This window comes from Heterocephalus glaber, unplaced genomic scaffold, assembly GCF_053883595.1.
Source record: "Heterocephalus glaber isolate CG9 unplaced genomic scaffold, H.glaber_assembly_v1.0 deba00001472, whole genome shotgun sequence".
Classification (NCBI taxonomy): Eukaryota; Metazoa; Chordata; class Mammalia; order Rodentia; family Bathyergidae; genus Heterocephalus; species Heterocephalus glaber.
This window is the reverse complement of record NW_028258315.1, coordinates 68811287-69063617: the sequence shown is the minus strand read 5'-3', so window position 1 is coordinate 69063617 and position 252331 is coordinate 68811287. Positions and strand designations below refer to the sequence as shown.

Sequence of the window (252331 nt, the reverse complement as noted above, 5' to 3'; positions counted from 1 at the left end):
CACAGTATCATGGGGAGGGTGGGGGGAGACAAAACACAAAAAAAGGGAAGGAGTTGGCTGGGACCATAGCTTGTTGGTACAGCACTTGCCTAGCCTATGTGAGCCCCTGGGTTTGACCCCCAGTACCACCAACACAAAAAGGAGGGGGAGAAAGCAGCAAGTAAAGATGTGTTCTCAGGGGCTGGGATGTAGCTCAGTGGCACCAAGCCTGCCTGGCAAGCACAAGGTCCTGAGTTCAATCCCTGATACCAAAAAAAAAAAAAGTGTTCTCAGTTGGACCAGCTTCAACCTGATCTCATAGGACCTCTGGAGCTGGGAGTTTGAGGCAAGGAGGTTGGCCTTTTATATCCCCAAGGCAAGTAGTGTAGCAGGGTAGAGATGGGTCTCACTTCCTGGTTGAAGGCAGGTCTCTGTGTGAAGAGGGTACACTTCAGTGCTTATGAAGATTTTAGCAGCTAACACTAAGGGCAGCTGGGAAATGGGTTCACCTGCCTAGTGAAGGTGACTTCGGAGTATCAACAGTGTCTACAATGTAGGAGGCTTAGGAGCATGGGCCCCTGGTGGTCACAGAGGTACAAAGGATGTGAAAGGAAGGAAGTATTGAGGTCTCAGAGCTGGATTTCACCGTTTGCCCCCTGCCCCTGTCCTTCCCCCCTTCCTTCTGGAAGCCTGATCTCTATGGTCTGCCTTGGCTGCTTCCCTTGCCCTCTGACTTCTTGTTGCCGAGGGGACAAGCCTGCAAGAGACCATAGAGAGAAGACGTCTGGGTCTTTAAAACCTGTTTCTTCCAGGCCACAGATGGACCATGGCTGCATTTGTGAGGGCAGAGCTCTGGTCCTGCAGCGTCTTTCCTATTGCTGCAGCTCTCACTGGGTCCCCTAAGAGCTTTCCACCATCTCTCAGTGATGCACTGAACCCTGCCCACATCTTTGTGAATAATCTCTCCACTTTAATTGTTCCTTTGGGTATCAAATCAGTTTAGAAGAAGAAGGTTATCAGTTCTGGTCTTTTAGACTGGTGCTTCTCAAACCCTACCATGCACACCCATCACCTGGGCGTCTTGTTCAATGCAAGTTCTGATGCAGCAGGTCCAGGGCTGGGCCTGAGGTTCTGCAGTTTTAACAAGCTCTCGTGGGGAGCATCTGTACTGTGGGTGCATGCTCAGAATATCCAGGTCCTGGTTTGCTTCTCTATGGTTGGGGTAAGGAAGAGGGAGGGAAGAGGGGCAGAGCTCTGCAGACCTCTGAAATCCTGCTGAAGGAGGTATCATGGCTGAGAGGTTTTCAGAGGGTAGAATTAAATATAATAAGTATTAAGACATTATTTTCAAGATACTAGGAGATACTAGATACTAGAGAATCATGGTGCAGTAACACAAAAAGCAGATATATTCAGCAATATCTGGGGAAATATTTATTTTAAATATATCAGAAGCTTTGTGTTAATGACCCCGCCCCCCCAGTTTTCATGAGCATTAAACCTTTGCCAATCTCCAAACGTGCATAATGACATACAATTTAGGTTTACAGTGGTTTTTTTTGGGGGGGGGTTGGTACAGGGGATCAAACTTGGGTCTTTGCACTAGGTTTACAGTGTTTTAATTATTCTCTTTTGACATGCATTTTTAGATCCTGTAACATTAATTTAGACAATACCAAATCAATAGAAACTCAAAAAACTGATGTGTTAGGTTTACTTTGCAGTCCAGCTCTATAGCAATACATTTATAAGTATTAATAATTTGTAATAAATTTATTAATACATTTGTATTGATATTTCCTGTTTATGTTTTGGTATAAATTCAACATTCTGGGTTATTACATAATAGTTACTAACACAATCCTAATGTTGAGACAATTTATATAGTTAAAATAGAAAAGCTATCTTGCAATAGATTCAACTCTAATTTAAAAATATGTACAATGTTTGGCTCGTATTCTGTTCTGTTCTGTTCTGAAGCTTTGGTACTTGCAGAAAGCATTTCATTCCTACTGATCCAGAGTTCATCTGATGCATACGTATTCCAGTTGGTAACTTCAGGCCTTCGTGTTACCCAGTTATGGGAATTAAGATCTGACTATGCTGTACTGTCTTATAGCTACTTAGCCTACCTATTAGTTTTCCAAAGCTTGCACTGAAAAGAGGAGTCAAGGGAGAAAACATGCTGCAAGAATTCTTTTCCCCTTTAGGTGGAACACCACCAATTTTCCAATTATATATATTTTTAAAAATCATGATTTCTCTCACCACACAAAAACATTTATTAGACTCCTATGGTGTCTCAAAAGAAATGTACTGTCTTCATCAATTTTACCACTGAAAACTATTTGATTAGAAAATAATTTCTGATTCATATTAGGAAAATATGTCATGTTTAGTTTCTAGGTCAACATATGGGAGACAGAGGTGGCATTTTGACAGCTTCATATTGCCTCGGATGCAAGTGGCAAAGCCTGACTATCATGTAAGACAGACCATGGGTGTCACCATGTCCTGTGCCTCCAGTGCTTCAGCTGGTCTCAAAGTTTACAATTTAGGATATAAACCAATGGCTGTCCAATTTGAGTACACATCAGACTTACCTGGAGTACTTATTAAAACAGAGCACTGGGCCCCACCCAAGGGGTGCTGTTTCCTGAGTCTGAGGTGGGACTAGAGAATTTGCATCTCCAACTAGTTCCCAGGTTCATGGTCCAAGGACCACCCTTTGAGAACCACTGTCTTGGGCAATGCTGAGCCATCATCAGATGATCTAGGTGCTGGGAAGTGGGTTGCTCAAAGGCTGGATGGACTCTTCCCCATGAGTAAAAAACAGATCGACACAGATCATTTCATGCTCCCTTTTAATTCCTCTTCTCTATCAAGTAGGTGCCATTACTTGATACTCTTGGGCCTTCTTCAAACATTTTTTCCCTCTATGTCATTCTGTTTTATTAGAGTTTGGAGAAACGGTTAATCCTGAGAGAGGAACCTAAGGATTGAGTTTTGTTAGTCCTGGGAGAAATTTCAAGACATTTTTAGGCACAGACTAGTCAAAGACAGCTATAGGAAATGGTCCCTAGTGGTACAAAGCTAACCTTGTTTTTAAAAAACGATGGGCTGTCCCACAGAATGGAGGCAGTGGAGGTGGGTGTGTGTCTTCACTCCTCACCTCCCCAAAGCAAAACATCAGCCTTAAATTTTCTCCAATTCCGACCAACAATTACAAAGACATCTCCAAGTTTCTAGACTGAGTCCTGGCTCTTGGCTCATCTGCCCTCAGCGACATCATAATTTTAAAAGCAAATAACCCATCGTTCTGTGTCTCATTCCCACATTTAACATTTATGTTCTCAACAACATGCTTTCAAACACTCAGTTTATCAAACCTTGTTCAAACGTTTCAGGGCATGGAGTCAGAGTCAGTGATTTTCTTTCTTAAAAAAGGAAAAGAAGGCAACAGCTTGATACAGGAAGCAAGACCTTATGTTGCACAGGTCTAGGATTTTAGTGCAATCAATTCCAGGGCAGATGGGGAGGAGACACTGACATATGTGCTGATGGTTCTGAAACCTTCCTGCCCTGCTGGGTGCCTCTGGAGACGCTTCTCAGCCTACAGAATAGGCTTGAGGAGAAAAGACCAGCCGTGCTCCACCCGTGCTCTTGTGAGTTATCAGTGTTTGTCAGTGTGATGTGTCACAGTTAATTTTCCTCCCAGTGGCCTTGAGAGAGCACATCGTGACGGTGACTAGACCTTCTCCATCTCAATCTGCTGGTGGTAGTGCCGAGCTTGCCGCTGGCCAACATTCAGCTTGTACACAGAACTCTTGTGCTGGCACCTGCGGTAACCCCACACGGCTCCCACACTTGCCAGGAGCAGGAGCAGGCACAGGACAGTGACAATGGTGGCGATCACGGGGCCTCTGCTGAGGCTGGGACACTCATCCCCCACACACGGCTCCAAGGTTGGATGGTGCTCCTCCTCACCCGAGACTGGCCCAGGGGCCTCCTGTCCCAAGAAGTCCTCGGACAGCAGGTATGGGAAGCTATCCTGGACCTCAGGAGCAGTGGTTTCCACTGGAAACTGGGTGGCTGCCATGCTAGTCGAGGGGCTGCGGTTAGGCATCTGCTGAACAGCAGTTGTTGTTTCTGTCTCCTGGGTAGAGGTGGTGCGTTCATAGGGTGGAGTGGCCATGGGAGACTTCTCTGTGGTGAATCTCCAAGGTACACTTGACTGGTACTTGGTCAAGGGACCATCCTTGTCATGGGGACCTTTGGTCTCAGATACATTCATGGGTCTGAGAGCCAGAGCCTCCACATCTAGCACTCCAGATGGAAGAACTGAACTATGGGTCATGTCCTTGCTTGGTGCGAGGGTGCTACTTCTGGGCACCTTAACTTCCACAAGAGCCGGCTGATCAGGAGTCACAAACACACTTTCACTCAGTCCTACTGACCCAGGCCCCTTGTCCCCATCGTCCTCCTCTTCTGCCTCTACCTTCCTCCACGCCCCGTCTGTCACAGGGTAGCCATCTAACCAGGACTCATCGCTGCTGCTCACCACTGGGTCCCCTGCTCTGCTGTCATTCCTGTCCACAGATGACCCCAAGGGGCCGTCAGTGCTGCCATAGGTCACCCTGGTTTCAGGCTCACTTGGGACCAGTCTCACTGTACTGTGGTTGTCTCCAGCAGGAAACTGCTTTTTGGTATCATCATCAACATCCCTTTGCAAATCAGGTTTGTAGAAAGTCTCAGCAGGAAACCAGAATGAGTACTTTTGGTTTACTTGGGATTTTGGCAAGTTTGTGGGGACACTGCTCCTGGTGCCAGGCAAGCCTGTGTTTGGCACAAAAGCTTTATGTCGGGCGATATTTTCTTTGCTCACCGAAATGGAGACCAGACGGTCTTGTTTTGGTGCCTCCTCAGAGACTTCTCTCCGACCTTTGTCCTCTTCTGCCTCCGAACGGGAATCTTCCATGAGCTCTCTAAATGACACAGAACTGTCATCAGGGAAGTTATCCTCATAGTCAATATGGGTCTCAGCTGCAGCCTCATCTGGAAGGAAGGGGGGAAAATCCTCATTAGGTCCAAAGGCACAGAGTCAGCACAGAACCAGAACAAGAAATGAAAAACACAAGGACTGGAAGAGAATAAATAATACTATCATCTATGAATCATAGATAATACAAAGAATGTACATATAAACCATTACAATTAGTATGTAAGTTTATCAAGGACACTGGGTCCACACTAAATATAAATATCAACTATATTTCTACATACTAGTCATAAACAGCAAAACATTTAAAGGATGCTATTTATAACAGCATGAAAAGATCACTTAGCTGGGTGTGGTGGTGTACGCCTGTAATCCCAGCACTTGGGAGGCTGAGGCAGGAGCACTGCTGTGAGTTCAAGGCCAGCCTGGGCTACATAGTGAGTTCAAGGCCAGCCTGAATTACAGAGTGAGACCCGTCTCAAACTAAAAAAAAAATCAAACACCTAAATTTTAACAAAAAGCTTGCAAGGCTCTTTCATGAAATGGTACAAAATATTAAAGAGCAAAAGTAAAGACCTAAATAAATGAAGAAATATACCATGATCATATAATGGAAGGCTCAAATTTTCAATTCTATCCCAAATGACCTATGTACAGTAGACCCTTGACTTACAAACTCAATTCATTCCCGAGAGCTAGTTGTAACTCAAGTTGGTCAATTGTCTTCAAGCTGTCTCTCCTGTATAATTTTAGGCCACACTTTTTTCCAGGCAGATCTGAGGGTCCTTAGAGAGACATTGGCAAGGATTTCTCAATTCACCCCTCATAGGAAAGGATGTTGTAATGTTCCTTCCAGAATCCTTTAAGGGTTAAATCTGTATCTGAGACCATCTGGAAGCACAAGCACCAGCATTTGGATGGTAAGACTTTGGTCATAAGTTAAAACTAAAATCTGGTTGTAATCCAAGTTGAGTTCATATGTCAGGCTGGTCATAACTCAAGGGTCCACTGTAGGTTTATTTTTTCATGAAGTGCAGGGAACTGAACCAGAGTCTTTGCATTGACCTACATTCCCAGCTCTTTTTTTATTTTTAATTTTGAGACAAGGTCTGGTTAAGTTGTTCAGGTAAGAATCAAACTTGCAATCCTCCTGTCTTGGTCTTCCAAGTGCTGGGATTACAGGTGTGTACCACTGTGTCTGGTTGATCCATATAGATTTAATAGAGTTCTAAATAAAAATTTCAATGATGCTAACATTTTTAGAAATGCAATAGGCTAAGGATAGACAAGGTAATCTTAAGAAAAACTTGCAGGACACACACTTTAAAATTTCATAAAACTAGGGCCAGGGATTTAGCTCAGTGATTCCGCCACCTACCTCACAAGTGCAAGGTCCCAAGTTCTATCCCTGGTATCAAAAAAAAATTTTCATAAAACTAGATTACTTTTTAAGGTTGTGGTATTGGTACAAGGATAAATAGCTGAACTATATCAAAATTAAAACTTCTGTTCATGAAAAGCCACCATAAAAAGAGGCACAGAATTGGAGGAGATACTGGCAATATATATAACCTACAAGGGCTGTATCCAGAATTTTAAATCTTGCCAATCAATACTAAATAGACAAAGCACAGATGAGATGGTAAGATGCCTGACTTGGCATATCCCCAAAAGTATCTAAATAGTCATTAAACACGTAAAGATGTGCAACCTAATACAAGAGAAATGCTAATTATAGTCATAATGAAATACCACTGTATAGCACCACAGTGACTAAAATTAAACAGACTGACAATATCAAGTATTAAGGATATGCGATATTGTTAGTGGGGGTATAAACTGGCACAACTACTATAGAAAACTGGGCATTTCTACTAAAATTGAACATATAGGTGCTCCATGACATAGCAATTCTACTCTTAAATACACATACATCAGTAATATGTGCACTGGAGTGCCAAAGTTCATGTACAAAAACATTCGTAATAACCACAAACTGGAAACAAATAACCATTAACTGCAGAACTGATACATAAATTATAGTTCAATGCAAACCAATAGAAATGAAACAATTATGGCTTCTCACAACAACATGGCTGAGTGTCATGGCCAGAATATTGAGCAAAAGAAGCCAAGCACAAACGCATAGGTTCTGTGTGATTTACTTACATAAAGTTTAAAACCAGGCAGAACTAGTCTGTGCTGTTGGGATGGTGGCTATGCTTGGACAGGAAAAAGGGAGGGAGAAGTTGGTCTGAGCACAAGCAGGGCTCTGGGAGTGCTAGCTACATTCTTCTTCTTGACCTGTATAATGATCAAATTTCTTTGTTTTTTGATAATCCGCTGATCTCTTGCCTTATGATTTTATGGCATAATTAAATGAACGCATCTTTGAAAATACAAATATGTTCTTTGTATGACTTCTGAGTGAGACTATGCTGTGAAGTATTCTGAATTCAACTGAATAAGGACAAAGAGAGGCCTTTGCCTTGCATTTAGGAGGCCAGAATAAGGACAATGTGATGCAACAGAATCGCACCGGCTAGGAAGCTCTAGAAACGTGTCCTCAGAAAAGAGCAGCCCCTGGGGCTCTCCTTTCTGTCAATGGTCTTTGAAAACACACTTCAGTATTAAAACAGAAAGGTTTCCCCACTTCACTTTGTGACTTCAAAACAGCAAAATGCAAACAAAGTGCTTTGTCATGTGGTACATTTCTGGGCTGTGAAACTAGATTCATGGGTATCTGGCTCATTATTTCCGAAGACTCTTAGAGAATAAGATTCCTTATCTTGCTTATTTGATAACTTGTGGGGTTAAAAATACAGTTTAAATATTCTTTCTGATAAAGTTTGAGCCCATTCACTTTACTTGTGTCCTCATCCAAAAATAGAAAACAGCAGATAAAGAACAAACATTGCTGATAAGTGTCGAATGCGTGTCTGATTTATGCTTAGAAAAAGACAGGCTCATGAAGTCCTATTCACAGATCCCTAGACAAAAACTGCATCAGACGGCTGGACCATCTGATTAGCCTTGTAGAATTTCAATATGGGCTCTGAGTGCTACCTCTCTGCTCACTGCCCGTTAACCCTTCATTCCAAGCACAGCACTGCCTCCTGCTTCACTCAACAATCTTCACTGAGTGCCGGCTCTGAATCTCGCTCTGTGCTAGAGCTTGAGATCACTGGGGAAGGACCGACACTCTCTGCCTCCATGGTACACGGGACAGAATTTCAGTCCTGCAGCCTATCAAGCCGATTCCAAAGCTTTTGTGTGCACAGAGTCTCCACCATCATGCTCAATAAAAATTAGGCTTAAGCATTTGAATACCATCCTTAGTTAAGCAAAATAAAAGATAGATAATAGGAAATAGGGAAATGGATTTTTTTTTTTTTGTGAAAGGGAAGGGGACCAAGAGATGGATAAAAAAATTAAGATGTGTTCTGTACATGTACCAACTCCCCACAGAGAATATAAATATGTACTGCAAACATGTTCCAATAGAACAAAAATTAAAACGTGGCAAGAATGATGGGATAAGCGTGTTTGAAGCAAGGGGAGTATTTTGAGGGAGTTAATGGCAGTAAGTCATCTACTATAGTAAATTGTTTTAAAAAAACTTTTTAGACAATCTTGCTCTCTAGTCCAGGTTGGCCTTGAACTCACTGTGTAGCCTAGGCTGGCCTCGAACTCATAGTGATCCTCCTGCCTCAGCCTCTCGAGTGCTGGGATTACAGGCACATACCACCACACTGGGCAATAAATTGTTTTTAAATGTACACATTTACCACATTTTTGATTACATCTTGTATATGCATCTATCTATATATTTTATGCACTATAGTAATATATACTTATATATTATTTATGCACTGTAATAATATATATTTAGAATATTTATGCAACACTCTCTAACCATACACACAGTAATAATATACCAACTGTATATAAATAAAACTACATATAATATTTCATTTCAGTCTCTGAGGTAGAGAAATACAAGGTTCTTATAGATGGAGAAATGTGACCTCGATCATCCTTGGATAACAGGATCTGTGTTCTCTATTCACCTCTGTATTCCTAGGATCAACAAACTTCCTCACACGTCATTAAATGGTTTTTGAATGAAAATAAAATACCATCCTTCTTTAAAACAAAATGAAATAAAGGCCGCTATGACAAGTTTCTCTAAAATTTATGCAAACATAGACAAATCGTATTGAACCTATATGGAGATTTAAGAAAGCCATGATAGGGCCCCGGGGATTTGGCTCAGTGGTTTCGGCCCCTGCTGCGCAAGTGGAAGATCTGAGTTCGATCCCGGGAACCAAAAAAAAAAAAAAAGAAAGCCATGAGAGGGCCAAGGATTTAGCTCAGTGGTTCCACTGCCTGCTGCTTAAGTGCAAGAACCCGAGTTCGATCCCTAGTACCAGAAAAAGAAAGCCATGAGTTAAATCTTAGACTGCAGGATGAGGTGATTAGATTGTTTGCTTGCATAAGTGTGTACTGATTGGCTGTGGTAGAAAGATTGAAAAAATGGCCACACTTCACTCTTTCCTTTATCAAGTCCTTTTGCTTTGTAACTTTTCTCATCAAGAGGTGGGACCCATTTTTCTATCTGTATAGTTCATGTTAAGCTTATCACTTTGGGCTGCAGGGTGCAGTGGAAGCCTACATGCCTCCACCCCCCCCTCTTGGAACTCTCCTTCCTGCCAGCTGCCATGTGAACAAGCCTGGGATGCTGAAAGATGAGAGACCATGTGGAAGAAAGGTGAGTGTCCCAACTGACGCCATCCTAGACCAGCTAGCTCCAGTTGTCCTGGAACCTGCCCACATTCACTTGAGTAAGCCCAGCCAAAATCAGAAGAACAATCTAGCTGAGCCCAACTCCAACTACTGAACAAATGAATGGAAGCCAAATAAATGATTGTTGTTTTAAGCCACTAAGTGTTTTGGGAGATGGCCTACTATGCAGAAAAAGCTAGAACACTAGCAAAGGGCCGCTTGAGAGAAAGGACCAAGGCATTATATCCCAGAGTAGAATAGTACCTGGCCTATTACATGCATTCTTGGATGAGTGAAAGAGTAAATGGTTCTGGGAAGAAAAGTAGGAGAAGTCATAGTAGCTCATACCCCAAGCTTCTCTTCAACCCTGCCCCGGAAGCTCAGAACTGAGACCTAATTCCAAGAACACAGCTTCCTAAAACATAGGACTATGGGGCCGGGGATTTAGCTCAGTGGTTCCGCTGCCTGCCTAGAAAGTGCAAGGTCCCAAGTTTGATCCCCGGTACCAAAAAAACCCAAAAAACCCCAAAAACCCATAGGACTATGGGCCATGTCCAAATTATGAGGAATGAACTGCTTCTACAGTTTTTCTTAATACCCAAAGACCTTCTGAAAAGATGCCATTGTTGAAGGACTAGTTGAATACACAGATAAACACATGGGAATGCAATACACACACCTTTCCATGCTGGGAGCATGTACTGTCTTTTCAGCTTCTCCTTGGTGCCTTGACTCCTATAGATTCAAAAGGGAACCCCAGTAGGACTTTCTTCCCCACTGCTAGAAGATTCATCACAACAAGGCAGAGAGGTAAATTCTTCATCAAAACTTACTCTTTTTTTTTGTACTGGGGATTGAACTCAGGACCTTGCATTTATGAGGTAGGCAGTGATGCTACTGAGCTAAATCCCCAGCCATCAAAATTTACTCTTAATGCAAACAAATTTAGCATTCCTCACATCTGACAATTCATTTTCTGCCTCAAACACATCCATTTAAAAAAATTTAAAAGGTGTACTCTTGGCACTGCAAGAATTATTATTATTTTTTGCAAAACAATATCCATTTGCCAGTTGTCTTCCAGACACGCTGCTGTTAGGGATGAACATCCCTGTGTTGGCAGCTGGAATACAGTCCCCTGTCATGATGAGGTGATGCAGGAAGCAGTAGTTCTCCAAGACCGTTTTTTCTTAAGAAGCTTTCCCCTACTCGAGCTCATAGGCTGTTACCTTGTGCATGGTCTACAAGACCAAGCCTCTGACCATGCATTATTTTACTAAGGGATATTTCTTTGTGATTCACTGCAGTCCCCAAATACCAAACTATCAGGAGCTCACAAATGATTTTGTTTTATTCCATGGAATTTTTGTCATTTCTGGTTCTTGCATACATCCTGACACTGCATTTGTTTTCTTTCAGATCATCAACTATAGCTACTGGGTGTTGGGAGTAAACAAGCTGAACTCAGTCAATGTGATGAAAGGAACCAAGATTTGCACTGTTTCGCCAAAAGTAGCCCTTGGTGGCAGGCAAGCTAGCAGGAAATCTGTGTGGTGGTGGGCTCCGAATCAGGGTGCTCCCTCACTATTCTCATAGACCATCTTCTCGTAACCCCAGCAGATGCCAAAACTGATATGGTCTATGGGTAAACACAATTCCACCCAAATAACCAAGAGCTAAAAAGACATGTGACTACGAAGGAAATTAAAAATCTTCCAGCACCTGGGTACCCACTGCCTTGACATATCTGTAACTTCTGCTCTGGCTTCTTCCCTCTGTCCTTCTCACACTCCACACCTTATTCTACCTGCCTCTTTGCTCTTGCTCCTCCAGACTGCCCCTCCCTCTGCTCTGCTTCCTCTGAATTATACCTCCTCATTTATATTCTAGGCCACATGAGGACGCATTCATTAGGGACATATGCAAAAATTATCCATTCATCAGGGTTGATTATATGTCATATGTCACACTGTCCAGCTGAAACAGCCTCATGTTATTTTCCCTCTCCTATGACAGTCAAAAAAGGAAACTTCACCAAATGAGCACACACACACACACACACACACACACACACACACACAGTTTACTGAAGATGGATTTTTAAAAACAAGGAAATTATATTGAAATAAGTTTTACCAACAGCAACCACATGTGGAACAGGGAATAATGTACTGCAACAAATTTCAATAACTAGTTTCTAGGGGAAAAGTAGAAGATTCCAGAGCAGAGTAGAGAGGAGCAGGATGGTTCAGCTCCTCACCCTTCAGAAATGGGACTAGGAAGCCCATGAACCCTGGAAGGAACAAAGAAGGTATAATGAGATACATAGTAACAAATAGGGTGGATTCTCTCTGATAGAATCCAAAGTATCAGCACTTTACACTCTTCATACGAAGAAAATTTTGATATGGGACATTCAACATTTCTGAAGAAAAAGCAGAGCCCAGAAATGTTAAAACAAATAAATGAACAAAAGTAAAAATACATGCCATTCAGCTGAATGGTTCCCTTCCAACTAACCTTCCTTCTTCCAGAAGAAAGGGAGAGGCATGTAAAAGGCAGAGTCTAACTTAGAAGAAACAGTAACTTAATGAGAGGAAAGAATTTCTTACAGTTGCCTCCCACTACAGAACTCAGTAAGAAAATAAGTGCAATAAAAGAAATGCTCAAAGGTAAGGTGATAAAATAACAAGATGTTATGAAAAGTATGGCTATGAATTTTAGGAATCACATCGAAGACTAATATAACATCATGGCAGAACTGAAAAGCTATTAGAAATCTGTGAGGAATGGAACAGACAGAATTCTGCAAAACTAAGAGAAACATATGAAGAGACATTCAAGAATCACTGCACACATTAAGCAGGATAAATTCATAGAATATTACACATAGGTACATCAAATTAAAACTGTTAAAACCCAAAGACAGAGAGGAACTTAAGATCAATCAGTGAAAACAGATAAGTAACCTTTAAAAGACGAGGCAGAGAGGGTGGCTTTTCAAAAGAAGCAATGAAAGCCAGATGAATGTGATGATGTCTGCAAAATGTCAGATGAGGGGAACTGCCAACCTAGAATTTCTTATTCCATGAAAATATCCTAGATGGCAAAATAAAGAGGGCAAGTATACAGAAAGACAAGAGAAGGGAGACGGGAGGGGAGGGAAGTTCTTAGATGGAAGATAGAGATGCAGGAAGGAAAGAACAATGACACAGGAAAATATGCGGACAACTTTACATGTATAGTGACTGCTAGTTACAGTTTAAATACAGAATGTTTCCCCAAAGTCTCATGTATTTAGAGGTGGGGCTTTTGGAAGGTAATTGGATCATGGGGGGTGCTATACTTATCAGCAGACTAATTCACTGATGAATTCATGACTGAACTGTTAGGAGGTGGGGCCTAGTTACAAGTAGGTCACTAGGGACATGACTTGGAAGTATGTATTCTTTTTTTTTTTTTTTGGTACTAGGGATTTAACTCGGGACCTTGCACTTTCAAGGCAGGTGGCAGAACCACTGAGCTAAATCCGTGGCCCTGGAAGTGTGTATTCCTGTCCCTGGCTCCTTCCTGGCTGCTGTGGGATGAGAAGCTGTCCTCTGACACCATGCTGTTTCTTCTTTGGAGCCAGCTTACCATGGACTGAACCCACTGAAAGCAGTGAGCCTACTTAATCTCTCCCCTTTAAGTTGCAAGTGTTGGGTATTTTGTTCTAGTAAAATGACTAATACACTGCACAAAGCAACAAGTACATACTATATATATATATATATATATATATATATTCAAAACATTTGACAATAGTGCTGAAGTTGGGAGCAAGTAAATGGAGTCAAAAGGCTTTAAATTATTCAGGAAATAGTAAAGTATTAATTTATTTAAAATTTTGATAAGTCAAGCGTACCTGGGGCAGTTTCTCGAGTAATCATTGAAGGAGCAGAAGAATGTATTAGAAGCTAATAGCATAAATGTAATAATAAGAAATGCTTAATCACTGCAAAAGAAGGCAAGAAGACACAGAAAAAAAGAAGAAAGAAGGTGGGCATAGTGCTGTATGCTTCTAATTCAACTACTTGGAAAACAGAAGCAGGAAGATTGCAAGTTTAAGGTCAGCCTGGCTAAGTTAGTGAGATCTTGCCTCAAAAACAAATGAGTAAGGGCTGGGGATTTAGCTCAGTGGTTCTGCTGCCTGCCTCGCAAGCACAAGGTCCCAAGTTCGATCCCTGGTACAAAAAAAAAAAAAAAAAAAAGAAACAACAAAAACAAATGAGTAAACAAACAAAATAAACAAGAACATATGGAACACAGCAAAAATGAAAAGATAGTACTTTTATTTATTTTTTTCTGTTTTGGTACTGGGGATCAAACTTGGGTCCTTGTGCTTGCAGGGCAGGCAGCGAAACCACTGAGCTAAATCCTTGACTCACTTTTAAACTCAAATCTAGTAACGGTTAAATGTAAAGTGAATTTCTGTGACAATGTAAAGACAAAGGTTGTCAACCTATATAAAGAAATGGAATATACACGGTGCTTATAAGAGACACATTTTAATTATAAGCAGACAGAGAAGTTGAAAGTGAAAGAACAGAGGAAAAAAGCTATGAAAGGACTAACCAGAAAAGAAGACTTAAACGCAAAAAACACTACTGGAGATAAAGACGGCTATTTCATAAAGACAAGTGATTCAATTCACCAGGAAGACATTACATTCTAAAACTGTACGCACTTTGTAATATTGGATCAAAATACATGAATCTAAATACATGAACTGAAAGGAGAAATAAATCTTTGATCACAGATATTTTAAACATTGCTATCATTAACAATCAGAACAAGTAGAAAAAAGGTAAGAATACAGATCTGAAAAACATGCTTAGTAAACCTGGCCTACTTGACATATATAGACCATATCCCATAACTGTAAGATAAACATTCTTTTCAAGTGCACACAGACTAATTTCTATAAAATTGACCACAAAAGAACTATCAACAAACTTTATAAAGGTTTGGATCACACATGTTTTCTCTGGCCATAGGAAATTAACAGGTAAAACATTACTAGGGAATTCTCATATATATGGAAATTAAACAAAACTATCAAAAAACTTATGGGTCAAAGAAGAAATTATAAAAGGAATTAGAAAACATTCTAACTGAATGGTAATGAAAATATGACATATCACAACTGGTGTGAAGCAATAAAAGTTGTGCTAGGGAAAGTTATACTTTTAAGCACTTATGTTAGAAAAGAAAATGGTTGAAAATCATTGATCTCAGGAATCTGGGGAAAAAAGAGTAAGTTAAACACAAAGTAACAAAAGAAAGATTTAAAAAGAGCATAAATTAATAAAATAAAATATAAATATACAATAGAAAGGATCATAGAGTCAAAAGTTGATTCTTTGAAAAGATGAATAGCATTGATAAACTCCTAGCAAGACTAGGTAGGGGGGCTGGGGATTTAGCTCAGTGGTTCCACCGCCTGCCTCGCAAGCACAAGGTCCTGAGTTTGATCCCTGGTTCCAAAAAAAAGACTAAGTAGACAGGGCATGGTGGCTCGCACCTGTAATCCCAGCTACTTGGGAGGCCGATGAAGGAGGATCACAACTAGGAGTCTAGCCTAGCCAATTGAGGGAGACCCTGTCTCAAACCAAAAAAAAATCTAAAAAGGATCAGGATGTAGCTCAGTGGTAGAGCATTCCTGGATTTGATCCCCAGTACTGCAAAAGAAAAGAAAAGAAAAATACTTAGAGAAGACACAAATAGAAAACATCAGGCCCTGGGGGCAGAGCTCATGGTAGAATAAATGCTTAGCACATGGAAGGCCCTGGGTTTGTTCCCCAGCACATGCACACACACATGCACAAAAGCCAAAAATAAACAAAAACAAAAAAGGGACATCACCACAGAGTTTTCAGACAGTAGAAAAGCCAATAACAGGATTCTATGATAAATGTATGTCTAAAAAAACTAAAAATTCTGATGAAATAGAAAAAATTCAAAAGAAATACAACTTACCAAAAGTGACACAAGAAGAAATAGAGACATTTTATACACCTTTAACAAAAGTGAACCTCCACATGCAAGAAGCTCTTGGCACAGGTGGCTTTGCCCGTGAATTCTGTGTGATATTTCACAGAATAATTCCACTCTTACACAAAGTCTTAATCGAGGACAGAAAAAGGAAATATTTCCCAACTTATTTAAATATCAGTGTAACCTTGGTACTAATACCTGGCAAAGACATGATAAGAAAGTAATAATACAAACCAATCTCACTAAACAGAAATGCAAAATCTCATATAAAATGTTGCCAAACTACATCCAAAAATATGCTAATATGTTAAACTGAGCTGACTAGTATATTAAAAAGATAATACACCAAGTTAGATTCATTTTAGGGATGTACAGTTGCTTTAATATTTGCAAAAAAAGAGTATCAGAAAAATATTTAACAAAAGTCAACACAATAAGCTGCGTGTGATGGTGCACACTTGTAATCCCAGCACTCGGGAGGCTAATGCAGAAGGATTGCCATGAATTCGAGGCCAGCCTGGGCTACATAGTGACTTCAAGGCCAGCTTGAACTACATAGCAAGGCCCTGTCTCAACCTGCCCCCACACACAAAAAAAGTCAACACAATTAAAAAAAAAGTTAGATGTGACAAACATAAGGAAATTTCCTGAACTTGATTTTTTAAAATATGGAAAAATTGATTTTTTTTTTGATACCAGGGATCGAACTCGGGACCTTGAGCTTGCAAGGCAGGCGGTGGAACAGCTGAGCTAATTCCCTGGCCCAGAAAAACTGATTTTTAAAAGGAAATAAGTAACAAGGACCCGAGTTTGATCCCCGGTACAAAAAAAAAGGGAAAAGAGTAACATCACTTGGATGAATGCTGAGGATATTATGCTAAGTGAAATAAGCCACTCACAAAAATGCAAATACGATATAATTCTACTGTATAATTCTATGAGGTACCAAAAGTAGTCAAATTCTTAGAAATGAAGAAGAGAAGGGTAGTTACCATAGCCTGGGGAAAGGAGGAAGAGAGAAGTTATTGTACAATGGATGCAGAGTTTCAGATTTACAAGATGGAAAAGTTCTGCAGATCTATTTCCCAACAATGTGAATACATTGATGTGAATTCTACTGATCTGTACATGTAAAAGATGGTTGAGATGGTCGATATTATCCCAGCTTTCCATCTGGGCTCCCAAGGTTAGTTCATAGATTGCCATCACCAGGCGAGACTACCCTGTTTTTGTTTTTGGTACCTGGGATCGAACTTGGGACCTCGCGCTTGTGAGGCAGGTGGTGGAACCACTGAGCTAAATCCCAGGCCCGAGATGGTCAATTTTATGTTATGGATTTTCTATCACAATTTTTTTTAAAGGAAGGACTACCAAATTAGACTACATTAAAATTCTATCCATCAAAAATAGTATGAAGATATTTGCAACACATAGAACCTTAGAAGTTCTGGTACCCATAATAATATAAGAATTCCTACAAATAAATATGAAATAAACAGATGACAGCAGAAAAACAGGCAAGTGAATTGAATAGGCACTTCTCAAACGAGATACTCAAACAACCAATAAACATACGATAAAGTGCCTAAACATTATTAATAATCAAGGAAATTCAAATGAAGTGAGATTACAAACATGCCTAGCAGAATGGGACTGGTGAGTAATGTAGAACCCTCAAACATTACTGGTGGGAGCACAAATTGTGCAACCATTTTCAAAACAGGGCCTTATCTATCTAAAGTCAAACATGGAAGTATCTTATGATCCACCAACTGAATTCCTAAGTATACAAACACCATTCTAGAAAATGGAAAATCCTAGAGGAAAGTGTGCAACATGGACGACCAAAGACTACACAGGAATATTCTTCTCAGGGCTCACACCGGAATCAGAGAAGCAGGCATAAGCAGTAGAATGGAATACTCGATAGCCAAGAAAAGAAATGAAGTCTTGCTTTCTGGAACATGCTGTCTCTCAAAGACATAATTCTGGGCAGAGAAAACCATACAGAAGAGTACGTTTTTTGTGCTTCCACTTAAGTAAAGTTCAAGCAGGGAAAGCATAATTTATGGTTTTAGAAACATGGAAAATGGTTATTCTCCAGGAGGCCGTGCCTGGAAGGGAGCACTAGGAATGTTCTTGGATTGCTGGGGATGTTCTATTTCTTAACCTGGATGATGGTTATCCGGGTGTGTTGTTAGTATGATAATTCACTGAGCTGCAAAACCTTTGATTTTTAAAACATTCTGTATTTATATTACCCTTAAATAAAAATTTAAATAAACAATCAAAAGTACACACCATGTTCCAAGAAAATCTGTTACAGAATTACCTACTGAATGCCAAGGATAAAGAAAAAATTCAACCGATATGCAGGTAGAAAAGGCAAATCATACAAAAGGATAAAACTTAAATTAAGCTTGCCTAAAATTTTACCTCAACATGTTTTGTTTTGTTTTTTTTTACTGGGAATTGAACTCGGGACCTTGTACTTGCCAGGCAGGTGTGCAGGTGCGGTGCCATTGAGCTACATCCCTGGCATCAACATGTTATTTTTAGAAGAGGAAAGGAAGAGGAAGAAGAAGAAGGAGGAGGAGGAGGAGGAGAAGGAGAAGAAGAAGAAGAAGAAGAGGAGAAATAAACAATGGCTATAATCTTTGAGGGGCAAGAAAATGTAATGCAACAATATTGTGCTTTGTGACATGTTACTCAATTTTATGTTGACAATAGGTATTCATTCTTCTTAGGATGTCTAGACATTGAATATTTAAGAATAGGGCCGGGGGTTTAGCTCAGTGGTTCCGGTGCCTGCCTCGAAAGCGCAAGGTCCCAAGTTCAATCCCCGGTAACAAAAAAAAAAAGAAAATTTAAGAATATAGAGTACTATATTATAATAATGTGTGATATTGTGTATGTGTTACTTATGTTAAGCTGTAAACAAGTTGCTGTTAGTATTCTAATTAAGAATTCACAGTGTGGGGTGGATAGTCAGCATTCTCACCAGGAAACACATCCTCCACATGTGGCTACTACAGGTACTTCTATCGTCCTTTTTAAAAAAAAAAAAAAAAAGAGAGATCTTGCTATCTTGCCCAGACTGTCCTTGAATGTGAGGTCTTCCTGGCTCAGTCTCCCAAACAGCTGGGATTACAGGTGTGTCCCACCACACCGGGCTTTCTGATCTGCATCTTGACCAAAACCACTGCTTTGCTACTCAGCACTTTGAAAGCCTGAAATGGCTCTCTATTGGTAAAATCAGTAACATATCAATGATAATGTTAGAAACAGGCTATCACTATTTAAATGAAAGTTGTGTATGATACAGAAATTGTCTAAAAACATTTTAGAGATACTTCACAGCCCTAGGTGGACAAGGTGAAACCAAACCTGGACTCTCATAGTGCTTGAGACTTGAACCCTACCACGGTCTCAGGTTGGGACTAACGTGTTATAACCCGGGACAATGGGAACAGCATTCGTCCATCAGCAGCCATCAAAACAAGTCATCTTTGCCACCCCTGCACTGATCACCATCCTACAGTCACTGCACAGCCTGCCCAGTTCCACCCCAGCCCCAGCCCTAGCCCAGGGACTCCCTGAGGCAACCAGGACAGGTCCCTTCTGCCTTTGATTCCCTAGCATGTAGCATGGTACGTGGCATGTAGTAGACGTTCCACAAATGCCTGTCAGATGAATAAATGAATGGATGAAGAGGTGAATAAATGAGTGATGGAAACTAGTTTTTATAAAGCTTGCTACAGTTTGGAAGTCCCTCAGGTAGGGCATTATTCTATTTATGACAGAGACAAAAGATGATAAATGACCTTTGAGTTCTAGTCCTGGGCATAATCCCTGTCTGTTCAATTCCTCCTCTGGTGTAACCTAGCCTATGAGTTTAAATAAAGTCCAAAAGCACTGGAATAGGGCAGTAGATGAGCCGTGCTCTCCATCCCACCCCTCCTTGTGCAGGAAGCGCTAGCCTGGCAGCCCCTCGGCCTGCCTCCACCTGGACTCGCACAGGTGTGCCCATGCGTGTGCATGTGTGTGTTGCTCAGCTTCTGCTTCCAGAGATCCCCGAGGCAACAGCACCCTTGGACAAAGCCCAGGGCCAGCAGCCGGGCTCTTCCTGTCTCCCTAGGGTCACAGGTGAAGCTCCTGGCTCAGGAACAGGTTCTCACTATGTCCTGGGTTTCCCAAAACAACAAGGACAATGAGTGTTTACAAACAGTCTCCTCAGGACAAAGGATCCCAAGCCTGTTTTTCTCCTCATGGGAAACAGTAAAGTTCGTTATTCACCAAATTTAAACCAGAGTCGATTCTGCCCACAAGATGAAGAAGCCCAGCCCTTCGCCTGTGGAGGTGCTAATTGTCTCACTTCCCCTTGGCTTTCCTGAGGCTGCAGTGACTCAGCTCACCTGGCGTCCTCCAGGGCTCCTGGCCCCACACTCCCACAACCAGCAAGTCTAGGAAATGGAAGCTTTGTGGGTCCTTCTGGCAAAAGCAGGTCATTTGCTGTGCATTTATATTTGGCTGCTACTTTTGGGAAACAACACAGATATAAGTCAGGAGTAAATGGAGAGGTATGGCCTGTACTCTGCTGTTTTGTTTTTCTAAATAAATATTACTATATATATATAATATATATATTTATTTAAAATATAGCTTGGGGGCCAGGGATTTAGCTCAGTGGTTCCGGCACCTGCCTCACAAGCGCAAGGTCCCGAGTTCGATCCCCGGTACCCAATAAATAAATAAATAAATAAATAAAATATAGCTGGGGATTTAGCTCAGTGGTTCCACCGCCTGTGTAGCAAGTGCAAGGGTCCCGAGTTCAGTCCCTGGTACACACACACACATTAAAAAAAAAAATATATATATATATATATATAATGTCATGTGATGGGATATATATATATAACAAAGTTACTATAGTGATGCACATTAACATATTTGGTGCCACACGTACTCTTTTTTGTTGTTTTTGCTTTTGTAGCAAGACCAGCTAAAATCTATTTATTCAGCGTGAATTCTACCTTCAGTACAGTTACTTATAATTCTCATGTCTAAATCTCTAGTTGGGTGTGGTGGCACATGCCTATAATCCCAGCACTTGGGAGGCTGAGGATCGCCATGAGTTTGAGGGCAGTCTGGGCTACATAGTGGGTTCAAGGCCAGCCTGAACTACACAGAAAGACCCTGTCTCAAAATCCCACCCCCTTAAGAAAAAAAGAAAAAAATCTCTAGACTGCAGCCAGGCACAGAGGTGCACATCTGTAGTTTCAACTACTGGGGAAGACAAGACAGGAGGATCACTTGAGTCCGGGAGTGTGAAGCCAGCCCGAGCAACATAGTGAAGCATTCAAAAGCAAAACCAAATGAACAAAATCCCCTAATTCTCTAAACTTGTTCAGCCTACCAATCTGGTACTTTGTGTCTGACCCACATTGTCCCATTTCTTCTCCCCACCCACCCCCCCCCCGCCCCGACTCTAGTAGGCACTGATTTGTTCTGTTCTCTGTCTCTGTTTGAATGTCGCTGTTTCTTATCAGGGTATGACATAGCCAGGGGCTGAAGTATGCAGGCGGGAGCCCAGAACCTGGGCTAATGCGGCCTCTCCCATCTTTTTTATGTTGTTTCATTTTAGGAAGCCCACACATACTTTCTTTTTTTCCTCTGGTCTTGGTTACACAGCCTTTAAAAATAGTAATTTTTAAAAAGGCAACCAGACATGCCAGAAATAACCAGTGGTTCAGTGAACCTCTGAACAAATATGGTAATATTGACAAGGAAATTCTAAATTCAGTTTTAGCCTCATGCTGATTCTATGAAAAAAAGTAAGTCCAAAAGATGGAGAAAAACAGAAACTGAATTTAAGAAAACAAAAGGCTGCCTTTAGAGAGAAAGGGCAGAGGGGCTTCTTAAGAAGACAACCAGCATGAAAGTGAACTGCCCTGATGCCCTGCCCTGCTGGGAGCTTCGAGGCCCTGGGGTAGTACAGCCATATGATGCAGGCCTTGGAATCAGACAGGCCTCAATCTTGGCTCTGTTTCCTTCTGGCCATGTGACACAGGCTGGTCACCGAATGTTGCTGCACTTCAGTTTTACCATCTGTAAATTGGGGCTAGTTGGGTAAAGTGGTGCATGCCTGTAATCCTAGCACTCTGGGCAGGTAGGAGAACTCCAAGTTTGAGACCAGGTAGGCAATTTTGTGACTTAGTAAAACCCTGTCTGAAAGAAAGAAAGGAAAGCAAGCAAGCAAGCAAGCAAGCAAACAAACAAACTAAAGCAACAACTGGGGATGTAGCTCAGTGCAAAGGCCCTGGGTTCAATGCCTAATATTAAAAAAAAAATCAACTCATTTCTACTCCCAGACTTGTAAAGATTAAAGGTTATAAAGTATGAAAAACTCCTGCCACAGAAAGGGGCACACAGGAGACATGGAAATGATGGAAATGCTCTATATTTTGGTGAGGGTAGTATTTTCATGGGTGTATATATATCTGTGATAACTCCAATAGTTTTATACTTTAAATGTGTAGTCTATGGTACACAAATTAAATATTAATGGTTTGAAAATAAAAACACAATTCTCAGGAGTAGGAGGTGGATGAGCCAGGCCAGGGAAGGGAAAGAAAGGCTGTATATTTGTCGATGGACTCAGAGGTGATGGGCAGGAGAGGGAAGTTAAGGTTGGCAGCACTTTCCAATACTAGAGACCAGAAAGTACAAACAGAACCTATGGAACTTGGGGTGGAGGGTCTCAGTGACCTTCTGAGCCTGTCTTAATACTTGGCGATAGATATCCTGTGGTATGTTTTCAAGGTGGAACAAGGAGCATATTTTCAGGGATCAGTCTATGAATCACATGTCTGGGTTATCTGTCTTGGGCTCCTCTTGGTCACAGCTCTTCTGTTCCACTCCAACCACAGAGATAGGATGTATGGTCCCACCTCAACCAGGGGCTGCAACAGCAGAGAGAAGAGGTGCTGAAGGCATTATCAAATGAGAATGAGGAGTGGACAGTATGCCACAGGAGCCCCACGGTCACCTCAGGAATGTTGACACTGGGATCCTGTAGCCAGGGCAGGAACTCTTCTTAGAGTACCAATGGTTGAGGAGAAAACATGGCCTTGAACATGGACAAGGGACTTGGTAACATATAGAAGCCCAAAGAAACCAGATCTGGCATGGAAATCTGTGGCATCCATGTTTAAAGAGCAAAGCATCAGGATTTTCCTGTAATTAGAGCTATGACCAATTATAGTTAGATACAGAGTACATCTTAGAGAGTCCCTACTGACAAGATGGAAATGAAAACCAAGATGTGTGGGTTTGAACAGGAAACTAAATGGCCAGACCCAGACCAGGATCCTGAGGTCCAAAGCTAGAGGAAAAACTCACACACAGAGGGAAAGAAAATGGCAGATAAAATAAGTCCTCACCCATTCAAGACAAGAAAACCCAGGAACCCATTAGTTAGACATGTGATAGTATTTATTTTCTCTTAAGAGCAAATTAAGTCTCAGGAAAGTCAAGAGAACTGTTCAGTCTCCCCTTTCTCTTCTATTCCTTTCTATCATCATTTAAATAAGTACAAATCTCTTAAAATGGAAATCATCTCAAAAAATAATAAAAGCAAGCAAACGAACAAAACGAGCCCTGACAACTTCTTTGGACACCAGATTTTCTTCCAGCTCTGCCTTTTTGGGTTCCCTGACCCTCTTCACGAACACCAGAGATTGAAGACCAAGTCCCTTGGCCTCGGCCCTGTCTCTCACCCCGTCTCATTTCTGTACCAGGCCAGTGTGGCTGTGTACATCCTCCCCTCACAAAGCACACTGAAATACAAGGCCACCAGAACCTTCTTCACACTGTGAAGGCAGTGCACACATTTTAGCTTTCATTTGCTTGATTTCAGCAGCCTCTGCATTCACTGACCACTTCTATCTCAAAACACTTTCTCTAAAATGTCATCTACTAGACCTCACTTCCCAGCCTTCCCCCACTACCTTATTACCTCTGCTTCCCTCTCTCCTTTGAGGCATCCGATTACTAGTGTCTCCCTCAGGGCTGGGACAGTGTTTGACTCAACTTTGTGTATGTGGCACTTAGGATACTGCTAAATGATGGGCTATGGAGCGAACAGATGAACGGCCACTCAGCTGGCACAAGGAAGAATTATTATCCAAACCCAGATTCACTCAGCTTTAACCCTTGCTTGACTCACTCTGCCAAAAAGACTTTTTCTCTAATTTGAGATTAAATTAGAACTTCTAGATAGAGATTAAATTTCTCTAAATATCATAATAAAAAAGTTGTTGGTCACTGGAAAAAAATAAATGTGCACAGTGGAGTGAAATATCTAGTGAATATATTCTTATAATACACACTTAGAGATTTTTAAAAAAGAATAACACAGATACTTCCAATCTACAGAGTAATGAAAACTGTAACGGTTTGTATACCCTGTCAAGTGTAGAAGCCAGAATTCCTGCCCAGCATCTGAAAGCTCTAACAATTTTGCATTGCAGTGAGAAAATAAACACTATTTTGAACACACAAAACCTGCATTTAGTTCTCATTCTACTGGGGCCAGTAAAACCCATTTGGCTGGTGGGTGTGGCTCAGGGGATGGCACCACACTCGAGTGCATCATGAGAAAAAACATTAAGGATCTGAAGATGAATGTGGGTACCAGAAGGGTAGCTCATATTGTAAGTCTAGCGCTTGTCCCTGTCTGTAATTTTTTATTGCTGGTATGCACTAAGTAGATACACGGAGACAAGGTTTTTAGAAGCTTTGCAACAACTTGATAGGAGAATTTTGTATCCATTATTTACTGCAACAAAATACTGTGTTTAAATTGAGATTCTATTTTATTTTTACAGTAAGGCATTTTATTAAAGTGTCAGTCTGTCACTGCCTAGAAAAAAATCATAATAATCCACAGAGAGTTTGAAAAGTACTGAAATAGAAAAAAACAAACTATCCATTAAAAGATACTCCAAGGAGTAAAGAGATAAGTCACAGAATGGGAAGGAATACTTGCAACATACTAATTGAACATTTTGTGTAAAAAAACCTATGAATGTAAATAATTCCAATCAATTAGAAAAATGGACAAAATACTTAAAATAGACATTTGACATGAGAACATTTTAATCCCTAACATGGGATGAGTGCTCAACTTCACTATCATCAGAGAAAGGAAAATATATTATCACTAAAGTCACCACAGAGGAGTCACCAGATGGAAATCTTGGAGGTTGGTGAGCACTCTGAACAAGAACACTAGCAGGAGAGAAAGCTGACCAAAATACTTTAGGAAATTCTTCGGCAGTATCCAGTAAAGCTCAATACACACGTACACCAGCAAAGCAATTCTACTCCTAGGAAGCAGTGGAAAAATGTTCGCATGTGAACCAAATGACATGGATGAAAACCAGCACAGCAGCATAGTTTGTGACAGCCACTAAATGAAAACAAGCCAAATTAACAGACTGATAAACAGGGGTGTGAACCTAGAGATCTTCCAGATATCCCAGGGATGACGTATCCTACACATTCAGTAACACCATGACACTGGAACCATTCCCCTCTGTAGAACCAACCTTCACTTGGTACTCAGGTGCACGGGAGGTCAGGGATCAGCCCCTGAAGGAGGAGTCTGGGAGTGAGAGGAGCCCTGTTGTGATTAGGGAACAACTCAGGGTCTGGCATGAAGCCTGAGTCACAAGCCCAGGTCTGCAGTGGACCTGGCCAATGCCCCTGCAGGGTTCAACCTCTTCAGCTGGCTCTGGAGGCATAGTGGGGATGACATGCTGGGTTGTAGAAGGTTCCACATTATTCACTGGAACTGAAGGTTGAGCTGTAGCCTCATGGTTGCCTGGAGAAGTTCTCACCTTTGCAGTGGGTTCTGGTGTTATGGTAAGCTACAGATTTGGAGGTTTAATAGTCACATTGGGCAAGTGTTAATGCTGAGCTTGATGGTGACCTGGCGGTGAAACTGTCACTTCAAGATGCTCTGGAGACTGAGTTCAGTTGCCCCTACTGGGTGGAAGAAGGTTCCATCTCTTCAGAAAGGCTTCTATCCAGCTTTCAGAAGGTTCGACCTCCCCAGGAGTCCTGAAGGCGATGTTGGGTACTCCTGCTGGCTGGGAGAAGGTTCAACATCCTCAGGAGGCTGGGCTCAGGCCTCCTGCTGGGCTAAAGAAGATTCAACCTCCATCTTAGGGTCTGAAATTATGGTAATTTCCACATCCACAGGTTTAACTCTAACATTGAGCAAGTAATAAAGGTGAGCCTGAGCTTGACCTGAGGGTTGAAGTGTCACCTCACGATGTGGTGGAGTTTCAGCTATATTTTCCAGAGGAGATACTAAAGCTTGAGGCTCTTGCTCAACTGGAGTTTTGACTTCCTCAGGAGTCTTTCCAGGCTGAGCTTGAGTTTCTCATTGGCTTCCAGAAGGTTCAGTCTCCCCAGAAGACTTAGGAGGTTGAGCTGGCTGCTCCTATCACTGGGAGAAGGTTTAATCCCTGCAGGAGGGGCGAGAAGATGAGCTAGGGCCTCTAGTTGGGTTAATGAAGGTTCTACCTCCTCAGGATTCTCTGGAAGCTAGGCCGGGGCCTGCTGCTGGTGTGGAATAGGCTGAGCCTCCTTAGCTGCCTGTGAAGTTATTGAAACCTCCATATCCATAGTTTCACTATGATGTTTGGTAAGTGTGAGTGATGAACCTCACTTCTACTTGGAGACAGAACATTTACCTCCTGAGGCAGACAGCTGACCTAGAAGCTCCTCAGTAGCAAGTTCAGACTGGCCTCGAACTCACTATGTAGCCCAAGCTAGCTCTGAACTCACAGCAATCCTCCTGCCTCACCCTCCACAGTGCTGGGATTATAGGCATGTGCCACCACAGCCGGGTTTGCAGTTTAGGTTTTGCAAATTGAAGTGGGGTTCCAACAACTGCAGCAAGTTGCCCATGTTGAGCTAGATTCTTCTTCTGGTTCAGGGAAGAGGCAACAAACTGCTTTTGAACTCTATCCAGAAGTGGAACAAGTACTTCAAATGACTGGTGGTCTGTAGCCTGGACTAGACCAGCTGTTTGAATCTTACTTTGGAGTCGAGGAGGTAAAGCTAGAGCCTGATTCTGTTTCACATCTAGCACTGGAACCACTTCCGGGAGCCTCTCTCTTGCAGAGTAAGCTTGTTTTGCAGACCCTGATGAAAACAGCAAGCTGATCTGGCTCTGAGAGCAGCTCTCCAGCAGAATCCATGTCCAGGGATAGAAACACCTGTCAGTCAACTCCTGAGGCGGGGCCAACAGCTGGGAGGGAGCAGAGGACCTCAGGGAATCAAAGCCCTGGGTCTTCCAGGGAGTGAGTGTGTGGGATCCTTCAGGTGGGAGATTAGAGTCCTTCGAAGACTAGGGCTCAGTTGGTCCTGGGGCTCAGAGGTCAGCTGGACCTGGTAGCAGGCCCGGTCTGGAAGTGGAGCCACCAAAACCAATAGTCACAACTGTTGCCACGTGATGAGCTGGGGAGTCCAGAGGCTCAACAGGAACAAGAGGTATGGAGGCTGGGGCACAGGGAGCCACCTGCCCCGAGCACCTTGGCACCACACACACTCCACCCTTTATGACATCTTTGTTCAGGAAGCCTGGGCCTGCTATGACTCAAGACTGTTTATTCTCCTTGGGAAAATTCTCAAGGAGCTGGGCAAAAGGAGGGATTGCAGGAACCTGGGACCCCCAGGATTGTGATGGTGGAACGGGGACATCTGGGGAAGTCAGACAAGGATTTGGGTCACTTAGTGTCTGCTAGACTCTTTACAGTCATACTGAGACTTGACGGGAGACCCCTGATATCCAGAAGGTTCCTGGCCAGGGAGCAAGCAAGGGGGCAGGCAGAACAAGTAGCTTAAATTAGTGGAACATCCCTTGCAGCAGTCCACACAGCTGTCCTGGAGTTAGTCTCCTTCTCCACTCCCAGCCCCCTGTGCCGACTTCTCAGGTTCGAGGGAACTATACTTGCATGGATGAGTCTGATCAACTGCGCTTGGGAGTTCCCCAAAGGCCTGTATCTCATTTTATTATTATTATTATTATTATTATTACCATTATTATTATTAAAATATATTTTAGGGTCCGTGTCGCTTGCAATAACCCACAGCATTGCTTTTGGTGTGCTCATGTGGGTCATGCACAGACATAAGAATCACCACGCTCAGAGAAGCCCCCTTTCCTGCACTGTATTCATTACAAATCCTCCCGGCCCAGTTTACATTTGAGGGTTATTTTTATCAGAAGAAATTTGGTTGGGTATCCCAGTTGATGTTCCCATCAGACCAGTTTTCCAGGAATATAAGCAAGAAAGCTAAGGGTCAATTTGATTCTTAGAGAAGGGAGGGTTTTGTTCACCATTAACCCCTGGCAAGAAAGATGAGCTCGGCTGTACATATGGTGCTTTTGAAATGCTGCAACGGACTGCCAAGTTGGAGATATTGCCAGGTCCAGAGCTCAGCTGAGAGGCTGAAAGCCTCTTCTTAAAGGCGTCTTGGTGAAGAAGAGCTCACCACCCACAGCTAGCAGAAGCAGAGCCCTTTGCTTGCACTGTATGGGCTCTGTGAGGGCTGGGAGGTGCTAGCACTGGAACCACCCCAGGGCGCTTACCTTTCCCACAGGCCTGCACCAGGCCATACCACTCCCCACAGCTGTTACACAGCAAGGTGAAGGCTGTTTCTTGGTGGCCTTCGAAGGACCCCGGGGCGCACACATACAGCAGCTCATCCCCCATCTCCAGGCCGGTGCGGCCCTGCAGGATGGTGTGTGGGAATGCAGGCGGGTCTCCACATGGCTTCTCTGAGAAAAAGGAATTACTGTCAGATTTTCCAAAAAGTGCAGAACTTTTTCAGCCTGTGAGAATGCACACATGCAAAAAGCCCACCCCACCTCTCACTCCTGCCCCAAGAGTTCCACCTACTCCCTGAACTGGGATCACAAGGGCAGTTTCCCCTTCACTCTGGCAACCTGAGGGCCTGGGAGAATGCCTGGCACAGATGAGGAATTCAAGAAATATTTCTTGAATGAATAAATGTGGTATAAATGCTACAACTCTATTTTAAAGTTGCCAGACAACATGAACTTCTGATGTGTCCTTGAAAGAAGGACCCAGAGACACATGTCTAGCAGCAACTCCTCTTGGCTTTTTTCCTCCCCAGTACTGGGGATTGAACTCAGGACCCTGCACTCGCCAGGAAGGCGCAGCGCCACTGAGCTATGTTCCCAGCCCTTCTGCTCGCCTTTTTTACATAAGTGAGTAAGTATGCTGTTCAAAATTAAAATGCTGCCAAGTGCCATCCACTGGAAAGGCAGGCTCATAAAAACATTGCAGTGTATCCTCACTCACCTCATTCCCTGAATCTGGCACCATGTGACTTCTGGATGTTGCGCAAAGTCAAAATGACCATGAAAGGTAAATGTTTTGAATCAATTCAGGATACTGAGGCAGCCACGACAGGGCAACAAAAGATACTCAAGAAAGAGGACTTCTAGAACTGCTTCAGAAAGTGGCAAGAACAATGAGTTAAATGTGTGAAGTGAGGGAGAGTATCTTGAGGGTGTCTAATGTCAATGTGTCTTTTACTGTAATAAATTTTTAAAAATTCAAACATTCACCATAGTTTTTGATCACACCACATACATATATTATATAAAAATGTAAAATATTTGTATATTTTAACATAAATAGTGTAAGATCATATGTATTACTGAGTACTATGGCTTTTATTAAACTATTTTTTAGAGAAGTTTTAGATTCACAGCAAAATTGAGAGGAAAACAGAGTTCCCAGATACTTACTTTCCCCCCTCTGCAAACCTCCTCTACTGTCAACATCCTCCACCACAGTGGTATATCTATCATAATCAATGAACCTACATAGACACATCATCACCCAGAATCCATAGATTATCTTACCATCCACTCTGGGTGCTGTTCATTCTATGAGTTTGGACAAATGTTTGAAGACATGTATCCACCATAGTAGCATCACACAGAGTAATTTCACTGTCCTAAAAATCCTCTGTGCTATGCTTATTCATTCCTCCCATCCCCAATGCTTGGCAACCACTGATTCATTTACCAAATAGTGTGACTGTCAGATTGTGTGGGAAGAGTATTACTTTTGCAAGAAGCTGCCAAACTGTCTTCCAAGGTGGCCATGCTATTTTTCATTCCCATCAGAAGTGAGTGAGAGTTCCAGTTGCTCCACATTTTCATCAGCATTCAGAGGTGTCAGTGTTTGGGATTTGGGCCATTCTGATACATTCTGATATCTGATATGAATATATCAGAATATATCTGTTGTTTAAATTTGCAGTTAATTAATGACACATGAAGTTGATCATCTTTTCATATGCTTGCTGCTGTCTTTTTATTTGATGAAGTGTCTGTTTAGGTTTTTTGTCCAATTTTTAACCAAGATGTTCATTTTTTTATTGCTGAGTTTTAAAAGTTCTTTGTATATTTTACATAACAATCCTTTATTAGATGTGTCTTTTGCAAATATTTTCCCCCAATCTGTGGCTTTTGGCTTGTCTTCTCATTCTCTTGACACTGTCTTTTACAGATCAGAAAAAAAATTAATTTTAGTAAGTTCAGTTTATCCATTCTTTCATGGATCATGCCTATCTAACATCTAGGAAGTTACTGCCACATCCAAGGTCATCTAGATTTTCTCCTATGTCATATTCTAGGAGTTTTATTAGTTTTTTATTTTACATTTAGGACTATGATTCATTTTGAGTTATTTTTTGTGAAGGATTTAAGGTCAGGGTATCCAGTTTTTCTAGCACCTATGTTGACAAGATTGGTTTTGCTTCTTTGTCAAAGATCAATTGACTATATTTATGAGAGTCTATGTCTGGGTTCTTTATTTTATATGATTTATCCTATTGGCCTATTCTTTTGTGCACATCTCACTGTGTTGGTCACTGTAGAAATCTTGAAGTCTAACAGCATCAGTCCTCTGACTTTGTTCTTCAATACTGGGTTGCCTTCTCTGGGTGTTTTGCTTCTTCATATAATCTACAGAATCAGATACTTCATATCCATAAAATAACTTGCTGGGATTTTTGATAGATCAAGTTAGGAACAACTATGAAGACAATATTGAGTCTTCATATCCATGAACATAGAATATCTCTTCACTTAGTTTTTTAATTTATTTCACCAGTTTTGTAGTTTTCCTCATACAGACCTTGGTATCTTTTCTTAGATTTATACATAAGTATTTCATTTTGGGGGGTGTTAATGTAAATGATGATGTATTTTTAATTTAAGATTCCACTTGTTCATTGCTGGTATATAGGAAAATGATTACCTTTAACCTTGTATCCTGAAACCTTGCTATTATTAATTTCAAGCCTTTTTTTGGTTTCTTTTTGTCAATTCTTTTGGATTTTCTACATAATTATGTTATCTGCAGACAAAGACAGTTTAAATTCTTCCTTCCCAATTTATATACCTTTTATTTCCTTATTGAATTAGTTAGGATTTACAGTATGATGTTGAAAAGCAATAGTGTGAGAGGACATCTTTGCCTTGTTCCTGATCTTAGTATGAAACCTTCATGTTTTTTGATATTAAGGATGATGTTAGCTGTCAAGTTTTTTGTATATGATTTTTTATTAAGTTGAAGAAGGCCTCCCATTCCTCTTATTCCTATATTTCTGAAAGTTTTTTTATGAATGGATGTTGGATTTGGTCAAATGCTTTTTTTTCATCTATCAATATGATCATGTGATTTTTCTTCTATACCCTATTGATGTGGTGGATTTTTTTTAACACTGCTGGGGATCAGACCCAAGGCTTTGTGCATGCTAAGCAAGTGCTCTACCACTAAGCTATGGCGCCCAATCCATTAATTGGGACAAGTCTCATTTAGTCCTGTTGTGGAATTATTTTCATACACTGTTGGATCCACACTGCTAATGTTTTGTTGAGGATTTTTGCATCTATGTTCATAAAGGTGTATTGGTCTGTAATGTCTTTAACAGGTTTTGGTATAAGAAATAGATCCAGAATATTAGTAAAGACAATCAACTAGAGATAATTGGAATCTATAGACTACTTTATCAAACAACAGAAGATTACAAATTCTTCTCAAGCTCACAGAACATTCACTCAGACCACATTCTGAAAATAATTTTAGATTCAGATTTTCTCTTCTAATTTTACATGATGCTTTTCTTTAGTCCATATACATTCAACTTACCTAAGAAGTGCACTGCCTAAAAGCAGATATGCTAAGAAAAGATGAAAACAGAAAATACATCTTGTGCTTTAAGCCACCCCAATTGCCCTGACAGCTTGTAGTTTTGGTAGTACCTTGTCAAAGAGATTTATAGTTATGCACATTCTGTAACATGAGAGAGATTTTTCGAGGATATGGGCTATATATACATCCTTCAGGAAGACAGCACAGAATGACTGTCTCCATGTTTGGCTCAAAATACCTTGATTACATTTCACCTATGTGGCAAATAAGGACAAGCAACTATCCTAAACTTGTCACAATCTAGGGACATGATCAACAGTATAGCAAGGGTAGGAGTGGGGACATCATCCCAGGGCATCCTGTGAAGAATAAATGAAAGCCATCAGCCTTAATCAAGTCAGGAAATGGAATTCCAGCTGGCATTTCAGGGACAAAAGTCTCAGCCTTTCTCTCCATCATCCTAAGCTATCTATGACTGCCGGAATGACCTTCTTTTCTTCTTCAGGATCTAAGCCCAGAAAAATGGAGACTCTTCATCAAACGCTATCAAAGGATCAATAAATACTTTCATTCTTGCACAGCTCTGTATGGAACACAACCCCAGTTCTTTGGAAGGAAAATCCAGGAGGAATAAATGAGAACTTGGTCCAAATTCACACCTCACCAGACTCACAAGATCTCCTCCCTCAGAGTCAATGCTGTGAACTGACATTTTCAGAAGAAGCCATGTTTGTATTGAAGAGCCTGCCATCTGACCTTGGCTAACTAGAAACACTGATAGTGGTGAGCTGAAATGTTGCAGATAAAGAGCCAAAGTGATCATGGGCTATCGTTAGTCCCATTTAATAGACATTTTACTATCAACTTCTGTATCTGACCTAACATCCTCCTAGCTACTAGATGAAATTCTCAGAATGTATGCTAAGTTTGACAGATCTTTAGCTTCCACCAACCCTGAAAACATCTGGATTTTGTAACAGGGATATCCCCTGCCTTGCCTACAGCCCACCTCCATAAGGACCCTGCCTATACATTTTGTAAATGTATTGATTCATGATTTTCTTTTGCTCTGTACCTGTAAAAGTTCATGTAATCTCTTCCATGATGGAATATGGCATTCAGGGTAGCTTGAATCCATGCTTCCTGCCCATGATCACTCCAATTTGGCTCAAAATAAGCTATTTTCATATTTCCTTTAAAGCAGAGTTATTTTAGAGTGACAATTTCCAGACCGACAAAGGCAAGAATCTGGGTCAGGAAAACCACAATCATGCTCCTGAGAGTCTGGGTACACTGCCATATGGTTCTGGATTTCCCCACAAATCTTCAAGTCAGGAAACATGCTACTTCTTAGCTGGTGTGATTTGGGAGTTCCAGGGCAATAGTTTCATGCATTAACACAACCAAGTGTATGCCAAAAACACCACTCATGCCAGGTGCAGCACAAATTAGTTTCTTTCACTAATCTTCCCATCTCGATCCTTACAAGGGAGCCATGGAAAACTGCTGGCTAGACAACAGAACCCTCCTCTCTAGAGGGAATTGGATATTTGGTGAGTTTACTAGTCTTCTGCTATTTCTTAACTATTCTGTAGGTGGAAATTGTGATTTATGGGTTTCTCAGACCTTAGAGCTTGGTTTCAACAATGTCAACATCAATTACTATTATTTTCCCTTCCAAAGAAAGAAGGTTTGATAAAAGATCTTGTCTATCCAACAAATGCACACTAGTAAACATTTATTTGACTCATTTTTTTCAATTTTAAAGGGTACATCTGACTGAGAGCTTTTAATAACCAATGTTTCCACAAAGAGGTTAGAAGTCATATGAAGATGGATGCTTTCGTTCTGAGAAACTGTAAAACTTACACCTGACCTTTGAAATTCTAAAGGGCCAGCAAACCTCCATTATTATTTCACAAACCAAAGATGAAGAAATTTTAAAACAAATGCTTGACCTTTTCTCCATCTTTTCAGTGTTACCTAAGCTGTGTGAAAAAGCCCCTGTCCAGCTCTCTCCCACTGACCCGACATACACCTGTATTGCCTGCTCCATTCCACCTGATTTTATTTGTAGTTCTTAAACTCTCTGCCTCAGTGGTTCTCAAGTAGGAGCACACATGTGCTTTTCAGTTTCTTACTCAGTGGCTGTGCCCAATAATTTGCATTTCCAACAAATTCCCAGGTGGTGCTAGGGACCATCCTCAAAGATCTACTGCTCTAGTTAAAAAAAAAAAATCTACCCTTAAAAACAAGCAAAACTAAGCCTACCAGCCTCCAGCTTAGCCATGTGCATGGGCAGAGCAGGTGCCAGCTGAGTTCGCCCTGCTCAGTCCAGCTTGCTCTGCCCACTTGCGACCAGGAGACCACCGGTGAGGACCCCCCGGGAACGCCCACCAGCCTCCAGCTTAGCTGTGCCAGCGCCTGCAACAACAGCGCCTGCCCCCCCTCCCCCCGGCTGTACAGCTACTTGGATCCACACTACAGAGGCACAGAGGGGCGTAAAGGCCATTGTCCTGAGCTGCAGAAGTGAACAACAGAGAGAGGGCCTCTCTCGGGCTCCCTGATGAAAATGGAAGCCCACTGGGAAAGTGAAGAGAATCTCTGCAATAAAAGCATACCAGACCACCATGCTTGGTAAGTTGGAGGGATCAGCACCTCCCATTGGAACCTGGACTATCTTCAGAGGAAGGGCAACTGGAACCTGCAGTAGAACCTTGCAGAGTTCAACCCTGTAGGAGGACAGGGAACTCAACTTGGGACTTGCAGCCAGAAATCTGCCTGAATCTCATGGGTCTGTGACTGGCTTACTGAGACTCATTGATATATAACTGCACACTGCTGCCCACATTGTCTATTGTGACAGCAGAGACATACCCTGAAGGAGGCCCTTCATTTTTATCTGTCATTTGTTACTTTCAAAATTACCACTATTTTGCTTTGCTCTAATTTTTAATTTTTTTCTTCTTTGCTACTCTTTTAAAATTTTTATTTTTCTCTTATTTCTTTCTTTTCTCTTTTCTTTCTCTGTCTCTGCCTCACTCCCTTGCTGTCCCACATTGTTCTTCATCTCCCTTTGTGTTCCTATTCTGCCCCTAATTCATATTTCTTCTTTATCTCTCTTTTCTTCTCTTTCCTTCTCTTGCCTGTGCCCTCTGGCCTCACTGCTACCCTTCCCCTATCCTTCTACTTACCTATTCCTTCCTCCCCAATGCCTTCTAACTCCCCATCCCAAAAGGTAAAGTTGCTATATTGAAGAGTTTATTCACTATAAACATATGTTCGGTTGGTCCTTGATTTTTATTTAATTCACACAGTTAAAGGTGATAGATTAATAACTACCACAAATTGTCATTTTCTAAGAGGTACTTGATGCTATTGTGTTGCTGATTGTATCACTTGGGCTAAGGTGTTGTGATTGATCTAATCAGTTGTCCTTCTTGGTATAATGCAAATGAGACATCCTCAGAGCCATTACAGACTCAAAGCCTAAAGACCAGCTATAACTGTAAGACACCTCTGAGAAGCAACCATCCCATAAGTGTTCTAAATACATCAACAAAGATACTTATAACAAACAACTTCAAAGTTATCAACCCAGGAACTAAACCAAGGACAGTACCAAAAACAAAAATGAGAAGACATTTAAGCAAGGCACAAACTCAGACTTCCACCCCACAAAAGGCAAATTCTAGGGGAAAAGAGGTGGAAAAGTCTGATAATCAACCACCTGGACACCCTGAACTGATAGCACAGGAAGTAACAAAACAGATGAATGTGACTCTAGAAAAATTCAAAGCAGAAATAATTTCCCAGATAACTACAGAGATGGTGAGTAGAGTGAAAGACATGATTAGAGGCTCTAAAACAGAAATAGATGAAAAAATAGATGAGCTCAGAAACATGCTGGAAGCCAGGAATGCCCAGCATAAGAAAGAAATGGAAATCATGATTGCCCAACATAAGAAAGAAATGGAATACATGAAACAGATTCAAACAGATATTCAGGAGATTAAAAACTCCACTGAAAGCATGCAGAGCAGATTAAGGGAATCTGAAGATAGAACATCAGATACATAAGACAGGATTGCAGTTAAGGACTATGAAAACAGAGATTTCTTCAAAATAGTAAAGGACCATGAGAAATCAATCCAGCAGCTGCTAGATGATGCGAAGAAGAATAACATAAGACTGATAGGAGTCCATGAAAAAAGAGGAGAAAGTATAATTGACATAAAAAAACTGTTCACAGAATTAATAGTAGAAAACTTCCCAGACAGGGCTGGAGAATTGGACATACAGGTAAGTGAGGCATATAGAACTCCAACTAGTCATGATAAAAAAAACTACACATAGACATATAATAGTCAAGATCCCAGAAACCCAACAGAAGAACAAAATCCTACAGGCAGTTAGAGAAAAGAAACAAATCATTTACAAAGGAAAGCCCGTCAGAATCACGGCAGACTTCTCAACACAAACCCTCAAATCAAGGAGAGCCTGGAGTGAAGTATTTCAAGCCCTAAAAGAAAATAACTTCCAACCTAGACTGTTGTATCCTGCAAAATTATCTTTCAAAATCGATAGGGAAATTGGATACTTCCACGACAAAGAACACCTGAGAAATTTCATGAACACCAAGCCAGCACTCCAAACAATTCTAAGCAATATCCTAGAAAAAGACAATGAAGGTCACAACTCCATGAGGCCCAACAGAGGGAAGCCACCAGGGAAGGTAAGAAGCTAAAGGGAGGGGCCAGGGATTTAGCTCAGTGGTTCCACCACCTGCCTCACAAGTGCAAGAACCCAAGTTCGATCCCTGGTACCAAAAAAAAAAAAAAAAAAGAAGCTAAAGGGAAAGGTGGAAAAAAATAAGAAATAAAAGAGCCAACAACAGCAAAACATCATGACAAGGATGAGTCAATATTATCAATTATAACTCTCAATGTTAATGGCCTCAATTCACCAATCAAAAGAAATAGACTGACAGAATGGATTAAGAAGCAAAATCCAGCAATATGCTGTATACAAGAAACACACCTAACTCAAAAAGAAATTCATAGACTGAAAGTAAAAGGATGGAAAAACAGTTCTCCATGAAACAGGAACCTGGAAAAAAGCAGGGGTAGCAATCTTATTTGCAAACAAAGTAGATTTCAAACCAAAACTAATTAAGAGAGACAAAGATGGTCACTACATCCTTGTGAAGGGAGCAATCCAAGAGGAAGAGATGACAATCCTAAATATATATGCACCAAATATGAATGCCCTCAACTATACAAAACAAATATTAATGGACATGAAAAATCAAATAAGCACTAATACAATTGTAGTGGCAGACTTCCCACTATCACAAATAGACAGATCATCTAGACAAAAAATTAACAACAAAATTTTAGAACTGAACCAAGCTATTGATCAAATGGACTTAATAGATGTTTATAGAGTGTTCCACCTGACAAAAATCAGAATACACATTCTTTTCAGCTGCACATGGATCATTCTCCAAAATACACCACATGCTAGCTCATAGGACATGTCTAAGTAAATGTAAAAGAACTGAAGTTACTCCCTGTATATTATCAGGCCATAGTGCAATAAAATTGGAGGTCAATAACATAAGAAACCGCAAAACTCCCACAAACACATGGAAATTGAATAACACCCTCCTGAACAACCAATGGGTCACAGAGGAAATTAAGAAAGAAATTAGACAATTTCTACAAGTAAATAACAATGCCAGTACAACATACAGGAATCTATGGGACACAATGAAAGCAGTTCTACATGGGAAATTCATAGCAGTGAATGCCCATATTAGGAAAACAGAGAGAACTCAGATAACCTAATGTAGAACCTCAAGCTCCTAGAAAAATAAGAGCATATCAAACCCAAAGCTCATACAAAAGAGGAAATTATAAATATCAGAACAGAAATCAATGCAATGCAGACTAAGAGAATGATGCAAAAAATTAATGAATCAAAGAGTTGATTTTTCAAAAGAGTAAGTAAAATTGATAAATCTTTAGCCAACCTTATCAAAAAAAGGAAAGAAAAGGCTCAAATCCATGCAATTAAGAATGAAAAAGGTGAAGCCACAACAGATTCAGCAGAAATCCAGAGGATCATCAATACCTACTTCAAGAACCTGTACTCTAATGAAATGGAAAACATAGAAGAAATGGATAGATTCCTAGATACATATGAATTGCCAAAGTTAAATGAAGAAGATAGAGAAATTCTAAACATCCCAATTATAATGAATGAAATTGAAAATGTAATAAACAATTTACCAACAAAGAAAAGCCCAGGTCCTGATGGCTTCACTGCTGAATTCTACAAGACATTTAAAGAAGAACTATCACCATTACTCTTAAATTCATCAAGGAAATTGAAAGGGAAGCAAGGCTTCCAAATTCTTTCCTGGAAGCAAGTGTTACTTTGATTCCAAAACCAGGGAAAGACCCAACCCCAAAAGAGAACTACAGGCAATCTCCCCAATGAACATAGATGCAAAAATCCTCAACAAGATACTGGCAAACAGAATACACAGAGTCATCAAGAAGATCATACACCCTGACCAAGTTGGATTTATCCCAGGGATGCAAGGATGGTTCAACATTCGTAAATCAATAAATTTAATACACTGTATTAACAGGGTCAAGGACAAAACCATATGATCATCTCAATAAATGCAGAAAAGGCATTTGATAAAATCCAGCACCCATTCATGATAAAAACGCTACAGAAAATTGGAATAGAAGGTCTTTATCTCAACCTGATTAAGGCTATCTATGAACAACCAACAGCCAGCATCATACTAAATGGTCAAACACTGAAAACTTTCATGCTAAAATCAGGAACAAGACAAGGATGCCCACTATCACCACTACTGTTCAATATAGTTCTGGAAACATTAGCCACAGCAATTAGAAAGGAGAAAGAAATAAAAGGAATAAAGACAGGAAAGGAAGAAGTTAAACTGTCAATATTTGCTGATGATATGATACTTTACATAGAAGACCCAAAAACTCAGCCAAAAGACTTCTAGACCTAATTGACAGATTCAGTGGAGTAGCTGGATATAAGGTCAACACTCAAATAACAATAGCCTTCTTATACACAAATAGCAGACTCACTGAGAGAGAAATTTGGGAAACAAGTCCTTCTACAATAGCATCCAAAAAAATGAAATATCTCGGAATCAACCTAACAGAGGAAGCAAAACACGTGTACACTGAAAACTACAACACTCTGAAAAAGGAGATCGAGGAGGATATAAGAAAATGGAAAGACATCCCTTGTTTCTGGGTAGGAAGAACCAATATAGTGGAAATGGCCATACTTACAAAACTACTATATAGATTTAATGCAATGCCAACTGAAATTCCAACAATATACTTCACAGAACTAGAGAAAACAATCCAAAAATTCATTTGGAAGCAGAAGAAACCTAGAATAGCAAAAGCAATTCTAGGCAACACAGACATGGCTGGGGGTATCACATTCCTCAACTTGAAACTATACTATAAAGCTACTGTGATAAAAACAGCATGGTACTGGCAAAGAAACAGACCTGAGGATCAGTGGAATAGATTAGAAGATGCAGAAACAACTTCAGACATACTCAGCCACCTCATCTTTGACAAAGGAGCCAACCACCTTCATTGGAGGAAAGATAGCCTATTTAATAAATGGTGTTGGAAAAACTGGATTTCAACCTACCCAAGATTAAAACTAGACCCATACCTATCACCATGCACTAAACTAAGATCAAAGTGGATTAAAGATCTAAATATTAAGACAGAAACACTAAACTTGCTGGAAGATAAGTTAGGCAGAACTCTTGAAGACACTGGCATTAAGAAAAGACTTTATGAACAAAACCTCAGTAGCATGGGAACTAGCACAAAGAATCAACAACTGGAATCTTATCTTATTAAAAAGCTTCTTCACTACAAGAGAAACCACCAACAGAGCTAAGAGACAACCTACAATGTGGGAAAAAAATTTTAGCAGCTGTACCTCAGACAAAGGTCTATTATCTAGAATATATAAAGAATTGAAAAAAATCAGACCCCCCAAATTCAAAGACCCAATTCAAAAATGGGCATCTGAAATGAACAGACATTTTTTAGACAAATAAGTAAAAGCAGCAAATAAATATATGAAAAAATGAGATTCCCCTCTTCCCAGAGTGCTAGGATTATAGGCATGTGCCACCACCCCCAGCTACCCTTTCTGTTTTACACAGATGGCATATTATGCTACACTATGATATAATTTTTTGTTTTATAGCTTATTTGTTAATTTAACTTTGAATTGTCAAATTTTTTCCATCAACAAATGTATGCCTGGGCCAGAGATTTAGCTCAGTGGTTCCAGCGCCTGCCTCACAAGTGCAAGGTCCCGAGTTCGATCCCCGGTACCAAAAAAAACCACACACACACACAACACACACACACACACAACCAAATATTTGCCTTATTCCAATTCATTTGTAAATGAGTATAGATTATTCCATTTGTATACATGTACCACAATGAACCACCTATGGTCAGACAATAACTTTGTGCATTTTTTTCTCTACTAAATAACAAACATCTTTGTCATACAGCCTTTTGTTTTTTGTTGTTTTTTTTTTATTAGATTTTTTGAGACAGGGTCTGGCTACGCAATTAAGGCTGGCCTTGAACTTACTATGTAGTTCAGGCTGCCCTTGAACTCCTGGTGGTCCTCCTGCCTCAGCTTCCCCAGTGCTGATATAACAAGCATTCACCACCCACCTGACTTGTCACATTGCTCTGTACTGGAGAAATTCAGGAGAGGCTATGCCAAAACATGCCACTTTGGTGTGCCGATTACTTGGGACTAGGCACACCTGGGGGACAGCAGAAAGTCAGATCATCCAAAAGAATTCAATTGTTGTGGATCCCCTCCCTAGAAATTTCATCAGCCAGGGAAGACTAAGTTGTATCACAGGAGAGGAAATGGAAAGCCCAACAAACTTTGTCTAAAATATCACCTGTTCTTCTGAGGTCCTGTTCATCTGCCCTCCAGTCATTTACTCTCCCCTAAGTTGCCCACCTCTTTCCTCTCTTCCCCTCCTCGAAGCTTCAAAGCTTACTGGGGTATCTGGGTATTCACTTCTTTCTTGGCATGCCCCATGCATGAATCAATGTGAACACCTTTTCTCCTGTTAATCTGCTTGTTGTTGGTTTATTTCATAGACTCAGTTATCAGACCCTCAGAGGGCAGAGAGCAAGTTCTCTTTGGTACAATCCATGCTAAGTTCATGATTATCACTGTTATCATTATTTTGGTGGGATTGAACCCAGGGCCTCTCTCATGCTAAGCACATGCTTTACCATTGAGCTACACTCCCAATCCCTAATTTTCTTTGAATAAAACACTCAAAATGGAATTGATAGTTGAGAGGATATATTTTTAAAGCTATGATAAATTCTGCCAAGATGGATATTCCTGCCAGTGACATAGATTTGCATATTTCTCTTCAGAACACTGAATGCTATCATTCTTGAGTAGACCTTCACAATTTTACAGGGCAAAGAATTGATATCTTACATTAATGTGCATTAATTGGCCAATTACAATTAATCGGCCAATTAAATGTAATTGACCAATTACATTTCTCCAAAATACTTTTTCTATTGTGATCTTTACCTTTCAACCTATAAGAAATCTACATATATGAGTAAAATAATATTATTTTTCCAAATTCTTAACCAATTAACTCAGTACTAACTATTGGATAATCCATCCATACTGTCCCCCTTGCCATCTACATGTACATAGGGTCTGTTTTGGTGCTTCCAGCCTTTGCATTAAAGTATTACCAGCTAGTATGGGCTTTTAGTCACATGCAGATAGAAATCACACATGGGATGTTTTAAGTCTAACATAAAAGTTATTATAGGAAAGAAACAGACACAGACAGCAGAGGTGGCTACTACACAGGTAAGAATCCACACACAAAGGAGACCTTTTACTTTTGTATAGTCTCCTCCTGGCTTCCTGCTTCCTTATCTCAGGGAGTGTACCAGCTTACCCCTTTGATTAACCATTTGTTTTCTTTCTCCCTCTTATTACCCCAAAGTGCAGCTGCCTGCTTGTTTTCTAACATGTGGCTACTTAAAAATCCTGTTAGCTCCCTTCCGCGGTTGTAGGCATGGACTCTGGAGTTAGAATGTCTGGATTCAAATCTGTCTCTGCAGCAAGTGATTTAACCTACTTTAATGTCTTGTTTGCTTCCTGCATCCAAAATATTTGTCTGTGTGTGTGTTGGTGCCAAATGCTTTTTGATATCAAAATCTCTCGTTTTTGGAGAAACAGAACAAGCAGGTGAGACTGAAGCATATAGCACGGGGGAGCTGCAAGCAGTGGGGCCAGAGGTAGGCAGGCATGAGAGTTAAAAGGACCATAAACCCAGGTAAGAAGTCTGGAATTTGGAAGACGATGGAGGACCAGGAAAGAGTTTAAAGCAGGAGACAACACGATCCCCTTGGCACTTTAGAAAGAACAGTTTGTGGTGTAGAGGAAGCATGGGAGAAGTAACCTGAATCTACTCAAGGGTTCCAGGACAATAATCCTGGAGCCAAAGTGAGCTGCAGATGCCAGGAACTAGGTGGATTTGGGAGATACTGAGAAGTTTGATGACCATTAATCATGATATGACTACTTGGATGGATTAAGAAATGTCTAGCTGATTAGTAAAGCACAGTTCTTTGTGTGTTTGAGGATGATTGACTCATAGGCCAGCAAACTGAGGGAAGAAGACCCACCCCAGATATGGGTGGCACCAACCAATAGGCTTGTAGTCTGGATGGAATAAAAAGGGAAAGAAGAAGAAAGAGTTCCCATTTTGGAAGAGCTCCAGTCTTCACTATCACCTTTGGGCCTCAGTCTTCAGTTTCTTCAGCCTTCCAATGCAGGCTCATATTGGCAACTCTACAATGAGCTTCCAGGTTCTTTACCTCGGACTAGTGCTACATCCTTGATTCTTCTTGTTTTGTGGTTTCTATTGACTTGCGGGAGCAGCTACTGGATCTTTCAGCTCTCTAGTGTGCTGTGGGGCACTGTACATTCACCTACCTCTGACCCTACAGACAACCACTGTGGACCTTCCTATGTTTGATCCTGTAAGTGTACCAAATAAATCCCCTTGCATAATTATACAGATATTTTTCTATTGATTCAGTTCCTCTAGAGAACTCTAATATAAGAAGTTTTACATAACTTTTTATTGAAAGGATGTTGTATTGAGGGTGAGGGTATAGGGAGGTCAAGTGATCAGAGCATACTCTAGGATTTAGGGAGTTAGAGGCCAGGGGATGTGTCTATAAGTAGCTGGATATATGAAATCCAGGGCTTTTAGGGGAGATCCAAGCTTGAGAAATGTTTAGTAGCTGAGTATTTAGATGACAACTGAAATTTTTGGAGTATCCAGTGACAGGAGGTGAGGCCCTAGGTCAGTGCCCTGAGAAGGTGAGCAGAGAGACATTCCTGTAGCCAGGGAGATTCAAAGTAAATCCAAAGGAAGTCAAGGGAAAGTGTGTTTGAAGGAAGAATGTGTGATCAAGTACTTAAGGATGCAGGAATATCAAGCAAAATGCAGCCTGAGAAATGGCCACGGTATGTATACAGGAAAACTACCAGTATCTTTGGTAAGAGCAGGCTCACTGCTGTGATGAGGCAGAAGCCAGAAAGCAGTGGAAGGTGGAATGAAGAAAGGATGGTGGGTGAGGTGATGGAGACCATGAGTGTAGAGGATTTTTAGGGCCATCAAGAGAGAGAGATGAGATGGTAGCTAAAGGAATACAGATTAACTTGTAACTTGATGAACATATAAATTAAACAGTTTATGAACAGTTCAGGAGGTTCTCTTTGTTTTGACGCCTTAAAATAAGTCTCTGCCCTCACCCCCATTGTTGAAGTGCTGACTCTTTTCACTTGTCCTGTAATTTTAGGTTTGTTGCCTTCCCTAGTTGGTCAGTAGTATGCTGGTAAATACTACCCAGCTCTCCAGGGAGGGTGGGGCCTGTTGGGACAGGGGAGGGAATGGCTGTTGTGTGGTAAATGACAATGTCTGATGCAGTATACGATACATGAGGTCTTAATGCAATTTCTGGTAAAAAGTTCTCCATAAGTCAAAACTATAAAAAGAGCCCGAAACAACTTAATTTGGGTAAAAGACATATATATGAGGATGCTCAATCATTATTTATTACAGTGAAAATCATAGAAAACCAAAATGTCTAATAATAGGAAATTGTTTAATTTATGATACATTCATAGGGATTATTATCAGCCATTAAAAGTCACTCCTTTAAGTATATTCAATGTTATAGGAAGTGAAAAAAACCAGAATGCAAACATATATTATCCATATAATTCCAATTTTGTAAATAAATAAAGCATGTGGGGGCGGGGGAAAATGCTTAGTATTAATTTTAAGACAAACTAATTATAAGTGATCTTAATTTTCTTTATACTTTCTACTATAATGACCACATATTCATGTTTATAATAAGAAAATCTACTAAAATGTAAAGTGGAGCTAATGATACCCATCTCATAGGGCTGTTACTTGAATTAAACAAGCTCATGCCTTACTTTAGTACCACATGGCTGGATCCTAACAGATATATAAATAAAAATAAGTTTCATTTCCCATGTAAATAATTGGAGACTGATGATCTTTTGAACTGTTCTTCAAGGAATGATGGCAGTTGAATGCCCAATTTTCTTAAACTAAAGACAGCCACATGATGGCTAAATTGAAATTGAATGCTGTGTGGGGCCATTAAAAAGGGCAAAACAAAATGACTCATAAGAAAATAAAGTATGAGGCCATATTTTGCTCATTATTGATAATGGCCAATGATGGAGACGTGGTTCAAGGTGAGAAGAAACTGGCAGAGTTGGGAACACAGATTACTGATGAATGCAAACTTTTGGGTTGTGCTACGGTCCATGAGTACAGCAAAGAATCATTTTAATTTGAGATAGTGACACAAGGTCACTTGCCTTGAGGTTCCCATTGCTTCAGCACAGGCGAGGACAGCATTTCTGGACTGTCACTTTATCTTGGTTTCAACAATGAACCTCTCTTGACTATTCTACTCTTCACAGTCTTTCTCCTTTTGGTTGGTTGAGTTCCCTGGGGAGATTTTCGTCTACATCAAGTCTATATTAATAATAGCTGGTGTGACCATAGAGTTTAGTGTTCATAGAAGAACACTTTGAAAATGATAGGGATCCTGGTTAATGATTACCAGCATAAGGTTTAAGGGTGATGCTCAGGGGTAGAGCACTTGCCTAGCGTGTATGAGGCTCTGGGTTCAATCCCCAGTACAGCAAAACAAACAAACAAAAACCCAAAAATAGTTACCAGCATAAGTAAGAACTGTTCTGGGTCAGATGGAAGACAGGGTCACACTAGCATGGGCATCATAAACCTCAGCCAAAGCAGCAGTCCTTGTGAAGATAAGCTATTCAGGGGTAAAAAGAAGACAGTGCCTTAGAAAACAAAAGTCCTCTAGCATGTGGGTTGGAGCCCTTGTTCCCTTACTCAGCTGTGTGACTTTGGGCGAGTTATTTAACCTTGTTGTGCCTCAGTTTCCTCACCTGCAAAATCATGATAATGACATTCCCTGCAGTCTGGTGGGGATTAAATGAGTGAACACAAGCAACATAGTGGGTGTTATAACAGATGTTAGCTATGCTCATTCCCGAAGTCAAGAAGCTGAAGCACATGCCAAGTCCACAATTGGAGCTGTAGGCTCAAGGTCAACAAAAATGGTGGTGATGTTTGCATCATCTGCTACACAGAACTGGGAAGAATGAGGCAGGAATGTTTATGGGCCAAGGGCTTCCATCTGCTTCTTCCAGGAACAGTGACCAGAGACAAGACACCAAACCTCTCTGTTCTTCAACTTCTTCAACTGAATAAAGACAGTACTGCTTTGATGATTAAATGAGACAATGTGTGGACCACTGTGGAAAACACAATTTTAGAATCAGAATATACCTATAAAGCTGCTCAATGTTTGATTTTCTCTCTCTCATGCTGGCACCTATGGTCTTCTACCTTCTGGCTAAGTACTCTACCACTGAGCTACAGCCCTTGTTGAAATTTTATTTTTAGACAGGTCTTGCTAAGTTGCCCAGGCTGACCTGGAACTTGCAGTCCTCCAGTGAGTGAGAAGGTGGCATCTCCACCTCAGTGTGCCTGGAGGGCAGACCATCAAGCCCAAGATGACTATTCTCAAGTCCTCACTGGATCTGCTTCGTCATTTGGGCTTCCTTGGAATCTGTTGCCCCTTTTTGTTTTCCTATTTTCTCCCCTTTGGAATGCCTGTCCTGCCACTGTATTGGAAACTATAGAATTTGTTTGGTTTCATAGGTCACAATTAGAAAAAAAAATTGCCTCAAGATGGATGGAACCCTCCTCATCCATAGCTGACTTAGATGATATTTAGATGAGACTGGACTTTAGACTTTTGAATTGATGCTGGAATAAGTTAAGACCTTTGGGCTGTTGGGATGTAATGAATATATGTTGTATGTGAGAAGGACACTAATTTGAGAGGACTGGGGTGGAATACTATAAACTGAATGTTTGTTTCCCTCTTAAATTCATATGTCAAAATCCTAACTTCCACTGTGATGGTTTAAGAGGTAGGGGCTTTGGTAGGTGATTGTGAGGAGCCCTCATTATCAGGATTGGTGCCCTGAATGAAGAGTCCCCGGAGAGCTCCCTCACTCTTTCTGCAATGTGAGGACTCAGCAAGAAGATGGCCATCTATGGAACAGGAAGTGGCCCTGATCAGACATTAGCCTGCCAGCATCTTGATCTCGGACTCTAGATCTGTGAGAAGTAAAGTTTTGTTGCTTATAAGCTACCAGTCTATGATACTCTGTGAGGGCAGCCCAAATGGACTCAGATGTGTTCCATCCATTCTAATCACTATTTCTTCTTTCCTTCCCCCCACTTCCCTCTCCTTCTTCCTTTCTTTCTCCCTTTCTTCTTTCCTTAAATGATCATGGTTAAGGCATTCACTTAGTAGAGGAGCATGACATGTGGAAAGTAAAAGCTCCTTCCACTGACCAGAGGAGACTCCATTAATAGTTTGGGTTCAGAAGATAATTCTGCCTCTGTCCCTGATGGTCTGAATGGCCTCCTGCTCCCCACCCCCTCCTGCAGACACTGCATTCCCACAGGCAACATCACAGACGCTTCTCCTAGAACCCAGCTGCATCCAAGAGGGGCTGTAACACTGGTAGTCAATGTTTGACATCTGAAGAGGATCATCAAAGTATTTGTAAGACTGTATTTGTAAACTCTACCCCTTGCTTTTCCCCAGTCCTGGCTTCTGGAATGCATTTGGGTGAGCTGTCTCACCACCTCAGGATTCTCCTGGCATTACCTCTGCTTAGTGGTTCCTCCATTATTAGTGGAATCAATCATACTAAATAAGATTCTGAAATTTTTCTTTTGGTACCGGGGATTGAACTCAGGTCCTTGGGCTTGCAAGGCAAGCAGCAGAACCACTGAGCTAAATCCCCGGCCCAAGATTCTGAAATTTGAGGGAGGTGTGGATGAAATTTCCACAGATACACCAAACTAGGCCCTCCTACATCTGAAGTCATGGATGACTGTTGCTTCTTCCATTAAACATTTTTCATCTGCAAAATACACCTGTAAGTCTCAGCCCCAACAGACAGGGAGAATGTCACTTGTGCTCTACCTAAAGGAGTGTCTTCAAGAAGAGTCCAAGTGTATGCTGCAAGTTCATGGGCTGCCTAAAAGTTATACTAGGAGAGCTAGTTGAGTGAATTTGAGCCCCATGTCTGGGGCTTTACTAACCTTACTAATGAGTACACTGAGGCAGGCCAGGCACTGATGGATATAGGGAGGTGCCCAAGAGACAGTGAGAAGGCAGCTCTGTGTCCAAATTGTACATGAGTCAGAAGTCCTGGAGGCTTTAATCTTGGACTCCCAGGGAGGAGTGTGCTTGGATGAAAGCCCTACATAACAAGCAGGTGGATTCTGCACACAACTAGAGCAATCTAGCAATCTAGCCCACTTCCCGTGACCTAGCATGTAGCCCTTATAGCACTCAGGTTCTTCCCCACAACCCCCATGTTTCTCTCAGCTCATCTTGATCAAGGAGAGGTGAGATATGAAAGGCTAGGGTATCTACATTATGAAACAAAACCAGAAAAGCTGCTGGAATCTGGGGCCCCAAACACTTAATAGAGAGGGACCCAACTCTGTGAGAAGATAGCTGGTCACCAACTGCTACTATGCAATGCCACACAGTTCTTGGGCAGCATCTGCCACATGGAGGGCCAAAGCCACAGCAGCTCCCATGGGATGCTGTGTGAGGAGCAGAAGACACTGTGGGCTTTGGAGTCTGAAAGATCCACATATTAGTCTCTTGTTAACTATGGCTTTGGGCAAGTTTTAACTCTTGGAGCCTCTACAAGTCACTGCCAGGATTCAGACAAGTAATTCAAATGCTTCCAATAAAGATGCTGTAAATGTGCATGTAGTCTTTGTTCTATGGGGAGCACACCTTGTGCTGTGCCTTCTGTCTTCTTCCAGAACTCTGAGCCACATAAAGGCCCCTTCTAGGAAAGTGAAGGATGGTCTATTGTTAAGCAAGTAACTCTTGCAGCCCCAGAGGCTATTGTGAAATAGCACAAGGGAAAGTAGCTATAAGCCTGCTTGAAGGCCACACAGACCCCCTACAGTTCAGGAGAGCTTGAGGACAGCTGGTGCTCTCAGCTCTGGGGACTCTTGTGTGTCTGCAAGGTGGGGGTTTTGATTTCTCACATTTACTACATGCCAGAAAATCATAATTCTAAATACACTGACCAGTCTAAAGTGAAGCCCCAGCTCTGTCAACCAACACAGAAGTGCAGATGTCTGTGCTGGTTGTTGGTGCTTACAGCTCCAGGTGCAAAGACATCACAGAACTGTCTGCTCCAGTGCTCAAAAGACCCCTTGGCAACATTCTTCTGGCTGCCCTTGGCATTCCTAAGAATTGGCTGTTTGACTGGTCCAGTCCATGTTCTTGTAGTGAGAAGCTTCGGTCCTGACAAAAGAAGACCTGAAAATCATCCATGCCCAGTGTGTGTGTGTGTGTGGGGGCGCGCGCAGGGAAGGTATCATCACTGCTCATGGCATGGGGATTATCTGGGCTGCTCTCTGCAGATACCTCAGACCTTCCCAGCAGTTATTGGAATGTTCTGAACATGGCTACCTCTTCTGGAGCATCAGGACAAGGGCTCATCCAGAGCTGGCCTATCTGGAACCACTCAGGTCTTTATACTTGTAGCCATAGCTTCTCCTGTTCTTTCTCTCTGCACTGTCCTGTCCTTCCTTGCTTACCCACTAGCCTCATCAGATTTCACTTCAAGTGCTACTGCCTCACTCCCAAATTACCCTTCTGTTTTGTGTCATGGAAACGTGTTCATTTCTCGCCTATCCTGATATACTGTAAACTCAAGGGTAGAGATGAGCCCTCCATCAGTTTGTCTATCGTCTGTGAAGTACCCACAAGTATGAGCAATGAACTTTGCATGACTCTGGACAAATAAACAAAAGGCCAACACCAGGTCAATGGCAATGAATCTTTTCACACTTCCTTGAGAGATGCTGAACTAAATATGCTCTCACAGCTGTTCTAAACAGAGCAATTAATGGTTTCAGTCTTGTGATCACAGCTGGAAACCCTTACACACACACACACACACACACACATACACACACAAACACACACACACCAGGCAGTCCTCAGAGTCTCCTCCAGGCAGTCCCAGGAATTGGCTGCTCTCAAAAATTCTTTAAGCTGGGGATGTAGCTCAGTGGCAAAGTACTTGCCTAGCATCCGTGAGGCCCTAGGTTCAATCCCCAGTACAAAAAAAATTAAAAATTTCTGATCATTCTCAAAGAAGGATGAATAGCCAGTTCTCTTCTTGAGGACAAAAAGGAAATGATTCATTCCAGTTTTTAAGGGAAGTTTTTGGGACTGTGAAGTACGTAAAAGAAGAATACAGTAGGGCAAGAAGAGCACAGCACTGAGAAGATGAGGGTGGCTGGTGGGGAAGGGTGGCAAGGCCAACCCTGTCTCAAGGGGAAGAAACAGAAGCACACAGAATGGAGCCTTCCAGTGGGACTGACAGAGGGGAAAGGAAACCGGATGCCTTCAGACCCCAAGTCATGGACCCCGTGGACAAGGGGCCAAGAGAAGTGAAGCCAGAAAACCCCAGTAGAAGTGACTTATTTCATCAGCATCCAGTTGGTTAAAAATAACTTCACTTATTAGTTTAAGTGAGATCACCACCGGGCTGGAAATTCACTGTCAGTGAAATAAAAATACTGGAAGGAAAATAAGAGAAGTCTACTTTGGTGATGAACTTTATTTCAATAAAGCAGAAGGAAGCTGCCTGAATGTTTCCCAGACCCTATTTTCCTTCTAGGCTCTGGCTGAGGCACAGGTTGGCCACTTTTGGAGTTAGCACTCTTTGTTCCTCCTGTCTCACCCATGGGAAGCAGCAGAGCAGCATTTAGTGAAGTCTCAGCAGCAAGAGGTGACCTCTGGAGAAATCTGCACCAGAGTGTGCACTGGGCCTCACCTCCCACACACACACAGACACACACACACACAGCAAACTACAGCCTAGTCTGCTCTCCTTGACTCCTGCCAAGGCACTACACCTTCATCAGCAAAGAGATTTCCCTTGCCAATGGTGCTGTTCAACAAAGGCTGTACTGAGGAAAAGTTGCAACTCCACTGAAAAGGGTGAAGGGCCTTGTGGTATGGTTTGTGCTCTTTCTAAAGGAAGAAGGGAGAGGGACAGGGAAGAACTCGCTCTAAGTGACCGTGGGGTGACCACACTGCTTTTCTAGGAAGCCACAGGAGAAACAGCCCTGTGACCCTCAGTCCACTTCAATATGCCTTTCTGAGTCTCCTTCATGGCTCACCTAAAGCCTCCTCACTGGTCAGCCCTACAGCCCAAGACCCCAGTCTTCTCCACATAAGCTCTCTGCCTAGTGTGGCCCTCTGGGTAGGGAGGGAAGGCTGTGCCAGGCCCAGACAAAGTGCCTTTGGATGCAGGGTCCTCAAGCACATGACTGTGTCGGCTGTAACTGTGCCTGCTGTATTGAGGTGGAAGCCAGTCTTCACACACACCTGGGTAGGTGTCAGGCACCTGATATGCATACGACATATCAGGAGGCACATTATGTTGGTCTGTCTGTGACTCCCAGCATATTGCTCTGCCCAGCTCACACATGGGAGTCAGCTCAGCAAGCCTGAAGGCCACTGCCAGCCCTGATGTTCTGCTCTTTGAACATTAGAAGACTGTTTGCTGCTAGGCTGTCTGGTAAGCTGCCCTTGAAGTGATGGGCCTTAGCACCTTCCAATTTTGCATCACGTATTTGGCTCTCTGGGCCTCAGGGTTTTTTGTGTTTTGGAGGGTTTATTTAGTTTTCTTTTGTGCAATTCTGGGAATTGATGGAGAGTTTATTTTGTTTGTTAGTGATGTTTCTGAAGGAGTATATAGATTTCTTTTGAAATTTTTCTATAATTTCATATTTACAGAAAAATCGTAAGAACAAAGAACTCCCATATACCCTTTACCCAGGTTCATCAATGTGTATTAATTCTCCCTGTCTTTGTTCTATCATTCTCCTTTCTCTCTGTCTCTCTCTACATACACACACGTGAATATAAGTGGAAGCACTTTCTATGTGTACATGTGTGTGTTTCTACATATACATGAGTATGTACACACGTGTATTTATGCCAATGATTCTTTTTTGAATCCTTTGAGAATATATTGTAAATATGCTGTCTCTTTGCCACTAAAAACCTTGGCATACATTTCCTAAGAACAAGCATATTCTCTTATGTAAGTGTGGTACAGTTACCAAAATCAGGAAATTTAAACATTGATACCATACTATTTTAAATTCATAATCCAAATTCAAATTTCATCAAACATAGCTACTTTTTCCTAGTCTATACAATCCAAGATCAAAAGCTGCATTTGGTTGTCAAGTCTTTTTATGCTATTTTAATCTAGAAAGATTGCTGTGCCTTTGTCTTTCTTATCTTCAACATTTTCCTTTAAAGAGTAGGATGCTTCTCAATTTCAGCTTTGTCATTGTTGCCTGGTGATTAGACTGAGTTATGTGGGGGGTTGGGGCAGTGATCTTATTCAATCAATTTGTTCTTCTAAGTGCAACACATCAGGAGGCACACTGTGTTGGTTTGCCCACAACTCAAATATGGAGTCCTTATCATGGCTTCAATCATCATATCCTTTAGGACATGAATGAATGTTTCCTATCTCCAGCTTCATGCACTACGATTGTGGGCAAATGGGACACACCCTTAAACTCACGAAACCTGTGTGATGGTCGTGAGGTGGAAATTTCAGGCGGAATGGTTGCATGATGAGGAACACATGGCTCAGCCTTCCCCAGCCCCACCAGCACCCAAGCTACCTGCTAGCAAGCAGCTTACCACAATCCCATTAGCAAGCCCAGCCAAGACTAGCAGAAGAGCAGCATAAATTAGCAGTCCACAAAGTTGTGAGCTAAATAAATAGTCCTCATAAGGCGCTACATTGTGGAATAGTACATTTTATCACAAGAGCTAACTGACGCTTCTCATTCATCAGGGGAAAGAGCTAGCACACTACTTATTTCAGATCACTGAAGAAATGTCATCCTGGTTCTTCTGGCTGTGTCCTGTCTCCTTCAGGGACCTGACTCTGTCTATGTTTGTGATTCAAAGGATCATTTTAATTATGTGGGAAAAAAAAGAGAGACAAATCACAGTGCCACATTTCTTGGTTGCTTGACTGGATCGATGACTCCCCTAACACTCTTCCATAGAAATCAGCTAATGATGAATCTCCCTGGACAGAGACCCCATAGCAGGAGAGAGGCCCCTTGTTAATAAACACCTCACAAGCATCTTTGAGCACCTTAAGTTTCACCATAGCTCTTACATTCACACCTCCTCTAACCTCTTCCCTGGAGATGAGGACTTTTTTTCTTTTTTTTTGAGACAGGGTCTTGCTCTATAACTCAGGCTATCCTTGAACTCACTATGTGGTCCAGGCTGGCCTCAAACTCATGAAAATCCTCCTGCCTCAGCCTCCTGAGGGCTGGGATTACAGGTGTGCACCACCACACCTAGCAGGATTTGTATTTTAACAAGTGCATCTGCTTGCTATTTCTAATGATCAGGGAAGTTTGGGAAACCCTGCATTATAAAAGTAGTTCTCAACCTAGACTGTGCTTTAAAATCACTGGGATGGTTAAAACCTTAATGCCCAAAACATTTATAGCAGAATTTCTAGGGCTAGCACCCAGGCATCAGTATATTTTAATACTTCCCAGGTGAGTGTAGCGTGCAGCCAAGCAGAACCTGTACTGATTTCTATGACTAATGATTAAGAAACTGACTTTTTTTGCATTAGCATGAACATCCCCCTTCAACAGCATGTGTTTCGGATAATGAAGGTGTACTTATTTTGGTGCTCAGGAAATGCTGCCCCACAGACTTCTTTATGGTTTTCTCCCCCACCACTCAGCTGATTTTCCAAAAGGAAGTTGAATTTTCCTTCCTAAGAGCTGTTTTCTAAGTCCTATAAATTTCCTTCTGGGGGAAAAAGGACTTTTTCTTTTTTCTGTTTGCTATGATGAGACTGAAGTGCAGGTATTGTCAGGGCTCTGCCCTTATCCTTAGAGACCCAGACCATTCCCATGCCCAGGCATTCTTGGTGGGCACCGTGCTTATTTATTGGAGGGTAGCATTCAGGTTACTGGAACCTTTTGCCTATTCAAACAAATAAACAAAGACCCAGAAGAGCCTGGGCATTTGTGTCTCCTGAAGTATCCCTTTGCCAATGACTGACAGGTGCAGTGGTATGAATACTCCAGCTCCCTTACTCTGCCTCTAGAGGTTTCCTGAGAGACTAGGACTAAGTTACCCTTCCTCACCACCACTGTGAACTTCACTTAATACTGCACCTCTGCTTGGCCACCTTCCCTTTCCTCTCCAATTACTCCCTTCCCAATTGGCTTTTCTTGGAAGTCTTCTTGTAAATCATGTTCAGAGAGTCCTCACCTCAGAGACTTCTCTTGAACCGATTCTAAGACAGCAACTGCCAAGACTGCACCCTCCACGACCTTTACAAAGATGGTGGTACTGACCTTCATCCTTAATACAAAGGGCACTGTGCAGGCCTCCAGGAGCTGGGTTGTTCTCAATTCGCACATCAACAGCTCTCGTGATTTGCTGTTCACCACTTCCTTTGCTACAGACAGTTGTCCTGAAACAGACAAAGGAGACACTGGGTTAGCAGAACTTCTTTGAGTTGAAAAAAATGGAAAAGAATAATTCTTTTCTGCTATCAGCTCCAACTCAGCTGATATTTTTCTGATTCATGAGCTTCGACTGAAAGCGTCAATATGGAAACATTCTCCCCAAGTGAAGGTCAACATTCAAGAAGACATTCAGGAAGGCTTGAGTTGAAGTCCCTGGTATCACTACAAGTTTCAGAGGCAAAACATTGTTGGTCTCTTCTAGTATATTTTTTACTTCATAACATTCTGCCCTTTTTCCTGTTTTTTTTTCTTCAAATTTCTTAAGATAGGTCATTAGTTCATGAACTTTCAGCTTTATTCATTTGCTAATACAAACAATAAACATGCTGTTTATTTCCTTCTAGGTATAATTTTAGTAGCACTCCATTGGTTTGGGTATTTTTCTGACATTACCCAATTCTAAATATGCGCTAGTTTCCTTTATAATCTATATTTTGTCCCATGATTGATTTAGGAATATCTTTGGTACGCAGCACATAGTTACGTTTTTAAAAATTCACCTGGCAAGCTGGCACAGTGGCACATGCCTGTGGCCCTAGCTACTTGGAAGGCTGAGTTAGGAGGATTGGTAGAGGGCATGAGTTTCAGACCAGTCTGAGCAGCAGAGCAAGACCCTATATAAAAAAACAAAAACAAAAAAGCCCAACCTGACCCAAACAAAAGCCATCTGACAATCTTTTCTAATAATGAGCATCTGTCTACTTATACTTAATTGAATCACCAATTTCTGCTATCTTACACGTTCTACCCATTCTTCTGCCTTTCATCCTTCCTTTTCCCTATTTTGGACTGTTTGAATTCTTTTTTGGGGGGAGGGAAGGGCACTAGCTTTTTTCTCTGTATTGATTTGACTATTATTTTTCTCAATGTTTTTTTCTTTATATTTGATTCCTACCAGTCTTTCCATGATGGGCCAAGTTGTGGATTTCTTTTTATGTGTCCTAGTTGGGCTTTGCAGGACTTCTTGAATCTGTGCTTGCTGGCCTTGAATTCACTATGTAGCCCAGGCTGGCCTCAAACTCATGGTGATCCTCCTGCCTCAGCCTCGCAAGTGCTGGGATTACAGGTGTGCACCACCATACCTGGCTTCTTCATGTTTTTCTTCAGCTGTCAATCATTCTCATGTTGCTTTTACTCCACTTTTTTTTCTCTTCTCCTTTTAGAATTCTAATTACATGTATCTTCTTTGTCTTTTTCTCCTTCCCTCTACACTTTTCATCCCCCTGGCCCCCGTTACTTATTCTGGATATCTCCCTCTGAACTATCTTCTAATTTACTAATAATCCATTTTGCTTTTTTTCTCCTTATACTGGGGATTGAACCCAGGGCCTTTGTACTGAGCTACATCCCCAGCCCTTTAAAAAATTTTCAGACAGGGTCTCACTAAATCACTAAGTTTCCCAGGATGTGCTTGAACTTGAGATCCTCCTGCCTCAGCCTCCCAGAATGTTGGAATTACACACATGTGCCATCATGCCTGGCTTCTTTGGCACTTTAATCTGCTATTAAATCCTGGCTTTTTAAAGTCTGCACTTAAATCCATCAAGTTTTTGATTTTAGTTATTGTGTTTTTCATTTCTAGAGTTTCCATTTAGTTGTTTTTAATCAGTTCACATCCTCTGCCAAACTTCTTGCCCTTTATATCTCGGAACATGTTTGTCTGTCTGTTGTGAGACAGGGTCTCACTACGCATTCTAGGCAGGCCCTGAACTCACCATATAGCTCAGGCTGGTCCCCAGCTTCCCAAGTGCTGGGGTTACAGATATGCACCACCACCCCTGGTTTATCGTTAAACATTTTAAGGGTAGTTTAAGTCTGCATCTACCAATGCCAATATCTGGAACTTCTATTAGCTATTGCTCCTCCTGAATTCTATTTTTTTTTTTTTTGCCTTCTCTCCTCATATGACTAGTTATTTTGCATTGTGTGAGAAGTCCTATAGTGGCTAAATTGCTTGTTGAAATAAATAGAAAAATATTGTCTTTCTCAAAAGACATTTGCATTGATTATTCTAGACTTTTGGAGCCCTCAAACTGGAGCCCAGAGTCACTTCTATCCAAATTCCAGGCTTCAGAAGATTTGATGGCTTGCTATTGCTCCTAGGAGGGCCTGTGGCCAGTTACCTCTTTCTCCTGGAGGACAGCTCAGCAAGGTGCAAATCCAAAGCAAAAAGGCTCACAAGGTCCCCTCCTGTGCAGAAGTTGAATTCAAATCTCAATTCTAGTCCGATGAGTCTGTCACTCAGCTTTTCAGACACCTTTATGGAGTACGCAAACGCTCCCAGGAAATTGGTGGCCCCAAACTCTGAATTCATCATTCTAGATCTTCATTCTTCTCTGGATTTATGTATACACTCAATATAAATTCATGGGGACATAGGTCAGATCTGCTGTATATCTATTATGTCATAACTATAAGATGCACCAGAAACTTAATAATTGCTTTTCAGTGTATGTGTGGTTGGGGAGCCACATAGAAAAGACCCACAGTGAAATGTACATACTAATGGTCAGATACTTCCTGGTTCCAGAAATATTAAAATGGGAGGATAAAATACATTTTAATGTGTTGTATAGTAATATACTACATGCATGTTTTCCTTATAAAGAAGTATCATCCTGACAGGCAGAAAGACCCTCTAACATGACTCACAGCAAACTCACAGAAGACAGGCCTTTCCAGCCTTACAATGACTGACTTATAATGTCTGGGAAACCTCAGCCTAGTCTCAGGATCTCTGAATACCCTGATTACATGAGGAAATAATAGGAATGAGGTTATGAAAGATATCCTTACTTGACTACATTATGGAAAGGAGCATGGATATAAAATGCAAGGCAGGGAGGACCACAGCTCCAGATTCAGGGAAAAACTCCAGCTAGAGCCTCAGTTGTCCTCTTCATTCAGCTGCAGCTCTACACTTCATACATTTGGAGGCCTGAGTGGGCAGGGCTGTGTGTCTTCCATGGCCCCCTGCTAGCCAGGACAGGGTCATCATCAACCAAAGCAGCTCTTGGAAACTGTTTTGCTCTTTCCCAATCCTCTAGCATGAAGGAGAAAGTGGAATCGCTCCTGCCTTCTCTGAGAATGACTAGGGAGCAGGAACAGCACTACTGGGAAGTCTTCTCCCAGCTCGCCACAGAATTACTCCTCTCAAGTCTTCCATGGGTCGGGAACACAGACGGCATGGGGTGGGGATGGGTTGGCCCAGTTTATCATGTCCAGGGCTTGAGCTGGGAAGACTCACAGGCCAACAATAACTCAATGGGAGATAAAATCATCTGGGAGCATCTTTGATCACATCTCTGGCAACTTATTGTAGCTTTTGGCTGTGACACTGGTTGGAGCTGTTGGCAAGGGACCCTACATGAGGCTCTTCCATGTGGCGTGGCCTTCCTTACAGCATAGCCATCTCACATAGTTAGACTTCACACAGCAGCTCAAGTCTACAAAGGCACGTGTCTCCCAGACTCAGGTAGGAGCTGCATGGCATTTTCCCCCTAGCCCTAGAAGTCACCTAGTGTCACTCTTAGATATTCTATCAGCAGAGACCATATCGTGCTGTGTGCAGGAAGACACAGAGCACACCTCTTGATGGGAGAGGCATGAAAGAATTGGTGGCTATGCTCTTATTAATCAATATTAATTAAGTGATAAGAGAATGCTTGATAGAGATTCTAATCTCAAATAATAAGGATAAATTTCTTAGGTATTTTTAATAAACACATACATGGTGCTTATTCTGGGCCAGACACTGTTCTCTAAGCCCTTCACATTTTTCTTTATTTTTAAAAAACTGAATTTATTTGCTGGGGATTTAGTTCAGTGGTGCCACTGCCTTCCTTGCAAGCAAAAGGTTCTGAGTTCGATCCCTGGTACAAAGAAAAAAATTGAATTTATCTATTTAATTGCTTGCTTTCTACTGGTTACACAAATGAATGAGTTTGATCTTGGCAGATTCATACATGCACATAACGTACTTTGATCATTCTCACTCCATCACCCCCTGCCACCACGCCCCAACCTTGGTGGCTGTTTCAAAACCTCCATCCCATGTTCCTACACATCAACATGTAGATGAGCAGCAACAGGAAGAAGGGTATAAAGAACATATACTAAAAAATTAAAAGCCGTTACCTGTGCAGTGGGGAAGAAGAGAGAAATTAATTTTATACATATTTGTATCACTTGAAATTTTTACAACGAATTTTTATAACTTAAAGAAAAAATTCAAAATAAGAAAGTAAGGAGGAACAATTGTGACATAACTCCAGAAGAACGTTTTTGTGTAAGAATTTGAAACAGGAATGTGCCGAAAGCCCCTGTTCACTGCACTTTACCTATCCTGGTAAAGTCCTCCCCAGGGGTATGCTTGAGCCCCTGCATAAGCCCTGGTGGGGTACTGGGGTGAGCTGGAAAGGAGGATGCGGCCCGGCCATCCCGACTTACCCGAGGGTGCCATCTGCCAGCCACCCCGTGGTGCACACTGCAAGGGCACAGTCCTGGACCACCCTGTGCAGCTCGTCCGCAGACACCAGGTGGGCGCCTCTGCTCTTGCAGGAGAGCTGAGCTGCCTCCAGGTCCAGGCCCTGAGAGCCATTTTGAGACTCCAGAGCGAAGAGTTTCCCTGTGTGGGCACAAGCACAAACACACGTGGGCTCCAGGAGTCATGGGACCTTAACCTGAGCAAACGCACTGTCTGGAAGACACTCAAGACGTAGCTTCCCAATTGCCTGAGCCCCAAACACAGCAACTCCCACTGCACCTCATCCTGGGACCAAGTGATGACAATTATACTGGTGTTTTCATTTTTGCTCTTTTTTTTTTTTTTAATTAGACAGACTCTCACTATGTTGCCCAGGTTGGTCTGGAACTTGTGGACCGAATGATCCTCCTGTCTCAGCCTCCCCAGTAGCTGGGACTACACCTGGCCACCACACCTGGCTTGCTATTGTCTTCTTAAAAACAAGCAAACAAAACCAGCTGCTCTGGGATGTTGCAGGTTATGTTATTCAAATTTTTAAAAAGTGCTTTACAAACCACTACATGGCTGGGCTCAGTGTCTGAAGTCCCCCTAAATTGGGTCACTTGGTCTCCAAGGCACTAATTCGGGGCTCAGTTTTGCCTTCCTCTGCCTTCTGAAGCCCTGAGGTGATGCTCTCCGTAGAAGGTGGCTTCCTTTGCCTTAGGTCCCTTCAGGCCTTTCCCACAATGAATTCATTTGCATTCTCTTCTACTGGACAAAACAGCCTGGATCACGCCTACTCACATCTTGGCTTCATGGAGCACATCAATATGTGACCATGCAGGGGCCTCAAAGAACTTGTGACAGATGTGGGAATGAGAACATGGATTTAGGCAGAGGTGGAAGCCCAGGCAGAAAGCAAAAGAGAGCTTCAGGCAAGAAAACCATGGTGTAGGAGGGAGCCCTGTGGTCCCCAGGATCCTCTAGTAGGGATAAAGTAATTCCTTGGGCAGCTTTATCTACTTTAACATAAACCCAGGGAAGAAAAAACAAAACAAAACAAAAACAGGTAGAATGAGACACTTCCATTTGTCAGCATTTTTTTTCCAGTACTGGGAACTGAATTCAAGGTCTTTGCTTTGTGCTATACTCCCAGGCCATTCCTCCCCCATCTTATTTTGAGACCAGGTCTTGCTAAGTTGTCCAGGGTGGGCTCAAACTTTTGATACTCCTGCCGCAGCCTCCCAGAGTGCTGGGATTACAGGCCTGTGTCACCACCCCTGGCTAGCAAAGTTTTCATAATATATTGTTCTTACTAGAACAAGATACCTAACTGCTCACCAAACTACAGAATGCAGATTCATTTTGGGCACACACAGAATATTTGTAAAAATAATCAAATATTGAGCTACAAAACAAATCTAAAACACAATCTCAAAAAACCAAAATCATACTAAGCGTTTTTTTGGACCACAATACAAGCTAATATCCTTTTTTAAAAAAATTTGTCAAATACTTACATAATATCTATGATGGGCCTGCTGTTCAAATTACTTTACAAATATTCATTATGTTAATCCTCACAACAACACTGATATAGGTGTTATTATTATCCCCATTTTTTAGCATAATACATATTCAAGATCACACAGCGGAGATATAAAACCAGTCAGTTTGGTTCCCTGTCAGTGATTTTTTTATTAGTTTATGTCTGTAATACATAACAGTTATGTTCTTGTCGATGAATCATTGTGCTCCTATATTTCCTCTCAATAACAAAGTAATAAGTAGGAAATCTCCTTGAGTATGAAATTACAAAATACACTTCTAACTGAACCATGTGCTCAAAGAAACAATCACAAAGCATTTTAATTTAAGGAACAAAAACTTGTGGAGAAACTAGTTTAATGGAAATGTGTAGCCCTAAAGGCTCATGTTACAAAAGAGGTGTAACTGAAATATCAATGATCTAAGATTTTATCTGTAAAACCTCAAAAGAAATTACAAAAATCACAGCTTCTAAAGAAGTAGAAAGAAGGAAACAATATAGAGCAGAAATCAATGAAGTGGAAAGGCAGACATACACTAGAGAAAATAAAGCCAGAAGTTGGGGTTGTTTTTTTGTTCCAAAAGAACAACAAAATTTATAAACCCCCAGCAGGACTGATTGAGGCAAAAGGCAAGAAAATACAAATGAGCAATATCAAGAAAGAAAGGGAGCCTCTCCACAGGCCCCAAGGGCCTGAAATGATGATTATAGATGATCAGGTTGTATGCTCCAGTACATCTGACAAAAATAGGGGAAATGAGCAGATTTCTTTTTTAAAAAGTTAGCAAACTGACACAAATAAAATTTAAAATCTGAATATTCTTCTATCTACTAATTAAAATAATTTTTCAAAATTTCCCAGAAGAAAAATTCCAAATGCAAATGACCTTACTACCAAAGCCCACAAACAAACAAAACAAAACAAAAGTCTCACCTTATAACAACCCTTTCAGAGAACAGAAGAGGAAACAACTTTCCAGTTCATTTAGGAACCATCATAACCCTGACGCCCACACCTGACAAGAAACAAAAATTACAGGCCAATATATTCCATAATAGAGTCAATGATTCTAAACCCACTGCCCTCACTTCAGGTTCAGTTCTAAGTTTTCTCATTGTAAAAAGTTTCCCTAGCATTCCATCCACTCATGGTTTCAAAGACCATCCTTACACAAACGACACACTTTTCTCTTCAGATCAAACCTTTCCTATTCACCCTACTCACCTCCATCTTTCTCCTAGACAACTGAAATAATATCTGATAAAGTCTCTCTACATCTACTTTTGCCCTGTTCAACCTACCCTCCCTATCTTACAGTTAGGGTTATCTCTTCAAAATGCAAATCTGAGGCTGGGCCTGGTAGCACACCTCTGTAATCCCAGAACTTTCAAGGCTGAGACAGAAGGATTGCAAGTTCGAGCCTAACCTGGGCAATTTAGTGAGACCCTATCTCAAAATTTAAAAAAAGAACTGAGGATATAACTCAGTGGGAAGGCCCTGAGTTCAAAAGAAAGAGGGGGTTCTGGTCAGTCATTCTACTACTTGAAACTGTTCAACCACCTCCTATTCTATGAGGCTCGAGTTATCACTGTACTGATTTCTCTAGCATCATCTCACATCAGCCTTACATCCTCTGCCTCAATCACTCTCTCTCTTACCACATGTCCCATTTGTACTACCACTTACAGGTTGTTTAAATACTACTTATTCTCCTCCTTCCACTCTTCCTTTTCCTTTCCCTACTGAATTCCTACTCATCTTTCAGATTCTCTGCACCAAGTCAAATTTTTCCAACATAGGCTCTCCCGAAGGGCAGAGCACCTTCTCTAATCTTTTCAGTTACCAAAGTTGCAATTTCACACTTCTTTTATAGAATTATTTGTCTGATGATTCTCTTCCCCACCGTGTGTGTAAGCTTTGATAGAAAGTACCTATTTCACTTCATCATTCTACCTTTACCAGCAAGGACAGTACCTGTTATATAGTAGATACTCAAGAAATATCTGTTGAATTAATTAATCTTTTTCTATGATTATTACTTAAAACAGTTCATTTGCACTTAGTTAATATAAATTTTTTTCCATTTTAAAAGTATAAAGGTACAGTAGCAGGTCTCCTTTATGTGTGAGATACATGTCTAATTTGTCAAATGTAAAGTAAATGTTTTTCATTTGAATTTTTCTTATCAACTTATTTTTAAAAATAGTTTCTGACCAAATCTATATCTTCAAATATCTGTATCATTCCAAATGTAGTATATGCACTGCTAAAGCGAGCATTATTTTCAAATACCTGTAATGCATCACAATTTAGTCAACACTATTTCTTCCTCCTGTCACTTAGCACACGAATAACTAAGTGTGGGAAGTGGTGGTAGTTAAACACACATTTAGTAAAGAATCCTTTCATAATATAGCTAATTCTTCAATGGCTCTATTATAAAAGTGGGAGCTCAGCAAGTGGAATTTCTTAAAAGGAAGTGTATTTATAATTCTCCATTGAGGAAATGGAGAAAAGAAAATGGAGATGGGGAAAAGAAGCATTTCTGGCAATCGGTAAGAAGGAGACATGTACTTTAGTGTTGTCTTCACTTTCCTTTTGTCTAATTACACTTCTGCCTTCAACTTTCTTGGACTCATAACAAGCCAGATAGGTACAAAATATTGATCCTTATCTATGTGGCATTCCACTTATGCAGCCACACTGGACTCATGGACTGCAAAGATATTTCTTTAATAGGAATTAAAATTGGTACAAAAGTATACATTATTCAAAAGTTAATACAGCTCCAATTCATTATACTTACATTCCTTAAAATCAGCTTAATTTTTATAACTACATCAGGCCAAAAATACTAAAGAATTACCAGTGGACTGACTGCTAATAGGTATGGGGTTTAATTCAGGGGTGAATTAGAATTAGATTCACAAAAATGGTATGTGCACAAAGTAATGATTACACTAAAAAGCCACTGGGTTGCATATTTTAAAATGGGAAGTTTTGGAGCCTTCCGGGCCGTGGTACCACTGTCCCCAGCACCGAGGAGCAGAGCCACCCCCAGTGTCAAGGAGCTGAGCCTTGCAGGCCACTGTACCACTCCCCCCAGCGCTGAGGAGGTGAGCTGTACCAGTGCCAGCAGCACACCCCCCCCTTGAAATGAGAAGACGCATAAACAAGTCTCAAAACCAGACTTCCAGATCACCTAAAGCAACCTCAAAGGGAAATGAGATGAAACCAGCTGATACTCAACCACCTGGACTCCCAGAACTGGAAACAAAAGAGGATCTGGAAAAAATGAAATCAGAAATAATTTCTCAGACAACAGCAGAGATTGTGCCCATACTGCAAGACATGATTAATAAATCTAGAGAGGACACAGACCAAAAAAAAATAGAGGAGCTGAGGAACATGATGGAATCCCAACATAGGAAACAAATGGAATCCATAAAACAGATGCAAACAGATTTCTAGATTAAAAAAATTCATTGAAAGTCTATGCAGCAGAATGAACCAATGTGAGGAAAGAATTTCAGATATAGAAGATAAGATTGTAATTAGTGACCAGGAAAAGAAAAATTTCTTTAAAATTGTAAGGGACCACAAGAAATCAATCCAGCAGCTACCAGACAATGCAAAGAATAATAACATAAGACTAATCGGAGTGAGGGAGACCAGGGGAATGGAGAAAAAATAAGAATCAAGAGAGATTATGTAAAAGTGCAAATTTCCAATGATGAATATCATTATATTGTATACCTAAAATGTATCAATAAAATTAATTTAAAAAAAAGACTGATCGGAGAAACAGGAGAGAGTGCAGATGACATAAAAAAAACTCTTCACAGAAGTAATGGCAGAAAACTTCCCAAGTAGGGGAAAAGAACTTGACATACAGATAAGGGAGGCATATAGGACTCCAACTAGCCATGATAAAAAAAAAATCTACACATAGGTATATAATTATTAAGGTTCCAGAAACCCCACAGAAGAACAAAGTTCTATAAGCAGTTAGAGAAAAGAAACAAATCACATACAAAGGAAAGCCCATCAGGATCACAGCAGATTTCTCAATGCAAACCCTCAAGGCAAGAAGAGCTTGGAGTGATGTATTTCAAATGTAGGAAAACAGCCTCCAATCCAGATTGATGTACCTTGCAAAACTATCTTTCAAAATTGATGGAGAAATAAGATACTTTCATGACAAAGAACACCTTAGGAACTTCATGATACCAAACCAGCACTCCAAAAAATTTTAGACAATATCCTAGGAAAAGACAAAGAGGATCACAACCCCAGGAAGCCCAGCAGAATGAATCCATCAGGCACGGCAAGAAATTAAACACAAAGGGGGAGAATCCAACAAAAAGAAAAAGTCTTGACAATGATAAGTCAATACATATCAGTTATAACCATGAATGTTAATGGTCTTAATTCACCAATCAAAAGAAATAGACTGGCAGAATGGATCAAGAAGCAAGATCCAACAATATGCTGCATACAAGAAACACAATTAATTCAAAAAGAAACTCATAGACTGAAAGTTAAAGAGTGGAAAACAATACTGCATGCGACAGGAACCTGAAAAAAATCAGGAGTAGCTATCCTCTTTGCAGATCAAGTGGATTTCAAACCCACACTGATTAAGAGAGACAAAGAAGGACACTACCTCCTTGTAAAGGGAACAATCCAAGAGGAAGAGATGACGATCATAAATATATATGCACCAAACATTAGTGCACCCAACTAAATAAAACAAATATTAACAGACATGAAAAATTAAATAAGCACTAATACAATAGTAGTAGGGGACCTCAATACCCCACTGTCACAAATAGATAGATCAACTAGACAAAAACTAGAACTCAATCAAACTCTTGAACAAATGAACTTAACAGATGTTTACAGTGTTCCACCCCACAAAATCAGAATACACATTTTTTTCAGCTGCACATGGGTCGTTCTCCAAAATAGACCACAGACTCGCTCATAGAACATGTTTAAGCAAGTGTAAAGGAACTGAAGTTATCCCCTGTGTATTATGAGACCACAGTGCAAAGTATTTGCAGATCAACAGCAAAAGAAACTGCAAAAAATCTCATAAACATATGGAAATTGAACAACAAACGTCTGAATAACCAATGGGTCACAGAGGAAATTAAAGAAGAAACCAGCCAGTTCCTTCAATTAAATGACAATGACAATACAACATATCGGAATCTATCGGACACAATGAAAGCAGTCTTACAAAGGAAATTTATAGCAGTGACTACTCATATTAGGAAAACAGAGTGAGCCCAATTAAACAACCTGATGCTGAACCTCAAGCTTCTAGAAAAAGAAGACCAGGACAAACCCAAAGTTCATACAAGGGAGGAAATTATAAAGATCAGAGCAGAAATCAATGCAATGGAGACTAAGAGAATGATACAAAAAAAAAAATCAATGAAGCCAAGAGTTGGTTCTTCAAAAGAATCAACAAAATTGACAAACCCTTAGCCAACCTTATCAGAAAAAGGAAAGAAAAGGCCCAAATCCATGCAATTAGGAATGAAAAGGATGAAATTACAAGGAACCCAGCAGAAATTCAGAGTATCATCAATACCTACTTCGAGAACCTATACACCAATAAAATGGAAAACACAGAAAAAAATGGACAGACTCCTAGATACATATAAATTACCAACGTTGAACGAAGAAGGCCTAAAAATTCTAAACAACCCAATATCAATCAATGAAATTGAAAACATAATTAAAAACTTACCAACTAAGAAAAGCCTGAGTCCTGATGGCTTCACTCTTGAATTCTACAAGACATTTAGAGAGTAACTACTGCCAGTACTGTTTAAACTCTTCAATGAAATTGAAAAGGAAGGAATATTCCCGAATTCATTCCTGGAAACAAGTATCACCTTGATCCCCAAAGCAGAGAACGACCCAACCAAAAAAGGGAACTATAGTCCAATCTCACTAATGAACATAGATGCAAAAATCCTTAATAAGGTAGTGGCAAATAGAATGCAGAAGATCATCAAGAAGATCATACACCCTGACCAAGTGGGATTCATCCCAGGGATCCAGGGAAGTTTCCACACATCCATATCAATAAATGTAATACACTCTATCAGTAAAGCCAAGGACAAAAACCATATGATCATCTCAATAGATGCAGAAAAAGCATTTGACAAAATCCAACATGCATTTATGATAAAAACCCTACAAAAAATCGGAATAGACTGTCTCTACCTCAATCTGATATAAGCCATCTATGAAAACCCAACAGTCAATATCATACTAAATGGTCAAAAACTGAAATCCTTCACACTAAAATCAGGAACAAGACAAGGATGTCCACTATCACCACTCCTGTTCAATATAGTCTTGGAAACATTAGCCATGGCAATTAGACAACAGAAAGAAATAAAGATACGAAATGAAGAAGTCATATTGTCATTATTTGCAGATGACACAATATTCTATATAGAAGACCCCAAGAAATCCACCAAAAGTCTTCTAGACTTAATAACCAAATTCAGTAATGTAGCTGGACACAAGGTGAATGAACAGACATTTTTTAAACAAAGAAGTAGAAATAGCAAATAAACATATGAAAAAATGTTCAACATCACTGGTCATTCAAGGGATGCAAATGAAAACAATGCTGAGATTCCACCCCACCCCAGAAAGAATGGCTGCTATTAAGAAATCAACCAATAAGAAATGCTGGCGGGGCTGTGGGGAAAGAGGAACCCTGCTCCACTGCTGGTGGGAGTGTAGACTGGTGCAACCACTGTGGAAATCAGTATGGAGATACCTCAAAGAATGAGGACTAGAGGTCCCATTCGACCCGGCTATTCCCCTGCTGGGTATCTTCCCCAAAGAATTAGTATCATACCACAGTGATACATGTGCACCCATGTTTATAGTAGCACAGTTTGTAATAGCTAAAACTTGGGAACAGCCCAAATGCCCATCAACTGGAGACTGGATAAAGAAAATGTGGGGTTTTTTAATAAAACAGAGTACTACTCAGCCATAAAAAAGAGAAACTAGAGACATTTATAGCTAAATGGATGCACATTGAGGTGATACTCTTTTTTTTTTTTTTTTTGAAAGTGAAACAGACCTTACTCTGGCCAGACAGCACTCCCAAAGCAAAGTAGCTTAGAGAGGCGATGAGCCCAGAGTCCGAGGCTCTTTTTATAGGCGGTAGCAGGGAAGTTAACAGGCGAAATTTACAGAAGAGGGAACAAAGGTTAGTGGTCTTACATTTGCATGTTAATTAGCCTGACGTGTACTGATAGTCAACAGGTGCTTTGTAGATTGTTCTATAGATAGTGGTGTCTGGAACAAAGAGTTGGATAATTATGGCTGATACGGATCTTATCTAGTGTCCTGGAACTAAGAAGCATCTTTATCTATTTACTCACATTCAATCACAGTTGGGGCTAGGGGAGTTTTATGATTACAGAGTTATGCAGTCCTACATTCCCCACTGATTTTACAACTTAAGTAATCTTACTTATAAACGTAGGCATCCATTGTATACAACAGCATGACAACAGTAAGCATATACACACAACTGTAATGACCAGAAAAAGTTGTTTTAACCATTGTAGGTTGGGCAACCATTAATTAGCCATTGGCTCAAGTCCCAGCCATCTTCATTATGTATGAAGTGATACTCTTAAGTGAAATAAATAGGACACACATGTGTCAATACCAAATAGTTTCTCCAGTGTGAGAAACTGAAAGTGTAAATAAGGACTAAAAGTTATAATCAATAATGTGAAATAGGAAGAAAAGGGACAAAGGGGAAGGGGTAGGGGAAAGGAAAGAAGGGAATAGAACTAATATGAGAAAATGAAAAAATGGAAACAAAGTCTGTAAATAGGGAGGGATGGAGGGGTTGAAGGGAGGGCAGGGGAATGGGGAAAAAATAAGAACCAAGATTGATTATGTAAAGGTGCAAATTTCCAATGATGAATGTCATTATATTGTATACCTAAAATGTACCAATAAAATTAATTTTAAACAATAAATAAAACAGTAAATTTTATGTGACGTATCTCAATTAAAAAAATTAACAGTGGTCAGTAATTGCTTTGAAAGTTATAAATGTTTTGTCTAACTCTGAAGATCTGAAGCAATGACAGTCATCTTTAATCAGAAAGAGCTTTTCCAGCATGGACTTAACACCAAAGAGCATAAAAATTCAAGACAGTCTGTAGTGTGTATTTTTTCTCTTGACTTTTCCCTTTTCTTTAACCACCACACTTCTTTTTGCCCTGTCTTTTTGTTTCACCCATTATGCTTTGCTAGATAAGTATGACATTTTAAAATACCCAAAGCATCCATCCTAAATCAGCTGAGGGCTTTTCTCCTCTATCAATCTACATTATCCTAAGTGTGGGCTTACTAGAAACCCCTTATGGGTGTGAGGATGCTAGCTTTTAAATTTCCTTTCTTCAGAGTCTCCTGAGCCAAGTTCAGAGGGGTTTTGTTCCAACATCAAAACACAGCTGAATTAGCTTTTCAAAATGGAACTGATACAAGGTCTGATCCCGCTAATTTAAGGGAAATATTAAAAGCTGAATTCAAGTTCAAAAGACAGACAAACCCAAAGTGGGTCAATTCTCAGGGAATCTGCTACAGTCTGGCTCCCACTTACTATTGCTCTAGCTAGTCTCACCCCGCCCCAGCACCCCATTTTAAAAAATCATTCGTCCCATTCTTCTTGCTGCTCGGCTACTCCTTCTATCCAGTTCCCTCCTCTCCCCTTTACCTGGGGGATTCCCACTCATCTTTCAGATCTTCTTGGACCAAACCAAAGTATCCGAGGGCGTTTTCTAATAACCGGCCTCGTCGTCAGGTACACTTTTAATAGACACTGAGAAATTGCGGGATGTGGAAAATTAATCCCAAAGGAGGAGGTTCCAGGGCACCCCAGACGTGATTTCGGCCCGAAGAATTTTCCTGGAGCCCTGGAAACGGCACCAGCGGAGCCGGAGCCACAGGACCAGCGCGCGCCCCGGGCGAAGCAGGGAGGATCCCAGCGTCCAGGACGGCGAGGGGCGCTATGCGCCCGCGGGCTGGAGGGGAACGCTGTGCCCCAGGCGGCCGCTCGCCTCCTTCCTCCACGGCTTGCCGGTGGCCTCGTCCGCCATCCCCGCGGCCCCCGCTCCCACCCCGGCCCCCAGCCTCCCGCGCACTCACCCTCCGCTCGCTTGGACTGGCACTGCAGCCCGAGCAGAAGCAGCGCGGCTGCCCAGAGCGCGCACAGTCGGCGGCGCGCCGGGGCGTACGGGCCGGCTCCCTCGGCGATCATGGTCAGGGCGTTCGCAGGCTCGGATGAGGGCGCCGGCTGCGCTCAGGGCTGCCGGGGCCGCTGCACAGGCGCGCCCCTTGGAGCCGCTCGCCGCGCTGCGCGTTGCTCTCTGGGCGCAGGCTTCGCACCCGTCGTGCGGGGAGGGAGGACAGCGGAGAGCCGATGGCGGCCTGGGACGCCGAGCCTGAGCGCTGGGGCCGCCGAATCCCGGGGGGTCTCCTCCGTGGCGCCGCGGAGGCGGCTGCAGCGCGGCTCCGCCTTCGTGCTGGGCACCTGGAAGACTCGGTGCCAAAAGGGGCTGCGCCCGCGGACGCCGCCAGGGCGGAGGATGAGGGCACAAGGAGGCGGGGAGAGCAGAGCCGGCGCAAGAAACCCCGGTCTGTGTGGGCCACCATCGACGACAAGGTGGCCACGGAGACGCAAGGTGAGGCCGAGCCCCTCCGGGTTAGAAAATGGGTGCCTAACTCTGTCCTCAGTCTCTTGACTTTCCAAAAGGGCAGATTGACTTGGCGTCCTCTTATGGAGGATGAACACTGTTCTTTTTTAATGGAAAAGAGAGAAACAACTTGCTAACCTCAATCTAAGGGGTGAAACGTGTGGAAGGAACGGCAAGATTCCAATCTAAGGGGTGAAACGTGTGGAAGGAACGGCAAGATTCCAATTTTCCAGCCACAAAAGGGCAACTTCACGGCCTAGGAAGGAATCTAAAGGAATCAATGGCTTTTCCTAGAACATCCTAGTACAATATTCTCAACACCAAGACCGCTGTGGGGTTCCGCCATTGTCGCCCACCTCCCAAGTCAGGGCTCCGTGACCTTGGTGGGGCCTGAGATTCCGGTTCTTTACGTGTGGTCTGGGAATCTACTCTGTAAACAAGTATTCCAATGAATTTACCCTGAGTTGATTCCTTCTAGCTCACCCTGTCCTGTCTCCTCAACGTCAGTTCTGTCCAGTGGAGGAAGGAGGGTTGACTTTCCTCATGGGCAGAGTAGTAAAGACGGGTATTGTTAGATCCGGGACACTCATAGCACTCTACAGTTTATAAATCCCTAACATGTTCAGGTACCAGTCAACAAATATCTACTGACTGCCCACAGTATGCCCTCCCCTCTTATAAACCCTGAATGAGGCTATAATTGTCCCTTAAAAATTATTTCCACTTAAGACAGTTACTAACGACTGAACAAATTGTGATAAAATACACATATTGTTGGCTCCAGCTAGTGAACTAGAACATAGACTTTGAAAGAATTTACTTTTTTTTTGAGACAGGAGACAAGATCTCACTACATATTCTAAACTGGCCTTGCACTTGCTATTTAGCCCATGCTGGCCTTGTACTTGCAATCCTTACTTGGCTTTCTGAGTGTTGGGATTACAAATGAGGGCTACTGTGCCCAGCCAAATATTTGCTTTTCCATAATAAGAATTGGAATCTGAACTTACATCTGATTTGCTACAAGTGTCATTTTTCAGTTCTCATCATTTTTGAAGTGCACTAAAATGATACCTCCTCATTCCTATCAAGTCTACTATTAGTGATTAATTCATTTACATAATTAAGCTTTGCTTTTTTTTGGTACTGGGGATCGAACTCGGGACCTTGTGCTTGTAGGGCAAGCAGCAAAACCACTGACCTAAATCCCTGGCCCTAAGCTTTGCTTTTTTTGGCATTTATTTTTAAAAATTAGTACATGTTTACAGTATGTAATGATTACATCTATCATGGGGAGTTGGTATGTGTACGTAGCAAATCTTAATTCCTTTTTGTTGTTGTTGTTCCTTTCTGCTAAGCTTTGTTTTTAAAACTTAGATATTCTGGGGGTGTTAAATGTAGTGAGGCCTGGAAACTATTTGTATGTAAGTGTGAATGAATTTACAGTTCTAACAGTTAGCTAGTAACCTAAGGGGTGAAACTTGACAGAGTCTGGAGTGGAGGGGACATTTTAAAGCCTAGTGCTGAGAATGGAGAATGGGTATCAGAAGGCACCTTCAGGGGCTACCCGTTGCCCAATTGGGAGCTGTTACTAGTAAGGTTTGTACACCGGCCATTGGATACTACATTACTACCTAATCCTGATGACATTTAAAACATTATCTTTGTTCACATCCATCTTGGCCTGTCCCACCTGGGGAAGATGGCATGCCCTGTGGGTGTAACTGGTACAACTGCTTGAGAAAACTGTGGATGTTTCGTATATTAAACAAATACTTGCCTATGTCCCAGAAATTCCTCTCCTAGGTATATATTTAAAGGAAATGAAAACTTCTAGACACAGAAATATTCATAGAGGATTTATTTGCAATGATCAGAAGCTGGATGTGCTCAAATGTGATGGATGGATGAATAGGAGAACAGACTGTGCCATGTTCACACAATGGAACACTATTCGACAATAAGAGGAATGAACTACTGAATGAATCACTGCTACAACATGGATGATTCTCAAAAATACTATACTGAGAGAAAGAAGCCTTACACAAAAGAGTTCGTACTGTATTATTCCATGAACATGAAGTTGAGGAAGGGGAAAAACAATCTGTGTGAGAACAATCGACACAGTGGTTGCCCTTGAGAGAATGAGAAGACAACAGAACTTCTCCAGTGATCAGAATGTCCTATGTCATGATGGAGATGGTGCTCACATGAGTGGGTACATTTCCCAGAACTCACCAACCTGTACACTTGAAATATGTGCATTTACTGAATATTTATACTGCAATAATAAGTACTTTAAAAATAAATTCAGGGCCGGGGATTTGGCTCAGTGGTTCGGGCGTCTGCCTCGCAAGTGCAAGAACCCAAGTTCGATCCCCAGTACCAAAAATAAATAAATAAATAAATAAATTCAATCCTTGTCTAAAGAATGAAAAGGTTTTAACAGAACTGGCTTTAATAAAAAGGACCACATATAGAGCTGTGGGTAGGCTTGAGAGAACCAATAAGGGATTGAAGGTCCTGGGTCGAACAGCAGCTGGGAGATGTCACTACTCCAGATCCTGAAGGGGTGAGGGAAGGTTGAGGTGTTACCAAACCCAGCAGGAGCCATGGCCACAAAAGAGGCCACCTGGAAGAAACACAGGCACATGTGGGGGAAGAAAGCCCCTGCCACTGGACTGCAGGGAAGGATGCAGAAGAAAGGCCCCAACCTCTCCTACTCCTTCACCTCCTTCTGATGCCTCCTGTTAGCTGAACCATCTGCAAACTAGGAAACAAAGAGCAGGTACAATAGTCTATAGAGGTTGTCGTCCCAGGGCACAGAGTTGGGCAGAGAAGAGTGGAGAGTGGATCTGAAACAGCAGATGGAAAACAACCAGCCTGGTTGTTCTTTTCTTTCATTTGAATGAAAAGAATTAAAACAAAACCCCCTAAACAAACAAACAAAACAGAGGAAACACAAAGTCCTATCAGTTCTATCCCCTGTGACTCAGGTACCATGTCAACTTAATCAAATTACACTTGGAGCTAGACTACAAAATTAACAACATTAGTGTTTGCTTTCACATAAATAATGGTTCACATAAACAGAAAAAGAGAGAAGTGAACAATTGTCTTAAAATATAGATGCTCCCAGGGATTTAGCTCAGAGGTGTCGGCACCTGCCTGGCAAGCGTAAGGTCCTGAGTTTGATCCCCAGTACTGGGGCAGGGGTGATGATTAAAAATTAAATTAAAAAAATATAGAGATGTTGCAGTCCTCGCTTCTGTAACTGGTCCTGAGGCCTTGGTCTGAGCAGCTTGGTCTACATGAGTTTTTTTAACTGGTGGAAGGGATTCAAACTTTTATTCCTACTAAAGGCTGATTTTATTAGTTTGCCATGGTTTCTCACTGACCATTATTACTGGATGTGGGGGGTCCCCTGAAATGTAGACATACAAGGGCTGATCAAAAAATATGATGTGTTTAAATTTTTTTTAAAATTAAAGTAAGAGGAGCATTGCCATTAATCCCTCTCAAAATACTACTCCTTGGTTTGAACACACTTGTCCCATTGTTCATGCCACTTTTTAAAGCAGTTCTGGTAGTCTTTAGTTGTCCTGTCATGACTGCCTCAATATGGTGAATTGCCTTTATGGCAATTTCTGTTAAATAAAAACATTAGGTGTGTCCTCATCTACCTTATTCACTGGCACTGCGTGCCTTCTGTCTCTTCCCCAAAGTCAAAATGACCATGAGAGGCAAATGTTTTAAATCATAGTCACCCATACTCCACTATGGAGCAGCAACCCAATTTCCACTTGGTAATGAGGATCAATCACCAAGTAATCTTTTCTATTGGTTCTTCAACACAGGGATACAAAATTACTAGAGAAGTCTCAGCTTCCAATGTGAACCATAATTTCTGTGTGTTTACTGATGTGTGTTTACTTTCTGTGTGTTTATTTCTCCACTGGGCATCTTCCCAACTCACCAATTTCAAAGTTGTAAGGACGTTATGCAAAACTTTGATAGGTCGATTGTTGTATGTAATAGTAAGGAAGTCATTTCCAGTTCCACCTTGGTTCTAATACGAATGTATTCCATCTTTAAGAGACATTACACCACATATTAGCTTCTGGTCCCAGGCATATAGTGTATCCTGAGTGAGGGCCCCAGACTCCCAGGGTATTGTCTGTCAGCTGGTATCCAAACTGTGACCCCAGCTATCATGCTACCTGCTTCTGGGTAAAACTCATGGTGTATGGAGTAAGCCCACCACCTCATTGTATTTTCTGTAGAATCAGTTTCTTGGTTATATGATGTGATGTGTGATACCGTGGCAATAGATGAGACAGTCTATGTGTCCACATATGGTATAGTGGAACCAAGGCAAAGGAAGGCAAAATCATGTCTACAGTAAGAATCTTTTCCAATGAGGAAAGACAACTGTGGCCTCTTCAGAAAGAGATCCAATGTAATTAACATTTCTCTACACAGCCAACAGGAGAGGCCAGCTAGGAATTCATGGTGGACCCTGTTATTGGTACACTGGACACTCAGCAGTGATAGTAATCAGATCAGATCTAAAGAGAAATTTGTATTATTATACTCCTGCATACCCCATTAAACAAGCACTGACAGGGTTAGAGAAAGAAGCACTAGAACACAAGTCTTCTTGCCCAGCTAACAATTAGCGGCCTCCTCTATTGAATGCCTTTGGTGGCTATGGGCTACATATATATTTACAGGCTGTGCCTATTCCAAGAGGCCCATACTGATGTTCTTGCTATCAATATCCAAACTTTCCAAGTTCCTGGCCAACTAATGAGGCATTGTCCATAAATCAATATAGATCTACACACTGAAAAAAGATCTTGTAAACTAAAGCCACCCTCATTAGAAAGATTTTTTTTGCCTCTGTTTTATTTTTCATTAAAAATTTTTATCAGGGCCGGGGATTTAGCTCAGTGGTTTTGCCGCCTGCTGTGCAAGCTCAAGGACCCGAGTTCAATCCCCCGTACCAAAAAAAAAAAAATTTTATCAAGGTAAATATATGTAAAATTTACCATTTTAGCTGTTTTAAGTGTACTTAATTGCCATTAAGTAGCTCTACAATGTTGTGTAAAACAATCACCACCATCTCCAAAACCTTTTCATCTCCCCAAAATGAAGCCACATACTCACTAAACGGTAAGACACACAAGGCCTTGAGTTCAATCCCAGCACCAAAAAACAAAAACCAAACCAAAGCAAACCAAAAGAAAAAACCCAGAAACAAAAACACTCTTAAAAAAATAATTCTCTATTCCCTCCTCCTACCAATCCCAGGCAACTACCAATCTACTTTTGGTCTCCATGAATTTGACTATTCTAGTTACCTCCTATAGTTGGAATCAGACAATATTTGGTTTTTTGTGCCAGTATTCTCAGCACCATGTGCAAATGAAGACGACTAGTGCCATGCCATGGACAGCTCAGTGTAAAGCAGGCCCCATGTTTTTCCTGCTCTGTTAGGTGAAACTTTCCATAAGACCATAGCCATGTTGAGGGAGAATGTTTGGTAAGAGAGAAAGAGAGCATTGAATGACCAAATAGCCTGGTCATTTATGCCTCTTATTTACACCTAGTATCCCAGCATTTCATTCAATTTCATATTGTATGTAGGTTTTGTCATAGTTTTAAAGACACGTTGACAGTAGAATTAACATAAGGCAGAATGGTAGTAATCAATTTTGTACTTCTAGTTTCCTTCCACATGTTCTCAACTTGTGTGTGAGATGCACATGCAGTTCTCACTTGAAAACATAATTAAACATGAGCAGTAACCAGAGATCCATCTCATCTTCTCTGATTTTTTTCCTAGTTCAATGTAATTAACTTTTCATTTTCAAGAACTGTGTGCAGAATAATAATAACATGAATTAAGTGCCCTCAGATACAAATATCTAGGGACAGCTCACTCCTTGTGGTCTCCAGTCATGGTAGAAGAATATTTAAAATTCCTGCCAGCCACTCAGTTTATTAGGCAGTTATTTCAGTGACCTATAAGATGCATCAGGCCAGTGGGACTTGTGAGACATCTAGGTTAGGTTTATGTGCAGGAAATAGACACTGAGAAGACCTGTCCTAGAGACATTAGTAGGTGGTTTGGATGTTCTTGCTACACGGAATTATGATTTATTATATGGTGTAAATCTACAGTTGTTTTCATTATTTTATAGTCTGTTACCCTTTTATTTTGCAATAAATTATTTTGTTATCAATAAGCCCAAGAATTGAAATACCTGTACATATTGGAAGTATTCTACTTCCATTTCTCAAGATAGTAAACGAGCATATGTATTGCCCCAAATATTTTCTGACATTTGCCATCCACCATGGAACTGAGGAACAATATAAATGTTAGAATACATGAACCTACTGAAGAAGCATTAGCAACCATCTCAAACTTAGGCACTTATTTTAAGAACAGTACTTAAAGACAATAGTTAAAAATGTGCAGTACAGAAAGTCTATTTAAATATTTACTTTTGAATTAGATCAAATGGCTGCTCGTCTAAATCAATTTCATTCTTATATTTTCCTTCCCCTTCCCTTCCTTCTTTTCTTCCTATTTTATTTTTTGGCAGTGCTTAGTGTATGCTACACAAATACCCTACCACTAAGTTAGACTCCCAGTCTTCATTCCTATTTTTCTTGTTCTCTATGGAATTTAAATAATGCCTGTTTTGCATGATGTCATCAGATACTTTAGACAATCAATTAGTTTCAATAATGGCTTAATATTTTTCATTATAACTATGAAATCAAGATAAATCTTATGGATCCTCATTCTGGTGAATAAGAAACATCTGACATTTAAAGGCTGCTAAACCTGCTTTATTTTTTTTCTGGTGATTATAAAGTACAAATTTTTGTGGTACCATAAAAATAACAGTCACACTAAATTAAGAAATCTCTGGATATTTGTTGAGTTATTATTGAATAAATTGTGGTGCACTTACATTCATAAATTCAAACAAGTTACATTCAGTAGTTTGAGGATATTTCCTTGTATTACTTAGTTATACTATGGTATTTCCTCCTCCCTTTTTGAGTTTGTGTGCATTGGGGGAGTCCTACTTTTAACTCCCAGAATAGTTTTCTAATTTTTTAATTTTTTCCTGTTTTGTACCTTGTCTTTCTGCTGTTCTTTTGAGATTTTCTCAACTTTATCTTCTAAACCATCTATTGAGTTTTTAATTTCTGATACCAAGTTTTAGTTTCCAAGAAATCATTTTCTTTCTTTTTTTTTTTTTTTAAGACATGGTCTGACTATGTCGTTCAGGCTGGCTTTGAACTCACTATGTAGTCCAGGTTGGCCTTGAACTTGGAGCAGTCTCCTTGCCTCAGCCTCCTAAATTCTGGGGTTATAGGAGTGCACCAACCATACCTGGCTAATTTCCAAGAAATCTTTTTTGTACCCTGAATAGTCCTCCCTCTTTTGGAAATAGCATCTTGTTTTACAGGTTTTTGGTTTTGTTTTTGAGCTGAAGTCTTGCTGTGTTACCCAGACTGATCTCAAATTCCTGGGCTCAAGTAATTCTCCTGCAGTTGAACTACAGGCATGCACTACCATGCCAGGCTCTGTTCTGTATTTGGGAATATAGTATCTTCTCTTATCTCTGTAAAGAAAGTAAGGCTATTGCTTTTGAAGTTTTGTTGTTGTTGTTGTTGTTGTTGTTCCTTCATGATCTCTTTAAGCTACTCTTATTTTCCATTTCATTTATTTATTTATTTATTTACTTACTTACTTACTTACTTACTTACTTATTTGAAGTCCTGAGGATTGAACTCAGGGCTTTCACACTAAGCTACAACTCAACCCTGTAAAAAAATTTTTATTTTGTATTTTATTTTTATTTATTTATTGTGACATTGGGGATTGAACCCAGGGCCTTCATGCTGAGCTACATCTCTACCCTTTTTATTTTTTATTTTGAAACAGGCTCTTGCTAAGTCACTAAATTCTCCTGCCTTGGCCTTCCACAGTGCTGGCATTACAAATGTGGGCCATTTGAAGTCACCAAGGGATGTGTGCTAGCACCTACATACCAGGAGCCATCTGAATTGTAAGACACCTTACTTTATAGTTATAAAATGTATGTGATACCAAGAGATGAAGAGAGGGAAGAGGGAGTGAAGAGGAAGGGATGTAAAAAGAATTAAGATGTGTTCTGTACCTGTACCAACTTTCCATGATGAATGTAATCATTATGTACTGCAAACATGTACTAATAAAAATAAATACAAAAAAGTATGCAACGTATCCAAGAATCCCTGCTACATAAATCCAGAGATTACAGGTTTATTTACCATAAGCAATCCTAGACAATCGTGCAACCCTTCCAAAAGCACCCTAAGATTAAGCATTCTTTTGGTAGAAAATGCCATCAGTTTGCCAAGAGGTCTGTCATTAACACATTTACAAGGAGACTTAACTGGGTCACCTTTCTTTCCTGTTGTGCTCCTCAAGTAATGAAGAAAATGAATTCCTGTCCTTTTGCTCAACCAATTGTTTCACTATGTTTGCAATGTGTTGGGACCTCTCATTTAATAACAGCAAGAACTTTGTCCCATGGTGCTTCTGAAGATGAGGTCCCCTAGCCAAACAGTCCTCCTTCTCAGGGGGACCAGGCACAGTATCTGTTTATCCCTGAACAGCAAGTTTCAGTTCTCTGCCAGCCTGAGAAATTATTCAGACAAGTCAATCACACCCTCCCACTCAAACCAGGCACCACCGCACCCTTTGGTTATTACAAAACCTACCTCTCACAGCCCTTCTCTCTCCATGTTCTCTGGTCCCAACACAGTCCCTGTGTGGCCCTGCTCATGTTGTGTGTAACTTCACCTAGGTTGTGCTTTTTGTTTGTTTTGGTTTTTTTGGTACCGGGGATCGAACTGGGGACCTTGCGCTTGTGCGGCAGGCGCCAGAACCACTAAGCTAAATCGCCGGCCCTAGGTTGTGAATATACGTGCCCGATAAACTTCTGCCAATCTCATTCATTCAGCCTTGGGTATCATGTGTTCAGCCATCCCTGGGGCGAGAATCTCTAACTCACCAAAGGGCTGAAGAAGCAGAAATCAGGAAAATTAGCAAACCTAACACCTAAGTCCACATGCTTCCTATTCATTACTCTGCTTCTACCGTTAAAAATAATGTTCCTTCCGCCATTCCTAGGAGCAGTACAGACATCAAGCCTGAGTGTACATGGCTCACGGAAGGGAAGATGCACCGGGTACATTGACCTTCACCTGTCTCAGGCTTCACCAAAACACCTGGGAATGCTCTAGGGCTACTACCAGGTACTTCGATCTAGCAAGAAAAACAGGCTTACGAGAGTCTCTACAATAATTCAGAGGGAAAAGAAAATGTCAAAGGAGACATTCTCAAATGACTCCAGTGAGGCTGTCTCTGCAGGCCCTTTCATGGGTCTTGAAATCCAGGGGAGTTTGCACCTCATCCTGAATTGCTGCTGGGTTCCTTTCTCTGCATGTCCATTATCAGGTAAGATGTACCTTTTACATTGAAAACCACAGTTGGTGTCCATTTTTCCACCACCACCACCGTCATCATCATCCTTGTGATTGTGCAACAGAACACCTCTGCCCTACATTGTTTAGTTTAAGATTAGTGGACCCACCGTTGCCATCAATCATAACTACTCCTGACTCTTGAAACACTCTCAAGTTTTATTATTTGCCATTATCAGACAAAGTCTTCATGTTCTACAAGATTGAAATATGATTAGTCAGGCATGGTAGCACATGCCTGTAATCCCAGCACTTGGGAGGCTGAGGCAGGAGGATGTCCATTCATAAACATTCCATGGGGCTGACAACTTGTCAGTGAAAAGTAAAGTGAGCTTAGATCCCACCTGAGTGTATCATTATATTGAAAAGATTTTTGCTTTGATTAGGATATTTCAGAATTCCTGTATTCAAAAAGATGTCTGGCCTTGCTCAGATATTTAAATATTCCATTGACCAATCTATACTGTGTGACCAGATGTCTAACTCCTGGTAAAGCTCGTTCTTTCTCTAAAATTTGACCAAAAGTTTTAATGGCCTGGATCATCAAGTTGGATTTCCTGGGAAATTTTAAATTTTAGGTAGTCTTACTAATCTCATTTACATTTGTTATAGCTGAATTTCTCCTGAGTATAGAGAGTCAGAAGGTATGAATCATAGTTTTCTTTAAAATTTTTAAAATTGGATTTTATTAATGAGTGTTATTAAATAAAGGTGGGGGTTGTTTCGGGAAGTTGCTCAGGCATTTAACATATCTTAATTTCAACTCTATTACCCCTCTCTTTCCTCCCTTCTCCCATTAATCCCCTTTCATATCTCTGGAAGTCTACCTCCTGGTTTCATGTCATTTCTTTTGTATGTTTGTGTGTGTGCATGTATGTTTGTATGTATTTTTTAGGTTTCTGGTATAAGAGAAAACATGCAATACCTAACTTTCTGAGTCTGGATAATTTCACTTAACATGATAGTTTGATTTCCATCCATTTTCCTGCAAATTACATGATTTAATTCTTCTTTATGCCCAAATAATGTTCCACCATGTTGTTTTTGTTACTACGGCTTTGTAGTGATGCTGCTACTGTTGCTCTTTTTGCTCAGGGTTTCTTTGGCTGTTCAGGATCTTTTCTGCTTCCTAGTGAAATTTAGGATTATTTTTTTCTAGTTCTGTGAAGAATGTTGTTTGTATTTTAATGGGGACTGCATTAAATCTATAAACCAGTTTTGGTAATGTTGTCATTTTCATGATATTAATTTTGACAATCCAAGAGCAAGGAATGTCTTTACATTTCTAATGTCCTCTTCAGTTTCTTTCTCCAGAGTTATATAATTTTCATTATAGAGGTCTTTCATTTCCATGGTTAGAATTATTCCTAAGTATTTATTTTTTCTGAAGCTATTGTGAATGGAATTGTTTTCTTGATTTCTTTCTTGGTGGGTTCACTAGTGGCATTCAGGAATCCAGTTGATTTTTGTGTGTTGACTTTATATCTTATCACTTTGCTAAACTTGATTAGCAGATCTAAAAGTCTCTTAGTATTTCTATGTAATGAACCATATCATATGAATATAGGGATAATTTGACTTTTTCTTCTCCTATTTGTAGTCCTTTTATTTCTTCCTCCAGTCTGATTGCTCTGGCTAAAGTTTGAACAGGAGTGGAAAAGTGGACAGCCATGTCTTCCTTCTGATTTTACAGTGAATTGTTTCAGTTTTTCTCCACTTAACATAATGTTGTCTGTGGGTTTGTCATATATGGCTTTTATCATTTTCAGGAAAGATCTTTCAGTTCCTATTTTCATTAGGGTTTTTATCCTGAAGGAGTGCTGAATTTTGTCAAAAGCTTTTTCAGCATGTTATTGATATAATCATATGTTTTTATTCTTGATTTTATGTGTGTGATGTATTGCATTTATTGATTTACATATATTGAACCATCCTTGTAGCCCTAGGATAAAACCAACATGGTAATGGTGTACAATCTTCTTACTATGTTGTTGAATTCTGTTTGTGAGGATCTTATTGAGAAATTTTGCCTCTATGTAAATCAAGAATTGGTCTGTAGTTTTCCTTTCTTCTTGAGTCCTTATTTGGTCTTGGTGTTAGGCTAATGTGGCTTAATAGAATAAATTTGAGAGAATATCTTCTTTTTCTATCACATGGAAAAATTTAAGGAAAATGGTGTTCTTCTCTGAAGGTCTGTTAGAATTCAGCCATAAATCTATTTGGTCCTGGGCTTTTTCAAGTTTGTAGAGTTTTAATTATTGCTTCAATCTCATTACTTATTACTAATCTGCTTAGATTTTGTATATTTTCTTGATTTAATTTGGGTTGGTCATATGTGTCTATGAATTTATCAATTTCTTCTATATTCTTCAATTCATTGGAATATATTTCAAAAATAATTCTGATGATCCTCTGATTTCAGTGGTGTCTGTTGTAATTTCACCTTTTGCATTTCTTAATTTTATTAATTTGAGCATTTTCTTTCTTTCTTTTGGTAAGTTTGACTAAGGGCTTAATTAATCTTGTTTTTCTTTTTTGAAGAGCCAACTCTGATTCATTGATCTGTATTATTCTGGTCTTAATTTCATTAATCTCTGTTCTGATATTTATTATTTTTTTCTTTCTTTTTACTGGTTTTGGGTTTGGTTTGGTTTTGTTTCTCTAGGGCCTTGGGATGCATCATTAGGTATTTGTTTGGTTCTTTTTCAGAACTTGTAACTCTTTACCAAAGTGGTTTTTTCTTTTTTTGGTACCAGGGATTGAACCCAGGTCCTTGTACTTGCGAGGCAGGTGACAGAACCACTGAGCTAAATCCCTGGCCCTTAAAGTGGTTTTTTATATCCTGAGTTATATCTTTAATTCATTCAGCTGCATATTTGTCTTTTCTTTGATTTCATTGAGTATTTTAACCATTCTTTTTTTTTTTGGTACTGGGGATCGAACTCGGATCCTTGCACTTGCAAGGCAGGCAGTGGAACCAGTGAGTTAAATCCCTGGCCCTTAACTATCAGTTCTTAAACGTCTTTGTCTGGAATTTCATTCATTTTAGTGTCTGTGGAATCACCTTTTGGGGAGCTATGTATTTTTGTGGGCTTCTAGATGCCTTATTTTGTCATTTTAGTTGTGTTTTTGTATTGAGGTTTGTAGAACAGTTGGGTAAAATGTCTTTTTAACTGTCATGTGGGGTTCTTAATTTTTTTTTTTTTTTTTTTTTTTTTGTACCAGGGATTGAATTTAGGACCTTATGCTTGCAAGGTAGGCGGCAGAACCACTGAGCTAAATCCCTGGCCTATCTGGGGTTCTTTTAGGCAAGTGGCTTTCTCTTTGTGGTGGGTCCTGGGATACTAGTATGCCTCCATGTGGGAGTTTCCACTCAGGCTGCTCTGGGTGCTAAAACCAGCCCCTAGTCCTGCGAGAGATCATTTTGCATCATTGGGTGACTCTGGCTTGCTGTGCACATCCTCTCCTGTACATGTCAGCTTCAGGAAAAGCTCATTTTCCAAGAAGGGTCCCTCCCAAGTGGCTAACTGGACCTTAAACTCAGGAGGAAAATGGTATCTGTTTGCTGACTGTGGATTACTCTGTGTTCTTGAAACTAAACTTTGCAGCCCTTGCCTGAGCTGATTACTGTCTCAGCTGCAAAATAAACAGTTCCACACAGCTTCATTTTGCTGCCTGGACACAACCATAGTTTTCTTAACAGTGATGTAATGGGCAGTAATTATCTTGAAAAAACTTAACATATAACTTTGGTCCTGAGAAGAGTTTGCTTCACAATGTCATATGTGCACTAAGAAAAACCTATCTTTTATTGATCACCTATAATCACTAGGCCTTTGTATACCCTTTTACCTCTCTAATCCTCACAAACATCCTGTAAGTTATGTTGCAGGTGAGAAAACAGATTTTTTCTAGATCAATGATTTAAATTACCCAATGTCACATAGCTAATATGGCAAATATGGGATTTGAACCCAACTGTATATGATTCCAAAGTCCCAACTTTTGCTTTTAAACCATGTTCCCTGTTAGGCACTCTGTGAGCATATCCTCCCATTAAATCAGAGTTAAATTACAGAAAGGCAAAATCTGTTGTTGACATTCTATGTCTAGGTGAGCTAGAACCCACAAGGAATCCCTCAAGCCCTTTTGACTGTACAATTTAGGTCACTGTACTATGACTATATGTTTGTTTGGTTGGTTGGTTTTTTTTGGTACCAGAGATCGAACTCGGGTCCTTGCACTTGAGCAGCAGGCGGCGAAACCACTGAGCTAAATCCCCGGCCCGGCTATATGTTTATTGGTCTGTCTCTTTCCTTGAAGAATAAGTTCCTAGGAGGTAGGGAAAGGGTCTTACCATGTTCATATCCCCAGTGTCTACCAGAGCTCCTATCCCAGTATGTGGCACATAACAGGTATTCAATAAATGTTTGGTGAATGAACGAAGTAATTCTGTGATACTATGGACATTTCCTCTCCCACAATCTGCCTGGTTGAACACCTATTCAACTTTTCTGACTCAACAGGAGTGTCCTCTCCTCTGTGGAGTCCTCTTTGTGAGTAAGCCCAGTTGCTCCTTGGATGACAGTGTCCTTTGTGCCACACCATATATTGAATAGTTGTCTATTTTAGTAACTGTGGTTCCTAAACAGAAATGCTATTTTGCAGATCTGTTTATCTCACCAGTCTGAATGTCCTTGAGGACAGAGATCATATCTTTTCTGTGTTTTTATCTCTAGTGCCTCGAGCAGCACTTGGCTCATAGTAGGCCTTCAATCTTATAACCATAATCCAGATCTGTCAAGTTTACGCATCCATGTATCTCAAGAAGAAAGCAAGGTTCATGGTGATGACCTGGATAGTAAAATAATGAACCAGGGCCAGGGATTTAGCTCAGTGGCTCCTTACCTCCCTGGCAAGTGCAAGGTCCTGAGTTCGATTTCTGGTACCAAAAAAAAAAAAACCTGCCAAGGAATCTCATAGGTTTTAGCATCTTCTTTGAAGGACAACAACTGTGTTCTTTGTTTAACTATCCCTGATGGCTTCTGTAGTGCCTAACCCAGAGCAGGCATTTGATCGAGTTTTGCTGAATGGAAGAATGATCAAACGAGTTTCAAAAGCAACATATATCTGGGCATGGTGGTGCATGTCTATAATCTCAGCCCTCAGGAGGCTGGCCCAGGAGGATCACCACAAGTTCAAGGCCAGCCTGGGCTACATAGTGAGTTCAAGGCCAGCCTGAACTACATAGTAAGACTCTCAATTTGTTTTGTTTTGTTTTTTTTAAAGCAATATATAGCAGCCAATGTAGAGTTTCAAAACCTGTTGGCTCAGAAGCAGTCTCACAAATCATCTGCTACCAGCCTGAAGCCACCGAAGTAACTGAAAAAAATCACTGCACAATGTGGCATTTACATGCAGGCTGCCTTCGAGGCTGTGGAGATTGTGGGCTGGGTCCTGAGTAAACACAGGCTGCACTGAAGAGCCATTGTGGGCACTGCTGGTTCTTTTAAGTCCCTCTGGGGTCTGAAGTTGATTTGTAGCTGAAGCCAAGTCCCTGGCAAGCAACCCCCCAATGTATCCTTCTTCCATCCCTCACCCCTGTTTTTCAATTAACTAAAAGGAAACCATCCAGGGTGAAGCAGTCAGCAGCAGACTGCCAACGTAGGAAAAGAAATTATTTACTCAGAATATTTTCACCTAATCTACTGAAAGGTAGACCCCCAAGGAATACAGGCTTTGGGCTTGGCAAGAAGGCAGTTCAGCACCACTAAGAGGAGGGTTGTGGTACTACTCTTCAGGATGAGGGATGAGTCTCCTTCCCAGGTGAATGTTATCCACTGCTGCTTCTGTGCTGGCAAATTCCTAAGTTCCAGATGGACTCCTGCCTCTTTGTTTCTTGTTGAAATTCAAATGGCACTGAAAGGATCAACTCTGGAAAAGGATTAAATGAACTGTGTTTAATTCTGGCTTTTGCAACTTAATCCTTAGAAACACTGGTACATCAATTTACATCTTTGGGGGCTGGGGCCGTGCCTGCCTTGCAAATGCAAGGTCCTGAGTTCGAGCCCTGGTACCAGAAAAAAACAAAAACAAAAATTTTAAAACCCCCAAATAATCTAAAAATTTACATCTTTGGGCCTCAGTTGTTTTCCCTATGAAACAGAGATTACAATGCCACTTAAATACTAATTTTTTGAGATTGGACTTTGCAAATCAAAACAAATATGTACAGATAAAAGTATTATCCATAATAATTTCTATATGCATGACACCTGTATTAGTCAGCTTTCCTGTTGCTGGACACAAGACCCAACACCTACAACTTAAACAAGCAAAGTTTTAATTTAGCTCATTTTCAGGAGATTCAGTCCGTAGTTAGCTGGCTCCAAGGCAGAAACATTGTGGTGGAAAGTCGAGGTGGAGCAAAGCTGCTCAATTCATGGCAGCTGGGAAGCAGAGAGTGAACAAGAGAGGAACGGGCAAGAAACCACATATAGTCCCCAAAGTCACACCTCCATGATCACCCGACATACCCAGGAGCATGCCTCACTAATCTCCTAGGTATTTCTTCACCCAATGAAGTTGACATATCAGGATTAACAGCACCCTAACATATTAACAGTACCTTAGCATATTCCATTGCTCTTAAAGCAAGCACTGCCTTGTTCTGTTTACAACTCCCTTAGCATATGGTACAGAGTAGGCGCCTAATAAGATAGATGAGTTGGGCAAGGCTAATTTACAGCAGCAGGAAGCATAAGTGTACTCTAACTTTCTACCATCCCTCACATTAAGATTCTCATTTCTTTAAAGATCATGAAGTAACCATTGAAAATGTCCATTCATTTGGGAAAGCAGAGCTAACTGACCACCTCCACTAAATTTCCTGTGGAACTCTCAGCTATTAAATACAAGTACTGCCATTCTGGGGATCGTTCATCCAAGATCTCCCCCAAATAGTCCATGTACTAATAGACTCTTATTTACCCATTCATATAAATGTATCAGGCTATGCACCCAAAAGTTTGTTTTCAGAAGAATACTTATCATGGACATGGAGCATGGAAAACCCAACCTAATGACATAGCATGTTAAAAACACTCATCTGAAGCTGAGCATAGTGGTGCACATCTGTAACCCTAGCACTTTGGGAAGCTAAGAAAGGAGGATCACAAGTTCCAGCCCAGCCTGGCAAACTTGGTGTCATAGTAAGCCCTTGTCTCAAAATAAAAATATAAAGAACTGGGGATGTAGCTCAGTTCCAAGGTCCCGGGTTCAATCTCCAGTACCACAAAAACAAAACAAACACAAAAAACAAAACAAAGAAACACTTGTCTGAGCCTATGTATTGATTTTGGTTTTTTAGCAAAGCTCAGCAGAATTATAAGTATTTTTCTCCTCCCTCCCTTCCCCCCTTCCTTCCTTCCTTTGTTCTTCCTCCCTCCCTCCCTCCTTCCCCCTCCTCTTTCTTTCCCTCTTTCTTTCTTCTTTCTGTGGTAATGAGAATGGAACATAGGAGCTAGGTGCATGTCAGGCAGTACTCTACCATGATTTGCATCCCCAGCCCTGGCACAGGTGTTTTTCTACTTACTTTGAGGTAAGGTGACAGGGGGTCCAAGACTGGCCTTCATAAAATTGAATTACACTCAGTCTATCTTCAATTTATTGCTGGGTTAATCATTTCTTTGCCCTCCATTTCTTGTTCAGAAAAGCCTAGAAAAAAATGTATTAATTGACTTTTCATTGGTGGTGCAAAATGCCTGATATACACAACTTGAAGGTGGAAATGGTTTCTTTTTGTCTCATGATTTGAAAGGTTTCAATCCATGGTTAGTTGGCTCCAAGGCAGAAAAATCTCATGATGGAAGGGCATGGATGAAGAAAACTACTCAACGTATGGCAGCCAGGAAGCACAGAGCAGAAGAGTCTGAAAGGAAAGGGCCAGGGACAGATAGAGTCCTCATCATGCATTCATGACCACCCAGACGCACACAAAGCATATTTTATTAATCTTCTCCCCTCTCTCAAGCTAATCAAATTGAGAGTCAAGATTAACTATCACATGGAGAAATGATTTCTAAGGAGATTTTTCAGTATTCTGTTTGAGAACAAAGGTCACTTTCCTCATGCATGACCATTTTCTGGGATTATACTGCCCCCTGTTGGCCATGCTGGGGTCTCCATTCCTATATTCCCAGAATTTGTCAGTGCCTGGAGCCAAACCTGAGCCATTCCACAGAGAGTTGCCATGGGCTTTTAGGTCTGCCACAAGGTCTCCACCTTGTGGAGAATTCCTTCATCAGAAAGAGGACAGATGTTTATGCCAGCCATGGAAGGCCAAGAAAAGAGATGTAAAGGATCCCATAACAGAGTTGCATCTACAATGAACATAGGATTCCAAACCAGTTGAGAAGATAAAATGCCAAAGTCGTGAAGTTTGATTTATTAAGTGTCGTATGCCATTTCCTGAAGAAGCTGTAGCTTAAAATAGCTGTGGAATCATTATCTTAAAGTGGAAAAAACCCCATCAAAGTCTTCTGGAAGTTGGGGGATAGGAACAATTACACCATTAAATAATGAAACAGTGGGAGATAAACTACTTTTATTATAATCCATACATCACTTTTATTCAACAGATCAACTTGTATACTTTAAACATCTGTATTCATTTGAAGCCTCAGGTTACTGTCAAACTGTAAAATATTTTTGCTTTTTTGGAGGCTAAAATCACTCACTGGTGAGTTAAATCAACAACAGTTAGGTCATACCATCTGTAAATAATAGGATACATATATCTATAAATATATATTCAATCTATGACATATTTCTAGACGGTTAACTAGAATTGACTTGGAGCCAGATAGGTAATGGGGAAAGGGAGAGAGAGATTTGGTGTTTCTCCTATCCAGTCGGTAGCAGAGTGTTGAATAGAGACACAATTGGAATTGTCATCAAAAGCACTGTGACAGTAAGCAAATTGCTTAGCACTCATCCATTCGTGCATACACTAACCATGTAATGGGGCCAGGCACAGTGGTGCATACCTATGATCCCAGCTACCGGGGAGGCTGAGGCAAGAGGATTGTAAGTTTGAGGCCAGACTGGGCAACTTAATGAGAGCCTCTCTCAAAGTAAAAAATAAAATAAGGGCCGAGGATAAAGGGAACAAGAAGTTGAGAAATTGTCTCAAGGAACATTCAAATTAGAGGAGGTTAGGTTGGGGTGGGGGGACTTGGTGGTAGAGTACACAGAGGCCCTGGGTTTGACCCCAATGTGTGTGTGTGTGTGTGTGTGTGTGTGTGTGTGTGTGTGTGTGTGTGTGTGTGGTGAGTTGGAGGAGGTTGACAGCCAAAGTCCAGGGCCTTTGAACCTGAAGGGGGAAACTAGGTTGAAATTCAGAGAGGGCAGTTAGAATACCTGGGAAGTATAAAGAAATATAGCCACTGAGGACTGCACCAGGCATTGAATTAATGCCTGATTAAATCCCGTGGAAGTGCATTGCTGCTCTGGGAAGACTTGCATGATCTACATCTCAAATTACTAGACGTACCATTTGCTATCTCAGTCCCTGTTTACTTTTTATGCCATCCATAAAAAGGTAGCCAAGCTTGCATTAATTTATTGGAAAGGGTAATATTAGCCTTAGGAGAATGATTAGAAGCCCTCTGGTTTTCATTGTATTATATTTTAAGACAGCATATTTTCCTGTCTACTGACTTCTAAAAGGGCCTTGCCAAATAGTCTGTGTGAAAGTAAATGAACAAATAAAAGGATTGCTTTGTAGCTATTTAGACTTGGTTTTTAAGGAACTTTATCTTGATTCACATTAAAAAACAAACTAACTTTGGCTTTTCCACATTCCACAAAAATGTGTGATGTGTATCTACAAGAAGAAAAAGTGAGTAAAGGATGGAAAGAATGATTCAGTTTTCAGTGGAAATGACTCTCCTATCAGTGAAAAGAGGGCACTGAATGGATTGATTGCTTGAGTTCTAATCCAGCCTGGGCTACATGGTGAGTTCAAGTACAATCTGAACTACAGAGAGAGAGACACAGAGACAGAGACAAAAAAACCAGATATTGGGGCATTCAGAGACAGACTCTAAAATGACCATTCATATGTTCTGGGAGATAAAAGGCAGGATTGAGAAATATGGCACAGAACTTGACACTATTAAAAAAGGACAAAGTCAATTAAAATTATAACTGAATTTAAAAACTCAATGGATATTTGAAAGAGGAAATTAAGCAAGGCTAAAGATTTAATGACTTAAAATTTGTTGCAAGGAAACAGAATGAAGCATGAAGAAAAAAGGAGAAAAAAGACAAGAAGACACTAAAATGTGAATATATAGTGTATCATAATTTAACTGCAATAAGGAAAGTAGGAATGGAGCAGAAAAAATTTTTAAGAAAGGGCTAGGGATATAACTCAGTGACAGAGTGTTTGGCTAGCATGGATGAGGCCCTGGGTTCCATCCTCAAGACTGCAAATTAAACAAAAATCCAAAAAATAATATAGGCTAAGAGTTAAGGATATAAAGAAATGAAAAGTATATTAAAGGTCTTGTTTTGTTTGAGAGAAAGCTAGAGTGACCAGTGACTTGCCTAACAGAAAAATATAGTTGCATATTTATCTTAAAATGTTAAGAGTGATTACATATCTGTGATCCCAGCATTTGGGAGGCCGAGGTAGGAGATTCATGTATTGAGGCAAGCCTGGCCTACATAGCAAGTTCAAGACCAACCTGAACCACAGAGAGCCTGTTTCAAAAATAAATAAATAAACAAACAAACGAGTAATTGCTATTGTTGAAAGTTCAAAGACAGAACATGTGAATCTTTCAAACAAGAAGAGAGAAAAATGAGACAAATAACTCATTCAGTCAAACAGTAGGGAAGAAACAAACCACAAACCCCAAAAAGCCAAAGAAGGAAAAGAAAGAAAAAAATTGAGATAATAAAAAATTCTTTTTTTTTTTTTTTGAGACAAGGTCTTGCTATGTATTCCAGGCTGGACTTGAATTTACTATGTAGCCCAGGCTGGCGTTGAACTTGCCCCATTCCTCCTGCCTCAGCCTCCTGAGTGCTGGGATTACAGGCATGAGTCACCACACCCAGCTTCCTCTTTTTTTTTTTTTTTTTTTTTTTTTTTGGTACCGGGGATCAAACTCAGAACCTTGTGCTTGTGAGGCAGGTGACGGAATCACTGAGCTAAATCCCTGGCCCTCCTCTGTATTTTTGAATGAATGGTTTCTTTCCAAGCTCTGGAGACTTGGAATTCAGGACGTCACAATTTTCTTTCTTTCTTTTTTTTTTTTTTTGTACCGGGGATCGAACTCGGGTCCTTGCTCTTGCGAGGCAGGTGGCAGAACCACTGAGCTAAATCCCTAGCAGGACGTCATAATTTTCTTTGCCTACCTTTATGAGGTGTTTGTGAGGTACCCTCTGAAGGTTCCCTTCTGGGAAGCCGAGGCCACTACAGTGCCTGGCTGGTTCAGGGACACATAGGCCACATTGGTCACATCACTTTGCTGTGCATTGATAGTGAATGGAGCAGATGAGGTGCCAGACTTTGTGCTCGCCAGGTCCACAAGTTGTAGACTTCCACACTTGTGCCCTGGAATCACAAGCAGTTGCTTCTCTGGGCTGGGACAGAGATCACAGAGCCCCTTGGGGTTGTCCCAGGTGTCAAACTCAAACAGCTTTTGGGATCGTCTGGGAAGGAGTACACACTGATGCAGTTCCTCAGCATGATCACAATCTTGTCATGGCGCATGTGCACAGGCAGCACTGGAGTGGTGAAGGTGAGTTCCAGCACCAGCTTGCCCTGGGAGTCCTTGCCTTCCTGGGCATCATCCTATATCCGCACTGAGATCTCTGAGAGCTTGGGACTGCTACCACCACCCACCAGGGCCAGCTGGTTGGAGTTGTGCAGCATCTCTACCAGGCCTGTGCTGTCCACCTGCTCGTGGTCCAGATACCTCTTCATCAGTGGCTCTACATTGTAGATGCACACACCTGTCTCCATGGCACAGCAAAAGCAGCTTTGGCCTTGGTTGAAATGCAGGCTGGTGATCCCTCAAAGTGGCTGCTGAGTCATGGTTCAGGATTTCTCCCCTGACCTCCACATGACCCTAACCCCTGCCCTGCTCCAGCAGTTGGTAAGCCCCAGGCCCAGCTTTCTGACCTTCCAGGCTTTGGTACGGGCTCTGGTGTTTACATCAGGCTCCACCACATTTTTTTCCAAACACACAAAAAATTCATTCAAGTCAGGAAGGGCTACCATGGATAGCCACAAAGCTAGTATACTGTGCAACTGTAAAAGGTGTCAGGCACACAAAATATAAGTAGTGCCCTCCAAGCTGCATGACATCATTGCCCAAAATTAATCATATAAGGACTTCAATGTTGTTGCTTGATAGTCTTTGTCTTTTTTAATTTTAATTTTTTTGGGTGGTACTGAAGATGGTACTGAAGATTGTACTAAAGGCCTTCTCATTGACTTCAGCCCTGTTTTATTTCTTATTTTGATTTTTTTTTTTTTTTTTTGGTACCAGGGATCAAACTCAGGACCTTGTGCTTCCCAGGCATGCATGTGCCACTGAGCTCCATCTTCAGCCCTTATTTTGATTTTTTTGAGACACGGTATTGCTATGTGTTCCAAGCTGGTCTTGAACTCATTGCATAGCCCAGGCTGGCTTCAAACTTTTGGCAATCTTTCTGCCTCAGTTTCTAGAGTGCTGGGATTACAGGTGTGCCTTTATATCTTATCTTGTGCCTTTATTTCTTATGTATTTTGTCTACTTAAGTCACAAAATTGCCCAGGCTGAGCTTGAACTTGGGGTCCTCTTGCCCCAGTCTCCCACAAACTGTGCCACCATGCCTGACTTCAACATTCTTTAAAAAACCAGTACCCTATTGACTATATTCCCTAACCACAGTACAATAAAATCAGACAAATGACAAAAAAGTAGTTATACCTTAGAAAACTAAAAGGTAGACTTGAATCAATCATGGTTTAAAAGGGGAATCAAAACGGAAATAAAACAATGGAATAAAACAACAAAATGGAATTAAACAATGAAAGTATACCTATGAAAACTGTGGGAGTCAGCTGTACAAACTTAGTGGGAAATTTGTAGTCATTAATGCTTTACGTAAAAAAGCGAAATAGTTGAAATTAAATAGGATAAGCTAGAAGAAGTAGTCAAGCCTAACTAATGTTGAAGGAAAAATAGTAAATACAAAGGCAGCTTAATGGAAAGAAAAGATGAGCCACCTCCAGTGGCAAACATCTGTAATCTTAGTTACTCAAAAGGCCGAGGCAGGAGGATTGCAGGCCCAGGAAACTTAGTAGGATCCTGTCTCAAAATAAAAATAAATAAAAAGGGCTAGGGGTATAACTCAGTGGTAGAGCTTTCCTGGGTTCAATCCCCAGTACCCCAAATGAAACAGAGCAAATAGCAAGCCACAAACTGGGAGAATATATTTGTAAAACATATCTGATAAAGCCCTTGTATCCAACACATACCATAAAACTCTAGGAACTCAACAATAAGAAAACAAATACCAATTAAATAACGAGCAAAGGATCTGAATCAGCCAAGTAGACCTACAGATGGCAAATAAGTGTATGAAAAGATACTCAGTACCATATGTCAGTAAGGAATTGCAAATTAGAACAAGATACCATGATGGACCATTAGAATGGCTGAAATCCAAAATACTGACAACATCAAATGCTGGTGAGAATGTAGAGCAAAAGGAGCTCTCATTCACTGCTGGTGGGAACACAAACTGCTACACTCACTTTGGAAGATCGTCTGGCAGTTTCCTATCAAACTAAACAATTCTTATCACACAGCCTAGCAATTGTGTCTCTTGGTATTTTACACAAATGAGTTGAAAACTGATGCAGCCTCAACAAGGTGGTGCAAAATCTCCACTGAACTTCAGCCAGGAGGACGGGGTTGGGGTTGGGGGGTGGTTAGGAGGAACACCGTGAGACAGACTGGGGGGGGGGGGTCCGATTTGACTTCGAGTCTTGTGAGTCAGCACTGCCTCTTCTTGTGCTTGTCGCCTTGAAAAGACTCGTTCATTTATTTCAGCTTCAGTTTTTCATTAACTGTAAAATGCATTTTAATCAGTACAGCCAAAAAAGTTAAGGAAATATTTCCAAAAAGCAATATAGAGATGGATTTCAGAAAAAAATAAATATTTGTTCTTATATTCCTTTAGCTAGAAATTCTTAGATTTTTTTCTTCTTCAGATTAAGTGCAAGTTTCTGATGTGTGTTTTTTGTTTTTTGGGGGAGGATATTATGGTTTGGTTCTTAAATGCTTTCCCCCACTCAACAAATTGATTGATTCAATGAATTAGAGAATATATACACACATATATATGATGCTTTTTTATTAATTGGTATGTAAATATAATAATTCTGTTTTGCTTTTTTTTTTTGGTATTGGGGCTCGAACTCAGGATCTTATGCTTGCGAGGCAGGCGGCAGAACCACTGAGCTAAATCCCCAGCCCAAGTTTTGTTTTGTTTTAAATCAAGATTTCTTTATGTTGCTCAGGTTGGCTTTGAACTGCTGGGCTGAAGGGATTCTCCTGCTTCAGGCTGCCAAGTTGCTGAGATTACAGGTGAACATCACAGTGCCCGGTTCATGATAATAATTTTAATTGAAAAAAAGCAGATTATAAAATATTGCTTACCCTCCATTTTTAAGAATACAATATCATTGGAAGCTTGGAAGTAAACTGGAATAGGAACAGTGGCTACTCAGGTGCTAGTATTTAAAGTGTTTTTAAAAATCCTTATTATTGGTAATCTACAATGTCCTCAATAATCATGTATTACAAGTGTAGCCTGTATTGTAAATAAGGAAAATCTGTGAAGGTCTCTTTCAGATGGGCTGGTCTGCAGTTGGTCACCTGCCAGGTGAGCAGCAGCAAAGCGATCAGTCTGAGGACAGACGCGAGGAAAGCGGGCCCTCCCCCGAGCGGCGTGGGGGGCGAGGGATGGGCGGTCCAAAGGGCACCGCCCCTGCGGGTCACGTGCTCGCTGGACGCCAATGGCCTCCTCCGAGCCCACCTTGAGCTCGGGGCGGGGCGCCGGGCTGGCGTCACCAGGACAACGGGCGTCGCCGGCGCCGTGTGACTCGGGGCTGTGGGCGCACTCGCCGCTCTTCGGCCATGGTGAGTCTGGGTCTCGAGTCGGCCTGGCAGCCTCGCCCTTCGCGACCCGAGCAGGTCCTTGCGCTGCTGCCCACTGGGGTCGGGCGGACAGCGCCAGGGTCGAGGGGAAGCCCAGCTGCGGCCTGAGGGAAGGCGGGGCGGGGCGGGGCGGGGCGGGGCTGGGCTGGGCGAGGCAGGCTGGGCGGGGCAGGCTGGGCGGGGCAGGCTGGGCGGGGCAGGCTGGGCGGGGCGGGCCCGGGCGGGAACGGGCAGGGGAGGGAGCCTTAGGGTCCCCAGCGCCAGCGTGCCGGGCCGCCGGGACTTAGCGCTCCGTGCAGTGGGACGTGCGGGTGCGGGTGCGGGGCGCCGGACGGCGTGACGCTCTTCGGCCCTGTTGAGCCTGGGAAGCAACCAGGGAGGGTTTGGCTAAAAATACGTGAATGTCATGTATATTCCTGTTTACTCTGTGTGCCTAGTGTTGTTTGTATGCAACTATAGGTTAAATACACATGTATGTTTTAAATGCATAATTCTGATAGGATTTCTATAGCATGTAGAAATTTAAATTTGTAGTTTTGGAGGGACGCCCATTACTTCCTTTTGTAAAAACTAGGGGATATTGAGCTGGAAGGTTTTCCTGAGTGCAGCACCCTCCTTAAGGGATTTCGTTCTTTATTGGTTAGTGAATTCTAAACGTCGTTAAGTTATTACCTTTGTTCGATTAACTTGAGAGGTCGTGCGCTTATCACCTGGCTCCACGAAGCTCGTTTTGGAAGCCTCACTTGAAGACGACTGAAGTGTTGGCTTGAATAGGAAAGGTTCAGGGTATTGCCAGAGGTATGATTTTTCCAGAGACCTCCAAGGAGTGTGAAAGAGGAGAGGAACTGGACTTCCTTCTGGGGAAACAACCATTATATAAAATATTTGAGGAGGCAATAGGGAAATGCCTACGTTTAAGAGGTGAGTGGGCTTTTCGTTTGTTTTAAGCCATGAGTCGTTTGGTACCAGGAGATGAGCTTAGCTGCAGGGTTAAAGTGCTGATGAGTTGAAAATGCAGGGTATTCCCAATGTGCAGGTCGCCTTTTGGAGAGAAGACTTAAAGCATTTGGAACCCTGAGTGGACCTGAGTCGGTCGGTCTTTATTCTTTTCCTTCTCTTTTCTTTTTCTGTTTTTTGATATGAGAGTCGAAACGAAGGTCTTTGCACTGAACTGCATCCCCAGAGTTTTAAAATTTTGAGATAGGGCTCCCTACATTGCACAGGCTGCGTTTAAATTTGTAATCCTCCTGCCTCCCCCTCCCAGAATGTTGGGATTACAGGTGTGCACCACCACACTCTGTTTTTTCTTAGTAGAAACGGAAGAGTGGTTGGTGGGTTTCTGTCTCTTTCTCTCTCTGACTCTAGAAAAACTCTCACAAGTGGATGGCCTGTTGATAACAGGGAAAGAACATTACCCACAAATAACAGTAATGTCATATTTATTTTTGTGTTTCCTTTTAACTCTTAAGTGCTTTTTAAAATGACTAAGAGCACTGGCAAGCATTTCATAAAGCGAATATTGCAAAAAATACACATGTTTGAAATATCGCAGTGGTTTGCTTTTTTATCCCTTCTAATTTGATGGTCTCACTATGCTGCCCAGGGCTGGCCTCAAGCTTCTGAGCTCAAGTGTTCTTGCTTCAGACTCCTGGTGCTGAGATTACAGCCATGTACCACCATGCCTGGCAGGGATTTACTTTTATATGTTATATGTGAGAAAAATTCTTAGAGCAAGGGGGAAAAAAAGAATATCCAGGGGCCAGGGATTTAGCTCAGTGGTTCCGCTGCCTGCCTCAAAAGCTCAAGGTCCCAAGTTTGATCTCCGGTACCAAAAAAAAAAAGAATATCCAAATTTTCACAGCTCTCTGAAGTCTCATCTTTCTCCTCTTCTCACATTTTCCTTTCCTTTTTAAAATTTCATCTCTTCCATCCTGACTCACAGTCTGCTTGATTTTCTCTTGAGAATTTTAGAGCTTTACTTACCCTACATGCATTCTACTGTACTTCTCCTCCTTCTTGTACTAAGAATCTGACCCAAAGTCACTCTACCACTGAGCTACATCCCCAGGCATTTTTAAAAATTTTAAATTTTGAGACAGGGTCTTGGTAAGTTGCCCATGCTAGGTAGGCTCCAATTTGTGGTGCTCCTGCCTCAGCCTCCTGAAGCTGGTTTACTGTACTTTTGTACCAATGGTTGCTTTGCCAAATTTAGAAATGCTTTACCTTTTTTTGTATCTTTAAGGATAGGAATTTAACTCATAGAAGTTAAATTGATTGAATGACATGTATAGGCTTCAGCTGGAGTGAGGAATAATTGGTCCAAGACGGAGAGGAATGAAGACTGTGTTTAATACCTGAAATTGTATTCTAGATTACATTGCACTTCATTAAATGCATAAACCTAAACATACAGGTTTAATAGTTGATATGCTTGACTTAGCACATTAATTTTAGATTTTTGCTTATTGATGAAAATTTCTTCATTATTTATACTTCCGCTGTAATAATGAGAGCTACTATTTATTGTGTACATTTTATTTGTGAGGCATTTACCTAAGTGTCTTTTTTAGAGGTGGCTGGATCTAGAGTGTGTGATGCTTGAATTAAGGGTATATGACTGCTAAATCAGTCCACTCATTGATTTGGCACTGCCCTAATCCTGGTAACCTAGGTAGAGTATTAATGGGCAGAAAAAGCTGCTAAGTTCCCTTACTTTGCTACCTTCTGCCCACCATAAATTGTATCTCTTCTTTGGTGTCTGTCTGCCATGCCACCCTGCTTTGGAGCCAGCTGATTATAGACTAAAACCTCTGCAAACTATGAGTCAAAATAAACCTTTCCTCCTTTAACTTTGGGTGCTAAGTATTTTGTCTCAACAGCAACAACAACAACAAAATAACTAAGATGGTGTCTTAAACTGTCATAGTCCTGCAAGGAAGATGTCATGTCTCTATTTTAGAGTGAGGAAACTAAGGCATGGAAGGGCAAAGTAACTGCCCAGGCCACTCAGCTGATAATTGAGAGCCTGTTTGGAGGTCCTAGCAGGGAAGCACAGCTACTTGTATACCCTTGCCTGAGGAAACAGTCCTTTAGCATGGGTGGTCATCCTCTTTGACTGAGCACACAGCTTTGGGAGGGACACACATGGAGCGGTGAGGGAGGAAGGGGACACCCACCTAGCCAACCAGCTCAGCTGAATCAACCCTGACAATCAGTGGAGTGACAAATGTCACAGCCAGATCACCCTTACATCCTCAGCTGATAATTGAGCCAAGTTTCAAAAGCAGGCAATTTAAGAATCTGCTTAAGTGATTATTGGATTGTACTATAATATATAGTAGTCATTGTATGTTCTCCAACATAAAAGCCAAATATATGTTAGGAAGTTAGTTTTCCTATTTGGACTTTAAAGTTTTGAGCAGTTATGAATGATTTTTACTTTGTTATTTCTGGCACTGGGTTTGATGGTGTAGAACAAAGTAGGCACGAATAGCAGTCTCCATTTCCATCCCTCTTTCACAAAGTGGAAATAAAAAGGAGTTAGTGAAGACATGCTTAGATCAGAGCTCATACTCATGGATGTTATACCTTTGAGAGTTTCTCCTGTCACTCCAGTTCTTATTTAGGAATTGGCATCTACTTTCTTGTCAATTACAAAAGCCAGTGTTTTATGTAAAGATTTTTATGTGTGGAAAGTGAAAGTTTTAAAAAATGATTCTCTGTAACTTTTAGATTGTTTTATCTTATACTGTAATTTTAACAGATTCAAATAATTGAATTTCAATTAATTTGGAAATTTATGTTGGAATATCTATTCCTTGTTGTCATTAAGTTTTGTTATTTAATACTTCAGCTTGTAAGGCCGATTTATTTTTATAAATATTCATTTTAATTCATTCTGTTTGGATTTTCTCCTTATTTTGGCATTGCCCCTTTTGTGTTTGTCTATAGTTAGGACTTGTCAGAGGTATTGAAGGAAAACTTCACAATAAAATATTTAATTGTAATTTTTCACATCAAAGTCATTTCCTTTATGTTTATAGAAAGTTTTGGTCTCTGCCATTACATGGTATAGTTATCACATGGTATAGTCAACAGCTATGAAATGTACAGGGATCTCTATTAACTTTCATACTCTTGACACTATAGGTCTCCTCTCTGCAGTTGTGGAGTTGGAGAGTAATTTTTAATAATTCTAACAATAGCTTTCCACCGAGCCCTCAGTTCTGTTCTGATCACGTTATCTTCTTTAATCCTGCCAGGGTTAGGATCCCTATGAGATTGTATTTATATATTTTAATATATATATTTATTTTATTTATTTTTTTGTGGCACTGGGGATTGAACTCAGGACCTTGGACTTAAAAGGTATATATTATATTTAATAGGCCTAGACTGAGAGGGCAGTTTGTTCATAGTCACATAGTTGGTATGTGTAGAAAAAGGATTTAAACTCAACTGGTCTTTCTCCAAAGTTTGAGATCTTAACCATTATACTGTACTATGGCTTTCCAAACTAAAGTTTGTGCCTAGTGCCTGGCACAAATACAGTATACTACACTAAGATTAAGAATCTCAATATCTTATCAGCTGAGCCACTGGTCTCCTTATTTTATGACAGACTTTATTAATGTTATCTAATGATATCCTACAGGATTTGCTTGGCTTTTTTTCTTTTGGTTCTGACCATCAAAGCTCAGATCTGGACAGCCATGGATTGTGCTATACTTTCACTGCTGCCTTCTCTGCTTCACTTTGAGTCTCAGCTCTAGCCTGTGTAGTGTCTACCTAGAGTCTCTTGTGGCACTAGGCTGACTATGAGAGAATAGGGGTGGAGTAGGGACGTCTAGGGAAGCAGAAGAGGGTAGTCATTGGGAGAGTTTTTAATCAAGTCAATCAAGATTCAAACCTGGTTTCCCAGTTCTCAGGGGCACCCTTTCGATCAATACTTTCTATTGATTTTTCTGTTGTTTGGTTTTCTATCTAACAAATACTTCTGTGCGACTATGAGCCAGATATGTTTCCAGGCAGTGGAAGGCTACCAGTGAATGAAATAGGGAAGACTGCTCTCATGGAGCTTTCCAGTGGTATGAAGACATGATAAACTCAGAGGGTGATGAATAGCTTTGGAAAAAAATCCAAGTAGGAGAGAAAGGAAGTTCTGGGTAGAATGAGAGAGTGAATGAAATGAAGAAGGGCCTGCTTTTAACGTAGAGTGGAGGCCTATCTGTGATATGATAGTGATATGTAAGTAGAGGGTATGCTGTGGAATGCCTTGAGAAAGACTGTGTCAGGAAAGGGTGCAGATCAAAGGTCTTGAGGCAAGAGCATGCCCAGCAGTTAAAGAGAGTATAGCTGAACTCCTGTCGACTGCATGTGGGCTGGAATGACAACTGAGACTCTTTGAAGCTTCAGCCACAGAGCAAGGCTATGTCTGCCAACTCTTTCCCATGGGCCTTCAATGAGTATATAGGAGTAGGAGTTTGGAGGCAGGGAAGGTGAATGTAGAATGATCCTCCTGAGGGGAGGTGGTTCCTTATGAAGGCTGGGGCAGGACAGGAACATTAGTAGAAATCTCTCTGAGGCCTTTACCAAATGTAAGGGTGGGGCTGAAATAGGCTGAGAATATCACAGAACTGTGAAAATTCCTATCTCGTTGTCCAGGTTTTTACTGTAAATAAAGCAATAGCCTTTAAGAAGGTAGTCAGGGTTACAGAAAGAGAAATCTCCCTAAGGCACAGGAAGAAGAGGGTGCTACTGGAGAGCAAAGACAACTCCCCAGCTGGTAGCAAGAATATGAGAAGGTCCACTGCCTGCCTCGCAAGCGCAACGACTGGAGTGCAATCCCCGGTACCAAAAAAAAAAAAAAAAAAAAAAAAAAAATATGGGAAGGAGGTGAGGAGGATATCTCATAGATCAAAAAGTTAGCAGCTGAATTGTAAAGCTCAGGGAGATTTGTGGTTTCATTAGTACTTTGATTTCAATCTCTCCTGAAGATAAAGTTCTGATTCTATCTTTAAATCTTTTTTTTTTTTTTTTGTACCTGGGATTGAACTTGGGTCCTTTTGCTTGCAGGGCAGGTGGCAGAACCACTGAGCTAAATCCCCAGCCCACCTTTAAATCATTTTAAGCCAGTCATGAATTGAATCTAACTAATGCAACAACTCTCAAACCCAGCTCAGTTTCAGGTTAAGAGGATTCAGCCACCACCCCCAGACCCCCAGCAATCACTGAAGGTTGATGAAGGAGCTGCTGTTTATGGAGATAATTTACTACTCTTTGACATACCGTACCTGGCACAAATTAATAAATTATGAGAAATAAACAAGAATATAACCCATGATCGGGAAAGGAAATAGGGAACAGAAACTCAGTGATGTTGAACACCATAGATGAACAGGTAGAAATTTTCAGCAAAATGTTGGGAACTATAAAATGAACCAAGTTGAAATGCTAGAAATGAAAACTGTGGTATCAGAAATGAATTCTTAAAGTGTAATGGCTTTAACAGCATAATGGATGTAACAGAAGAGAGCATCAGAAACGTGATGTCAGGTTAAAAGAAATTATCTGCATTTAAGATCTGTGGGCCAATTCCAGATTATCTTAACATATATGTAATTAGAGTTTCAAAAGAGGAGGAAGGAAAACAGGGACAGATGAGATTTAGTGAGATCATTTCCAAGAAATTATTTTAAATGATGGAAGATATCAATCCAGAACCCAGTTATCTAGAAAGGTCAGCAAACTCCAAGGAGGATAAACCAAAAAAAGAAAAAAAAAAAGAAAGAAAAGTAAATTTAAGTACACTGTAGCCAGATTTCTTAAAATCAAAGCTTTTTTTAATAAAAGCTTAAAAGGAAATAGAAAAGAGAAACATTTACATGAAAGAACAAAAATATGAATGATAATGATAATTTATATCGCATCAGAAACTACAGTTCAGAGAATGTATTAGTCCTCTGTCATCAGAATGAAATACCTGAGGCAATTAATTTATAAAGAGAAAAAGTTTATTTTGGCACATGACTGTAGAGGGTCCAATGCAAGATTGAATGACCTCATGACTTTAGCCTCTGGTAAAGGTGTCAGTCACATGATGTCAGGAGCATGTGTTAGAGCATCTCATTGGCCAGGAAACAGACAAAACACAAGAAATAAAAGAAAAAGAGAAAGGAGAAGCTGGGCCAGTGGGCAAGAGTCCCACAGTCCCTTTTCTGTGAGGCCCCACCTCACACCTTCCAGTAGTGCTACCTGGAGCCCACCAAACCTTTAACACATGGACCTTTGGGGAACATTCAGCATCCACACTCTAGTAGAGGACAATGGAGTCTTTTTTTTTTTTTTTTTTTGGTACCATCGAACTGAGGACTTTGTGCTTGCCAGGCAGGTGCGGTGCCACTGAGCTACATCCCCAGCCCTGGAGTCATTTTTTAAAAATGCCTTAAAATAGCAGATCTTCTCTCCTGGAATTCTATATTGTAACATAAATGAGAAATAAGGATGTTTTCTGACAGATATAAGACAATTTGTCTACAGTCTTTTAGATAAATTCTTGAAAGAAGGGAATAGAATTAATATGAGAAAATGAAGAAATGGAAACAAACTCTTTGTAAATAGGGAGGGATGGAGGGACTGAAGAGATGGCAGGGGAGTGGGGAAAAAAAATAAGAACCAAGAGAGATTCTGTAAAGGTGCAAATTTCCAATGATGAATGACCTTGTATTGTATACCTAAAATGTACCAATAAAATAAAATTTAAAAAAAATTCTTCAAGCTGAAGATAAATGATGATAAAGGAAGTTTAGATCTAAAGGAAGGAATGAATTGTACCAGGAAGGGTAAATATATGGATAAATGTAAGGGACCTCTTAAAATCATCTTTTTGTATGCATTTATTAAAAAATGAGCTGGGCTGGGGATTTAGCTCAGTGGTTCCCATGCCTGCCGTGCAAGCGCAAGGTCCCGAGTTTGATCCCTGGCACCAAAAAAAAAAAAAAAAAATCAGCTGCTTAAAGCAGAAATAATAACAGCATTGGGTATATAGTACAAAGAAAATATATGATAACTGTACAATAGGCAGGAAGAAGTTAAGAGAATTTAAATTGTGATATATTAAAGATGCACCAGAGCAAATGTTAAATACAAAGATGTATTAAGGGTAATGCCAATAAAGAAATAGAATAAATATTGTTCTTCCAAAAAGTCAGGAGTACAGCACTGAGAAGCAAATAATAGATGGGACAAATTGAAAATAAATATGGTAAGCTTAAAACCAATTACATCAAAAATTACATTAAATGTAAATAGACAATATACTTTATTAAAAGGTAATAGTTGTCAGACTGGAGAAACTAGTATGGCCCAAGTATGTGCTGCCTTTAAAAAACAAGGAATTTTGGGCTGGGGATTTAGCTCAGTGATTTCGCTGCCTGCCTTGCAAGGGCAAGGTCCTGAGTTCAATCCCCAGTACTGAAAAAAAAAGAAACAAGATATAAAGACAGATTGAAGATAAAAGGGATTGGGGTTGGAAATGTAGCTCAGTGGTAGAGTGCTTGTCTACCATGTGTGAAGCCCTGGGTTTGATCCTTAGCATTGCAATAAATACCATGCAGAAAGCATAAGAAAGCTTATGTGGCTATATTAGTCAAAATAGACTTTAACACAAGGGTCATTTCTAGAGAGAATGAACAGCTCATAATAATAAAAGGGTCAATTGATTAAAAATATGTAACAGTCTTAAATATGCATTTACCTTGTAACAAAGCTTCAAAATACAGTGGACCCTCAAGTTACGACCAGCCTGACAACTTGGATCAATTAGGTTAATGGAAAATTCACCTGCCTCTTGTTATCTATAGCGTATATCCAGGTAAACATCCAGATATACCTGTATTGGCTTATAACCAACTTGAGTTACAACTAGCCCTTGGGAACCAATAGAGTTCATAAGTCAAGGATCCACTGTACATGAACCAGAAATTGAAAGCCAAAGTGATGAAACAACAATCAGAGTTGGATACAGTAATAACTTTCTAATTGATGGAACCTATAGACATAAAAGGGCAGTAAGGTTATACAAAAACTTGAACATCATCATCAAGTAACTTTACCTAATTAGCTTTTATAGAGGAATTTCATAAATTAAAAATATAGAAAAATTGCAGAAGTAAGTCCTTATCAGTAATCACTATAAAAAAAGATTAAGTTTGCCAATTAAAAGAGACTGGGAGAATGGTTAAAAACAAAAGGTTTGCTTGATCCAGTTACATGCTGTCTATAAGATACACTTGTTAAATCTAAGGCAGATTGAAAGCACCCAGGATGACTATATTAATATCAGATAAAATGGACTTTAAGTTAAAAATTGCTACATGAGACAAAGGTTGCAATATGTTGATAAAATGTCAGTTCCTCAAGGACTGTAACATACATTAGACAGTAGAGCTATAGATATGCAGCAAACTGACAGAACTGAAGGAGAAATAGCTCTATTATAACTGAAGACTGTGGTAGAGGGACGCTGCTACAGAATTAACTAAGAAAGTGAAAGTCCTCTACGATGAAAACTACTGTATTCTGAAAAAGGAAATTGAAGAGGACATAATAATATGGAATGATATCCCCTGTTCCTAGTTAGGCATAGTCAATATAGTCAAAATGGCTGTGCTCCCAAAATTTATATACAGATTTAATGGAATCAAAATTCCATAGCATTCTTCATAGAACTGTAGAAAACAATCCTAAAATTCATATGGAACCAGAGGAGACCCAGAATAGCAAAGGCAATCCTGGGTAAGAAAAGTGGGAGGAATCATAGTCCTGAACTTGAAGTTGTATTACAGAACTACTGTGATAAAAACAGCATGGTACTAGCACAAAAACAGACAATGGAACAGAATAGAGGATGCTGAAACAACCCCACTTACATTCAACTATTTGTTCTTTGACACAGGGGCCAAAAACACCAGAGGAAAGAGCCTCTTTAATAAATGGCTTTGGGAAAGCTGACTATGTACATGCAGAAGACTGAATCTAGACCCTTATCTCTCACTATGTACTAAACTAAAATCGAAATGAGTCAACGTGTTGAACCAGCAACACTTAACCTGCTGGAAGACAAAATGGATAAAACTATTGAAGTCATAATCATAAGTATAGGCAAGGACTTTCTGAACAGAACCCCAGATGCACAGAAGTAATTCTAAGAACCAACAAATGGGATCATATTAAAAAGCTTCTGCACAGCAGAAGAAATAACCAACGGAATGAAAAGACATCCTGCAGAGTAGGAAAAAATTTTTGCCAGTGATTCCTCAGAGGACTCAAATCTAGAATATAGAGAGAACTCAAAAAAAATTAGACCCTCCAAAATAAAAGATCCAGTCAAAAATGGTCAATGAAATGAATAGATCACAGAAGTGCTAGTAAATACATGAAGAAATACTCAAAATGACCAATGGTTAGAGAAATGCAAATTAAAACAACACCAAGATTCCATCTTATCCCAGAAAAAATGGCTATCATCAAGAAATCAAATAATAACAAAGGCTGAAAAACTGTGGGGAAAAAGGAACCCTTCTACATTGCCGTTGGGAATATAAACTAGTACAACCACTTTGAAAATCAGTATGAAGATTCCTCAAAAAACTAAAAGTAGAATGTGCATTTGACGTGTCTGTTCCCCTTCTAGGTATAATCCTGAAAGACAGTGTCTTAAAATAGATGTCCTTAAAGACATTGCAGTGATACATGTATACCCATGTTTACAGCAGCACAATTCATAATAGCTAAATCTTGGTAGAAGCCTATATTTCCATCAACAGATGAATGGATAAAGAAAATGTATTTACACACAAGGGAGTACTACTCTGCCATAAAGATAAATTTGATTCATTTGTAGGAAAATGGTTGTACCTCAAAACCATAATGTAAAATGAAATAAATCAGTCACACAAGCTTAAATATTACATGGTTTTCTTATATGAGAAACCCAGAGTAAAAATAAAAAGCAAAATAAAAGATAGGAAGTAGGGAAATAGTTCTCAAGGGAGGAGATCAAGAGATGGAGGGAAGGGCAGGGAGGGACAGGATAAGAGTTGAAAGAAAGGAATTGGGATGTGATATGTACATGTACCAACTCCACACAAGGATCATAAATATTTCGAATTGAAATTATGTACAAATGAAAGGAGATCAAGAGGTGGAGATGGGTGGAGGGGGGAAGGAGGAAGGGAAAGGGCATGAAAAAAGGAAATAAGATGTGTGTATACAATGTAAACGTTATGTATAACGTACTAGTAAAATAAATTGAAGACTTTGTAACTCATCAAAGCTACCATTTAAGCACTGATTATGTGTCAAGACTGTTTTAGGTATTTATATAAACTTATTTAATTCACAGAAGCTCTTCTAGCAGGTTCTTTCACTGTCTCCACTTTACAGAAGAGGAAACTGGCATAGAAAAGTTAAACGAGGGTGGGGGATGTAGCTCAGTGGTAGAGTACTTGCCTAGGATTTATGAGGTCCTGCTTTCAATTCCAAGCACCTCAAAAATGACATACAAAAAAGTTAAATGACATGCACAAAGGTAACAGATGTAAATGGCAGAACCTAGATTATAGACTCACTAAATTAGCTTTGGTCCTTACAGGTTTTCTAGATATAGCTCATCTTTCAGTAGCTGTGGTGATACGTGATGACGTCATGGTATCATTTGCCACCACCCCCAACAGCAGTTAGAAAGAAACATCAGTACCATAATTTCAGTAAAAGAATATTTTGACAGAAGAACAGTATTGAAGTAGAAGTTGAACAACACTATATAAACCAACATGGTGTAATGAAGATATGTAAAACATCCCACCCAACCACAGCACATTACACATGCTTAAATGCACATGCAACGTTCTTCAAGATAGACCTTATGTTAGGCCACAAAATAAGTCTTAACAAGTTTCAGACATTAAAAAAATCTAAAATCTCTTCTCTGACCACAATGGAATGAAGCTAGACAACAACAGAAGGCAAACAAAAAACCAAAAATTATATGTGGACTTGAAACGGTATACTCAGTCAATGGGTGAAAACAATAAAGGCTGTTAAAAATGTTGTGAGCTGAACGCAAATAAAAACACACACTAACACTGATGGAATTCTGTGAAAGCAGTACTTAGAAGGGAAACTTATAATTGTAAATACCTTCATTAAAACAGAAGGAAGAGGTCCGGGGATTTAGCTCAGTGGTTCTGCTGCCTGCCTCGCAAGCGCAAGGTCCCAAGTTCAATCCCCAGTACCAAAAAAAAAAAGGAAGATAATCAAATCAATAAACTTAGCACCTTATGATGTTTAAGAAAAAAATTGAGATTAATTCATCTAACTCACTGAGGCTGGGGATGTAGCTCAGTGCAAAGGCCCTGTGTTCAGTGCTCAGTACTAAAACAAAAAAATAGGGCTCCAATCCATTTTGAGTTTAAAAAAAATTTTTTTGAGGTAAGTATGCAGTTTAATTGTTTGCATGTGGATATCCAGTTGTTCTGACAGTTTCTTCTGCTTCCTCCTCATTTTCCTCTCCCTCCTTCTCTTTCTCTGTATGTGCACACGTGTGTGTGTGTGTGTGTGTGTGTGTGTGTGTGAGTGTGTGACTGGGGACTTGAACTCATGGAGTGCTGAGCTACATCTCCAGCCCTTTTTAATTTTTATTGTTTTGATACAGGGTCTTTTTTTTTTTTTGGTGCTGGGGATCAAATTAGGGACCTTGTGCTTCCAAGGCAGGTGCCGGAACCACTGAGCTAAATCTCCAGCCCTGATACAGGGTCTTGGTAAGTTGCCCAGGCTGGCCTTGAATTTGTGACTCTCCTTGCTTCAGTCTCCTGAATAGTTGGAATCACAAGTGTGCACTACTGTCCACCATCCTGGCACCATTTTTTGGGAAGCCAAACATTTATTGGTACATTTTAGATATACATAATGAAAATATTCATCATAGGGAATTTGTATAATATATCATGCTGCTTTTTTCCCATCTCCATCCCCTCCCTTTGACCCTTTTTTGCCTATTTACAAAAACTGTTTTCATCTTTTCCTTGCTTTTTCTTGTCCCTTCTTTCCTTTCCCCCTCCTCCCTCCCTTGTTCCCCTTCTCATTTGAATATTTTCTTCCCATCTCCCAATATCTAGTATACATTTTGGTCCTTATTTACACTTTTGGTTTTTCACACCAGAGAAACAACAAGGTATTTAAACATGTGTATCCAATTTATCTCACTGAAGAATATAGTCTCAAGGTGCATCCATTTAGCTAGAAATGTCTCAAGCTTATCCTTCATTATGGCAGAGTGGTACTCCATTGTATAAAAAACTACATCTTCATCCATTCGTTGGTTTATGGGCATTTGGGCTGTTTCCAAGATTTAGCTATTACAAATTGTGCTGCTGTCAACATGGGTGTACATATATTGGTGTGGTATGATGCTTTTAATTCTTTCAGGAAGATACCAAGAAGAGGAATAGCTGGGTCAAATGGAACCTCTGGTTTTAGTTTTTTGAGAAATTTCCACGGTGGTTGCGTCAGTCTACACTCCCACCAACGGTGGAGAAGGGTTCCTTTTTCCTCACAGCCTCACTGGCATTTGTTACTGATTGATTTCTTTCTGGAGTGAGATGGAATCTCAGCATTGTTTGGATATCTCAAATGACCAGTGATGGTGAACATTTTTTCATATATTTATTTGGCATTTCTACTTCTTCACCTGAGAAGTGTCTGTTCATTTCAAGTGCTTGTTTTTGGATTGGGTCTTTAAACTTGGGGGGTGTCTGATTTTTTTGAGTTCTTTGTATATTCTAGATAATAGTCCTTTGAGGAACAACTGACAAAATGTTTCTCACCACTGTGGGTTGTCTCTTCACTCTGTTGGTGGTCTGGCACCATTTTTTGAAAAGACTGTTTTTTCACCATTTAAATCAGTTGCCCACAAATGTAAAAGTTTCTGTATTCTTGTTTCTATTCCTTTACCCTATTTATCCTTATGCCAGTTCCACAGTGTTTCATAGTTTTGTAGTAAAATTTTTGTTTTGTTTGAGATGAGGTCTTGCTATGTAACCCTGGTTGGTCTGGGACTCCTGGGCTCAAGCCGTCCCCGTGACTCAGCCACTCAGGTAGCTGAGACTATAGGCGCATGCCACAGGACCACACCTTACAATAAAATTTGAAGTTAGAAAGTTTGAGTCTTCCAACTTTTATTTTTCTTTTTCAGTGTTATTTTAGCTATTCTGGGTCCCTTGCATTTCAACATGAATTTTAGGATCAACTTGTGGGTTTGTGTAAGAATTAAGGCAGCTGGGATTTTTGATAGATTGCCTTAAATCTATAGATCAGTTTGGCAAAGTGTTGCTAACATAATACTGTCAAGTCTTCCAGTTCATGAATGTGGCTGTCTTTCAGTTTATTTGTTGTCTTTAATTTCTCTCAACAATTTTTGTATAACTTTCCAACATGGAAGTTTTGTACTTTTGTCAGATTTTTTCCTAAGTACATTATTCTTTTCAATGCTGTTACAAGTGGGATTGTTTTCTTAAATTCATTTTTAGAATATTCATTACTGTTGTATGGAAATATTTATTATATGAATATATTATGTATTTGTATATTCTGAAACCTTGCTGAACTTCTTGATTAGTTCTAATTGATTTCTTGTGGAGTTTTAGAATTGCCTATACTGTATACAGTAAATGATCGTGTCATCTGTGAATAGAGGTTGTTGTATTCCTTTCTAACCTGGATGCCTTTCATTTCTTTTTCTTGTCTAATTGCCTTGGCTAGAACCTCCAATGCAGAGTAGTACACAAAAGGCTGTGTGTTGCCTTTTTTATGCAAGGATGACATGGTATAAGATATTTTCTATCTCTCCAAATTAGAGTGTGCTAGCGTCATGAAATTAGTATCACATCTGTAGAACAGTGATTGAAGGTTCTATAATCTAGTATGAAAAACATGTAAATTTTTTTTTTTTTTTTTTTTTTTTGGTACCGGGGATTGAACTCGGGTCCTTGCACTTGCGCAGCAGGCGGCGAAACCACTGAGCTAAATCCCTGGCCCCAACATGTAGTATTTTTTGTATTGATTAAAGAACAGTTACAATATTTGTCTGTCTCTTTTCTTTCAGGTTTTCTCAAACAATGATGAAGGCCTAATTAACAAAAAGTTGCCCAAAGAACTTTTATTAAGGTAAGTGTAGATGAGTTTTAGAGAGTTCAGGTTTGATCAGTCATCAAATTCCAAGACTATCTTCTTTCTCACTGTGAGTCCACAGCATAGAAAAAGAGAGAATTAGCCTAACCGACTTTTTGTTTTTGTTTTATAGAATGCTGTTCAGCTTGTTGTTAAATTTTACTTGGTCTAATCCAGAATGTACTAAGTATGTACATAGCATTGGTCTGGATTCTTTTTGTAATGTGGTAAGTATTGTAATAATCTTCAGTAGGTGCCATTGTTTGAGTATGAGTAGATAATCAGACTAATATAAGGAAAGATTATCACTAAACTTACAAGCTTCTAAAGTCAGTTTTAGATGTTTTCTGATAAATGGGTTTAAAAATAAGTATGAAAAATACAGTTATATGATGTGTTCTTACCGAGCATTTAAAAATGCTTTTGGCCCCAAATATTGACGTTGGTATTTTTTATCCATTTTATTTTATTTGGATTTTTGAGCCAGAGTCTTGCTCTGTCAGGCTGGGCTTCAACTCACTGTGTAGTCCAGGCTGGCCTTAAAGTTGTGGCAATCCTCCTGCCTCTGCTTCCCAAGTGCTGGGATTACAGGCATATGCCATTACACCCAGCTTTTTATCCATTTTATAAGTATGTGCTAAATGACAGCAAGTGCTTTAAAATAGGCTTTTTGTCTTTTTTCCCCTTGATATTCCTATTGATATTATATATTACTAAATATATAGATTTTACCAAGTAAAGCTGTCAGCCAACATTTGTTGACCCTGAAGCACTGCAGCTTTCTTTGGTATTCTTCAGTGATCAAGATTTAGGTTTAGATGTTGTATTTTAATTCTTTACAAATAATTTAGGTATGCATGGTAATCTTTCAGTGGCATTTCTCAAACTGTTTTCCTATCATTAATATTCCACAAAAGCAGGTTCTGTGATCATATAAGTATAGGAAACTAATTTCAAAACTGCAAGACCACAAAACTAATTTCTTTACTACAGGACCACTTACAGCCTTAAATTAGCTAATGTGCATGGCAATGCTCCAGGTTGGGTAGTTGTAGCATTTCAAACCTCCTGACAATGGGACCCTTTCAGTATTTCATGGAAAAGTTTTAGGAAATACAATACTGAAATACAAAAAGAAATGGAACAGTTGACTCCACTCTCTGGCTGTACTAACTCTTTTGAACATGTTGGGAATGAGTATGAGTTTGGTTTAATAATTGAAAGTAATTTTTTAATCTCTTCCTGAGCTTACCACAGAATCACTCTGTAAGTGACAGATTACTCATCTTTGCTGTCATTGGTATGTTAGAGTTTTTGTTTTGTTTTGAGTCAGAGACAACATGAGGGATTTAGCTTTTCTGTGGTGGTGATCACATTTTAGTGGCTTCAGAGTGTGTTTCATTAATCATCAGATGTTTTTTGGAATTGTCAGGAATTTGTTCTACTCAGTTAATAAAAAAGAAAATTAACTGAGACAGGATTGTATGAAAAAAATCATATTTTCTAATAAAACAAATACTTGAATGAGAATATTCTTTAACCTTTTAGACTGTTATGAACTAAGAAAGCTGGGCATGGTGGCACATGCCTATAATTTCAGCACTTGGGAAGCTGAGGCAGGAGGATTGTGAGTTCAAGGCCAGCATGAGCTACATAATGAGTTAGAGATGAGAAGAGATGGTTGGTGTGCCAGTATCCTAATGAGTTTGAGGGGAGCCTAAACTACATAAAAGACTCTGTCAAGGCCAGGGATTTAGCTCAGTGGTTTCGCAAGCGCAAGGACCCGAGTTTGATTCCCTGGGACCAAAACCCCCCAAAAAAACCCGTCAAAAAAAAAAAGATGGGAGGGGAAGAGGTGACAAGGAATGTATGTTTCACATATCCCATGAGGACTTGCTGAAACATATAATGTTACGTTTGTTGGTGCCAATTTCGCTGAGTCTGGATCGGCAAATTGTCACTGTACAACTTCAGGGAATACTATCCGCACTGACTACTCTATGGATGGTGCCCCCTAAAATTATGCAGTGCTTCTAGCCTCAGTGTGAATGTTTCTCTAGCACCAGCATCATGATGCAGTATGTATAGGCATTCCTAATCCGGAGAATCATTACCACCTTCAGGCAGACAACATACTAACCATTCAACACTAGTTTATGATTGAGTTCCACCCTTCTCACCAATACTACTATTTGTGACTCAAGGATACTAAATATTTTTTCACTTCTGATAGGATTGGCTTTTATAACTTAGCCATAGAACAATTTCCATCTGTTGATACAAAAAGAATAAATATAAGGAATTATCACTTTTTATGGCATTGTGATTTCTGCTCGTCAGTTTTAGAAATTTCAGTTCCGGACCGGGGTTTTAGCTCAGTGGTTCCACCGCTTCCCTGCAAGTGCAAGGACCCGAGTTCAATCCCTAGAACAACAAAAAAAAAAGAAATTTCAGTTCCTTTAAAGATCCATGCTGGACACAGTTGTGAAGAATTCTGGAGGTTGTCATCACTAGTTACAGCTTTTGAATCATGCCACACAGCTCATGCATAGATTATTTTTCAGAGGAAATTGCTGTTTGAGAGCAACTGTTTTTTTCATCTATTTAATTTCCACTTTGGTTCTTATTTTGGAGTTTGTAAGGGCAATTTAAATTTTGAAGCACTGCCACTATAAGCCTTTTCTGACTCTTGAGTCTCAAGATTAATTCTAGCCAACCATGATATATTAAGTGTTAATTTTTTGCTGGCTCTAAAATAATTTCTGAAAAAAAAATCATTTCTATATTAAATCACAGACATTCTAGTCTCAGTAAGAGTAGCTCTCTCCTTTCCCTGCTGCTCAGCAAAACTTCAAAGAAAGGTTTGAACCCAGCTACCTAAGCAGCCATTTTCATCATAGGTTAATTCCACAAATGTGAGTTCAATCAAGTATCATCCATCTTGTGAACCTTAAGTCTTGATTTTTTTTTTTTGGTACTGGGGATCGAACTCGGGTCCTTGAGCTTTCGAGGCAGGCGGCGGAACCACTGAGCTAAATCCCCGGCCCAGTCTTGATTATTTTCTGTTCCGTTAAACAATGCCTTCATATTTTGCTCTGCCGTAGGCTTACTTTTTTTTTTTACTTCATAGTGTAGACTTCTTTGTGACAGTGAAGACTGTTGTCTCAAATCTTGTTGGATTCCTTCAGTCTTACTTCATCAATAGATATGCATCCTTTGACTTTATGACAGTCTTATTTGCTCACAGTTCAGGTAATTTTCTCTTCTGCCATTTTTTGCTGCATCTATTATACTCTTATGTTCTTAACTAGCTTCCCATATTAAGTGAAGCCTCAACTTCCCCTTTGGAACCATCAACAAACATAACCTGGATACTTTATTGCATTTCATCTTTTAGTATCACCTTGACTCTACTAGAAAAACTAGTATTTTTATCTTATCATTTTATTGCTGTTTTTAATACTTAGTATCATTAGTTCACATATTCTTTCTGCTACCCATTTTGAGTACATTACTGGAATAAGTTTTTACAATTTTGTTTTTTCTACCCAGCTTTCACTCATAAATTAAAGACACTCAAATTCTGTCTCCCCTTTATTCTCACACAGCTCAAACAGCTTATAATTTTGTTTTCCCTGGAGTGTCAGTGATACAATGCTTATATTTTTGGGAATGTTTGATTTTTTTGTTTGGTACCGGGGATCGAACTCGGGTCCTTATGCTTGCAAGGCAGGTGGCAGAACCACTGAGCTAAATCCCCAGCCCTAGGAATGTTTGATTTTTATAATCTATATCTCTTAGTGAGTTGGATTGTCCTTAAATATATTTGTCCACATCATTATTGTCTATGTATTATTTTTGGAGCCAGACTTTCTAGGTTAAAATTTCAACCTTTCTCATTTATTAATGTGTGGCCTTAATTAAGGTACTTAATTTTCTTGGCCTTAATTTTCTCATCTATAAAATTGGAGTAGTCATAGTTCTTATGGGATTGCCAGTTCTTAGAATAACTAATATTTAATAAATATATATTTGCTCATACTGTTATTAATATAACAGTTTAGAAATGAATACTTAATAAATACTACTTAGTGATGCCAGTCAGTTTTATTGCAAATAACTGACAAATCAAGCTGCCTCAATTGGATATTTGTATGCTGTTGCCAAAACCATTTCAGTAAAGCACCTGATTATTAAGTTTATGTGGCCCAAAGCGTCATCAACTGGACTAATTCAATCTCAATGGAAATTGCGTGCTACCATTTTAAACTAACAACTACTAGGCTTATGCAGATTGGTTGTGGTGTTGTAAGACTGATACAGTAATTATTTTATATTATAAAAAAGAATGTTGGAAAGAATCATTCTGCTTTTGAGGAAAGATGTTTTGCATGAGTTGAATATTGGCCTAAAACTCAGATTATAAATTTTAATTTCTCAGATACTGTACTAATGCTGACTGAGGTGAAAACATATAAGCTACCTCTTAGGACAGTGGTGGTGAACCTAGTGCACGTGTGACACAGTGAGCTGTTTGCTGTCTAAAAGTTTCGCCATTACTGTCTGAGGAGCCAGTGATTCCTGTGGTAGAGTTTAAAGCATCCTGAGAACACAAAGGTCTTGTTATTTGTAAGTAATAAAGAAACATTTTATTAGACACATTTTATAAAAATTCAGTCACCATCATTTATGTAATTTTCTTTCCTTTTAAACTTATGTAGATACATGACAAAATTAAGTACTCACAATGTTTATTGGATTGATGAAGGAAGATCTAATTGCCCAACCAAGAGAGCTGAGCCTAGTAATTCTGGCTGATGTATAATCAGCAACCATGCACAATTCCATCCAGTCTGACAGTTTTAACAGTTGACTGTGCTAGTGCCATTAAAAAATAAATAAGTAGTATATAAATTTCAAACTTTCCTTTTCTGCAATTTATAAGCCAAGCCCATGAGTGAAATAATTGTGGGTTTTGTGGGGTGACTGAGGTACAGTCCTGTGCTTTTGTGTGATCGTGAGACCCTATTGAACGGTGCAGAGAAGGCGCATTCCTGTAGTGGGCATCGTTGAGTGGGTATTCTTGCCTGCTGGTTGACTTCAGCACTCCATGGACTTTTTCAAGGACTGGTGCCTCTACCTCCTGCTGTCTGTGATGCCTACTGCCTTTTATATTCCAGGTCAGCTTAACAGGTAAGATGCTTTTTTGGGGTACATACTACAGTTTCAAGTTTCAACATGTATGCAGATTTTTCCTTTTTGTTAAAAGGTTTTTGGTTTGTTGCTCTTACTCTTGTTTTTTACTTTGCATGAAAGATGGAACCAAATAAACGTGTGTGTTGAAATCAGATGTAGAAGCTCTTATTTTTCATTATCCTGTAGGCTCTTTTTTTTGGGTACTGGGGATTGAACCCAGGACCTTGCACTTGCGAGGCAGGTGGTGGAACACTGAGCTAAATCCCCAGCCCCTGTAGGCTCTTATATACTATTTTAGGATTGGTACCTGAGTCTACATCATGGCAGAAGCAAATATTCTTTAGTCCAATGTGGTATACTTGTACATTAAAACTCAGATGATAACTTTGGATTTTTAATCTTCACTTAGGTGGCATGAAATACTAATAAAGATCTACAGATAGGAGGGATAGAAAGTAGATACGTTCTGCCACAGAGTTTGTCTCTAGAAGGTTATGTGAGAGATGTGCTAATTTAAATGTAAAACTGAATTCAGTAGTTACAAAAGGGTAAATTTAACTGTGAATAGTAAAATGGCAATATATACCACCCCAAAGATAAGTAGAACAAAAATGGGTGAAATAATTAAATATACATTATGAGCAAGTGCTGTATTCTTTAATGTACAAAGATAAAATGCTTTGAAACTATAAATTGCCAGGTGTGATGGTGCACGCCTGTAATCCCAGCACTTGGGAAGCTGAGGCAGGAAGATCACCATGAGTTTGAGCCCAGCCTGGATTACATAGTTCAAGTCCAGCCTGAACTACATAGCGAGACCCTGTCTCAAAAAACCAAAATAAACAGCAAAATAGCATCAAAATTAAGGAGGATTAATTCTGTCAGAAAAAGTTTGAAGAGGCTGTGAATAAACAAGAATTTAAAAATGGCCAATATATAAAAAGGTACTTCACCAGGCTCATATTTAAGTACAAATTCAAATAATGATGAGATATTACCTATCATATTGATGAAAACCAAAAGTGCAGTTAAGGAGATAGGAGTTGCTTTTGGTGGTAAAACAAACTCTTACAGCCATTCAGTAGAGCCAGAAGGGAAATTTTTTCAAAGTGCTAAATGTGCATATTCACAAATTTCATTTCTCAGGGTTTACTAACATTTTTAAAAGCACCCTGAGATGTATATACAGGGAGGATTACTACAGCTTTTACATTTTTTTAACTTTATACAGAATTGGATTACTCACTTTTGTTACTATACTACAGGTTACAAAAACTTATCTTGAATATATTATGACTAAAAATATATTTAGTTTCACTTGTTTGTTAACTTCATTAAAAGTGTGCATCGTGGCACCCCCAAGCCTGAGAGCCAGTGAAGATTAGGTGCTTGGCTGGTGCCAGCAGCACTTGGGAATCATGCTGGGGACCTGGTGGCTGGCCCTGCTCCTGCCGTGCCTTGGGCCTATTGCTGAGTCTGAGCCTGGGGTGGGGCTGGGATGGAGGACATTAATTCCAACGTGAGCGCAGACCAGCTGCAGAAGCTGTAGGACCTGGAGAAGAAGCAGAGCAGCTGAGGAGCACAGGTCCACTCCTTCCTTGGTGCCTCGTCCCCGAGGGGTTTTCCCCTTGGGCCTCAGGGCCAGGGGTGCTGGGCTGGATCGACGGAGGGAAAGAGTACTGAGGAGCTGCGCATGGCAAGCCACCTGTCAGGTTAGGAGGAGGAGAGCAGGCTGTATTTATCACCAAAGAAAAAACTTACACCAATGCGGGAATCAGTTAGTGTGTCAGTTTGGTGTGAGCCAGTTTTGGATCACCCATGTCCTAATGTTGAATGTGCTGAAAAGTCTGTTATCAACTTGATCAAACTATGTCAGCCCTCCAGAGGCAGACTTTGTATAATAATCCTTTCAATTCTGTGAGTTACACAAGTCCTTCCAGTCTGAATGCCAGTAGCCCATATATCAGTGGCTTCAGTTCTCCATCCTCAACCCCAGTGTGACCTCCTGTAGTCAGCTTGTACTTTCTGGAAATTTAGGCAACTTCAAAAGTTCATCAAAAATCCTCCACTGAGTCCTCAATCCTCTAAAGATAGTGTGTAAAGTGCTTCAGAATTATATGATGGTTCAGTTGGATCCAATTATAAGCTAAATGATGTAACCCATGTACGATTCTAGCCTAGATGCAAGAAGAAAGTCTTTGGCAAGAATATGCAGCCACCGTGTCTCAGCATAGTTCTGGTTCATCTTGCAGTTCTACAAGACCGCGTACATCTAGTGATTGAGACTTGATGCACAAAATTTAGATGATGAAGATGGCAATATGCATCATGCAACACCACCACCACACAATTCACCTCGACCATCGCCTAAGCAGTCACCCAGGAATTCACCATGCTCACAATCTCCAGCTCGGAGAATAGAATGTAGTAGAGTGTCCCCACAGCCTGGTTAGCTGCTTACAGCAGCCTTGCTGTCCACTTCCAGGTCATCCCACAGATTTACAAACAAGCAGTGTTGGAAAAAAAAAACAAACTAAGACGCAGTCTTCCAAACCTGTCCTGAACATCCAGTACACAAGTTGACTCAGTGAAAAGAAGCAGAAGTGACTGAAATTTTTAAGTGCCAAATGCAGGAATACCTCATATGCAACCTCAGGCTTCAGCCATACCTTCTCCGGGCAAATTCCACACCCCAGCAGCACCATCTCTTTTGGGGTTTTGGCAACTGGTGAAAGTGTTTCGTAACCATGGCTCTAGTTCTCCTGGTAGGCAAGAAGCAGCACAGTTCATGCAAACCACCTCCTCAGCTGGGCCTCACATGGTTCAGAACACAGATCCAACAAGGCCTCCCAGCAATACCAGCAGCACTACTTTAACCAGACCTGCAGGGACAACTGCCGTGGGAAGCGGCTGCCCTGGCCCAGCACCCCGTCTGCTGAGGGTATGAGTGCCTCCGACCAAACCTGCACAGCCTGTTCGCCGGTCGGTCCTTGGCACCTCCTAAAACCTATGGCAGCATGAAAGATGGCTGTTAGTGACCAGCAAAGACAAGAATGCAGAGGTCCACAGCCTCATGGGCACCCCTGCCCCAGGCTAAACAACTTCATAGATGCAGATTGTTCAGATGAGACTTGGGATTTATAAAAGACCAGCCCTGTCTGTCTGAATGTCCACAGAGATAGATGATCAAGCAGTGCTTCAGTGACATTTAACATCAGATATGTTTGGTAATCTTAAAATCACTCCCCATGGAATCACTTTGAGTTTTGTTTAATAGAAACTCAGTTGATTTTTAAAATATTTAACAGAGGCCAATATCTGGATAAATACCCAATGGATGCCAAAGAAAAATGCCCATTTGTAAATGAGAGAGTAGCTTTATACACAAGAAAATAGTGATTCTGGCCATCTGAAACTTCATGTTCAACCTAATTTTTTATATAAATAGTATCAATAAGTACAGTACTATGTTAATGACAGCTAATATTCTAATTATCTAAAGTGTTTCACTAGTATTCCACGAAACAGATTAAATTTGGAAGGAAGAAACCTGGACTGGAGATTTAGAACATGATACCTACATTTAGGAGAGTTCTATAAATTATTTTTGCAGATTCATTGGGAACATTATCATTTATTTACTCTTCACACATTTATTTACAGCTCACACAACCTCCACCAGATAGTGCTACAGTGTGCATCCATCTTGTTGCATTGATTGATGTATCAGACTTCTGTTTGTTTTGGTTGCCAGAGGGCTTGATATCAGTTGTATAATCTTTCTCAACTGTATAGCTCCTGGGTCAGGAAAGATGGCCTTTGCTATCAAAGCCAACTTCTTCACATGCTGTTACCTGTCACCCAACTGAGAGATCTAGTTTCTGTTAGCAGATTTCCACGATGGGATAGAGCAAGTTGTGTCTTTTTGATACAACACCTCAGTGCTTACAACCTGGAACAGAACCATACAGTGATAGAGGGGGCACAAAAAAAGTCTATGCACTTAACCTACAGAAATCTCTGGTGAATACAGTTGTATTATTACTAAGTGGCATAATGGTTTATTATGTGGTAGAAAAATATAGCCTGCTAAATCCTACTTAACTTTACCCACTTTAAACTGAGTAACTATATAAAATCTTTTGAAAATACTGTCCCTTTTGACCTAGATTGTGCCTTACATCAATTTTCTATATTTTTGATAACCTACATCTAACTTAATACTTGCTCTTTATTTATGTGTATTTTAAATCACCTGTTTTGATTCTATCATATTACTAAGCTAAAACTTCCTGCTAGCAGGCTTCTCATTTTTCATTGTGAGGTCTGTATTTACTCAGTTTGAACAGCTCTTAAATATTGGCAACTGGGTCACCTTTCTGTCAATCAAAGACATTATTTAAGTTGGCAAAAGAAAGAGAAATGGAAGGCTTTCTGTTCAGGACAGCATTGACATTGATAGGCTGAGAGTATGATAAAACCAAGACCCCCGTTGTGCCATGACTGACACTGGTGTATCTTTATTGGCTTGATCAGTAAGGAGCCATTCAGTTGGCACAAGTGGCTGCAGATTTAAACCACCAGTATTGTGTATTTTGGTGAATAATGCGGGAAAGAAAAGTGTATCTTTGAATTTGAAGGTGATGGGAGGGGTCTGGAAAGGATGGTGCCAGAATTCTACATGATGATGAACTAAAAAATGTTGCTTTTCAGAGGAAGATAAAGAAAGCATCTGCTTTGGTGGAGGAATATTTCATGTACATCTTAAGTCTGTAAAGTAAAAACTACCCATGTCTCTTTAAAACCACAGCCAGGTGTGAGGGCCCATGCCTATAATCCCAACACTCAGGAGGCTGAGGCAGGAGGATGCCCACAAGTTCCAGGCCAGCCTGGACTATATAGTGAGATCTTGTCTTTAAAAAAGACCCACAAGGGCCGGGGATTTAGCTCAGTGGTTTTGCCGCCTGCTGCACAAGTGCAAGGACCAGAGTTTGATCTCTGATACCCACCCCCCAGAAAACCCCACAAGTACACAGAACAAAACAGGTCTCAGTTTTGCAACATTTCAGAATATATAGAGTCCACCAAAAAATGTAGACACACTTCAGCAGTTCACCATACTAATAAATGTCTGGAAGTTAATGGCCAGCACTCTGAGCACCTCTTGTAATTGTAGAGACCAAACATAACTTTTATTAATCTCATGATGTCTTAATAAATTTAGCATTAAAGTATTTATACAAGTTTTTCTTGTACATTTTTTCTGTGTATATTTTTTGGCAGACTCTATATGCTACACTCTAATAATTAAAAGGAATTTTAACTATTATGGAACATCCATTGCATTTTTTAAATTAATCAGTTTCAAAAGGATTATGTAGGTTATTTAACTTTGTTTTTAAATGACTGCATCAGAAAAAAATTTTTGTTGTTGTTGTTTTGTTTTGGTACTGGGGATCGAACTCAGGTCCTTGCACTTGCGCAGCAGGCGCCGAAACCACTGAGCTAAATCCCCAGCCCCAAAATGTCTATTTTTAAAAATTAAAACATTCCATCACTTGTTATGTGTTTTGGATCTGAGTTTGGTAAAGTACTGTATTATTTTACCTGCTGTTGTACTACCACAGATTATTGGCTTTTAGTTTCTTAAAGAGAAAAATTACCTTTTTATGAGAAAGCCTTTGTGTATTCCCAGTTTTTCTGTTTGGGAAAAATCTAAGGATTTACTGTTGTTCATCTTATAGAAGAAATGTGGATTTGATAAACTAGTGCCAATGATTTTAACTTACGTTAGATATGTAGTAGTAAGGGTTTTATGAATATTGATTATTTTGTGCCAACGACCCAGAATTGTCATTTATATGTAAACAGACAGCTACAAATTCTACTTCCAAAGCTATTTAATTTTTTCAGTATTTAAATGTTATTTTTTGTGTGTTAATAAAAGTGTAAAAAACTGGAAAAATATAAATATTCCTAACTCAAGTATTTGCTAGATCATTTTTCTACAAACTTGTCTGTATAACATAAAACACTCTGGAGAGTTAAGTTTTCTCAGTTTTTATACCTGGAAATCACATTTTGTGAAACTGGGGACCATTCATAATTGTCAGATACTTTTAAAAATAATTTCTGTACATCACTTTTATTTTAAAAACTTTTTTGAAAGAAAATTAGATACATATGTGGTACCAGACATTTATATAACTCAAGAATGGTCTAGACTATGTATGTTTAAATTGACTTTATTGACTGTACTTGTTCCATTTTTGACATTACCCATGGTCTTTTTAGATCACATGAAGTTTGATTTGCAAACATTTATATAGCTGAACTTGTTGCCTCCTATTTATTAAAATAGCCTGGCCGGGGATTTAGCTCAGTGGTTCCATCACCTCCTTCACAAGCGCAGGGTCCAGAGTTCAATCCCTGGTACCACCCCCCCCCCCCGAAATAAATAAATAACATGACTAGGGGCCGGGGATTTAGCTCAGTGGTTCTGCCACCTACCTTACAAGTGAAAGGTCCCGAGTTTGATCCCTGGTATCAAAAAAAAAAAAAAAAAAAAGCTGGTCATGGTGTCACTGGCCTGTAATCTCAGCAATCAAGAGGCTGAGACAGGAGGATCTTTGTGAGTTTGAGGCCAGCCTAAACTATATAGCAAGACCCTGTCTCTAAAAGTAAATATCTTCTGAGAAATGTTTTTCAGTCAAAATTATTTTACCAAATTAATCCATATTGCTCTGCTTAATTGTTGCTCACTTATTTTTATTGCTATATAAAATTCTATTGTATGAATATAGTATCAAAATTTACTTTATAATTATCCTTTTGTTGTTTTCAGTAGGTTTGTTGTTTGGTTTTGGTTTTGGCTGTGCTGGGATTGAACTCAGGGTTTCACACTGTGCTACATCCCCAACCCTTTTAAAATTTATTTTGAGACAAGGTCTCACTAAGTCACTAAGTTTCCAGGCTGGGCTCCAACTTGCTACCCTGCTGTCTTGGCCTCCCAGAGTGCTGAAATTACAGGCCTGTGCCAACATGTGTTTTGTTAGTAAGAGTGCTGTTGTAAAGATCATGTAGATATCTCTGGTACACAAGTACATTTTTTCCTCTGAGAGGAATTGCTGGGCATTGGTGATAGCTTTACAAATATTTAGCTTTATAAAGTAACATTAAATTATTTTTCCAAAGCATAGTTTTACCAACTTACATTCATATCAGCAATGGCTAAGAGATTGTTTAGTGGCATCCTTTCCAGTACTTAGTGTTGTCATTTTATCTTAATTTGTGCAGAGTGTAGAATAACATCTTGGTGTGCTTTTGTTTGGAATTTCCCAGCATTCTAGTAATGTGGAGATTCTGTTCACATGCTTATTAGTCTCATATATTTCTTTTTAGATAAAAAACATATTTTGAGTATTTCAACCTATTTGGGTATCTTCTTGATTTGTAGAAGTTCTTTATGTCAGGTAAAAGGGCCGAAGACCAAGACCAGACCAGGCCACAACAAGCCTTTATTAGGGGAATAGATCTGCCGGGCTGTCTCTGAACAAAGGAGAGACAAAAGCAATATGGCTGGGGCAGGGAGAGTCTTTTATAGAGACTGGGGTGGGGTTTGTAGGGGCTGAGGCGGGGTTGAGTGAGGTAGTGACTAGGGAATGGAGGAGCCGGTGATGTCACTAGATGGTAGGAGGTGAGTGAGTATTAGATTACTCTCTAGGTGGAACAGAGGCATGCTGGGAAGAAGGGTTTGTTCTTTGGTGGGAGCAACCATCTTGGCATGACGTCACACAGGGGAGGTTGCAAGGCACCATAGGAAGAGGGCAGCTACTATACATAATAGCTGCTGAGGTGGTGGGAGACCTATCACTTTATATTCTCAGTACAATCTTTGCAGTGTTACTAATGTTCCTCTGAAAAGTATTTCTCCCCTGCTTTTCACATTCATTAAGGCATATTTTGATGACCAGACACCTTTTGTAAAGTCAGATGTATCTTTTATATCTTGTTTTGTGCTTTGTTAAGGAACTTATCCTTATGGAAGGTGAAAAATTGTTTTTGATATTTTCAGATTTTAATCACTCTGGCATGAATCTTTATATATAATATAAGCTAGGAATTCTGTTTTTATTTTCTTTTACATAGGATTTTTCCAGGTTCCAAAAAGGTGCCATTATCACTGCTACTATATACTTGTGAATCTGTTTTTAGGTCCATATTCTGTTTGTGTTAATTTTCTGTGTGCCAGTACTACATATTTGGTAAAGCATGTGTATTTATGAGTAAGTAGGGTCCATAAACTTATTTCTCATACTGTCATTATCTGGCTTGGAATTAACACAAGCTTCATAGAATTGAGTTGGGAATGTTCACTTCCTATTCTTCAAGTGTTGGTTTAACTGTTCCTTAAAAATCTGACAGAACTATAAAATTATGGCAGCCTAGAATTTTCTTTCTGAGAAATAGAACTACTACTACTTTGATATGAATGGATTTTTCAAGTTTCTTTTTTGTTTTTTGTTTGTTGTTTTTTGAGACAAGGTCTCCCTTTGTAGCCCAGGCCGGCCTCAAATTCACAGCGATTCTCCCATAGCCTCCTGAGTGCTGCAATTATAGGTGTGCAGCACACCCAGCTTACCTCTGATTCTTCTTGAATCACTTTTGTAGTTTTCTCTTTCTAGGAATTTGTCTATTTTGTCTGAGTTTTAAAAATCTGTCACCTTCATAGTTTTCAAATTCTGTAGTATCTATTATAGTGTACTTATTTTCATTCATAATGTCATTAATTTATGTTTAGGCACTTCCTCCTTTGTTGACTACTCCCTAGAAGTTTTATCTTCCTAAAGAACCATCTTTTAGCTTTAATATTTTTTCTTTTTCCTTTTTGTGGTGGTGGGGATCTAATGCAGGGGCTTGCCTATGTTAAACACCCTGTACCATTGAGCTAGTCCTCAACCTTCTTTTCTGTTTTTTCTATTTCCACACATATCTCTTCAAATATCATTCTTCTTTCTTGGAATTTAGTTTTCTTTTCTCTTCTTCATTTTTTTGATTTTTGTTTTTCGAGAGTCTTACTATGTAATCTAGGTTGGCTTCTAAGTCATGTGCCACCATGTGTGGCTTCTGTTTTCTTTAGCTGTCTTCATATGTTGGACAGTTTTTAGCTTTCTTCTATGATCTCTTTAGGCAACTAACTGAATGTTCTACTTGCACTGTATTCTACAAGTTTTGAAATTGTGTCTTCTTAGTTTCAAGTATTTACTGATTTCCATTAAATCTTTGTAGGGCTGGGGATGTAGCTCAGTGGTAGAGCACTTGCTTAGTTAGCATTCTTGAGGCCTTGCATTCAATCCCCAGCCCTGTGGGGAAAAAACCCCTGAAACTACTTTTTAGTGTAAAGTACACATATAAAGAAGCCCACAAAACAAATACATAGCACTGAAATCCTCACAGAGAAAGCCTAGGTCAGTAAATAACCTTCACAGTCTACAGAGCAGCGGCACCATGTCCTATCCCAGTCGCAACTGTTTCTTTCCTCCTCAAGAAGAAGCGCTATCTTAACCTTTACAGTTCTCACAGTGTTTCATTTCTTTGTAGATTTATCACTCATATTCGCACCCTTAGACATTACAGTTTTGCCCATTAGAAAATTATAAATCTTTTAAGCCATCTTTATAGATCATCTCTCATTCTGTTTATACATTGTATCTATTGAAGAATTTGGGTTATTTAACCTGTTAAAGTCCCCACAATTTGGATGCTAATCTCATTTTCATGGTATATGGTAGGCTGTGTCTCAGGTGGCATGGCCTGTCTCCTTGATTAGCTTGAGAGCCACCTAGGATATTGGTAAACCATACTTTTGGGTGTGTCTGTTAGGTTATGGGGGTCTAACCTTGAGGACCATGGCCCATGCCTTTCTGGTGCTGTCCCCTCCTCTGCCTTTTGACTGCCATGGGTTGAGGAGCTTTCTGCTACCAGCCCCTTCCACTACGTCATTTCTGCCTCAGACCCAGTTGATGATGGGCAGAACCCTCTAATACCAGGTGCCAAAATAAACCTCTTCTTTAAGTTGTGGGTGTTGGGTATTGTGTCCCAGTGATGAAAAATGACTAATATATGGTACAATTTCACCATGTTTCCCCTGTCACCTATATTTTTTTGAAATTGACAGCAGGGACCAGAGGTGTCATTGAACTGCTTATGCCCTTTCAGTAGGACTTTATTTGGTAATGTGTTCTTTCATTAGGAATCACAGAATGTCTGGTTCTCTCTCTTTTTTGAGATGATAGTGTCTGTGCTGTTTCTCCCCTCTAGATCATTAATTCAGTGAGGCTGCAAATTGGTGATATTCTAATTTTTTTATTTATTGGTTGGAAATTTTAAATTTAAAAAGCACTTCTCTTTGTTCCTTAGTTACTTTTTTCTCGTGGTTGAGATAGAATACCTGACACCCAAAGTTAAAGGATGAAACACTTATTTGGCTTACAGTTTATAGAGATTTCAGTCCATAATCAGCTGGCACCAAGGCAGGGTGGCATGGCAGAGGGGTGTCATGGAGGATAAAGCATTCATGTCCAGCGGAAGACAGCAAAAGCGGGCTGGGGATTTAGCTCAGTGGTTCCGGCGCCTGCCTTGCAAGTGCAAGGTCCCAAGTTTGATCCCCAGTACTCCCCCCCACCGCAAAAAAGAAGACAGCAAAAGCAATCAACCTTTAACAAGACATGGCCACAGTTCTTTTCTGTCCCTTTACCCACACTTAAGGCAGATAGCATGGATAGCACTTACACCCTTAGTCCTAACATCACATCTTGAATCAATTCCAGCATCACGTCCTTGATCTCAGCAACACAAACCCTAAATCACACCTCCGAAAAGCCCCACCTATGACTGCAGGCTTTGGGGGGACATCTAGACACTAGCCATAACAATTCCCATTTGAGTGCCCAGTTTTATAGTTTCAAATAGGAAAGGTAGGTTATATGCTTGAGTCATTTACCAGTTTTTAAAGGAATGAAGTATAGAAAAGTATGATGAGTAACAAAATATTTCCATATTTTCACATAATCTTTCTATAAGATAGGGATGATAAAAACTTTCAATGTTTATTTTTATGTTTAAATAAATTATTAAAGACACATTACCTTTAATCCCCCTCACAATAGTCAAAATATTCCCCCTAGCTTTGAACACACTTAACCTATCATTCTTGGCAATGTGTCTTTCATTGTAGTAAATTTTTTAAATGTAAACTTTAACTGTGGTGTTTTTTGTTATTTTTTTTGGTACCGGGTATCAAACTCGGGACCTTGTGCTTGTGAGGCAGGCAGCAGAACCACTGAACTAAATCCCCAGCTCACTGTGTTTTTTGATCACTTGTACACAGTTACAGAGGAAGAGAGTAACTTTATAATGAGGCCATCTGGCAGACACTATTATGGTTTATATCTAGATGTTGTCCCAAAGCCTCATGTGCTCATAGGTAGAGCTTTGGGGAGTGATTGGATCATAGCTGTGTGTGATGCTCATCAGTGGATTAGCCCACTGATGAGTTTGTAGCTAAATGTGATGTGGGAAGGTGAAGCCTGGTTGGAGGAGGTGGTCACTGAGGGTGTAACCTGGAAGGGTCTCTATCTCTCTCCCTCCTCCTTGATCTTTCTCTGCTTCCAGCTGCCATGCTATGAGCCCTTTCTCCTGTGCCATGCCCCTCGGCCATGCCACCCTGCCTTGGAATCAGCTGACTAGAAAACTCTATAGATTGTGAGCCAAGATAAACCTTAGAGTTGTAGGCACCAGAAAGTAAGACACCATCTTAACCAAATGATTACAGTTAGCATCACTAGTAAAAGGACAAATGGATACCAGGTGTCTTCTGATGTGGTGTACCAAGAAGAGCACAGTATTATTTCTATGACATTCCTAACAGAAACTTAGAACTTGAGTCTATTCATGAGGAACCATCAGGCATACAGGAACAACCCACAAATAACTGGCCTATAAGCTTAAAAAATATTGTCATGAAAGATAAAAGTTGAAAAAGTGTTCCAGATTAGAGGACAAGACATGACAACCAAAGGCAGTCTGTGATCTGGATTGGATACTCAGAATTTTTTTGCTTTTGTTTTAATGGGACATTTGGCATATTTTGAATAAGATCTGTAGATTAGTTAATAGTATAACATCAATATTAATTTCCTTGATAATTGCATTGCATTTTTGAAAGATAACACTTGTTTTTAGGAAATATTTGAGTACTTAGTTATAAATGGGCAACATTTCTGCAACTTTCAAATATTTCAGATAAAATTATGTATTAAGTATGTTTTATATACATAGCGTGTATATTTATGAGAGAAAGATAATATAGCCACAATGTAATGTTAGCATTTGGGGAAATCTGGGTGGAGTGTGTACAGGAATTCTTTGTCATATTTTTGTAACTATTCTGTAATTCTGAAATTATTTAGAAAAATGAGTTGGTTTATGAATCCCCTGAATGTGACCACTTAGATTAAAAAAATATATTGTAATGGAACTATAAATTTAAAGATATTTGATTATTTTCAACTCATCGAGGTTACTATCTTCGTTGAAGTTCATATTGTCTTTGGATATTGAATTCCTTCACCTGACCCTAGCAATTTTTGATAGTTTTTTTTTCCTAACTAATACGCAGACTTACCAGGCTTATCTTGTACATTCCCTGCCCCAGAATGGAAATTAGATACTTCCTCAAGAAGTACTGGTTTTCTTTTTTTAAAAATTAAATAATTAATTTATTAATTCTGGTTTCCTTTTGTGGGAAATGGCATCTCAAGACCACAAAATGGCTGCTGGAGGTATCTGAAAGTGGTTTGATCATTGCCTCCAGGCATCTTGAGCGCACTGAGTATGTGTGGCACGAGAGACTCATACTGAGAGGTCTCATACCAATTCCAGTTTAGGACCATAGGCATTCCTTAGCATCATCATCTCCTTTCACAGTGATAGTCCTTGTCACTGTGGATCATAGAAGTGTGGGTAGTCACAGCGCATTATAGAATTAGAACTTCCTCTGATTACTCATTTGTTTTATTACATATTACACACACAACAGCACCACAATACCATTAATACAGTTGTCTCCATTATGGTTACTGAAAATACAGTATCTATGTTGTGTATGTTTGCCCAGGCCTCATATTTTGAGATCTGTCTTTTTTCTTTTTTTGGTACCGGGGATTGAACTGAGGACCTTGTGCTTGCGAGGCAGGTGGCGGAACCACTGAGCTAAATCCCCCACCTCTCTGTCGTCGTCTTTTTTGACATAGGCATTTATTGTAAAATTCTTTCTTAGAACTACTTTAGCTGTACCTCATAAGTTTTGGTATGTTGTGCTTCCATTTTCATTTCATGATTGAGACTGTTAATTGGAGACTTGAACTTTGTGTAACTGGATATTTATATAGTTCCTCAGATTTGTGACATTTTCTTTTCTTTTTTGGTATCAAAGATTGAATCTCAGCCTTTGCACTGAGATACATCCACAGCAAACCACCCTCCCTTTTTTTGAGTCAGGATCTTGCTGAGTCACTAGGTTGCCAAAGATGGATTCGAATGCATGGCCCTCCTCCCTTAGCCTCTGAGAGTGCTGGGATTATAGGCATGTGCCATCATGCCCTGCTTTGTGACTTTTTTAAAAAATAAGCTTTGAAACTCCCATATTGCATATTTTTATTTACTTGAAGATGTGCTATAATTTTTATAAGCTTTCTTCACTCTTTCTCTTTGTTCCTCTGACTAGCTACTTTCAAGTAACCCATCTTTAAGCTCACTGATTCTTCTGCTTTATCAGATATGCTATTGAAGTTCTCTGTGGAATTTTTCAGTAAGTCATTGTGTTTGTTAGCTTCAAATTTTATTTATTTATTATTTTTTTGGCACTACTGGAGATTGAACCCAAGGCCTTTACACTGAGCTATATTCCCAGCCTCCTCTTTTAAAATCTTTTTTTAAATTTTGAGACAAAGTCTCACTAAGTCATCAAATTACCCAGGCTGGGCTCAAAGTTTTGATCCTCCTGCCTCAGCTTCCAGGGTACTCGGATTACAGGTGTGTGCCACCATGCCTGGCTCTATTTATTTTTGAGATGAGGTTTCACTGTATTGCCCAGGCTTATCTCAAATTTGTAGGCTCAAACTTGCATCAGCCTCCCAAGGAGCTGGGCTATAGGTACACATGGCTTGGTGCTGCTGCTGGTGCTTATTCTTCTTATTCTTCTCTTTGTTGAACTACTAATTTTGTTCAGATATTGTTTCCTTGACTTCATTTAGTTGTATATATATATTCTGTTGTAGTTGACTAGGGTTTTCTGTTTTCAAGACAGGGTCTTGCAGTGTATTCTAGACTGGCCTTGAACACACTATTGCCTCAAACTCGCAGTGATCCTTTTGGCTCCACCTCCTGAGGGCTGGGATTACGGGGTATACCACTACGCTCTTCAGCTGAGCTTCTGTAAGACAGTTATTTTAGCTTCTTTGCCATGTAGTTGTAAATCTCCACTTTAATTTTATTTATTTATTTATTTTGTACCGGGGACCAAACTTGGGGCCTTGTGCTTGCGAGGCAGGCGGCAACATCACTAAGCTAAATCCCTGGCCTTTTAAATTTAATTTTTAAATGAAAAATAATTTTTTTTTGGTCCCCTTGGTGCTAGAGATCAAACCCAGAACCTTGTGCATACTGAGCACTCATTGTTTCTCCAAGCAACACTTCCAGCCCTTAAAATTGCCATCATTTAAAGGCTGGTTATGGAGGCTTTATCTTGTTTCTTTAGTGGTATCATGTGTCCCTGATTTTTCCTGATCCCATGTCTGTGCATTGGTATGGATGCATTTAAAGAAGAGACTCCGTTCTTTACAGACTAGCTTTAGCAGAAAAAGCCCTTCACTAGTCCTCAGGGTCTCAATAAATTGTCCAGGCTGGGCAAGAATTTGGCATCCACCTGCTTTAGCCTCCTGAGTAGCTGGGATCATAGGCATTGTGCTACATTTAGTCTTTATTTCTGGAAATTTTTCTTTTATTTATGTCTATTCTGAGTTCTTTTACTTTATACTACATTTTTCTAATTCTGACTTATATTGTCTTTTTTTTATGTTGTCTTTTATGTCTTATGTCATTTTCTTATATTCAGCTTGTTTTCAAATAAGTTACAGTTTTGCAGTTTTAATCTATTTTGTGAGCATATCTTTCTGATACCGATATGGTTAATTATTAACAGGGATATTCCTTTCTTTTCTTTTTATTTTTTGCAGTACTGGTGATTGAACTCAGGGCTTGCGAAGCTACATTTCCAGCCATTTAAAAAAATGTGTTGGAGGGGGGTGTGGCTCAGCGGTGCCTGCCTGGCAAGTGTTAGGTTCTGAGTTTGATCCTCAGTTCTGGAAAAAAATTTAAAAAAAAATTTTTTTAAACATGTCTTGCTAAGTTACACAGGTTGGATTTGAAGTCCTCTTTTTTTTTTTGAGACATGGTCTCCCTGTGCAGTTCAGACTGGCCTCAAACTTGCTGTGATCCTCCTGCCTCAACCTCCCAAGTGCTAAGATTACAGGACTGTGAGCACTATCTCCCCTAGTGAATTTGCAGTTCTCTTGCCTTGGCCTCCCAGAGTGTGGGGATTATAGGCATGCACCATGATGCCTGTCAGGGGATATTGTTCTGATCCTTTTTTTTTTTTTTTTTTTAACTGCAAGGGATTTGTGAGGCAGGTTGCTTTCATTTCCTGACTTTTTTCTTATCCTCCTCTGTTTTTACTCTACTTTCAGAAATTTTCTAAGTATGGTGTCCTGTCCTAAAAGGTAAATTCAGCAGTTGTTTCCTAGGGGATGTAAGACCTAGAATGCCCCTTGGCCTTTGAGAATTTAGAATGGACCCCTTGATTTGGAAAAAATGGCAACTTCTAACCCCTGTGAATTTTAGGAAATGTTATCTCTTTAAAGGTTCCCCTGTTGTCAGGCATAAGGCCCTTTGGTTTCCTTTTCTATGGACACTGAATCAGAGCAGGTCCCGTGACCGTGGTGGCTGATACCTGTCTATTGTATGTTGGGGTTTGTAGGGATTCCTTGTGATTTAGGCTTTAAAAATTTTTTTTAAATTTTTTTATTTAGGCTTTAAAAATTATTTATTGAAATGAATTTATATGCAGTAAAATATAAGTTCTATGAGTTGGGCAAACATTTTCAAACATTTCTATCGTCATAGTTACTATGTAGAATCTCCACCAACCTAAGAGTTTTCCCATGCCCTTTCATGTCAGTTGCCTCTCTCCACCTCTAGCACTGTGTGGGTTACCCTTGTTCCCACACAGAGCACACACTATCCCAAGAGATAATCCAGATCTCATCTATTCACGGCATCCAGGTCCAAGTCCAGGATTTCTGGGTGATATCCTGTGCTCTCCTTGGGATCTGGACTTGGTGCTATGGCTTTATGAGAAGCCGGAGCAGAAGAACTGTCTCATCCCATAGTCAAGAGCACAGAGCCAGAGCAGAGAGCAGGACTGCGGGATTATATCTGTAATTCCAATTGCTGAGAGGCAGAGGCAGGAGGATCACAAGTTCAAGCCCATCCAGAGCAACTTAGTGGCTTAGCAAGACACTGCCTAAAAGAAAAAATAAGGGACAGATAATTGCACTAAATAGCAAAGTTTAGAAAGGGGAAGAATGGAAAGCACACAGCAGTTATTGTCCTGTATCAGTGGTGAGATTTTGTTTGGTAGGCATTCTGAAGTCCACCTTGACCTAACAGAGGAACTTTCTATACTGTTTACTCCCTTACATTTGTCTTTAATGACTCGTAGTTCCAACTTTTAGGGAGCTTTTTATTGCCCACTATTCCCTGTGACTATGTTTGAAGTGCATGCTGAGGAATATGCTTTCCTTGGGGACTGGCCTTCTTTCCCTAGAGCAAAACTCTTGGAGAACTTTTCTCTGTAGATAGGCCTTTTGTGATATAAGGAAATGGGAAAAGTAGTTTCTTGTGATATAGGGAGATGGTATGCAAGAGTCTTTTCTCTCAAACTCACTGTGTTCAAGGCCAACCTGAACTACAAAGCAAGACCTTGTCTCAAAAAAAACCAAAGCGGGGGCAGGGGGAGGATTTGTATATTCTAATTAAAAACAAACTCTGAAAGGAGCATAAGAAATAACAATCAAAAGATTTTGAGAAAGGAAGGTCTGGAAAGACAGAATCCTGGGTATAGGAATTTCTTTTAGTTTATACTTTTAATTATTTTAGTCATTGTTGGAACCATTTGAATGTATTGCTGATTAGTGGATGTATGCTACAGACATGAAACATCTATGTATCAAGTTTTAACTTTAAAAAATAATTGTAGAAATTATTCATGAAGTTATTCCTTCATTTAACTACTTCCCAAATAACAATTATATGTAGAATATTGGATTATTGAATTTTTACATATTTTCCTTGATGAGTAATATCACAACTGTAACAACTATTTCATTGCTTGGAGAAATAGTATGCATTTGTTGGAATGCACACGTTTGTTAATTTTCTCTTAAATGTAAAAAGTAATACCTTTTAGGATTTATATATTTGATATATTTTAGTACATGAGTTAATGCTAAAAGGAATTACCACGTAACTGTTATTTTTTAAAATGTAAAATACCAAAACATTCAGTTAATATTTGAGTGCTTATTTTGGTCTACTTTTCTAGAAATTAATGTCGTTTTAAAAATTATATATTTGTATATTTTATTTACCCAACTTCAAAATATATATGTGATACTTAGGACAAAATCTAACAGGAGATGTGCAAGTTCTTTATAGAAAATCAGTGTTATTGAAACATATTAGAATCAATGTTATCAAGATATATTAGAGGACTTATCAGTAAGTGTAGAAAAATATATTGATGTATAGGAAGGCACATATTATAAATATACCTGTTCCTCATAGATCTGTGGATTCAGTGCAATTCTTCAGTTTTTTCCTTTTTTTCAGGGGATGATAGGGATCAAACTCAGGGTCTCATGCATGCTAGGAAGGTACTCAACCACTGAGCTATTCACCTAGCTTAATTCATTGCAGTTTTAATCCAAATAGCATCTGGAAGTTGAGAGTGGAATTTTAAAATCCTAAATTTTTATAATCAAGCTATAGCAAGTAATTTGAAGAACAAGTGTAAAGACTGCTTTATGAGCTGCTAAAATTCATTATAAAGTTACAAGAAGTAAAACAGTATGTATTGTATTGGTTAGACAGATTTACCACTGCATGTAATAGAGAACCCAGAAACAGACCCATGCAAGGGTATAGATGTGACACAGACAACAAAATGAGGGACAATATATGATTCTGAGATAATTGGGTTTTGTTTTTTGATTTTGCTTTTTTTTAGGTTTTTTGAGATAGGATCTTGCTGCATAGCTCAGGGAGGCCTCAAACTCTCAATCCTCCTGCCTCAGGCCTTCAAGTGCCAGGATTACAGGCATTTGCCATCACAATAATTGGCTATATATATGATGAAAACAACTGGATCCTTACCTTACAGCATACATAAAAGGAAATCACAGTTGAATTAAAGACTATGTATAAAAGGGAAAACTTTGAAGCATTTAGAAAAAAATTTAGGAGACTAGTATCAGTGTAGCAAAGGATTTAAAAACAAGACATAGAAACTGTTGGTCATAAAAGAAAAGATTGATAAATTTTGCTACATTAAAATCAAGAATCTTAGGGCTGGGGATTTAGCTTAGTGGCACCGTGCCTGCCTGGCAAGCACAAGGTCCTGAGTTCTATCCCTGGTACTGGAAAAAAAAAAATCAAGAACTTTATTCATCAAAAACCACTATGAAGAAAATTTAAAGGAAAATCTAACAAACCACAAAAATTAGTTAAGTCAGGTACGGTGACATAAGCCTGTATTCCCAGCACTCTGTGAGCCTGAGGCAGATGACCCAAGGTAGAGCCCAGCCTGGGCAGGTTAGTGACTTAATGAGACCCTGTCTCAAATGAAAAATATGGAATACTGTAAAGCAGTGAGGTAGGTTTACTACAGTTTTACACAGTAGCATGGATGGATCTTAGTATTGTAATGCTAAGTGAAAAAAACCTAGTTGGAAAAGACATACAGTGTGTACCATTTTTATAAAGTTCAAAATCAAGCAAAACTACATGTTGTATTGTTTAGGAATATGTATGTTGCAATAAAACTAATAAATCAAAACCCAGAAATCATGAACATATTTATTGTTTGTGAGGTGGAGAAATGGAATGAGGAAGAGACTCAAAGTAAATGCAAAGATACTCGTTAATATTCTGATTCTTAAGGATGAGTGGTGATTTATTAAGAAGTACAAAGTAGGGCCGGGGATTTAGCTCAGTGGTTCCATCGCCTGTCTTGCAAGCGCAAGGTCCCAAGTTCGATCCCTGGTACCAAAATAAATTAATTAATTAAAAAAAATACAAAGTGTCAGTATTCTTTTGTATGTGTCAAAGTGTCCCTAATAAAAAGATTGATGAAAATATGAAGAGTGTACTTTTCTTTCTTTCTCTCCCTCTTTCCCTTCCCTTCCCTCCTTCTCTCCTCCCCTTTCCGTTTTTTCTTTTGCAGTACTGGGGACTGAACCCAGTAACTTCGCACTTTTTTTCTGAGGCAGGTCTTGTGAGTTCACTAAATTGCCCCAAAATTGTGATCTTTCTGTTTCAGCTGCCCAGAGTGCTGGGATTATAGGTGTGTGCCACTCTGCCTGGCTTTATTCTTTTCTTGATTTGTTTTCTGATTACTATTCATCATTCTTGTGCCTAACTAGCTTGTTGTTCCATCTGTCCTTTGCTGCCTCTAGGGTTAGGTGTCCCTGGTGTTGATGAATTATTATTTGAGTTGTTATTATTATTACCATTTCTCATTCAGAATTATTCCCATTTTCTGTGTTCGAATCTCTGGAATTGCTGTCCTACTAAATTCACTATTTTCTCAAATGACTTTTATTAAAATTTAAAGCTATGTACTTTATCTTTCATAGCAATTTGATTTGATTTTAAGAATACATTCTACCTTCTTTGCAGATTTTCTTTGCAGTGTGATATTGCAGATTTTCTCTCTCCAGCTCCGTGGTACAGTTGTCTAACCTTGGAAGATTTCACATTTCCAGTCCATCAGCTGACTTAAATTTTAAAAATAAATCTTCTAAGGATTCAGTTGTGGATTTTGTATGATTATTCAAATTGTGGTTGAGTGGATGCATGATTGTCTAAGCCTCTTACCTTTGAATGAAATCATTTATCTTTTCTTGAACTATACCATTTCCATTAAAATGTCTTAAATTCCTATCAGAAACTAATTTATTTGTATGATATGTTTTATTTTAGTTCCTATTTAGTGCTGAACAATTTGTGATGAAATTTTTATTCATGACTTAGACTAAGTGGAACTTGCCATAAAATCTCTATTCTCTACCAGAAAGCTTAATGAGTACAAATTTTAATAAAAAGCTAATTAACTTCACTTTTTTAACTTCCTTTAAAAAATATGAGTCAAAACCAAAGAGGAACTGTGCATATATGTGAGGCTAGTTCTACTATTCTGTAATAATTTTCTTTATTAGAGTAAATTTTTTTATTAGTACATGTTTGCAGTGCATAATATTAGATTTTTTGGTATACATTTTAGTATACATTTGGTATACATTTTAGGTATACATAATGATAACATTTATCATAGGAAATTTGTACTTGTACATGATATATTTCTTTAGATTTTTAAAATTAAAAACATGATAGTTTTAGCAAATGAAATATTAAAAAGATGGGCCAGAGATTTAGCTTAGTGGTTTCGCTGCCTGCTGTGCAAGCGCAAGGACATGAGTTCAATTCCCGGTACCAAAAAAAAAGAAATATTAAAAAGGTGGTTCCACTGCCTGCCTCGCAAGCGCAAGGTCCCTAGTTTGATCCCCGGTACCAAAAAAACAAAAACAAAAACAAGATACAACTTTATGGGCCGGGGATTTAGCTCAGTGGTTTCGCCGCCTGCTGCGCGAGCACAAGGACCCGAGTTCCATCCCCGGTACCAAGAAAAAAAAAAAAAAGATAAATAATGAATGTATCTCCCTTCAACATTCCTTAGCGCTCACGTTCTGAGGTAACAAGGGTAATTAGTGTCTTTAATTTTGGAAACATTTCTGAAGTGATAAACTCTTTTAGTGCTACCTCATAATTAATATTGAGTCCCAAAGAATTAAAAGAATCGTACCACAGTGATATATGTGCACCTGTGTTTATAGCGGCACAGTTTGTAATAGCTAAAGTTTGGGAACAGCCCAAGTGCCCATCAACTGGAGACTGGATAAAGAAGATGTGGGTTTTTTATAAAATGGAGTACTACTCAGCCATAAAGAATGAGAAACTAGAGTCATTTATAGCTAAATGGATGCATAGTGAGGCCATACTCTTAAGTGAAATAAATAGGACACACATATGTAAATACCCGAATAGTTTCTCTAGTGTGAGAAACTGAAAGTATAAATAAGGATGAAAATGATTAAAATGAATAATTGATAATTTGAAATAGGAAAAGGTCCAAAGGTGTAGCGGTGGTGGGAGGGGAAGGGGAAAGGGAAGAAGGGAAAAGAAAAATTATGAGAAAAGAAAAAAAAAAAGGAAAGTCTATGTAAACAGGGAAGGATGGTGGGGGTGAAGGGCACATAGGTAACGGGGGAAAAAATAAGAACTAAGATACCTCATGTTCAGGTACAAACACCCAATGATAAATGTAAATGTATACCTAAAGTGTACCAATTAATATATAAATAATAAATAATAATATTGAGTGATGGGCTGGGGATTTAGCTCAGTGGCACCATGTTTGCCTCGCAAGCGCAAGGTTGTGAGTTTGATCCCGAGTACCAAAAAAAATTGAGAGTCAGAATGAAATTTCTGATTTCCTTCCAGAAAATCTGAATTTTTGCATTGTGTACTTCTGATGGGATTAGAGCCTAGGAAGAAGAATTGATCCTTCAGTTTCAGCATTTCTTCATCTCATCAATTTGAGAAAATATATGCATTTACCTCATAAATTATTTGAAGATACTTTTGAAAAAAAACTTCATGTTTCTTTTCTTTCAATAGTATCACTAAATCATACTTGGAATCTCAGATTAAACATTTCCTTAAAGAACACGTCAGTATCTTAGACATTTTTGTTATCCTTTCAGGCCTGTACCTTGGTATATAATACAGCACAGGCTTCATGGTCTTTTGAAAAAGTTTATCTTCCATATCCTCATTAAAATGACTAATTATTTGCACAAAGGGACTGAGTCTGTAGTTTCATCTTTGGAGAAACTACTCTTAAGAAGATACAGTTCCTTGGCTGTGCATGGTGGCTCACACCTGTAATCCCAGTCCTTGGGAGTCTGAGGCAGGAGGACCACCACCCTGAGTTCAAGGCTAGCCTAGGCTGCATAGTTACATAGTGAGTTCAAGACCAGCCTGGACTACATAACGAGACCCTGTTTCAAAAAACAAAAACAAAACAAAAAAGATAGAGTTCTTTGAAGAATATAAGTCCTCGAACTGTGCTGATCTAGGACATGGAAGAAGTACATACATAAAAAATCATGAAAGTTGTCATATGCTGAGGCTTTCTGCTATCTTTAACCTTCAGCAGTCCCAAGCAGAACAATTCAAATTGATGTGACAAATTAAAGTTACCCACACTTGGTAAAGTCCTCTTATAATTCTGTTTAATAGTTTGAGAGAAACAATATTGATATTTTTATTTAAAAATTACTCTTAGCTGGGCATGATAGACATGCCTGTAATCCAAGCTACTTGGAGGGTTGAAGTAGGAGGATTGCAAGTTTGAGGCCACCATGGGCAAAATAATGGGTGGATAGGTATGTGAGGGCACTAGGAATGTAGCTCAGCAGTAGAGCTTTTGCCTAGCATGCATGCAGCCCTAGGTTCAATTCCCAGTATTGCCAAAAAAATTGTTTTTTGGTTTTTTTTTTTTTTGGTACCGGGGATCGAACTCGGGTCCTTGTGCTTGCGACGCAGGCGGTGGAACCACTGAGCTACATCCCCGGCCCCCCCCCCCAAAATTGTTATTCGTATCCATTTAGTCTATCATATACTAATGATTATTTCTAAGGAAAAAAGAATATTTCTTTAATGCACTGTAACAATTTTATAATCATCATTTGATATTCAAAACTATTTTGAAATAGCTAGAGCAGTTACCTTCATTTTATTCATGAAAAAACCTGAGGCCCAAAGATTGAATGGCTGAACCAAGCATTCCACAGTTGGAGCCAGGCATAGTGGCACATGCCTATAATCTTAACACTCTGGGAGGCTGAGGCAGAGGATCACTAGTTTGAGGTCAGCCTGGGCAACTTAATGAAGGGGAAAATAGTTTGTCTTAAATCTATTTCCAAAGTTGGGTGTGTTTTATTTATTAAATAATAAAGACTTGGAATGTAGCTCAAAAGTAGAGTGCTTGCTTAGCATGTACAAACCTCTGAGTTCAGTGTATTCAAAAAAAATTTTTTCCATATGTGGATGATTCAGAGGTTCTGAATTTAGAAGCTAATATAAAACTGATCCTGGGAAGATGAAACATTTTGGAGAATTTGGCAGAATTGAATGTAAACAACTTTGTAGGGACATTTCACAAATCAATATACATGAGCTTTCTGTACCTCAATTATATGAAAATGCGGTCATGATTAATATTACAAATGATTGAAGGAAATGATCCACCAAAAGGAGAGTAAATGTGTTAATTGGATTCGATTTCTAAAGGAAATTATAGACAGAATAGAGGAGGGATAATATTTAAAGCAACATTGGCTGAAAAATTTTTAGAATGGAGAAAGATACAAATCCTCAAATTGTGGGAGAATATCTGAATTAAACAATATCAGTAAAAGTAGATTTATACCTAGATATGTTATACTGAAAAGGCAGAATTTGAAAGACAAGAAGGTCTTAGCTGGCTGTGGTGTCTTACAGCTGTAATCCCAGCACTCTGGGAGGCAGAAAACCCAGGATTGTAAGTTTAAACCCATCCTGGACAATTTAGCAATGTATTGAGATCCTGTCTCAAAAAACAAAAAGCAAAAAGGGGTGGAGATGTAGTTCAGTGCAAAGGTCCTGTATTCAGTCTCTAGTACTCCAAAAAGAAAAAGGAAAGAAAGACAGTCTTAATCCAGAAGATGAATAAGATTACCTGCTAAACTTATGACAAATGTCTCATCAGCAACAATAGAAACAAAGAGTGGAAAATAGTTCCCATTTGCCAGTGGAAATGTAAAACTAGAATTCCTTACTAACCTAAATTATTCTTAAATGATGATGTAATTTTAAAAAATTTTCTGTAACGGCATAGCCACCATAGAAAACGATTTGGCATTTCTTCAGAAAGTTAAGCAAAGAGTTATTGTATGACCTAGGAATTCTACTTATACAATGGTGCCACCTTTATATTCCAGGACTCCTGGTAGATGCTTGGAATGGTGGATACTGAACCCTAAATATGCTTTTTCCTATACATATATAGCTATGATAAAATTATGATAATTTATAAATTAGGCACAGTAAGATTAATAATCTTAGTAATAGTAAAGTAGAACAATTCTAACAATATGCAGTAATACAAGTTGTGTGCATGTGATCTTTCTCAGTATATCTTGTGCTCACCCTTGTGGTTTTTGAGATGATCTTTAATGGAAGTGCTTTATGACTTCTCTTTGGGATATCTGAGTGGCCAGCATCACTGCTCATGTGCTTTGCCACCATTACTAAGTAAAACAAGGGTTACTTGGACACAGGCCAAATCAGTCTGATCACCAAGACTTGATAACTGAGTTAGCCAATAAGTTGACTAAAGAGCATGTAGTGCATTTGGCATGCATATGTTGAACCAGGGATAACTCATGTCCTGGGGCAGGAATGAGAATGATGTAAGATTTCATCACATTGCTCAAAATCGCCTGCAATTTAAAATTGTTTATTTCTGAAATTTTAATATTTTCAGAACATAGTTGACCACAGGTAAATGAAACTGTAGAAAGCAAAACCCTAGATAAGTGGGAACTACTGTGTATCCCAAACAATTGAAAACTACAACAAATACTTGTACACAAATATTCACAGCAGCATTATATACAGTAGCCAATGTGAAATTCCAAATATCTGTCAACAGATGAATACATTTGTGAGAGATATATATACAGACAGACACAGTGGTACCTCAGTTTATGAATTTAGTTTTTCAGTTTTGGGGAGGACGGCTGCATCTGTGTTTGTGGGGGAAGATGGCTGTGGTCATGTTTCATGTGGAGTTTGCAAACAGAAGCAAAATTTTCCAGAACACTTTTGTTTGCGAACCGAATTGTTGGCAAACAGAAGCATTTGTGCACCGAGGTATTACTGTGATCTACTATTTAACCATAAAAGGGAAATAAATACGGATACATGTTATGATGTAGATCTCAAAAACATTGTGCTAAGAAATGAAGCCCAACCCCAAAGGTCATATAATGTGTAATTCCATTTACATGAACTATCCAGAATAGATAAATCTGTGGAGCCAGAGCATGTTGGTGGTTGCCAGGGGATGAGGGGAGAGGGAAATAGGAAGGGACTGGTCAATATATATGATGTTTTCTTTGGGGTGATGAGAATGTTTTGAAACTAGATAGAGGTAGTGATTATAAACCATTGTAAATGGGCTAAGTATTCTGAATTGAATACTTTTAAAATGGTTAGTTTTAGTTATATAAATTTTGCCTCAATTAAAAAAACTAACTAAATTTTTTCTTAGAGTTCACCTTCCTGAAAGACTGTTAAAGATAAATTTTAATAAATTTGACTTCGGAGGGAATAAGAAACAAGAAACAGTGATTTAAATAATGTTACTGTTTGGGTAAATCTCAGTATTTTTTAAAATAAATTTTATTTTATCTCATTCCCCCTGACAAGCTCAGTAACTGTTGATTGTTTAAAAAAACGAGAAGAAAGCCATACATGGTGGTACATGCCTATAATCCCAACACTGTGGGAGGCTGAGGCAGGAGAATGATAAGGTTGGAGCCCAGTCAGGATATCTTAGTGACTTAGTGAGACCCTGTCTAAAAAAATTTGAAAAGGTTTAGGGATGTAGTCCAGACCAGAGGCGCCCTGGGTTCAGTTCCCAGAATAGCAAAAACAAAAAACTGATAATAACTCATATATGGAGGATTTGGTGAAAGTAAGGTACAATAGTAACAGTTTTAGTTGGATGATAGCAAAAGGGTGATTATAAAGTGATTTAAAGTTGTGGGTAGAGGTGTTAACTTTAGACTGCAGATATATTAGCATAAGATAAAGTAGACCTTCAAAGGCATTATTATCCTTCTGGTTAAGAAGAACAAAGATTTTTGCTTCTATTATAATCACAAGAAAAGCTATAGACAAAAATTTTAAAATTATACTTTCAGGCCCAGGGATTTAGCTCAGTGGTTCCGGCGCCTGCCTCGCAAGCGCAAGGTCCCGAGTTCGATCTCCGGCACACACACAAAAAAATTATACTTTCATAAATAAAGAGCATTGGATAAAAGGAGATCTGAATGACCTTGATTTTACAGATAGACATGCCATTCATAAGTGAGCAGAAAGCTGGTGTAATTTCCATACCTTAAATTAGGAACCTGGTCATGGTATGGGCTGATTTGACAGACTAAATCAGCAATTCTTAAGAGGCCTAAATGCAAAAACAAATTATTTGGCTTAGATATTTTCACCCTCCCCTTTTATTTCTTCTCCCCGTGACGTTTTTTTGTATTTGTTTGTGGGACTGTAGAGAAATGAACCCAGAGCCTAGTTAGTATCCAGGCTGAGTTACATACTCAGCCCTTTTTAGTTTTTATTTTGAGACAGAGTCTTGCTAAGGAGTTAAGTTGACCAGGCTAAGCTTGAATTTGGGATCTTCCTGCCTCAGCCTCCAAGAGTGATAAAATTACAGGTGTGTACCACCAAGCTGGTGTCCCCATGTTTTGACCAGAAAGACAGCAGTAGAGCAGCTGATAAGCAGTAAGACATTTTCTGGGCCTTCACATTTTAGCAATGTTACAATTCTGAACACTGGCCATTCTTTTTTTCCCCCAGGTACTGGTTATTGAACTCAGGAACTTGCACTTGCAAGGCAGGTGTACCGCCACGGAGCTAAATCCCTGGCCCCTGCTTGCCATTCTTAAATCCAGTGTCAAACTGGCCGAAGATATTATGAGAAACGAAAATTGTAGGGACCAAGAGATGGAGGAGTTGAGGGGGAAGGAAAGGGGACATAAAAAGAATTAAGATATGTACATATACCAGCTCCCCATCATGAATGTAATCATTATTTACTGAAAACATGTATTTAATAAAACTAATAAAAATAAAGATTAAAAAATACTGAAGTTCATTTCATGAAGAGAAATGAAACAAGTCTATGAGAGAATGAAGAACATAAATGATAAGTATGTAGATAAATATTAATACCTTTTATCCTTTTAAAAAAGTTCTTCAAAAGATAATTGCTTAAAGCAGAAGTCATAAATGATGTACTGAGTTTCTAGCATGTGGCGAGTATAAAATACAGCAATAGCTGGGCTGGGGATTTAGCTCAGTGGCGCCACTGCCTGCCTGGCAAGCACAACGTCCTGAGTTTGATCCCCGGTACCAAAGTGGAAAAAGAAAAATACAGTAATAGTGGCACAAAGGGCATAAAAGGATTAAATGAAAGTATACTGTTGTTACACTGGTAGAGGTATGAAATTAATTAAAGATAACCTGTAAAGAGATGCATAATACTATATAAAGCAACTACAAAATATGTATAAATATTATTAAATTATCTGATTATTTCAAAAGAGCAAAAGAAGCAGATGGGCAAATGGAAAACAAATAGCAATATGGTAAATTTTGAACCATATCCATGATTACAGTAAATGTAAATGGGTTTAACACTACTGTTGAAAAACAGTGTCAAACTGGAGTTTAAAAAATCATAAGACACAATTTATTTATTTATTTATTTATTTATTTATTTATTTTGTGGAACCAGGAATCGAACTTAGGACCTTGCACTTGCAAGGCAGGCGCTGTGCCACTGAGCTAAATCCCTGGCCCATAAAACACAATTTGACAGGAAGCAAAAGATGAAAAAGATTAAAAGAAAGTTGGGGTTATGTTAATACCAACAAAGTAGATTGTAAGGCAAGAAGTGTACTGCACACAAAGAATAACATTTCTAGGCAATAAAAGGGTCAGTAAGTTGGACAATATAGCCTTAAACTTTTGAACTTAAAATGTATAAAATGAAACAGAACTAAAGATATATAAACAGATTCACAATCACATAGGGCTTTGGGGCGGGGGCGGGGTACTGGGGATCAAACTCAGGACCTTGTGCCTGCAAGGCAGGCACACATAGGGCTTTTAACACACCTATCTCAGTAAGTTGATAGAATAACCAGACCAAAAAAAAAAATCAAAAATGATATAGGAGATATGGACCACACAACCTACTAGATATATACAGAACATGGTACCAAATAACTTTCAGAGGTGACTTCTTTTCAAGTGAACGTGGAACATGTATCAAAATAGATTAGGGCTGGGGATTTAGCTCAGTGGTTTCGCTGCCTGCTGCTCAAGCGCAAGGACCCAAGTTCGATCCCCAGTACCCCCCCCCAAAAGATTATACATTGGGCTGTAAGGTAAACATCACATTTCAAAATATTGAGATATCTAGAATATGTTCTCATCACACCAGAACTACACATTGACAGAAGAATAACTAGAAGTTATTTGTTTCTAAATAACCTATGGCTCAAGGAAGAAATCACAATGGAAATTCAGAAGCATTTCAAGCTAAACAATAATGAAAGTATGGTATATAAAAGTTTATGGGATGGACCTCAGAGGGAAATGCTGTAAAATGTAGATGTCATAAAGAAAGGGTGAAAATTAATGGTCAAAACCCATCTCACCCTTAAAAGCACAACAAAGTAAATTCACAGAAAATACTGTTATAGCAAAGGAATTGATAAAAATAAGAGATAAAGGCCAGCCAGGCATGGGGATGCAGTCCTGTAGTCCCAGCACTCCTGAGGCTGAGGCAGGGGGATCGCCACACGTTCAAGGCCAGCCTGGAGTATGTAGTGAGTTCAAGGCCAGTCTGGACTATATAGTGAGACCCTGACTCAAAAACAACAACAAAAAAACAATCACAAAAATCAAGAGAAATCAACAAAGATAATTGTATCATTAAATTGATAACCCTAACTTAAAAGGAAAATAATTTTTTCTAATGGACAAGAGTACCAATTTTATAAAATCACAATGGACAGATTTATAAAATACATTTGACAACTTGGATGAAATTGGGGAAGTTCCATGAAAAGCACAACTTTTCTTTTTTTGGTACTGGGGATCGAACTTGGGACTTGTGCTTGTGAGGCAGGCAGCAGCACCACTGAGCTAAATCCCTAGCCTGAAAACCACAACTTTTAAAAAGCCAACAGCTGAGCATGGTGGCTCACGCTTGTAGTCCCAACACTAGGAGGCTGAGGCAGGAGGTTCACCATGAGTTGGAGGTCAGGCTGGGCTACATACTGAGTTCAGTACCAGCCTGGACTACATGGACTATCCTGTCTCAAAAAACCAACAAGGTATTAAAAATCTGAACTCATCTGTTTAATTGAATTTATAAATAAAATATTACTGAAAACAGCTAAGGCCAGAAAACATCATTGTGAATTTTTCTAAACATTTAAGGAATAAATAATGCTAATCTTAAACCGATTCAGAGTTTAGAGGGGATTTTATAAGGCAAACAAAACCCTTGTCAAACTGGATGATGATTAAAGTTATAGGTGCAATATTTTTTATGAACAGAGATGCAAAAATCCTAAACAAAGCCTTAGCAAATTAAATCCAATAATAAGTAAAAATTATAATGCTCAGAACTAATAAATTTGTTTCAGGAATGCAAGGTTGTGTGTATGAAAATCAATGTAATTCAGCACATTGACTAAAATATGGAGAAAAACCATATTTTAGTACATGTAGAACGTTTGATAAAATTCAGTACTCATGATAGACTAGAAATAAAATGGAAATTCCTTAATAAGACAGATATCTATCATGGCTCTTTCACTTTGTTTTTTGTTTTGTTTTGTTTTGGTACCAGGGATCGAACTCAGGTCTTTGCACTTGCGCAGCAGGCAGCAAAACCACTGAGCTAAATCCCCGGCCCGGCTCTTTCACTTTGTGATCAAACACTGAACACCCTTCTTTTGTGTTTAGGAACATTATAAGGTTGTCCACTACCACTAGGTCTGTTTAACATTTTACTGGAGATTCTACCACCTGCAATAATATAAATAAAGCAAATAAAATGTATAAACTTTAAACAAAAGTCTCATTTACAAATGACACAATGTATACATAGAAAGTCTTGAAGAATACAAATCATTAGAATTTCAGTTTTATATATATATATATATATATATATATATATATATATATATATATGAAACAAATAGTTGGAAAATGGATTTTTCAAAGACAATGTTATTTACACCAGCATGAAATTACCTAAGACCAAATTTAATGAAATATGTAGAGGACCTCTCTACCAAAATGTGAGAGAAATTTAGCCTAAGTAAATCCAGAGGTGTATCCTTTTCGTGGATTGGAAGCTTGAGCTAAAGATTCAAAACTATTCTAATTGTAACTATAGCAGACTTTTGTTTAGAAATTGGTAAATTGATTCTAAGTTTTATTTGGAAATGTCAATGACCTAGAATAGACAATCTCAAAGAAGAGCAAAGTTGGAGGACTTAGGCAGCCACATATGGAGACAAAATACTGTAAAACCACAACAATCATGACAAAGTGGTATTAGTGTGAGGAAAGACATTTAATTCATTGACAGAAAATTCCAGAAACAGATCGACATACAGGGTCACCTGTTTTACAACAAAAGCATGTTATAGTTCCATGGAGAAAGGGTAACCTTTCAGTAAAGTGTGCTCAGTCGACTGAATAACCACATGAGAAAGAAAAAAACCTTGATACTTACCTCAGAATATAAGTGGAGTAACTTGAAATGGTTCATGGTTTTAAATATGAAAGGTAAAGATTTTTGTTTGTTTTGTTTTTTGTTGATACTGGGGATTAAATCCAGGGCCTTTGCACTGAGCTACCTTGCCAAAGCTTTTTAAATTTTTAAATTTTGATTTAGGGTCTTGCTAAAATGCTAAGTAGCCCAGGCTGGGGTCAAACTTCTAGTAATCTTGCCTCAGCCTCCCAGAGTTCTGGGATTATAGGCTTGTGCCACTACACCCAGCATAAACTGATTTTATACGTAGAAAATTATTAGTGGGAATAGATGAATTTAGAAATGTTGCTGGATAGAAAGTCTGTATGAAAATTGTATCTACTAGCAGCAATTAGAAAATGACATTTAAAATATTCCATTTAAATACCAGACGAGGAAGAATAACTAAAGATGAACGAAGTATCTGTGTAGAAGACTATAAGATTTACTGTGAGAAATTAAAGAAGACCTGAAAAAGACAGTATGGTATTTCTGAATTGAAAGACTTAATATTGTAAAAATCTCAGTTCCCTCCAAATTTTCTATAAGTTTAATTGTGTCCCAGTAAAAGTTTCAAGAGGTTGTGTGTGTGTGTGTGTGTGTGTGTGTGTGAAACTTAGTATGCTGATTCTGAAACTTAAATGGAAATTCAAAGGATCAAGAATAACCAAGACAGTCTTGATGAAGAATAACAAAGTCAAAGAACTTACATCACCAGACTTCAGAACTTACTATGAAGTTCATAATTAAAACAGTACCTTACTCTGGTACAAAGATAGACAAATAGACTAATGGAACAGAATAGAAAGTCCAGAAGCCCAGTGGTGCCTTGGTTCACAAATTCAGTTCTCTCCATGATTCTGGACAAGAACTATATTAAATTTTCCCATAAGGTCGACATTGAACCTAACCATTGAATTTGATTCAGTTCTCATCCAACTCAGTTTGTAACCAAAATCATGGAAAGAATCAAGTTCGTGAACTGAGGTCCCACTGTATATCCAACCCTACACTCCCTAGTATATATTTATGACCTTGAGTACTATTGTGATGTGTGGCCCATGAAAATATGGTTATCATTTTTGGGGTAGGAAGCACTTTTCAGGAAAAAATATTTTAGAGGGGCCAGAGCTGTTTCTCACCATATTAGCTATATCATTTTCTAGTATCCCAGGCTTTGTTATTCAGGACATTAATTTTATTCATCAAAACAAAACATGAGTTAGGAATTGGCTTAAGCTGCATTTTGGCAGTCTGAATATCATCATGTCTATTTGTGCAAATTCAGCTACATTCAGTTTAGGGTATGTATGGATATAATGTAAATACTTCAATTTGCTGCAATGAAACCCATCAATCTATATAATCAATATGTACTAATAAAAATGTGAAACAAAACAAAAATATTGAAAAAAATGAAACAATGTAGTTTTTCATCCAGTGACCTTACAATTGAGTGGTAAACATGAGTTGAGAAATACAAATCCACAGGCCTGCCTGCCCCCAGTAGCCATGTTCCATGCCGTATGACCATTCCACAATCAGCCACAACTGTCATTTTCCTAAAAACCAAGAAATTAGTCATGTATAGTAGAATCACAGTTCATGCTGGGGTTGGACTCTATAAGATGCAGAATAAGAAGAATAACTTCATGGCTACTCGGGGCAGGCAGGCGTGTGGATAAGATGTGTTATCTTAGAGGCAATGTAGGCATGCAGATTCCCTGAAATACGTTTGCTATTATATATGTGTGTACGTTTGCTCTTATGTATTTCAGCTACCAGTATTTTCTTATACACAAAGATCCCTAAGTCTGTCCCTTTTCACTAGAGCCTAGATTGTAGAATGGCATTTGTGCACTCTCTAGTCTCATGGTATTGCTTTCCATCCCTCAGCCATGGATGTTCAATTTACCCTGATAGTTACCTCAGGGAATTTTGAGGAACTTCACGGGTGGCTTCTGCCAGCTCACCCCTTCCCTCCCCATACACAAAGGGACAAGACTCTTATTTACCTTCCAGGACTGCCAGAATTGAGACAGAATTGTCCCTGACCTCAGCTCCATCCTCTTTCTTCTCCAGAAAAGCTGCTTTTGATTTTCAGCTATCATTCCACAGCATTGAGGCGGGACACACTGCTGCTCAGGATGATCTCAGTGGCTCCTGGCCTCTGTCATTCAGATCGATTCCGTGCTGGCAGCTGCTGTTTTCTACAAGTGGCATTACTGTTGTCAGCCAGGTTTTTGTTTGCTTCTCTCTTTTCTTTTCCCCCAACTTTCTCATGTTCTGTAGCTTCTTGGCTTTTGCTCCGGAATTACTCGTCACTTATAGACTGTGCCAGCTAATGAGCCCTGTCTTTCTGCCAGGTGGACAAATACATCCAACCAATGGGTTCTGTCATTTAGCTTTTTTGGCCATGTTATTTGAGGCTCAAATCTGAGCTTGTTTGGTGCATCCAAAAGAGAGGTTTGCGTCATGTGTTAGGGATATTAGAATTTGAAGGACTTGGTTATCACCAGGCTTGGTAGATTAGAGAGCTGGCCCTCACACAGAATTACTTAGAATCACTTTCCCATGTTCATTTCTAAAAAAACAAGGAAATTTAAAAAAAAACAAAAAACCCCAAGGAAATAAAAGATTAATGAGTTCTGTTTCAGAGAATTTGTATAGTGTTTCAAACAGCTTATGAATGTACAAACTTTGAATATTTCAGTCATGAAATTACTATGTACTTGATTGTTGCTAATTGAGAAATTTTGAAAAAACCATATGACACTTTAGATTTTATCTTTCAAGTCATAATTATACTAAAATGTTAACAGTATCTTTTTGTGTGTGTTTTTTCCTTTCTTTCTAGAATATTTTCCTTCTTGGATATAGTAACTCTGTGCAGATGTGCGCAGATTTCCAAGGTAGTGTATTCTCTAGATCTTTAATATTTACCAAGTTTTATTGGAATAAGGATGAGCTTTAGTTCAAATTAAATATTAAAATTAAAATATTACCTTTTGTATTCAATAAGACATGTTATCATAATCCTGTATTTGATTATTAACTTGATATATATCAAGAATAAAAGTTTGGAAATATAAAGGTTGCAAATATTTTTTTAACAGACTCAGTGACGGTACCTCTTTCACCCATACCCCTTTTCTTTTTTCTTCTGCCACTCAGGCTTGGAACATCTTAGCCCTAGATGGAAGCAACTGGCAAAGAATAGATCTTTTTAACTTTCAAACAGATGTAGAGGTAAGTTAGTTAATTTTATTTAGAGGACTTTTCAAACAGATAAGTAACTGTTCCCTCTAATCTGCCTTTTTTTTTTTTAACTGCATTTTAGATTTAATAGAAAAGGGTTTTTCTGTTCTGTTTTGTTTTGTTTTTTGAGACAGGACTTTACGATATAGTTACAGGCTGACCTTGAACTCCCTATGTAGCCCAGGCTGGCCTCGAACTCACAACGATCCTCTTCCCACAGCCCTAGAGTGCTGGGATTGCAGGTGTTCGCCATCACATCTGGCATATTAAAGTGTTCAGAACACTTTAGAACAGAAGAGAAAAAAATCTGGAAGATATTTGTATATATCAAGACCAAATTTTCCCTTGTCTTTTTATTTTTGCCCTATATCAGTGACAGATAGCTTTCCCCCCTTGTTCATGTTCATAGTCTGAGTTTTACCCCCACCACTTTAAAGTCTTGCAGCTCCATCATTAACACCTACCTAGTCCTTTATAGGACATCTGACAAATGTTTCTTGAAGTGAAAGATCTGGGAATTGTAATTCAGCATTAAGAATGGAGAAATGCCTGAGGTGCAGGCCTAAGAGTGAGGCTGGATATGTGAAGTGTGACTCCAGCCTGGCTGCTTAAATGATATACTCTCAGGCCTCTGTTCGATTACCTGTGAAATAAAGAAGTAATTCTTTAAAACTCTTTCCAATTCTAGGATTCTGCTCTACCAGGTATGATTTTAAAAAATACCATGTTTATTTAAATAAAGACTTATAGTGAAAGACACGTTCACTCACTTTGAGCATACTTATCCCATTGTTCTTTCCACTTTCTGCATCTTTGCTTGCGCTCTTGTGGCTGCCTTGATGTCCTAAATTGATTCAAAACATTTGCCCTCTGTGGTCATTTTGGCTTTGAGGAAGAGCCAGAAGTCACACAGTGTCAGGGCCAGTGAATAAGGTGAATGAGGATACACCATGTTTTTATGAGCCTGCCTTTCTATTAGATGGCACTTGGCAGTAGAAGTCTGTTTTGTTTTGTTTTGTTTGTTTTTTATCACATCTTATAAAGACATGAAAGAAGACTTTCAGAACTGTTTCAGAAAGTTGCAATAATGATGGGATAGGTGGGTGTCTTGAGGTGGGGTTGGGGGTATATTTTGAAGGGGATTAATGGCGGTGTATCTTTCAATGTAATAAATATTTTAAAATTTTAAACATTCAACATATTTTTGTATTCTTGTATTTATCTGGAAATACATGAATATTTTAGCTTAAGAGTGGTAAACCTAGACAACTAAAGTTTATTTTAAAACAATTTCAACACATTTATGGCAGGGCTGTAATTCCTGTGTTTCACTGCAGGGTGGCTTGAACCACTGGTGGTATGAACAGATCTAATCACTTTTATCAGTCTTTTTAACAAAAATTAATAAAAAGTAACCTGTTGGGACAGTCAGGCATGTACCACTGGTGGTTTGAACAGGCAGGAACATGTTAATATTAAATACCGTATTTCTAATCAAAAAGCAAGGGTAAGAGTAATAAAGAACATCGCACAGAATAATTGCCTAAAGTGCTGATTTGAGGGTATTGAGATACCAGAGTTTATTATCTTCCCAATGTTAGTAAAACCTTATTCCTTTCCCATTTAGCCAATTCAGTTACTAGAATGGAATTGTACTTTAATTCAGTTAATATAGTATGTTTGCCAAATATTTTATCAAAGTGTGTTTTGTGTCTTTTTTTAATGAATAAGGAAATGGTTATGTTTAACAGTGATGTAAGTCCAAGCAGTTTCCTCCTAGTTACTTCACTTGGCAGAACCTAGAAGAACTAATGGCCTGTTGTGGAGGTCCCTTCCCACCTCCGCGATGTCACTTGCTGCATGGAGAGTCTGGGCTCCGTTAAGCCAGTGGAGCAGGCATGTCCAGCAAGTGGGGCAGAGCACAGGAGTTCCACAGATGCTTTGGAACTCCCTCATTCCTCTCATTCTGTGGTGCTCTGAGCTTGGAAGGGCGCTGGGATCTAGAGATTCATGTCCATGCTGGAAAGATAAGCTCCAGTTCCTGGCTTACACTGGTCCCTGCATCAGGTGTTTACTGTGGCTCTTTCCAGTTTTAATAACAGTAATTGCAAGTACCCCACCCACACATGGCAGCCTTCCAAACCAGCCACTTTCAAAGTGATAATCTCTAAATCTTTTGCTCACTGTGTCTTAGTGATACTGAAAAGAATCCTAAATCGTAAAAATGCAGTCATTCCAGTGGCCATAAGTCTTGCTCACTGGCCAGTGTTCCCACAGCGGACCTCAGGGAGCCTGATGACCGATGGAGCAGGCTTGATTCTGGAGGGGAAGGGGCCTCACTCAGGGCTGAGGGATCAAAAGACGGCGCCCAGGCTCTTTGAAAAAATACGTCCATGGTTTCATTGAAAACATTTTTCTTTTTTGCAGTAGGGATAGAACTAAAGTGCTAGAGGAATGTTCCACAATATTTTCTGTTACATTTCTGGAAACATATATTGTTTCTGAATTTCATGTTATTCTACTGCTAGGTTAGCAGCATGAAAAAGTGATACTTTTTCTAACTCTCTCCATTCAAGGGTCGAGTAGTGGAAAATATCTCGAAGCGATGTGGTGGATTCCTAAGGAAGCTCAGCTTGCGAGGCTGTATTGGTGTTGGGGATTCCTCCTTGAAGTAAGTCAGATCCATGGTGACCTACTCTGTCACGGCAGCTTGTAGCTGACATTTCTGTGAGCAAAAATAAACCGAGCACATCATAAGGTTTTCTTTCTATGACAGTTTGTGTAGAGTAATGAGAGAACCATGACTTTGGAATAACAGGTGAGCTCCACTGTGAGGGATGCAAACTTGGGACAAATTATTTCACCTGGCTGAGTGTCTGTGCTCTCTCCTGCAAAGTAGGGCAGTTACAGTTCATGCACAGGAGTGCTGTGAACGTGACATGAAACAACATATATGAAGTGCTTGGCACATAATATTATTATGTTTGTTCACCTCTATTCCCTTCTTTACTTTCCCATCTTCCTAATTTCTTATAAAATTATTGAAAAAATAATACTTTCAAAAATTTCCTTACCATAAGGTAGAATTTTGCTTACTCATACGAGGTGTGATCATTACAAGCATTTTATTATAGTTAGCAGTATTACCTACCCAACTAGATGCATGTCCACCCTTACTGGATAGCTATTAATTATTAGGAATGTTATCAAACCACTATTAAGAACATGTTCTTTAAGATTTTTCTGGAGATAGACAAGGTTAGAGCCTTTGTGTCTTTATTATAGTGGCCTCTAGTATTGCTTCTGAGATTGGCTGAATTAGAACATGACCTTGGAAGCTTGGAACAGGCGTACATATCACCACCACAGCAGGCCTCCAGGAAGAACGTGCTGTGTACAGTGAATGCAGACAGAAACATTTATACTTCATTATCTGCTACAGCATCACTGAGAAATTTGGCTCAGCACTTTTAAGGATCAAAACACTTTAAATGCTATGGAACAAAGTGTTTTGTTTTATTAAGAAATTTGGGACATCATACCAGATTTTTTGCTGCTTCAGAATCTTTGAAAACCAATGAAATGGATTGCTTCTATCTTAAGGGAAGCTTAAATGTAGCAGTAGTTCCTAAGAAAATTTATAATAGAGAAGATAAATCTAATAGAGGTTCCATTAAAGAAATTGAATGTGAAGATATGAATTGTCAAGGAAGTATGGCAAAGAAATATATTCTTATTTTGGCAATTGGAATAAAACCTTATCTACTAGCAAAACAGTCTTTTGAAGCTAAGAATGTTTGTTGGTTTTAGAGCAAAAATCTGTATTGGTTAGATATCTATGCATTTTTATATGTAAAGACTACATTATTATGAGATACAAGCATAGTCATGAAGTCATGACTCAGAAGAACTTTTATTATTCCTTTAGTTTTGTATAGAAATCATTTAGAACCAGCCTTGGCCTCTACTCTCTCCCACATGTGTACTGTTTGGAGGAAGCTATTCATTTATAAACCTTCATTGAACCCTTACTAGAAAAGATACTGACTTAGACAGTGGAGATACAATAGCAAACCAAATAGATTAAAAACAGAACTAATAGACCTTGGATACATTCTCTGTATCGTTCCTGTTCTATCACTATATAGAAGTCCTATGGTGCTTTTTGTTTGTTGGTTGGTACTGGGGATTGGACCCAGGGCCTTCTCACTTCTCCCAGGGCCTTCTATATCCTGAGCTCTTAAATTTTGACACAGGCTTAGTATGTCACCTAAGTTGCCCAAACTGGGCTTGAAATTGGGACCCTATTGCCTCAGCCTTGTCCTATGGGTTAACAACTTTATTGAGATGTAATTGAGGTAAAAATAGGCTGGACATATTTAAGGTATATAATTTCATAAGTTTTGATGTGTATATACTCATAAACCAACACCATATATAGTATGTAGTCAGCCCTCCATATCCATGAATTCCATATCCATGTATTCACAGATCAGAAATATTTTTTAAATTATACTGAATGGTACGCTATATTTTTCTTACCCTAAACAATACTGTTTATATAGCATTTACATTGTAGTAGGTAGTGTAAGAAATCTAGAGATGATGTAAAGGTTAAGAGAGGATGTTTATAAGTCATATGCAAATACTGTATCCTTTTAGATAAAGGACTTGAGTATCTATAGATTTTGATATCTACAGGGAGGTCCTGGAACCAGTCCCCACAGATCCTGATGGGCCACTGTACTTCTTTTGCCTAGATCCTTTCACTCGACATAATTGCTTTGAGATTTATCCATGTTGTGTGTATCAGCGGTTCTTTCCTTTTCACTGTTAAATGTAGTCCATTGCACAGATATACAGATAATCCTTGAATGATGAGGGGGTTATTACCCTCTAAACCTATCTGAAGTTGCAAATATTGCTACGTTGAATGTGCATTTAATATGCCTAACATACATCATAGCCAAGCCTAACCTTAAATGTGTCATAACACTTATGTTAGCCAAAGCTGGGCAAAATCACCTACTACAAAGCCTTATAATAAGTGTTGATAGCTCATGTAATTTGTTGAATTCCTGTATCCCAAAACTGCCAGCACCACAGTCATTACCATTGCCTCGCATCACAAGAGCATATCATACTGCAAAGTGCAGTTTCTACTGAATTATGTATTGCTTTCATACTATCATAAGCCAAAAAAATCCTAAGTTAAGCCATTATAAGTTGGGGACTTACAGTGTGTTTATACCTTCATCCGTTTGTGGACATTTGGATTTATTCCAGCTTAAGGGTTGTTAGAAATAAAGCTTCTATGAAGCTGGGCCAGGTGGTACACACCTGGCATCCCAGCACTCTGGGAGGCTGAGCTAGGAAGATTCCAAATTCACACCCAGTCTGGACACTTTAGCATGATCAGACCTAGTTGGGGCAATTCAATGACTTAGCAAAATCATGTTTCAAAGTAAAAAATAAAAAAAGGCTATGGATGAAGGCCTTGAGTTCAGTCCCAAGTACTGATAAGAGAGATAAATAAGCCAGCAAATAAAGCTGCTATGAATGTTTGTGTATGTCTTTGTATGATACATGCTTTCATTTCTCCTGGATAAAATACCCAAGAGTTGAATGGCTAGACCATTTGGTAGGTGCATGTTTAACTTTTAAGGAACTTGCAAACTATTTCCCAAAGAAATTGTAGCATTCTGTATTCCCACCAGCAATATTTGATACTTTTGGTTCTTCCACATTCTTGCCAACATTTGGTATGGTCAGTCTCTTTGAATTATATTCATTTAGTAGATGTGTACATGGTATAGTATTGCTTTAATTTTCATTTCTCTAATGGGTAAGATTACTTTCTCTACTGATGCCGTTTAGCATCTTTTAATGTATTTATTTGCTATCCGTGTATCTTTGGTGAAATACCTGTTCAAATCTTTTTGCCCATTGCTTTTATTAGATTGTTTTCTTAACCATTGACATTTTTGTCAGACAATCTTTTTATTGAATATTTTCTTATGCTTCATAGCTATGTGGGCACTCACCCACACCCTTGTTGATGTCATCTATAACGTCAGGGGGGTGCTGGCTGTGCATATTGCAGCCCATGTACTGGGCAGTCCCCTGGGTCTCTTTAATGGTTCCAGAAAGTGCCACATCTGTCAGGCACTGTTGAGAATCTCATCAAAAGCACTCTTTCCAGTGTGTTTAATATTTTTCTGTTTCTTCTGTCTCTTGGTGGCTCCTTGAGGGCTTTGATGATCAGGGCAGAGGCAGAAGGCACCACCTCAGTCTGGGCCTGTCTGCTCTGACTGGTCAGATACTTCCAGTCACCAGTTGCCTTGGCAACATCATCACCTACTTCTTTTGGAGACAGACACAGGGGGCCAATCTTGGGGGAAAAGGCAGACGTGACACTGACCACCACTGGTGCACCTCAGGTACATGACTTTGATCTTGTTGGGGGCTGAACTTGGGCGACATGGTAGAGGCGGCTGATGTCGGATGAACCTGGATTTGGAACAACTGAAGAAAGTTGCACCTTAGCCTCCTCCAGCCAAGAGCCTTAATCATTGGAGTTCTTTTTTTTTTTTGGTACTGGGGATCGAATTCAAGTCTTTGTGCTTGTGCAGCGGGTGGCAAAACCACTGAGCTAAATCCCCGGCCCTCGAGTTCTTAATTATGTCCTAGATACAAGTCCTTTGTCGGGTATGTGTTTTGTAAATATTTTGTCCCAGTCTGTAGTTTATTTTTTCATTCTCTTAACTGCCTTTTTGAAGAGAAGTTTTTTAATTTTAAAAAGTTCAGTTTATCAAGTTTCTCATGTGGACATTTCTTTTGGCATGAGAAATTGATGCTTAACCCAAGGTCGTAAGGACTTTCTCCTGTTTTTCTTTAGAAGTTTTGTGGTTTAGGTATATGTTCCATTCCTAGAAGACTTTTATATATGGTGTAAGGTCTGCATTGAACTCCTCTTTTTGGCCTATGGATGTCCAGTTTTTCTAGCATGATTTCTTGAAATGAACAGTCTTTTTCCACTGAATTGATTTTGTGTGTTTGTTGAAAACCAGTTTTCTGCAGTGTGTGAAACTATTTTTGTGGTCTCTATATTAATCCAAACTACACTGTCTTAGTAACTGTAGCTTTGTAATGGCTTGAAATAAGGTAGTATTAGTCTTCCAACTTATCTTAAAGGTACTTTGGCTACTCTAGGTCCATTGCATTTCCCTATAAATTATAGAATAAGCTTGTCAATTTCTGTAAAACAGCCTGCTGGGATTGTGATTCAAATAATGTTGAATCCCATAGGTCAATTTGGGGAGAACTGACATCTGAACAATATTGATTCTTCCAATCCATGAACATGATATATCTCTCAATGTATTTAGTTGCTTTGAAGTTTCCCTCAAGCCAAGTGTGGGCACACACTTGCAGTCTCAGCACTTGGGAGGCTGCGGCAGGAGGATTGCCGTAAGTTTGAGGCCAGCCTGAACTATATAGCAAGACACTGTCTTGAAAAAAAATTTCCTCTCAGCATGTTTTACAGTTTTCAGTGTAGAAATTTTACACATATTTTGTCATATTTATGCCTTTGTGAACAGTATTTTATTCCAGTTTTCAATTGTTCATTACTGAAAATACTATTGATTTTTGTACAGTGATTTTTTTGTTTTTTTCATTTGTTCATTTTTGTTTTGTTTTTTGGATGCTGAGGATTGAGCCCAAGGACATGCTAATCATATATTTTATTAGCCCTGTGCATTAGTCTTATCCTGCCACCTTGATAACTTCACTTACTAGTTTTAGTAGCTTTTTTCTGATTCCTTTGGACTTTCTACATAGATAATCGTGTTACTTGCAAATGAAGGTGGGTTTTTTTTTGTTTCTAGTTGTTTCTTAGTTTCTAGTTTTTCATGTTTCTAGTTGATGCCTTTTATGTTTTGCTTTGCCCGATTGTACTGGTGAGATGGTCTAGTACAATGTTGAATAGAAGTATTGAAAGTAGATATTCTAGCCAAGTTTTTTATTTTATTGGAGTGACCACATTTAAATATAATATTAGCTATGGGTTATTAGATTATGATCAAGTTGAGGAAGTTACTCTCTCCTTTTTTTGGTACCGGGGATCAATTCAGGACCTTGCGCTTGCCAGGCAGGCGTGGTGCCACTGAACTAAATCCCTGGCCAGGAAGTTACTTTCTGTTCCTAGCTGGATGGGAGTTTTTTTTTTTTTTAAGTTGAGAGTGGACTTTAGATTTTCTCAGATACTTTTTCTCACCTATACATAGGTTTTCTTTTTTTAGTCTGTTAATATAATTTACATTAATCATTTAAAAACATTTAAATCAACTTTCCATCCATTGGATAAACACTACTTGAGTCATGCATTATATATTTTATATATTGTTAAAAATTTTTGCATTTCTGTTCATGAGTATTATTGCTTTATAGTTTTCATTTCTTCTAATGTTTTTGATGAATTGGGAAGTATTTCCTCTTCAGCTTTTTAAATAATTTATGTAGAATTTTTTTCCTTTAAGTATTTGATAGGGGCCTGGGGATTTAGCTCAGTGGTTCCGCCACCGCCCGCCTTGCAAGTGCAAGGTCCTGAGTTCGATCCCCAGTACCAAAAAAAAAAAAGAAGTATTTGGGCTGGGGATTTAGCTCAGTGGTTCTGGTGCCTGCCTCACAAGTGCAAGGTCCCAAGTTTGATCCCCAGTACCAAAAAAATTAAAATTAAAATTAAAAAAATAAAGAAGTATTTGATAGAATTCATTGAGGCCATCTGGCCCTGAAAATCAATCAATCTATCTATCTTTCTTTCTTTCTTTCCTTTCTTTCCTTTCTTTCTCCCCCCTTTCCCCCTTCCCTCCCTCCCTCTCTCTTTTTTTTTCTAGGTTACCATTGAGAAATCTGTCACCCTTATTATTTTTTCTCTGTACTTTCATGCCTCATGTCACTGTTCTCTGGCTGATTTCAGATTTTCTCTGTCAGCTGGTTTGGATCAGTTTGGTTATGATAAGTCTTGGTGTATTTTTCTTCATCTTTCTTGTGTTCAGGGAACTTTGAATTCTTTGATCTGTGGGTTTACAGTTTCCATAAAGTTTAGAAAAACTATGGCCACTATTTTCTTGAGATATTTTTTCCTCTCTTTTATCTCCTGCTTTTTTTGGTACTGGAGATCGAACTCGGGACCTTGTGCTTGCAAGGCAGGCGGTGGAACCACTGAGCTAAATCCCCAGCCCTATCTCCTACTTTTTAAGTACTCGGATTCTCATGTATTAAATTGTCCCACAATTCATTCCTATTCTGTTCTTTTTTTGTTTTTTTCCCTCTACGTTTTGTTAGTTTTTGTTGCTATGTGTTCAAGTTCACCAGTCTGCCATATCTAATCTGCTGTTAATCCCATGTAGTAAATTTTCATCTCAGCCATTATGGTTTTCATATCTAAATGTTTAATCTGGGTCTCTTAAAATATCTTTTATGTGTCTAGAAATTAACATATTTAATCTTTAGTTTCAAAAAACTGTATTCATGAAAACGTTACAGCAATGCCTCGGTTCTTTTCTCGAACAACATGAGCCCAGCCATCTGCCCTGCATGAATATGAACGTGGCCATCTTTCTCACTCTGACATGTGGCTATGGCTTCCTCTAGTTGAGATCGTGGTTGCAGACAGACCTGTGCACACTTACTGTGAAGCTTTTCTATGTGCTTGTTAGCACATACAGCACTGGGCAGTATTATTCAACCCAGCATGGCTTCAAAGAAAGTGCAGAGCAAGCATAGTGCTAAAAAGAATATGCAGAGTGGTAATGAAAGTGACAAGAAGTTGCAGAGCAATAATGGTAAGAAGAAGGTTTTGAATAAAATAACCATTGAACTGAAGAAGGAAATTGTAGAAAAGCATGAGCATGGTATTTGTGTGACTGATCTGGCCTTTGAGTACAAGGTGGTGAAGCTTCAATTTTGAAGAATAAAGATACCATCAAAGGAGCTGATGTGGCAAAAGGAGTAATGATGTTAACCAAGCAGAGGACAAAAGTGCTGGAAGAGGTGGAGAAACTTTTGTTAGTGTAGTTGAATGCAAAACAGCTGGCGGGTGATAGCGTTAGTGAAAGAAGCTATGACCTGTGAAAAAGCCAAGAAATTGCATAGTGATTAACTTCAAGAAAACTCCTCTACAAGTGCAACAGGTAATGAGTAGAGGGTGGTTTGATAAATTCCACAAGATATGTGGCATCCATGGTGTGGTAAGACATGGTGAGGCTTCTAGTTCTGACAAGGCCTCTGAAGAAGCCTACAGGAAAGAATTGATGGGATTCATGGAGGCAGAAGAATACGTTGCTCAACAAGTATTCAACTGTGATGAAAGAGGGCTCTTCTGGAAGAAGATGCCAAATGGAACCTATATCACACAGAAGGAAAAGGCACTGTCAGGGCACAAACTCACGAAGGACAGATTGAGAGATTGGAATGGTGTACATTCAAAGACCCCATGTGCATTCAAGGCCAAATTGCCTGTCATGTGGAGGGCCAGTGTGAAAGCTTGGGTCACAAGGCTGATGTTCATGGAATGGCTGCATGAGGTGTTTGCACTTACCATTAAGAAATCTCTTTCTCACAGCCAGCTGCCTGGAAGGTGCCTTCTTCTGATGGATAATGCCCCAGCAGACCCTGCAGCCTTGGTGGATGAATTGAACCCTGAGTTTGATTTCATAAAGATGAAGTTCTCCACCTCAACATGACACCTCTTCTGCAGTCCACGGACCACAAGTGATCTGCAGCTTCAAGAAGTTGTGCACAAGCCACTCTTCACCAGGTCTTTTAGTGTCACCAAAGATATGTCCTTGACTCTGAAAGAGTTCTGGAAGAAACATTTCAATATCCTCCACTGCATCGACCTTATTGACAAAGCCTGGGAAGACGTCACGTACTGGACCTTAAACTCATCCTGGAGGAAACTGTGGCCAGAATGTGTCACGGATTGTGACTTGGAAGGGTCTGATGCACAGGTAGGGAGGAGACTGTGTCCAAGGGCAAGAGTCTGGATGTTGATGGTGCAGAAGACATAGAGGAGCTTGTTGAGGACCATATGGAGGAGCTGACGACAGAAGTGAGCAGCAGAAGGTGCTTGTTGAACAGAATTCCTCTGAGAAAGAGGAAGACAGGGAGGAGGTTAGCAGTGATGTGATAAAATCCATTAAGGAAAAATGGAATGAGTGCCAGGATTTCTTTGAGAAGCACCACCCCAACTTAACTGTAAAGAACAGTGTTGGATCTGATGAACGATAATATGGTCTCTCATTTCTGGAGGGTTATGCATCTCAGGAAAAAACAGGTGACATTAGACAGTTTTCATCAAAATTGACCCTGCAGCTAAGAGCCACAGAAGAGAGGAAACCCATGAAGGAGATCTCAGATGTCCTTATGGAGGGGGACTCTCCCTCCAAACAATAACCTCCTCCCCACCCACCTTCCTGTCCTCCACACCAAAAGTCACCTCAAGCGAGGTTAGTGTTCTCTCTCTTCATACTGTACTATATTGTTTCATATTTTTGTGATTAAAAAATACGTATAGTTCAGAATGGATTAACCTTGTTTACTTTGACCCTAATGGGAAAATTTGAATCAGCTTGTGACCAGAATTGTGGAACAAATTAAGTTCATGAACTGAGGTATCACTGTATTCTATGGGCTGCAGTTACAATAACTTTTCATATCCTTGTCTGCTATTTCTGACATCTGTGTCAGTTTGGGATAGATTTTTAAAGAATGACTTTTCTGTTCCTTATGAATATGTTTTCCTCCTCCTTTGAAAGCATGATTTTCATTCAATGCCAGACATTGTACATTTTACCTTGTTGAGTACAGAACATTTACGTGTTTCTATAATTACTCCTGGGTTTTGAATTTTATTCTGAGATGCCATTGACTTACTTGGGGATAGTTCTGTTCGGATCTTATTCTTAAAATTTGCTAAGTTTGGGGCTGGGATGTAGCTCAGTGGTAGAGTACTTGCCTGGCATACACAAGATCCTAGTTCAATCTCAGCATTAGAAAATAATTTTTTTGTTAAATTGGACCAAGGCAGTGTTTAGTCTAGAGCAGTGGTGGCGAATATGGCATGCGTGTCACAGTGGGGATGCAGGGCCCTCTGTCGACACGAGAGCAAAGTTACCCCAGCATCACCCCAACATGGATAACAGCTTTGGATAACAGTGTACAAAAGCACACCAAATGCCGACTTTTACCGTTCAATAAAAAGCTGTTTGTATCATTGAAAGTTCTGTTATTGTGTTATTGTCTTTTTCTTTTAAGACAAAAGATGCTAATGTATGAGTTGTTTTTCTCTAACACCTCAGTATTCAGGTCTAATTGCTGTGTTGACACTTTGTGCTAAGTGGGTTTTGGGTTGCAGTTTGGGCACTCGGTCTATAAAAGGTTCACCATCACTGGTTTAGGGATAATTGTCTTCTGCTCCTGAAAGAAGACCTGTCTCAGTACACTACCCAAAGCTCCATGACCTATGTTTTTATTGGTGTGATCAGAGTGGTCACTGTTCATCGCCCTGGACAAGCTTTGCTATTGTTCCCTCTGGTGCTTTTAGCTGATTCTTTCCCCAGCCCTGGGACATTTCCTCATGTACATACTGGTCAGCACTCTGTTGAATTTATCAGAGGGCACCTGTACAGATCCTGGGTTTTTCTTTGTGACATGTTCTCCACTCTGGCCAATGTGGTCTTCCTAGATTTCAGCTTCATCTGCTTATATCAGAGTCCATCAGGCTCCAGTTTGGTTCCCCCTCCTTGCACTTTGGCAGGTCAGAAAGAGCAGATAAGGTGACATCTGCTCCAAGGGCAGGTTTTAGAGGCTTTGGGTACCCCATGGAAGAGTCGGGACTCAATTCTCTAAGATGTGTCGAGGCTGTATCTCAGGAAGATGCAAGTGACATGAGGCAGTCCTTGCTGAATATGTTAAGGGATGCTTTGTTTGCTACCAGCCCACAGGTCACTTAGAAGTTGCTCTTCGTGACTCAGTGTCCTCACCCATAAATGGATGGATCTTGGTACTGATCACATTGCTGACCCCTCTCGGTGGCCAGAGATGGTTTCTTTAGAAAGTCCCATGGGTAACCAGTGGCAACATGGCACAGTACAAGAAAGATTCACCCCCTTGCTTCGGATTGATTTTCCTATAAAGGGGAAGAATCGGGGAACCAGGCCTCCATCTCAGATGATTCATCAAGGTGTAGGTGAAGGAGAGTGGATTGATAAGTAGTCAGTGTAGGGCCTTGCTTCTCCAAATATGGTCTTAGACTAGCAAGGGTGCATCAGGAAGAGAATGTAGATTATACAGCCCCACTCCCTAGCTATGGTCGGAATCTGCAGTGACCAAAACCTGGGCTGATTCCTTTGCTGGTTAATGTTTGAAAAGCAGAACGAATGGTTACAGATGCCCTCTAGTGGCTGCCCAGCAACTTGCATGGAGTTTAAAAGCATGTTCTCATTTTAGGACCTTTGCCCAGAACTGCCGAAACATTGAACATTTAAACCTCAACGGGTGCACAAAAATCACTGACAGGTAAGTAATGAGGATGAGTCTGGGGACTAAGTGGCTGTGGGGAGGGTTGGGGAGAGAAACATGGTTGAAAATATCTTTAGTGCGTCTGCTCTTTTTCAGCACGTGTTATAGCCTTAGCAGATTCTGTTCTAAGCTGAAACACTTGGATCTGACCTCCTGCGTGTCTGTTACAAACAGCTCCTTAAAGTGCATCAGGTAGGAGTGCCTGTTGTTCGTGGTCAAGAAAATACTGAAATGGTGACCACTCTGGTTTATCTGAGGCCTTTCTAATGGTGCCATTAGCGCAAGAAATAGGCAGCTCAATGAGCCCTGGGGTTGTCTCCCTCCCAGAATGGCTGTGGTGTCCTAAATCGAATGTTGATAATACACTTTGCAGAGAGAACGCACAGAGGTGTTTCCCTTCCTTGTTTTCTCAGTGAGGGCTGCCGAAACCTGGAGTACTTGAACCTCTCTTGGTGCGATCAGATCACGAAGGATGGCATTGAGGCACTGGTGCGAGGGTGTCGGTGCCTGAAAGCCCTGCTCCTGCGGGGCTGCACGCAGGTACCAAGGGGCCATGCGGCTGTCGTCCTGTGTGTCAGGGAGCTTGCTGTTACCTAGATTTCATCCTCTTCTGCTTTCTCTGTCTGCTCAGTTGGAAGATGAAGCTTTGAAACACATGCAGAATTACTGCCATGAGCTCGTGAGCCTCAACCTGCAGTCCTGCTCAGTAAGTAGCGCTGCCTACCCCGCGCGCCCTCCCACGGGAGTCTGCACTGGCCCCTGCGGCGATGATTGGCACATGGCCACGTTGCCACACCCCGATTTGTCTTCCTAGGTTCTTATATGATCTGTCTTATCACGAGATAAAAGAAAAACAAGGCATCATCATAATATAAAGCCACTGATATCTCCTTAAAAATAATGAATTTGGTCTTGATTTTTTCAGAGTATTGAGGAAGGATATATATTAGAAATGCTGTGAAATTGCTACTAGTTGTTAGACCTGAACAGTTCATAATAAGATCTCAATTTCTTTTTTTTTTTTTTTTGTAACATATATTGGGAATGATACTGGGCATGTGGTGGTACATGTTTGTAATCTCAGCACTCAGGAGGCTGAGGCAGGAGGGTTACTTCGAGTTCAAGACCAATCTGGGCTACATAGTAAGTTCAAGAACAGACTGAACTACATAGCAAGAACCTGTCTCAGTGCACCCCCCAAAATTAAATAAATTGGGGATAATGACATACCTAATTTTACAGTGGATAAAATGAAATAACAGATGCTGAAATGCTTTGAAAAATAAAGGGCATGTGCAAGAGCAAACTTACATTTTCATCAGGACATAGCCTATAAAAAACACTTCTTCACTGCGGAGTAGATGTTGATAAATAAAAATGATGCTTGTAGTAGCCTCTGAGCTTTTTCAAGGGGAGTGTAGATTTTGAGAAAGGTAAGAGAAAGCCCTTGTATTTGGCTTTTAATGGATGAATCTTAAATCTGTAGAGTCCCTGATGGTAAGAAGAGAAAACAAACTGTCTTCTGGACAAGTCTTGCCTTTATGGAGCTGGGGACTGTTCAAAAGTAGATCCTCAAACTTCATGTAGGATAGCATTGGCAGATAGCTTAAAGCATAATACAAATGTACATGTTTATTTCTACATGAAGTATATTTAAGTGAAGATACTATTTTGAATCTTCATGACTTAATAGAATGCTAAGGCATTTATCAATAACGACTTAATTTTCCTATTTACATATATATGGTTTATATGGTGAATAGATAAGGCATTAATCTGTAGATTGTCAACCAAATATTAATACGTTATTTAGCTCAGTGGGTCTCCTGAGCTCTTCATTTGAGCTGATGTTTTATCATCAGAAATTTTTCCTTGAAAAAAATCAAATCTTTTAAAAAATTTGTTATTTTTTCCACTTTAGTAATGTTTGCAGTACATAGTGACTACATTTACTGTAGAGGACTGGTACATGTACATAACACATTTCAGTTCCCTTCTTTTTTCCCTCATCCCTCCACCTCCCCCAGTTAAATCTGTACTTTTTTTTTTTTTTTTTGGTATCAGGGATCGAACTCGGGTCCTTGAGCTTGTGCAGCAGGCAGCGAAACCACTAAGCTAAATCCCCAGCCCTGTACCTGTTTTTATAACTCGTGAAAATACAAATGGAATCTTAAACTTTAACTTTCCGTCAGTAAAGCTAGAATATTTTAAAGCTGTGCAGAGATAATGCAAGTACATGGCTGCCCTCTACTTCTAATTTATTAGGAGAAAGTGATAGTAACTGGCAACAAACTAATCAAGCGATCAGTAGATCTCAATTTTCTGCACTCCTCTTTCAGTGTTGATGTCCTGTAGCATCTTTTCCTGAACTTTTTTCCCCAGCGCATCACGGATGAGGGTGTGGTGCAGATTTGCAGGGGCTGCCGCCAGCTGCAAGCCCTCAGCCTTTCTGGGTGCAGCAACCTAACAGATGCATCCCTGGCAGCCCTGGGTTTGAACTGCCCGAGAATGCAGTGAGTATGTCATGCTTAGCCAGAAGGGTCTGGATGAGCAGAGCCGGTCAGAGGGCTGCTGGAGTAGCTTAGTGCTTGTGCTTAGCATGTGGGATGCTGGGTTTGATTTCACAAGAAAGAAAAGAAGAGATGGGGAGGGGACAGGAGGGGAGAAGAGGAGAGGAAAGAAGCCAACCAACCTGGCCAGAAATCAGGTCAAAATTATTGCTGTAAGGGAGTGTTAACTTTGAAATGTTACTTATGAATTTTTTCCTCATAAGCACGGGTAACAGAATTATTTCATGTTTTTTCACTGCCTACAGATTATTTAAATTTCCTGTTGGGTAACTCAGAATTTTAATAAATTTGATGATGACTTTTTACTTTGAGTAAAAGTTCATCTTTAAATATTAGATATTTATAAGGAATGTACTGGTACAGAGGGAAGATTCCTGGATTTAGTGTCTGTGTTCTGGATGAGACTTTAGGGTCTTGGGCAGGTTGCATTCCTGCCTAAGCCTCCCTAAGCTCCTTATTGTCCAGTAGAAATAGTTTTTGCACTTTACAGTCCTTAGAGCTAGAAGCAAAAGTGTGTCAAAGAGCAGAAGAAACTCTGGAACGTGCATTGTAAAGTGTGTGTTTCTACTGTTAACCAGCTGGCACTTTCTCTCCCCTTCATGCCTACTTCATTCCCAGAATCTTGGAGGCTGCCCGCTGCACTCATTTGACTGATGCGGGCTTTACACTTTTAGCTCGGGTAAGGGATAGGTTTTTTTAAACCAAACCAAACTGTAATCCACTTTCCTATTTGAGGTGGCAAGGTGTGGCACACACCCGTAATCCTAGCACTGGAGAGGCTGAGGCAAGAAGATCACCATGAGTTCAAGGCCAGCCTGAACTACATAGTGAGACCCTGTCTGAAAAAAAAAAAGAAGACTTGGGGTGGTTTAGGGGTGTAAAAAGCTAGCTTCAGAAAAGCACAAAGTCAGATAGAGCCCTAGGGATGTGCTTTGCATTTTTTCCAGTTGACCAGAAATCTGGCAAGATCCTATGGAGGATTCTGGAAAGGTCTAGACCTCCCTCTCACTTGGTCAGGAGACACCCTTCCCATATGGACCCTAATCTGGCCTCTCTGCATCTTCCTCTAACTAGGCTGGTGCTCTGCCCTCTGCTCCATTTTCAACATTGCCTGTGGACACAGATCACCATGTCACTGTGGGGCCCTCTGTGGGATGGAGGCCAGGAGCCTGTGTCCTGGAGATGCTGATGTACTCCTCCTCCTACCTCTGCTCCTCCCCATGTGTGGATGAGGGCCCTATGCTCATGCCTAGTGGTTCAGTTTTACCTGCTGATATCTAGGAGCCACTGGGAAGGTCCAAGAAACTCTCCAAGTTGAGAAAAAGAAATGTAGTCAGGGTAACCCCATTCCTATTCCCAAGCTGTCTGTGACTCAAAGACACCAGCTCAGAAGTGCTGGTTCACTGGGTGCTCCAGGAGCAGGGCACACTATTTAATGGAAGAGAATAGGACCCTGGTGGTACTCGGGGGGACGAGTGAGAGTCCAGTGTTGCCCTACCCAGGGACCCACAAAGCAGGTGTGTGTTGTGGACTCTTTCAGAATTGCCATGACCTGGAGAAGATGGATCTAGAGGAATGCATCCTGGTGAGTGGACTCGGAGAGACCCCGAAGGGTCCCTGATTGAGCCAGGAACACAGACCACCTGTGGTCTCAATCCTTCCTCTTCAGTGGAGGTGGTAGGGTTAAGGGAACCCTCTAGGGCCATGGTAGTGGAATGTGCAAACTTGTGACTGTTCCCAGTCACCAGACAGAATTACAGCAAATAAATTCAAGATAGCTCCTTCATTTGCCAAGGATTAAAATGAAAAAAACCTTCTATTTTTTCACAGACCTTGAGGGAGGAATAAGCTTGCATGTCCAGTGCTGAGGAGACTCCAAGGAGCTCTTCTCGTCTACTCCCTCTTTATCCCCTGCCCCCAGGCCCCCTGGAGGTACCAGAGGTGAGACCAAAGGACAGTTTTGCATCTCCAGGAGCAGACAGATTTGAGGGTACTGGTGAAGACAGGCACTCCCAGACAGTGTGTCTGGATGAATTTTTAATTCTCTTTTGTACCTTTTGAGCCCCATGTTCAGGAGAAGCCAGGATTAGGCACAGTATTAAGCTCTGGCATAGCAGCCACACTGACAGCATGTTTTTCCCCAGATAACTGACAGCACGCTCATCCAGCTCTCCATTCATTGTCCTAAGCTGCAAGCCCTGGTGAGTCTTTTGAGTGTTTTGTGTGACATTATTCATCTCTTAAGAAAGAAAGGACCCTCCAACAACAGCAGAAAGTGGGGTGGATTCTCATTCTTTAAACGTAACATCAGCCTTGGTTTCAAAGATCTTCTAGTTGGGCTCACTTGGGAGCAGGGTATCTGAACATTACTGCTTTCATTGTGCGGTATGAACCCAGTGGGGATTCATGTGCTGATCACAGCAGTCATGCTCATGTTCATCTTGTCAGGCATGATATTTACCATGTTAAAAGGTTACAATCCAGTACAAAGATCGGAGCACCCTTCTGTTATATTTACATTTCATATCTGTACATCTGTAGAAATCTGAATATATTCTAGGATATGTATTTGGATCTTTTAATGGATCCAAAATGAGTCACTGGCACTCTCAGGCCTGCAGACCTTTCCACATTTCACACCTGGATGTTTGCTGGGAGCCGGGGCAGGGGCAGAATCACCATCCATTGAGCAAGGCCACGAGTGGGAATCTGTGCCTTTCCCATTGCATGACGGCCCCATTTTATCAGTGAAGAAACTGAGGCTCCACGTGGGGAAGGGACTGGCCCACAGCTGCATAGTTGCTCGAGTCCCCAGATCTCTTGGCCTCCCCTGGGTCTGGTCTTCCCCTGCCCTGAGGATGCACACAATAGATTTTTCCTAAGGCAGCTTTCCCCTCTGTCTTCTCTAACACTTGCAGTCTCCTCAGGGGCTGGAGTTCTATAACACTGGTAAAGCATCATTTGGCCTTGAATTACTTACCTCACCAACTTTCTTTCTACATCCTCTTAGGGACAAGTGGCTTGACTTTGGATGCCTCTGGAACATTTTTTAAGATTTGGATCTGATTTCAGAGGTTAGTCAGATACACAGCCACATCCAAATTCTCTGTGCAAATTACTGTATTTCCCTCTAAATATTACAAATAATTTTATAGTTATAATGTTTTTAACCCCCAAATTAGTTTAGGAATTGCTTTGGGATTGACAGAAACTAACTCAGATGTGCTTTCTGCTTTTTTTTTTGCTTTTTTTTTTTTTAATGCTTTCGGCTTTTATCTCCTTACCCATTTTTCTCCAAAGATCTTCAACCTCTCACAAATGTGGGGTAATTTTGGAGCCCAGGGCTTTACTTTCTCCCTTACCTTCTGCTTCTCTGCAGCCGCAAAGGCATTCTCTGTCCTTTTCCAAGATGTCTGCTCCCTGAGGACAGAAAGAGCTCCCTTCTCACCACAGCACCAGCACCCTCTCCACAAGGCCCATGAGGGAAAGACACTCTGGATTCTGTATTGGAACAAAGTAGGACATAAACAAATCCAAGTCTCCAGTCAGGCACAGCAGCTGCTGTGCTGCGCTGTGCTGTGTGAGTGGTGAGGGCCATCCGCACAGCTATGCCATGTAGGCCCCAAGAACTGCAGCAGCGCTTCTCAGGAGGAGGCCAGCTGCCCCAGCCCCGCCACAGCTCCACCACCAAAAGCTGCTGTGGAGGAGACGGAGCCGGTGAGGGTCCCTGCAGTCAGTACCAGCAGGCCCTATCCCCAAGTCCCAGTGGGCACCCACAGTACAAAGCAGTCTTGTCAAGGCCGCTGGCCAGCTCCTCCGGTGCTCGCCACCAGACAGAGTCCCCCTCGTTGGAGCAGATTTTAAGGAGAGGTTCAGGACCCCGGGGAAGATGAGAACATCTAGATTCCTTAGGCCATTACTCACAGCAGCTTTGACGCCAAGTGGCTTGAATTTGTTTTTTACATTTCAGTTTGGGCTGGGGATTTAGTTCAGTGGTTCTGGCCCCTGCCTCCCAAGCGCAAGGTCCCGAGTTCGATCCCCGGTACCAAAAAAAAAAAAAATTGCTATCTGTACATTTCAGTTCAAATTCTGTTCTGCTCCTGGCCTCTTAGGGGGCACTGACAGGGTGTGGGACACACCCATACACACTTCTGACTCTTAACAGACTCCTAGCCGCCTAGTGGAAGTGGGAGAGGGGTTTAGCAAAAATAAGCTTGAGTATAGCATCCTCCCTTATCTGCCATTAGTGAACTTCCTTAGAAATGTTCTCTGTGCTTGCTTTTTTCTTTTCTTTTCTTTTTTTTTTTTTCTAAATGAGGTTTCACTATGTTGTTCAGGCTAGTCTTGAATTCATGGGCTCAAGCAATCCTCCTGCCTCAGCCTCCCAAGCAGCTAGGACTAAACATGTGTACCATTGTCCCCATATTTTCTTGCCCATCACTGACTTAAATACTTGAGCAAATCTGTGAAAAGGGCAGAATTTTGTTGGGACTATCTGGAAAAATAAACACAAATTTTGAAAGAACAAATGCAAGTTTTGAGTTCCAGGAAAATGAAATAGATGCACTACTTCCATTCCTCGTGCTGAGTACAACCAGTATCCCTGCAATTACATAGAAAACAAGTCTAAAGACTAACAGATCAAGAGAAGGTGGCAAGGCCAGCTAGGGACCTCAGAGCACAAGCAAGCAGCATGGTATTAAGTTCCCTGAATTCTGTTTTTGTTTTACTTCATATACCCCAGGCTGGGCACTATACAACTGACAACCCAGAAATGCCAAAAGTTTCAGGAAAAAAATTCCTAAGAAGAGCATGCTCTGTCTAATCAAAGGTCCAAGACAGAAAACTTTTAGACAATAACCACTCTATCCAGTACAGAGGAAAACCTGCAGTACCATCCCTACCTCTGCCAGCAGAGATGGAGTAGGGCAGCTGGGAGTCTTTCATCTTTGCCCAGAGGTAATGAGTGGCCTCCTGCCCACCAGTAGTGTCCCTGCAGACCACACAGGCACCTAGACTTAGACCCCCACCAGAGGACCGCAAGGCACCTCTCTGCTTCCTTCCGAGTGAGGGGTGTCTGGAGGGAGTCTGAATGCCACCTCCTTCCATCAGTAACAAGGTCCCTGCCACATGGAATCAGCTAATGCTGACTGAGAACTTGGACTTCTGCCCCTCCCTGATAGCAACAAGTCATCACTGTCCCTTCTACCACCAGCACAGTGTCAGAGGCAGCCTGTTAAACAGAAGATTTAGGTTGGGGTTTAGCTCACATGACAGCACTTCTTTACCATGGACAGGGTCCTAGGTTTAATCTCCAGGACTTAAAAAAATTAAGACATGGAGTGTGCTAACAGTCAGAATATCCTGCCAATAGGAAACACTCATCATACCAAGAATAAGAAAAATCTGAACTTGTATGAGAAAAGACAATAATACCAAGATGATACAAATCTCAGAATCATGAGAGGAATTTTAAAGCAAGCATGATAAAAATGAACACATTTGAAACAAAAAGTGTCAGCAAAGAAATGCAAGATATAAAGAAGTATATAGAAATTTATAAAAACATAATCAAAATTCAATGGATGACCTTAAAGCAAAATGGAAAGAATCCATGAATTTGAAGGTACAACCCTAGAAATTACCCAATATAGGCAATAGAAAATAGACTGAAGAAAAGAAGAAAAGGCAATGCCTCAGTGCCTGCTGGAACTATAACAAAAGATGTAACATTCATATCTGCACAATCTCAGGAGAGAGGAGAGGAAAAACATGGAGCTGAAGGCATGGCAGAAGATTCCCCAAATCTGGCAAAAGACAAACATCTCCAGATTCAAGAAGCTGATACAACCCTGAGTAGGGAAAAAACCAAAGAGATTCACACCAGGGGACATCGTAATCAAACCTGTGAAAAGTAAAGGTAAGGCCCGCCTTCCGCTTCCTGCCCCTAGGAAAGCTGAGAACATGAGGTGTCGCTGGGCTTGGCGCCTCTTGCACACCGGTGGCAGCGGGGACCTCTGGGTTTCAACTCCGCGCAGCTGTTTCTCGCTGGCCCTGTGGAGAGATTTCTTGACCACCACAAGCAAGGAAGTATATGATAGGAGGCCAGTGGACATATAACACCTTTACAACAAGGGAAATTAACTTTTGATACCCATGCATTGGTTCAGGATTTAGAAACTCATGGATTTGACAAAGCACAAGCAGAAACAATTGTATCAGCCTTAACCACTTTAATGTCAGCCTGGATACTATCTATAAGGAGATGGTCACTCAGGTGCAACAGGAAATAACAGTTCAAGAGTGAATGGCTCCTTTGGATTCTATCAGGAAAGATAAGGACTTCCTAGAAAAAAGTGAATTTGTAAATCCGAGAGCAGAGAATGAGAAAATGAAAATTGAATTAGATCAAGTTAAACAACAACTGATACATGAAACCAGCCGAATCAGAGCAGATAATAAACTGGACATCAACCTAGAAAGAAGCAGAGTAACAGATATGTTTACAGATCAAGAAAAGCAACATATGGAAGCAACCACAGAATTTACCAGAAAGGATACCCAAACCAAAAGTGTTATTTCAGAGACCAGTAATAAAATTGATACTGAAATTGCTTCCTTAACGCTGATGGAGTCTAACAAACGAGACAATTCGTTATCTTGCAGCCTCAGTGTTTACTTGCTTGGCAATAGCTTTGGGATTTTTATAGATTCTGGAAGTACTACTAATGCTGCTACCACTGCTGCTAATGACTTCTTAGAACACTATCCCAGGACACATTTTCTTTCAACACTGTCTGTTGCTGAAGAAACTTATTACAAGATTATCCAAGTATATATGGACTAGAAAAGTGTTTCATGTATTTCAACTTGATTTTGTCTTTATGTTGAAAAGCTGTCATCCAAAACCTGATTTGAGATGAAAGAGCATTCTGTCCCCAACTTTTGATAGTTCATAGAAAAGGAACCAGAATTTTCTTGTGTTTGAACAACTTTGTAAATAAAATTTTGTTGATATCTGCTGAAAAAAAAAAAAAAAAAAAAGTTAAGCACTCCCCCTGCCTTTTTTCCACTGCTAAAGATTGAACCCAGGCCTTGCACTTGCTGGGCATGCTCTCTACCACTGAGCTACATACATCCCAGAGCCCAAGAAAATAATGGGGGTGGGGGGCTGTCCATAGACAGGAGAAGCAGTTCAAGAAACAGCAGATCTCTCATAAGGAACAACAGAGGCAGAAAGAAGCACAACACTTCAACTGCTGAAAGGGATTCTCAACCTACAGTTCCATAACCAGTGCAAATTTCCTTCAGACACAATGGGGAAATCAAAGTATCTCAGATAAAAGAAAACTAAGAAAATCTGTTGCCAATGGATCTACTCTGAAAGAATGGCTAAAGTTCTTTAAAAAGAAAGGAAAGGAAGTGTTGGGAGAATGTGAAGAAATTGGAGCCCTTGGGCACTGCTGTGGAAATGTAAACTGGTACGGGTGCTGTGGAAAAGAGTATGGAAAGTCCTCAGAAAACTCAAAATGGAACTGTATGATCCAGCAGCAGTATTTCTGTATATAAGCAAATGAATGGAAAGCAAGAACTTGAAGAGATACCTGAATATAAATATTCATAGATGACTCCAAGTATCTTTTTCCACTTACATATTGAGGCATCTAGTCAAATTCATAGAACGTAAGGTAGAATGGTAATCTCCAGGGAACAGGAGTTAGGAAAATGAAGAGTTGCTTAATGGATATATCAGTTTTCCAAGATGAAAAGATTATGGAGTTTCACTGCACAGTAATGACAATATACTTAATAAAACTCACTGTACAGTGAAAATGCTGAAGATAGTAATCAATAACAAAAAGATAACAGCAAATTTTCTGAAGACTTCTAAATAAGCCATGAGTCAGGTTGAGAAATTTTTTAAAAACAGATTTAACTGAGTGAAAATAAAAAGAAAACATATGCAGATTTATGGGATACAGCTAAAGTAGTGCTAAGGGAAATTTAGGGCACTGAATACATTAAAAAAATAATAATAATAAGTTGGCTGGGGATTTAGCTCAATGGCACCGCACCTGCCTGGTAAACGCAAGGTCCTGAATTCAATTCCCGGAACTGGAAAAAAAAACAACTAAGTCTCAATTTAAACTTTTACCCTTAAGAAACCAGAAAAGAAAAGGAAAATCTAAAAAAGGAAGGTTATAATAAAGATGGAAATCAATGAAATTCAAAAGAAAATACATTAGGTGAAAATCCATGAAATGGAAAGCTGCGAAAACCAGGCTGAGTGCGGTGGGACAGACTTGTAAGCCTGGCCACCTGGGAGGATGAGATGGGAGGATCGCAAGCTCGCAGCCAGCCTGGGTAACACGGCAAGCCCCCATCTCAAACAACAACAAAGCAAACGGTCTTCAAGAGTACAGAGAAAGGACACAAATTGTTGATATGGAGAGTGACATAGCGTATCACTAGACTTGCAAGATATCAAAAGGAAAATAAGAGAATACAAGTTGCATATCACTTATCTGAAATGAGAGGGGCCAGACAAGTGTTTTGGATTTCACATTTTTTTAAATTTTGGAATATTTGTGTATGCGTAATGAGGTATCTTGGGGACGGAACTCAATCTAAACACAGAATTCATTTTATACCTTGTACACATTAGGTTAGGCATGGAATTTTCTATTTGTAGCATCTTGTTGGTGTTCAAAAAGTATCAGATTTTGAAGCATTTCAGATTTTCAGTTTAGGGATCCTCAACATTTACTAGAAACAACTCTATAAATAAATTTGACCACATAAGTCAAAAGGAGCAGCAGCTCATTTGATATAAAATAGATAATAGCTATAGAACTGCCAAAGAAATTGAATTTCTAATTATAAACCTCCCCCAAAAGAAATGTTCACATCCAGATGGTTTCACTGGAGAATGTACCAAACGTTTTAAAGGTATTTATACCAATTCTACACAATCTCTTCGAGAAAACAAATGAGACCAGCAATATGTTGATATCAAAACCAAACAAAAACAGTAGCAAAAAGGAAAACTACCTATTGGTATCCTTCATAAATATGGAAGCAAATTACCTTAATGAAACACAGAAAAAGAATGTGACAAAAATCCAAAAGAAAAAAATTTTAAGTGCCAAGAATACAAGAGAAAAATCTCCCATTTTTCAGCCCCCAGTGACTATGCTGCTCCCAAGGACAACTGCTTGGCCAGTGTCTGTATTCTCCTGGAGAGTTTCTGTGTGCAAGAGATGACTCTGCCCCCGCCACTCCTATCTCCCCTGTTCTCTGTCCCACACCCATGGGAGCAGAAGACACCTGCGGAGGTCACCTCAGAGCAGTTCCACCTCCCGCTTTGCATCTGCCACCCAGACCACCCCTGCTGCCTCTGGCTCAGCAGTGTAAGCTGCTCCCTTGAGGAATGCAGCATTCCTCATCAACCCATGTCTACACAATGCTTACCAACTTTTCGGGAATATTTTCCCACCTAACACTTCTCCTATAAACAGAAACAAAACCAGCTTTACCCTCCATCATGTGCTGGGGATGAGTGGCCATGCAGGGAGGGGGGAAGAGGCTGAGGCCACCCTGAGCAAGCTGTGACTGGCAGGGCTCAACTTCTTTCAGCTACATCTACATCTGTAAAACTGGACTAACTCTCAACAGGATTATTTTGAAGAATAAATGAGGTAATATATACACAGTGGTGGCTCGAAGCAGACGGCTTGGTCTGTTGGCTGCTTTGCTGTGTAAGTCATGTTGGCCACAGATTTTCCTGTGGGCTTGGAACAGAACAGGGCTGCTCTGATTCCTTAAATGAGCTTTTGAAATTTATATACTGATAAATACTTGCTTATCCAACACATCAGTTTTTCAGTTAATTTAAGTGTCTACATGGTCCCAGATGCTGTTAACATCTTTCACAATTCCCCTGTATTAAAAGGGTGGCATCCATACATTATCTCCATCCATCCTTTCTCCAAACTATGTGTGAATATATACACATATCCGGGGGGGGGTTTATAAACAAATTTTTGGTGGTGCTGGGAGAACCAAACCTGTGGCCTCCAGTATGCTAGGCAAGCACTTACCACTGCGCTACTACCCGAACCCCAAAATTGTATTTCTCAATTTATCCATTTTAGAAAGCCTGCTGAAAAAGCTGTGAGGAGGTCTTCATGTCAATTCTAAGGGCAAACCGGTGAACAGCTCTGGTTACACACATACTGGTTGGTTTTGTGTAGTGTGGTTGGATTCATGAGAAAGGAAACTCTGTGTTGTTAAGATGGAGCTGAGGAATCTTTCCAGACTTGCGGTCTGTTTCTCCCCCTTTCCTTCCCTCTAGATTGTGCTCAGCTGCCTATTTCTCATATTCAATATCAATCTCTTGGGTTCTTTTTTCCCTCAGCAGGAAACTTCCCACCCATAAACTAGTATCTGTATTTATCACCAGAACTCACCTCGGGTCCAAATTACTAGGCATTTCCTTATCCCAAAGAATGTAGTAGCCTCCTGTTTGCTTTCCAGTCTGTCCACTTTTGCACTTAATATTTGCCAGTCAGAGTGGTTTATTTTTTCATTTTTCACTAAAGTATATAGAAAAGTACCTTTATCATTATTGTGTAGATCAATGCATTTCCATAAACAATATTCCCAGATTAACTATCAACATTACTATGATCCTAGAAAGCTCCCTTCCATTCATTTAACTCAAGGGTGGTGACTTCCAGTAACATTTATTAGCTTTTCCTGTTTTTTTAAAATTTTGCATTTTAATTGTTGAAATTGTTAGTGAATGAATGTACTCATTTGTCTGTTTTTAGCACTAATTAATGTATAAATTCATCCATATTGTTGTGTACAGCTGTACATTATTCATCCTCACTGCTTGCTTTACTGAATAGACATACTAATTTATTTACTTTTTCTACTGTTGAAGACTTTAGTGTTTTCTAGTTCAGGGCTATTAGAACCAGAACTGTTATGCTTTTCAGTTAATACATACATGTACTGTAGTCCGATATCCAAATTGCCCTTACAATCTGAGTCTCAGTTGCTCTACATCCTTACCAACATTAACTTTCCATCTTTTTTCATCTTAATTATTCTGTGCAGTGATGCTGATCCCCCTTTTTTTCTTTTTCTTTTTGAAAAACATGTAACATTGCATCCCTAACTACTTAGAATAAAAATAAGATTTGCTTATATGGCCCGCATGGCTCTTTCATCTTGGCCCAACCTACCTGTTTCCATCTGCATACTCTTAACCAAATGATGCTGACTTTCTTCCCAAACTCTGCTTACCACTCTCCTGTGTGCCCTTCCTTTCCCAGCCTTGCTCATAAGCTCTTAGCCCCTCATCATTACTTCAGATACCAACTCAGTAGTCTCTCCCTCAAGTCAAATCCCACTATGACATGCTCGCTGAGCCTCTCTTCAGCATCAGTTTGTTTACTTAGTGTGATTTCATTTCTCAACACTATACTCTGGGCTCTACCACTGCACAAAAGGGTATTTTTCCTTGCCGTTGCACACAACACACCTGGCCCAACTTGGTGTATTTGAGGGATAAAATGAATGACAGGAACTTAATGCAGTGTCTTTTGCCTCTGAAGAGATTTTGTTAGGCTGAATATTGTATTTGATATGTACTGAGGGAAACTATCATATCTGAAACTATATTGTCAGTGGGCCGAGGATTTAGCTCAGTGGTTCCACCACCTGCCTCACAAGCACAAGGACCTGAGTTCGATCCCCGGTACCAAAAAAAAGAAACTATATTGTCTATATTGATCTGAATTATCTTATGCATCCTTCAGAGATGCTCAGTACACATCTGAGTCATGGCTGTTTGCTCAACGGAGGACATTAGAATCATTCACTAGCTTCCACCTAGAATTAGACATTAAAACTGTGCTCAAGGATATAAACTCTTAAAAATTTCATCTTTTTAGCCAAAAGGTGAAAAAACAAAACAAAACCCCATTGTCTCATTGCAGCTTTGGGGCCCATGACCAAAGAGCCCCAAGGCTGTCTGATCCTCGCCTGATTCAGCAATGCCTTAGTCCATTTTGTGCTGCAGCAGAGTATCAGACTGGGTACCCAATAAACTGAAATTTCTTAAGTTTGAAAGCTGGAAGGATAGCCTGGCAATCCGGTGAGGGTGTTTTTGCTGTGTTATCTCATGGAGGAAGGTAGAAGGGCAAAGGGGCAGAGGGGAAAGAGAAAACTTGCAGCCTGGATCCCTTTTTATAATTGGCATTAATACATTCATGCCGGTGGCACTGTGACCTAAAACACCCATTACAGTCCACTTCTCAACACTGTTGCATGGGGGATTAGTTTCCAGCATCTGTTTTTTAAGGGATGTTTTCAAACACAACAGCATTTACTCTGGGATGCTTTATGAGCTAGGATCCCTACTTTCACTAGGCCTGGAGCCATGGAATGAGTGTTCTTCGAACATCTTGCTGTTTCAGAGCCTGTCCCACTGTGAGCTCATCACAGATGATGGGATCCTGCACCTCAGCAACAGCACCTGTGGCCACAAGAGGCTGAGGGTCCTGGAGTTGGATAACTGCCTCATCACTGACGTGGCCCTTGAGCACCTGGAGAACTGCCGTGGCCTAGAGCGCCTTGAGCTGTATGACTGCCAGCAGGTCACTCGCGCAGGCATCAAGCGGATGCGGGTAGGTGTGCGCCAGGAGGGTGGGTCTCACCTGGCATAACTACTAAGCAACAAAGGATACATCAGGGATCGGAATCTATTTTCTGTTCTAGCCTAAGCCAACAGGTGGGCAAACTGATCTGGTTTACACAGATGTCATCTTTAAAATTCCACTGCTCAGACCCCACTCTGGAAGATTCAACTCACATGAGTCATTTAAGGTGGAAGTCCCATGTAGTCAGGTAATCAGCACCCACATAAGGAAGGTCTCTGTCCAGGGCAGGCAACTTAAGGTCACTTCACTGCCAGTGAGAGGTAGAACAGTGTTGGCTAGTTTCTGGTTAAGAGCGTGTTAACACAATGTGGCTCTGTTCTGTGTATTATTTTCACCTACATCATTTTAAGTGTAGGCATGTTTCCATTTGCACCCCAAACCAAAAAAAAGGCTGGACGGAAATGTATCACCTTATGAGATTCCATTTGTCTTTAGAAGGTACTGAGGTTGGATTTTTTGGAAGGTATGAGAATGTAATTGCAGCAGTTTTAGTTCAGTTAGAACTCTCTCCTAACATTAAGGTGAAGTAGATTCTAAGTGAGAACTACAGGCTTTTTGAGTATTACGACCATAATCCTTAAAATATCAGGGTAAGCACTACTCCATTTTTTCCTTCTACTTCCAGGCTCAACTCCCTCATGTCAAAGTCCACGCCTACTTCGCTCCTGTCATTCCACCAACAGCAGTGGCAGGAAGTGGACAGCGACTGTGCAGGTGCTGTGTCATTCTCTGACACCAGCTGCTCAGGCCCAAGTTAATAAAATGTCTCTTCTTCTAGAGAAGACCAGTCTTCCTGACTACTCCACTGTCACCCAAATCTGTTGATTCTCCCTTGGGAAAGGGCATTTACAGGTAAAAGACTTTGATATGGATTGCAGTTAACTGGTGACAGTTGGCACCTTTGTTCTGCTGTGATGCAGTCAAATCAAGGGCTTGTGACAGTTAACATGTGGCAAGAGCGATCTCAGTGAAGCCAAGACCACACAAGAAACCCGGGCCCCTTCAGAGGCGGGTATCTATGTACAAGTCCCACCCTTGGCTTTATCAGCATTCCTCAAACAGGCCATCAGTGTTGGCACAAATTGGGCAGAAAAGATAACCTGATTTTCACCTGATCCTTAAGCCAACAGGCTACTTTAATTCACAATGATTCCATTTCGATTAGCAGGACTTTTTCACTTTGAAGATTAAATAACTTTATCAAAATGACTGTTATTACAAATTCGTAACACCTGATAATTTTATATGTAGCCGCTAATGTGGAAGGCATATTAATCAGTTTCCATGAGACACCAAAGAAGAGGACTGTAAACTGGGTAGAGTGGAGTCTTTACCTTTCTGTTTGTGTCAACTTGTCATAACCACCTCCAAGGACCAAAAATTAAACTCAGTTTGTATTGGCTGAATGGAAATTTTAAGCTCTGGCATATGCTACAGCACATAATGCATTTTTGTTTAAGGAAAAAGCTAATTATGTCTATACTTCTCACCAAATTTGGGGAACCTTGCAGAAATACAATTAAGGCTTAAGTAACTTATAATATTATTAAAAATAATGAATAGATGCATGAAAAATGGATGTGATTTTTTAAAAGTTTATTTTAAAATTTTAGAAATCAAGTTACACCAAAACTATTCAAGTTTTACACACATCAGACTCAGATCAGTAAAGTGTTGGCACCTTTTAGACTTGTAGTGTAAATCACTGCAGTGTTTAATAGAATTAAGTCAAAGGTTTTTTATTGCTATTATCTTATGGCAGACAAATTTGAGCGAAAGTCCGAACCTTCCTAACATTATGAGATGACCTATTATCTGCTGTGGCGGACTCTTGCTCTGTCCGGTCCACATCTGTGATCATTACTGAAGATGAGGAACCCATCACCACCCTCACTGAACTGGGGTGTTAATGGTGGCTGACCATTCCTAGCAACCACTACCCAAACTGAAGGGCCAAGAACTCAATGAGAAATAAAACGGCAAAAACAAGATGTTTTCTATGACTTTATGGACAGTTAAGGACACTGTCTCAGCTGCATTCTAGATAGAGAAGGCAGATACATACCTCCATACAGTGACCTAGCAATATTATCAGAGTAATCATTAAAGGACTGGTTTTATTGCTTTCTGACATACTCTAGTATTCTCTGATCATAAACTTGTATGACTATCATAGTTCTTTAAACATTTATACCACTGCTGCCAATTGGAAGGTGACTAATGTAGGAAGCCACTTAAGTAGACAAATGAGTACATAACAGACTTGCTTCAATGATTATGGATTAATTTCTAATAAAAAAATTAATGACCAGAGTCTTCTAATATCTCTGAGCTAGGACACAGCCTATCACAGGTACTGGACTTGATGCCCAATGATCCATGACAGCATTTACAAAATAGGAGAACCTCTTATAAGAAAGCCAGGTTTGCTTCCTCTGTAAGTACGGAACAGTTCCTGGAAAAACCTATCCTTACATTAGCTTTGAAAAAAGGGAAAACCACAGGAGCCTACTCTCTTACAACATTTGGACAGGGATAGGCTTGGGGCATACACAGGGAATCCTTTGACTCTGTGATATAAGCAAGAACTGAGATTTTAAATGAGACACAATTTGCAAAACAATCGGAAAACATTTATTATACTGAAATGTGTACATCCTACTATTAAAAAAACAAAGTAGCAAATTTGCTGGTGCCATGATTTATTTAACCTGTTTCTCTGGACAGACTATAATGTTCTAATGCCACTGGGTGTAATTTCAAATCTGATAAGCTTGTAAATATTTTTTATCCCACGTCTAAAACCCGGTAAGGATTTCAAATAGCACACAGCATTCAATGACATTTACTGTTCCATAAATCATGAGTCCCAAAAAAGAATGCTAAATAGACAAGCAAAACTTTCTAAAACAATTAAGGGAAGTTCACTTCTTTCCCAAGTGACTTACAGAAAACATGGTCACACAAAAACAAAGGGAGGACCAAAAAGGCAAGCTCTCCTCCTACAGGTCTGTAGGAGTCACAGGTATTTCCAAACCTGGCTACTGAGACAGTGCTTCTTTGTAGCGAGTCATTAGCCACTTTTATGAATAGGAAAGCGTTTACTCACTGAAGGAGCTTTGTCACCTGGGAGAGAACCCAAACTTAATCGTTCCTATTTCCACCTGAACAAGGATGGGGATCAAATAGTACATCCAAAGCTAAAACTGCCAAGTGGACAGAGATGCTATAATTAAAATGGAATAAAAGTTTGTTTTTTTAAAAAAATTCAGTCTTGATATACCACTGGCTTCAAAAATGCTTTCTAATGAATTCTGGGATGCTTTGGGTGAAGGCGATAAAGGCAGTAGGAGGAAAAAGTGAAAATAGTAGATTCCCTTTGAAAAAAAGTATGCTAGCAGACACACATTTGATTTTGAGACACACTATTTTACAGAAAAAGAAACCATTATTTGGTGTATTAAAAGCTCCTAAATCACCAAAATGTTTATCCATGATTGTACTGAAGCTCATTATTTGAAGTGAGACAAACCGGATTTTTATGGTATTTTAGTGTTTATGACACTTAAGTGTTCTCATGGATTTTAATCTTGTTCAAAACAGATCCCTTAACACCAAGTCAGAAGTTATCAACAACACTTTGTCACCCCTTCTTATGTCACCAATTTCCAACATCTAGGGCAGGGCTTTTAAAAACACTTAAGAACAGAGGGGACCAAAGATGGAGAAGGGGAGGAAAATGAGACAGAAAACCACAGGAGGGGTAGGAAAACCAGAAACTAAAATGCTTTCGGAAGCAGAAGCAAAAGAAGTTTTTCAATAAATCAGTGACAAAGCAAAATACAAGTCTTTGTACCTATTAGGATTTACAATGATCCTCTTACCAAGGTACTCCTGATAATGCAGTTAGCTTCAAAGCCCATCTTCCTGGCTTGAGTCTTCCCTGGTCTGCCATGATCCCATCAGACGCACACCCTTAGACATGATTCCTTACAAGAAGGCGCCGAGCCGCTTACCGGGCCACCAAGGCCACATCAGCACAGCGTCTCTGAGACATTTTCCATTCTGGCTCCACAGTAGCCCTGTCCCCCATCTCCTCCCCAGGTCTGTGTTAGGTTCAGGCAACAGAAGCCAAACTGGCCCAGAAAGTAAATGCCCACAGTAAGTTTCTACATTCATTTCCAAACCACATACAGTGTAAGGAGCCAACAAAGGCAGCTTCTGGGAACCACATGGACTGGCTTCCGCCAGAAGCACGAAGCTGCACCTGCAGCACGGCCTCCAGAGCTGGATACAGCTGCCCCGATCCGCTCGCTCTCATGAGAATGCTGGGCTTCAGCTATGACAGGGAGGAGGTCTGCCTCGCATATCAGCTCGTAAGAAAGGTCATCTTGTGTTTTCAATATGAAACATTTCATTCAGTAAAATCCAATCCCAAGACTTCTTGGATTCAGTCTTCACACACGTTTAAAGTGTGACTTTATTTGGTACTGAATATAGTTCAATCTATGTAAGAGATCACTTCAAGATTATGTGGATACCATCATTATTTTCAGCTGCAAAAAAAGTTAAAAATTTTTAACCAGTCTTAGGAAATCAAGCGTGTTAAAAACTCTTGAAATCTGCAACCTTCCACCCAACTCAGAAGTTAACTTTAATATTACAGAAAATACTGGGGAAAAAAACGTATTTAATACCTCTTTTGAGAGGGGGGTTGAGACAGGGTCTCACTGTGTAGTTTGGCCTGGCCTTGAACTCACTAGTCCCAGTGATGGGATTACAGGCGTGCACGACTACGCCCAGGAACTCTAGATTTTAAGACTTCGCATCCACATTCCCCTTTTAGACACTGTGATGGTTAATCTTGAATGTCAGTCTGACTGGCTTGGGAGATGCCTAAGAGATTAGCTAGGTCACACAAGTGTTCTTGGGGACTGTATCTGGTCCGTGGCTGCTCCTTCTCTGGCTCTTCCCATGTCCCCTTCCTGGCTGCCATGAGGACAGCAGGTGTCCTCTGCCCTGCCGAGGGTTTCTGCTATGAGGTTTCTGCCTTGGAACCAGTCAACCACAGGATAAAACTTTTGAAACCATGAGCCACAACAAACCTCTCCCCTGTGGATGTCAGGTATTTTGTCCCTGCAGCAGAAAAGCTGGCCCACACAATAATTCTGCTTTTTGAAGACTTGCTATTCTACTGGTGCCCTGTGCCCACACTGCTTGCCAGTTCTGCACTGTAACCAAGAGGAAGAGCAAGAGATGGCAGCAGAACATATGAAAACACTGAGAGAGGGCAAAGCCAACCCTGTACTCAATACACAAATAACCGAGGGGTGTGACTGTTGATGTGCACATCTATCTCGTCTGGAAAGACTTGTGAGTGCCTCAGAGATAGATTTGAAATACCAGTATCTTTATATACAGATATATAGACATAGATATCTCAATCACAAGGCTGGGAGTGTGGCTCAGAGATACAGCACTTGTTTATTAGCAAGCATAAGGCCCTGAGCTCAATCTCTAGCACCAGAAAACAAAAATAAGATCTTTGCCCAAGGGCCTCAGTAAACAATGAGAATCAGTAAATGCACAGACAAATGAAATTTTACAAGTCAACAAAGTCTGAGAAACAGCCCACTAATATTGGAGGGGAAATCCTATGTTTAACACCAGAATATTGTAGAGAACACATTATGAGTTTTCCTTTTTAGACAATGTAAATTTGCAAAGTAAAAGGTGAGCTTTGAGAACAAAAGATTTTGCAGAAATGTACTGAACTAAAGCTATTTCTGAAAGTGAAAGTAAGCCAAATTAAGTCAAAATTCAGCCTTGCAGATAACTTGATGGCATGTAACATCAGGCCCAAAGGGAAATTATAATTTCAACATTGTTTGGAGCACTCCTTTCAAGAGTGACTACTAGGAAAAGGCGACACATGACATCTTCCTCATATAGGCATAATTTCTGTGCTAACACTGGTTCTTAAACTATCTGACTTTTTTCAAATAGCGCCTTTAATAATCCTCTCTCTAACCCTTTAACAGCACTCATCTGAGCCCCATTTGGGCCCTCTTTCCGGACTGTCTCCTTAAATGACCTTAACAACCTGAACAGCTTCTAGTCACTGTTAATAGTCTGAAGGCTTTCAAATTTATATGTCAAGCCCAGGCCTCTTTAACTAGGCCCCAGAATGGTACAATTTACTGATGGCTTGACATTTCTACATAACTAAAATGAAACTATTGTTCTGTCCCAATTTTTCTTTAACGAGACTACTACATGCCAGTCACTCTCAACAAAAAAACAATAATCACAACTCCTCCTCCATCAAATGTGAGCCCAATCAGAGGCCCTTTCTATAAATCCATAGGGTCCCATTACCCTTCACCTGCATGGTATCTCCTGCCTCCAGTTTTGCCAGCACCTTATCTGTCTCCAGAGTTGTAAGGAAAAAAAATATCTAATTACATTATTCCTTTGTACAAACAGCTTTACTAACCTTCCAAAGCATTTCAAATAAAATCCAAATTACCATCATCACTACCCCTGCACACCACACCTTGCGTGCAGCCTCAACCCTGCCTTGCTCTATTCGCCCTCACACACTGCACACAGCTGCACAGCAGCTATATGGCCCTCTCCCAGGCCTTCACAGAAGCCAAGTGCTTTCCTTACTGCACTGGGACACCACTCCTGTGGCCAGCTCATTCTTCAAGTCACCACCTCAGAGAAGCCTTCTAGGGATATCTGGGCTGCGGTGGAACAGGTAGTAGTAACTTCCAGCCCAGATGCCCCTTCTCCATAAGCACCCCACACGTTGCTATTCGCTTCAAATACTGGTAATTTGGTCTATTTGTGGCCAAATTTGGTTTTTCTCCACTAGAGTGGAAAATTTCTTGGACCATTTTGTTCATGACCCATTGAGCTGGGCATGGTGACACACGCCTGTAATCCTAGCAGTCGGGGCTGAGAAAGGAGAATCACCTCAAGTTCAAGACCAGCTTGAACTACAAAGCAAGACCGCCATCTCAAAAATAAATAAAAGACCCACTGAGCACCAGAATCACAGTGCGTGACACAAAGTGCTCAATAAAATGTCAGTTGGATGAATCGATTTTCTTTTACTCATCAAAGACTGACTCCTCTTCTGCATTTGCTAGTGTTATTAACAATCACTAGAAATACTCTTCTGATTTTTCAAACTGTCTTCTTAGTAAAGGCAGCATTTTCAAGAGTAAGCACACAAAATGGCTACTAATTACAGGTACACACTATCTTTCCTGAGCCCAGCACTTCAAGACAGACACATACAAAGTACCTTTTACTGTGGAGAATAAAAAACAACTCTCATCTTGAAAGTTCTGAACCATCTAGAAGAATAAAGCAGATGTGTAAGTATTATTAAGATCCAACTATTCTTTCTTAGCTGACTAAACATGATGTAAAACAGTAGCAGAAAATATCATAATCTATATGTTGTTACTGCACAAGTACAGGATTCAGAGGCCAAAACAGTAATTCAGAAAGGCAAGAGACGGTAAATACTCATACCTACTGCAATGGCAAGGTCTTGGGCTAATCCATGCCTGCCGGGATAGTCCCCGAGAGGTCTGGTCAGTTACCCATGTGCCCCTTGGAAGCATGTGCTGCTGGACCTGTGAATAACTACTCTCACAAAAATTGTGCAAAGCACTCTACTATTATTACTTGCTTGTCACTGAACACTGGGGTGGGCAAAGTCATACTTTTGACTTTACCTGTTTTTTAAGGTTAGTTGTCAAATAATGGACAAAAGAACATATTCAATACCTCAAAAAGGGCCAGAGTCTGCCACTAACCTTTGAGTCCCCTGATAAGTGTCTAAATTAAAAACTGGGAGGAGGCCAAGTCAGTTTTCCCTGGCTTGTACTCTTTATTATCATTAGGATGCCTGAAACTCCTGGTTATAAATTCTTAACAAACATTGATCCCCAATGCTCATGATTATTTGCAAGAGGTCACAGAATTTTTCTACAGTTCTACAATCATCTGTATAAAAGTAAGTATCAGTGCAAAAGGAAATGCCTGCTTGATTTACCTGATCACTAACAAGAATGTGAATACCAGTGGGACCCTGTCTGTAAACCTGGTTAATTTGGTGGAAAGGAATATTAAACACCAACGCAAGTTTTCGAGCAACTTCTGAGGCAACCATTTCTTCCAGGTAGATTGCATGATAAACTGAAAGAAAAAAGAACAGTGTTTTACCAATAACCTTTTATCTGTGTTCTACTTGATCTCTGGGTAGAGTACACCTTTCAAAAGTATCAAATAAAATTCAAAATTTATGAATAGGAACAAATTAACATTTCTTCCTTACTATTTTAAAATCGCTAAGTAGCACCTGAAAAAAGAATACATTATTTGTCACTCTTACATATAATGTACTAAACACTAAGTGATAATCCCTGTACAGAAGGATCTGAGGTTTTAATTTTTACTTCTATTTTTCCACAATGACTATGGAATATGGAACTCAGGTATTCAAAACTGAAAAATGAAGTTTTTCAATCCTAGCATCTCAAAACCCCACAACAAGGGCCGGGGACTTAGCTTAGTGGCACCATGCCTGCCTTGAAAGCACAAGGTCCTGAGTTTGATCCTGGGTAGGGGGGCGGGGGGACCTGCAACAACAAAGGATTGCAAACATGGGGGATCTTTCTGGAGTACTGCAACTCGAACTGCATTGTGGCAGTGGGTACAAAACTGTGCATTTATCAAAAGTACCACTGAGATGTATACATGCAATGGGAGGATTTTCTGGTAAATATCTGAAGAAAAATTTTTAAAAATATGTATTTTTGTATTTCTACAAATTTTTTAAAAGAACCCGAAAAGGGTGATAATTTTTGACCAGTAATCCTACTACTATGAATTTATCCTAAGGAATAAAAGCTCTCTGTATCAGCCCCATCCCCTAAATTAAAAATAATGCAGAAGATACCAAGTGAAAAGCTAGAATAGAAACAGTGAAGTCTGATTCTTCCTTACAAAAAAGTCCCAGCCAGGGTGTTGGCTTGAAGCTGAGCTAGTTTTGAGGTGTAACATACGTTGTGTTCTGACAAAACAACTAATTAGAAAAGCCACCCACACCTTTACGAGCTACTACTTTAAGTTCTTAAAAACACTTCCCAGCATTTCATTTTCAAAATATTAGTATACTAATATACTAAATATACTAATATTTTCAAAATATATTAGTCCTTGTATTACTTGTTATAAAAGTGAAATGTCTACCATGTCATAATCTGTCATGCAGAGATATTCCCTTTGTACAACGAAGTATAAAAAAGCTATGAAAAACCTGCCAGGGTGATGAGTTGTGGGCCTATATGGTAGGCAGGCTAGTGAGAAACCAGGAAATAGCAGTACTTCCTGTCAGCTGATTATTTTGATCTTCTTAGGGAATTTTCTGATATCAACAGTAATGATTACTTAACAACAAAAGACCAGATATAAAACAAAATCAACTGAGTTTTAGTAAGCAGAGGCTGCTAGAATTCCAATATGTAAAAAGTTCTTCCTGTTCATTAATTTTCCAGATACCCTGTTTTTTTTTTTTTTGGTACCAGAGATCGAACTCCGGTCCTTGAGCTTGCAAGGCAGGCAACGGAACCACTGAGCTAACTCCCTGGCCCCTGGATAACCCAGGTGGTTTAAAGGAGTATCACTCTCCGTGGAACAGGAGTCACTTAAAGGGTCAGTCCATTACACGTGAGTGTGTGTGTGTGTGCACGTGAGCGCACGCATGCTTGGGACCAAACCCAGGAGCTCAGCACGCTACTCAAGTACTCTTCCACTGAACCACACCCCGAGCCCTAAAGATTTTTTGTACAGTATTGAGGATTGAACCCAAGGCCTTGCACATGCTAGGTAAGCACTCTAATACTGAGCTTTAACTCTCTGTAGTATTTTGAGACAGGGTTCCACCAAGTAGTCCAGGCTGGCCTCAAACTTTCAATCCTCCTGCTTCAGCCCCCAGTAGCACAATTACAAGTGTACATCACTGTACCACACCTGCTTAATTTTAAAGACCATACTCAGATGAGGGAGGGGTCAGACTTTTTATATCTATACTAATATAGCACTACACTGTATAATTAAGAAAAACCTTCAAGATGAGGATCTCCTAATGCTCAGATGGTGAATAATGAATGCACTGACAATGGCACAAGGATGCAGCACCACACCCATCTCATGCTGTGCTGGCAGACATCTGAGACAAGTCTGTACACTTAGGACTGTGACTCAGATGCATCTTCACAAATATGTGGTATCTTTTAAGTTTTTAAGAGTTTCCTCTGGACAGAAGGTGCACTCAGTGGTCGAGTACTTGCAAGGCCCTGAGTTCAATCCCTAGCACTGTGCAAAAGGGGTAGGGAGTGGGAGTCTGGTCAGTTAGTAAAATGGAGAGAAAAGAAAAATACTCCTGTTTTCTTGTCAAGCCACCAATGTTACATTCATCATTTCAGAAAATCTGACATTTAAGGGAGGGAAAAGCAAGCAAAAATCTCAAAGCATTTAAGATAAGCATTTTGGACATGAAGGACCATATAAAAAAAGAGGTCCATAGAGTGGCTAATAACTGAGAAAACCTGCTAGCTTCCTCTTTTCCCGGGGACCTGGCCCAAGAGCTGCTGTCCCCACTGTTGTCCTGAGACTCCACTATCAGCCACTTGGTGGTCCTAACACAGTCCTCACATGGCAGGAGCTCTCCTAAGCCCTGTTCAAGTCCTTTCAGTTTCTGACAGTCTCAGAAAGGAAGGAACAGAGAAGTGAGATGCCCTCAATACCCACCGTAGGGTGTCCCACTGCCACTCTCGCCTCCACCGCCTGCAGCTTGCTGCTGCCCTTGCAGCGGTGTGCTACTCGGCTGCTCCTGGCAGACATAGATGGTTAAGCGCGGCCTAACCGACCTGCAATCAAAAGAGCCACTAGTGAGCCTAGTGTGCAAGCTGCCTTAACGCATGTACAAATGACCACTACAGGAGTCTAAGTTCTAGTTCCTTTAGAGAACTTTACAAATGTTATTTCATTATTCAAAATAATTTACTAATAAAAATATAAAAACCACACACCTCACACCAACTATCACAGGTGGTCTAATAGGATGATCCAGACTCTAAACCATTGAGATGGTCTGTCAGATGCTGGTAAATTTAAGTTTCAAGATTAAGCAAGCAATTTAAAATTAGTAAGATTCGATTTTAATGGAATTCTCACACCACAAGTCTAAAAATAACAATGGATAGTAAATGAATCTTAAAAGCCAGCAATTTACAATTCTTATTTTAATTCACAATTAGAAGTTTACATTTTTAATAACTGTTTAATAATAGTCACGACCTTGAAAACCATAGATTCTGTAGAGCTCACCTAAATTAGTAGTTTTGTTTTCTTGGCAACAAACCCAGTCGTCTTCAAGAACTCAGTACTGCCCATGTGCTTTGCTACCAGTCTTACAGTCTACCTCTGCCCTCTCAGTGCCTGCATCATATCTGGGCCTGCCCTGAAGGTGTACACAAAACAGTCTTCTTGTGAGCACGATACTGCCGATGCTCGACGGCGCACATAGGCACATGCCAACCTAGCGTGGAAACACATTCTGCCCGAACCCCCCACGCGAGACAGGTATGCTCTTACTTCACACGAAACAGTCCACAGTATTTTACCTTGACTTCAGTGAATTATAGAGCCGAATTCCATCGGCTGCACCACAAATTTGAACTAAATCCTCCTTTGTCAGTTTTAATAAGTCGGCACCTGAAGAAGAGCAGAGATTCTTCTCAAATAAGTGGAAAAAGAACAGATATAACTGACTGCTTTACAGGCACGTGTCTTTACATGGTTAAACATCCTTCTAAAGGGCAACACACCTCCTGAATATACATACATATGTGAGAACACACGAAGATACACATGCACACCTGTCCCTCAGAGTCCAAGAAAATGCTAGCTTTTCAGTGTCCTGTATCAAGGAGCTTAGACACCCAGAAACTGGTAAATGAAATCCATGAGCAGGGCCTATACGATTTATTTGTTCCTACTACAGATCCTACTGCTCTCACCTTACCTAGTACCTGTGGCTATCTAAATGTGATTCTGAACCCAGATAAAACCTGAGATGGCCTGGAACAGTGGATCTTTTCTTTTCTTTTACAAAAGAAGAAATGGAACTCTATATAGTTTTGGGAACTTGCCCAAAGTCACATATGGAGTTGATAGAGGAAGGCTTGGCTCTCTTTATACTGCAAGATGCAATGTCACAAAATACATTCTGTAATGTAACAACTCTGTCATAGCAGCCAGTCTCAATAGGAAAGCGTGGCAGAGAATCACATACTATTCACATTACCCCTGTAAATATCTGGTAACTGCAAATATCACCTTTAGGGGCAGGAATTTAGCTCAGTGGTTCTGCTGCCTGCCTTGCAAGCCCAAGGTCCCAAGTTCGATCCCCGGTACCAAAAAAAAAAAAAAAAAAAAGAATCCATATCATTATCTAATAAACCAAAGGTATAAACTTAGACCCTGTTAAAATCATTTAGAAAAAAGAAAATCACCCTAAAACACAACAGAAGGTAGAAGGGGAAGTAGTAGAGAGGAAGACTGATCAAAGATTGATCAGTTTTGAAGCTGACGGTGGCTACATGGGAGTTCATCATAGTCCTTCTGCTTATGTTTGAAGGGGTCCATAATCTCTTGTTTTTACTTCTTCTAATAGTTAAGAATCAGTTTGATGCTTTGATTCTCTTTTTCTCCCTCCCTCTTTCCTTTCTCCCCTCTCCCCCCTGCTCTTCAATCCTGGGGATTGAATCCAGGACCTTGCACATGCTAGTAAAGTGCTCTACCACTGAGCTACATTCTCTGGCCCCAAGATGCAGTTCTGGGGAAAATTAGAATGATCTTTGGGATGAATGCATGACTTCCATATGATATATGTCTACTTCTGAATTTAACAAGATCAGGACTTGAATGTGAGAGCCTAATAAATTTCTTGTTTATGAAAGTGACCAGAGGGAGTGAAGGGAGGACAGGGGAATAGGGAAAAAATAACCAAGATACATCGTGTAAAGGTACAAGATCCCAATGATGAATGTAACTGTAGTGTATACCTAAAATGTACCAATAAACTTAAAAAAAAAAAAAAAGAACAAATCTGGCCGGGGACTTAGCTCAGTGGTTCTGCCACCTGCCCCACAAGCACAAGGTCCCGAGTTCAATCCCCGGTACCGAAAAAGAGAAAAGAAAAAAAGAACCAAGATAGATTATGTAAAGGTACAAATTTCCAATGATGAATGTCATTATATTGTATACCTAAAATGTACCACTAAAATTAATTTAAAAAATAACAACAATAAAAAAAGTGACCAGAGAAATAAAACTCCCATGAGACATGAAACACTGATGGAGTCATTTTATGGAGTCAGATAAAAGAGAAACAGGCTCTCTTATCTTTCTTCTAGGGCTTGCTATACATACCTCTGAAGCAGTGCTTATAGTTGTGACCAGAGATATGTGCATGTGTGTGCAGCCTTAACACTTAAAGAGAACTAAATACTTGCAAGCACAATCCTTCCTGATACATGAGTGCCCAGGAGGCTCAGTGCAAGAGGCCTCACTCTTGCTGTCAGTGCAGTGACTCAGGTGATGCCATAGGGACACCACAATTAGCTCCCCGTGCCCCCTCCAGAGGAAGCACACAGGTGAAGGAAAAGGTAGGAGGCCAAACATGTGATCACTATTCAGAGGGAAAAGAGCTTAGAATCCTCAAGGCAGAAACATCTAACATACAAGGAGTAACCAGAGGGTGTCCTCAGTTCCAACCTGGCAATGTTATGTGCCTATCCTACTAAGAAAGGTTCAAGATGGCACCCTCCCCTGCCCTGAACTGTACAATTTGTAGGTTTTCACACAAAAAGGCTTTAATCATATAAAAATGTGGATTCCAGCTAGCAAATGACTTCCATCTGGTACATTAAAGACACAAAGAGCTACAGGGAAATGACTACTAACTGCAAGAACAATGAAATAAATGATATAACATAAAACTATGTTCTTTGTGAAATCACACTTTCCTTCAGGATGGGTATGTATACACATATGTTGTGTTCCCTAAGGGGACACAAATCTGTTTCAATGGCCCCGCAATCCCACAAAGAAAAGCCACTTGGCACTTTACTGTGACCCAGCATTTCTCAGGGGTATGTTAACCAGGACATGAAAGTTGTTTTGTGGAGTAGAGTCCTAGGGCCAAATATATTTGGAAAATGCTGCTCCTACCCCATCTGGCTTATCTACAACTGTCCTTAAACAGGTCTCCTAGCAGGGAGCAGTGGCATATGCCTGATATCCCAGCACCTGGGAGGCTGAAACAGAAGGACTGAAAGTGTGAGTCCCACCTGGGCACTCAGCAAGACTTTGTCTCCAAATAAAAAATTGAAAAGGGGCTTTAGATATAGCTCAGTGTAAAGTACCACAAAAACTAAAAACTAAACAAAACTTGGATCTCCTTCTGCACCATCTGGGGCAGCACTGCTTAATTTCAGCGCTTCTAAAATTCCATCCAGGGCCAGGGATTTAGCTCAGTGGTTTCGCCGCCTGCTGCGCAAGTGCAAGGACCTGAGTTTGATCCCCGGTACCAAAAAAATAAAATAAAATTCTATCCAATTACCTCTTCCACTTACTATGCGAGAACAAAACTGACAGTGTTGTATGTAAAACCCATACCTGACTATACTCACAGTATGAAATAACTACTTCAAAACAAAAAGGAGCAACACGTCTGACAGGCACTTATGGCAAGTTGGTGGATCCTGAGATCATTAGGCTAAGTAGGAAAAAAGCCAATCTCAAAAGGTGATACAATGTATGATTCCATTTATGAAATATTCTCAAAATGACAAAATCAGAAAAGTTCACTGGAGGGGAGAAGGGTGTGCATATGATACAAAGGGGTAGTGGAGACAGATTTTTTTTGATGCTGGCTTAATTCTGCATCTTAACTGTGGTGGTGGTAACAAATTTGTACACATGATGAATATATATATATTACAAATGTCAATTTCCTGGTTTTGATATTCTACTACAATTCTAAGAGAAACTGAGTGAAGGTATACTGAATCACCTGTGTACTGTCTTTACAACTTATTATAAAGCAATAATTATTTCAAAATAAAGTTAAAATGAAAAATATTGCATAAAACACACATACAAGTAAGTCTGGAGAAACTCGATGGTTTACTGCACAGGGAAACTAGGTGATAGGTAACACAGGACTCTCCATTTTGTTTTACAATTTCATACATAATAATTTCAAAAAAATTGAGTAAGTCTCAGGGTTAGTAAAAACACAAAAAGCAACAATAAAACACACAAAGACACTCAGACATACCTGAAAAATTAGAAAACAGTCTTGTGTAGGAAGAGAATCTGTTTTTGAGAAGCCACTGCTGTGTTTCCTGGGGTGTAGCTGAAGGCTGAATTTGCTATTAACAAAGAAAATGACCATAAATAGATAAAACCATTAAAACTGAACAAAGAACACAAGTCTCTGGCACTTTAAAAAGAGTAATTTAAACAAAGGCTGGGGATGTAGCTCAGTGGTATGGCACTTGCTTAGCATAGGGGTTCCCCTCCCAGTATTAAAAAAAAAAAGTATTGGGCCGGGGATTTAGCTTAGTGGTTTCGCAGCAGGCTGCGCAAGCGCAAGGACCCAAGTTCGATCCCCGGTACTAAAAAAAAAAAGGAATTTACAGAAAGCCTCAAAGTGAAGTAAAAAACGCCCAAGAAGAACATGATTCTGACTATTCAGCAACTTACATGACTTAAGCCCTTGTCAGAAATTTTAAAATGTAAGATCCTGAAAGTATCCAATAGTTTTAGAGAAAAGACACTTACTTCACCAGATACCTGTGAAACTCCATCTCCCTGATGATTTGGGGAAGAAGAATTGCTGGGGAGAAAGGAAAAAGAAAGAATGACTTTCATAATTATTTTTAAAAATCAAGACATTAAAGAATATTAAAACTGGGAAATATTAAAATAGGGCAACACTGTGGGGAGATCTCTATAAGTTTGCAAGAAGAGTCCAAGCACAACAGGTGAGCAGTGAACAGAATGATGAGATGAAGACACATGGGAGGTTGCACCTTAACTCATGCCTTCTCTATCTGTTCTAGTGAGAAATTCAAGTTCTGTGAAAAAGACTCCCCTAGTTATACACGGGGTGCCAAGAAAATGAAAAGGGATATTCATTCATCTTAGGAGAAAACATGAAAATCAGGTAAGATAAACAGCTGAAAATAATTGCAGAACAATCTACTTTTAGAAAATAGTGAGCCACAAGAAACAGTATGTTAATACATATATCCATGAGTAAAGAGGGTGAAAGAAACTTGTAGCGCTATCCTTATGTTTCTAAGGAAAAATGAGAATAGAAAACAATCCCACAGAGAATGTGGAATATCTATCTTCCTGGCTCTTTCCTCGTACAGGCTCTATTCTTGGGACCTGCTCCTCAGTTACTTAGGTTTATGTTGATTATTTACGTCCTTCTCAACTCACTTGAACTTAAGCTCCTCCTAATAAGATTTGTATGTCTGGTCACTTATGTTTCATCACAGCACCTACAACTGTGCTGGGCCAACAGTGGGCTCTCAGGAAATACCCAATAAGGTAGCGGGTACATGAATTCACAGCTCATCTTAAAGGTCACAGTCATTTTCTAAGAGTTTTCAGACTAGTCTGGTCAGAAAACTAGAGGAGACCTCTTCCATAGTAACATACCATAGGTCTGTATTCTTCTACTCTTAAAGCACAATAATATATAAGAAGATGAGCTGCCTTGCCAGCTCATTCATCACCACAGGGAAAAAGCATTACTTTATTTTCTTAACAAACCTTGTCAGCATGACCAGAGTTCTAACAAGAGAACCCTCTCCCTTGTGGTCTTAGTTTCTGTAATTTTCCTCTTCAGTAAGAAACTTCCTTAAAACAGGAAAATTCTGACCTCAACCACTCTGAATTACTTCTCCAGCAAAGTCCTCAGAAATGGAAAGCCCCATAGAACCTTGCTGCAGCTTTCAGACACCTCAAAAACTACTGTCTTACTCCTATCCCAAGCTCCTTAGATTTAAACAATTTTTTTTTTTTAATATATGTGCCGCCAAAGTGAGCACCAAATTTTTTTTTTTTTTTTAAAGTGCCGTCTGTCTAGAGGGAAAAGATAGGGCAGAAAATAACCCAACTGATATGGTAAGCATTAAAGGCCAATGTTCTTTGTAGTAAATGTGATCTTAACATACTCAAGTCATAGTTTCATCTTAACAACTCATTCTATCTTTACCTGCAAATCCTACTAATATTGGCCGGGGATTTAGCTCAGTGGTTTCAACGCCTGCTACGTGAGCGCAAGGACCTGAGTTCGATCCCCGGTACAATAAATAAATAAATAAATAAATCCTACTAATATTGTCTTTAGTCTCACAAACACTATCTTGAAAAGGTCCCATTTGTATAATTACCATAGCTGTGAAGGTGTGGTGTACACAGAGCTGGACCCCAAGTCTGGCAAGGGAAGGAAAGAGTGGCTGTGCTCTGACACTGAGGGCAGGCTCTTTCCCATCACTATACACTTCAGCCACACAGAGCAGAGGTTGCGGTAGGAGAGGGAGGGGCTGAAGGAGCATGAGCATGGGCCAGTGAGGCAGAGGTGCGGGAGCGCGATCATGCAAACCAGGTACCTGTCTGGCACACTGCAAGTGTTCTGCTGGGAAGAAGTGAAAGTGGGCGCAGGGGAAGGGCTGTTATTCACGTAGGCTGTGGGGGTGTCAGGCCATGGAGAACACTAAGGACAGAAAAAGAAAGAAATTAATGACATACTTTTTAAATATGTGGAAGAAATACTTTTGTAATTGAGTCTCTAGTCCTATCAACCTAAGATTATAAAATGCAGAACACCTGAAGCTTATCAACCCTTGCAGACACATGTCAAATTTACCATGTGGCAAAGAAAAATTTTACCTGCTCTGTGCCACTGATTAATCTTAGAGAAGACCTGAAGTGATGACAGCAGCAAAAATTTATAAAAACATTTTAAATATATACTTAAGTGTAATTTGCTTTCAAGAGCTTTCACTTCCCTTTCTACCAGTATTCTCTTTGTCAGTTCCCCAATAGGCACCTATCAAAGTTTAAAAATAGCAGGGACAAGAAAGGATTCATAAGCAACATCTGATATCAATGGTGATCTGTGTCTTACTGCTTGCTCCCTTTGCTCTTTTCCCTGAGGGGCAGGCTTCCCAATACCCATCTACTTCCTTGATCTCTTATGATTAATAACGCCCAAGTGAGATCAGACAGGCCCAGCATCAAACTACTTCATGTATAGTACTGCCTCTACCTCCACCTATCTACCCAACCACTCATTTGTGTTTATTTATATTTTCTGAAAGGGATATTGTGAACTAAGTTTTCAGCTCCAAGCAAAATTCTGACCAGAGATAAGAGCAAAGATACAAAGACACACTATTACAATTAGGAGAGTTAAAAGAGCCAAAGTAAAAAGCATGCTGAGCAGGCTAGGGTAGGCAGGTTCAAATAGAAATTTCAGACCCGAGGAAATGAGGGAATCCACTTCACTCCATAGGTATTCTTTTGACAACTAAGCTGCTGAGGGCGCCCCCCTTTCATAATCACCCTGCCCCCATTTTATACAAAAGACATCACATCTAATCATAGCCCTGGGGTTTAAGATGCTCCAAAGGCAAGTAAAGGATATTCAGATAAACAATTTTAAAAGTACAGAATTCTAATGACTTAAAAAGTTTTTCTCTAAGGTTTTCAATTCTTTGCTTTCAACTTAATTGAGGACAACCTATGTCAGCTGTCGAAATATTCTATTAGAACACAGGATATTTAAAAAGATAGACCACTGGGATTTTGGGCAGACAATATAAAAGGAGTGACAAGTCTTGAATGGCATGCTAAAAGAAAACAAAGTCTCTCACATCTTTGTTTCTTTTTGTGGCTTTGAGATAGCATCTTGCTACGAGGTTCAGCCTGGCCTTGAACTCACTATGTAGCCCAGGCTGGTCTCAAACCGGTGGTGATCCTTCTGCCTCAGCCTCCTGAGAGCTGAGATTACAGGCATGCGCCACCATTCCCGGCATCTCACATCTATATAAAAATCTGAAAGTTTATGTTCTGGCCTGTCTCTTTATTCAAGGTGCATGACCAATGCCATTTCTATTTTTTATTTAATAATTTACCAAAATTTGCAATGTTTTGTTGTACTGATAAACTGGTACTACTAATAAGTTTTTAATTTGACTAAGAGATTATGGAAATTTACACAGAAAGTTTTTTAAATTAAATTTCAATTTATAAAAGCTTATTGTAAAGTAATTAGTGGTGATTAAAGATTTTCAAATATAAAGTATGTCACATTAAGGTAAGTTTTGTTTTAAAAAAACCTTATTTTCTTTCTCCCCCCTCCCCTTTCCTTCCTTCTTCCCGGCACTCAACCACTGAGCTATACACCCAACTCCCACATTAGGATAAAATTTAAGGGGAGTGGAATACAAACTTGAGACCAAGAAAGAAGAGCATAGTAAACTGAATTTAAGTGACAATCATGAAATTTTCAATTTCTATGGTATTTAGAATCCACAATATATACTTTAAAGAGTAATACAGTAAGTTGCCAACTTACAAACAAGCTCCATTCTGGAAGAACGTTTGTAAGTCAGATTCATTCCAAAATCCAGCAAAGTGGGTCTTATACAGTACACCTGTGAAAGTTCACAGCCGGAAAGTCAGAGACCTACCGTATCACCATGGGGGGGGGGGGGGTACTGGGGATCGGACTTGGGACCTTGTGCTTGTGAGGCAGGTGGCGAACCACTGAGCTAAATCCCCAGCCCTGTATCACCATTTTTAAAAAATTATAAATACAAATATTCATCATGCCAGAAAACTGGCTCCTTTACAACTGTTCAAATTTATGATGAGACCTTTCAAAGGTCAACTTGAAAATGTACAAGGGAGTATATCTTTCTTCAAAATTCTTCTGAATAGGAACTGCCAAGAACACTGGTTTGACAGAGCTAAGAGACTCTGAAGCACCCTGAGGGCTGGAACAAGTCTCACCAATGGCCAGGGGGCTTAAAATCTGTATGACAACTATCAAAAGAATGGATACAGGAGAAGAAAACAGAAATCCCCAGATCAATAATCTTTACCACTATCCAATTATGTATGCCCTCAAAAATGGGAAAAAAACAATTCAGACACTGTTTCAACTATTATCAATTGACTTCCAATAGTTTTGCTAAACTTATTGTATGGCACATCAATTTTCACTGTAAGTGACTTTTCATACAATGCCTATTCTTTGAAAATTAAGGCCTCTGTTTTTCTTTCCACCATTATCAAGTATCACCTCCTCAGTTTACAGAGTTTGAGGAATTCAAGACTGAGAGTTGACTAACATACCTAATCACTCAGGTGTCACACGCTCACTGTCATTTCCACTCCTTGGAAGAGTTGCTACACCCTCCTCCTTGTCTGATACAAAATATTGTAACAGGATAAAATGCACATCAAAATAATCTAAATAGGTTAACATTAAAAATACTTAGCCAGGCATGGTGGTGCACGTCTGTTAATCTCAGAACTGGAGAGGCTGAGGCAAGAGGATCGCCGTGAGTTCGAGGCCAGCCTGGGCTACATACTGAGTTCAAGGCCAGCCTGAACTGCATAGTGAGACCCTGTCTCAAAAAACTAAAAAAAAAAAAAAAAAAAGGGCCAGGGATGTAGCTTAGTAGCACCACGCCTGCCTGGCAAGTGCAAGGTCCTGAGTTCGAGTCCTAGTACCAGAAAAAACAAACAAAAAACTAAACAATGTCTCCCCAATCATTTTGGTAATTATTGCCAGCTATCTGAGGAAATGAAGTCATCAAAAAGCTTCAAGTTAAGTACGGCAGAGTAAGGCAGGGATGCAAAATTTACTCACACTCCATATACATAGCATGTACATACCCATTTGATTTTTACACACGTGGACTATTTTAGCAATATAAGAGTAGTACTATTTTACTTTGTTTCTACTTTTGCAGTGCTGGGAAATCAAACCCAGAGCCTCATACACGCTAATCAAGCACTCTACCACTGAGGTACACCCATAGCTCAGTACGCTGTTGAAAAAAGGTAAGCAATAGTGTAGTGCTTCTGTTTATGAAGACAGTCTACAATGCACAAAGGTTCAGCAATGGCCTAGACCCCTAAAGTTTTAGTACACTGTGAAAATTGTAGCTGCTCAAGCATATTAAAGAATGATGACTCCCTTCAGGGGATAAATATTGCCAGCCTTAATGTGAGCCAATCAAAGATCAACAGATACACCAAAGGTTTTGTTGTGCAGCATCTCCTGGGAAGCAGTAGTAATGTGGCATCATTTTATCCAGTACCTTTAGATTTTTAACAGTACATATCTCTTCTGAAAGACAAATGTAACTGTCCAAAAACTGCAAAAAGTGTTGGCCTTCCTTTTAAACATTTAAGATGTATATGAAATGCTCCAGGCATTCTTTTCTAAGGGGTCAATCTGCCCTTGCTTCTTTAAAACAGGTTTTCAAGATGAGCTCTAACCACTTCTAGAAGCATCTTGCCCAAACCAACACAGCCAGGGCAGGAAACACCACACAAGGAAGATGTGAAATCCCAGACCAATGAACTGCTGACGTTTTGCATACTTTAGACTGGAGTTAAAAATCATTAATAACTGACCACAACTTTCTCATCTTCAGATCAGCTCTGGGCTGTAACAGATTTGTTTTTATGAACTGCCAGAACCATTTATTTAAATTAGCTAAAATTTCAGTTGCTGGGATTCCTCACCCCCAGAGAAATTTACTAAGAATATCTGTGGGTCTTCAGTTGGGACATCAGAAGAGGATGAAAATATAAAATTGAAGAGGTGGGCATTTTGGGAACGGAATAGTCAAGGATTCTAACAATCTTTAATTTAAATCCAAAAAGCCAACTTAAAGGAAACGTAGTATGTGTGCTCCTTACGGTACTAGGATGAGTACATTTTCTACTTTATGGCATAAAGAAGCATTTAAAAAATTCTTACTCAACGCTTTAAATGGTAAATAAGGTTCCTGTGATAGTGTCCGTGACAGTGACTTTCAGAGTCTATAGTTAATCACAGATTTGTGCCCAAGAGTGACAAATCCATTTTTTGGCACCTTAATAGTGCAAACACTTCAATAATACTTATTAATACACATGGTATCAGTTATTTAAATTTTTTTTTAATGTTCTATGTTTATATTTACTGAAGGTACATAGCTGATCTAAATTCACACAACAGAATAATCCTTTGTAGACTGTTAGATGAAGAGTGATGTGATGAAGATTCACTCTACTTTATCTGACAAAATTCATACTAAACCCAAAGCGCCCCCTGGCGGCTTGTTGGGAGATCCAGGTCTAAGTGTAGTGAGGTGCACTACTTTGGCCTGAAGCATTAAGTCACAATGCAGGTGCCAAGAAGAAACACTAATGCAGTCAACAATTTTTTTTTCCCATAAGTGCTGCCAACGAGGCTTTTAAAAGCATAGACAGACACACAATCTTATACTGCATGCAGGGAAATGTGACATAGAGTATTGCAAGTGTTAATGTCAAACTTGCTGCCATCATTTAAAAAATTTTTATCAGGTATATAAGTGAGAAAGCAAAACCTTTTAATTACATAAAAATTATATCTAAAAGTAACTTTTAATAATGAAAATATTTTCACTTAATTTCAGTGCTCTTGAAGGAAGTGTGCATGTGAAGGATAAAGAGGGAGAGAGGAAGGGGTAAGAGGACAAGGAGGGAACACATATCTCTGAATGTCTTTTTCCCTCCAAAACCACCCAATATGGTCAACATTGTTTTGCTTTGTTTTGAAAGTGTTAGATTTAGGAAATTTTCCTCAGTGAGGAACAAACAGAAAGCAGGCAGTCTAAACAAAAGCAAATTAAATCAAGACATGGACATCAAAAACAATTTTGGCTTTACTTTTCAGTGGAAGTTGGTCCTATATCTAACACTGCACAAGGTTTCTTGCACAATGAAAAGAGAAGCAGAAGTCCCTTACACTGCCTCGCTTTGCCAGAGAATCACCGTAGTCTGCTGGCAAAGTCCGCTTGCTGGACTTTTTCTGCTCATGTTCAACTGCATCTTCAATTATAGGCTCAAGCCTCATCTGGACAAACACCAAAGATTGGGATCAATGTCTTTTTATTATACAAAGAAAGATCTAATTACCCTGTTTCATGTCTTTGCAGTCCAATTAAACAAATGTATGACTAACAGGATTCAATGTTAAAGAAAATGCAAAACCCCAGCAGTGACAAAAATTGGACATTCTAGGCCCCAACTTAATCATTTGTCAACTTCAAGATTTTAAGGTCTATTTCTGAGACCTGATTGGGATTTCAGCATCTTCATTCAAGATCCCACCCAAGAAACTAATCCATAAACATCCCAAAATTTAAATACACAATTTCCCCACAAATTTCTCAAAGAACATCATTTCAACCTACCACCCAATCTTCCCCAACCCCTTTGTCATGAAACACATCTGAGAGGTAGTGCTAATATGCAAACCTCTGCTTCTCTTCCAAAATCAAATGCTGTACCACATTACCTCTGTGAGGATTGTGGTATCATATGATGGCTGATACTTTTCTTTTTCATGAGCGGTTCTCTTCTCCATCTTTTCTCGATCAGTTTTTTGTTTCCTGTCTGCACCTTTGGGCTTAAAAACAAAGTAGATGATTTAATTCATCAGGCTGCAAGAAGCTTTACAAGCACAACTGAGTTTTAATTACTGACAGCTTGGTTTCCAACTCTTACCTTAAAAACTTTGATCTGGCAGCTAGCCGAGTGAAGATGGTCAGTGTATTCCCCATTTTCATTCTGCTTAAAGGTGTCAACCTGAATTCTAAAAGGCACTCCCTTCTCACCTCCGTGTTTCCGTGGAGTAAATTCTGTGCTGATGCAGTGCACCTATAAAAAACTCAAGCTGAAATGGATTCAAAGCACTTTTCAGTGACTGCCTTTCTGTATTGTTCCCTCTTGGTTACCCGGCCAACACTATTCATTCAAGATCCTTAAAATGTGCCTTCACGAACTAGCCAAATTTACTCTCATGAACTTCCCTGTTTTTCTTTTCTTCTTTGTTTTTTTTGGTACTGGGGGTTGAACTCAGGACCTTGTGCTTGTGAGGACAGTGTTGGCACCACTGAGCTAAATCCCCAGCCCTTTCTCTGTTTTAATACATGGCTTTCCTTTCAGAAATCCAACTGTTTCTAGGTTTGCTGAGAACAAGCTCTTACCCACTGCAATGCCTCTCCTCTGATGCAGGACTTGCTCCAATTAGAGGAACATCAGTACAACAGTGTCTATGCATGCTACCTACCTCTATTCCACAGCATTTGCTACTCTCAGACTCAGGGCCCTAAATTCTGCTCAACCCATAGCAATCATCACATTATTTCTAGCAGTCTGTTGTTTGCCATCTACTCCCACTACCCCTGTCGTACAGTGTTCCTGTTGTACATAGTCTCACTGCTGCTCTTACACACACATGAATTTGTGATGCTTTGCCTGGAGAACTTCAACAGTCCAGAAAGCCCCCCCCCCAACAAAATAGCCTCAAAGAACTGCACAGACTTACTAGCAAAATTACAGTCATGTCTAACTGCTATGCATATTCTCTTTGAAATGACTCATGATGTGAAAACTGACCTCTACAAGACAAATGCACAATCTGAAAGGCAAAGCCAGCTCTCATTATCATTGATTCTACATTGCTGGTTATTGTATGGAACAAACAACAGCAGTATTTTCTCACATTGCCCTTAAATCATGTCTGTAGTGATAACTAACTGATGGGGAGTATTTGGTAGACCACCACAATGCACAATACTAATGATTCTTTACAGCTGACACAAACTGTAACCTACTTAGGCTGGTCAGCAATTAAATGGTTTTTTTTTTCTATTATAAAGTTTACCTACTTAGCAATTTAAATTCCACCACTAAACACAGTAGGTATTAGAATTACTGAGCTTTTAAAACATATAATAATGATATTATAATGTTTTTTTCTTAAAAATGTAGGGCTGGGGATTTAGCTCAGTGGTTCTGGTGCCTGCCTTGCAAGCTCAAGGTCCTGAGTTTGATCCCCGGTACCAAAAAAAAAGTATCTCATACATGGTATTTACTGATGAAATATGTATAGGGTTTGTTTTAAAGGCTACGAATAATAACTACAAAAAGGGAAAAACTAGTAACCTTTCAGGCCAGGTGATGGGTACATGGAGAATTCATCACTATCATTGTCTATTAGTGGAGGTTTGATTTTTTCATTAGTAGAATGTTTTTAATAATGCTAAAAAGAATTTTAAAACTATAAACTTTTTTCAGTCATATCCTTTTAAATGGCAGCTTTTGTTCAAGAGAAATACATCATGAAAAAGATATTTTAATTATTGTGACTATTAATGGCAAAAATAGAATTTGACTTTTACATCATTAAACTTCATGTGTCTAAAACTTGACAAATTTAGATTGAACCCATTTTTATGTTTGTAAAGAAGAAGGACATTAAAATAGTTTACAAAATAAGCATTTAAAAATATAACATGTCAAGAATTAAATCTCACTCTGATCTTCTAAATGACTTGGTCACTGTGATTCTTATAACGTAAAACTCCAAACCTGAATGAAAGCAGATGTGCGTTTTGCAGGGTCCCACAGAAATTCAACTGCGTTTAACTGGCTTGGATTTGTCCTTCTATCAATTATTCCCACAGACATTGGAATATCTGTATTGTAAAAAGAAGATATGTAAAAATGCATTCATTTCAAATAATTAAAAAATCTTACAACTTGAGCTAGGAGTGGTGTTGCACCTGTATATTCCCAGCTACTCTCAGGAGACTAAGGCAGGAGGATCACTTAAGCCCAGGAGTTCAAGACCAGCTGACCAACACAGCGAGACCTCATCTCAAAAAAAACAAAAACCAAAAAATCCCTTACCATTTAACATACAACATTATAAGGGAAATAATTACATCCATGATGAACTTTTCCCTTCAAAGCTCTCCAAAAGCAACCTTGTCTTCAATATCAAAATCTACTTAAGATTCAGTTTCTCCGACTATGGTTTTATTTCACTTTATTAAAAATACGATGGATGGATACCAAATGAGAATTAAAATAGTTGCAAAATCATAAAAATTCCTGGTTAGGGTTGGTTTAACACCAAAAAACATCATTTTTTAAGTATAAAATTCTCAAGGCACAGAATCTAGTAACACCAAAACTTTCTCCACACAGTTAGATGGTGCTAACACATTAATGGGTATAGCTGAACAATGTCCTCATCTCTGTGGTATCTGTCTACTGCCTGTACCTAAATCGAGCAGTCTATCTCCTGGGCGATTCCACTTCCAGCCTTCAAGTTGCTGATGCTCCGTGTACTGCAGTCGTCTGTCATGGAATACAACCCTTATGATGCTCTGTGGAGTAAGTGGGAAAAAGAGCACTTTCAAACCACTCCAGCTAAAACACAGAGGCATTATGTATTAACCTACAATAGATGAACAAAAACACATTCTGCTTTAACCATTCCATAATTTGTACCTGGATACTTGGATTATGATATGTGGTGCAAAGACTTACAGCCTGAAAATGAGAAGTACTAACAAAAGGAGTTACTCAAATATACATTTTATAAAAGACATTGATATTGCAAGTCAAATTCCAGGTACATGGCCATAAAATTAGTGATCAAGAACTCTTTATTTCTATGGAAAAAATGCCAGATACACAGGTATTATAAAAAGTCATCAACAAATTCAGAGAACCCCAGGCATAATGATAAAACAGTTAATTTAAAATAAGAGTTAATCAAGCTGGGCATGGCGGCACACGCCTGTAATCCCAGCACTCAGGAGGCTGAAGCAGGAGGATCACCAAGAGTTTGAAGCCAGCCTGGGCTACACAGCGAGTTCAAGGCCAGTCTGAACTTCATAGTGAGATCCTCTCTCAAAAAAAAAAACCCTACATAAATAAATAAGGAGTTAATCTTTAAGTTTTTTTAATAAGACAGTCATTCTGTCAACTAACTGGCCAAAACAAAACAAAGAACAACAACAACAAAAAACCCTCTCCACCTGCTCCCCAAAGAGAGCCTAATATAAAATTCATTCTCAACTGTTTTTTAAAGATTTTGTTGGCTTGTTTGCTTTGTGGTGCTGGCAACTGAACAAAGGGTGTCACATACACTAAGTCCTCTACTACTGAGCTACATCTCTGGACTACATATGCAACTATTTAACCTGCAAATGAGATTAATTTAAGGTAAACAAGGAAAAAAATTACAGATAAATTGAATTCAAACACTCAAATTCCTAGGTAAGGCTTTAACTCCTCTCCAAACTCTTGGCCCATTCTCTGCTGTTTACACACACCTCCTTCACCTTCCACTGGCTTGGGATGCCAACCACTGTTTTATTCCAGAACAGAAAAACAAGTGATCAAAATGCATTCAAACACCATACTTAGAAAAGCAAAGTACAGAAAATGTCATGTTTGCAATTATTATTTGTTCAGGAATAACTAGTCTAAAGCTACATCAAGATGAAAATAATGAGAACACAGATGTTAGATTTACAAGTTGTATTAAGTCCCATTCCAGAATGTCAGACTAAGATAGTAAAGGAGGATAAAAAGATAAACTAAGTTAAGAAAATGCAAGATATAAAAGAAAACAAATGAAAACTGGGAGAAACCTGTTATCTGGAAATTTTTTTTTTGGAAATTCTGACTACAAGGAGACTGAACTAATATAAAGAAAGGAGCCATATCATTAAGGCAAAACAAAGCAAGCTGTGGAAACTCATCACTGATCACTAAGTATGTTCAGCACATCAAAGTTCAAAAGGACTTCGGGAACATATCACTGCTTTCCAAGATTGTCCCCAAAATTTAAGTAGCAGAGTTGATGATTAGAGGGCCAGTAAATAAAAGTCTAGAAAGCTATAGTGCATTTTTAGGATCAAGCTAAAGAAGGGTGTGGTGCTTTCCAAGAAACTCCTTCTACAGTCATTGGTGGTAGCAGATGGTAGTTCTGAATCCCAGACAAGCTCTCAGGATATGAAACTGGACCTGTTCTGTCACATCCAACAAAAATCAGATATGTGGCTTATCAAGTGGGAGATGAGCTGGAAGTAACATCTTTCAAAAATTAGTTCTTTTATTCAGTGGGCTAAATGTTTATGTATGCTGTGTGATGTCAGCAAAATGTTCACTGTGTATTCATAGCTGGATAGTTTTTCTGTCACTGACTCATTATCCCAAGATGAAGTGTCACTAATACCTACATTTCTTCACTCGAATTAGTTCTATGTAGTCTTTTTTTTTTTTTTTCAAAATGCAATTTTTTAATTTTATTTTTTGCAGTGCTGGAGATTGAACCTAGGGCCTCAAGCATGCCAGATAAGCATTCTACCACTGAGCTATATATACCCCCAACCCATATTGTTTTTTGGTATTTAAGTTGAAAGTAAATCCAATGAAGCTGAACAACAATTTAATCAATTGACCCTATCACTCCAAGTTAGTCAGACATATTTAACTATCTTGGCATAAGTATTTTAAACATTAAGTGTCATCTATCAAACAAACTAGTTATTTTTAAATCTTACCACCTACTAGGCATGGTGCTGCATGCCTGTAAACCTAGCACTCAGGGAGGCTGAGCCAGGAGGATTGCCAAGAGTTAAGAGGCCAGCCTGGGCTGTATAGTGAGTTCAAAGCTACCCTCAACTACAAACCAAGACCATGTATCAAAAAACAAAACAAATAAATCTTAACATTTAAAATCTTTGCCTTTCCCCAGATGAGCTTCTTCTGTAAACACTGCCCTGTAATGCTGAGGAATTTATAATAAGCTCTGGTGCACGACAGCCAGAGGCTAAACATGGGTGGGGTCAGGGACAGTTCTGAAGACAGACTCTAAAAGACTGACCAGACAATGGCCACACCTCCTAGACCTAGGATGACTGGCTTCTAACACAGACTTCAAGTTTTATTTAATAAAATTTTAAGGAGTAAAAAGAATTTTATATTAAGTCATATCCCCCTCACCCACAAATTATCTTTTAATAAAGAGTTTAGTCTTTTGTTGTACCGGTGGTGGTGGGCTTTTTTCCTCCTATATCTGCAGCTAACTTATTTCATGCTCCTTGGTTCCAAAAACTTAATCCCCACTTTACACATGAGTGAATAAAACATTGCTAAAATAAGTTAAAAGTTTTAATATATCCATTACTTCCTAATTTGAAATTTTAGGTTTTTTTAATAAAAACTCTTAGGGTAAAACTGCCATTTTACTCAATCACTGCAAAAGCTGTTAGGAATTAAAATAGGCTGTCCTTACCTTTACCAATTTTCCACTGATCTCTGGCATATCTCCCATTTTCCGATTATCCAACATCCGAATTTCATAAGACTGGCCTATTTAAAGAAATTATTAAAAATAAAAAAAAGAAATTATGATTCAAAATCATCCATGTAAAGAACAATCTGTTTAACATAATTTAACTATTTCTCAGAACATAAAATTACCCAATGTTAGTTTGCTCATCTGCTAGAGAAGCAAATAAAGGTTCCTTGCAGATCACAGCATCCTTTTCTTCAAACATCATTACAGTAAACTAAAGAACTGCTCTATCAATTTACTTCATCTACCATGTTCTTACAAATTTTTATTATGGATGTGCGCATGTATGTATTGTGCACAATCAGAGATTAATTTTTACAGATGTTTTGAGATTCACATACCATAAAATTCACCCCTTTTTAATAATTCATTAGCTTTTAGTATATTCAGAGTTGTACAACCATCATCACTACTAATACTGAAACATTTTCATCATTCTCAAAAGAAATGCAGGGGTTGGGAATGTAGCTCAGAGGTTAGAACACTTGCCTAGCATGCATGAAGCCTGGGTTTGATCTCCAGCACAGATAAACGCAAGCATTAGTAATCACTTCCTATATTCTCACCCAACTCCTTCAACCACTAATGTTCTATCTCTAGTGATCTGCCTCCTCTGGACACCTCATATATAGACATAGTATGTAGTTTTTTGGTAAATTGTTTCTTTTACTTGGCCTGACTTCCTTTTGTTTTGTTTTGTTTTTGTTTACTGCCAATAGTCTACTCTACAAACATATTAAATATTTTTCATCCACTTATCATCTGATGGACTTTAGGGTTATTACCATATTTTGGCTACAATGAGTGATGCTATGAACATAAGTACACAGGTTTTTAATATACAGATTGAGGCCAATTTTTAATCCTTGGGCCATTTCCTCATCCCTAATGAATCCAAATCACTTTTTTCCAGTGCTCAGTGTCCATTAAGAAATGCAAATAAAAGGGGTGCAGTGGTGCATACCTATTATCTAAGTACTCAAGAGGCTGAGGGAGGAGGATTGCAAGTTTATGGCCAACCTGTGCTACATAGCAAGTTCAAGGCTAGGGTGAGACTACATGTCTCCAAAACAAACCAACAAAAAAAAACACAACATCACAAATAAATGTAATGGGGTAAAAGAGCTGCTGCAAAAATATAGTGCATTCCTAATGCATAGAAATGATTTCATCTGTTATTAAAAAATAAAAATTATAGGGGCCAGGGATTTAGCTCAGTGGTTCCACGGGCTGCCTCGCAAGCTCAAGGTCCCAAGTTCCATCTCCGGTACCAGGAAAAAAAAAAAAAAGAAGAAGAAGAAATTATAGTATAATCTGGCATGCAGCAAAAATTTTAAAATGCTTCTGGTTTACAATACAACTACCAGTATCTTGCCCACACTCCCATGGAGAAATACAGTTCTCTAGGGTCAAAATTCAACAGTGGGTTATCAAAACATGATGAAATTGTTACAAAGCTGGTAAAGGGGAAAAAATGTATGTTACTAAGTAGTATTCTTTATTCAACAGATTGAGAATTTAACACTAAAAAATACCTTTATGGCAAGAGTTTAGTGTTGGTTTTTTGGTGTGGGGTGTATTTTTGTATGTGTGTTGCTTAGGATAGAACCTTGGGCCTTTGCACTGAATCACATCTCCAACACTTTTTGAGACAGTGTCTCACTATATCAGCAGGCTGTGCTCAAACTTGCAATGCTTCTGCCTCAGCCTTCCAGAGTTCTGGGGTGACAGGCATGTGGCACCACACCTGACTAGCAGAAACTTTAAAAAATTAAACTAAGACACAGATTGGAAGACATCTGTAGCGTATACAAAAATGGATCTGAATTTAGAAAATAATTTTTAAAAATAAGGAATATAGAAAAAATAAAGCATATAGAGCCAGGCATGGTGGTACACATCTATAATCTCAGCACTTAGGAGGCTGAGGCAGAAGGATGGCCTCAAATGACAGGCCAGCTTGGGTTACATAGTGAGTTCAAGACCAGTCTGAACTACATGGCGAGACCTCATCTCAAACCTTCCTTCCCACAAAAAAAGAGCATATAGGTAGCTTTGAAAAATACACCACTATACACTTAAAATTATACAACCTCGTGAGAATTTAGGAAATAAAAATTAACAAAAGTCTGTGCTGATTATTAGATCAACTAAAAATGTTTAAGTAAAAATTAAGTCCATAAGAATGAGAAGAAATGAGGGCCAGGGGTTTGGCTCAGTGGTTCCGCCACCTGCCTTGCAAGCGCAGGGTCCTGAGTTCGATTCCCCATACCAAAAAAGAATGAGAAGAAATGAAGCCATGTAATGTGAAGAATGTAAACTGATTAAGTCTTTCTAAAAGGCAATATGACTGCACCTGTCAACAAGTTAAAACACTGGGATCTTTTGACTCAGGGGTTCTGATTGGTCAAGACAAAAAAAGCCACAAGAATATTTGCAACTCAAATTACACAAAAAGGGCTGACCTCCCTAATATATAAAGAATTCATGAAATGGTTAACAAATAACCAATATCCCTTGAGGTAAAAATGAGCAAACAAAATGAACACATGAGGTGGGTTCATAAAAAAAGGAAATGACAGCTTAAACATATTAAGACATTCAACTTCCCTGAGAGAAATATAAATTTAAAAACTACAATGACATAATTTCTCACCTATTAGAGTAGCACAAATCCCTCAGCTTGAACTGGCAAGGCTACAGGGAAGTCACACTCACAGACCCAGTAGAAGTGGGGGTGGTAAGGAGAGGTCACTCTCTGGAGATATTCTGAAGGTAGATCCTAAAGAGATTTTTCTGTAGTCTATATCAGACGCGATGTGTGGGAGAAAGAAGAGCTGAAGATGACCCCGGATTTTTTCAAGGAACTAAACAACAATTGCCATTTCCTGACTTGGTGGCAATAGCAAGGAGCAGACCTGGAGAAAATCAGGAGTTCGACAGAACACATTAAGTCTGAGATGCCTACTGTACATCCAAATTGATTACAAGTTTGGAGCTAGGAGGAAGAGACTCTGGTTGGAGATATCAATAGGAGATCTTTCAAGGTACAGGTGCTAGATAAAGCCATTTGAAGACAGGATCACTAAGGAGTACAGGTAAAGAAATACTAAACCACTCCCTGGCACGATGTGACTAACACAAAGAAAAGCAAGCAGTGGGAGATGAAGTAGTATTCTGGAAGCCCTTTTTATTTGGCTGCCCAGGCAGGAGAGAAAACTCGTCTCACTGAGATTATCGTATGATCACCTGAAACCCAAAATTCTTAAGACTGAGAAAATTGAGTACATAAAGAAATCTCAATGCTCCTATCTTCTTTTTCATTTTTCTTCCTGGTCACCTTAAGGAGGTAATTTCTAAACTCAATACAAAGTTCAATCTATTTCCATACAGATTGCTCCTGTTTTAAACACCCTAAGTGTTTGTGACTGTTAATCCTATGTCAACTTCAACGGATTAAGAAACACCTAGTATATTGTTAGTAAAGCACACTCATGGCTCAAGATGTGTGTCTGAGTGGGTCATCAAGGAGTGACCTTGGGCACAATATGCAGTCCTTCACCATTCCTCTCTGGCACTGCTCTCCTGCTCTGCTTCCCAGCTGCCATGAACTAAGCAGTTTTACTCCACCATGCCCTTCTGCCATGTGGTTTCTGTCTTGGAACCTGACAACCATGCAGTGAACCTCCTGAAACCACGAGCTAAATGATACCTTTCCTCCTTCAAGTTGTGGGCACCAAGCATTGCATTTCAGCAATGGAAAAGCTAAGAAAAATTTTCCCAAAATCAAAAGTGGATTATTATTTTATTTACTTATTTTTTGAGGCACAGTCTCACTTTGTAGTTCAGGCTGGCCTTGAGTTCACTATGTACCCCAGGCTGGCCTCGAACTCATGGCAATCCTCCCGCCTCAACCTCCTGAGTGCTGGGATTACAGGCATGAACCATCACACCAGGCAGAAGTAGATTTTTTAAAAAGGATCTTGTACCATATTATGTTTCAAATGATGTCCTTAGTGGAAACTTAAAATCTGCAATGGCAATATCCACTGAATAAATATTTTTACAGATTTAATTTCTTATATCTGTCCCCTACTCATAATTAATTATACAACTTCCTGAAATAGTCTGGGTTCTAAATGCATATAAAGTTTCTTCTGTTAATGAAGTATAAAGTTAACACAGCCTAATGTTCTATGATACACTGGTACTCCTTTTAACATCACCTTTTAAATTTACCCTTCATGTTCTGATATTCTGCTCCCCTCATCTTTTGAATTAGAAATGCAAAAGTACTGCCAGGGTTGAAAAATGTAATTGTGAGTTCATGTCTCCTCCTACCTTTGAATATACAGACTCTCAATCTAGCTTCCTCTCATGGACTCCAGAGCAACATGGAGCCCAAGATGTGACAGCTCCCCCCACTAAGTTCAAAGTCTTAGAAACCTTACTTCTAAGGTCCTAACATTAAAACAATCTAATAACAAGAGCCAAAGTTAATCAAAATGAAATCTACTATGATATAAAATATAATTAATTTAAAAAATTTATTTTTTGAAACTTATTAACATTTAATAAACACTTTAAGCCAATAAACACACTATTACCTAGGGCCTCAGAATTGTCTACAAAGTAGCTATTACTGGTTAATTAACATTCTCAACAGAGTAGCCTCCAAGTAGAATTTGGCCTCCAAAAGAACAGGCACGTGGGGAGAAACTAGGAGAAAGGGTCTTTTTACTTGAAGAATTTTACTGCTGATCCAGCAGCAGCAATGAGCCAAGTTGGAGCGCAGCAAGAAGTTGGGATCAGAAGTCTCACTTCATGAGGTACAGAAGTATCAAAGATCCAACCTCCAGCTCTAAGAAACCTGTTCAAAGGGAGATTTAGTTACTTCATGTTGCAACTACAACTTTTACTCCACAAATGGGAGACCTAACTCTTTTTATGGATGGCTACTCATGCAGGACCAGGTAAACACTAACAGTTTTTAAATTGCACTGCTCTGTTTAAGAAATACTCTAAATGACACTCTAAGACATTCATACAAATTTTTAAAAAAAAAACACCAAAAACTGGTTCCAATTTCTACTTGACAAAGTCAAAGACTACATAAAATTCTCTTTTCCTTTTATTTTCTTTATGGTGTTATACAATAGCAAATATTCTCCTTTTTTCAGTTGAGACAGGGTCTCGCTATGTAGTTCAGGATGTCCTCAAACTCACTATGTATCCCAGGCTGGCCTTGAAATCACTGCGATCCTCCTGCCTCAGCCTCCCGAGTGCTGGGATTACAGGTGATTATAGGCATGTGCCACCACACCCAAGTCAATAGCAAATATTCTTCATCAATAGCTGTCATAAAGGAAGAAAGTGGTCAGTGAGACTAAGGGGAGGATACTAACAATGAACAAGTCACAAGACTTTAGGATCAGCATTCAACTCCAACTATTTGCTAACTTTCTCCTTAGAAAATCCATCAAAAACCAGATGATAGTGACAGAAAGCCCAGTTATTTGCTTGAGTATTCAAAGTAATAAAAAGATGAAGTATGTTTTAGACCAGCAGCAACAGTAGGAAATCAGTCAGAAATACAAATTCCTAGGTACAGCCTGGATCTGATCAATCAGAAACTATATGGGATTCAGCAATCATGTTTTGACAAGCCCTCCAAATGATTCTGATGCATGGTAAAGTTGGAAAAACGACTATTCCCTGCAAAGCTACAACATCAAGGCATTCAATACTCTGAAATACAAAGCATTCAGGACCCTCTCGTAGGTACAATGCCATTCAACAGCTCTTAGCGGGGCTGAGGTTTTAGCTCAGTAGTAGAGTGGCCTCAAATACACAAGGCCCCCTGGGTTCAAATCTTAGCACCACAAAAACAAAACAAAATGAAACAAACAAAAACAACCTATCAGCTCTTTGTAAAATGGTAAGAACTATCTCTTCTTAGTAGTTGAACAAATGCTGTACGAGGCATTATGGTAAATATTCCCCCCAAAGTGTCAAACTGAAAAGAAAAATGGTCTGGATTAGAATGGTTGATTATATATTTGAATAGTTTTATATAGGGTTCATTTAATACATTATTATGTGGGTCACTGTGCAATATTATAAGCAATTAGATTTCAAGTCTTTTTTAGTTCAAATTATTTTATTATCTGTATTTTTTTAAAAAGGAGCCAATCTAAAACTGTTTAAAGTCCTGCTTCCTTTACTTATAATCACAGTGTATAAAACAGCCATTTGTTTGATAAGACTGTAATTCTTTCAACAACCTAGGATGTAACTCTGGCTACAAATAATGTTCTATATATGTGTACAGGACATATATTCAAATATACACATAAAAGACATGTTTATACATACATACACAGAATCAAGGGCTCAGGGTTCATTACATGACCATTTTAAGAACTAATATTGGTATGGCCTTGCAAGATATTTCTTTTTTTGTCTTAGAAATAAAGTCACAATGGGGTTAAGGATATAGTTCAGTGGTAGAGCACTTGTCTAGCATATACGAGGCCCTAGATTCAATTCCCAACAGCACAAAAAATTTTAATTAAAAAAAAAAACTGATAGTGACTATTCTTGCATCTATATTGTTTCTACTGAGTTTCATGCCTAAAATATATTACCAAATAAATTCTTAGTCGTTTCAAACATAAAACTTAAACCTAAGTAACTGAAGCCCAAAAGTGAAGTTTTTGTTACAGATACTACGGACAGAACCTCCTAAAGATTCTCATAGATTCTAAACATATATTAAATGTAAAATGAGAAATTAAGTTATTTTTCCAATTTCAAAATATGAATCAAAAATAAATGGTCTAAAATCTATCAGTCTCTCCACAAGCTCAAGGAATTGAACACTGTACTTAATGACAGAAAAATAATCACAATTTTTTAGGGGAGTGGTACTAGGGATTGAGCCCAAGGCCTCATGCATGTAAGGCAAACGCTCTACCCTTGAGCTTACTTCCCAACTTTGTAAAATTTTAAGACAGGGGACTCACTGTGTTGCTTTGGCTGGCCTCAAACTTCTCATCCCCCTGTTTCAGCTTCCTGAACAGCTGGGATTCAAGTGCTGAGTTACAATGTCTGACTACAATGTATTAAGTGACGAGATACATAATTCCACTCTTGATAAAAGAAAATGTATAGGCATAAAAGAAAATATACCCAAACAATAACAATTTTCGGGTTTATCCCTTCAAATATTTCCCATTTTTCTGCAAAAAAAAAAGATGCACTGTTCTTGTAAGTGTTCAGGAAAAATAAGAATTTGGCCTCTGTTCTCTCTTTCACAGATCTGCTCTCATCCTGCAAAGTGTACGCCTATTTATACTTTTAACTGGCCCACATTTGTACTGCACAAATGTTTCTTTACCTGCCTCTAATAAATGGAAAATCTTGCTACCTTTTGAGCTTGTCTTGCCCAATTCTTTGTTTGGGTTATACAACCTAGAACCTAGAAAGGATTTCTAGAAGGAGTCCCTAGAAACCTAGAACCTGGCAACATATTTCATTAAAGCCAGCCAAGGAGGAGATAAGGGCTTTGGGTACAGTTTTTTTTGTTTTGTTTTGTTTTTGTGAGTCAGGGTCTTGCTATGTGTAGTTCATCTTGGCCTTGAATTCACTATGAAGCCCAGGCTGGCCTCAAACTCTAAGCAATCGTCCTGCCTCAGCCTCTGAAGTGCTGGGATTAAAGGCGTGAGCCACCATGCCCCACTGGGCAGTTTCGTTTCTTTCCCTCTATAAAGTCTATGGACTCCAGCCAATAAGGACTAGTATAGTTTTTTCTTCCCTCCTCTGTCCTCTACAAAAGGCCCGATTCCCTTCTTTTCTGTTCTCTCCTAGGATGGGGTTTTGGTTGTCAAGAGAAGCAGGGAGGGAGGCGGTTGTAAAAATTAATGGGAGGTGGGGAATTCACAAAGTTTTCTTATGGCTCCAGAAGTTCCCTAGTGTGTTCCATCATGTGGGTTGGGGGAGGTTAAGCACATGGCCTCTATTTTTCCCAGCCAGTAAGAGGCCCACAGGTTCACCTCAAGTTTATCTCCCCTCTTCTTGATCTTTTCTTTCCCTTTTTTGGGGGCAGTACTAGGCATCAAACTCAGGACCTTGTGCTTGCTCAGGGCAGGCACCAGAACCACTGAGCTAAATCCCCAGTCCCCTCTTTCCCATTTTTGGTTACTCACTGTGGTACAAGTCAGTTAAGAGCTGCCAATCAGCTTGTTTTAACCCAGTCACAGAACAGATCATTCACGTTCCATGTGTGCGACCTAGAATTTAGTATGCTTTTTTGCCCTCACATTTTTGTTTTCCCCAATACTTTTTTCAGTTTTCTCACTCTTTTGGGAGCCTGCTTGTGCTCAAAGTCTCATCTGTGGTTTTCTCCTTGATGGCCTTTTATCTCTGGGTATCTGTAGTGAATTGCTTTCTTGGGGCCTTGTTTCAGTTGAGTCTACCTTTCCACTATATTTGGCAGCCATTTTGGTTTATCTTGTGAGTCAGTCACAAGGAATCACCAAGTTGTCAGCCATTTTGGTTGGTCACAAGGTTCTGCCATGTTTGTCATTTTCTCTTTGAATTGACCTCATGGACAATAGGAACTCTCACCCTTACAAATAAGAGCTAAAGCCTCCACTTTTAAGAAAGTATGGACCTCAAGGTGGTTAGAGCCCCACCTTGTTTCTTCTAACAGATATTCAGCTAATTTAAATATATGCAACTGAGAGCCTGAGCTGAACAGAGAACCACAGATAAAGGTCAACTCAACTGGCTATTGAATATGCAAAAGTAGAGCTACCCTCATACTTAGAACATTTTAAAGTTTAATGCTAAAAAGGGGATTCTACCTCTACTGCCTTAAAGTGATTATCAAAGTTTTTATTACTGGGATAAATGTAAGGGATATTGTTTCTCAGGTGGTTAAGGGAACTTGGTGGTGGGGGTTCCACTCTGATCTCTTAAGTGTACTGTTTCTCAAATGGCTAAGGGAATCCCGGATGGTGTGGATTCCACTCTGATCTCTTCAGTGTACTGTTTCTCAAATGGCTAAGGGAATCCCGGATGGTGTGGATTCCACCCTGATCTCATGGGTGTTTCCAAGGGAGCCCCTATGGGGCTCCACTCCTCTCCCTAACGAGTCAGTAGGCCACCTTGTAGAAAGTCCTAAGAGTAACAGAGCCCACAGGGCTCAACTCTTCTAAGGCACCAGTGCTGATATAGAAGATTAGGGCCTAGTAAAGCTGGGTGGGGAAGTAGGCATGACCTAATTACAAGATCTCAGAACACACTCGAAGAACAGTACCTAAAGCCCTGCACCTGGACTTCTCACAAGAATTTGAGCAGGGTTTTCAATAGGATGGCCTAGACCTGACGTCAGCCTGAGGTATGGGATCCCAGCACCACCTCTCAGGACCTGTATGTAGTTCTCACAGGTTTCCTTGAGATGTGGACAGTATAAAAGGATACAATGTCAGGAAGAGTTTGCTATTGTGGCTTTCCTCATGATAGCTAACCCACTCTGCTTTCTTCAGGGTATTCTTTTATCTTGCTTTTTCCTCTTTTTTTTTTTTTCTCCCTCACTCTTCATTTTTACTTTTGCAAATAAACTTTACCACTGCTTTTTGCTCGTTTTGTTCAATTCAAGATGAAAACCTGGACTATAACTCCAGAAGGCGAGCAACCCAGAACCCAGTAATGTTTGATTGGTGAGCCACATTTTGAGGAGCTACCTGATAACATTCTGGCATAGCCAGGAGATTCCACTAACAGTGCCACCCTAGCTTTAAGCACAGACATCTGCTTAGTTGTACTTCAGTCTCACAAGGGACACTCTGAGAACTCAATGGGTCTCCACCTTCTGCACAGGATGCCATTTTAAGGACCCCAGACCTAGTTTTCTCTCTCCATAGGCCCCATGACAGACCATGAGAAATATCCTGCAGGTATCAGCCATCTTGCCATTGGGTTGTATCCTTAAAAAATTGAGAGGATGGGTACAGAAAGGCAGTCTAAATTCTGCAGAAGACAAGGTGGTGTGAAATTCTTTGTTTAGGTTTTTGTGGCTCTTTACCTCTAAAGCCCCAAGAACCATGCTACTTTAAGAAGCTCTTATGGCTTACAGCTAGATGTCCCCTACTCATGGGGTCATAAATGGGGCTTTTCAAAAATGGCTAGGGCTGGGGATTTAGCTCAGTGGTTCTGCCGCCTGCCTCGAAAGCACAAGGTCCCAAGTTCGATCCCCGGTACCAAAACTAAAAATAAAAAAGTGGCTGGATTTGGGTGTGTGAATGTGGATTAAGGGTATATGAATATGAATTATCATAGTGTGATAACTAAATAAGTCCACTAACTGGTTTAGCATAGTTGTGGGTGTGAATAATGGAAAGGCCCACCCTGGGTACAGGTGGCACCATCCAAAAGGCTTGTAGCCTAGATAAGATAAAAGGGAAAGGGAGGATTGCTGCTGCTTCTGCTACTTACTGCTTTGCTGCCTTCTGCCTGCCATGCAATGAGACATTTCTCCTCTGTGATGTCTCTGCCATGCCACCCCCTGCCTTGGAATCAGCTGACTATAGACTGAAACCTCTACAAACTGTGAGCTGAAATAAACCTTTCCTCCTTAAACTTTGGGTGTCAGGTATTTTGTCTCAGCAATAAGAAAAATAAGATAGAGGCCTCCAAGGGAAAAAATAATTGATAGCATTAATGATCCTGTCCTCAGACAGATATGAGTCTCTCCCACCTCTTTCCATCAGAGGCTATCACCCCAGTGAAACCCAGTATTTTGTATTTTCAAAAAATTCAGGTTGGGGGCCGGGATTTAGCTCAGTGGTTTTGCTGCCTACTGCGCAAACGCAAGGACCAGAGTTCAATCCTTGGTACCAAAACAAAAAAAAATTCTGGTAGGTTTGCAGATGGACCCCCTAGAACCCTATGACCCAATGGTTGGACACTGGCTTTTCCATGTTCAACAACCAGGATTTAGATAAGCTCAAAAGGAGAAAGGGTTGAAAAAAAAAAAAAGACAAACCAAAATTATGGCTGTCACAACTAGCGGTACTTTAAGCATACCTGAGTCATCCAAGGGAAAACTCAGGGCCAATCAAGGCCTGCAAGAAAACTGGACACATAACTGTACCAGGCCCTGCTCCATGTATCAGGCAGGCAGCTGCTATGCTTGACTCATGGAATTGGGAGGATAAAACCATCACCTCCTGCTCTGATAAAGAGGACTGACGTGGCCTGAGTCAATCTGCAATGCCCCTGTCCCTAGACATCTTCATTTCCTGTGAGGAACCTCGAGTGGGGTAAGTAAATTTAACTGCCCTGTTTTAGTATCCTTTTCTAGAAAACCCTCCTCTAGATCTACAGCCATAATTGGTGTCAAGGAAAATCTTAGTAAGAGCTTTTAAACTCCTGCTCTGACACATCAACCATGAATTTATTGTTCCATAGTGTCCTACTCCCTTTCTAGGACTAGTAAAATTTGGGCCAATTCTCCAGTTCCAGAAAAGGCAAAAGTAGATTATGCCTGTTGAAACTATGCCCAGCAATACTTCTAGATATTCCTGAGGTTACCATAAACACCTGCACTATTCTTTTTTTTTTTTGATATCAGGGATCAAATTCAGGACCCTGAATTTGCCCGGCAGGTATAGCACCACTGAGCTACTTCCCCGGCCCTCCTACACTATTGTGTTTTTTTTTTTTTTGGTACCAGAGATTGAACTTGGGACCTTGTGCTTGCAAGGCAGGCACCAGAACCACTGAGCTTAAATCCCTGGCCCCCTCCTACATTATTCTTAATCCTGCCTCACTGATACCTGTAGGCTCAGAGATTATCCACTCTTGTGAACAGGTCATTTTCCAGACCTACTGGAAGCAGGCAGGACATGAGTGATGTCCCTCCCAGACCCTGAGAAGGTGCGGTCCACTGATGGAAGTAGTTTTGTCCAAGAAGGACATCAAAAGGCAAGTTATGCATTGTCAGTTCACAACAGGCCACTGAGGCCAAACCCCTTCCTACAGGAACCTCTGCTTTAAAAACAAAGCTCATAGGCCTTACTAGGGCACTGATATTAAGCTACATGCCCATGTAGCAATCTGAAAAGAATGGGGCTTGCTGACTAATAAAGCACCATCTATAAAACCCAAGTAGGAAATTCTACAACTCCTTAAGGCAGTCTACCTTCCCAAGCAAGTTGCTGTCATTCGTTGCAAGGAACCCCAAAGAGACATGTCTAAAGTCTGGTTGGGAAATCAAAAGACTGGTAGAGAGGCAAAAAGGGCAGCCTTGTAGCCCCTCAAGACTCGAGTCTTTACTCCTAGTTCCTGAGGAACCATTAAGCTGGTCTTTCCTCAAGGGACACAGTGGAAAGCCATTAAAATGCTAATTTTCACAGGCTACTCCTATGAACCTCTGGAAGACCTAAGGCTCTTCTTCAAAAATCAAGACCCCAGTTCTGCTTGGAGGATAGATTAAGCAGAGTCACTATAAAGGTGTACCGGTAGCCCATCTAATAATCCTTTTTTCCCTCCACAGGAAATGTGGAAATCTGATCTGTTCCCTCTTATATTTAGGTTCTGCACATGCAACCTAATAGTAAAGTTACTCTTCAAATTCACCAAGTTTTTTCCCACTGAACAGGCAGCTCAACAGTTCTTCATATATAGATACTAATTCTTTTCTCATGGCTTCTGACAGGTTTTCTTTTCAACCCAGCTGGTGAGCCACAACATCCTAAGGTAGTTGAGAGAATGTAATCCCCAGTACATAGGCCATACAACCCCTTTCAGCAGGAAGTACCTATATGAAAACAGAGACCTCCATACCTTCAGCACTCCATAAACAATTAAAGAGAATTTACATCTTTCAGGGGTAAATGAGGGAGGAAATTGGGACATGACAAACTGACTGGGCCAGTGGGTGTGACCTGCAATCACTGAGGTCCAGGACACATGTGCAGAACAGGTCCCAAAGCCCTGCACCTGGGACCAATCAGAAAATACTATCTTTAGTTCTTCTCACAAGAACTCAAGTTTTTGATAGCACAACCTAGAACTGATGTCAGTCTGGGGAGTGAGAGATATAAAACACGACCATAATTAACCTTATGGCCACTGTTTTCTTTTTCAAAGTGGTCTGCTCTCACCCTGCCCAGTGTACTTCTTTTCCTACTTTTAACTGGCCCACATTTGCTCTGCAGAGGATGCTTCTTTTACTACCTTTAACAAACTACAAAACTTCACACAGAAAAAAAGAATTCAACATGCTTGCAGTATTTGTATACAACAAATTAATCCTGCTTAACAAAGTACTTTTGTTTACAGTGGTGACATCACCCTGTGTCCCAATTGCTAAGAGCACCTTGAAACAAAAACAAAAATCTTTATAATTTCCAAAGGTAAATTCTAGACAAGATATGAGCAGGTACAATTTTATTTACATGATTTACTTTACCACTAATTCCATCTTGGACCACCTTAAGTCTATTTTCAAGCACAAACTCCTTTCATATCCAACAATGGGGTGGCTAGCTGAACTTCTGATTCATTCTTACGTCCTTTATTGAAAGTGCTGTCCTTAAAAATACCTGACACCCTTTCCTGTTTGCTCCTCCTTTGGATGATATCCAAAAAACCCTATAATAAATCTTGCTCCACAGACCCTCTTCAATGCAAATCAGTTTCTACAAACTATTACTCTGCTGGCTCAAAGCAAAATTCCTACAATTTTCTTTAACTGAAACTAAAATGGTAAAACTTAAGAAAAATAACCTAATTTTTTTTCTTTTTTTGTTTTTGAGACAGGATCTCGCTTTGTAGTTCAGGCGAGCTTTGAACTCACTATGTAGCCCAGGCTGGCCTTGAACTTGTGACAATCCTCCTGCCTCAGCCTCTTTGAGAGCTATGATTATAGGCATGTGCCACCATGCCTGGCCCAAATTTTTAATTATTACCAGCAATCTAGACTACAATGCCAAAACATTTATTTCGGGTTTTTGTTAAGTTTTTACATGTCAATATATGACCTAGCCATACTCACCTTGGTTCAGGTAAGTGAGTGTCTCGTCGTGCAGTTTGACTGCTGGTGATGTTGCAGCACACATCACATACTGAAAGGGAGGGTTTTTTGTTTCACCATCCAATGGAAGGTTGGAATCTTCCTGCTTGAAAATGGGCAATGCCAACACATCACTGAAAAGCAAAACACCAAAACTGACCTTACTCTGGGTTTAAAATATTTAAACGCATATAACCATTTAGGGGTAGTTCTTTTAAAATTTAAAATCAGAAAGGATATGCAAATTAAAAGAAACATTAAAGCTAATATGGATCACTTAAAAGACAGTATTTTTTACAATTTATATATTAATTGGTACATTTTAGGTATACAATACGTTTACATTTATCATTGGGTGTTTGTACCTGAACATGATGTATCTTAGTTCTTATTTTTTCCCCCATTACTTATGCGCCCTTCACCCCCACCACCCTTCCCTATTTACATAGACCTTGTTTCCTTTTTTGTTTTTTAAAGACAGTATTAATAATCATTTCTAATGTGGGCACAGGATTAGGATTAGGAGGATAAAATAAGTAGTTGTTGGGGCTGAGGGTATAATTCAGTGGCACAATGTCTGCCTAGCACGCTCAAAGCCCTGGGTTCAATCCCTAGAACAGGAAGAAAAAAAAAAAAGTAGCAATGGTTAATAAAGCATATGCTATTGATAAGAATAATATATAAGGTAGCATTAAAAAATTATTTTAGGGTTAAACATGGGTTAGACCCAGCTACTTGAAAGACTGAGGCAGGAGGACTACAAATATGAAGCAACCTGAACAATTCAGCAAAATTCTGACTCAAAATTAAAAAGGTTTGCAATATAGCTCAGTGGTTAAGGGCATTTGCTTAGCATGCTCTATGTTCAATCCTCAATGTCACTAAATAAATAACTTTTTAAAATTATTTTTAAATGGTAGGCTCTAAGCCAAGCAGCATGGTGCAGTCCTGTAATCCCAGCAATTTGGGAAGCTGAGGCAGGAGGATCCTAAATTTAAACCTAGACTGGACAACTTAGTGAGACCCCATTTTAAAATAAAAATTTAAAAAGGGCTATGGCTATAACTCAGTGAGAAGGCCCAGGGCTTACTCCCTAGAAAAAGAAAAAAAAAAAACCCACTAGATTATTTCTATTAACAGCAGTAGCAGCAATTAAAAAATGCCTAGCTACTATTTTGAAAGACAGGTACTATTACTGGCACCAAAAGTAGGCCACATTGGCACCATGGAATTATAAAGAATTAGCTGGTTAAAATGATGCTTTATTAAAAATTCTCAGCTAGGGCTGGGGATTTAGCTCAGTGGTTTCGCTGCCTGCTGCACAAGCGCAAGGACCCAAGTTTGATTCCCAGTGCCAAAAAAAAAAAATAATAATCCCAGCTAATGCCGGGAATTTAGCTCAGTGGCACTGTGCCTGCCTCGAAAGCACGAGGTCCTGAGTTCGATCTCCGGTGGGCCCCCCCCCCCCAAAAAATAAATAAAATAAAATTGGGCCCGGGGATTTAGCACAGTGGTTTCACCGCCTGCCTTGCAAGCGCAAGGATCCGAGTTTGATCCCCGGTACCAAAAACTAACAATAATAAAATTAAAAATTCCCAGCTAGGCCTGGCTAGTGCTGAGAAAATAAAGCTTCATGTCCAGTCTAAAACAATGGCTTCTGAAAAGCAAGTAGCAGTACAAACAGCTGCTACTTTTTCTCCCAGGAATAATTTGCAGCACTGACTGGGAAGGAGACTCAGTGGACTTGTGGGGTTCTACTGGGTTCTGTTAACCTGGTGGTTAAACACATGGATGTATTTGGTCTGTTTTTGTTGCTGCTTAACAGCTTTATTGAGATATAACTAGCATGTCATCAAAGTCATCCTTTTAAAATGTATAATTTGAAGGTTATTAGTATATTCAGAATTATGCAACCATTACTAGTATCTAATTCCAGAACATTTCTCCCCTCATAAAGAAATTCTATATCCAGTAACAATCACTCACCATCCCTACTACCCCTACCTGCAGTCCTTGGCAAATGATCTGTCTCTATTGATCTGCCCATTCTAGATATTAATACAAAAGACATCATACAATGTGGCGAGGTAATAGGTGCAATAGGCCAGTTTCACATAACATGTTTTCAAGCTCCACCTATGTTACAGCATATGAGATTTTGTGCCTTCTTATGGCTTCATTCTATTGTACAGATGTACTATATTCTGTAGTGTTGATTACCTGATGAACATATGGGCTATTCCCTTTGTTTGGCTAATCTATGAACATATTTTCATATGTTTTTGTAGACATGATTTCAGTTTTCTTAGGTATATCCCTAGGAGTATAGCAGGTCATGTGACAAAAATTTTTCAAAGTGGGGGAAAGCATTTTACATTCTCACTTTAAATGTATGGGTGTTTGTTTTTAACATAATTCCTTGAGCTCTATATTTATTTCCTGCTGTTGTATGTTCATTCTTCAACAAAAAGTAAAATAATAGCAGTAACAACAAAAATATCTAAATGAATACTGTTATCAACTCCAGTAACAGCAACCTTTGGCTTTCTTTTGCTTATTTTTATTTTTGCCTTGCAAGCCTTTGACTCAGATATTTAGGTAGCCTACTTCAGCTGTTTGGTTTTTTTTTTTGGTACCGGGGATTGAACTCGGGACCTTGTGCTTTCGATGCAGGCGGCAGAACCACTGAGCTAAATCCCCGGCCCCTTCAGCTGTTTTTTGTTTCTTTTGTTTTTGTTATGTAGCCATGAGAACTCCTGCTTCACCCAGTACTGGGAATGCTGGGATTACAAATGTGGGCCAACTAGCCCCACCAACTGAATTGAAAAACAAAATGTGGAAACAAATAAAATGGAAGGGAAATTGTGAGAGAGAACATTATATTACCTGCATTTCTCTCCCCTCTATATTTCTGTTAAAAGCACTGCATTGATTCTTCAAAGAGACCAAATTAACTAATTCACCTCTTTTACTTGAATTGAAGAATCATCAAAACACACCAAAGTACAAAGCCAGGTATAGTGGCACCCACCTGTGATCTCAGTACTAGGAAGGCTGAGGCAGGAAGACTGCTGAGGCCAGCCTGGCTACATAGTGAGGTCAAGACCACCCTGAATTACAGAGTGAGACCCTGTCTCAAAAAACAAAACGAAACAAAACTCCTAACTACAGAAAAGAAAACCAAAGACAACACAGTTATCAATGGTCCTCAACTCTCCCATGTAAAATCATTAACTTGATTTTAAGCCACCTAGCTTCCTGATTTAGGAGGCAGATATAGAACAATTTTCAACTGGACATGGTAAATCCCATGTCTGTAAGTTCCAGCTACTCCAAAAGCTAAGGCAAGAGGATCACTCGTTCCAGGAAAGCCTGGGCAATTTAGCAAGACTCTGCCTCAAAATGAAAAGAGCTGGGAATGTAATCCAGTGCTTAGTATACATGAGGCTCTGAATTAAATCTCCAGCACCGTAAATTTTAAAATATGCATTTTTTTAAAATGGTACTTTTTGAATCAGATCAGCCCTGTTTATAAAAATCTTAACTGCTGGGCGTGGTGACGATGTCTGTGATTCCAGCAGTTGGGAGGCTGAGGCAAGAGGATCACTGTGAGTTCAAGGCCAGTCTGTACGACATAGTAAGACCCTGTCTCAAAAAACAATCTTATGGGGGCGCTGGGGATTTAGCTCAGTGGTTCCGCCGCCTGCCTTGCAAGCACAAGGTCCCGAGTTCAATCTCCAGTACCAAAAAACAAAAAAAACAAAACAAAACGAAATCTTATTAATCAAAATGGATCCAGAGTAGATGAATATAATTATTTTTATATTAGTATATTTTGTCATATATATGTAAGCATTTAAAGCTCTCTTGAGAAAGAAACTAATGAGTTGAGAGCTGAAAGTGAGACACATGAGTTAACTGTTGAAAAATGATACGGGAAACAATCTTCAAATCTCAATGCTAACTGCTTGAGGTGATCATTAAAATAAAGACCAAAAGACTCTATGAAGATGGTTATTTGTAAATAAACAGTCACACACAGGAAATTAAATTTCATGTGCTTCAGACCCTTTGTAACCTTTTTATTCAGTTGGCTATATCCTTGATCCAGAGGGGAAAAAGCATGCTCAGGGTCAGTACTAAATGATTCTTGAACAAATTTAATATATGAACACATAAAGATCAGATCATTTGCTATTAAAATTCCAATTACTTTTTACTTAATGAAAAAGAAAAGGGTCGGGGATTTAGCTCAGTGGTTTCCCCACTTGCTGCGCAAGCGCAAGGCCCCACTTCGATTCCCCAAAACCAAAAAAGAAAAGATTACAACCAACAAAGGAAATTTAGATTTAATTTCTCTGAATACTCCATCTGCTCACTTTCAACCAAGGTTCTTAAAAATCATAGGAGGCTCATCCCAATGTATTTCTCATCTCCCCCTCCTCTGCCAGCCCCAGCCACAACAGCTTCCACACAAGCCTCTCTCAGTGGCTCTGCACTGGCTCTACCAGGTATTCCAGCAACTTACTTCATTCAAATGTCACATTCTCAGTGAGGATACAACTCCACCTCTCCCACACACACTCCTAATTTCCCTTACCCTGCTTGAGCCACAGCTCTTTTCACTTTCCAACAATACACATGATTTATCTTTTAGCCCTATTAAGTTTATAACCATTTCCAAAATTTGTTTCTTCATTGACATTTAGCACAAAGCTGCTCAAATATTTGCTGAATCAATGAAGTAATTGCAGTATAATGATCAATTAATTCTTAAACTAAAAAACAGGGTCTCCAGACAATTTAAGATTTCACATTATACTGTCTTCAGACAGTCTAGGATTTCATATTTTGAGCTACGTGAAAATCTTAATTTTAACATTTTTTGGCAATGCCATAAATGGAAACAGACTTTTGAGAGTATTAGCGATTCTTAAATTTAACTGAAAAAGTATGACATTTCTTTTTTAAATTGACACAAGGGGAGGGGGCTCAAGGGGGAGAATGGGATAAAATTAATTTAAAAAAAGAAAAAGGTGAAAATAGAAGGTAAACTGACACATAAAATTATACATTTATGGGATACTATATGTAATGCTTCAAATAAGAACATTACTGAACAAAAAACTTACCAGGAAATTACAACAGTCTTGACCCTATAATGCATCAAGCTCAGAGCCTCCAATATATCTAAAACCAAATGATGCTGTTAAGGTTAGAATAGAAAATGTTCCTCAAAAGGCTCCCTGTTTTGAAGATGTGATTCCTTTTGGGAAGTGAATGGATCATGAGGGCTCTAACCTATCAAGTAGATTAACCCACTGTTGAGTGCAAAGGATGAATGGACTTATTAGAAAGACGCCCATTCCTAGCTGCCCTGAGGAAAACAGCCTTCCTCTACCACCTCCCTTCCACTATGATATTCTGCCTTGGCCCTGGCCTAAAGCCAGTCAACCATCTATAGAAACTGAATGAGGGTAAATTTTAAATTAGCACCCAAAATTAGGATATTTATAAAATACTGGAAAACCACAAGATTGATCAAATGGATGTTCTCTTTCCTATTTTTAGTTGTGTTGTTGTGGCTGCCTCTATGTACTGAATTAATTCAACATGTTTACTTTTTATGGTCATTTTGACTTTTGGGGAAGAGAAGAAATTACTCAGGACTATAACTAGTGAATAATGTGGATGAACTAGTTTTTTATGAACTAGCCTTTCTACTGGAGGGCATTTGGCGGCACTGTATTTTTAAATCACATCTTATAAAGACACTCACAAAAGAGGACTTCCAGGACTGCTTAGAAAGTGGCAAGAACAATGGGATAAGATGTGTGTTCCAAGCAAGGGGAAGTATTTCAAGAGAGATTAGTGGCAATGTTGTTTACTGTAACAATTTTTTAAAATTTATAAACATTCACCTTATTTTTCAATCACCCCATGAAAGCTGAGTTCATGAAGAATTGACTGGGAGACATTAGTATGATGGGAAGACTTCACTGGATACCCTTTCATGGTTTTTAAATGTACATATATGAATGTATTAGTTTTCCAAAAGTTAAAATTTGAATTTTTCTCAATGACATGAAGACAAAACACATTAAGAAGGTAAGTGAGGGCCAGGGATTTAGCTCAGTGGTTCCACCACCTGCCTCGGAAGCTCAAGGTCCCGAGTTCAATCCCCGGTACCAAAAAAAAAGGTACATGAAAATTCTCAAGAATTCAAAAGGTTAGAAATAAACCAAGATAGGCATATAAAAACATAAAGAACTGAATGCATGCTTAGTAAAGGAAGGCTAAGTAATTTACATCAACCTCTACCTTACCTCCTTTGAACTTAGAACAAGAAAAAAAACAAGGCTGTAATATCACACATATATTCTTTTTTGGGGGACCAGGGATTGAACTCTGGTCCCTGCGCTTACGCAGCAGGCGATGAAACTACCAAGCTAAATCCCCGGCTCACACATATATTCTTAAAAGTACCGAAGAGCTAACAAGATAGGCTGAAATCTGAGAAACTGCAGTAACTCAGAACAAGCCTGGAATGCAAAACAGGTTTTGCCCAAAGGCACCTTTCCAATCTGAGGACAGAACCACAAAGCTGTATTCTGGTTTTAGTGGTCATATGGTCTAGGATACGCCTATACCCATTAAACTGGGTTAGAAAGAACTAGATTCTCAGCCTATGAGTGAAGAGAAAGTAAGCAAGCTTTTCCAAGAATTTCCAGTACCATTTAGTTTCTCTACGTGGTTCAAGGAGCCATTAAATTTGGACTAAGTTGGTCCCACACAGCTAGGACTCCCAGGGGTCTGACAAACAAATGAAAAGCCTTGGGCATCAAATTATTCCAAGTAATTTTGCAATGCCAGTACCCCAAAATAACCAGGCATAAAAGGACAAACAAGGCTCTAGGAATAAGAACCAACAACAGAAACAACAGATGGCAATCACCCTGTTCCAGATTCTGTCTGCTGGTATTCAACTCTTTTCTGCCTGTTACAAAAGATAAGAGGCCTGAAAACTACATGTAGAAGACTTCTTACAAACTGCAAACAGAAAATGGGTAGGAAATCAAAAGAGTAGAAAACGGAAAGTTGGGTAAACACAGAAAACTGCACACAATGGGCTGCCAGAAATTTCAGGGGAGTTGGAGTCATGCCTCCAGAAACTACCAGGTTTCAACACTTGGAGAACCTTTGCTATCAAAGAACTCACTAAATTCCTCTTTCCTGGAATCATCCTAGTGACTTCTATTTTCCTATTTGGGCACGGAAGGATACAGACTAACACAGATTTCAGATGCTAGAATTATCAGACCCAAGTATAAAATTATGCTTATCTTGTTTGAACAAATAAAAGACAAGCCTGAAAAGATCTCCAAGAAACACCAAATTTTAAAGAGGAACAAATAAAACTTTTCAGACCAGAAAATAAAACTGCCAAAATTTAGAACTTAAGATTTAACAGCAGCTTAGACAGAAATGAAGAATTAGGAACATGGAACAGATAGGTAGAAAGAAGTTATCCAGAATACAGCAAAGATGGAAATAATGGAAAATGCAGAAGCAAAGTTAAGAGAAAAAAGTGAGAATATTTTACTAAAACTGACATCCCAGAGAGGAAATAGAGCAGAGGCAATATTTGAGAAACAAAGGCTGAGCCAATTCCAAAATGGATGAACTTTACCAATTCATCCATTCAAGAGGCCCAAACAACCAAACCAGGATAAGTAAAAAGAAATCCACAATGAAATCCATACAGAAAAAACCCATTAGCCAGTACAGTATGTGAATGTTCAATTTTCTCAGCAAAACAATAAGAAACAGAGTCTGCTGAAAACAGACACTGGGAGAAAGTTTCAGGCATCACTGTAAAGTGTTCCAGGACAGTAGAAAAGAGAAAGGAAAACGATGCTGTATTTTCACTACTGAAGCACTGAATGATATACTCATAAAGCCAAGGTCATAAACCAACCACAGCTAAGACAAAGAAAATCTGAATATTCCTATGCCAAGTAAATTACATGTGTAGTCAAACATCTACTCATTGGGCTGGGGATTTAGCTCAGTGGTGGCGCCACCTGCCTCGCAAGTGCAGGGTCCTGAGTTTGATCCCCAATACAAAAAAAAAAAATCTACTCATTCTAAAAGTTAAAATCTCTAAATCTAGACTATACTTTAAGTGAACTTTACAAAACCTTGAAAAAATAGTTAAGTCTCATCTCATGCAAAATAAAATAAAATTGCACCCTACAAAAAGAGTACAAGTGGCCAGGGATTTAGCTCAGGGGTTTCGCGTATGGGGGAGGAGTGGAGTACAAGCTGGGCTGGGGATTTAGCTCAGTGGCACCACACCACACCTGCCTGGCAAGCACAAGGTCCTGAATTGGATTCCCAGTACCAGGAGAAAAAAAGGAGTAAAAGCATCAACATACTGAAAAATAATATAACCTTAATGTTAAAAAAAAAGCAAAGGGGTGGGGACGTTTCTCAGTGTAGATAGAATGCTTGCCCAGCATGCATAAGGTCCTAAGTTCAATTCTCAACACTGAAAATATAAACATACACTTTTTAAAAATTAGGAATATAAGAAAACCAATACCAATCTTGTCTAGGAAGAAAAACAACTGATTTGTGACATTTTGTTAGGTATTCCCTATAAATCAGTAAAACAACTATTCAACTTCTTGAGACAAGGTTTCACTATGTAGTCCAAGATGACCTCAAACTCACAATCCTGCTGCCTCAGCCTCCCAAGTGCTGGGACTACAGGTGAGTACTATCACGGCTGCTAAATATTCAAGTTCTCAGTTCCTCTAGACAACACTGCATTGAAGCTCTGGACAGCCTAAAAAGGCAAATGAAATGGAAGAATTACACAAGAACAAATCTATATTGAAAGATATTGTCTGCACAGAAAATCTGAGTTCCTACAAACTATTACAACTAAGAAGGTCCTGAAAGGTGGGAGGAGGATACAACAACCAAAATGGCATTCCTGGCTGATTTTCCTCCTATCTAGAAAGGCCAAATTCTATGTTGAGACTTCTCAATGACTAACTGGTAGGCTGCCTGAGTGCAGTGCAAAGGACTGTATGCAGGTCAGACCCTAGTTCTGGAGCTTCAGACTCTGGCCCTGCCATTCGCTGAATGATACTTTGCAGGTTATGTAACTTCTCGGAGCTGTAACGATTGGGTGTCTGGAGAAAAAGCTCTTGTGTTAAGTGTTTGGTCTGTAAGGTGACACAGCAACTTTTTTTATAGAAGACCATTTTCACTATCATTCAGACCTGGGTGTTGGGCAGAAATTTCATCAAAATATCAACAAATGAGGCTATCATTTCAAGGAAAACAACTAATGGTGTGTTGCCAATGATAAAAAAATCAAAGCCCTCCACCCTGTGCCACCATTTGATGAGATGGTGGCCACATTAAAGAATGTAATTTCTGACACAATAGTGTCAAAATTTGGAAGACCTTCATAATTCAGTATTACTATTTTCTGAATGACTAATGAATGTACATTTCAAAATTATTCAGGACAAAAGACTCAAAGTGCAAGACAGACCAATCTAGTCTACTGTAACAGGGTACATACAATATGCTAATTTAGTCTGAGATTCCGCACTGCATCTGAACTTCAAGAAACTGGGGCAGGGATTTAGCTCAGTGGCATGGTGCCTGTTTCCACAAGCGCAAGGTCCTGAGTTCAAAGCCTGGTAATGCGGAAAACACACACACACACACACACACACACACACACACACACACACACACTTCAAGAAACTACCACTTGTCAAGAATTAGCAAGGGCCAGGGATTTGGCTCAGTGGCACCGTGCCTGTCTCGCAAGTGCAAGGTCCTGAGTTCAATCCCCGGTACCAAAAAAACAAACGAAAAAAGAATTAGTGGCCATGCATGGTGGCAGATGCCTGTAATCCCAGTACTTGGGTGGCTGAGGCAGAAGGATCGCCTCAAATTCAAGGCCAGCCTAGGCTACATAGTAAGCTCAAGGCCAGCCGAAATACACAGCAAGACCTTGTCTCAAAAAACAAAACAAGGGCCAGGGATTTAGCTCAGTGGTTCTGATGCCTGCCTTGCAAGTGCAAGGTCCTGAGTTCCATTCCCGGTACCAAAAAAAGAAAATCATAAATATTAAAAAAAAAAAAAAAAAGAATTGGTGCCAGGCATAGTACCCCATGCCTGTAATCTCAGCACTTAGGAGGTTGAGGCAGGGGGACTGCTGTAAGATTCAGACCAGCCTGGACTACACAGCGAGTCCAAGGCCAGCCTAAACTATATAGCAAGACTCCGCCACAAACAAAACAAAAAAAGAAAAACTGTTGTAGCACCAAAGAAGAATATCCATAATTACTTAAGATGGCTATTAATGTAAATATCCTTTTTCCAACCACTTATGTAGCAGAGACTAATCTTCATATATGTCAACCAAAACAACATATTCCAACCAGGGATGCATATCCATCTGTTTTTCACTAAGCCAGACATTTAAGAAATTTGGAAAACAATACTCTTTTAGTTTTGTTTTGGAGAAAAAAAAATTTTCTGGCAGTAGTGGGGATTAAATGTAGGACCTTCCCACTGAGCTGCACCCCCTGCCTTTCTGTGTTGAGATGGGGGTCTAAGTTGCCCAGGCTGGCTTCAAACTCATGCTCCTCCTGCCTCTGCTTCCTGAGTAGCTGAGACTACAGATGTGCACTACCATGCCCAACTGGAAAATAATTTTTAGTAAAAATATTTATGATAATAGGCAATGATTCATAGATATTTTTAATATTTTTAAATTTCTTAATACTTTCATTATGAAGTGACTATAAAGCACCCAGCAGCATCCTTGTCTATTCAGATGAACTAAGACAAAGTAGGCTGTAAACATCAATAGTGGTCCTACTCTACTCAAATCACTGTTAAGTCCTGGGAATACAGTTCAGTGGTAGAATGCTTACTTAGAATGCACAGGGTCCACACACCCACCCATCCACACACACCACTGCAAAAAAGACAGCTACTAAAAGCTCAACAGCATTCAAGTATATTTTTATTACTTTCAAATAAAAAAGCCGGGTATATAGCTCAATGGTGCCAAGCCTGCCTGGCAAGCACAAAGTCCTGAGTTCAATTCCCAGTACCAAAATATATCTATAATTAAAAATATATTATTTAAATATTATTGATATTAGTATTATTAATAAAATAGTAATATTAATATTATAGACTATATATTTTTTGGTTCCTTTCTGTAGTGCTGGGGATGGAACTCACGGCCTTAAGCATGCTAGGCAAGCGCTCTACCAAGGAGTCACACCCTCAGCCATGCATGTTAAAAAACAAGTTTTGACCACTATACATCAAAGTGTGTCAAAATATAAGAACGTCAAAATATAAGTGTCAAAAGAAAAAAACTACAAAAACTATCGCAGTAGACAAAAATTAAATGCAATATGGATCCTAGACTGGAAACTACATTACAAAAAGGACAAGGGAAAAACACATGAAATCCAAATAAATTTTGTGCTTTAAAGTACTGCACTAAGCTGAGTGTCCTGATTTTTTTTTTTTATACCAGGGATTGAACTCAGGACTTTGCGCTTGTGAGGCAGGAGGTGGAACCACTGAGCTAAACCCCTGGCCCCGTGAGTGTCCTGATTTTTAAAGCTGTACTCTGGTTAAGAGAGATGGGTGGGGCCGGGGATTTAGCTCAGTGGTACCTCGACTGCCTCACAAGTGCAAGGTCCTGAGTTGGATCCCCAGTACCCCCACAAAAACAAAACAAAATAAAGAAACAAAGAAAACATCTTGAATGCATATAACTTCAATACTCAGCAAATCCTCTTCCAAGGGAACCAAAGTACATTATTAGAATTTATCCTAAAGGGAAAGGATTGTTATGCTATGCTCAAAGAGCAGATCTAGGCAGCCTGTTTTTATACATATATAGCTAAAAATGTTGTTACATTTTTAAAAGGGTTGTTTAAAAAATATATATGATCAAGATTACAGGATTTTAATTGGTTGCTAAATGAGGAATTGCATATAGTGTGTACAATATTCAGAACAATGAAATGGTCCAAGGAAACTCCAACTTGATGACTTTGCTTTTATTTGTGTAATTCTTACATGCAATGCTGTAATGTACAACAGAACACCAAATTATAGTACCTTACTGTACCGTACATCCAGCAAAAAATACAGTACTGCTGAACTACATAGCGAGACCCTGTCTCAAAACAAAACACCCAAAACAATATGTACAGAACTGTACAAAAAAAGTCAGTTGTTAAGTCCAAACAGTCATTAACTATGTAGGTCACATTACATGAGGAAAGCCTAAAATATTTATTACACTGCCCTTTACAGAAAAGATTTATCTACCCTGTTTTGAAATAATAAATTTAAAACCAATGTAGACACCATAATCTAAAATCAGTAATTTTTGAGACAGGGTCTCACTACGTAGCTCAGGCTGGCTTTGATCTTGCTGCAATCTTCCTGACTCAGTCTCCTGAGTGCTGGGATTATAGGCTTGCATCACCATGCTCAGCTAGGGAAGTTTTTAAACAATAATTTATTATCTCCTTTCCTATACTATTGCCAAGATGAAATCCAGAAAGTTTTTGAAACTTTGAAATGTGAAGTTTTATAGAAATTATTGTCAATTCTGGAAGTACTCTCAAGCACAACAGATTTTTTAAAAATTTCATTGATCCTGCCCAGTGGCATACACCTGTAATCCCAGCACTCTGGAGTCTGAGGCCAGCCTTTTCGACATAGTGAGTTCAAGCCCAGCCTGAACTACATAGTGAGAACCTGTCTCAAAAAAAACACAAAACAGGGCTGGGGATTTAACTCAGTGGTTTCGCTGCCTGCTGCACAAACGCAAGGACCAGAGTTCGATCCCCGGTACCAAAAAAAGAAACCACACAAAACAACTGGGCATGGTGGCACACGTTTGTAATCCCAGCACTCAGGAGGCTGACACAGAAGTGCCACAAGTTTGAGGGCACCCTGGGCTACACAGTGAGTTCATGGCCAGCCTGAATTACAGAGCGATATCCTGTGTCAAAAGAAAGTCAAAAGAATTCCATTGATCCTAAAATTTTTCTGTATTTCCAAGACATGTCACCTAAAACCAAAAGAAAATAATCAGCTCTTAGTAGCCACATAATAAACCTTTATCCTTGCAAATACTTATCCTTACTCTTATCACTTATATAAGCTGAAATTTTCCTGTTACCCTACAGTAGTGATGTGGAAAGTCTTAAGTTTTTAAAGATACAAACAGCCCACTGTGGCACACATGCTGTAGGTTCACCACCACTGCCCTATAGGGTCTGTCAAGTAATATTTTAACCTTTCAGTCAATGTAGGAAGTCTGCCTTCAGCTCAAAGCACTTTTTTTTTTTTTTTGGTACCAGGGATTGAACTCTGGACCTTGAGCTTTCGAGGCAGATGGCAGAACCACTGTGCTAAACCCCTGGCCCCAAAGCACTTTTGATTTAGCAGATTATTTGTAAACTATGCATGTTACCTCTTACGTCAAAATATGTAAAGTAGACCCTTTGTTTCAAAACAAATTTAAAACATTTTGAAGTGTAAAAATAGAGCTCAGACAATAGCTTTTTTCAGGTAATAATTTAATATCAAAGTTTTTGTGTGTATGTGTGTTTGAGACAGGGCCTATGTTGCCCAGGATATCTGACCTTCTGGGCCTCAAAATGATCTTCTGGCTTCCTACCATCACACCTTGCTTCAAAATTTTTAGAAGTGTAACCAAAAAAAGCCATTACAGTACTATAACCTTCAAAGCCTGTGATCCCAGCCCTCAAGAGGCTAAGGCAAGAGGATTGTAGTAAGCTGGAGGCCAGCCTGGGATACACAGTGAGTTCAAGGCTGGCCGGAACTACAGAGTGAAACCTTGTCACAAAAAAACATAAAACAAAAAAACAAGAGTCCATGCACTAGGCCCTAGGTTCAATCCCCAGCACCAAAGAAACGTTCAAGGGCCGGGGATTTAGCTCAGTGGTTCTGCCACCTGGCTCACAAACGCAAGGTCCCAAGTTTGATCCTCAGTACCAAAAAAAAAAAAAAAAGTTCAATACTGACTTCAAATTCTGACTGCCACAGATTATGAACTTCATGTGAACATAGAGCTAGAAAGAAAATGATTAGGTTGTCTAAAAGATCCTCTTAGAAAATTCTAATGAGGCTGGGCATGGTGGTGCACACCTGGAATCTCAGCACTTAGGAGGCTGAGACAGGAGGATCCTCGCAAGTTCGAGGTCAGCCTGGGCTATAAGATTTAGAAAAAGATTTATGACCTGCCTAATTTCAAACAGAATATGCAACAGGTCACATCTGACATACAACTCTGGTCACAGAACACATACAAAATGAGATTCTTCTCTCCAAACCAGAAACAAAAAGAAGCTAAGCTAATACAAGAAATTGGCTCCAATGTACCTCCAATACCATTAGTGTACATCGTTTAATGCATATATATATATAAAATTTGCATTATCTTCCCAAAAAGCTGAAGAAATGATTCCCTAAAAATAAGTCTTAAGAAATAATTTGTTTCCTATCTAGAATTTAACTTTGCACACTGGCTCCTGAAAGTTGTGAATAATTCTTAGTGGATAGTGTAGAAACCTCCTGCTGCTACTGCCCAGCCCTTAAATGTGTGGTTTACTGGTGAAAGAAGAGATTCTTTTTCTAGGAAAAATAAGCCTATTTTATTTTATTTTATTTTTTGACACAAACTGTGGATTTTAGCAGCACTGGCCCAAAGGAATTTAATTACTTTTGTTTTAAATAGTACAAACGGGACACTGTAACTCCAAAATACATCCTTACTGATTTTAGTTGTTTTTAAACTTTCTTTGAATATGTTTCAGAGTGGTAAATTGTGTGTGAACATTACAAATGATACTTTTGGTGGTTTCTTAGCCTCTCTTACAGCCCATGGGGATAGTACTGTACATCAATCAATACCTTCATACGAAATTTTGATATGCAACGAAAATAAAGCATGGGTTGATTCTGCCTAAAGAAAGAAAGAAATAACTTGTTTTAGCTGCATGTAGTGGTGCATGACTGTTTAATTCCAGCACTTGAGAAGCTGAGGCAGAAGGGTCTCTGTGTTAGAAGCCAGTTGGGGCTAGTGAGTTTAAGGCCAGCCTAAAGCACATAGAGACCTTGTCTCAAAAATAAATAAACAAACAAACAAACCACGCAACCACCCTACTAAAAGAACTTGTTTTAAGCCACTGAGAAGAGTAAATACACTGTAAATACTGCTACCTGCAAAGTAAATTTTTCAAGAAGTTACTTTTCCAATAATGTACTCGTTTACTTTTTGAATTTGAAGAAACAAATGAAAAAGAAGGGGTGAGAACGCTGTTCACAAGCACTCCCCAGATCCCTCATCTCTCCGGGCTAAGGCCCAAGTTGTGGAACTGCAAACCACAACTGAAGGAGGCCTCCAACTGTCTAGAGCAGTGGTGGTGAACCTACGGCAAGAGTGCTGCAGCAGGCTATATCACTGAAAGCTCTAAAAGGTTCTCCATCACTGGTCTACAGCCTTCTTCAGATTTTCTCCTTGTCAAGGCAATTTTGGAATTCCCTACATTTAATAGTTTCAAGGGCTGTGGTTGTAGCTCTTGCCTGCAGTGTGCGGGCACAAGGCCCTGGGTTTGATCTCCAGTAAAATACATACATACACACCCACACACATTCTTCAAATAAAGAGCCTTGAATCTACAAGAAGTATTCTCATCAGCTCCCCTTTGTTTCTCAGAATTCAATTAATTATGAAAAATGAAGTTCCTCAAAAATGATATTCACCTTCATTAACTGAAAATTTAAACAACACAATCAAAAACATTCAAGAAAAAAAAAATTCAAGAAGACAGGCATGGTGGTGGACACTTGTAACACGAACACTTGGGAAGCTGAGGCAGGAGGCTCACCCTCAGTTTGAAGCCAGCCTGGGCTACATAGTGAGTTCAAGGCCACCCTGAACTACAAAGAGAGACCCTGTCTCAAAAAAACAAACAACAAACAAAAAACATTCAAGGGAATGTTTCCCCACAAGAATGCTGCAAGTGAAAGAATTACAAAAGTTTTGGGCAATACTTTCAAAAACAAAGTCAAGGAAAGGTTGACTATCAAGATTTGTATCTCCTCTTCACAGATATAAACCATAAACACAGATTAATTGCATTAAGTTGGTTGAAATAAAGTTCAAAAATAACACTCAGTAAACAAATTTTTTCAGCAGCCAATTCCCTTTTACTGTGAGAAGCAACTAGAGGCTCACATATTGGAATTGTTTCACCTGCTCTTTTGCCTTCATGCCCAGTCCAGGCCTCATATTGGGGCCCATGAGGAGCACCTGAGGAGCAGTTCCTCCAGGGAAGCAGTACCTTTCTACTCTCCCTGGGTGACCTCAGGATTCTGTAGAGATTTCCTCCACATCTCACAGTTGTTCTGGACAATAAGCCACCTCATCTACAGCATTCAAGTTACACAACTGGAAAATAAGGTTGCAAGATCAGGGTGACAAGCACAGACAAATCAGGGCCAGGCTCTGATGGCTTCATTCTTAGTTTCATGTTTTCCACAATTCACTTCCACACCCAAAAAAACTGTCTCCACCTTTCAGAGAGTTCCTTGTGGCCCAGACTTTCTAAGATTTAAAAGCCAAACTTCTTTAGGGATCAGCCTCCACAATCCAGGATTGCTCTGATCCATAAGTCACAAGTCTCCCCCCACCCCACCCCCTGGTGTTTTGAGACTGGGTCTCACTGTGTAGTTCAGGCTGGCCTTGAACCTACTGGCCTCAAACTTGCAGCAATCTTCCTGCCTCAGCCTCCTGAGTGCCATTTCTGCCTCCTGTCCTCCCTGTGAGCTGCAGTGAGGTGTATGAAAGCTTCTGGTAAACTGTACAGCACTTCAAACACATAAGAATTTCTAAAGACAGTACATATCATAATAAAATAAAGAACAGAAAACTATCCTTAACTCATTTTAACTAAAGCTGCCAAAAATTTTAAATTTTAGCCTATTAAATGAGAGCTTTATGACACATCAACCTTATTTCAATAATACTACTAATAAAGAGCTTCCAAACCGTTGTGTATGTTATGTAAATATATTTTTTAATATATACATTCTTCAGGATAGAGAGCAGAGACTAAGCTCCTGTCTCAAACTCTCAAAATTAAACAAATGAATGCCTGCAGGACCTGACAGCAGACTCTAACAAACTATTTATGGCGCAATCACTGCATTTTAAAGCTCTCTTCAAATGGGAAAAGCCTGAGAGGGTAATAGCCAAACTGACAAACATCACTCTTTGAGACAACCAAAAAAAACGAAGTCATGGTGCTTCTCTGCCTTGCTGCTGTCACTCCTAATTTACTGATTATCAAGTGATTAAAATTTGCAACAACCAAAGACTACAATGTGGGACAACAGAGTAAGAACCGATATAAAACGCTGGAGAGTATTTTCCCCAGTACAAACGCTAAATTTTTGTACAGTGTATTTCTCCTCAAAGGGGCTCGTAAAACACTGGGGAAAGGGAAGGAAGACCCTTCCCCCACTAACTCTATCCATCTCAACAGCGGGACAGGTTACAGCAAAAATGAAGCCCTCGGGAGCGGTTTCCCGGCCGAACCCTGCGCCCGGGGCTACCGTGCCCCGCCCGCCAGTCATCGAGAGGCCTTGGGGGCTCCCAGCCCCGATCGACCACGCGGCAGAACCCCGACCCGGCGGGCAGGGCCGCCTAAGCGCCGATGGACACCGCCGCGCCGCAACGGCCACAGGGCCGAGCAAGCCTTCCCCAAAGAGAGGGAAGCTTCCGCCTACCAGGGCGCCCTACCTCATGCTGTAGGCGCCGGCGCCCAGCTCCTGCCCGATCCCCGAAAGGCTGGCGTCGAAGTCGTGCACCAGCCCGGACTCGATCACCTCGTCCATCTTGAGCACCCAGGCCATCTTCCGGCCTCGCCGCCGCCCCGCGCAGCGCGGCCTCCGCGTCCGGGGCGAGGGGGCCCGAGCTCCGCGGGCGCGTCCTGGGGGAGGGCGCGGGTGAAGCCTCCGGCGGCGCGGCGAGTGGTCACCAGCGGCGGCCCGGGAGGCCGCCGAGACCAGGGCGGCCGAGGCCCAGCTGGCAGGGCACAGCGAGCCGGCGAATAGTTGCAGCGGGAGCGACCGGGCCGCCGGCAGCGCCTCCCTCCCGCGGACACCGGCCCCGCCGCGCCTCATGCCGCCGCCGTCGCCTCCACCCGCCCCCTGCGCCGCTCGCGCCGCAGCCGCCCGCCCCGCCCCGGGGCCCCTGGTCGCATCCCCCCGGACGGCGCGGGCGCGGGACCTCAGCCCGCTCCGACAGCCGCGCGGCGAGTCCTCGGCACACCCGTCACCCACTCCCCGGCCTCGACCCCCGGCCCTCGGCCCGCGGCCCGCCCGCCCAGGCTTCAGCGCCCCTTCGCCCCAGCCAACCCCGCCGACGCCGCTCCGCCGGCCCGTACGCTGGCTTCCACAAGGATCCGGCTCCGGCTCACTCGCTTCTTCCGCCTCCTCCGGCCCCGCCCTAGCCCCGCCCCCGCGTCTGCGCCCTCCCCCCCTCCCCCGCCCAGGCCCGCCCCGCCCCGCCCCGCCCCTCGCGGCCACCGTTTCGGGCCACTCCCCGCGCCTCACAGCCGCGGAACCGCCTCGGGCCGCCGTGCAGAGTGGCCCCGCCCACGCGGCTGGTTTCCAGGGCCGGAGGCCTGGGAGCCTGGGGCGCACCCACCCAGGAAAAGGCGGTGCCAAACGGGCTCCACTTCCCGCCCCATCCAGAGAGCAATGATTGACAGGGGAACTGTGCAATAATGGCAAGAGCCTGGACGAGTTCCCGTGAGGCTCTGTGCCTCTTGGCTGCACGACCCATCAAGATATTCTTCCGCTTGGGCGGATTCGAGGACTAAATTTGCTGCCAAATGAAAGAATTCATTGGACCGCACTCGAGGAAGTGGTTCTGGTCGCCATTTCCGGAGCCTTGCTCTTTCCCAGCAGTCCTGCATTTTATCCTCACTGCGGGGAGGAGAGAGAGGTAGATTTGTGCGGAAATCTTGATTGGCATGAGACTAATCCAATCAACTCTCCTGAGAAAGGTCCGTGACCTATTCTCCAGCAGTTGTGTAGCAGTGAGCAGACTAGAGAGCAGTAAATTTCGAGCATAGTAGGGGAAACACGCCTGATCTACAAGCCCTTACGACACACCCCAATAATTGCTGCAATCCTCAGAAGGCCAGAAGGTGGCCATCTGCAGCCCTTTCTGGGCACGCGCCTCTAGGAATGAAGGATGCAAATCTTTCCCTGAGGGAGGTGAAAGAGGAAGAGTCGGAGTCTGACTTACAGGGTCAGCATGCGGATCAGAATTCCTGAGGGTGGGATTCCAGGAGATTCCTTGAAAGAGCGCGTCTAGACCCCGGCCTTTGACCTCTCAGCTTTAGCCTGATCAAGCTCATTGCCTTCAAATGAGACCCAGATGCTAAGCATTAGCCCTTCGCCTTCGCCTTGTTTACTCGTTTGAGTGCAAAAACCAGATTAAACCTAAATTTCATTCCAGTAAAATATTGGCTCTCAGCTAGAAAAATATTCATACCCCTCTAATTTAAATGTTAACTTGCAGAATTTCTTTTCTTTCTTTTTTGGGGGGAGACAGGTTCTCACTAAAGTGCCAGGATTACAGGGGTGTACCAAGCCTAGCTTTCTCTTTTTTTTTTTTTTTTTTTTTTGGTACAGGGAATCGAACTCCGGACCTTGCATGTGCGAAGCAGGCGGCGGTACCACTGAGCTAAATCCACAGCCCGCTTTCTCTCTTTAACAAAACATTTTTACAAACCTTTGTAGGTACTGAAGTAAATACAAGTTAATATCTTAGAGATGAGGAAACTCAGGTGCAAATATGTGGAAAGATCTGGCCAAGATCACACAGTAGCTGAGCTAGGGATTTTTTAACTAATCCAGATTGCTGGACTCTAGGCCAAAAGATAGGCTATTATTTTAGGAAGATTTATTCGGCTATTACAAATAATCTGTGTAACCAGGCATCTATTGTGCTGTCTAATTGGGATCGTGGGTATGTCTTTATTCCACAGACCACTTGCTATTCAGTGCTCTCACCTCATTTCCATAACCTAGTTTATAACTACATTAGCCAAGTCTATTACTAATTGTTAGAATATATGGAAAATGGGCCAGGGATGTAACTCAGTGGTTCCTAGGCAAGCAGAAGGTCCTGAGTTTGATTCCTGATACCAGGAAAAAAAAAAAAAATAAATATATATATATATATATATGGAGAAGTAAAATGGGGATATTATCAATCAGTGAGTATTATTTTGATCAGTTTGTATGGAAATCATAAATAGGCAAAATAAAGCACCCTTAAAGGTTAACAACTTTGAGCTTTGAATGCTAGTGGCTCTCAGTGCTTCATTGTTATCAGCAGCTCTCCAGGCAGCTGGAGCTAGCAGCTACCAACAACTCTGGAACTCATCCATGAGACAGAGCTAGCAAAGGGCAACTCTTATTGCTCTGTCACTCTCTGCCGTTCTCGGTGCTAACAGCCCTCAAGTTGCCAGCACCCTTTAGTTTTACCAATGTTTTGTTTTGTTTGGGACAGGGCCTCATGCTATATATTTCAGTCTGGCCTTAAATTCACTATGTAGCCTAGACTAGCCTCAAACTCTTGGCATCCTCCTAACTCAGCCTCCTGAGTGTTGGGATTATGTGAGTGCACCACCATGCCTGGCTTAATTTTTTTTTGCGGGGGCGGGGCGGGGAGGGGTTAACCAGCTCTTAGTGTAAACAGCTCAGCCTAATCTACTGAAGGAGAAATCATGAACAGGTAAAGTAAAACCATCCAGAAGAGGCTTTCTTTAGGTCTTATACATACTTTATGTATACAGTATGTATAAGACCTAATAAAGGTAAGCAGAAGGCTGCTGATACAGACAAAAAGGGTGGGCTCGCCTGTGTACAGTATACTGCTGCTTAACGGTGGACTTTCTGCTTAATCATGGATGGGGAGTAGCTACTTGCCACCCACATTGGGAACATCTGAAGTAGGCAGGTACAGAGGGGTGGATTCATCCAGAGAGGCTACAGAGTGGAATCATCTGTGATAGGAACCTGGAACCAAAGCTTGCCACAGCCAAAGCAAAAGTCTCCCAGAACAGTTGTGGGGTGTCTGGTATAGCCATGGCCAGCCATGAGGACTGTTTATCAAACATGGAGGAAAAATAAGTTTTAAAAAGTACTTCTTGGGGTGGGCTGGGAATTTAGCTCAGTGGTTCTGGCACCTCCCTGGCAAATACAAGGTCCTTAGTTCGATCCCCGGTACCAAAAATTAAAAAAATAAATAAAAAGTACTTCTTGGGGAATATCAGGCCCCTCTCTCTCAAGGGAAGGAGTAATTCTCTGACTCTTAGGACAAGTGTAATAGTGTAACAGTGCAAACCACCATCAGTTTCTTTAATCAGGCCGTACCCTAAAGAACCAATCAAACACATTTAGAAGTAGAAGCTTCATAAATCTATGAAAGTACTAGAAAGCTTTATGAAAGTACTCAAGACATTGGAAAAATAACACAGGCTATTACCTTGATTCCAACTTTGGAGATAGCACAATGGCTGAGAAAGACTGACAGATACTAGAAACTAATGGGAAAGAAAGATCCCTGGAACTATCAAAGGTGATTGGTTCTTGGTGAACAGTAGTCTAGAACAATAGACCAAAGCTCCACAGACCAGAATGGGCTTGAATAGGTTGTCATTGCTCGTTTCAGCAGCACATATACTAAAAAAAAACAGAGGTTGTCAGCTGAATGTTGGATGTTTTAGGTTGGATCTTGTTTATAACCACCTCTCCTCCCATATTTGTCTAGAAGGATCATCTCTACAAACAGCATCATCTCAGTGCTGGTGTCATGCGGGTGGAGCTTGGTCCTGCTAGGATGAAGAGGAGATAAAAAAATATCAGCTAGTTAACATTTCCCCTTCCACACACTGCTATTCTGCAACCTGAGGGAGAAAGTGCTTAGAAGAAAGGAAGGGAGAAGTGTAGAGGTGTTATCGGGTATCTTTTTTCTAAGAAAGTGGCTCACCGACTAAACGTTACTGGGTTTGGAGTTATTCACCTCTCCTTCTGGAGTTGGATTCCAGGTTCTTCTCATCTTGAACAAAGAATTGCATGAAACAAGCAAAAAGCAGTGGCAAATTTTGTTCGAGAAAGTAAAATTGAAGAGTGGGAGAAGAACTGGCTCTGTAGTTTGGGCCGAGAAAATAGAAAAAGAGGGGAAGAGCAAAGATAAAAGTACATACTGCGTCTGGGAAACAGCATGGGCTACCATTGTAAGCTACCATAGCACCAGTGCCTCAGGGCATCTTTCTTTTGTATTGTCCAAATCTCAAGGAAACCTGTGAGAACTTGTTCAACCAGGTCCTGAGGGCCGTGCTAGGATCCCACCCCTCAGCTTGATGTCAGGTCTGGGCCATTCTATTGAAAATCTGCATGAGTTTTGGAGTTTTCGGAGAAGTCCACCTTCAGGCTTTGGGAATTGTTGTGTAGCTGTGTCTGGGATCTTGTAGTGAACAGGTCACACCTACTTCCCCGGCCAGCTTTTGTTACGCATGTTGTGCCCAGATTGTGGAGTCCCAGAGACCACCAGGAGGCCGTTTCCGATGTAAGCACACAAGGGTCGTTTATTTAAGCTTAAGCAGGGACTCTCAACTGTCACCGACACAGCGGATCGAGATTGAGAGCCCTGAGTCCCTAACTAGCAGGGTTTTTATTGAGAATATAACAAGCTTTGGTTATTAGTAGCCAGGTGATTGGTTAATACTCAATACATATGAAGTGTAGGGTTTTGGTTGGCTAGGCTTTGGGGGTCGAAGGGGATTACGTATTGGTTTTTGTGAGGGAGAAAAGGGGCAAAGATTAACGGCCGGTTGTTACATACTGATCGTTAGCAGACCCACTAATGGCCGCATCTATCTTGTGTGGACAGTCAGCTCATTAACTGCTTATCCTACAGATAGTGTGCCTGGAACGCTCTTTTCCCGGGTACACAGGTGGTTGGGTAATAAACTCAGGAATTTCAAGTGGTGAATTCCTAGTTTAAGCACAAATTTGAGAGAACAAAGGAGACGGCTCCAAAATGGAGTCATTTTGGTCCCACATTCCCCCCTTCTCATGATGTTATAGAGGGCCAATCATGGGCCTCTGGGGGTTAATTTTATCAAGTCGGTAGGAATTGGCTGGTATTGGGACCTGAGCACCATTAACTGAACAGCGTTAATTCGTTTTTTGATGAACGAAACTAGTCTATTGAGCATACAAGGTCCAAAGGTCAACAGTAGTAACACGATAAGCAAGGGGCCTAGCAGGGTAGAGATTAGGGTAGTTAGCCAAGGGGAAGAATTAAACCAAGATTTGAACCAGTTTTGAGATAGTTTTCTTTCTCGCTTATGTTTGGCGATGCCCTCCCTAACTTTAGCCATGGACTCTTTGACCACTCCTGAATGATCTACATAGAAGCAACATTCTTTACCTAAGGCAACGCAGAGTCCTCCCTGTAGAAGGGGGTGTCTCGTAATATTGCCCTGTGAATTACATGGTTGCAGCCCGGTGTTCGTGAATCGACCGGGGGGAGGGTACACCCCTTTTTTGTTTTCCCACATTCAGGCCTTTTCCGTGACTCTAGGCTCCAGTGTTCGATATCCCAGCTGCCAGTGGCTAGCCGACAGAGATCAAACTCTAGAGCAGGCCACCAGGTTAATGGTGGGCTCACTTTGGACGAGCTGTTAATAATGTCACCTGTGGGGGTACTGATGATCATCCAGGTTAAATTTAGGGGAGCATGTGGGTTCTGTCCTCCTAAAATCGGTGTCAAAAGTACAGTTACCACAATCATGACCTTCGACGACGCAGCTTGAGTTTGAGGGGATTGTCTTGGTCTTTGGACACCTGCCATGATGGAACGAAGTCCTCTAGGACAGCGTGAGGATCTCGACCTTGAGAGCGGTGGGCGTGGTCAGGACTGTGACGTAGGGTCCTTTTCAACGGGGCTCAAGGTCCCTTTGTCGGTGTCTCTGGACGAAGACCCAGTCTCCTGGTCGATAGCGATGGGGCTCGGGAGGCGGTCCAGTTTGATATAAGGCTTTTAATTTAGGCCAGATATCCTCGTGCACACTTTGGAGGCTTTTTAAAGAAAGTAACAACTTTTGGTCATCAAATTTAACAAGCACATTTGATTGAAGGTTGGGAATAATGGGAGGGGGAATTTCAAACATGATTTTAAAGGGAGTTAATCCCATCTTATAGGGTGAATTGCGTACCCTATAGAGGGCGAAGGGAAGGAGAGTCACCCAGTCACCGCCAGTCTCTAAGGTTAATTTAGTTAAGGTCTCTTTTAATGTTCTATTTATCTTTTTTACCTGTCCTGAACTTTGGGGTCTGTATGTACAATGTAATTTCCAATCTGTCTCCAATATCTGTGCTAGGGTTTGACTCACCTTGGAAATAAAGGCGGGTCCATTATCTGATCCTAGCATTACTGGGAAACCATACCTTGGCAGGATGTCTTTTAGCAGTTTTTTAGTCACACTTCGCGCTGTTTCATGTTTGGTAGGAAACGTTTCTGTCCATCCTGAAAAAGTGTCTACAAAAACTAACAAGTATTTATAACCATACCTTCCAGGTTTTACCTCGGTGAAGTCTAATTTTCAATAGGCTCCAGGTCGGCTTTCCCTCAGCCTATTTCCTGGGTTGGCCCTATTGTGGGTGGCATTTGTCAATTGACAGGCTTTGCAGGTAGCAACAATATGTTTAATTTTAGAATTAGCATCACGGATCTTAATTTCAGCATGTCTCAGGAGATCTTGCATTTTTCGAGTGTCCATGTGGGTGGTCCGGTGCATCTTGGAGAGAACTTGTTCTCCTAGCGCTTTAGGCAAGATGACTTTATAATCAGAAGATTTCTACCACCCGTTGAGGCACTGAGGCATAGGTAATTGTTTTATCCAATTTAAATCTTCTTCAGTGTACTGGGGTTTTTTTGGTAGGGCTGTACTTCCCGGATTGGGCAGCTGAGTGGCCAGTGTCAGATTAATCTTTAAGGCTATTTCTCGGGCTGTCTGGTCAGCCAAATTATTTCCTCTGGCAATTGGAGTGTCGCCTTTTTGGTGTCCTGGGCAATGGATAATGGCTAATTTTTTTAGGTAGCCAGAGGGCTGTTAAGAGGGCAAGGATCTCTTCTTTGTTTTTAATAGTCTTTTTTTCAGCTGTCAGGAGTCCCCTTTCTTTGTAGATGGTCCCATGGACGTGTGCAGTGGCAAAGGCATACCGGCTATCTGTGTATATATTTAACTTTTGGCCCCGTCCTAGAGTCAATGCCTTGGTCAGAGCTATGAGCTCCGCCCGTTGTGTTGAGGTCCCGGTGGGCAATGGTTCTGTCCAAATGACCTCAGTCTCTGTCACCACTGCTGTTCCTGCATACCTGCGGCCATCACGAACAAAGCTGCTCTCATCAGTGTACCAGGTATCATCTGTATCTGGCCATGGTTGGTCACTCAGATCTGCTCGAATTTCATGTACCTGGGCTAGGATGTCTGTGTAGTCGTGAAGCGGAGCCTTCAAGTTCGGGTCTGGCAACAGTGTGGCTGGGTTTAAAGCAGCCGGGGCCTGAAAGACAACTTGGGTTGGATTTAGGAGTAAGCTCTGGTAGTGGGTCAGGCGAGCATTACTGAGCCATTGATCCGGAGGCTGTTTTAGGACTCCCTCAATAGCGTGAGGGGTGGTCACGCACAGTTCTTGGCCTAATGTCAACTTGTCAGCATCTTTGACCATTAGAGCCACTGCTGCAATCATTCTTAGACACGGGGGCCATCCTGATGCAACTGGATCAAGTCTTTTTGATAGGTACGCCACTGGGCGGCGCCATGGCCCTAGATGTTGGACCAGGACGCCCTTAGCGACTCCTTTGTTTTTATCAATGTAAAGGTGGAATGGCTTAGTAATATCGGGCAAGCCCAAGGCTGGTGCCGTCAGCAAGGCTGTTTTAATTTGATCGAAAGATTTTTGTAGCTTTTCTGTCCATTGAAAAGCCTGATTGTCTTTGGTTGCCTCATAAAGGGGCCTTGCGAGCTCTGCGAACCCCGGTATCCATAGGCGGCAGAAGCCCGCCGATCCCAAGAACTCTCTGACTTTCCGAGGAGAATCTGGTGTGGGTATCTTAAGAACTGTCTCTTTTCTAGTATCCAACAGCCATCTCTGCCCTCCCCTAAGCATGTACCCCAAGTAGCTTACCTCGGGTTTGCAGATCTGGGCCTTTTTGGCGGACGCCCGGTACCCCAGTTTTCTTATGACTATCAAGAGTCTCTTGGTTTTACTTAGGCAGTCTTTTCGCGTTTCAGCTGTTATGAGGAGGTCATCTACATATTGTAACAGAGTTAGTTGGGGGTTCTGGAGGCGAAACTCACCCAGGTCTTCATGTAGGGCCTCGTCAAAGATGGTGGGAGAGTTTTTGAATCCTTGGGGTAATCGGGTCCATGTCAGCTGTCCGTTGAGGCCTTGTTCTGGGTCACTCTATTTAAATGTAAAGATGTGTTGGCTTTTGGGTGCTAGCGGAAGGCTAAAAAAAGCATCTTTGAGATCCAAGACTGTGTACCATCGATGGCTCGGGGGAAGTGAACTCAAAAGGGTGTATGGATTAGGCACTGTGGGGTGGATGTCCATAACCCTCTTGTTCACTTCCCGGAGATCCTGCACTGGCCGATAGTCATTAGAATGAGGTTTTCGCACTGGCAACAAGGGGGTGTTCCAGGCTGATTGACAAGGCCTAAGAATCCCCTGAGCAAGCAACCTCCTGATGTGTGGAGTTATTCCCTCTGGGCCTCTAGGGCCATAGGATATTGGCAAACTTGTACAGGATCTGCCCCAGGTTTTATTTTTACAAACACTGGTGCTCTGTGTGCAGCTAACCCCATGCCTCCAGTCTCTGCCCATGCTTGTGGGAACATAATGAGCCATTGTTCCATGTCAGGATCAGGAGGGGCCCTCTTCTGATGTAGCAGATATTTATCTTCTAGGTTTATGGTTAGTACCTGAATGGGCCTTCCCTCTTGATTAAGGACTTTTGTGCCCCCGGGTTGGAAATGAATTTGAGCCCCTAATTTAGTCAGTAAGTCTCTTTCCAATAAGGGGTAGGGGCAGTCTGGTATAATCATAAATGAGTGGGTTACTTGGCCCACTCCCAAGTCTACTGTTTTTTGGGTTGTCCATGAATACTTTTTCATGTCTGTAGCTCTTTGAACCCAGGAGGTCTTATCAGAAACATGGCCACATGGTTTAAGTAGGACCGAATGTTGAGCCCCTGTATCCACTAGGAACTCGATAGGTCTCCCCTCCACTTTTAGGGTTACCCTGGGCTCGGGGAGGGGTGCCGAACCCCGTCCCCCCTAATCATTTAATTCATCCATAGCCAGGATAGGGGCCTTGGGGCGTCCTTCTTGTTGTTTTTTTTTGGGACAGTCTCTGGCCCAGTGTCCATACTCTTTGCAATGAGCACATTGATTTTTCCCCAACTGGGGGCGCTCTCTGCGTCTCTCTTTGTTTTTTCCTTCCACCGCAATCTTTTTTAGTCTACGTTCACGTTCCTTCTGTTTTCCCGCAGTGGCAGCCAGAAGGATCCGAGCTAAGTTTCGGGTCTGGCGGTCATCAGCTTTTTCTCGTTTTTCCTCTGCGGTTTTTCTATTGTTATACACTTTCTCTGCCACTGCCACTAAGTCCTGAATACTCTTTTTTCCTAACCTATCTACTTTCTGTAACTTTTTCTTAATGTCTGGCGCCGCCTGGTTGACAAAATGTATTATTACAGCTGCCTTTGTCTCAATTGCTTCTGGGTCCATAGGAGTGTACCTACGAAAAGCTTCCTGAATTTTTTCTAGGAAAGCAGCAGGGCTTTCATCTAACTTTTGTTGTACATCCCCTACCTTAGCCAAATTTGTAGGCTTCCTCGCTGCTGCTTTCAGACCTTTTAATAGAGCCTGGCGATAGACCCGAAGCCTCTCCTTACCTTCCGCCGTGTTGAAGTCCCAGTTGGGTCGGGACAGAGGAAAAGAAGTGTTGATAGTGTCAGCATTGGTGGTGGGTTGACCATTGTCACCAGGAACCAATTTCCTGGCCTCATTCTGGATCCTCTCTCGTTTCTCAGTGGTGAACAGGACCTGCAGAAGCTATTGACAGTCATCCCAAGTGGGCTGATGGGTAAACAAAACAGTTTTTAACAGGTTAATCAAATCTCTAGGGTTATCAGAGAAATTGGCATGTTGTCGGCGCCAATTATAAAGATCACTTGTAGCAAAGGGCCAGTAATGGTGAGGCTGGTTCTCATGTTCATCAGGGGGCCCTATCGCTCGCAGCGGACAAACAGTAGAGTCTGCTGGTCCTGCCGGCGAGGCGGCGCGCCGGTGACGAGTATTTTGGGCGGGACCATTACGGTTGCCAGCACCCGGGGCGGGCTCTTCTTCTCTAGCCCCGGCTGGGACTGGGTCATTTCTTTCAGCCTGCTGTTGTGGAAGAGAGGGGAGAGAGTAAGGGGGAGGGAAAATAAGATCTTCTTCGGTCCCTCCCTGGAGAACAGGGTAGAGTGGCGCGGTCGGCTTGGTTTTGGTCTGCTCCTCGTCATCGCGCCCTCTAGGAGTCTTCTTACTGGCCGTCAGGATTAACTCTGGCTGCTGTTGCTGTGAAGGCAAAAAAGGCTTAACCCATGGGGGTGGGTTAGAGATCAGAAATTCCCAAATGGCAATGTAGGGTACCTGGTCGGGATGAAGGATGGCTTTACGAACTCTGCGTATAATTTGCAAATCAAAAGTTCCCTCGGGGGGCCATCCTATCCCAAGGGTGGGCCACTCCGAGCTACAGAGGGTGATGAACCTAGCCTTTTTAATTTTTAAACTTAGGTTACGAGCGCTCTCCCTAACTTCCTTGAAATGATCTTTCATGAGGGAAAGAGGGGTAGTCACAGTCTGTCCCATCGTCTCAGTCTAAGTCAGTACAACACACAGACAAACACAACAGAAAAAAAACACGCGAGACAAAACCGCCCTCCGCCTGATCGGAGGCAATGCAAATGGGACGACGGCCTCCTGCCGTGCCGCGGGAGCGACCCGCACCATCCCTCCAGGAGTCTCACTGACTCGTACTCTTGGGGCACTCCGTCCCCACCAGCGGAATCCGGAACGTCTTCCAGGATCCCGGGTCGGCGGCCCTTGCAGCGCGTCCGCCTAGACCGTCTGCCGACCTTCCCAGAAAATAGGCCCAGACTTTACAAACACAAAAAACACTCACCAGCCGGCATTGACCCTCCGGTACGGGAGTCCTGAAGGTCTTGGGATCCCGGACGAGCCCCCAAATGTTGTGCCCAGATTGTGGAGTCCCAGAGACCACCAGGAGGCCGTTTCCGATGTAAGCACACAAGGGTCGTTTATTCAAGCTTAAGCAGGGACTCTCAACTGTCACCGACACAGCGGATCGAGATTGAGAGCCCTGAGTCCCTAACTAGCAGGGTTTTTATTGAGAATATAACAAGCTTTGGTTATTAGTAGCCAGGTGATTGGTTAATACTCAATACATATGAAGTGTAGGGTTTTGGTTGGCTAGGCTTTGGGGGTCGAAGGGGATTACGTATTGGTTTTTGTGAGGGAGAAAAGGGGCAAAGATTAACGGCCGGTTGTTACATACTGATCGTTAGCAGACCCACTAATGGCCGCATCTATCTTGTGTGGACAGTCAG

General features: G+C 40.2%; 3 protein-coding genes and 4 pseudogenes across 8 annotated transcripts; 3 read left to right on the top strand and 4 right to left on the bottom strand.

Annotated features, from left to right (window-relative positions):
* Nucleotides 1-1400: 1400 nt before the first annotated feature.
* On the bottom strand, nucleotides 1401-70108 carry Susd5 (sushi domain containing 5). 2 transcript variants are annotated; one of them, XM_004857900.3, is made up of 5 exons: nucleotides 69737-70108; nucleotides 58958-59135; nucleotides 54335-54453; nucleotides 28467-28655; nucleotides 1401-5034 (listed from the first exon to the last, which is right to left on the bottom strand). In XM_004857900.3, exons 1-5 carry the CDS (start codon nucleotides 69846-69848, stop codon nucleotides 3728-3730), a joined length of 1905 nt encoding a protein of 634 aa, XP_004857957.1. In that variant the 5' UTR covers nucleotides 69849-70108; the 3' UTR covers nucleotides 1401-3727. The 2 variants fall into 2 exon arrangements, with proteins under 2 accessions (XP_004857957.1, XP_021094320.1); XM_021238661.2 differs by lacking the exon at nucleotides 28467-28655 and having other exon boundaries at nucleotides 69737-70057.
* A 21160-nt stretch (nucleotides 70109-91268) lies between these two features.
* Nucleotides 91269-91954, bottom strand: LOC101710375 (WD repeat domain phosphoinositide-interacting protein 4 pseudogene; annotated as a pseudogene).
* Nucleotides 91955-94967: 3013 nt separating this feature from the next.
* On the top strand, nucleotides 94968-196658 carry Fbxl2 (F-box and leucine rich repeat protein 2). The gene is made up of 15 exons (XM_004857852.4): nucleotides 94968-95048; nucleotides 110230-110291; nucleotides 149486-149540; nucleotides 149803-149877; nucleotides 152463-152557; nucleotides 163402-163470; nucleotides 163570-163665; nucleotides 163887-164013; nucleotides 164105-164179; nucleotides 165856-165986; nucleotides 166662-166722; nucleotides 167584-167628; nucleotides 168188-168244; nucleotides 178532-178741; nucleotides 179400-196658. Exons 1-15 carry the CDS (start codon nucleotides 95046-95048, stop codon nucleotides 179505-179507), a joined length of 1269 nt encoding a protein of 422 aa, XP_004857909.1. The 5' UTR covers nucleotides 94968-95045; the 3' UTR covers nucleotides 179508-196658.
* LOC106010480 (SLAIN motif-containing protein 2 pseudogene) lies at nucleotides 116989-138605 on the top strand (annotated as a pseudogene).
* Nucleotides 150840-158734, bottom strand: LOC110344505 (large ribosomal subunit protein uL11 pseudogene; annotated as a pseudogene).
* Nucleotides 171993-172787, top strand: LOC147826394 (coiled-coil domain-containing protein 90B, mitochondrial pseudogene; annotated as a pseudogene).
* On the bottom strand, nucleotides 181386-241026 carry Ubp1 (upstream binding protein 1). Of its 5 annotated transcripts, XM_087181421.1 has the most exons (17): nucleotides 240991-241026; nucleotides 240374-240563; nucleotides 222448-222599; nucleotides 208320-208396; nucleotides 205290-205395; nucleotides 204593-204699; nucleotides 202724-202876; nucleotides 202515-202625; nucleotides 201963-202070; nucleotides 196555-196658; nucleotides 194711-194765; nucleotides 194205-194298; nucleotides 190483-190573; nucleotides 189608-189726; nucleotides 186849-186991; nucleotides 186090-186141; nucleotides 181386-183330 (listed from the first exon to the last, which is right to left on the bottom strand). In XM_087181421.1, the coding sequence occupies exons 2-17, from the start codon at nucleotides 240484-240486 to the stop codon at nucleotides 183293-183295; spliced, it is 1623 nt and encodes a 540-aa protein (XP_087037547.1). In that variant the 5' UTR covers nucleotides 240487-240563; nucleotides 240991-241026; the 3' UTR covers nucleotides 181386-183292. The 5 variants fall into 5 exon arrangements, 4 of the variants coding, with proteins under 4 accessions (XP_087037547.1, XP_087037548.1, XP_004857902.2 ...); XM_087181422.1 differs by lacking the exon at nucleotides 201963-202070; XM_004857845.3 differs by lacking the exon at nucleotides 240991-241026 and having other exon boundaries at nucleotides 240374-240939.
* Between the last annotated feature and the right edge of the window lie 11305 nt (nucleotides 241027-252331).

Bases quoted from the DNA above. Each gene is read 5' to 3' on its own strand.
- Susd5 (XM_004857900.3), bottom strand. From the start codon at position 69,848: ATGATCGCCGAGGGAGCCGGCCCGTACGCCCCGGCGCGCCGCCGACTG. The intron at 59,136-69,736 runs GTGAGTGCGCGG...GTGCCCACACAG, and splicing joins CCAGTCCAAGCGAGCGGAGG to GGAAACTCTTCGCTCTGGAG. The intron at 28,656-54,334 runs GTCAGTACCACC...CCTTTTTCTCAG, and splicing joins CCTTTGTATTAAGGATGAAG to AGAAGCCATGTGGAGACCCG.
- Fbxl2 (XM_004857852.4), top strand. The intron at 110,292-149,485 runs GTAAGTGTAGAT...CTTTCTTTCTAG, and splicing joins CCCAAAGAACTTTTATTAAG to AATATTTTCCTTCTTGGATA. The intron at 163,471-163,569 runs GTAAGTAATGAG...GCTCTTTTTCAG, and splicing joins TGCACAAAAATCACTGACAG to CACGTGTTATAGCCTTAGCA.
- Ubp1 (XM_004857845.3), bottom strand. From the start codon at position 240,756: ATGAGGCGCGGCGGGGCCGGTGTCCGCGGGAGGGAGGCGCTGCCGGCG. The intron at 202,877-204,592 runs GTTTGGAGTTTT...AGTTTTTTATAG, and splicing joins GCACATCTGCTTTCATTCAG to GTGCACTGCATCAGCACAGA. The intron at 202,071-202,514 runs GTAATGTGGTAC...GTGTTTGTCCAG, and splicing joins ATACCACAATCCTCACAGAG to ATGAGGCTTGAGCCTATAAT.